Raw genomic sequence first — 288358 nt, 5'->3', positions numbered from 1 at the left:
GCTGTCCACCAACGGTCCCCATCCAACCTGACTGATGACTGACTGAGAGGATTTGCAAAGAAGAATAATATAAAATCCCCCAATCCAGGTGTACAAACCTTGTTGTGTCATACCTAAAAACACTTTGAGGCTGTAATGGCTGCCAAAGGTGCATCAACTGAGTAAAGGGTCTCAATACTTATTTAAGTGGGATATTTCAGTTTTAATAGAATCATTTGGTTTTTTTTATTATTTTTATTTATTTATTGCATTAATATTCAGTGATTTGTAGATTTATGCTGAGGATTCAAAGCAAAAAAAATTCTAGATGGAATTATGTAGTAAGTAAATGAAACATAAAGCACTTTACATGTTAGATTTTTCAGTTTTGCCTAGATGACTGATTTTCAGGTTATTGGCAATATCTTAGCCATCTTCATGAAATAGTTACCTGTATTAGTTAAGTTGTGCCTTGACAAACGTTATCTGATGGAATTTCTTCCCTTAATACATTTGAGACCATTCATTGTGTTGTACTGAGGTAGTGCTGTTATACAGAAAATAGCCCAATTCCACTACTATAGTAATGATTAGAACCACTCTACCTAGTAAAGACGTACGACTTAAAAAGTTTGATTTTCTGTTTTTTCATATTTATTATTCACTTCTGCAGGCACGGCCACCTATGTTGTTGAAGCGACCAAGCAGCAATGTGAGTCTGGAAAGCAGCGTTGACCAGTAAGCCTACCTCTATCATATGCAGTATATACCACAGTCCATGATAATCATGGATAGTGGATATAATCATGAATAACTGTTCAAATAATCAAACAAACTGCTTCAGTTTGATGAGAGAGAAAAGTGGATGTCAATAATTTAAACAAAGGGGTTTACCTAAAGGTCAACTAAGAGAAAAAAAATAGTGTTAAGTTGGCGGTAATAATATTTCGCTTCATTTTCTTTATTATTGTCAACTAGATTTGGCAATTTGTCAGGCCTCTTTAAACACTAGAGACTTTTTGGACAGACATGATGTCCATTCCTTGAGTTAATTTGCTAATATTTCTCTCTCATTAGGCTGTGGCTCCTGGATCAGTGTGTGGGCAGCACCACGTCAACTAAGTAACAGCCAATTAGCAGCCAGAAAAAATGTGGATAAACAACTGATCACTAATGACCATTGTTTGTACTTACAAATGACTATTTCCATTTTTTTTGTTAAAGATAAATTCAAATGACATTTCACTTTTTGGATTCTCTGTTCATAATACCTCAACATAGAAAGCCTTTAAAATGTGAAATAGATTTAGAGACATATTGATATAGCCTGAAAAGTAATTAAACTTAATGATAAAGCTAGTTAAGAACCTCAGTTTTTTAAAAATTTCATTAACACAGTAGTTGAGTTATTAAGTTATTGACATGCAAATTAGCGAGTGACATCTAGACTTTTGAGCAGGCATTAACTACCTTATTTTGAACATTACTTATTTCCTGACTATTAGTACTTTGTGCTGCTACATAGTTTCTCTTAAGTCCATAAAATGCTTTAGTTTAATGGCTTTGTATAAATAAGTAAGCTGGATTTATTAAGGATTAACTATTATTGTTAGATTTCTAACAGAGGACCAAACCTAAAAGCATTTGTTTTTACAGTACTTTTAAGAAGAGTTTATATTAGACTGATGCTTTTTTCTCACTTTACTGGTTGAGGCAGATGGCTGCCCAAACTGAGCCTAGTCCTACTTGAGGTTTCTTCTATTTAAAGTAGATTTTCCTCTCCACAGTTGCCAAGTGCTGCTCATAAGGGATTTGTTAGGTTCTGTGTAATTTGAGATCTTTTTTTTTTTTACTGATTGTTATACAAATGAATTTAATTGGAATTGAATTGAATTGTTCCAGTTGAAAGAAGATGAACACACAATGAAGATGGTTACTAAACACTATTAACTGTTAAAGTTTGTTTATATAGTGCTTCTGAAACAACAAAGTTGCATAGAAAATGCTTCATAATATGAGAGGGAAGCTGACATTACAACATAAAATCAATCTCCAAAGGCCCAATTTAATAAAATACCTTTTAGTTTTAGAAGTAAAAAGAGTAAAAGCATGGTCTCCCCCACAGACATAGACACTTTCAAACTGTTCTAGGGACTGAGGAAGGGAACTGTGAACTACAGGTCGTTCTTACATTCTTCTTCTGAAGAGTGCAGCTGCTTTTCTGCTTGCTCCTGCTTCTGCCAGTTTTACTTTGCTTTTATTCCTTTTCATTTTTACCCAATGATTTTGTAATACACTTCTTAATTACTTAATTAATTAAATGGTGCCTCTCACCCCTAACTTGTTGAAACTCACAGGTATTATCAATGCCATCAAACATCCCCATGGGTGACCAGGAGCACGACCACTGTCCCTCAATCAACTAAAATTTCCCCCCCTAGCCTGCTTCCAGACCAAAGACCCTGACTAGCATTAATTCTGCTATCAGCGACTACGACACCCAGGGCCTCTGCTACTCCAGGACTTATAGCTATAATAAACCACTTATGGACCTGAGGCTCAGGCAGAAAGCACTCTCCCCTAGTGCTATAGCTCTAGTCAAAAGTCGCAGAGTGGCTAAAAGAGTGACAGTTGGACTGTCCAATCAGAGAAATCTGATTCAAATCCCTTGCAGACAGATAGTTTCAGGTCCTACTCAAACAGATTTCAAACTTGCAGTGCTCGATAGATAGATAGATAGATAAGTAGATAGGTAGATAGATAGATACTTTATTCATCCCCCCATGGGGGAAATTCAGATTGTTCTGCACTCTTATATTAACTTTAACAGAAATTTCACTCTAAAATATAAAATATGAAATATAATTAACAGATAAAGACACTCAGTTAATAACATAACACAAATAACATAACAACAATTACTATTAAAAAGTCTAATGGCTGTGGGGACGAAGGATCTCCTCAACCTCTCAGTTCTGCAGCTCAGTGAGATGAGCCTCCCACTGCAGCTGCTACTCTGTTCAGTTAGTATATCATGTAGGGGGTGTTTATTATTGTTCAATATTGAAAGCAGCTTCCTCCACATCTGCTGCTCCACCACGAAGAGTCCAGCCCCTGCCTAGCACAGAACTGGCCTTTTTTTAATCAGTTTGTCCACGCGCCTTTAGTTCCTGTCCATAATGCCACTCGCCCAACAGACAGCAGCATAGAACCAGTGTACTTACCATGAAAGTGTGGTAGAACATGCACAGCATGTCACTGCAGACACTGTACGAACCGAGCTGTCTCAACCTGAAGAGGCGGCCCTCCCTCAATGTCAGATCTTTATGTAATAAATAATTTTTAATCAATAATTTTATTTCCTCTTATAATCTTGATTTTATATTTTTGACAGAAACATGGTTAGGAAGACAGGAAGTGCAGTTCCACCCCACCTAATTTCAAATTTTTATCCGAAACACGAGAAAACAAAAAGGGTGGTGGCATCTGTGCCTTTTTTAGGGATAATATGGTTACCCCCAGGCTGTCATTTAAGGAGTTTTCATCATTTGAGTATGTATCTTTTAAAATGGAGCTAAAATGAACTCCCCCTATACTCTACATAATCATTTACAAGCCACCCTGATGTTATTGAGGATTTTTCTGAGATATTTAATTTAATGTACACCTGGATAATGCCTGTCACAGATATTCCAAAGAACTTTTTGCTGTTCTTGAAACCTACGGCCTTAGTCAGCATGTTAGTGAGCCGACCCATACCACAGGTCACACTCTGGACCTTGTCTTCACTAAGAATGTTAACATTTCAGATGTCACTGTAATTGCTGTTGCTTCATCTTTTCATTTTTGTCTTTTTGATATGTCCATAATTCCCAAAGATGCAAATGGACCTACATCTGTTCAGAAAAGACACATAAATGACAACACTAGGACACTGTTTTGGAGATGGTTAGGTTTGAAAATGCCTCTTTTCCTCACGTTGAAGATTTGTTGAATTCATATACTTCATATACTGTACATAAGTGTTCTAAATGTCATAGATGTGATTGCTCCTGTTAAAGTGATCAGGAACAGGCAAAAGGCGCTGTGGAGAAATGATGACTCGGTCAGGGCACAGAAAAGGGAGTGCCGGAAGGCCGAACGAAGATGGTGTAAATCAAAGCTCCAAGTTCATTATGACATTTATAAGCAGATGTGTGTGTGTTCAATGAAACTGCGTAGAAACCGAGAAATGTATTTTTCTGAAAGCATCAACAACAGCAGTAACAACTCATGTGTCCTGTTTGCTACAGTGAACAGATTAACAAACTGTCTCCATTGCCGTCAGAGCAAATGTCCACATCTAAATGCAATAATGACAAGGTTCAGGGTATTAAACATGCAGTAAACTGCACATGACAGATGACAACTCTGCAGACATCCAGGAGACACTTTTTAGAACGCAATAACCATATGTAAATAATACTGTAAAACTACTCATCTTCACCCTTTCTTTTCTTAATGTTCTTCTTTACTGTTCCTTTTTAAAGGACTGAAATAACATCTGTAATTAGCTGTCAGTGACCTGTTGTCTTCCTTTTCACTCTAGTTCTGTCCGTCCTACTCGTCACTACACAGTCTTTCTCTCTGAAGATTCTTCAGGAGACGAACTACAGTACGACAGTGAATCCATCTCTGGGTTTCCTGAAAACTTTCTCTTCTCCGTCCCTTTTGATTGGTCACCTCTGTACGCATCTCTCTGATTGGCTTTTCCCCCAGATTAAGTATTTCATATCTCTGCACTCTTAAATCCTTTTATGTCACTTTTCTTTCTATTGTTTGTTTTGGTGTGTTAGCAATGAAGGTAGAGGTTCAGTAGTTTTTTGACTAGATGTAGACCAATGGTTTATGTCTGATGCTTGTCAGTTTTTAGAAGTCAGCGCAGCCAATGGCCAATTTGTGATGCCTTTTTTTTGTTTGTTTGTTTGTTTGTTTGTCCAATATGTTGGGCCAATTTTCTTGTGCTTGAATATTTGCATTTTCTGTCTAAAACTCAGGGAAAATCGGGGACAATTCTAGTATCAGACTTTTAGGAGTACTCCTAAGCAAAATGTGACATTTACACAGTGCCTCATGCCCAGTGCTCTTTCTGCTAACTCCATCTTGCTCTTTCCCCTTCTCTCCCTCTCTATCCTCCTCTCTCCCTCTTTTTGCTGTCAACCCTAACCCTAACTTAATGTCAAATCACAGAATCTGTAATCTAGTAATAGGTATAAATGAATCCATATTGATTTATAAAATTATTCTAATTGAAAATTCAGTTGCTATGTGCAATGCACTTACCTAAACCTGGTTGTTTTTTGTTTTTTTGTTTTTTGTTTTTTTTTTGAAAAACAAATATGGAAGAACAGCTTTCCAGTCATTGACATTTTGCGTAATTCATTGAACATAAATGTGCTATAAATAAATGTCCATAAATGCGCTATAAATACACCAAGGCTCTGCAAAAAATGGATATTTAGATATATATAACAATCATTTTTAAAACAATACAATATCGATATTCCAGCCCCTAATATCGATACTCCCCCCAGCCACAAGGGGCCGCTGTAGCTTCCTGCGGTAGATGGGGCCAGTCCTTTTTGTACAACGTGCATCTTTGTCTTTTCAGACCAAAAGTGAATGAGTGAAATGTTGAAGATTTTAGCAGCACCTTTGTCTTTAAAAGCAGATCTTTGGCAATTTTTTGCAGGTTCATCTACAAAGACACCACACTAAAAAGTTAGCAGTTTCCACAGAACCTGTGGAGCCAAGGCAAACACCACCTACAAGCTAACATCTACCTCAGCTGGTGCACAAAAGATTACAGACACTTGGTTACCAATATATTGAGATGTGCCTGTCTGTATTAGATGACCTAAGTGGCACACAGCAAGTTATATTTTCAGCACTATTTCTAAAATCATGTTGAGTATTGCAATATATGGCATTATATATTGGTATCATATCAAATTGTATTGTATCATATTGTATTGTATCATATCATACCGTACCACATTGTATGAAGGTACGTATCGTATCGTGACATCCTTAACAATACTCTAATTGCATAACGAATGCGTAACTCAATAGGAAAACGGTATGTGACTTAGCAGTGGTTTTCTAAGTAGCCATGTGCTTATGTTGATGTATGCAAATTAGCCGTGTGGAGTGAAGTTAACCTAATGTTTAATGTAAACATAAAACTTAGTTTTGTTTCATTTGTTAATGAGAAAGAATAATACTGCATCTTATTGCTAAATCACCTCCACTTAAACTAAATAATAAAGTGCATCACTTAGAACATTACCTGCAACTAAGTCAGCTAATGTTAATAATAATAATAACGACCAATTTCACCCAATGTTTACTGTCAGAACAGTCACTAACTGTATTTGTTATCTGTTTGGACCTGCTTGTTAATCAGCTTAATTTGCTTACCTATCAGCAGATGCTGATTATATTAAAATGGCTAAATTTGACCCAGTTAATCAGTTTGTAGACCTCTAGTTTTGACCCATGAAGACCTTTAGTGAGTGACAGGAATAAGTAACAATAAGTCAAACACTGTTCCTGCAGGCCACAGCCATACCGCTCCTTGAAGGAAGTTGAGTTGATAGAAGGGGATGATCCAAGTTTGGGGGCAGAGAGTCACACTGCTCCTCCCAGCCCAGTCAATGAGAAGTTCTCCAATATCAACCTGCTTGGCGATATCTTTGGCTGCCAGGAGGAGCCTGACAGCCAACCTTTTACCTTGGCTAAAAGTCTAGAGGACCTGAGGACTCCCAAAGATTCTGAGGAACTACAAGCCAGGTTTACTTACCAGGTCAGAGTTCCAAATAGTCTTCAGCCAAATTTTATACTTCCTGCCTAAAACACACCATTGGTTCCAGATTTTGGATTTGGTCCAGAGTTTTCACTTTAATTAAAATGTCAAATGTTCAAATGTACATGAACTCCACAAAGGGTGATTCCTAAGGACTGCTAGGCACTACTTAAAATTTAATCTAAAACTTAACTTTGCCCAAAACAAGTATTGGGGTTGGTTGTTTGGCTCTGCACATACGCTTGTGATCTGAAAGAACTCCTTGTCTGTTTTTTCCCACATTAGTAAACCACTTAGATGCTTTCTTTTCTTGTTTTATTTTACTTTTCATACATTTCCAATTGAAGTCTGAATTGTTTTTCTTGTGTTTTCAACAGATGGGTCTGAGTGTTGGTGAACACTCAAGCACACTTCCAGGTCTCAAACTCTCCTGGAGTATAGGACAGGATGAAACAGCCTTACCTGTTTGCATGCCTCCTAACTGCGATAAACCATCATCTGTCCACATTCCTGTGCAAACTGAAACCCATTCACCAAGCCGTGAAAGCTCTAGCCCAGCCCCCAACCCTTTGGATCCTTCCACCCCTGGAAGTATCACCATTCCACGTCCCCAAGGAAGAAAGACCCCTGATCTTGGTACTGTTCTTGTACCCCCTGTAGCTCAGTTGCGCACTAAACCAGCAGGAACTGGTGAAGGAAGGACTACATCAGGTGGACAAGAGTTTAGGCAAGCACTGAGCATGACTACAGACGGAGACCTGCTGAAGTCCACCAACGCTGCAGAAGACAGTATAGATCTGATAAGCCTTCTAGACCCCCTTAACAGCTCAGCACACACCAGTTCCACTTCAGTAACTCATGGGGTAGGAACTGGTAGGCCATCCTTTTCCTGCAAGCCGACACTACCAGCCAGGTCATACATGCCAGGTTTGCCTCATTACCCAGTGCATCCACACATATCTCTTAACCCTTTTGCTCAGTCTCTCCAGCACACCTCCTCTCAAGTGCATTACTCACCAAATTTAAGTGGGAATCCATTCAGTGCAGAATACAGGCTTCCACCAGGCTCTTACTTACACAGTCAACCCCAGCCAAAGTCATTTTCTACTTTACCTGGGCTCTACAGACAACATTCACCTGGCAGTTCAACTCTGCCACCCAGCTGTGGGCTTTTACAGTCCACCTTCCCCTCCTTAGTCACCTCCCTGCCTCCTTCTTCTGCCAGCAGTCATGCCATTGCCAGCCTGGTAGACTCCATGTCTGTCCCCACTACAACCATGAACACATTGGCAAAGCCACTTTGTGCTGAGGGAGACAGCCAGAAGAATCAGGATCCTTTTGGGGACCTACTGACTATGGCCAAGCCAGATGCACCCCAAAAAAAGAAAGTGGAGAACCTTCGGATGAGGTGGGAAACATTTGACTAAAACCTGTGAATATGCACAGAGGTGCCCCTTTTTGTCACTAGAGTATTAAGACCTGTTGCAGTTACTGGCACATAAGCTCAAATATATTCTTTTCAGCTTGCACAACTCACAAGCAAACACTAGCAAAGTTAAATTCTTAAAATTTTCATTGTATCATAATGTCATTTGTGAGCAATAGCCATTGAATGTATTTGCAGTCTGTGATTACCTCTCTCCGTATCAAATTTTCATTGGTGTTAGGAGAGTCTGCCTGTCTTTTGCAGAATTTTGCAGAATTTGTCTACGCACAATTGGAATTCACATGAAGCTATGCATGAACTGAACATGATGTAAAAAGACAATATTTGTTGTAGTTGATTCAGGGTCTAACTCATGCAGAACACTGGCCCTATAAAACATACTTGCCATTACCACTAGTAAACACAGGTGTTAGCAAATCAACTAGGACTGATGTATCAAGATTTAAAACTTACCAAAACAGAGTCTGTAAGTGGTGTTGATGTATGATCAACACCTTTACTGCCATGTCAGATTTGTGATTTTTGACTTTTGTTCTCAACTGCAAAGATACAAATTTCTTCTGCTTTGTGTATTGTGCGTGGACTACAGTTGTGCAAAAAATCAGAGATGATGCGTCATTAACTGCAACAGGAACTTGCCCAGTTGGTAGGAATGGTCATGTGGTAAGAGCCTCCCCCACTCTGCTATCAGCTCTGTGGACTGTCCCTTCAGCCTACAACACTTGGACTCAGCTTTATCTAAGAATTGTCTGAATTTTCCTGCCATTCTATCATGGAATTACATATAAAGCTGACCTTGCTTTAATATGTTCAGATGCCAACAGTTCACAGCCACTCGCTTACAAATAGTTTACATAATTCTTTGCACACCACCCTGTAATGCCACCACTTTAATGTAATGCTCAGTATAGGTCAGTATAGATATGTGACTGAAAATAGCACATAGTATTTTCAGAAAGATGATTTATGTCACGCTCAAAACAGTCTTAATAATATAAATTTCTACATTTAGCTTACATTACTAGTAGCTAATCTGTTACAGCTGACTAACAGCCCTAATGGTATTATGGTAATGTAGCTACAAAGTGTGGTGCATCTCAGTCATGCCTGTTAATTCACCTGTTATTTTTGGTAGCCTCATGGCAGTGTTTTGGGTTTTTTTTTGTTTTTGTTTGTTTGTTTGTTTTTTTTGGTTTGTTTTTTTTTGCTGTCAATGAATCCCATCTTCTCTCACTGGCCTGTGAAATGTGTTGCCTCCTACTGTTTTTTTATTAAGAATAATTTTAAGAAAACCTGCAAGTCTACATATACTGCAAAGTCCCTAAAAAAAGATTTTATACATTTCTGTCTAAATTTAAGTATATGGGGGCTTTGCAACACTGTACAATGTTGTTTTAAAGGATCACCTGTCACTTATTCTGCTGCCAATATATGCACTAATTATTTTCAGTTGTTTTTTTGCCTTGTCAAGTATTAACTTTGTGTTTGGTAATAGTTATGACTAATGAGCTACAGGCTTACAGATTTGTTTCCAGTGTTAATTTTGGCTGTTTTGTGTGGCAGTCATACAATCAGCCTTTACTGCTTTTCAGGCAACATTGGGGTGTCTGTGTGGTGAATGCCAACAAATCCTAATTGGTTCCAAGTGCTGTTCAGTTCTAATCACTGTGGTGACTAGTATCCTACTGCACTTGGTTAAAATGCAAATATTTCATCATAACATGTCAGCTTCAGTTTCACTTCATTTAATGTTCCACAACTGACACTTCAGAGGACATTTTTTTCCGAAACATCAATGTCCATTTTGAGCTAGAACAAGACATTTTGTATTGAGTTTCTATTTTTATGACACTGAATATGCATGGTCCCCTAAAGGAGGGTATCAGATTATTTTGGCTTGTATAGACCTATGCTGTCATTAGTCATTTCAACTTCCTTTTGGTCCATTACGTTATACATTAAAAATATTGTCGTTTATGATTAGTAGTATGCCATTCTCAGAGGATGAAACTTATGTTTTTGGTGACTCCTGACCTTTTAGTACCACCATCACATTAGAATGTTCTCTTGTACAAAATAAATATTAAAATGAGTATGGAAATATTAAAATTCACAAGACTGTGCTCCATTTTGTCTGGTTTGTAAGAAAAATGTTAATCTTTTTGGACCAGACAACTGTCCAATCCTTAGGAAAATAATGATCTCTGATTCTGTGGATTCTTATGCTCAAATGAACTTGCATGATTCACAGTTCATATCATTTTATAGACACTGACTTCATCTTTCCAGATGAAAGGACTAGTATAGATTTCACCTGTTGAACTTGATTAGCCTAGCTTAGCACTTTTTGCTAACTGCTCCTAAAACCACAATGTTATTTTTGGCATGGTAAAATGTTTAATGCCAGGTTAAATTTACTGACATCCAGTGGTTAATATGGATGTGATAATGTAAAGATGACAGTTCCAGTTGATTCTCTAAAAAAGGTCAAACAGTGGAAAGACTCAAACATCAGATGCTGGAGTTAATATGGCTAGCGTGCACAGACATCCAGTGCGAACCTTACCAACTCCAAAATTGGTCTGGCAGATTGTACTGCAGATACAGATCACATATGAATGCCAACATTTTATATTGTTTCTCACAACCTGAACTTTCTTGATGCATCATATATTGAAAGACCTAAGATCCCAGAGTGGAGAGTCAAAAAGCCAGATTTATTCTCTTTTTTCAATAAGTTCAGAGGGGAATGATGATCAGATGAGGACCAGTCAGTGGGGGAGGAGAACCATATGGTGGAAGATTGCAGATGTGGTTACGGTGAAGGCCAGGCACGGTAATATCGCGATGGTAGTTACTGATGGCAGAGATGACAAACCGGGGCGTGCCCCCAGAGCAGGATCTGGCGGAACTGTTCTCCTTGGTCAGAGGAATCAGGTTTCAGTTTCTTCTTGTCACTCCGAGCCAGGAGAGCTGTGTCGGGTAAAACGCAACGGGCGGATTTATCTAGAGAGAAACAGTTCCTTAATAGTCGGGAGACTCAAAAGTGATCGTGCAAAAAACAAAAAGTCAAAAGAAACCCCTCCGCGGGTTTCGTGCTCGTCTGAGTCTTGAGTAAATTTCAGAGGAACCTTCAAACATAGTCTTTTCCCTAGGCAAAGTCCTCTTGGGCAAAAATTAGACAATCAGTTTTCCGAAAACAAAAAGGAGCAAGTCCCTAGCACTTATCTGCAAATCATGGTGAGTTTCATCCTTAGTTCCAAAAAGTCTTATCTCCTGATCGGGGTCAGTGGGAACTGAAAAGATCCGAGTAACATTGGTCTTTACACAGGATCTGCAACAGACCAACCTGGCAGTTGGTCTGTTGCAGGGGCGCACTACTTATCTGTAAACCAAAGCAGACACAGGTGAAAACAATCAGGGAATTAATTCAAGGCACAAACGGTCGAGAGAAAGTGGATCCTGTTGGTCCTCCAAAATACAGGCATTAACCTGGAAGCCAAGATGCAGATCATTACAATGTGAGCATTTTGACTTAAAATCTCTGCTATATTCTCCTTAATATCATCTCATATGCAGCCATCTATACAACCTAAAAAAAACGCTGGGTAAGTAATTATCTGTGGAATCTCACAGAATGATCTGAAAATATGAAGAACAAAAAAATGAAATCATCCTCGATTTTCAATAGTCCTTCGCAATTGTTGCTTGTCAGACTGTATGAACATGATCCCCATGTCACACTGTAGGATCTCAGTCGTCATGTGAGACTCTACAACAGTCAAGATGTCAAAAACAGACACACAAGAAGACTCGAAGTGTTACGACATTAATCCCTGGCTCGTTTAGACTCGCATTTCTAAATGGTATGAATTTGTTCATGACATGGCTTGATAATAAAACAAGATGATGTGTATGGGGCAAGTTATGGCTGGAAAAAAAGAGGATGTTATAGACTTCCAATTCTGCCGAGCGAACTTAAGGTAATTTTGTTTGTAGTTGAAACATCCTGCCCCTTAATAAATAAACTTTAAGTTAACTTTACTTTAATTTTTTTTTTTTACAAATGGCATCAAAATTGGCCCCATAGGAATGGTTTGTTATTTTTAGAGATGAATTTGTTATTACATATGTAAATAGGTTTATTCACTCACTCACATGGCAATAACAGTACACTAACTAATTGCTCCTATTGGTTCTTGGTTTGACGTTGTCGTAGGAGAAGTCAAATGCAGGAAAGTGTATGAATTCTCACACTGCCAAAAAGATGATTGTAACGGCCATCAATCGGCTCTCAGTGGGCATGTCAAAAAAACCAAATCAGGGTTCCTCCCCAGCAGACTGCAGCATAAAACAGCACACTTGCTACAATAGTGTGGTAAAACGTGCAGCATCTTCCTGCAGATGTCAAAGGACCTAAGCCGCCTTAGGAGGAAAAGTTGTCTCTTTTTTATATAGAATGTCTGTGTTCAGGGACCAGTCCAACCTATTGTCCATGTGCACACCCAGATATTTGTAGGCCACCTCAATGTCCACACCACAGATGTTAGAGATGCAAAGGATCTATTGTAAGTTTAACCTCAAGTGTTAGCAGGTGCAGAATCATCCTCTCCAGGACCTTCATAATATGGGATGTAAGAGCCACCAGCCTGGTGTCATTAAGCAGCATTGGGCATACACCATCTGGGCCAGCTGCGTTCCCACAGCACAGTCTTTATAGCTGTAGCCTCACCCCTGTTAATGTGACAGATGGTGGAGCCTGCCCAGGTGAAGGAGGGGGTATAGCTGCAGTGGTGGAGATGCACACAGGTGGAGTACGAGGAGGAGGCGTTGAAGAAGAATCGGGCTATGGCTAGACAGGCTGGGGCCGCAGTGTCAAACCTGTTGAAGAACTTGTTGAGGTCATTGGCTCTGTCCACATCACCCACTGGTGCCTGGCTGTACTTTTTTTGTAGCCAGTGAAGTTGTTAATTCTCCTCCACATCTCTCTGATGTTGTGTTGTAGATTTTTATTGTTTTTGTAGTCCTCCTTAGCCTGTTTTGATCTCCTCCTCAGCTCATGTTGGACCTGCTTGAGTCTTTCTTTATCTCCAGTTTTAAATGGTTCCTTCTTCTGATTAAGGGTTGTCTTGATGTCACTAGTGATCCAGGTTTTGTTATTGTGTGTTATGTAAGACTAGGTTGTGATCTGACCTGCTGAGTGATGGTAAGGCAGTAGAAGTATAAGCCTCCTTGGCGTTTGCATACAGAAGATCAAGTGTTTTCCCCTTCTCTGGTTTGACAGTTAATATTATGAGTTAATATTATAATGAGGCCTCAGAATGTTGAGTTTGTATCCTGGCAACAGTCTCATGGATGACTTCACATGGAACATTAGCATTATTAGCATTGTAAACAAGTATGGCGATGAGATGACTGAACTCCCTGGGAACATAATAAGGTCTGAGACAAACTGCCAAAAGCTCAGTGTCCTGACACTATATCTTTCCTCGACAGTAATATGACCAGGGTTCCACCATCTCTTGTTTACAAATAAAATCAGTCCTGCACCTTTTGTCTGGCCACTTGCCTCAGCATCTCTGTCTGCATGTACCAGGGTGAAGTCAGGCAGATCCACACGAGTCTTCAATGTTTTGATTCAACCAGGTAAAACACATCAGGTCACACACACGAAATGCTCTCTGGGTCTTAACCAGTGTCTCCAGCTCATCAATTCTGTTCCCTGTGATATTCCCCATGATAATGGATGGTAGGAAAGGTTTGTATCTCCATTTCCTAGCCTTTAGTTTAGGACCAGCTCAGCATCCATGGAGAGACGTCTTCATCTCAGCTAGAATAAGGTGATATACTCTAGATTCACCTTATTGTAGTAAAAGTGGGTAGATTCTTCGCCCCTCAGTATTATCCATAAGTCATTAAGCAAAATAGAACATTAGTTATCAAAAATAAGTGTAGGAGCCTAAATGCCTTTTAAGTTGATTGTGACTTAAGTTTGTAGGTTAAATGCTAATTTATGCTTACTTTATGCTTACTATATTAGATGACTGTTCTGGTGGGTTTTTTCTTTTTTTGTACCTGGCAAAATCAAAAAAGTGTCATGATTCCAGGTACAGGATAGGAAGCACAGTTCATTCACACCGGCAGACAATAGTTTGAAGTTATACTTTATTTGAAACAGAGCAATGCAAGGGCATGACCAGGAGGTGGAGCTGGTGGTCCTTTCTCTTCTTCTTTTTCTTTAAAGTCCATAAACAAAACTAGAACGAATGACCAAAAGAAGTCCAACAGTATTTGTCCAAGGTCAGGACCAAGTCTCTCAAGTAAAAAAAAAAAAAAAAAAAATCAGCCTTTTATTTTCTGGATAATCAGTGTCTTCGGACTCAAGAGCCACAGGCGACAAAGGCAGAAAAACACCAGGGAATAAACAAAAAGAATCACCTTCCTGATCGTGAGTGACGTGGTAATTCCAGGTCAGGTGAAGACAAGGTAGAACATCACTTTCCTGATCATGAGCAGCGTGGTAATTCCAGGTCAGCTGAAGACAAGGTAGAGCATCACTTTCCTGATCATGAGCGGCGTGGCAGTTTCAGGTCAGGGGAAGACAAGGTAGGCGTTCAAAAGGCATGCGGTGAGGTCCGGTAATAGCAACAAACAACCTGGTGGTTTTCCTGGAGCCGACAGTCCCTATTTATCAGATGGAAAAAGAACAGAGGACAGGTGAAGACAATTATCTCATTAGGTCAAGGTGTCTGTCGTGGATACGAGTCAGATCCTGCTAGCTCTTCAAAATAAGAGACGTCCTGGAAGTCAGAGGGCTCGGGATCTTACAGTACCCCCCCCAATGGCCGGCTCCTGACGGCCCCTGAGGTTGGTCCGGGTGCAGCCGGTGAAAATCCCGGATGAGTTGCGAATCCACAACATGACGCCGGGGCACCCAGGACCTTTCTTCCGGGCCATAGCCCTCCCAATCAACCAGGTATTGGACCCCCCAGCCCCATCTGTGGGACCGCAGAATGCGGCGAACTGTGTAGACCAACCCTCCCTCGAAGAGCCGGGGGGGAAGAGGGGGTCTGGATGGAGGGGAGAGTGGGCAGGATGAGATGAGCTTAATCCTGGAGACATGAAATGTAGGGTGGATCTTCATGGTTGAGGGTAGGCGTAGTCGGACCGTTACTGGATTGATGATCCTCTCGATGGCAAAGGGCCCCAGGAACCGGGGGTTTAGTTTAGGGCAGTCAGACCGTAGCGGAATATCCTTGGAGGAGAGCCATACTCATTGGCCAGGTCTATAGTGTGGGGCTGGGCGCCGTTTCCTCTCAGCCTGGGAAGCATAGGAAGTGCCAGAGAGGAGGAGTTGGCGGCGGGCCCGGAGCCAGATCCCACGGCACCGCCGTACGGCCGCTGCTGCGGAGGGTACCGTGGCGTCGACCACCTGGGGTTCGAACACGGGTGGCTGGAAACCATAGACCACCTGAAACGGGGACAGACCTGTCGCTGCTGAGGGAATGGTGTTGTGTGTGTACTCAATCCAGGGTAAGTTGGCGACCCACGTGGTCGGGTCTGTGGAGCAGAGCAGTCGAAGACCGGTCTCCAGGTCCTGGTTCGCCCACTCCGCTTGACCGTTCGACTGAGGGTGGTACACGGAGGAGAGGCTGATGGAAATGTTCAATGGATGACAGAACTCTCTCCAAAAACTGGCGATGAACTGTGGGCCCCGATCTGAGACGATGTCCTGAGGCAAGCCATGGAGGCGGAAAACATGTTCCGTTAAGATGCGGGCCATGATGGGGGCTGACGGCAGTTGTGGTAGGGGAACGAAGTGGGCCATTTTAGAAAAACAGTCCGCGATAGTCAGGATTGTGTTCATGCCCTGTGACTGGGGCAATCCGGTGACAAAATCTAGAGCTATATGGGACCAGGGTTGCTGTGGAAGCGGCAAAGGGTGCAGAAGACCGGCAGGTGCCCGACGAGTGGCCTTGGCACGAGCGCAGACTGGACACACCGTGACATACTGGGTCACTGCCTCCTTCACTGTAGGCCACCAGAATCGTTGGCGTAAGATCTGGAGGGTCCGCGTGATCCCTGGATGGACATGAAGATGGGAATCGTGGCAGAGGTGAAGTACCTTGGATCGAAAACGTGGGGGAATGAAGAGACGCCGAGGGAGGCACGCTGAAGGAGGGGGGTGCCCCGAGGTCCATTGAAGGATCTCTTGTTCCAGGTCGAGCCGAGCGGCCCCCAACCGAGCCGAGCCGGGGAGGATAAACTTGGGCTCCTCGACGACATCTGGTGCGGCATGCAGTCGGGACAGGGCGTCGGCCTTGGCATTTTGGGAGCCGGGGCGGAATGACAGGTTGAAGTGGAATCTTTCAAAAAAAAATTGCCCACCGAGCTTGGCGGGCATTCAGTCTTTTGGCCAAGTGGAGATACTCAAGATTCTTGTGGTCCGTGACAACGGTAAAGGGGTGTTTGGCGCCCTCGAGCCAGTGTCGCCACTCTTCCAGTGCTAGTTCCTTATTCCCCACATCGTAGTTCCGCACGGCCGGGGACAGCTTCCTTGAAAAGAAAGCACAGGGGTGGAGTCTCGAGTCGTCGGGGTGCCACTGGGAGATGATGGCACCAACTCCGGTGTCGAAGCGTCTACCTCCATGACGAACGTAAGATCTGGATCCAGGAAATGCAGGATAGGGGCCGAAGTGAACAGGGTCTTCAGGGTCTCGAAGCTGCGTGCCGCCTCGGGGGTCCACGCGAACCTCACTTTTGGAGATGTCAACTGGTGGAGAGGCACTGCCACACTACTATAGTTCTGGATGAATTTCCTGTAAAAGTTATCAAAACCCAGGAAACTCTGTAACTGTTTTCTAGTGGTGGGCTCCGGCCATTCCTTTATTGCTTGGACCTTCATAGGGTCCATGGTAATGCTCCCTGGGGCTAGTACAAAACCTAGGAAGGTGGTGTTCCGGGTGTGAAACTCACACTTTTCTATTTTCACAAATAGGCGATTCTGCAGCAACCGCTGCAGGAAAGCGAGGACATGCTGAACGTGCTCGGTCTCAGATTCGGAGTAAATCAGTATGTCATCTAGATAAATGAAGACAAACTGGTTTAACATGTCTCTAAGAACTTCATTGACCAAGTTCTGAAACACTGCTGGTGCATTGGTGAGGCCGAAGGGCATAACTAGGTACTCATAATGTCCTGATGGGGTGTTAAAGGCGGTTTTCCATTCGTCTCCCTCCCTGATTCGGACAAGGTGATAGGCACTCCTAAGATCTAGTCTGGTAAAAATGTTGGCATGCTGCAAGAGCTCAAAGGCAGATGTTAGGAGAGGAAGAGGGTAGCGCTACTTAATCGTGACATTATTTAATCCCCTATAGTCTATGCAAGGGCGTAGGCCTCCATCCCTCTTATCCACAAAAAAGAAACCCGCCCCCGCTGGGGACTTGGATTATTCCGGCAGCTAGGGACTCCCGGATATACCGGTCCATTGCTACCTTTTTGGGTTCCGACAAGGGGAACAACCGCCCTCTTGGTGGAACCGCGCCGGGGTGAAGGTCAATCACGCAGTCGTATGGACGATGAGGTGGGAGAGATTTGGCCCATCTGAAAACCTCCTGGAGTTCATGGTAAATCTGTGGGACAGTGGAGAGATCGGGCTGGTAGGACGACTGCGGAGAGGAAGGAGTTGGGGTTAAAGCAGTGTGCAGGCAGGTAGTGCAACATAGTTGGCCCCAGCCCAGGACCCAGGATCCTCCCCGTGGACCAGTCTATCTGGGGCCTATGGGTCTGGAGCCAGGCAATCCCCAATACTACAGAGGGATGGGGAGTGTCAATGATATGAAAAGTTAATGACTCCTGGTGATTCTCAATGGACATAAAAACAGGTGTTGTGATAACAGTTACCCTATGTATCAAGACTTCATTCAGTTCTCTCACCTGAAGGGGTTGGCGGAGTGGCGTTACCTCTAGGCCGAGTTTCTGGACCAGGGAGCTAGAGATGAAATTTGCGTCTGACCCGGAATCGATAAGGGCCTGGCACTGCAGTTGTCATGGAGGACTACCAAGGATAATCCTGGTGAGGGGGCGAGTGGCGTTGCTTGTGTGGGAATGGCTCAGCAGGATCCCCTCTGCGCTGGCTGAGCCTGACCTTTTCCCGAACAATTAGCTAGCAGATGCTCAGAGGAGCCACAGTAGAAGCATAAATTGTGGGCTCTTCGCCGATCTCTTTCAGCCGTGCTGAGGCGTCTTCGACCTAATTGCATAGGCTCTGCATTAGGTGTCAGCGGTGCTGGTTCGGTGTTGTGTAGTCTAGCGGGACTGTAAGTTGGTCGGGTGTCAACCCTGCCTTGTTCTGCTCGCCGCTCCTGGAAACGCTGGTCTAGGCGGGTGGTAACCTCTATCATGGTGTCTAGGTCCTTAGGTTTGGGCTGGTGGGCTAGGTCGTCCTTCAGCCGATCATTGAGGCCCGAGTAAAAATGATCATAATGGGCCGCTGGGCCCCAGGTGCTGTCTTCAGCGAGAGCTTGGAATCGGATGATATATTTGGTTAATGGTCGATTCCCCTGTTTTAATTTGGCCAGATGGACCATGGCTTGAACTTCGGGACGCACCAGGTCGAAGATCTTGGAAAGTTGTATTCCAAAAGTCTGAAACAACTGGCAAAATTCAGCTCTCCTACGCCAAGCGGCTGTTCCCCAGACCGCTGCATCACCTCCGAGGCGTGTGAGCATGTATGCTACCTTTGACTCCTCAGTGAGAAAGGAGGAAGGTTGCAAGGAGAAATTCAGCACACACTGCGAGAGGAAGGTGCGGCTAAACCCTGACTCCCCATGGTAACGAGCCGGAGGCTCGAGCCGAGGTTCAATGTACTCCGCTCAGCATCACTTTCCTGATGTGGCGTGGCAGTTTCAGGTCAGGTGAAGACAAGGTAGGCGTTCAAAAGGCATGCGGTGAGGTCCGGTAATAGCAACAAACAACCTGGCGGTTTTCCTGGAGCCGACAGTCCCTATTTATCAGATGGAAAAAGAACAGAGGACAGGTGAAGACAATTATCTCATTAGGTCAAGGTGTCTGTCGTGGATACGAGTCAGATCCTGCTAGCTCTTCAAAATAAGAGACTTCCCGGAAGTCAGAGGGATCTTACAAAAAGCACTGAAACATTGTGTACCCTAAATTTTTACTGAGAACATATTACCGTGCTTCACAGTTTCCCATTAAATTAGATTACAGGATATTTCAATCCATCCACTTAAAGTCACAGGAATCTGCTGAAGCCTACAGGATATTTAAATTTTTTATTTTTCTCCCAAACCTAGACTTATATTCCTTTCAGTGTTTATTTTGACCCATCATTTTAACCTTAATGTGTTTCCAAAACTGTCTCCTACCTACTGGAGCATCAAAGTTGCTACTGAAGAGACAGGCAGACATGCGCACACACTCCCTTTGTGCATGTGAGATTCAACCACTGAAACTCAAAATCCAACAAGTTAACACACAATAATCATAAATATACAAACTGTACAGGCTTGATCCAACAAGAAACAGCTATGAGTTGTATGGGGTAAACCTTCTAACAGGCTGTCAAAAAAACCCTAGACTCTAGCACCGAAACTGAAAATATAACTATGTCTTTAAAATATGCATTTGTATAGATCTTTCCTCTTTTCCATCCCAGTTTAAAATGGTAAACTGAAACATAGTGGAAATCTGACATTAATGTTAAGCGAGGAAGGCAGGACCCACACTGAATGCATGTTTTCATCTCTTCACATGAAGCTAGACATACGTTTTAAGTCATACACTTCTTGTACTTTATCATGTTTCCATTGTACTTTGTCTTAATTCAATAAATACACTCTTCATACTTTTTTAAAACATTGTGTCTTTTAAATGGAAAAATATTTGTCAAAATTACCCACTTCGTCATTACAAGTAAAAGTAGGAGGTTTTCCAGTGGCTTTGGTGCAGTCCACGGTGATGGCTCATTGTGCAAGAGTCTGCGTGGGTTCCTAACTTCTGCTTGCAGCAGCAGCAGATCTGCCTTGATCCGCTCACCATGCAAACAGCAGAATACATTTTCCACAGTTTGTGTGCTTGTATGTTAGCATGGTTTTTGAAATAAAGCCCTTAAATCATTCTCTGCATACTTGCAACTACTATTAAAACAGATTAAGGCTCTGTGCAGCGTTTTACATCGACTTGGACTTATTTCTTCCCTCATCCTATCAGTGAAATGAAATGAAAAGGATATGAGGCAGTTACCCGGACATCCAGAGTCCAAAAAAACAAAAACAAAAAAAAATACACCATCTACATTACATAGTTAACACATTTCTGTTAAATGAGGAGTCTCCACCTAGGGGCTGTATCCTACAATTTATGTCGTTCAGGTGAGCCAAGGTTTTCACCATAAGTTTCACTGTGAGTCCTGTGCACACAGCCACAGTGCCTAGTCACTCCTAACAAAGTTTGTCAGATGAGCCTTTCCTCTGGCGGGACTTTGAGCATGCTGTCCATCTCCAGCCGAGCTCCAGCCACCTCCTGAGCACTGGGACTATATGCACCCTCTGACTGCCGCTTCTTCCTTGCTGTAAGCACCATGAAGGTCAAGCTGATTATCAGTATCACCACACAGAAGCAGAGCAGTGGGATGGCAACCACCAGCCAGGAGGTGCCCTGCTTACGGGCATGTTTCTGCAAAAGTACAGAGGGCAGAGAATGCTGTAATTATTGCTTCTGTGGTTTGAATTTGTTTTTAAATTTAATGCTCTAATGCTCCATGTTCTAAATACATAAATGATATGAATGTAAAAGCTCAATGTAAAGCCCTCCAAATTCTCAGTCATTTCAAACTTTTATGAATATAAAGCAGATAACTTAAAAATAAAATAAGTTTTATGATGTTTCCTTAGTGACAATTCTTAAACTGAACAGTTCATATTTGTTCATTCGTATAATAGCAAAGAAGAAAAGTTACTAGACATACATTAGTGTCACAGGTTGGGCCACTGTAGCCAGGTGGGCATTCACACACAAACATGTTGAATCGATCCAAACAGGAGCCACCGTTTCGACATGGGTTAGACTCACACTCATTAATCTCTGTTTCACAACTGCAAAACACAAAATACATAGGGTTGCATAAAAACAGATCATTTATACACCTTCTAAGAGTTTTGGAAATTGGAACATAAAATAGAGAGCTTACCTGCTGCCAGTAAAACCTGGTATACATGTGCAGTTCGCGCCCCACAGCCCATCACTGCAGATACCATCATTTGCACACTGGAAATCTTTGCCACACTGTATTGGAGGATAGTCCCACCTGTTGGAAAATGTGAGGGAAATTTGCTTTGAAGTAGCAGAAATTTGTGTTGCTTTGTGTCAACTAAAGCTACAGATACCACTCCTGGTCCAAACCCTTAAACTGGTGAGATCACTCACTGACAGCGAGGGCCACTGTAGTCCTTAGGGCATATACAGGTGTACATGTTGGGTCCATCCTGACAGGAGCCTCCATGTTCACAGGCATGATGCTCACACTCGTTGAGATCCTCATCACAGAGAGTGCCAGCATATCCAGGGTGGCATGTGCACTCAAACCTAGCTAAGTAGTCCGTACAGCTTCCATGAACACAGGGCTGAGATGCACAGTCATCTGTGTCCGTCTCACACTGTTCTCCCTCCCAGCCAGAGTCACACACACAACCGAATTTATTAAAAAGGTCTTCACATGTAGCTCCATTTAGGCAAGGATCTGAATTACAAACAGGAGCACTGGTACAACCTAAATGAATCTTTGGGTTTCCAATTAAATGAAACTGAGATAGCTGTGGGGCCTTATAAACATCCATGAAAGGAAGGAAAACTCCTCCAACTCTCACTGCACCGAAGCAGCCAGTGAAACTTTCTGCGATGACTAGCGTGGCCCCCTTCTCATTGAGAAAGTGCAGGCTTCTGGTGTGTTCTGGCATACTGCTGGCATCTGTGATTCCATCCACAGTGATGATCCAAGGAGAGGGTTTATATTGTTTCTCAGACATTGAGATGCTGACACGATGCCAGTTCCCATCAGCCACCCGACGAACTCCTGTAAAAATTAGGGTCTCAGTACCATGGCCAATTTGGATCTCCACTCGGACTGAAGAGTCCAGGAGACCCACCATCAGCAGGTTGGAGCCCCAGGAGGCCTTCAGAAGCACAGCATTCTCTGATCGAGTTCGCAACTCCATGTATATGTTAGAGACAGGTTCAGCCAGGGAACCTGCAGCACTGTACTGCACAGGGCTGTTTTCAAATGTGGCATTGTACACACCTAAGAGTCAACATGAAGAAAGAAATATTTGTATTATTATTACATTGCTTTGATTGTTGAGACACTTATATAATTATGCAGATGTTCTTACATTCATATCCATCAGGGAGGTCCACACAATAGCCACCTTTGACACAAGGATCACTAATGCACCACACGCGTGTTTCACAGGTTTTTCCAGTGTAATCCACTGAACAAGAACATTTAAAATCATTGAATGTGATGATGCATTCTCCTCTGTTTTGACACGGCTTCATCTGCAAGGGAAGCATTTATATAAATTTGGTAAATTAAACTGTATGTTGGCAAAACATACATACATACATATAAATGTCAAAGGTTGGTTCTGTGTCCCATTCTGGAGGCTGCCTCATTCTGTCCATATTTCAGTTTAATTCAGGTAGTGCAATCATTCTTCCTAATGCAACCATAAGGGGGCACAATTCAGTGTCTTCATGTTCCGGTCCCAAATCCAGGTAAATGCAGAGGAATGTGTCAGGAAGGGCATCTGACGTAAAATTTAAGCCAACTCAAACATGCAAATCACAAATATGACTTCCATACCGGATCGGTCGTGGCCCGATTTAACAACGACCGCCGCTGGTGCTGTAGACTTACAGGGTGCCAGTGGAAATTGGACTACTGTTGGTCGAAGAAATAGAGGAGGAAGGCGTGTTCATAGGCAAAGAGAGAAGAGGAAGGGCAGGAGTGTAGGGCTTTGAATGTAGGGACTTTGTCAGGGAAAACTAGAGAGTTGGCTGATATGATGGAGAGAAGAAAGGTGGATATCTTGTGCGTTCAGGAGACCAGGTGGAAAGGTAGCAAGGCCTATAGATTAGGAGCAGGGTTCAAGCTGTTTTATCATGGTGTGGATGGAAAGAGGAATGTTGAATGTTGTCAGTGGTTACGCCCCACAGGTAGGATGTGAGTTAGAAGAGAAGGAGAAATTCTGGAGGGAGATGGATGAGGTGATTCAGGGTATCCCTAGTGGTGAGAGAGTGGTGATTGGGGCAGACTTCAGCCTGTTGGTGAGGGAAACGGTGACGAGGAAGTGATGGGTAAGTTCGGTATGCAGGACAGGAATGCAGAAGGACAGATGGTGGTAGACTTCGCAAAAAGGATGGAAATGGCTGTAGTGACCACATTTTTCCAGAAAAGGGAGGAGCATAGGGTGACATATAAGAGTGGAGGCAGGAGCATGAAAGTTGATTACTTCTTGTGCAGACATTTCAACCTGAAAGAGATCAGTGACTGCAAAGTGTATGACAGGGTGCCAAGAGAGGAGCTGTGGTTTTGTATGAGGAAGTCTGGAGTGGCAGAGAAGTATGTTCGAATGGTGCAGGACATGTATGAGAGCTGTAAGACAGGGGTGAGGTGCTATAGAGGTGACAGAGGAGTTCAAGGTGGAAGTGGGACTGCACCAAGGATTGGCTTTGAGCCCCCTCTTGTTTGCTGTGGTGATGGACAGGCTGATAGATGAGGTTAGACAGGAATCTCCGTGGACCATAATGTTTGCAGATGACATTGTCATCTATAGATCTATAGTGAGAGCAGGGAGCAGGTGGAGGAAAATCTAGATCGGTGGGGGTTTGCTTTGGAAAGGAGAGGAATGAAGGTTAGCCACAGTAAAACAGAGTACATGTGTGTAAATGAGAGGGACTCAAGTAGAACAGTGAGGTTACAGGGAGTAGAGGTGAAGAAGGCGGAGGATTTTAAGTACCCAGGATCAACAGTCCAGAGCAACGGAGAGTGTGGAAAAGAAGTGAAGAGACGTATGCAAGCAGGTTGGAACAGGTGGAGGAAAGTGTCACAAATGTGTGACAAAAGAGTGTCAGCAAGAATGAAAGGAAAGGTGGACAAGACAGTGGTGAGACCAGCAATGTTGCCTGGTTTAGAGACGGTGGCACTGAGAAAAAGACAGGAGGCAGAGCTGGAGGTAGCAGAGCTGAAGATGTTGAGGTTCTCTCTGGGAGTGACGAGGATGAATAGGATCAGGAATGAGTACATCAGAGGGACAGCTCATGTTAGATGTTTTGGAGAAAAAGCCAGGGAAGCCAGATTGAGATGGTTTGGACATGTTCAGAGGAGGGACAGTGAATACATTGGTAAAAGGATGCTGAGGTTAGAGCTGCCAGGAAGGAGGCCTATAGGAAGACCAAAGAGGAGGTTCTTGGATGTAGTGAAGGAGGACATGAGGATAGTTGGTGTGGGTGAGGAGGATACAGAGGATAGAGTTAAATGGAGGCAGATGATTCGCTGTGGCGACCCCTGAAGGGAGCAGGCGAAAGGAAAAGAAGAAGTGCAATCATTCTTCCTGATGGGAATCCTGCACTGGCTCATTTACCAGCTGTCTGGCTACCAGTCAGACAGTACAATATAGTCTAGAGGTTCATCATCCTACTTTAGCATCCTAATGTGATAAGCTTTTGGTGTTGTTGATTTAATGGAGATATAATGTGTGTGTGTTTTGGGGGGTGACTAGAACTCCCAAGCACATAATAGACACGTGGACAAAATTGTTGATACCTTTCCATTAAAGAAAGGAAAACCCACAATGCTCACTGAAATAACTTGAAGTTGACAAAAGTAATAATAAATAAAAATTGACTTAAAATGAACTAAAGAAAATCAGACATTGCTTTTGAATTGTGGTTCAACAAAGGAATAAAAAAGAACAAACAGGCCTGGAAAAAAATGATGGTACCCCTAGAAAAGATTGAAAAGAATTTGTTAAACTAAACCTTAGAGACTACTTGTATGTATAAACTCAGCATGAGCTTTGAAGGAGGCAGCTCCCAAATGGAACATATTGCTATAAGGAACAAAGCAGATTAAATCAGGCAACTTTAGCCTACCTTGCACATATCATCACTGATGCAGCCTTTCTTTACATTTTCAGCATCACTAGGTAAATACACTTCCTCCTCATCCGAGCTGTTCCAGGCATCCACATCTAGATGCACAGAGTCTAAACGGAAGTCCTGCAGGCAACCTTTGTAATGCCCACCCCACACATCAGAGTCCCAGTGTCCTGGAAGTCCTCCAACATAGGCCTGATCTCCGCTATTAATATTCACTTCAGGAATATCTCCTATTGTATAACGAAGGCCTGCATGTTCAAAGATCACCTGTCTGTGTTGGACTTCCACCTGTACAAGCTGCTTCTCACCAGTGGTTAAAAATATTGGCGCTATAAGTGGGGCACTGTTGGGTAAAGAGTTGACCAACACCCTCCCCATTCCTAGGTAGACTGTGAAGTAGACCTCTCCCTCCTCTTCCCCTCTGGGTCTCCTCAGCTGGAACAGCAGGCCGTCTGGCTTTAATGACCTCAGGAAGAAGGACACTTTGAAGTTGCTCCCATGCCTCTTACCTACATCATAGACACTGAAGCTTACTGTGTCCTCATGGCCATATGTCCATAAAGGGAATTCTGTCAGGGGAGATTTGAAAGTTTGAAAAAATAGAATATTTAGTAATAGGACTTGAGTATTAGGAATGCCACTAAATTCTAACCGTTCACACACAGCAGAAATGCTGTTTCAAAAAATAAAATGCTGAATCTTTCACAGTTAACACTACATCTTATATGGGTTAGAAATTAGGGTTAGCATTCATTGCTTGCCAGCCACAAACTGCCAATCATGTTTAATGGTGCACCTCATCAAATTGGAACGTACCTTTGTTACTCTGGTATCCATTACAAAATGCATTATCTAATTGCATTTGTGTAGTGCAATGCACAGTAACTGAGTGTATGGTTTTTTAAGCGCATGGACATTATTCTACTTTGTACTTCTTCAGTTTCATATATTGTATGTTTTGCTCCTCTACATTAATTTTGATATGTTAAGTACATTATGATATCATATTTGATTTAAGCAGTGTTATGAATGTCAGTTTGTTGTAGAAGAGTTTAACACTGTTGGATTTGATTTTGCTGATGCCTACCTTCAGAGCAGCTCTCACTGTGGAAAGGACGGTAGCAGTCACACCAGTAGCTGGTCCACAGGTCCACACAGCGCCCATGTCCATAGCAAGGGTCAGGCTCACACCATTCAGTCTTACTACAACCCATCTGATGGCCTTGGTCCTCTGGAAGTGTGTGAGGTAAGATAGCCTTAGAATCTATCATCAGGTCTTCCATGCACCCAATGAAACCTGCACCACTAACAGTATAACTCAAAAGCTTCTCTGGTGCGCCACCTATATAAATATGAGCAAAGTCTTTAGAGGCCTGAAAAGATGGTTCACCTATACCACCATCGATAACTCTGCACCCATCCCTATCACAGCCAGGGCCTTTTAGAATCAAAACCAGACCTTCCTCATCTACAAACACATGGGCATCTCTCCAGTCTCCATCACTAACCAAGCCGGGAAATGTTACATCCAGTTCAGACTCCTCAGAAAAAGCTTTTGCATGAAGCCCACCATTCAAAATCTCCAGGAAAAGGTGGCTATCCATATCCCCTCTGTAGAAGAGCAACATCTTGGGTATAGTGGTCCGGAAGCGTACCTGTACCCCAAAACCTCTGTGAACACGGTGCTCAACCTCCCTCCGGGTCCTTTCTTCTAGAACAACTTGGATGTGAATGAATCCGGGAGTGGAGAAGGAGAATGTTGTTGTCGTGGAACACTGTTCATCATAGAAGCCATTAGGGCACAAGCATGTATGGCCATGTTTTCCGCCTTCCAGCCATGGGTGGCAGGTGGCTCCATTCTGGCATTCATGGTCCACACAGCCGTAAAGCTTCATCTCACAGTGGTCTCCTCCCCAAGGAAGTTGACTTGGCTCTGCCTCAGGACAGTGGCAGGTGTAGGACGCCCTGGCGTCTTCACACCAGCCACCATTCTGACAGGGCTGGCTCGCACATTCATCAATGTTTACTTCACATAGCTCACCTGGAGGGGGAGACATCACTGACAGTTAGATGTGTGGTGGCTCACTATTAGTGGGCAACAGAGATGAACTGTAACAGGAGGAAGATATTGGTCTTTCTTTATTCTACATATTTTTCTAACAGATCCCATGAAAAGACCAAACCAACAAGGTCCTTAGGTCCAAAATTTATTACAAGGTACAAAACTCACCTTGAAACCCAACAGAGCACATACATGTGTAGGCATTAATCTTATCCTCACAAGTGCCTCCATTCTGGCATGGTTCAGATTCACACTCATCAATGTTGACAGAGCAGTTTTCTCCTGTAATGTTAAAGATATCAAATGATTGTCAGAAGATTTAAAAATAAGTGAGAAGTGAAGTTTTTGCTGAGGGGTTTCTGTCATTCTTCTGACCTGCAAACCCTGGCTGACACTGGCAAATGTATCCAGCTGCATCTGCATAGCTGAGGTCCCATTCTAACTCCCAGTGTAACGGATTTGAACGCTCAAAACACTCTCCACCATTCTCACAGGGTTCCGTGGCACAGTCATCTATGTCAATCTCACAGTTTAGCCCTTCATAACCTAGAGAAAACAACAGAAAATTAGTTGAGGTGATTCATGATTCATATTCAGTGCTGCCACAAACAAAATGTTTTTTAATACTTCATTGACCAAAGTTAGTTAATTATGGGCAGATGAACTTCACTCATCTACATTATAACACTGCAATGTTTTTATTTTCAGCCAAATTAGCACAGTAGCTCTAGGAATAGCAATGTTTGTCAGTCCACACTAAAATATTATAATAACTATTTGATCATCTATTTGGATTAAATGTTCCAAATGTACAAACATTTATAGTGCCTAGGGGATAGATCCTAAGACTGGTTCACAGTAAAGTATCTCAATGACTTGAAATTTGAAACCGACATTCTTATGCCTTTCAGAAATAAAACTGTTCAACTGTTTCAACTGTTTTAATTTGAGTGATACTCTGACATTTCATCTAGTGCCAACATCATGTAAAAATTTGTTTTCTTTTATGACCAAATGCTTCTAAAATCAATGACATTTAATAATAAAATATAATTCAGTATACAGTGTGCCCCCACATAATTGTTCATGGAAACCCCCACAATTTCACGGAAACCTCAAATATCCTGCACAGTTTTTTATGGATTTTTGGCAATATATATTTTTTCATGCGCTTTAATGCTAAATTATTAAGAACAATATAATTCACTAATTTATGTCACTAATTTATTTACTAATAATGTATTAAGCTGAGTTTGAAATGAAATTGCTTTGTCACTGTTTTGGGAGCATATTTGGGGTTTAAACTATAAAAATAGGCATTTATAGGCTTTTTTTTTTTACCACATCAAAAATTCGCGTTTTTTTGCAGTTCGGAGGTGCTCTAGGAACTTAACCCCTGTGAATTTCGCGGGTTCACTGTACTTTCGAGTGATGTAACACATAACAGAATTTTAAACACAAACTTATTGCCTACATGCTGCCTATGTATCAAATCAAAGTTTTGTGAAAACCTGCAACTAGAAGTTCTATGGACTCACACACATGTACAATGACTGAATTCTTAAGCCTTGTTTGTTCTTGTCCTGGGACAAAAATGTATGTTGTACAGCATGTAGTACACCTGGCCAGCAGAGGCAGGTGTATCCCTTGACTCCCTCTAGACATGTGGCTCCATGCTGACAGGGATCCGAGGCACACTCAGGAATGTCCACTTCACAGTGATTACCCTCGAATCCTGTACCACTGCAGTCACATTCATAGCTGTAACAGAAGCATGTTGGGATTTTATAAGGGTTATCAATATAACATATACAAGTTGGATTATCAATACTCAGATAGTGAACAGTGTCGGGGTTTTACACCATGTCAAAAGGGTGCCTGTGATTAAACCTGAGATGATTCATCACACTTGTGGTTGTTTCTGAGAATTAGCAACTCTCAAACTTAAAGAAATTTCTATGACAACAGTAACTAAAGAGAAAAACTCCATGGGTATTCTCAAAGCACACAGATTTGTCTTCAGCCTCAGACAGAGGTGGCTACCACCTTGCCTGAAATTCAAATATAATGTAGAAGCAGCTCAAGATAAGATACTAACCTGATGCTGACTTTAAAAGGCCTAAGGTCCCAGTCACTTTGTACTTTTGTACAAACACTGTTGGTGGTGGTTTTAAGAAATCTTTCTTCCATTAAGAAATATTTTAGACCTGTTTGATTGATATGGGTAATAGGATGATGGATTGGTGGTTAAGAGTGTTGCCTCACAACAAGAAGGTTTTGCATTTGAATTCCATTGAAAATTCGATCCTTTTTGTGTGGAGTTTGTATGTTCTCCCTGTGTCTGCAAGACCCTGGATGTACAGGACAATTCTGTACAATTCTTATAATTCATTAAGGATTACATGAATGAATTCATGTTAATTCATGTACCTCTACAATAAAGTGTTATCTTAAAAGCTTTCAGTATCAGTGCTATTTGTCAGCATTGATGTTACTATTAATTCTTTGATATCATTTGAAATGTTTAAGGGTTTTGTCCTACCTGTTCACCATGTCATGACAGTCAGCTCCATTTTGACAGGGATCACTGATACATTCATTAATATCCACTTCACAGTCAGCGCCATTAAACCCTGGCAGACACTCACATGAGTACATGCCAATCAGGTCATGGCAGGTGGCTCCATTTTGGCAAGGACTGGACTCACACTCATCTATTTCAATTTCACAATTGACTCCTGTTGGAGGGGAAAGGCAAGATGTCAGTAGGAAGCACCAGGAGAGAATAATGTAAACAATGATGATGATGACAATGCTGATGATGGAATTGTCATGTCTGGTAAATGTAGGCTAACTATTGTTTACAGCCAAATGATTGGTCACATTTTTGTAAATCAGCACACCATACGCTATCCAGGTGTCTGGATCAGTATGTTTATTTTGGACTGCACGTATCTGCAGTGATAAAATCCTTTCATTAAATTCTCCAAACAAACTGATGGAGTGACAGGGGAATGGGCTGGTCCAACCTAGTCATTCACAGATAAAGAGAATCTGCTCTGACACAGGGCAGGCTCATGGAGAAAGACAGCAGTGCAGATAAGCTGACTAAAAACATCTCACCGTGCACTTAAAATACTCCTCATATCCAGTTTATCAGGAACAAACAAAACACTTTAGAATTAACGAATGATGGCAAGAAACAAGTGACAGAAAAACCTCTAGAGAAAGAACTAAATGCTGTCAGAAAGCAGGAAGTCACTGCTCATATATTCTTCAAGGTGATTAATGATGACATGATAATAAACATCTTCATTCAGAGATTTTAACAAAAGCAAGCATATGCACATGAGTTTGGAACAGCTACTGGTTCATTTCATTTTCATTTCGTCTTTATTTTGTCTTTATTTCACAAATCCATTAAAACAGATTTATGCAGATAAATACAATCATGTTATCCATCATCTGTGAAAAAGGACTCCCCAGAAGCTAACCAGAGCTTGTAAATAGGACCCCAGTTCCTGCCATGGAAACCACTAAATTCTATAGTGACAACTCCATTGCTTTAAGGTTAGTGTTAGGGTTAGACAATGGTTATGGTTAAAATAAGGTTACATCTTCAGGAAATGAATGTCAGTCAATGCAAATTAATGCAGTGTGCATGTGTGTCTGCAATCTACCTGAAAAGCCCATCAAGCACTCACACTCGTAGTGGTCCTTCTCATTGATACAGGTGGCGTTGTTCTCACAGGGTCGTGAGGCGCACTCGTTGATATCAATTTCACAGTTGTAGCCCTGGAAACCTGGCACACAGAAGCAGTGGAACTCTGCCACTCCATCTATACAGATAGCACCGTTCTGACATGGCTCTGATGAACACTCATTTACATCTTCCTCACAAGTATTCCCTTCGAACCCAGCGGCACACTGGCATTCAAATCCCTCTGGTCGTAACATGCAAGTCCCATTGTTCCTGCAGGGTTCATCAATGCAGTCAGTTATATGAGTCCTGCAGTCCTGTCCTCCAAATCCAGATGGACATCTGCAGAAGTAGCCGTTCAGCTGGTCTACACACAGAGATTGAGGTTTGGAACAGGGGTTACTCTGACACTCATCCACCTCCTCTGTGCAGTTATCACCAGTCAGTCCATCTGGGCAGAGACAGTGGTATTCTGTGGTACCAGGAGTGCTGGTGCAGTCTTCACAAGGAGCAAAGGAGCATGCATCGTAGAGTTCATCACAGTTTTTGCCCATGTATCGGACCCCCTCTTTAGAACAGATACAGGCATAATCATCCATAGTGTCTACACAGGTAGCTCTGTTCTGACAGGGTGCAGACAGACATTTGTCTGAGGTGGCTGTGCAGAGGATTCCTGAAAAACAAAAGAAAACGTTACTCTGGGGCCAACTAATGCTACAAGGAAGTCTGGACATCTCATGGGGCCCACAAAAAATTTAGGTGTCAGAATATTTCTACTAAATAATGTATAGTTTTTTTATTTTGCTTTTTTTCTATGAAATACATGATCCAATATGATATAGTGTGCTGCTGGGACACTGGGTTGTATTAATTCCAGAGCTGGAACCAAGTTTGCAGACAAAAGAACTTTATTGACCCACCGAACAAAAGAAGATAACTCAAACAAAAGTATTTACTGAACAAGGATCTGGCAATAAACCATAGAGCAAGAAGTAGTAACAACAGGGAGACAGGAATCAGAGAATCACAGGGAGCAGAGGAATAATATTTAACTGGGTAACAGGAATCCAGGAAACATGAAGGGACAGGTGAGAACATATGATGGGACCCAGAACCAGGAAATACAGGGTGACAGGAGAGTGGCTGACGCTGCAGATACCGGACTGGACTAGGCAGGGACACAGCGTAAATGCAGGAAGCAAGTGGAAACAAAGGCAGGATTACTAGAGTACAGTAGAGCCAGAGAACAGTTAGTCAATGCTCCAGGTGATGGGCATCAAGGAGTTCAGGAGCAGGAAACACAGGATTCAGGGGAATCCAGAAAGGCAAGTAAGTGGACCGTGCTGGGAACTCATGGAGAAACTGGTGAGTGGAATGAACTGGGAGACTGGGATCCAGGACACATGAAGGAGCAGGAAAGTGTTGGAAATTGCAGGAATGGAATCCAGGGAACAAGGAGAACTGGGGGGTAACATACACAGGAGACACTATAGCAGGAATGGAAGGAAGGACTGCAGAGACTGAGATGAGTTTACAGATGAGGGAACCTTGGAAACAGGAAACAACCAGGATTCCAGGGGATAACAGGGAGTGTGGCAATAATACAGTTATCAGGGCACAGATCAGATATGTATGAACTCAAATGATCAAATGTGATTCAAATGAATCACCTGCTTTTAACCCTGCCATGCTAGCATTTCTAATTTAGTCTCATTTCATTTGAAAAGGCATACTGTGTTTGAGATTTGACAGAAGTCTAAAACACTCACACCATTGAACCAATTCTCATGTGCCTGTCTGTTCCTGATATTCCAGCCTTTCCAGTAACATCAAGTAAGTTGATAATGATTTATTGACCAATACATTCTCTGATTTAACTAAATCAACCCTTCTTTTCTCTTTGATTTAGCATTCATATGCTACATAAAGACTGATAAAGACTTTTTTTTAATGAACATTGACAAAAACAGATGGAAACTGTACATTAAGGGAAGAAAGGAAGTGAAAAGAAAATGTTAAATGTTTAAAATTTTGTGTTGGTTTACAAAAAAAATGCATAATTTTTGTCTGGCTCAACCACATACGTTCATCTGAAAGGCCATGAGAGAATGCAAATAGTGACAAAGTAACTGCCAAAAGCTTTCATTCTCTCTGTTCAGCCAGGCCAGACAAGAAGGAATATTGCATGTGAGCATAAATGAGTAATTAATATACATTTTAATAAAAAATCCTAAACACTCCTTTGTTCAGCCATCCTGCAGCAACATATGTCACAAACTAATGGCCACATTGCAATGACATTTGCTGTGGTTTTTATGTTTCCCCATACGCCAATTTCTGTTCATTTTGTGGCTGTATCATCTATTAAATCAATCTATTATTTAACTGTAAATCATTTTAATATGTTTATGAGCAGCCTAGTTTTTGAATACAGTTAGCATTCATTAATCCAGGCAAGCACATTTATAGCTAAGAATGGTTAATGAATCTTTTTTTTATTAACATTTTTTAATGAATACATTAATATAGTGTATGTTGATATATCTGTGAACAGGAATGTCAGTGTGGCCCTACAGGAGAAAGCTTTGGATAGTATCTTCTAGTTAGATAGTATCTTCATTTGCAGCATGAACAAAATGTTTATGTGTCTGTGTCCAGGTGCCTCATTGTGTCAAGTCTTATTTCACACGGACACAAGTTTTACTTTTAATGAACACTGTACAAGCCTAACAGGCTGCTACTTTAATTATGTACATTTGGGTCTGAACTTGCTTGTCGCTAATGAAAATAATGTCTGTACTATGAAGTATCATAATGAATAGCCATTCTCTGAACTTATGGGGTTGTTCTATATGTTACTTCAAAAGGTGAATGTGAATATTTTAATAGGGAAGAGGTGGGCTGTTTTAGTGAAGATTTACAATATATAGGCTCCCTCCCTTCACGAGCCAATGAGGTCTCTGTGGAATCAGTCCACATTCCTTTTATTAGGCCAATCTCAACTCGCCATGTAAAATACCCCCATTCACCACTCCCAACTTCCCAACCCCCAACACTTTGATCAGTGTCCTGTTCCCAAATTCTTGCTGAAGGGGAAAATATTAATGGTGAAGGGAGTTATGAGGGGAGGAAGGGCGCAGAGAGAAAAAGTGTTTAATGAGATAACCTAATAGTGAGAACAATGGGTTCCTCGTGTTATCTGTTGCAAAAGTTGTTTTTTTCGTGAACGAAAGAAAAATAAAATCACAAGTGCCATCACTGAGACAGATGAGAATGTTTGTGAGGAGATGCTGCATATTCATTATAAACTCCCCTGATTACAGGATCTGTAGTGACTGAGACCAAGACAAAACATAGCCCATTCAAACTCAAGACAAAGCCAAGTAAAAACCCAGACTTAGAAAAACTGTATTCTCTACCAACATCAAGATTAAATTTGGGTTTAATAATGCCTCAAAAAATATTTTCAAAATCAGCCTCTAGTGAGCAATCGAGTCCTACATGGACACAATTTTGGTGATATCATCTGTCATACTAGATTTTTTTTGCATGCATCCTAATAAGTATAATAAAATAATAACATAAGCAGTAATTCAACCAGATGGTCCAGTTATTTTAGCCAGGTATTATAAACTGTTATTTGTCTACTGCCATTTTACCCTAAAATTTTAAACATGCACCTGCAATTTTAAACATGCACCTGTTTAGTGCCCTTAAAAGAACCCCTTCCCCAAAACATCTCTCTGTTTTTACTCATTTTAGACCCAAGATGCCATTTTTATTCAAGACTCTAGAAAGTATAGCTTTCTTCCATGAACAATCTGATTTTTTTTTTTTTTTTTTTGCTCTCTGCACTGGCATTATTTTTGTGAAGGTCACCGATGAACTTGTGCTTGTCACAGATGTAGGTCCGTGCTTCATTTTAATCCTTGAATTCCCCAACATCTATCTCTGGTATTCATGATGAGATGCATTCTATTCTGGGTCAATTTATGCTTTCTATACACATGTTACAACTGAAAGTGTTTTATCTGCACTCATTCTCCTTTAATTTGATTTATAGTTAATTTTCTTCTTTTGATTTTTGCCTATGTACTTTTAACTTGTCCTTTATTTCTGTAAAGCACTTTGCTACCACTGGGGCAAATCAGGGTTAAAGATAAAGTTGATTTTCAATGACATATAGATGATACACAAAAATCTATATCCCAGTATGGTCTAATCCCACTAATATGCATTATAATGGAATGCCTTGCTGAAATTAATTATTGGATGTCCAAATGTCCAATTAATAACTGCAAATCAAAGATAATTAGAACTATAACCTCTGTACCTAAAACTTGGAATATTAACAATCTTTTGTCTACTCCATGTGCCTTAAGTTAAAAAAGAGGCTTGTAACCTTTGTACTTTTTGGTGTAGGTGTCAAAAAATTATTCATTCATGCTTTATCCAACTGAGATATTTGTCCATGGTCAGGTTATTCTGTTAATTTGTAGATACAATAAAATGTATTCAGTGCTTTCATCTCCTACAGACTATTGTGACACACTTTACTCTGCTGTGACCCCTCAACTAATGTTTATGCCATGGCTTTTAACACATTCTATGACAAGCACCTAAGTCACACCAATATTTGCTGCCCTTCACTAGTAACTTGGAAATATTAGAATTGTTTTGGTAGGTGCTATATACATGAAGTCATATTTCAACGACACATAAACAGCTATCACAATTACAATAGCCATATAGACTATATGCACCAATCAATGAAATACTAAATGCTGAATCTATGAAATCAAAGCTATATCTATAGCTATATGTATTCAATAGGATGTTTTCAGTAGAAAAGAATAAAAATGTGATCGTTTCCAACAATAAAGACTGCTCTCTCTTCCATACTCTCTCCATACTCTGTTCCATACTCTGTCCAGTAGGCATCATGTAAGGTAATAAAACTCACTTTCTTTTGTGGAAGTAAAAATGTGCAGCCATCATCTTCGTTAAAATAAACCCACACAACTGAATACTAATAATACTTTTATTTATAAGGCACTTTAAAACAGTAACAACTGACACAAAGTGGCGTACACCATATCAACAGTAAGCATAAAACATGAATTTGAGATCTGTATCCATTTTGATTAGTGATTAGATTAGTGCTCAGTGGTCTAAGATGAGGTGTCAACGGGTCAAAGTTAACATGAGAAGGCTTATAAGAGGCACTAGGGCCAAACAACATCACTTCAGTCTTGGCGTCTTTAAAATGAAGGAGGTTCATCGCCATCCAGGTTTTAATGTCTTCAAGACATGCAAATAGGTGTGTAATGGCGAAACCCTTGTTACATTTCAGGGGAAAATAAACCTGGATGTCATCAGCATAACAATGAAAAGACATATCATGGTGTCTAAAGATGGAACCCAGTGGGAGTATAGGAAAAAAAAGCAAAGGTCCTAAAATCGAGCCTTGAGGAACCCCAGAGGACAAAAGAGCAGGAGGGCATTCGAAACCAGCAAAACCTATATAGAATGTTCTATCTGTCAAATAGGATCTAAACCAGTCTAAAGCAGGACCACGAATACCCACAACATCATGTAGATGACAAATTAAAATATGATCGACTGCAGCAGACAAATCAAGAAGCAGCAGACAAATCAAGAAGGATAAGAATCACAGGGTCACCAGTATCAGAGGCTATCATGAGGCTAATTAAGGCTGATTCTGTGCTATGAAATGATTTAAAACCAGATTGGAAAATCTTGAGGATATCATTTTCATCTAGGAAAAACTTTAATTGTGTGTACACAATTATTTCAAGGATTTTTAAGAGAAAGGGCAGACTGGAGATGGGTCTATAATTTGCCAGTAGAGTCTGGTCAAGGCCGGGTTTCTTAATTAGTGGTTGCACCACCACATGCTTAAAAACAGAGGGAACCACACCAGGTAATAAACTACTCTTAATGATATTAAGGATCAATTGACCTCTACAATGAAAAACTTTCTTAAAGAACCATGGGGGAGCTGGATCATAAGGGGAACCAGAGGGATTTATAAGGGCAATCACATCCTCTAATTGTGGCAAAGATACTGGTTGAAAGTGATTAAAAACAGTAGCACAGCAGGGAACAGAGACAGAAAGGGCAGAAATTGGTGGTGAAATAAGAGACCTAGTAGTAGTCACCTTACACACAAAAAAACATTCACAGACAAGAAGTTAAAGGCCCGACAGTGCCGAGCAGGGCAGATGTTTTAATAGTGGGACAAGAAAAACCCACCTCAAACAGAACAGGCGTATGATTGGAGAACACAGGGTCACTGATCTCCAAGTTAAGCACAGGCAAACCACAGAACAAAACAAGGTCCAGTGTATGGCCAAGTTTGTGGGTGGGGCCAGTTACAGGAGTCAACAATATTTAAAAATTCCATCACCAAAGGTTTGTCAGGGCAACACACGTGAATGTTAAAAACTCCAAGAATGAGAACCCGGTCCTAGTTTGGAATAATCCCAGTTAAAAAGTCAGAAACGTCATTAATAAAATCCTTATTATATTTGGGAGGACGACAAAATGACAACACACAGCACAGGATTAGATTGGCCAATTTCAAAAGTGGCCAGTTCAAAACTGGAGAACGTTGTCTAACTAACGAAGACTGCTTACATTTAAAATCTTAACTTATAAACAACTGCCATACCTCATCCTCTGCCTGAAGTCCTTGGACAGTTAAAATAGCCACAGCTGAGTGGCAAGAGCTCAGAGAGAGAACCAGTGTCCTCGGCCGTCTACCATGTTTCAGTAATGCAGAAAAAATCCAAATTATTAGAAGTAAGAAAATGTCTGAGTATAAATGTTTTGTTAGACAATGATCTGGCATTTAGTAAGCCAAATCTGGTAGGAGGTGGATCCTGGGTCTGAATTCCAACACAGGGCAGCGGCTTAAGATGTTCCAAATATACTCCATGCAGGCGAAGATGGGGAGCCGCCGGACGCTGTATCCTTCAGAAAACCTGTGATTGGAACCAAACAACCATTGGCTGGGTCCAGAAAGCGCCACAAAACAGAAAACCAAGGGGGAAGTCCGTTTTAGTCCAGGAGGCAGTTGAGGCATCCAGGAGAACAGCCCACAATCGCACCAACCATCCCAACATCTCTGTCTTTGATGCATAGGCAGGGTGGCAGTCCGGAAACGGACGTATTTTGTTCACCAAAAACAAATAAAAACATTTCACGGGCAGCTGGTCGAAGATTTAAAAGTGTTTGATGGTCATAGACTAGGGCCGATGTGGTCATTTGCGAATAGCATACTAAAATTTGAAAAACAGAAGACAGGAGGAGAGGGGACAGATGGCTAGCCAAACACAGCGGCACCATCTTGTCAGTGTATGTTAGTTATTTATATAGAGATTAAATGGATGAGCAAATTTAGTGAATCTTCTATTCCATTTTTATTTTTGCAAAGAAAGAAAGCTTTAGTAATACAGCACATTCCAAATACAGAGGCAATTCAAAGTACTGTACATAAGCATTAACAACATTGAAAACAATTAGCATTAAAAACAAGAATGAAATAAAATACATAGAAAGAAAACAATTATTAGACAAAGATAACAGATCAGAGACACAGCTATGTATAGTTGTAGCTCCAGTAGTTAAGATGTGAAATACAACAGAGGAAGCAAAAGCACAACAGAGACACAAGTCAAGCAAAACAACAGAGCAAAAACAACAGAGCTTTCAGGTTGGATTTTAAAGTGGTTAGAGCTGGGGCATCAGGAGTCATCAGGAACCTAGTTGTATTGTGTACAGCATAGTAGCCAAAAGCAGCTTTGTCTGACTTTTTGTGAAGACCAGACTGTGAAGATTCTTGGTCATCCAGATGAAATTATCTAGAAGGTGATTCACGGTAACTGGACTTCTAGTTTTTAGGTCGAAACGTTTCAGCACTAATCAAGTGGCTTCTTCAGTCTAAGGGGAAGTTGGTTAAAGATCTCAATTTTATCCTTGAAACTGCTTTCACTCTACCCCTAGTCTGATTAGGCTCTTTAGGTGAACTATGTAAATGAGGTGAGAGTCATTAGACCCACACTCCTGCTTTGGTTTCACTTCACACCTGGCCTCAATAGGCTTGTTAGGTGAACAATGGACATGAGCAGATATGAGGGTTGTTAGGATTTAATGATCTTGTGACCCCCTCTGATCCACAAACTGGGTGGAGAGTGTGTCCTCCCTGAAGGATATGTGAAGTGTTCTTTAACTTCCTGAGAACAGATGAAAGGGCAATCTGGTAAATTGAAGGCAGGTAATGTCTGTACCCCCCCACTCTTGTTAAGGAGTTTTTCTACCTGAACATGTATAGCTTCTCTGTCCCCTCTTTTAGTGTCCTGTTTCCTTTAAATGGAGGTGCACAGCTGACTGTGGTCCTGAGGAGCTGCTCCTCCTGTGCACTGATTGTTTGGTTTCTCCAGTGTAGAGTTCTTAGCATTCTTCTTTACAGTGGTCTACATACACTACAGTGCTCCTCTTATTGTCTTGTCTTTATTTAATTGAAGGAAATGTAGTTGCCACATATTTACATCTTCTAAGCACTAATAGTGTTAGTCTAAGGAACCATTGTCACTTCGTGTAAGAGCTAGGCAAATCTGACTGCCATCTGCATAGCTGTGTTAAGCAACTGTGATGTACCCTAAGGTGCCCTAAGGTCCCCATGTGTGTGTGTGGTATATTTCTGGTGTTTTCTCTATCACAGGAATACAGAGAGGTGGTGACCAACAGATGACAGTGAGCTGATCCACTGCACCTGTTGTCAGTCAGCTGATTGTGAATGCAATTTCTGAGAGGACATTGAAAGGACATATCGTACATTAGTGAGGAGTGCCCAGGTATCTGGTGGTAGCTCTACTTTACCCTGTGTACTACCTGCCTCATCACCAACATTTTGTGTCTTGTGCTGCAGTTGAAACCTCTTAGTTAGACTATGTATTGTGGTTAACTTTGACACTGGACTATTTGTGCTGGGTCTTGTTTGCTTGTTGGTTACAGAGATTAAATTAGACATGTTGAGAAACCACGCAATTTAGACCCTTCGCATTTCTTACCCTAGCTCTTGTAATTTTGTTAATAGTGTAAATAGTGTTTGTGTATAGACATTATAGTGTGTTAACCCTAGTTGTTGATTAGTGTTTTTAGTTTACCTTTTTGCTGTAAACAATTTTTTTTGTTTGGTTTGAGCAAGTTGGGCCTGTGTGCTTCAGTTTTGTCTGTAACTATCTTTTGGTTTCCTTTTATTCTCACAGTAAATAGTAGTGATCTGCCCTTTAACAATCTGGCAACTGTTTATGTACATTCCTTTCCTTAGACAGGTCTGTCAGAGCAACATTACTGATGTGTACAGGCTGAAAACAGCAGTCCGAGAATTGAATTCCAGGTGTGATCATAATAATCTGCTCAGATTTATCACCAATAGAAACAACATAAACTTTGCCTTTGAGCTATGTCGACCAACTGAACACTGATAAGTGTATCTAATTTTATATATTTTCTTCACATGTAAGTGTCCGCTCATGCTCACCTGCTCATCTGTTTCCCATTCCCCCATTTCCTCATAACTGGTTCGAGTTTTTAAGAAGGGGGACCAGAGGGTGTGTTCCAACTACAGAGGGATCACACTCCTCAGCCTCCCGGGGAAGGTCTATGCCAGGGTGCTGGAGAGGAGGATCCTGCCGGTGGTCGAACCTCGAATCCAGGAGGAACAATGCGGTTTCCGTCCTGGGCGTGGAACACTGGACCAGCTCTACACACTCTCGAGGGTGCTCGAGGGTTCATGGGAGTTTGCCCAACCAGTCCACATGTGTTTTGTGGACTGGACTCTAAGGGAGATAGGCTCCTCACCCTATTTGCCCTAGAGATAAGGTGAGGAGCTCGGTCACCCAGGAGGAGCTCGGAGTAGAGCCGCTGCTCCTCCACATGGAGAGGAGTCAGTTAAGGTGGCTCGGGCATCTGTTTCGGATGCCTCCTGGGCGCCTTCCTGGGGAGGTGTTCCGGGCATGTCCCACCGGGAGGAGGCCCCGGGGAAGACCTAGGACACGCTGGAGGGACTATGTCTCCTGGCTGGCCTGGGAACGCCTCGGTGTCTCCCCGGAAGAGCTGGAGGAAGTGTCCAGGGAGAAGGAAGTCTGGGTATCCCGGATTCGGCTACTGCCCCCGTGACCCGGCCCCGGATAAGCGGAAGAAGATGGATGGATAGATGGTTCGAGTCATGCTAACTGGACTTCATGCTGTTAAGTCAAAATGTTTCAGCACTTATCCATGTGGCTTCTCAAGTCTGAGAGAAGTTGGTTAGAGATCTTAATTTAAATTCCAAGTTCATTTCAGTCCACCACAAGCCTTGGTAGGCTCGTTAAGTGAACAATGGAAGTTTGCACAGATGAGCATGGATCTAATGGTGGACTCATGTGATCCCTTTGATCCACAAACTGGGTGTATAGTGTGTCCTCCCTGAAGGGTGTATGAAGTGTTCAACTTCTTGGGATTTGGCAGTGTGGTAGATCGGAGACAGGTTGTGCCTGAGCCCCCCACCTCTTTTTTGTTGTTGTTTGCTTCTTGAACCCCTCTCTCAAACCCTTTATCCTCTCTGTCCAAAAAAATCTTTGTCTTCAAATGAGTGTCCTGTGTCCTTTAACTGGAGGAAGAGATGTTATGAAACTCAAATTAGGACCCAAGGGCAGATTTGCTGACTTGAAAAACAAAGTTTATTGTAAGAGAAAATCACTGGAGCTAAGACTCAAAAACTCCAGGACGGGAATGCAGGTAAGACAAGATGTGATGAGGCAGGGGCACACAGCAGCAATCAACTCGAGAGCAATCCGCAGAAGCTGAGAGACCTGAGGAGGACCAATTTTAGAGGTAAGTATGAACAAGTCAACAACAATGAACATACGTTGTGGGATTTCCACTACCACATGGGTAAACGGAGAAAGTGGCGAAGACACAGTTAAGGACTGTAAACTTTATTGCAATGGGAGTAATTGGCAGCAGGTGGACCGCATCAGCAACGCCCAGTCTCTGATGTGCACCTGCAACTAAATCACAGACGGGGGAGACACAAAACACCCATGAGGGAGAGGCGGAAAGAGACAAGGAATCTGGGAAGGCAGGTACTGCCGCCTCATGACAGTACATGAGAGCTCTGGAGGATGATCCCTGGGGTGAGCTAAAATCTGGGGCCACTCTGGAGGACAGCTCCTTGGGGAGCGAGGATCCAGGGCCGCTCTGGTGGCCGACCCCTCGGGTGAGCCAGGATCCAGGGCCCCACTGGAGAATGATGCCTCGGGTGAGCTGAAGTCTGGGGCTGCTCTAGAGGACAGGACGTGGAGAGGTGGTGGCATTTGCAGGACCAGCCAACCCACTGGGACTAGGCTCAGGACCAGGACAGGCAGTGGTGTCGTTGGAACCAGCTGACCCACCAAGACAAAGGTCAGGTTCAGGAGGGACAGTGGTGTCAGCAGGGCCGACCCACTTGGAAAAGGCTTTGGGTCAGGAGATGCAGTGGCGTCAGCCAGACCGGCCAACCCACCGGGACAAAGTCCAAGATCTGGAGAGGTGGTGGCATTGGCAGCACTGGCTGACCCACCAGGATGAGTCTCAGAGCTGGAAGAGGTGATGGCATTAGCAGAGCTGGCCAAACCACCAGGGCGAAGCTCAGGCACATGTGGGGCAGTGGCGTCGGCAGGGTTGGCTGACCCACCAGGACGAGGTCCGGGAGTCAGGGGCGGAACTTCAGCAGGGACACCTTCATGGGCACACTGAGGCCCAGAGAGCTGGAGAGGAGCTTCAGCCAGCACACGGCTGTCGGCGTACTGAGCCCTGGGGAGCAGGGCTGGAACCTCAGTGGGGACTTTTTCATCGGCACACTGAGGTTCAGGAAGCTGGGGCAGAACCTCTGCAGGGAAGCCTTCGTCGGCACATTGAGGCTAGGGGAAAAGGGATGGAACCTCAGCAGGGACACCTTCGTCGGCACACTGAAGCTTGGGGAGAAGGGATGGAACCTCAGTGGGGACACCTTCGTCCGGCGGGGAAGGGACTCGGAAGATACTGGTGGGGATACTGGAGACTGAGACTGGGGCGCTGGAGAACAAGACGGCCTCTTCCTACGGCAGCATCGCTGGTGCTGAGGCAGTGGGAGTGGGAACTCTGGCTGGCTAGCTGGGGACGAGGATGGCCAATGACGCCTTCGTCACCGGGCTGTGGAGACTGGTATCGATGACTGAGGAGCCGGTGTTGAAGACTGGGGTGCAGGCCGCAGGGACATGGGAACCAGCAGTGGAGAGTGAAGAGCCGGCGATGGAGACAGGAAAGCCGGCGTCAGAGACAGGAGAACTGGCAGTGAGCAGTGGAGAACTGGCGATTGAATTTGGGGAGCCGGCTGCAGGGACACGAGAGCTGGCGGTGGAGACTGGGTAGCTGGCAACAGGGACTGGAGAGCCAGCGACGGGAACAGGAGAAACAGTGGTGAAAGCTGGTGAGCCGGAGATGGAGACAGGGTAGCCAATCAAGGCAAACAGGTCCTAGGTGACGGACCAGACCAAGAGCGGTTCAAACACCCCTTATGAAGAGAACAGCAGGGACTGCGACGTCACCAGGTATGGCGAAGCCCAAAAGAGTGACGTGGGGCAGCCTTGTATGGGCCCACCACCTGCAGAAGATCCATAAGAGGCCGGTGCTCTGTGGATTGGGCGGAGGTCGAGGGCGGGGACCAGGACGACCCAATCCTTTGACGCTAAAACTGGCTTTAGGGACATGGAATGTCACCTCACTAGGGGGGAAGGAGCCTGAGCTTGTGCAGGAGGTTGAGCGGTACCGACTAGAGATAGTCAGGCTTGCCTCCACACACAGCCTGGGCTCTGGAACCCAACTCCTTGAGAGGGGCTGGACTCTCTTCTACTCTGGAGTTGCTCACGGCGAGAGGCGGCGAGCTGGTGTGGGCTTGCTCATAGCTCCCCAGCTCAGCCGCCACATGTCGGAGTTTTCCATAAAGGAAGCAGGGGCTGGGGATTCAGAGGCTGATCCATCCATCACCCAAGCTGAGGTCACTGAGGTAGTTCGGCAGCTCCTCAGTGGAAAAGCACCAGGGGTGGATGAGATCCGGCCCGAGTACCTCAAGTCTCTGGATGTTGTTGGGCTGTCATGGCGGACACGCCTGTGTGATCGGGGGCAGTTCCCCTGGATTGGCAGACCGGGGTGGTGGTCCCTCTTTTTCAGAAGGGGGACCGGAGAGTGTGTTCCAACTACAGAGGGATCACACTCCTTGGGAAGGTCTATGCCAGGCCAGGGTGCTGGAGAGGAGGATCTGGCCGGTGCTCAAACCTCAGATCCAGAAGGTGCAATGTTTTCGGAAACATTTCGGAAACAAAAGTTTTCGCCCTGGTCATGGAACACTGGACCAACTCTATACCCTCTCAAGGGTGCTCGAGGGTTCATGAGAGTTTGCCCACCCAGTTCACATGTGCTTTGTGGACTTGGAGAAGGCATTCGACCGGGTCCCTCACGGCATCCTGTGGGAGGTGCTCCAGGAGTATGGGGTCCGCGGCCCTTTGCTAAGGGCTATCCGGTCTCTGTACAAACGGAGGGGAAGCTTGGTTCGCATTGCCAGCAGACCTGTTCCCAGTGCATGTTGGACTCCGGCAGGGCTGCCCTTTGTCACCAGTTCTGTTCATTATTTTTATGGACAGGATTTCTAGGCACAGTCAGGGGCCAGAGGGAGTCCAGTTCGGGGACCACAGGATTTCATCTCTGCTTTTTGCAGATGATTGAGTCCTGTTGCCATGACCTCCAGCGTGCGTTGGGGCAGTTTGCAACCGAGTGTGAAGTGGCTGGGATGAGAATCAGCACCTCCAAGTCCGAGGCCATGGTTCTCAACCTGAAAAAGGTGTCTTGCCATCTCCAGGCCGGGGGAGAGATCCTGCCTCAGGTGAAGGAGTTTAAGTATCTTGGGATCTTGTTCACGAGTGAGGGAAGGAGGGAACGCGCGATTGACAGATGGTTTGGGGCATCGGCAGCAGCAATGTGGTCGGTGTACCGGTCCGTCGTGGTGAATTTACCGGTCAATCTATGTTCCTACTCTCACCTATGGTCATGAGCTTTGGGTCATGACCGAAAGGACAAGGTCTCGGATACAAGCGACTGAAATGAGCTTCCTTCGCAGGGCTCCCTTAGGGATAGGGTGAGGAGCTCCGTCACCCGGGAGGAGCTCGGAGTACAAACGCTGCTCCTGCACATCGAGAGGAGCCAACTGAGGTGGCTCTGGCATCTGTTAAAGTTAATTAGCACTGGCTTTCACTGAGTCATTATATGTATTTCAGGACAAATCAGTTCTGACCAGTCTTTTAGGAGGCTGTTAGGCTGCTACATGAACTTGTTGCTTGGTGTGTTGACTGAATATCATTCATGCTGCTGACTGCTCTGAATAAACATTTCAGTCAGATTATTTTCACCTTAACCATCACAGCTAAAGGCAGAGGAGCTCCATCTCCCCCTCCAGTTAAATAACACTGAGCTAACGTTAGCTAGCACTGTTGTTTTAGCTAATCAAACGTCCGAGGGAGTGATAACGCCATCATTAGCCATATCATACACACTTTTAGAAGAAATACTGTTTGACTAATGAATCATTAATGTTACCATAAGATAAACCACAGTGTCCCCTCTTCTTCTTCGGAGTTTAATGTTGGATAGCATCCTCAAGCTGCTATGAGTGATAACTTGGTTTTGCCTTTTAAACTTTTATTAAAAACTTAAATGAAAAATATACACTTGCACTTTTCAACAGCTTATGAGCTGTTTGAGTGTATCAACATTGGGCTTGATCTTATGGTAATGTTAAATGGTGACACAGGTAATGTTAATTCAGTCATGGTTTCATCAGACCAGTGAATCTTGTTCCTCACAGTCTGAAAGTCTTTGTCCCATCTCCACACAGGATCTCTGGAACTCAGTCAGAGTGACTGGGTTCTTGGTCCCTTACTAAGGCCCTTCTCCCACGATTGCTCAGTTTGTCTGGGCGACCAGCTCTTTGAAGAGTCCAGGTGGTGCCAAACTTCTTCCATTTGAGTATTATAGAGGCCACTGTGCTCCTGGGAACTTTCAGTGCAGCAGAAATATTTTTGTAGCCTTCTCCAGCTCTGTGCCTATCAACAATCCTGTCTCTGCAGCCAGTTCCTTTGACCTCATGGTTTGGTTCTTGTTCTGATATGTGTTGCATGGACTCCAGTCAAGGTGTAGAAACATCTCAGCAAAGATCAAGATAAATGGGAGGCACCTGAGCTAATTTGTTGTAGTAAAAGGTCTGAATACTTATGTAAATGTGATATTTCAGTTTTTTCTTTTTAATAAATTTGCAAACATTCATAAAATTCTGCTTTCACTTTATCATTATGTGACACTGTGACATTAATAGAAAAAAATGAATTTAAACAATTGTTGCAACAAAGTTTAATTTATGTATTTGAATGAATCTACACTACCTTGGCCTGTACAAAGTTTTACAGTTGTATGAACCCTTTTTGTCATACATTGATGTAACGTTAAATGTTTATTGTAAATTTGTTCATTAAAAATTTTGGGGGTAAAAGAAACATGCTGATCAAAGTGTCCCCTAATAATTCTACAATAACCACAAAAAACCACATGCAATGTCATGTACTGTCAGTAGTAATTGCCGCACCTAATTTGGCCTTTGTCATAACCCATAACCCTATTGGTAAGTCATTTTGTATAGCTTATGTTTAATATGATTTTGGCAATTTGTCTCAAAGCTGCTAAGTAAAGCCCTACGACCATGTCTCAGAGTCACACATTTGAAGCAGAAGGTTACTGTCATTTCCAATTGTGGTTGAGTTGCATCCTGCTTTCATTCTGAAGTCTAGACACTAATAGTGTTTGAACTTTACAGATTACATTGTGCTTCAGGAGGGTTTTAGCCACCTGTAGACTTCCAAGTTGGCCATCGAGGGTATGAAGATTAAGTGCTAGTCTTGGTGTAGGAGGGAGACCAGGATAAACATGTTAATTATATGAGATGAACCTTTGCTTGCTTGGTAAGAAACCTAGTCATGTAAAATGGAGTGATGGCTGTATCCAGGCCTTTATTCCAGCCTTACTATTAGATTAAATTAATTTCAAATGATTTATCCCTCTCCTTAATTATTTATTCATATGCAACTTGTCTGCATGTATAGCTGCATTTGTGAGGGCCGATTTGGAATCATTATTTACAACACTTTAGACTTTAGTATTGATCTGGATATGTTCTTATGCAAACATGTAAATTCAAATTTAATTAGCTACATACCATGAAGTTGTGATCACTCTGCCAGCTCAGGTTTTCTGTAACTATATATCATGTAAAATTAAGTGAAACTTTTTTAAAATTCTCACTTTCTGCAGTATCTGATCTTGAAACCTATGATATGGTTATGGTTAGGGAATGATTGTGGTTACAGCAAATAAATTATGATCAAAATAGGGTTAGGTGACCATAAACTGAGCAACTGAATGAAAATTTTAAGGTGTAAAAACATCCAATAAAACAATACAAATCTTTTTATTCATGTTAAAAACAGATTGTGCCATGTTTTAGTTTTATCTGAATTTAGAATGAGTTCCATCTTTCCAAATAAAATGCAAATAAGAATAATCCTGCAAAAGTCTGTGTTTTATTGGTATTTCCTAAATAATAATGATTTAGAATGATAATAATTTAATATCATGTGCAGTCTTGTATGTCACTTTTTACTCTCATGGCACACCCTTTCCCTCTGTTTTCATCACCTTCTCATTATCCACCCCCCATTTCTACTCTTCGTCCTACTTTCCCTCCCCCCTTTTAGCCAGCAGGTTTGATGGCCTCCCTGACCCCCAGAGCCTTTCTCTGTTGTAATCCCTCTGGCCTCTTTGTGCCAATCCCTTGCTCCTCTAATCTTCTGGTGCCAGGACATCTGCACAGATTGCAGCTTCAAGCCTCAATCTCCTTTCTGTCACCTATGCTGTCAGTGTGCGTGGTCATATTCTCTTTCACGTACTCTTCTTCTATCACTCTGATGTCACATTTGACCAGATTACCAAACTCACATCCTCATGAAACATGGTTCACTTGTTAGAATGTCTGAAAATAACATTGTCAGTGGTGCTATAGTCACATTTTATTTTTTGATTATTTTTTCCTCATGACTCAGACCAGACGATTGATATAAGTGTTGTCATTTGTCTTTTTGGAACAGAGCTAGGCTGACCACATCCTTTGTCTAACTCAGCATATACCACTTAAAAGCAAAGCTGCCACATTCTCATGTTATCAAACCACTCAATGGCCGAAAAGTCTGTTTGGTAGTCATTACAGCCTTGAATCTTCTCAGGTCAGTGTCTACATGCTCTAAACACGAGGATTTGTGCTTTCTCTTCAGCTCTGTCAGACTTGGAGTGTCTGTGAACTGTCATCTTCACACCTCTCCACAGATGTTCTGTGGGGTTTAAGTCTAGGCTTTGTCAGGAATAGTTAAAGACTTGCCCTGAAGACTTTTTCCTCTTTGTACTGTTTCACTCTCTGAACCTGACATACGATTATTTTTCAAGATGACTTCTTTTGAGCGCTTTGGTGCTACATAAATGAGTTCAACTCCAGTGTTGTTTTGATTATTTGCTTCAGGCATTGTTTTGCTGAAAGGTTAACTGTTCCCACAGTATCAGGCCTCTTCACCTTGCAACAGGTTGTCTTCAATACTTGTCTCAGTCTCCTTGAATCAATATATAATTATAAGTATAATTTTGTACCCACAGAGACACCAAGAACCCGTTACCGTTATTATTTCCCTATTTGCTGTTTTTGAAAGGCCTAATAAAAACTACACTACCAATACAATATAATCTAAAATGAATGATTCAATCACACATCACCTGCCAGTTTTAAAATATAATTTTTCTAATAAAGTCCATTAGCATCAGTAATTCAAATTATAATCCTCCACTTGCTTTTGTTTTTCATTATATAATTGAAGGTAGCCAATCCTCTGATCACTTTTGAAAGCGACAAACCAACCTGTCTCCATGTATTTGAGTCTCGTGGGAACACAAAGCAGCCCTATAAGCACCTCTTAGAAACCACTTGTTCATGGAGCAGCATCTCTGAGAGCCTCAATGACATTCCTGAGACCTACTATAATTCAGGTTCAAAAACATGAAATTCCTAGCTCCTGTAGATTGTCCAATATATGATGCAATGTTAGCATATATATGTGTTTTAGTCAGTAAGCACACAGTAGGTCATCCCATTGAAAACTTCCATTTAATAACACTAACATTTAATTACAAGTGACCACACGTCTGTCATTAAGATTTAAAGTCTGACATATAATGGAGTGCTTTAGCATTTAATTACCATTACAAACTGCCCTCTAAAACACACAGTAACTGTTATTTTACTCACCCCATTTGAACATCATCATCGTCAGCAGCACTGTCTTTAAATTCACATGAACTTTCCCCAACTCCATGGTAAATCACTTAGCTGGATCTCTATGAGACCCCAAGGTAGTGTGTTAAAATAACAAAACAATCAAGTCCTACAGTACTGGTATGGTACTGTATGATGGGAAAAGTGCCCCTCACTATGTTGCTGCGTGTTTACAGGCAGGCATGCTGCACACTGGCCATCCTTGGCTACTAATGAGTATAGCACCAGCCTGAAACAGACAGCCCTCTCTGCTCTGGACTCAGAGTGTAATCAGCCATGAGAGCGGAGAGACAACAGCAAAACATGAGCTGGATTAACACCTGCTAAGGAGATACTGTAAGGGAAGGCAAAAAGACCGAAAAAATATCATCTTAAAGGTATAGTTATGCAGTTATTCAGCTGGCACTAGTTTCTGTTTTAGTGAAGATGACTGACTAAATTATTGTTACATTATTTTTATGCATTTCTCTTCTTTTGGAATAACCTACAAAAATCAACTAGTATTGTTCACTGACTACACAGCCTCAGTGTCTGACAAACTGAACTGGAACTGAAACTAACATTCATCAGCAAAACACTGATCACCTTTGAAAACATCAGCCGTACACAGGGGCTTTATTTTGGCCTCAAACATGTTATAGAGAGCTAGAGATCAATACTGATGAACACAATTAAGAAAAAATGTGCCTCTTTCCTAAGTGAAACTGAAGAGGGCTGTAACTCAGGTGGCAATGCAGGCAGTTCCCTAGTTTAAGGATTGGTGGTTTGATCAATGGCATCTCCAGTCCACTTGTTCACTTGTTAAAGTGTCCTTGGGCAAGACATTGACAAGTTCATCCTGGGTGTGAATAAGTATATGACACCATCAAACTATGAGCATAAGTATGTAGAAAATTGCTACCTATGATTGTTTTTACTAACTTCTATTGTTGACCTGTTTTTTAACCAAAGCATAATCCATTTGTAGTAGTGATACTTGTCCTGATTGGGTTATCATCAGAGTTACTATTTAATTGCACTGATCTACAGTTTTTTCAGTCTGTAAGCCAAACGTTGGACTTCATCATTTTAATGAACATGATAGTTTGATTAAATTTTTATATAATTTCTCAGAATGAAAACATGTAGGCTATTTCACATTATAAATGAGTGGTGTGTAAAACAACTACAACATCCCTGGTTTGTTTGCAAGAAAATATGCAATATTTTTTGTAGCTTCTTTCTTGAAAAACAGGGACAGAAACACGGATAAAATTGCATTTCTATCATGCAATGGTTTGCCTTGTTTCATTCACACTCAAAAAAATGACACTAATGAACCAAAAACACACAACTCTGTAAACCTTTCAAATCTGTTACGTCATACATTTTAGGAAAATGGGTGTATGGAGTGAAGAGAAATAATACTAGAAACATTTTGAATTTTGGAGCCAAAAGATTTCGAAACCCTCGAATCTTGTGTGTCAGTCAGCCGGTGGTTTTCTTCACTTTGTGCAGTCCAGTGATCCAGGCCAGGTTTTAGTCACTGACTCATTAGTGTCTTCAGCAGCTTTAGTGGGTCTTTTGTAGTGTGGAGCTTAGCAGTCAGACATCTATCACTTTAGCCTGTTAGAGAATTCTTACCCCCCTTTACTCTCTTCATCCCTCACCAGCTGCTTCTGACACCTTACGGGACAGATTTTCACCCTTGAACTTTGTCTCACCTACAGTAAATAGCACATGATCATGATATTGTGAGCTGTGCATATTGGCCTACTTGTGTGGGTATTGGCAAGACCTGGATCACAAAACTGCAAGTTGATGTATTGCTTCGGGTACCAGTATTAATACAACTAAAGTTAGTTCAATACTGTAGATCCTTGACTGTGAAGGCTTGCCAGATACCAAAACACCGTATAGCGATTCATAACAATATGACACAGCATTTGACAATTATGATTAAATGTTATTAGCAACATTATCATTTAATTTAATTACTGTGAGGTAGAATTTCAATGACAACTTTGTAGACTATTCTATGAGGCTTATACACTTCTACACCTATTTGACTGTCCAGATCACTCTGGTGTTTGATGATGTCATGTTTTGTTGCAGGGAGTTCAATTTTACATTTACTAATTCAGAGAAATTCAAAAAGTACACAAATCTTCATTACAGACAACACAGAGCCCAACTCTTTTATTCCTGAAAATGCTTTTTCAGTGAAGAACTTCCGGTTGAGTGAGTGAACATACCATACTCCAGTAGTGAGTAAACACTGACTCAAACTGAGTCACAGTAGATATTCTTTCAGTACATAAAGTAATATAAATGCAAGCTGTACTAAAATATTGCATGATACAGAGGGACTGGACTACCATAGAAGATCTGTTCTAACCTTGACAAGTTCCTTCCTAATCAGTAATAGATAACAATGGAGTGGTAAACCACAAATGCCAAATGTTATTAGTCATCCAGATGCTACTATCTGTGAGATCATGAGCTATTTAGCACAGATCAATCTACTTTCTGCTGTCAGCATTACAAACAAGTTTTTTTATGATGATAAGCTGATCAGGATATGACATTCTGTGCCATATGCACAGCAGTACAGCACACACAGAAATGACTTATCACAGTGGAAACAGGCATATAAAGCATTTCATTAATGAGCTTACTCTGACTCTTATATATTATTTGTATATTTCTTATATTTTTCTTACTTTGACAAGCTGACAGAGGCATCTAATTATTAGTTAAATCATGAATCATAGTGTTTAAATGATAATTTTACAGCCACCTTTTCAAACCAATGATTGTTTTGAACATCCACTTAGACAGTGTTGTGTATATGATTACTCAGCTCCTTGTTACTTTTGTTTTGTATACTCACAAACTCTTGTAGTTTTTAAAAAGATTAAGCATTTTCTAAAAGAACCAGTTTAGAAAGCAGAGGGCCCCAGAAGCAGATTTATCTGACCAGTGATGTATGACAATCTCGTTGGAGTGAAGGAGAGAATTGAAAGTATTGAGGTACAAACTTCAGTGGCTTCAAAGCCATTGATTGGAAATGCCTCATATCCACATCCTCTAATATTAATGAGCAGGTAGACACAGTTCCTTCATTTCCTTCTGTGTGACCTCTATCATTCCCACCAAAATCATTATAATCTTCCCCAACAACAAACCTTGGGTTACTAAAGAACTCCAGGAAATTCTAAACAAAAAAAAGAGAGTTTTCTTCACTGGCTCTGAGATGGAAAAGAAGGAAGCTAACAAGGAGGTCAAGCGGGCCATTAAAACCTCCAAGCTGAAATATAAGAACAAATTGGAACAATCCTTTGCTGAAGGTAATCTCCGTTTGGCCTGGCAGGGCCTCAAGAATATGGCAGCTGTGAATAAAGCTCCCTCAACCAGTAGGACCATTCAGGTCACAGATTATAATTCAGCAACACTCCATGATGACCTTAACTCCTTCTATTCCAGATTTAAAACGGACAACAGCACTCATCTCAAACAAACTAAGCTACTCTGCACTCACCTTTAATACAGAGGATGTGGTGAGAGCCCTCAAAAAAACCAAAATAAATACAGCACCTGGGCAAGACAAAATCAGTGGAGAGTCTCAGGTACTGTGCCAAAGTATTTATCATAGACACCATTCACAAGCACCTGGAACTCCCCAATTCCTCAGCTAGACTTCTGTTTGCAGACTTTTCTTCAGCCTCATATTCTGGCCCGGAAACTCTCCAGCCACTTCCACTTGGATGACCAGCTCATCTCTTTGGGTAATCAATTTTCTAACCAACAGAACGCAGAGAGTTTAGGTTAAGAACACCTTTTCTGGACTCCTTCACACCTCAACTGGCTCCCCACATGACTGCATCCTCTCGCCACTGCTTTTCATCCTCTACACTGGCGACTACAGAGCCTCCCAGCCTCACTATCACCTGGTCAAGTTTGCAGACACATGGTTCTCCTGTCTCTGCTTTCAGGACCAATGCAGCACCATGGCTTAGCTCTGCAGGACTTCGTGGAGTGGTGCAACAGCTCCTGTTTGCAAATGAACGTGGAAAATACCAAGGAGATGGTGGTGACGTTTTCCAAAAAGCAGCGGGAACTGGCGGCAGCAGTCACCACAACCACCCATGGGAGATCAGTGAAGATCATCGAGGAGTACCAGTATCTGGGCACCATCTTTGACTAGCTGCTGAGATTCACCTCCAACACAGAGGAGATCCCTAGGAAATGCCAACAGTGCCAGTATATCCGGAGGAAGCTACTCGTTTGGGGTCAGCAAGGCCATCCTCCAAACTTAATAATATGCCTTCCTTGAAAGTGTACTCATCTTCTCTTTCATATGTTGGTTTCATTCCATCAGCCTCCAAAATCGAACTCGTCTGCAGAACACAGTCATGGTGTGTTCCAGAATCATTGAACTACCAGTAAAAGCTCTCTCCACCCTCTGTGAGCAGCAGACATTGAGGTTAACTGGCAGGATCTTACAGGACCATTCTCACATCTTGTTTTCTGCATTTGAGTGGCTCCCATCAGGACGTTGCGTTGCTCCAGATGTAAGACTCAGAGGAGAACATCCTTTGTTCCCATGTCTGTTTAGCTCCTCATCTCACAACTATCCTTGTCCCTCCTTCCCCTCCCACCAACTCAGTAACCACACTTTCCACACTATAGTCCTCTCTACTCCTAACCCACACTCCTTCAAATAGACACGTGAACTCTCATAATCACAACCTGCGACATTCATATAGAGATTGGGACTCTGCTATGACAATGTCTGTAATGCCGCTGCTATATACTAATATTTATGTACTGCACAATAATATTGTTACTTTAAGTTTAATTTATTAGTATATGCACCAATTTTCATCATCACAACAATTTTTATTCATGTTATTTACACTGATGCTGGCCATCTCACTCCATCTAAACATCTAGATCTACAAATGTTTATGGCTTATGTCTTCTGCACTACTTTGCATGCCTTAAATTGCCCCCTGGGGATAAATAAAGTTTTTTGAATTGAATTGAATTGAATTGAAAACAAATGCCAAAAATTCTTCACCAGGTTGTAGTTCCTTCATCCCTCAGACACAAAGAGGTAGGGTACCAGAGCAGTTACTGGCTTAACTAAAATTCCAGGATTAAGGATCAAATTTGGACACAAGCCCAAAAATGTGAATTTTTGGGGAAAATAAAAGACTTGGAAACAATGCCTACCCTGACCCAAATCTCAGTACAAACTTTAGGAACTGAGCAAGAATGGTATCAGTATGGTAGAACTGAAGTATGATAATTATTTATCTTATAATTTTATTTAGTCTAAACTCCGAGGCTCAGGTTACAATGGGGAAGATATTATTTTTTTGATTTTATTAAAGCACATCCTGTTGGAGCAGTGGCAGTAGCCTTCTGAATAAAACAAATGACCCTGATTATACCATGTGCATTATCGCAAATTGAACTTTGAGATTATATGTTTGTAATTCTGTATTGCAGCCTGGAGGTGTGAAATTTGAAAGATGTGGGTCATAACCAGATTGATAGAATATAATGAAGCAACAATAAGGTGTATTGCTGGGAGTTACAGTGTTTGCAGTCACTAAAAGTCAGCATATCTCAGCCTCAGATCTATCTCTCTAACCACTGGAGTAAGAGATGTTGTAATACAATCTACTACGAATACCATATTGACTAATTATTTTAATGTCTCACTCATTTTGATTTTAATTTAAGACCACTGATTTCCTCACATCCTTGAAACAAACTGCTTGAACTCCTCCCCACTGGATAGAACAATGCACATCAAAATAACCAGACCCAAGGAAAGTTTCTTTCCCTGTGCCCACACTCTTAACATTTAATCATGTTTGTCTGGTTAACAGAATACAACAAACACCCTTCACCCAGTGCAATAATATAACAGTACAATAACTAAATTGTATATATTTACAGATATAACAACACCTTTCTGGAAGCTCCTTCACTTTCTTTTTTCTTCTGATTTTTCCTGATTTAAGTTCCTTTTGACTATGAAGCATATTGAGTGCTACTGTACTGGAGTAGTTGGCCAATAAAGGTGATTCTCATTCTGACGTTTGAATCAATAATATGCCATAAATACAGTCTTCAATCAACCAAACAAACACAATGAAAAAGAGTGATGGCACACTGCTAATACATTTTTAAACAAAAAAAATATCTATAAAGGAAAATGGAAACTGAAAACAAAAAATGGGAATCATACAAAAATAAACAGATAAACAAAATGTACAATTGGATTAGATTAGTTGACTGTTTTTTGAAGCCCCAGAATGACTTATCACAACAGCAAGTAAAAAATCATGAATGAATTATGAATTAAAACATTTAGTAAGGAAATTAATAATTATTTGGTAAACAAAAATTATATTTTTATTGTTCCATGTAGTTATATTGAGTTGTAGCTGCAAGGTTTCGTTCAGATAAAACTATAATTACCTAAAAGGTTTAACTTGATTTGATTGTGATATTTTTTCATTAATCTTTAATCAGTGTATTATAATTGCATATTGTACCGTAGGGACCCAGGCATTAAGACTACATGAAATCATAAACTTGTGTGTTTGCCCTCTGGTGGTAATTATTTATATGTTAACCACGTCAGCAAGCAACAGTCGCGAGATTTATTATGCGTGCCTGATGTCAGGAAATGAATCGTCCATACATGATTGCCTGGAGCAAATGATCCACTACACTTAAAAATTAGCTAAGCCCCACCAGTTGTCTGTTACCGTTACCTCTGCTGCACAGACATAACGGAACTACCGAGAGCCAGACATGAGCAAACAGCCCTCGGCCCCAGTCACACCGTTCCACATTGTGTGCGACACCGGAAGCTGCTTTTCGTTGCCCTAAAAATATTAGAGCCCGCGGTTTTATCTTACAGGCAAGTAAGGTCTTATGAAGGGATAAAAATACCAAGGCAATGATAAAGCAAAAATAGGATGAACATGTATATGTTGTAAATACATATGTAAGTGATGACACCGGACTTACTTTTCCTACGTCCTCGGTCCATGTAGGTTGTTTTCAGTGAAGGGTTAGCTAATATCCCTATCCTGCTTCCTGTAAGACAACGTTGAGGGTTGAAGGTAATTTAGGGCCAAGGCTAGCGTTTCCATTATCGTTTACTTTTCAAGCTATTAGAACCTGCCTCCCTCTATTGCATTACTTGGTTTTAAAATCTCTCAGTTAGGGGAATCTGTAGAAGACTATTCCATTAGAAACAAGATGCAATTCACATTAACAGAGTCAGAGACTTTGATCATGGTGCTTAGCTACCGTTAGCTACGAAGCTAGGTTACTTGGACAGTCCTTTCAACTTGCTTGCTCACGGGTTAGCTTACGACAGCTAATTTCGCTATGTGAGCCAACTAAACATCAAAGTGACGATAAAGAAACTGGTTGCAACTCTCTGGTTCGTGGATATTATGATGTTACATTTTAAATGTAATTTTGCTTGCTAGCATATGGTGTTCGTTGATTTTGTGGATGATACCAGTCGTAGCTAACATGCCAATAAATTGTAGCATTTTTAACGTGACTAACGTTAACTACAAAAGTTGCTAAGTAGCCAAGTAGCTACCACAGACTGAATGCATAAGCAGATACAGTTGCTCATAAAGTAAGTTGTCATTCTAACGAATGTAACATACACCAGATATATACTTAGAATATCTAACAGACAGTTTTGCACTGGTAGCCTGCCATAGCTATGTAAGCTGTCTAAAGACTGACGATAAAGCTTTCAGTTTTCATATTTAAAGGTCGACATATTCACAGTGTTATCTAATAATACAAATATTTTAACATACTTTAGCAGACGCCTCGTATCACTTATTGTTGTGGTTAAACAAAGCTTAAAAACATTCTTTCTAGCTACACTTTGCGTTGCAAAGCTAGTTACAAGTGTATAAATGTCATTAGCTCTCATATGTTAGCTAATAAAATGTCACGAGTACTTGTTTTGATTGAACCCCAGAGTATTACTTTGTAATATCACGTATAAAAACCGCAAAATCTAACATTTTATCTGTTATAAACAAACGGTAAAAGATGTTTAAAATAATTATTGAATTTCAAAATGGTCATCTATGATTTGATCTACAATGAATATTTTGTGTAATTTCTATTTTTGCATTATGATTTTGGCCTTTTGCTTTCTGTAAAATTTAAGGTGGTTACAGTTACACATACTGATTGCAGCCTATTGATGAAATTAGTGTTTAATAATCTATAATTGCAAGAAGTTGATTGTTGGTATATCCTTTATCTATATTAACTATTTTTATCATAATGTGTAAATTGTTAACTCTCTTTTTTCATTTCATTCAGAATTAAATACTAGTAAACCCTTAACAGAAAATGAATTGATTACAATGTTAAACTATCATAGATTTATTTATAGTTTTTCTATCATTGCAAATGGAATATCATAATAGCACATTGTATATTGGAAGACATCACTTTTGTACGAAGCCCCTTAAGTATCAGATGGAAAAAATTTTTTTAGACTTTGTTTTGCGTTTTCTCACAATACTGTTGCCTTTGCTCGCAAAAAAGATTTGCATAGTGTGCATAGTTACATTACCATTACTGGGCCCTTAAATGCAGCATGCAGGACACATTCAGTTCCATCACCTTCTGTCACATTTTGAATGGTAATTATTGAGGGCCACTTCAAGCTAAGTCACTTGGTATGAAAACGAATATATGATTAAGGACAAAGCCTTCTGCGAGTCAAATTACATTTTCATCTTGTAGGGAACCAGCAAAATTGCCTACCCAGACGAAATGTGACAACAAGCAATGGGTTGTAATGGGGTGCATTGAGCAAGTGGCTAATTAATGTAGTGTTAGGTAAGCTAATGTAATGCACACAATGCAAATCTTTTTGCGAGGGAATGCAAAACAAAGTCTAAAAAAATAATTTCCACCTGATACTTAAGGGGCTCTGGGGATACTTACCTCAAACATATTATTTATCAGAATCCTACTTAAGCTTTTTGTGATACTTGTGCTATATTATGTTTAAATAACATGCTAAAGTCAGACCCTGCATTGTCATAGGGACTGTAGGTGTTGCAGGTTGCTCTCATGTGCCCATGGAGAAGGTGGCCTTTGAGGGGTGGCTAGAGTCGGTCTCTGCCACTTTCCTTACTCTAAATGACCAGCAGCGCAACCAGTCTTTGGACCACCTCATATCTTTAAGTGGCGCTGCCCAGCTCCGTCATCTGTCTAATGGATTGGAGACCTTACTCAAGCGTGACTTCCTGCGTCTCCTCCCCTTGGAGCTGGCCTTTTACCTACTGCGCTGGCTGGACCCTCAGACCCTGCTCACCTGCTGCCTGGTCTGTAAACAGTGGAATAAGGTAAATATCACAATTCCTAAAAAGGGATGCAAATATTCAGCAGTTTCTTTAATCAATAGTTTTTTTCTAGAATTGTGGAGTTCACTACAAATTGGGAGTTTAAAGAACAAACTGAACAAACACTAGCTTACTTGAATTCGAAATTAAGCAATACAAAATAATACCATCCAGAATATATATTAAACATAGTAAACAATGCTGCACATCTTCCAGGGTTCGCTAGAGAACTTACAGTAAAACAGACTGAGTGTGCTGGACATGTAAATTTTTTTTCTTTATTAAAAGCATCATCTGTTTAGTCTGTAATTCTGTTAAATATGCATGGAACTGGTTACCCCATTCTCCCCATAGTGGACTCTGGTTGTACTAGTTTTTTTATAAGATAATACACATATGTTCCTTACATGATGGGTGGTGTTGTTGATTGTACCTATCTTTATTACAATTCAATTCAATTTATAATCACAATACAAATCATCTCAAGGCACTTTACAAAAACTAAAAACCCAACAAATCCCTTATGAGCAAGCACTTGGCGACAGTGGAGAGGAAAAACTCCCTTTAAGGGAAGAAAAAACCTCCAGCAGAACTGGGCTGAGATTGGGCGGCCATCTGCCTCGACCGGTTGGGGTGAGGCAGCTGTTGATGTACAACTGAGCAGGTACACATGTACTAGGGATACAGTAACACTGATGCATCAGTTTTCGGTCTAACAAGTCGTTCAGCATTTAATGCCACTGGTGAAATTCAGTGGTACTCTAAGGAGGGAGGTTTCACTTAAACAGTTCAGCACTGTTGTGTTGATTATTTTATTGGTGGGCTCATCATTTTTACTTTTGTCGTGGTGTCGGTCATAATATAGCTTCCTCATTTTAAAATACTGAAGGTTAGCCCCAGTTTGTTTTTTCAGAAAAGTCAAGGTTATTGTGTGTATGAACGGAACTAGATTAGCTGTGGTAAAATATTGTATATGTCTATAATACTTGGCTGTGTGTAGATAACACCTATTATATAGCAATTAAATTAATGTCTTTGAAATTGGCATTAAAACTGACCAGTAGTATATAAGTAAGGTTTAGGGGTCATAACTGGATACATTTTGTTATACACCTACATATTCTGCCCCTGTCTTATAATCTGCAGACAGATATTGTTGGTGTTGGGAGCTGTGCTCAATGTGGGCAGGGTCAACCCGCACACTCTAGTCAGATATACTTGAATTCTGCAGGTAGTAGTAACAAGCTAGAATGTTGTAAATAGTCTAAAGACCGTATAAGCCCAGTAACAGGTTATAAGGTTATAAATCTCTCCCCTAGTTTGTGCTCTCTCCCTTTCCCTCTCTCTGTACCTTCTGCAGGTGTGCCTGGTCCTATCGATGATGTGCAGTTACTGGTCCCACCAACCTGCAGTGTCTATTTGTTGTTTATTGTTGCTGTTCTTTTCTCTCTGCTCTATCCACTCACCCCAACCGGTCAAGGCAGATGGCCGCCCAAACTGAGCCCGGTTCTGCTGGAGGTTTTTTTCTTCCGTTAAAGGGAGTTTTTCCTCTCCACTGTCACCAAGTGCTTGATCATAAGGGATTTGTTGGGTTTTTAGTTTTTGTAAAGTGCCTTGAGATGATTTGTATTGTGATTTGGCGCTATACAAATAGATTAAATGGAATTGAAATTGAATTAAGTAATATTGTAAAAAGAAAAAGAATCAAAAAATCTGTAAACTTAAAAATGACCATGTACAAACAGCTCACTGTCAGATGGTAGAGTATGTACTTTTATATCAAGAACAACTAGGATGTAAATAAGGTTTTAACATATTTAATCCTCTTGTTACAAACATGTTGGTGGGCAGGTAAACTGCTAAAGTAACTCCACCAGTGGAGAACATGACCACAGCAATTGTACACCACACATTCCTTTCTTGACGCAAACACACAGTCGACTGAGGGAATATTACTGTGTCCATTTTTCAATGAAAGCAGTTGAACACAGGTACTAAAGTAAAATATTTGCTCTGACAGTCTGCTGTCAAAGTTTGTTGAATTTGGCAAACATGAAATCTCAAAGTTAAGAATACTATTACATGCAATTGGCTTCACTTTGCTATAAAAATATAGCCTTGTCGTTGCATAGTTTCCAAGCATCCCGATTGGATAAGCTGCCACCGAGGCCTCCTTCCTCATTGCAGAAATTTTTATGCCAGTAGCTGCAAATTGAATGAAGGTTTATAAAAAATTATTACTGATCATTGATTAAATAATAATACCTAATATGGTTTGTAGGAAAAAAACACAAATAATAGTATAAACATCACATTTGCAAATCAATTCAAGGAAACAAAACAGAAACTGTAAATTAGCTGTGTATTGAAAGTACTTGTTGTTCACCTATGCAAGTGTTAAAACTCTCTAACAAGCATTTGTGTCTGTGTAGGTGATAAACTCATGTACAGAGGTGTGGCAGGGAGTGTGTCGGGAATTGGGCTGGCGGATTGATGAGTCCATTCAGGATGCATCGCACTGGAAGGGGGTCTACTTGAAGGCCAAATTACGCATGATGCAGCTGAAAGAGCAAGAGGCTTTTGAGACATCATCCCTCATTGGCCACAGTGCTCGAGTATATGCTCTCTACTATAAGGATGGCCTTCTCTGCACAGGTACACTGTCATGCCAGTTTACTTTAATGTGTAAAAGCATATCTGAATTTTACACTTTTTGGTTGGTTACATTTTACACTGAAAAGTGGTTTGCCAAAAATTGTCTTGCACATAAAGAGATGGGGTTATATGCAGGGGATTGTCTCCAGCAGTGTCATGGCAGTTGGAATATGATGCAGTTGAATTCTTATAACAGTGAGGCAAAAAAACAAATTAAAATAAAAAATTTGGTGAGTACACATACGGAGATGTGGAGTTTTGTCTGATTGTACAGCACATGTTAGAACTGGAAGATGAAAAAGTGATTTCATAGTCACCAGTGCTGATCACCACTGTTCTTTTTAATATCAACAGAGAAAAAAAACATCTGCTGTTTCATTCAGTGAAAGTTGATCTCTACCAAACCCTAGGAAAAATATCTGTCTTTTTTAGGTGCAGTAGTAAATGCTCCACTATTTCACCAGATAGTCTCTGTCTGTCTGCCTGCTGTTTGGAGCTGAGCAGGTAGTGGACAGTTTTTCAACCGTTTCAGTGAGAAGTCTGCTGCTGCTAGAAATAATACTGATGACAGTGGAGATTGCAGGCTAACAATGAGCAAAAAGAAGCAAATAACTCCATAGATCTGCAAGACCTACAAGTATCTAAGGGTTTGTCACTAACAGTGACCTTGTTTGCAGTCCTTATACTTTGATCAGGTATTAATATATTTAATAAGAAGAATATTTTAGTAAAGTCAATTTATTTTCTGAGCAGGGATCTGTCTTCCCGGATAGACAGACATGTATGAGCTAATATGTACAGAAACTGCTGATTCTACAAAATTGCTGCAGTGCAATTTTAAGGATACAGTACATTGTATTATTGTAGGATGGATCCAATTTCTCTCAAGACCATATTAATTTTCTGTTAAATCACTACAAAATGATTTGTCACATATTAAGCTATGGAAGTGAAGAGCATTTGTGAAGAGTGCACTGCCATTACACACCACGACTACTTGCTGTCCCACCAAGTGAGCTGTTTTAATTGCTGTAATTAATTCCACCTGTACTTTTCCAGCTATGCCAAGCTAAAATGTCAGCTGTGAAAAGGGGCTGTTGTTGTATTAGGGTGTACTTACACTAGGCGGTGCGTACTATGCCTGGGCATGTTTGACACCTGAAGTCTAGTTCATTTGAGTATTGTGAGTACAGCCTTACTTGCAGAGTTTGGTGAGCCAGAGTCCTACTCAGCCAGAATGACTGAAAAACCTGTGGGGCCATTTAAAATGGCACTTTTCTCATTTCTATAATCACTTTTGTATATCTACACAAAAATTGGGGACCTCAGTCATACACAGTTTACAGATTCTATGTTACATCTCAGCTGCATACAGTATCCATATTAATATGTAACATAATATTTATGTTTTTGTGGTTGATGTACAAAACAATCTACTTAACTGTTTTATACTAATCATAATTTTTTTTTTTTGTTGATCTCACCCCAACTGCCTTCCATTTATGTACATTTTTGTGGCACCCATTCTCAGACACAGGCCAGTACTGAGATGTGTGCCTTTACCACAAATGTTTAATTTCCGGCCTCTTGTTTTTCAGGATCTGATGACCTCTCTGCCAAATTATGGGATGTGCGCACCGGGCAGTGCATTTATGGTATTCAGACACACACCTGTGCCACAGTGAAATTTGATGAACAAAAGCTGGTCACTGGATCCTTCGACAACACTATTGCATGCTGGGAGTGGAGTACAGGGGCTAAAATCCAACAGTTCCGTGGCCACACAGGCGCAGGTTACTATATGTTCTGAGTTTTTTATAATAAGCCAAAGCAAGCAAACCCTTTTTTGTGTTTCACATTTTAAAGTATATGGCAGTTTTCAGGTACAAAGGTACATCTATTTACACATAGATTTTTACTAAAGAAAAATATATTTTCATACTAATCTTTTTCGCTAATGATTTCAAAAAACATTTGTGTGAGGCCACATTTTGGGTCTTCTCAGTCTTCAGTGTGGACTACAGTGATGAGCTGGATGTGCTGGTCAGCGGGTCTGCAGATTTCACTGTGAAGATATGGGCTTTGTCTGCTGGTGCCTGTCTCAACACTCTGACTGGACACACTGAGTGGGTCACAAAGGTCAGATCACATTGCCAAGGTTTCAGTGCAAGGAAAGAGTTATGGATATTATGTATGCATTTTTATTTACGTAACCATAAATATATAGATACATTTTTATTCAATATTGAGATATCAGTGATTTGAAGTACTGAGCATTTACAAAGCATTTTGAAGTTCTCCAGTGTTGATAAATATTTTTAAAAAACTGTAGCATTAAGGAAAGAAAAAAAACTGTTAGAAATTTGAAATGCCTGACATGTTTTGTCATGTGTCTTTTATCCTGTCAGGTGATACTACAGAAAAGTGAAGTAGAATCTGTTGTGCACAGTCCTGGCGATGAAATCCTCTTAAGTGCTGATAAGTATGAAATTAAGGTAATGCTGATATTTCCTGATGTATCTTGTGTTGAAAAGTCAGATAAATGCTAAAGCTATTATCATAGTTTTGATGTTATATTGATGTATGAGCTGCTACCTGAAGAGGCAGAAGAAGGAACAAACACCGTGTTCTGCCCACAGGTCTGGCCTTTAGGCCGAGAAATCAACTGTAAGTGTTTGAAGACGCTGTCAGTGTCAGAGGACCGTAGCATCAGCCTTCAGCCTCGCCTACAGTTTGACGGACGCTACATCGTCTGCAGCTCTGACCTTGGAGTTTACCAGTGGGACTTTGCAAGTTTTGAGATTCTCAGGTAAAAGGGTATACATGACAAAACCAATCTTTATAAATATTAAGTAATGAACTCATCAGTCTGAATTCAGTTTATCAGTTTATTTATGTAGCACTTCTATAGAGCAGATGTCACAAAGTACTTAACAGTACTAGTAATTATAGTATATTATAGTAATGATATGCGTAAAAATATTAAAACAGTATGACAACAAAATGATAGACAGAAATGTGACCACAGAATAGTCAGGTTCACATTTTCTTATATTGGAAAAAATAGTGATTTATTTCAGATGTCAGCATAGTGGTGCTCTGATTCTTAAACTTGCTAACTGAAAGGATAAACCTTGTTTCCCTATGTGAAGGCATATTCACTTTTTAAGTCAGGAATTAATATTTAATTCCAGTTTATAATTTGCATGACAACAATAGATCTTTGTCTTTTCTATAAACAGTAATTCATGCATGCTGTGCTGTTCCCAGGGTGATAAAAATGCAGGACCCAGCCAACCTGTCCCTGCTAAGCTTTGGTGAGATGTTTGCGCTCCTTTTTGACAACCACTTTCTGTATGTGATGGACCTTAGGACGGAAGCAATCTCAGGCCGCTGGCCTCTACCTGCCTACAGAAAATCCAAACGAGGATCCAGCTTTTTGGCTGGTGTGACCTCCTGGCTCAATGGCCTGGATGGTGGCAATGATTCTGGACTGGTGTTTGCCACCAGCATGCCTGACCATAGCATTCACTTAGTACTGTGGAAGGAGAACGGATAGAAACGAGGGCTCTACGTCTTAGAGTGCTACGCTATGAGTTTTCATCATGTGTGCTCTGGAATATATGAACAGCCAAGATAGATGCATGGACCAAAGCATTTTGTTTTTTTTACCCACTTCTTCAGCATTGTCCTCTTCTCAGACACAAACATGAACATTCACAGATGGAAGCTGAGGGCAAACTAAGAAAGTTGATCAAACTGTTAATGATTTGCTACGCTCAGTGCTAGATTAGCACATGCTTTTGATTTCTGCAGAAACCTCTCATTGGTCTTCTGATCTTGGACGAAGACAGAAATAAAACAGACTCCTTGATATCCAAGATGTGTCAGTGACAACAAAAAAAAAGTTCAAAAAAACCCACAACATTGACATTTTCTTGTGAAAGACGAAATGTAAATGATTTTGGCAGATTTGCTCTTTGATCAGTTGTCGATCAGTTTAGCATTGTGCAGTAAAAATATTTGTAGAGAGAATGTAATCTATTGTGTAGTAATAGGCAGCCAACTTTGGCCACTAAACTTTTCATACCCAGATATGACTGTCAGAAGTTAGAACAACCCTAACAACATGGTGGTCACGGAGCTGATTTGCCAAAACATTGGTTTCCTAGAAGAACAGCAAGCTTAAGCTGCTGTAAGTAATAGAGAACATCTCCTTTGATGTAATATTGTGACAACAAAGGAGATGTTCCCCAGGATTTTACAGAATGTCCCCAGAGAGTCTGTACACTGAACTATGTTAAAGTGGTCTGGTACATTGTTGTGTACCGTATGAAGTTTTGTGTAATTCCACTGAATATGCTTTTCTAAGGGATATCTGGTTTAAATGTCAGCTTGAGAAATGTGATGTGCCTTTTCAGTTCATTTTATGTACAAACCAAAATACCTTGATAATGCCGGCACATTACTTTTATGTTGAGATTTTTATATTTACTGTGCTCTAACATTCACTGTAATTATATAGCCATCAATCTGACTTGATTTGAAGAATTGTTGAGTGTCTTGAACACCACATTTATATTTCATAGCTTCAGTGCACTGCACAGAAGCAGGAGTGACCTGGCAAATTTGATTCTGTGCAAAATTGCTATTTTAGACTTAAAAGATTTGAATATATGATTTTCCTGTCAAAAAACTCATGTCTTCCTTTGCTTTGGTAGGCCACATCTCACACCATATTGAAATGTGTTCATGATGCCTCAAGCCCTCATTTATGAAGTTTTTTTTGTATACAGGTTGTAACCAGTTTTTCATGTGGATAATTGTACACAGTAGATGTACAGACTCTTCTTAGTTTGGGTTTTTCAAATGTAATTAAAACATCACCAGTATACTATATTCTGTACTGTTTTCTGACCATTGCACAGCATTATGTCCTCCTGGGAGCACTCAGTTCAAATTGAAAATACAGTAATATGTAAAATGATTCATTTAAATGGGCCAGGAAAAATGTGGAGCAGGAGATACAAGTTCATGAATTGCTTCATAGTTAAATGCTACTGCATTCATGCACTGCCCAGTGTTTTTATTTCACAAAAATCTTTGGTCACCTGCATCCTTCTACAATCAGCTTTAATATAGCAGTCTTTCAGATTGCTAGTAAATACATGTGGTGGTACCTGTATCTGGTCATGTAGCCATTTATAGAAAGTTGTCAGAACAACTACTGCGCCACCATGCTGCCCTTAGTAGGACCTGATAAATACAAAAACTCTGAACAGGAAGTAGTTTTTGAAAATAAAAAATAAATATTTGTGCAATATGTCTGCATGTTTAACAAACAATGGCCCTCACCTCTTATTGGGATTTATACTTATAGCTCCGTAGGGGCCACTCCACCTATCACTGTGCTCAGTAATAGGACTGTAAATCACGATCCAATCTCAGATCTTTGCTGTATGTATCCTTTGTACTCCAAAACTCCCATATCCCAATGACTTTTTTCTTAGTACTTTTCCTGGCTGCCAGTGTTTAGGTTGCTGCATTGCCTGGTGCTTGACAGAAATTTGTATGGGTATAGCCAGCTGGAATGAGACTGTCAAAATAAAGAGGAAGCTAAATTAAAAAGTTGAATATTAATTGACAATAAATGTACTATAGTACAGATGCACTACAGAAGCAACACAGTCAACAACTTTCTGTACATACATTTTATTCACAAATTCAGTGTCTGAAGCTGAAAAATACAGCAGCATTAAGCAATGGCATGGTAAGAAATGGCAAAATAATCACACACCAATAATCACAACCCAGTGGTTATCCTTTTCACAGTTACAGCACTATAGTACAAAGTCTGTACACAAAATACATGCAGTGTCCCATACATTACAATCCTCTGCGGATAACTACAAAAATATGTTAGCAACATCAAAACAAATTGAAAGAAAGGAGAAAGTAAATACTTGATTAATTAAAATACTTCATACTTCAAGTGTAATGTGATTGAAACTTCTGGAACAAATGTAATTTGGAATCAGTTATATCTTCATTTAATAGAAAAAAACTGGGGGAATTTGTCCCTACACCTGTGATCTCTTGGTGCTTGAGTCAACATTTGTATTGGGTCAAACACAATAGCTGCATTTTGGAAAGCTAACTGCCACATGCTGGGACACAGCACAACATGGGACTCCCACATGTTGTGGGATGTTTGTAATTATTTGGGAAGAAAAAAAACATTTTAAAAATGAAAACTAGAAGGCAGACTAAGTCTAGTGCTGCTGTTTTGATCAGCCACTCACAGATCCATCAGCATTGGTTATACAAAAATACATTTAACAACTTATTTTATAGATAGAAGGTAATGAAAACTGCTGATACAAGCACACATACATATATGTATTGCAATTTAAGAGCGTGTGTGACTGTTGGCTCATTTGCGTCTCCTACAGTATATCCTGCATTTCTTTACAGTGATAGCCAACACAGTGTCAAATACTATTGTGTGTGGTCATGTCAGCAATAGACTAAACAGTGACAAAACACTGGAAATGAAGAGCCATTTTGCTGCCACAATCTTAGTAGTGACAAAGTAGTGGCATAGTGTAAAAGTGTTTAGTGTCACTATGCTTGGTTATTTTGAATACTAGGGTTGGGTGATTTCATAATAATCGATAGTGGTTTAAAATTATCAGCAGAAAATTTTGCCAAACCATTTATGTCTTGGTTGCTCTCCCTTTAATATTGTACTGGCCATTCTGAGGTGCATTATTGAGGAAGACTCCTCTTTGACATCACAGCATTTTTGTATGATTGTTGGATGAATGATTGATTTGTCAGGCTTTTTATTAACCAAAACTTACACCTGTGTATTGCTGCCTGCACGACAATAAATATCCACTCTGCTTTTTGTTATAATGTGAAAGGTTTGTTATTTTAATGAATGTCTTTTTCCTTGCTTTGCAAGATATTTTAACCAGTGTTAGGCAAGTTACTTGAAAACTGTAATCAGGTATTCATTACATATCACTCACTGAAGAAGTAATGCAACTGTGAAATTAGTAATGTGTTTTATTGTAACTTGAAACTTTCTCAGCTGTCAACTCCATCAAAATGCCTTTACACACAATGCAGCAATGAGCCATTATTTGGAATAACTGTAATTTTATTACCATTTAAAAAATATTCATTACTTAAACTACTCATTAATGAGTAAATTAGTAACTATTACATAACATTTAGTGCTGAACACTGATTATGACATATATTCTTATTACTAGATACCATTTTTTCCTGTTTTAACAGGAAACTCTTCTTGTTATAACAATATATTATTTTGTTTTGTTAAAATGGTAAATGGTAAAAGCACAGCACAAGATGGTTAAAGGTAACAAAACAAAATAGCTATCTTTAGTCTATCAGAAGCTTTTGCACTCTTATTCAAATTCTGTTAAGATAAATATCAGTTTTACATCTGTACATCTGATACAGAATTACATATTACTGGTCCAGTCCACCAGGGCTGGGTGTGTAGCCTAGCTACAGTAGCTCACATCGACTGGACGCAGGGGGAAACAGCTATTGTAGCTACATCAACATACAAGACAAGATATTGTGGTTCAGCTACAGAATTCCTGCATGCAGCTCCAATTAAAAAAATTCAATACTCATACCTCTGTGCTCCTCAAGGTTCAGTACTATAATGGCTATACTAAACACAAATCAATAAAATTAATACTGAATTTTAGAGTTATAAGAAATATATCTTCCCAAGCAGCCACTCCTTCCACTGATCTTGAAAATAATTTAGCCAATATATTACAGTCTGTACAAATCATAGATATGGACTGAGTGGGGCATTTTATACACAACGCAGTCATGCTAGTGGCTCTGTGAGGCTGTATTTACAATAGGCACAATAATTCTCACAAGAACAATACTAACATGCTGAACTTTGACATTTCTCTACTAATCACCCCATTCTTACTTATTTTGTCTTAAAACAGTTACTAGCATAATATTGGCCAATCCAGAATGAGCAAATGTTCATTATGAACTCAAGGTCTCAAGAACCAATCAAGAGATTTTCTACAGAAAATTAATGGAAACAGAATGCCTGGAGTGGTAAACTCTATTTTCTAATTGTTCTGCATAATGTGAGGTAAATTTGATGTGATGTATATTTGTAGCAATTTGTAGTAAACAGATGTAAACATCCATCATCTCTGCTACATCCTCTAGATTTCAGGGGAGCCTTCCTGACTGCAGTTCCCTGCTGACAGACAATAATGAAGAATCAGTTTGACTTGTTGAAGAAATCCTATTCGTTCACTAGATATTTTGGTGAAAGACAATAGTTTTTGTTTGTTTGTTTGTGTCTTGAAAAACAAGGCAAAGACTTATTACATGGCACATAAGACTCAACATGAACTGTTATGGAAATCTCCTGTATCAACATCACATACAAAACTGTATACTATGTGTGCAACACACACACACAGACACACACACAAATTGGTTGACTTAGACTTTAACCAAGCTGGTTCATACGGTGTTGTCAAGACAGCAGATTGTTGGTTTCAGAAAGGCTCATTCTGGTGTTGGAAAAATGTGGCAGAAGGCTGGGACACTGAAATGGGAAGTTGTGATTTTTGTAACCTCTGGGCAATCCCACATTCAGATCCTTTTGACAAACTGATTCTCCAGCTGTACAGAGCTGAGGAAGTAAGGGTTTAAACTTCTCCCACTTCTCTCTCCTTTTTATTCATTACACAACTATTTCTGTCACTTGTGAGTAACCACAGTCAACACTATAATTTTCTTCCATAAGAGTCTTATGATGTGCGTCAGGTATGAACAGGCTAGACAGCAGGTTTTTTTCAAGCATAAGCCAACCTTACTGATGCTCTCCCCCCAAACTCTTAGGGTAGGCCCAGCCACCTTTCCAAAAAAATCTAATTTTAGCTGCTTGTCCCTGTGATCTCAATCTTAATCATCATGCAAAACCAATGATCATGGGTGATAGTTGGAATATAGATCAACCAATCAGGCTGAATATCAGGGTTACTACTATCACATCACCACTGGAGTAATATCCACATTATAATGAATTTGGTGCCAATCCACCTTTTGATCCATCCTGCCCTCACTAATGAACAAACCCATGACATATTTGAACTCTGTAAATTTGTGTTCCCACTCTCAGTAATTACTGAAAGGATATCAGTCAAACTTAAATAGCACAAGTGTTCATAAAGAAAAACTACCCTTTAAATCCAACACGGCTTGCTTTTGACGTAGATTATACACCAATGCTGATGGAGTCCTTTCCTTATCCTAGTGTATGAGATCAAAACTAAGTTTTAGTGTGGCTTCCCACCAACAGTCTCTCTGAGGAGCAGGTTCTATCTTACCAATTCCCTTTCATGGCCAATTGTCAAAAATAAACTCTCTTACAAATAAATACAATATTTACACATGATTGTTGAGAGCTTGGTGCTTCATTGTAAATTGCTTTAAATTCACGCAACCAGCTGCCTCAACTTGCTGTTTTCTGAATTACTGATTGTAGGTGTCACTTTGTTTTCATGTTTGTTTGTCAAATTATGATTTGTTCTGTAGAAAATAGTAATTGCTGCTATTTGTAAACTTTATGTATATTTGCACACGCCTTTTACAGGAGGACTACCAACTGAGGTAGCAAAGAGTGAAAAAGTGAAGTAATCCAGGGCTGCTCCCTCATTGGATCAACAGTGGCTATAAAGCCAAAATCATGGCTCCATAATGTTTTTGTAAGACAACATAATGTATTTTTTGGGAATGATTCAGTCCAGCTGTAGGTTACAGGGCTCAAAGTATCGAAGACTCATTGGCTGTCCCTTTTGGTGCAATGCTCATCTTTCACAGTAATAATGAGGCCTTCCATTGAGATCACGTTTTTCAGGCTCACCAATCCAGACCTTTACTGAGGACACAAGTTGGGATGCCGCCTCCTCCTCAGTATGACGTTGAAATGCAGAAAAAACTAAATGCTTTACCTTATTTTACACAAAACAAGTAGGCATTCATTTTGTAGTAGTTTCAAATGGGGGTGTCTTTTTCAACTTTTACATATGGAAAAACCAAGCTCCATTTGAAGGGCAAATACGACTGGTTGGAACATCAGTCAAATATCACTGTCATCCAAATTTATGCATGGATGCATCTTTTCACCCAAGCTGAAACCCAGCATGAGCCAAAATGATCTGCTTATTCACATATGTATAGCATGATGAAGAACAGTGAACAAGGAAGCTTAGAGAGAGAAACAAAGGGACAACCCAACCAAACTCTTCCGGAGTTTACATAACACTTCGGCATGGTGCAGAAGACAGCAGGTGTAGTCACACATCTTGCATCAGAGCTTCTTCTGCAGTCTCATATGCTTCACTCTCCCACTTCACTACATATCAAAAAATTCCACTTCCCAAAGTTTGGCACAATAACACCCCACTGGGTAAGGTCTGTCATTCAAATGACATGAGGTTTGCTGGTATCTGTTGAAAGAATAGAACAGATATAAATCCAATACTGATATAACATTTAAAAGGGTTATCAAACTTATTTAGGCAAATCAGTACATATCAGTATTGGTATTCATTTGGAATCATGTATGTACCTCCAACATTCCTGGTCCTTTTAGTTTTTGGTCTCTAGAAATTCCTGAGAGAAACTTCTGACACTAGTTGCTAAATGCTCAACTATGTTCAGTAGATAGATTAACTGTGCATGTCTTCTATTTGATGGTGGCTCAGTAGTGTGGAGTGCTTACTGGAGCCTTTAATATTGCACAAATAATTTCTTGATACTTTTGTATTTATTTATTCTTTCAGAAGTCTGATGTCCACAGTGAACATGGAAGAATAGGAAAAAAAAGTCAAAGTTGGGAATGCAATGCTTTAGAAGAGTAGCTGTTCTGTCAAATTCCCATTGGGTGGGAGTTTTTATATTAATCAGAAATTGCTAATCAATTCATATTAATAAAGATACATGATGTTAAGTGGTTAAAAAAATAATCAACTGCTGTTTATTAAATTGACAGGGACAAAATCCCATGATCTGGACAAATATTTCTTTAAATACCCATGGCTGTCATCACATGGAAATGACTGCAGCTATATTGTACCTTACAACCAACAAAGAATGAAACTGTTAGAAACTGACCTTTATCTTGACACTGGATCTACAGTGGGTACGGAAAGTATTCAGACCCCTTTATATTTTTCACTCTTTGTGTCATTGCTGCCATTTGCCAAAATCAAAAAAGTTCATTTTATTTCTCATTAATGTACACTCAGCACCCCATCTTGACAGAAAAAAACAGAAATGTAGAAATTTTTGCAAATTTATTAAAAAAGAAAAACTGAAATATCACATGGTCATAAGTATTCAGACCCTGTGCTCAGTATTGAGTAGAAGCACCCTTTTGAGCTAGTACAGCCATGAGTCTTCTTGGGAATGATGCAACAAGTTTTTCATGCCTGGATTTGGGGATCCTCTGCCATTCTTCCTTGTAGATCCTCTCCAGTTCTGTCAGGTTGGATGGTGAACGTTGGTGGACAGCCATTTTCAGGTCTCTCCAGAGATGCACAATTGGGTTTAGGTCAGGGCTCTGGCTGGGCCAGTCAAGAACGGTCACAGAGTTGTTCCGAAGCCACTCCTTTGTTATTTTAGCTGTGTGCTTAGGGTCATTGTCCTGTTGAAAGGTGAACCTTCGGCCCAGTCTGAGGTCCTGAGCACTCTGGAAGAGGTTTTCTTCCAGGATATCTCTGTACTTGGCCACATTCATCTTTCCTTCAATTGCAACCAGTCGTCCTGTCCCTGCAGCTGAAAAACACCCCCACAACATGATGCTCCCACCACCATGTTTCACTGTAGGGATTGTATTGGGCAGGTGATGAGCAGTGCCTGGTTTTCTCCACACATACCGCTTAGAATTAACGCCAATAGGTTCAATCTTGGTCTCATCAGACCAGAGAATCTTATTTCTCATAGTCTGGGAGTCCTTCATGTGTTTTTTGGCAAACTCTATGTGGGCTTTCATGTGTCTTGCACCGAGGAGAGGCTTCCGTCGGGCCACTCTGCCATAAAGCCCCGACTGGTGGAGGGCTGCAGTGATAGTTGACTTTGTGGAACTTTCTCCCATCTCCCTACTGCATCTCTGGAGCTCAGCCACAGTGATCTTTGGGTTCTTCTTTACCTCTCTCACCAAGGCTCTTCTCCCATGATTGCTCAGTTTGGCTGGACGGCCAGAAGAGTTCTGGTCGTCCCAAACTTTTTCCATTTGAGGATTATGGAGGCCACTGTGCTCTAGGAACCTTGAGTGCTGCAGAAATTCTTTTGTAACCTTGGCCAGATCTGTGCCTTGCCACAATTCTGTCTCTGAGCTCCTTGGGCAGTTCCTTCAACCTCATGATTCTCATTTGCTCTGACATGCACTGTGAGCTGTAAGGTCTTATATAGACAGGTGTGTGCCTTTCCTAATCAAGTCCAATCAGTTTAATTAAACACAGCTGGACTCCAATGAAGGAGCAGAACCATCTCAAGGAGGATCAGAAGAAATGGACAGCATGTGAGTTAAATATGAGTGTCACTGCAAAGGGTCTGAATACTTATGACCAGGTGATATTTCAGTTTTTCTTTTTTAATAAATTTGCAAAAATTTCTACATTTCTGGTTTTTGCTGTCAAGATGGGGTGCTGAGTGTACATTAATGAGAAATAAAATGAACTTTTTGGATTTTGGCAAATGGCTGCAATGACACAAAGAGTGAAAAATTTAAAGGGGTCTGAATACTTTCCGTACCCACTGTATGTAAAATACTGGAAAACCTGATTATGTAGCCTATTTTTTATAGTATTAACAGTCCCTTTCCAGTACAACTATGCCCAAGTCTACCCTTTGCCTGAAGACATCAATAAAGTTGCAAAAATAAAATTCAGTTACTAATTAAAAATTTAAAGGCAGGAAATAGAAGCAGAATTGAGAAAATCTTTTCATCTTTTTTTCTCAGAGGTTACTAATGCATTTAAATATTAATCTATCCATCTACCCTTTTTCTACTGCTTAGTCCAATTCAGGGTCATGGTGGGCTGGAGTCAGTCCCAGATGACATTGACACCCTGGATTTATCACCAGTCTATGACACGGCTGACACATAGACACATTCACAGCTACAGGCAATTTACAGTGACCAATTAGCCTAACCCCAAACTCCATGTATTTGGACTATGGGGGGAGAAAACCCAAACAGACATGGGGAGAACATGAAAACTCCACACAAATAAGCCCCAGGGTTGAATGGGTTTTGAACTCACTGTGAGTCAACAATGCTAACCCTGGCACCACTCTTTAACCCAGCACAAATCTACAGTAGTCAATCAATTTATATTGGTATACTGGTGAAACAGCTAGAGAAATGTTTAGCTGATCTTTCTGATTATTTTTAGATTTGCTGACCATATATCATATACTGCATCTCTGTAGTTCTAGATGTCTCTTGAGGAACATTGGTTGGTGCATCAGATCAAAACCAACCCCTGGAACAGATGAGTGTGTGTGCTGAACATACCTGTGGTCTAGTGCTCCTACAAGCTTCTTCCAGATTTTTGTGCCATATGATCGCTGAAAACCTGGATCCTGTCTGGAACTTGTAAACATTGCCTGCATAGTGACACAAATTATGTGATTATCTGAAATAAAATGAAGAAAAAGCCAAAAACAAGCAATGTGTGATGAAGCAGACCTTTGTCTGGGTCATTGAGCTGGAAGATGTTGGGTCTTGCTGGATCATCTGGCAGTACCACCATCCATCCAGTAACACACACCTTCTTACAGGGGCTGGACTTATACTGCAGCATACAGTACATACAGACTGTTGAGTGTGAAAACAACATGAACGGCAAACAATAGTAATTTTAAACTAGTTCATTATCACTGAGAATAACCATGCTTGGTGTGTTTTGAAAAAAGGAGTAGTGCAGTGTTTTAAAAAAAATCAGGGGCATGCTAATTCTGCAAATATTTTCGACTAACTGCTTAAAGAAAATAAACCAAAGAAGGTCCCTCCAGGTAAATTCACATTAGTTCACAGTTCACCACACTGCACCGTCCATTACTGGTGCTTTTCGATGCATGTTTGGGTTATTACCCTGTTGGAGGAGCCATGAGCTCAGACTGAGAGAGAGTTCAGTATGTTTTCCTCCTCAATGCTTTGATAATCTGATTTTATTCTGCTTGTTTAATATAGCAAAAGCAAAGCAAAGCAACCCCATAGCATAACTGAGCCCCAAAGTAAGAGCTATACTGCAGATTTCAAATTGCAGGTAATAACGTCTGCAGCTGAAACACAGTTTGGAGTGAGTGTCAGCATTCAGACACCCTGAGAGAGGAGGAGGAGACACTGCTTCATCTCCCCCACCCTGATGTTGGCACAGTTGTTTAACATTACTTGAATGAATTTCATAATGCACTTCTGCTTGTTGTTAAGTGCTAAGTAGAAATCTGCCATTTGCATTAAAAGTCTGAAGTCTAGCATCAAACTCACATGTTTCCTCTCAGAAGCTCTCAGTGCTTTGGCGCCATAGAATGTCAGTGTCGATCCAGACAGAGTGATCCAAAATCTGGTCCATGATGACAGCTACAGGTAAGCAAAATTAAATAAGTGGAAATCTTACTCACTCACTCTAATCATATAATGCCTTTCCAATGTGAGGAAAACAGCTCAAGCCATAGTGAAAGCAGAATCATGTTACCTTGGGTTTTCGTCCCTCCTTCAGTAATGTTTTCCGTCGCAGGGGTCCTTCAATGGTCACGCTGCCAGCTTCGCTGCAGCCGTAGTAGGAGTTGGCAGCAGTGGAGCTAATGATGAAAGGATGCAAGCAGGTGTTGAAACTGAAACAGGTTTCTGCTCCCTCAGTGTGTGTGTGTTCAGTGTTCAATATGGCCAAAGTGGAACAACTACATTATAGTGTGTTGTTACAATGACAGTGAATAATCTTCATATAGGGACAGCACATAAGAGACCAATCTTAACATGATGGTACTTTTGTTATTAGATGAATAAGGCAGGCACAAGACAAAACATAAAGTGCACTCCCTCAGCACTGATGGTGACAGACTGTAGGAGTGAAGTGAAGAAGGCATATATACAGCATAAGGTTTCTAATAATATAATCTGAATATTAGAGTGGGGCTAAAATGTCCTAAAAATGGTGCTGGAGTAGTGCCTAAACGTTAACTTATGTGTTGAAATTAGAAGTCACTTGGATAGCAGTTACAGTGTGCTTCCAGTCTCTGCACAACATATACTGGAGCTCTATCACTTTCTATCAAACACAAAGAGATGAAACTGAAATGAAATATTTAAGTTGACAAGGAAGACTATTCCTCAAAATGTCAGACTGAGCCTCTACAAATTGAACAGTCCTTGTGTTTGTTTTTTTTTAATGTATCCACTCAAAGTTTTGGAGTCATCTTCACATTTAAAACCCCTGACTGCAATGTTTGTCCACCCAAATTACAAAAAACAAATGTTTAGGTTAAATGTCCAGGTTTTAAGAAATCAGTGCCTTGGGCTGGGTATTGATGCTTGCTACTTCTTGGCAATATCAAAAATTGTACTGAAAATTCGCATCAAATGCAAGATACGTTTTTTCATCTGCACTGGTGATATTGTATTGAAACATGGATCTACAAATCTTAAACTGCACCCAACCCTGCACATGTCTTATATATCTGCCTCTGAACCAAGAGTGGAAAAGAACAGATTGAATCTGAGCTCCTGAATATATGAAAGCGGTGTTAAAAATGCCACCTGACTTCCACCAGCATGCAGTGAGGCAATGAGCTGAGATAAAGCACATTACAGTAGCTATAACTTAATTTCCTAATAAATATTAATTCATTGTTTTTTGAAGTGCTATTAATTTATTGCTCTCCTACTTCACTGTACCTGTAAACATAGCTGCGGCTCCGGGGGGAGTTGCGAAGTGGGACCCTCCAGTTGGGGCCCAGAGTTGCGTACATGCGTCCCCTGTTTGTCACACATTGTAACAGTCAGTCTGAGGGGCTTGTGGGCTTGGTCTTTTGGTTAGCACAAGTGTTCACTGTATCTCATGTCACCGGAAGGAGTCAGGGTGTGAATCAAAGCCAATTCAAACTACAGCATGATTAACTTGATGTTAGAAACTAGCAACATTCAAATACATGGATATGATATGCATAATGAATATGCTGCAGGCAGAGATACAACAGAAGTGTATTTTAAGACAAATTCACAAGTTCAAACAATAAATCTATATTTTTTGTATTGTCAACAAATCTCATGCAGAGTCAAGCTGCAGCTCCAGGAAGTTGCAGTGCAAAGCAAACGTGTGTATAAATCTTATACAGTGATTTAGGTGTAGGTTAGCAAATGACATGGTCTCATGTATAACTAACACTAAATTAACGTCTGTCTGGCTAATGTCTCAAATGAGGAATCACTGAGGTTCAACCCTGTAAAAATACTGTAGGCCTGATTGTTGTGAATGGTTGTTTACTTCTCTGTCCTTAAAGAGTGAAATTACTTTAATGCTGTAGGCTTAGTTTATTTTTAAAGATATAATAGGTTATATGTGAGAATGGCTTTCACCTCTCCATCCCAGGTGACAGCTCCTCCCCAAAGGAACTTTCACTGCTGCCTATTAGGGAAAAAAACACAAAGAAGTTTCATTAGAAGTATATGGGAATATCTAGTTAGGCTAATTATGCATCAGCAAAAACTGGATCAGCAGTTTAATTATATTTGTCATGAACACAAGGTCATTAGATGTTATTGTCCCAAACAGAAAAAATGATTGCATCATACAGTATATGCATACCTAATGATTGGCCATTGGACACAGAGATACTGTGTGGATCATTTCTGACAGGACTCTGAGACTCTAAGAAGCTGTCATCCAGCAGGTGTCGTGCTTTTTCTATGGGAAATGTGGCGCTCCTGCTCTCTGACATGCCATATTGACACATCATACTGCGGACAGATCAAACATTACACAACAGCAGAAACATACAGATGTTAGTTATAAATTCTGGCATGCTATTTATACTGATAGAGAGTTTTTCATTAAAACTCTGATTACTTTTTTCCATCGTGAGTCCTTGGCTTGTGTATCACATTATCCGTTAATGTCATGACTGATATGTGAAAACATACTGATTATACACATACACAACAGTGTCCATTACAGCAAGAAACACAAACACATAAAACACATGCTTTTAAACCTCTGATGTCAAGTTTAAGCACAGTATCTCTTGCAGTTACTTGGAAGTGACCTTTATAACTGCCTATTGTACAGTAGAACTGTCCTCAGACCTATTCATTACATTAGGAACCATGGCCAAAACTGCAGGAAATTTAGGAGTAAGGGGACTATTGTTTCAGATACTGAAAATGTGGAAATGTAGAATGTAGTGTTAGTATATATACTAAGGTCTGGTTATCTATTAAATGTACATGCACACACAGTCCTGACTAGGTGTCTAATCAGCGAACAGTAAAACATAGCTTCTCACAACAATAATAATGTTAAACCCTTTGTTCATGTTTTGGTGGCCTATGGATGTGCACACAGTTTAGCATTATTATTGTTATTGCAAAAACTTGTCTCATATGTTGTGCATGTCAAGTTTAGTGTATTTTATGAACAATGCAGTATGACTGTCTGTGACAGTCAGATTTTTCAACTCTATGCTACATGGCTTACATGCTTGGTTTATCATATTAGCATTTTACCAACTTGTAACTACATCTTTAAACTTTTAATCACAAACATGCTTATCATCAGGATTGCTTAGCTGTGTTTCTTGCATGACTAAATGTAAAGGATACTGAATTGTGTTGCTGTAATAGTGTACAGAATCTGTTTCCTGATTCTTTGCATGGCTTGAGCCATGAGAATATTGATTGCCATTACTGACTTTATCATGTCTCATTGTCTTGAGTGTCATTGTCTTTAATTTCTAACCATCCCTTCACTGTTTTTCTGAACTTCTCTTCGAAAGACTGCAAATGAAAACACTGGCACATTCTGAGAACTTTTTATTATTGTTCTTATTAATAACATAAATAGAGGTTACATTTGAAATGTGATAATCACCTAGAAAAGCTACACTAAAAACACTAAAATACTGCTTCTACTTAAATGCACCAGCAATAAGGACTTAGTAATATATAAAAGATCTAACAGTGACTGGGTTCACTCTACATAACTTTGGGAACTTTACATTTGGTCATTTTTGGATAATGTTTACAAGGTTTTATTTACAATAAATAATGTTAACATCTAAAGTTGCTGGGAGTTGGTGAGCAGTGGTGTCCACTGCTAGAAGAATTCTGAATCTGATACTGGGACTGGCATCTTCATACTCACTTGTTTCCAAGACTATGGCTCTTCCTGTGGTGGGAGGGAGGAGGGGTGGGGATGCGAACCCCCACAGAGGCATCAGGGCAGGTAGGCCGCCGATTATACCTCATAGAGGCAGATACCTCAGAGAGACCTGAAACACAGTGAACACATAATCTGTTATTCCATATTAGAGTGTGTTTGATATTACATTAGACATTAGGTAATGATTTTTCATGTGACTTTAAAAAAACTACAGTAGTGTCACTGGACATGGACAAGCTGTTTCTTTAGTGTAGGTAGATCCAAAATTTAATAATCTCACTGCATCCATGCTGAATTCTAAGAACAATCAAGCTGAGGACACTTTTTTACATGGCCTCACCCCCCTCCATAGTATTTTTTTTTTTTAAATCCTACTTTTCTGCCTCACATTTACTGTTTTAGTTAGATTTTATTAATAATCCGTCCAAACACCAAAGAGGGGAGGAGAGGGGTTGACAATTTTCCCAAAAGCTATTTTTGATGCAGGACACGTCTGTAAGACAGAGGTACACTACATGGAATAATATAGGATCCACATTAGATAGTATTATACTGTGGTAGTGCAAATTCCTCAAAAATCTGGAAATAATCAAATTGCCGCAAACCAACTGATACATACTGAAACTGAGGATTTCTCTGGCCTAAAGGGAAATGAGCTCTCTGTGCAAATACCTGGTTGGCTTTGTTGATAATCCGGATTTTTGATAATCCGGACCTTCAATAGGGAAAATACAGCAGATTTTATATGACTACATGTATAACTATTTTCAATCATATCCACCATGAGGTCAGTGAGGCATAGGTTGGGCCTTTGCACAAGTAACACTATTTACAGCATCATAATGCAGTGACTCTACATATGCTTTGTGTACAGCTAGTGTGTGTTTAATACTGCAGGTCTCCCCCTATAATGAGGTCTAGCCACAGCTTGGCCTTCTAGCAGGTTTGTGTTGGATTTGTAATTGATTGTGTTACCATGTGCATTATGTGCCAGTGGAACCTCTGAATCATTCCTTGTTTCCTCCCACTGGAAGCGCGCTGGGGCTGTTCAATTAGCTAGACGTTACCAGTTTAGACCCAGCAGGGCAATCTGTCTTGAACATGTTCAGATTGGAACACGTCAGGAACACTCATGGCAATGTGTGTGAAGTTATTTAGTGGGAGTAAGTGCTGTGAGCCTTGTGAAAAGTAAGGACTGCTGCAACCCTGCAGAGTAAACACAAAGCTGCATGTGATTGTGCCTATTCTGAAACATGCATATGCTGTATTTTCATTGATGATGTACTATAGAATGAGCTCACATTAGAAACTTAGTGGAACATTTTTACTTATCTGGTAATCAGGAATAATCATGTGGTAAAGTCAGCAGTAAAGGAATCCACATAATGTAGCAGGATAATGTGATCTATTTGTACCTTAATTACAACTCCAATTACAAAAAAGTTTGGACACTAAAATCTACATAAAAAGAATTTGCAATCATTTGCAAATCTCATAAGCCCATATTTTATTCACAATAGAATATGGAAACATATCAAATGTTTAAACTGAGAAAATATCATCTACAGTACATAATATCATCAAAAGATTCCAAGAATCTGGGGAAATCTCTGTGCACAAGGGATGTGGCTGAAATGCAATGCTGGATCCCAGTGATCTTTGGGCCCTCATTAAAATAGGAAAATAGGCATGACTCTGTGATAGACATCATCGCATAAGCACAGAAATACTTCCAAAAAATCACTGTCTGTAAACAAAGTTTGCTGTGCCATCCAAAAATGGAAGTTAAGGCACTATCATACAAAGAAGAAGCCATATATGAACATGATCCTGAAACACTGCTGTCTTCTCTGGGCCAAAGCTCATGTAAAATGGTCTGTGGCACAGTGGAAATCTGTTCTTGGTCAGACGAATCAAAATTTGACATTCTCTTTGGAAAGCATGGATGCCACGTCCTCCGGACTAAAAAGGAGACAGACCTTCTGGCTTGTCATCAGCACTCAGTTCAAACACCTGCATCTCTGATGGTATGGGGTGCATTAGTGCCTATGGAATGGACAGCTAGCACAACTGGAAAGGACTAATCAATGCTGAAAGACATATCCATGTTTTAGAGCAGCATATGCTCCCATCCAGACAATGTCTTTTTCAAGGGAGACCTTCCATATTTCAGCAGGACAATACTAAACCATATTCCGCGGTCTGGGTGCTGAACTGACCTGCCTGCAGCCCAGAACTTTCACCAATTAAAAATATTTTGTTGCATTTTGAATTAAAAACTACGAAAAGAAGACCGTTGAGCAGTTAGACTCCTATATCAGGCAAGAATGGAACAACATTCCTTCCAGTTCCCAGACATTTACAGAGGAGGATTAGATGCTAGACCATGGTAAACATGGGCCTCTCCCAACTTCTTTGAGACGTGTTGCTGCCATCAATTTCAAAATTACAGATTTTTTTTCAGACTTTTTTCTAAAATGTTATTTTCTCAGTTTAAACATTTGATATGTTTTCTTTGTTCTATTGTGAATAAAATATGGGTTTATGAGATTTGCAAATCATTGCATTCTGGACATTGAATACACTTGTATGGAATTGGAGTTATACTTGTAAAGATTTATATTTATTTTTAGTTATGCAATATAAGTGTCATAGCTCTGTTCCTGGCAGTGTTGGTTGGTTTGTCACACTTTGGTTTAAACTGAATCATCACAACTATTGAATGGATTAAATGAAATTTGTTAAAGACACTATATAATTACAGCTGCCTCAGTAGGAGCTTGACATGTCCAAAAAAGCTTTTAAAAAGTCATATTCCAAGTGACCAATGTCAGTTCAAGCACACGTGCCTGGTTACTATTTGAACTGCTGTAAGGCAATAACAAACCAGCTTGAATGAATTAGCCAGACTGTGGTTTGAAACATTAGTCCCAAGAAACCATGTTACCATATTCACTTGGTGAACATAGAGAATGAGTAATCCAAATTCTTTTGTTTGGTTGTGTGTGAAGTGCATTAGATTTGTTTATGCAGAATAATTCAAAAAGCCAGTGGAGAGAGCCAGAATCGACCATTCATGACATGTTATATAACTCCAAATGATCATCTGACCAGTAACACATAACATTCGCATGGACCCAAGTGCAACACAGAAGAGTACCTATTCACAAAACAATGAATAGGTACAAAAAACCAAAAGGGTAGACTAAAACTAAAAACTAAAAGTGAAGACACACAGTCTTTGGTAAAAATGAGCACTAATCTAGCAGCAATACCTAAGACACAAACAACAGTACAATTTCTCCCCTTGTAAACTCGACATGTTTGTGCAAATTCAGGAAAAAAATCTTTAAATCTGCATGATTAAAGTTGCTATTGATAATGAAAAAAACCTGGCAGGTTGTGCTGTTTGACAGGTACACTGCTATAGTACCAAAATCAGAGAACTCCTTAGTTGAGATATCATTATTAACTCTCTAACTTTAAACAATTGTTCTCACTCTACCAATCTTTAGAAGACCTCCAGAAGATCCTGGCAGCTGTGTCTGAGTTTCATTATATAAAAGGTTCTTTTTTAACAGTTGAACCTAAGTAAAAGATAAAAAGCACAAATACACAGGCTACTTTTTTGCATATACTGCCATGGTGTGCTATCTGTTTCTTTTGCTTAAATATTTGTAGCCATTGATTGTAGTAATGCTGATTTAACTGCTTGCTTCACTACTTATAACATCTATACCTATACCTTTAACTATACCTTTAAAGAACAGGAAAACCACTGTCAAGACAATCACTTAAAGAACAAGCATACCCACATACAACCATGCCTCCAAGTGGATATGAGAGTAGAACAAAGCCACATTACAAGTAAAGCATAAGCAGTTTACTGTAAGTAAACAGAATACAAGTGTTTCTGAGTCAGTGTGGACTGATGAATTGAAAAAAATTGAAGCAAGCAGCTGTTCTAAGCGTTTTGGCCTTAACTCTAACATTAAGCAGCTGTAATCTGAAACAAAACAGAATAATTTGATTGGTGGAGCTTCTTAGGAGCTGTACACAGGAAGCTCTGCAATTACAGACAGTTTGTGGTTTAAAATAAATAGCAAAGCACCACTCTACTGTATCTCTTCACACTGTGTTTATGTATATTGTATACAATATTTCTACATAAATAAATGAGTCATTTTACACATCGCATATCGTAATCGCTATGAAAAAAATGATAGAATTTATGATAAAAGAGAAGGCATTAAATAACAGTCTTCTTTATACACTCTGTGACTGCTAAAACTATTTTAAAAATGGTTGCTCCAGTGATGTAGTATTGCACTTCCCTGCAGTTGCAACAGATTAAATGATATATTACTGTACACACCTAGAGCTCTATTTTAATGCTCCAATTATGATGACAAGTGCAATGCATGGACACAGAAGCATAATGCATATTTCCAAGCATATCTGCTGTTTTCATTTGTAACACTGCAAGAGGTGAAGCATTAGAAGTTACCTTTAACCTGTTCAATGTCAAACACAAATGAGACCACAACCCAAAGTGATGCTGACACACAACTTATTTTGCTTCACCAACAGGTAAAAACTCATATACTGTACTCAATGAAAAGAAGGCGAAGAAGAAGAAGAAGAAAAAAAGCAGCAACAATCTTCCAAAAATGAGGCACATTTCTGGAAATGTTGATACCTGAATTTTACAAGTACATCACACTAATGGATTACTACAGAAAAAAAAGAAATGGATCACACTATGGAACAGCTCCAAGAAAAGAAAACAATAATAGTATTTTCTGCATTATATTAGTGAATATTTGCAAATACATCTATAGACATATAAAAGGGAAATCTGAACATTATAAGATAAGCAATGTTGAAGATACATTATACATCCACTGAGACAAACACTAGCATATGCAGTCATACAGTCTAATATGTAATTGTAATTTTGGTATGATGTTATATATTATAGCATAAATATCAAGTAAAATGTGCTATAATGACAACTAACAAAACTTACATGAGAAACTTCTACCAACATATGACCAGAGATCAGTGGCTGCTAATTTATAATGGAAACTGACCTAAACTTTGAGACTGCAAGAAGGATAATTGCAGGAGGATTATGAATGTTATATAAGACTAAAAATGGAAAATCTGACTCCTGAAACTAATATGACGTGATTGACGAGAGAGACAATTCTTCTCTCCGGGAATTGTAGCCTGGGCAGCCAGAGTAACTCTTTTCCTATTCTATAAAAAGAATTATTGTGGAATCACTTTGTTTGAGAGCTAATTCTAGTGGGCGGAGCAACGGATGCAGAGTAAACCAATCAGAGAAACGAAGGATGGATGGATGGATGAATGGATAGATAGCTAAACTGATAGATACTTTATTCATTCCCCATGAGGGAAATTCAGATTGTCCAGCACCTCTTATATGTACTTTATGCAGAAATTTTACTATATACAATAAACAGAAAAACAGATAAAGGCACCCAGTCAATAACTGATAACATAAATAACATATCAACAGTTACTATTAAAAAGTCTAATGGCTGTGGGGACAAAGGATCTCCTCAACCTCTCAGTTCTGCAGCACACGCTGCCCTTTTCTGAACACTGCATCCACATTGGCAGACCACTCCAGTTTTTCATCCAGTACCACCCCCAGGTACGTGAAGGTCTGTACAGTCTCTATCTCTTGTCCATCAATGCAGACTGACTGACATGGTGCTTTTGATCTCCTAAAATACACCACCAGCTTCTTAGTCTTGGTGGTGTTCAGGTGCATTTTTTGAAAAAAAAAAGAAGATTTTGTCTCTGTTGTAAAAACATGATAATACAGTGTTCTCAGCAGTTGAAAACCGTTTATGATCTCCACCACCCTTACGGGGTTTGTGGTATGGCATATGGCCCAAAAAGATGTTTATGTTCTGAACAAGTGGTCAATGAATCATTAATATTCTAATTATCTTAATATAAATGCATTTTGCAAAATGTCCTAGCAGATACCTAAACTCCTCTGCCGAAAGGCTGAAATGAGTTTTCTTGGCAGGGTGGCTGGGCGTTCCCTCTGAGAAAGGATGAGGAGCTTGGTCACCCAGGAGGAGCTTGGAGTAGAACCGCTGCTCGAGAGGCATCTGTTCCAGAGGCCTCCTGGGCGCCTCCCTGGGGAGGTGTTCTGGGCATGTCCCACCGGGAGGAGGCTCCAGGGAAGACATAGGACCTTTCTCTTGGCTGCCTTGAGAACGCCTCAGTGTCCCCCAGGAAGAGCTGGAGGAAGTGTCCAGGGAAAAGGAAGTCTGGGCATCCCTGCGTAAGCTACTGCCCCCACGTCCCGCTCCCTGGATAAGCCTCCTCATGGACCTTTTCATTAAGCTTCCACTGCATTGGCCTGTTTGTTTGCACAGTTAATGCAGCTTAGCTACTGAGGAGACTGCAATGCGTGTGCATTCTCCTCAGTATCACACTAACTACAGAAATCACAGAGAGGTGATGGGAGATCAGCAGAATGATGGAAATGACACTAACAGAGGAGACCAGTTTGGTTGTTGGTGTAGTCCACTCAATTCAATCAAATTATAATCAATCAACTATCAATACAGAAACCTACTGTAACTAAGTAAACTTGCAGAACGCTGTGGATAATCATAATTCCAATATTGTTTAAACACTGTTTTCATTGATGTGAAGATGACATAACTTTAGATATCTGTAAAATCAGAAACACTTTATACTGTATCTCTTCTGTTCAATCAGAACCCTAAAGGGAATTTATGTATATAATATAAGTAAGTATCCATTTTTTAAATCTATCCCTTTTTTATCTATCTCTCGGCTATTCCTTAAAGATCTGTAATTTTGACATAATAAATATCAAGAGCTCCTTCCATTTGCTACCAAAAGCTTCTAGTGAACAGTAACAGTGAACCCATGATGGCATGACACGGGACTTTCAAATGAGCTGGCCTGTCACAGGGCCCGTCGCTGATGTCTGGTAGGAATGAGTTTTTTCGCTAAACTGACGCCCAACCCTTGCATCACCTGGTATTCCGAGGCAGTGTCATGTCCAAGTACTAACCCGGGCAAACACTGCTTGCCTCCTAAGGCAGTCCAGATCAGGCTTCACCAGGGTCAAGTGTGACAGTCCTAATAGATCTATCCATCCGTCCATTTTCTATACCCCCTTATTCCTTAATCAGGGTCACGGGGATCTGCCGCAGTCTATCCCAACTCTCTTTTGGGTGGAAGGCAGGGGTACACCCGGGAACAGGTCACCAGTCTATCACAGGGCCACATATAGACACACAAAGACAAACAACCACACACACTCACACTCACTCCTATGGGCAATTTAGAGTCACCAATCAACCTGACATACATGTTTTTGGACTGTGGGAGGAAACCGGAGTACCCGGAGTAAACCCACCTACCTTCTTGCTGTGAGGTAACAGTGCTAACCACTCAGCCAATACAATAGTCCTAATACAAAACTAAAAAATCATTACACTGAAAACACTGTAATCCAGTGTAACTCTACCATATATGTGTACCACGTGTGTCTTACCTGCCAGGTCTTCTTTAGATGAAGCGATGCGAGGGGAACTGTTGCCAGGTTCAATTTTAAGAGACAGCCTGCAACACAAATGGTTTCAATCAGACACACCAGCTCACTGCTGCTCTCTGATCATCTCATCGTTACTACTGTGAAGGCAGAAATACACAACACACTCAGTTCAGTAACATGAATTCCAATGGTTCAATTAGGGAGTTAATTAGCCAGAAAATGGTGCAGTATTACCACAACTTTAATTTGGTTACCCAAGATAATAAAATAAACATCAAAACCAGTCTACAGTGTAGGTTACAATTAAATATTACTGTTTTATGGCCTGAATACACAGCAGACAACTCTGTAGTTGTGATCTGAAGTACATCTGACTGCAGACAATGTGACAGTTAAAGTTACCAGACAGACAGTAGACAGTACCTGAGGCTAAACCAGGCGAGACAGGACATAGAAACTCAAAATAAGTGTCCAGAACGGAAATCAGATCATGGGCTGTAACACACTGGCTGTATATGATATATGATACAACATCAAACCAGCACAAAGAATTTTCTCTGTGCTCCACACTGACACATCTTATTGCAATATCCCACTGTCCTATGCATGTCCTATGTCTTTATCACATAGGACATATATCTTTATTTTTTCAAATAGTTCTCCCATCCATTTGTGTGAGTCTAAACCTGGAGTACTCTTAATTGAGAATTGAATTGGGCTTTCCTATTGTCTGCATATACTCAGCTGGTCTAGCAGCAGAGGGAATAGTCACAATAAATTCTGCCCCTCCTTACCACATTTGGAAAGCATTATTCAACCACTAGTTGGAAGGAACTGTGGGTAAAATAGTCAATAAATATTAAGAATGGGTTTGGTTTTGTTTTTAGTTGTGGCTCCAAAGAAAAACACAAGGGTTGTGTGATGAAAACTTGAAACACAGTCTGCCATTTGTAATATCCACATTGCATCATACAATCAGCCTGGTTTCATCTGAGGTTATGTTTTTCTTTCATCACTACTGTCATTAATTCTCTGTAACCATGTCAACTCTGGCAACATAATCAACACTTTCCAGAGCTGCAGGATGCACATTTTAATTATTTACTAACTAAATTCATTTTGGGAACTCTCAATATTGATATGTATTTCTAATTAAGTGACTGTATGCTGACTAATAATTATTGTTAGTGTTTTATTGGGAAAAAACACAAAGATTTTTTTTCAAATCCTAAAATACAGTCCTGTTTCATGTCTGGGTACATTGTTTAAGTTATATGTAACAGAAAATGTGTCTACAAAGTCACATTTGTGGCTAGCTTTACCAGTATCAGTTCCTTTAACATAAAATGAAAGTCAAATCCTTTTTGAAACCTGAAGTTTGATTAAAATATTATTGTTTTGAATAAAATTAAATTGTTCTTGGTGAGTTTTGAAAAGATTTAGAACAGAGAAAAGTCACTCAAACTAAACAAGACAAGGTTTACTAAACATGACGACACCATAAGCACTTCATCCCTTCTACTCCTGATATATAACTTTTCCATATACCTTAGGAAACTAGTGAAGATGATGTGTACTGTAATTTTGACTGTTACATGATGTTGGCTAGACCACCTGTTACTCATATTCAGAAAACAGTCTTATAATTACCACAGGAATTTTTCCTCTTTCAGCTTTTGTTTGTTCAAGTGCTCTGAAGGGCAGTCAAAGGACCAGTAGGTAGGGGAAAGATCAGAGTGTGAACTGGAATCACCATCACCAGCCTCCAATGCAGGTTGTTAGCACTGTTTGTTATCACTGTTATCACAGAAAAACCATCCTTCTTTTTAAGAAGAACATAGACTTGACAGTCATTGGTGTAACAGTGGAACGAGATGCTGTGTTTTCTGAGGATGGAGCCCAAGGGCAACAAATACAGAGAGAAAAGAAAAGGGCCAAGAATTGAGCCCAGGGGGATACCACAGAAAAGAGGAGCAGAGGGGGACTAGACACAGAAGGTTCTACCCTTAAGTGGGACCTGAACCAATCCAGAACTACACCCCTTATACCGACCCAGTACTCTAATCAGGAGTAGATCAAGACCCATTGTTTCAAATGCAGCGGTTAAGTCAAGAACCACACAGCCACCAGAATTAGAAGCTAAGAAATTACAAACTCTCAAAAGAGCAGATTCAGTACTATGCTTCACTTTAAAACCTGATTTAAAAAAATCTCCATAGTGTTGTGCTCATTTAGGAATGCTATTATCTGATTGTAAACAATTTTCTATAAAATCTTCGACAGAAAAGGTAATCTTGAGATTGACCTGAATTTAGCAAGAACACATGGATCTAGCCCGGGATTTTTGGCTGCATGTTTAAAATTTCTTGAGGAGGTTTAGATCTGAGCCCTTGCACTTGTGACCTTATCAATAAAAAAAAGTGACAAAAGTTTTCACAAACTTCAAATAAGAAATGTGTCAATAGACTGTCATGAAAAGAGACAGGGAGTCAAGCGGAGCAAGGAACTCACAGTTTATTAACAAACCCAGAAGAATGACTCCCATTCCCTCCCAGTTCCATATGTTTTATTTTTGGTTTGTTGTTTTTTTTAGGTCGGAATCTGTCATGTCTGACTCCATTCTGATTCTGATTTTTGGCTACATGTATGCGCATGTGTGGGAAAACGTTCTTCTCTTATATTATTGGTGGTCATTGGCATACCAACTTAGTGCATTACCACCACAACAGTTGTGGATATGTGACTTAACCAGCCACACCAAAGCAAACAGGAGGAGAGCATAAAGAGACATGGCAACTAGAATTGAGTTCAAAATGAAAATATATAGTTTATTTATATAAAAGGTATTTGTGTATAAAGTTGGGTGTCATAGTGTTAATACAATTCCCGTTTCTTGCTCACTCCCATCCCAATTACGTAATTAATTGTGATTTTGTTTCCCATCCTGCGGGATTCACAAAAGAATGTCAGCCTCTAGTGTGTTCCCTATCATATACTCTGAATAGTGACATCTACTGATGGAAGAGAACACAACAAACATTATTTCATCACATCTCGCCCTTTTAGTTTTGCAATTTCTGATTTTCTAACATGCAAACTACATTTAACTAAAATGTGGCCGACAGTATTTCTCCTTTTCCTATGCTAATAATTAAGAGCGCATAAACAAATCAAAATTTATCAATTGACCCAAAAAGATATTTCTTTTCTCTCTCACTTTTTAAGAGGTAAGACTGCTTCAAACACAATGCAACCCAAACTGTCCATATAAATGAATTACAGTCTCACTTAGGAACATAGTCCTTGAATCTAATAGGTGGTCTGATGACTCTGCCTGAAGTTCTCTTAATGTTAATTGGTGGAGCCAAAAGCACTGGTGGATTCTCACTGACGGGAGTGTTTCAGGTGGACTGTTGCAAGTCAGTGTTGCTATTGAGAGTTTTTTTTTCTGCAATTCTAGACTCTGTGGACCTAACAAGAAATACTGGCACCTCCTGGATGTGTCTCCTAGTGATCATTCCTTGTTCAGTTTGGATGAAGTAGGATCTCGGCTCTGGTGCTTTAGCAATGATTTTTGCAGGTGTTTTCCATCCTTTTTCTCCATCAAGTTTCATACTGACATGCTGGCCTAGTTGTAGATCTGATGTACAGAATGACGTCTGTTGTAGAAGAAACAATAGTCTCATTTAGATTGTTGATCTCTCTGCTGCAATGTGACTGGGTTGCAGATGTTGTGGCAGAATAGGAACTGTAGTCCTGATTTGTCAGCCAGTCAGCAGTTGGGCAGGACTCAGTCCAGTCACTGTGATGGGAGTGGCACGGTAACTCAGTAGAGCCATTTGAGGGTCATGCTAGTGGAGGATCCTTTTTGCTTTGGCTATGTTTCTCTCAGCTGCCCCATTTGCTTGCAGATATTGAGAACTGAAAGTTGTGTGACTAATGTTATACCCTCACTGAACTTCAGAAATCACCATAAGAACTGAACAAAGCGATACAAAATGTACATTAACATAACAGTGTGCAATTGTCCGCTTCGTTACATGATGCTCTTTAGGAAAGATCAGTGTATGCTTAAATGAGTAAGTGTATGATGAGTGACTTAATCTACCTCCCACCTTGATCATACCATCCTTGTCTATAAAGGCATCCAAGTGATGACGTTTACTGTGACTTGAAAGTTGTTTTCCTTGACTCAACACACCAATCTCTTTCTGATATGTTTACGTTTGTACTCCTTTTAGAATCAAACATTTAGCAACCTCTTGTTCACTTACTGAAGCCAGTACATTTGTTTTATCCTTCTTAATCCATCTCTGAAGGCGTGCGATGGCTTTGATAGTATTAGACCAAGAGAACTTGGACAAATGTTCTACAAGATCTTTATTTTCCAAGGCCTTTGGTGGTAATGTCTGAATTTTCTTTTCACTGATTTACTTCTGTACTACTGCGAGATCTGGCACTGCATTTGAGGTCATTATTTCCTTTTCCCACAAAAGAATTTGTCGAAGTTGGTGATGTTAAACCTGTTAGGTACCCTCTCCTTTTTGTGCACAAGGTCGAAAAATGCATACCCAAATTAAACTAGCTGTTGTCCTTACATTTCAAGGGTTATATTGATGAGCTTGGTATCATTGGAAAGGAACCGCTTTGTAGTTTATTGTGAAAAAGTCAGAATATGGCTAGGTCATACTGTACTAAACTTACACAGACACAAGCTTGATAAAAATTACTGAATCCTTGCCTAATTTTTTTGGTGTGTTTTTGACTAGAAAGCCCTAAATGTAGGTTGCTCTGGTCAATCTAGTGACAAAATGGATTGAATGCTACACTTGTTAACCAATACAGGTCCATATTTTGTCACAAAGGAGCTAAAATTAAACTTTCTGCTACCATCAACACGATATTGTAAAAATCTTTGAAGAAGAAACCCAGGCTTTGCCAGTGAGAAAAGTGAAAATAATTTCATCATTCATATTTTTCATTCTCAAATAAGAACACTGACGATAACCACAGGTACTTGCATCAGAGAAATGATGTATTTCTGTTTTCACAACCTTCCCGAAATCAGCAGGTATATAACATTGTGGGATGTTCACCTTTTCCAAATTGACAAAGTCATTCTGCCATCTCTCCCACCGTGGGCTGAGTGCAGAGGAGAGCGAATCATCCCAGCCTTGGTGACACGTTTCTTGCAGGATCCTCTTGCCATTAAGAACATATGGAGTTACAAAGCCTAAAGGATCATATATGGAGGCAATGGTTGACAGTATGCCACGATGTGTTGTAGGTTGACCTTTTAGTGGGGTATGGAATTTAAAACTGTCACTCTGGATGTTCCAGTGAATACACAAAGCTCTCTCAAGTGGCATGTCATTGAAGGTGAGATCGTCTGATTCAAAGTTTACAGCACGTTCTGATGCTGGTATACTCTGCAAAACAGTATTGTCATTTGATAAAAACTTATGAAGTTGAAGATCACCCTTTGCACACATCTCCCGTGCTTCTTCTGTCAACTGGATGGCCTTTTCTACCGTCTCTGCACCATCTTTCCACCATAAAAAGCACAGATAATCACAATCCTTTTCTTGGACGTGGAACATTTTCTCAGTGTCACAAGTGTCAAAGTTACTGCTATAGGATGCCTTCTGAATCTTACGAGGATCCCTGTGAAACTATTTATAATGTCTGGTCCTGTTAGTAAATGTTCACTGAGACTTGTACTTTTTAAATTTTGCTGAGACATAGGCCCATGAATTTTGGGCACTTATGAAGTTGATGATTGTCATCTTGACACAGCATGCACTGTGCTTTTAACTGTCCTTTATCCGTTGTTGACAATTGCTTTGTTTCTTTTGGTTTCCCTTGAGATTCTTCATTCATTCTTCATGAGAATGAAGACCATGTAAAGAAGTGATAGGATTACACATGATTTCTGCCTCTGTTGAAATGAAATTGACAAAGTCCTGAAAACTTGGAAGCTCTTTGCCATCCATGAGGGCTGTTGTGACTTGGCGTTTCCATCTGGAAGCTGCCCAGTCGGGGAGTTTCTGTACCAGCTTTTGGTTTTCATCACATAACATGAGGTATGGCTTGCAAGCAGGCATTTAAGAAATCTGAAAATGTTCTCAGACCTTCTGCATCTTTGGACTGTATCTTAGGCCACAGCTTTTCCCGAAACACACTTTTATTGACAAAGGGCTTGCTGTATCTTTGGTAAAGCTTGTCCCAAGTGTCTCTGTAGGCTTCTTCATCTAGATATTTATGTGCTGAGCCACTCACATACTTTTTAAAATATTTTTTTAATCAGCTACTGGGATGCCCTTTCTATCTATTAATGACATAAATGATGCTATCCAGTCTACAAACTGAATAGGGTTTCTGTTGAACACTGTAGGCTCAGGTATGGGTAACCTGTTTATGGCTATACTGTCCTGTACTGCTTGGGCAAGATGAGACACTTCTCTGAGAGGTGTTGACTGGACAACATTGCATTGCTGGTATGACATTTAATATCTTTGCTCTTCATTCTGTGGTGACTGATGCCTTGTCTCTTGCTTAATTTCTTCATCATAGGGTTTTACTCTGGCACAAGCAACCTCCATATCCTTTTCTACCTGCAGCCATTCTAGTTCAAACCTTTGAGTTTCTAGCTCTCTTCTGAGTTCCTCTTCTAAGGTTCTTTTTTCCTTTTGTTGCCTTTCTGTTTAAGACTGAAGCTCTGAAATATTTTTATCTTTACGTTTAACTGCACATTTTATATCCTTTTCCTTTTCACCTTCTGTTTCCATATGGAGCAGGCGTTCAGATTCTTCCGTTTCCATTTCTATGATAAACTCGCTGACTACAATGTCTCAGCTCCCTTGACCATCATGCTGATTCTGACGTACTGCAATCCATTTCCCATCATCACGTTGAAGCCGTCAGTCAGCACATGCAGCGAGGATTTGAACTGGTGAAGGTTACTGATGTTTCTTGATGTTTTATCCCTCTGGGGTCGACGAACGCGTCGGCGCATTTTTTAACACATCTCCTCCTGATAACGCCGAAACAAACTTAAATTACTCCAACTCCAACACTGTGCTTTTGTTAAATAAAGAAAGCCGACAGGGTGCGCTGTCTGTCTTTTCTGTCTCTGTCATTTCTCTTCATGACACGTAAATAAAACAGCCAGAATCTCAGCAAATACTTGGCTCTTAAAAATAAGAAACATATGGCTAGAAAGCTTGAAATGTTTTCTTTGAAATTAAACAATTCAAGTCAAAAACAAATCATCACTTTTTATTTAATCCATATGAACGTAAGGAGAAGTACGTTTTCTCCTGTCTCACCTCATTACAGGTAATGCGATCCCGCCTTGTACACTGTCCACTGTTCACATGTAAATAATCTCAGGTGAACCAGGTAATTATGTACACGCCCCCGAGAAATGACATGAAACGTCAAACTTCATCATAGAATTTACTCACTTTTTCTGCGAGTTTGGATGATGGCACGTTACACAGGTGAAGAAGCGCTTTGTATGTTCCACACAGAGACGAAGAGTTTAGTTTCTCCTCAGAGTAAAAACACTGATTTTAACTCAAATGACGAACGTTTGGCTCTGCATTGTTTTGTATTGTGCTGCACTAATCCCCTCTCAGCCACATTGACTGAAAGGCTCATTATGCGCGTCTTTGTCTGGTCGTTCAGTGCATCTTTTGTCTTCTCAGGTAAATCACATGACTATTCATGGTCAGACACACATTCCTGCATATGTCTTTTCTAAACAAAAAGTGTCTTAGAAAATTTAAATCAGTGTATTGTTTACTGTGAATGTGTGAACAAGATGACATTCACAGCACTCTGAAGTAAACACTTTAGCCTACAACATGCAGGTCTCCAAAGTCTTGTGAACCAATGTTCTGTTTGTGTTATATGGTCTTATTTCAGTGACTAAAAAATTTTAGTTTTTCACTAACCACGCATAAAACTGTTTTCTCAAAAACACAATCATGTATAAACTTGCTGCTCACATATTATTGTAGCCCAGTTTGTGCTGATTACAGTGTTATCAGACTTTAGACATGAATATGTTTAAAAGCAATTGAAAAATGTCAAAACTTGCCCAGGGTCCCAGAACACCCTCATATTCTGAAAAAGACAATCTGTCTGCACTCTCCTTATTGCTCATCCAAGGGTTTTTGCCACAACATGCTCACGGTAGGTCGGGTCACATATATTACATACTTGCAACAGAAGCATAAGTATAACAAGAACAGTTAATAAGTCATTACATAGTTTCAGGTCATATCTGGGGACACGTTTCAGCTGCAAAAAGGGATAGTTTAAAGGTATTTGCGGCCTGCTGTAATCAGCGGGAAGTCTGACTGTTACAAAGGCTCTCTCGGTTAGAGCCAGTGTGTTAATTCAGTAGTCTGCTCGTGATCAGAGGGAGTCTGGCTGTGCCACCTCTTGCTGTTACCTTCACAGGTCACGTGGTGCCTGGGTTATAAGTTTCAAATCAATGAATTCCTTAAGGGCAGAAATTCCTTCATTAGTCTTGGAATATGAAAATATTAATCCTGCCTTGGGTGCACTACAAAATGTAAACATTAGAAATAAATTATTGGAGTATTGGAGCACCAGAAAGATGTCCCACCCTAATCCAAAGTATACAAGACTTGGGGCAGACAGTCAAACCTATTTCTAGAGGACCTAAGACACTGAGAAAATCATCAGTCTGTTCGATGAATGAACTCTCTGTGGAGAAAGACAAAACCAGTTGCCTGTCATTGTACATCCTACATCCTGTACATTGAACCCCGTCAATTTTATGCCTCCTTCTATATTTCCATGTGCTATGGATGACTATGTCATGACCAAAGTGGACACAATAGATTTCTTGTCACTGAGATAAAACTTACTTAAAGTTGTCATCCTCCACAAACTTCTGTAGTTCTTCTATATAGCGAACTGACAACAGATACTTCTGGACATGTGGCAGGGTCACAAGGTGATCTAAAGAAAGAAAGGTTGGAGGTTGAACTTAGATAACACACTTGACACTGTGAACAGGATTTGCTTTCAATTACTTTGACTAAAACAGACATAAATTGCAGTGCTAAGCCTGATAATTTGTTTGTTTTCTCAAGGTGACGAGAATAAGAACAAAGTTCTTGCCAGGACTTTTCATACTCCACGAGAAACTCAACTGCCAAACTCCTGGGAAGTCTCTCCCACTGCAGCACACGTCAGCACCATCTTTTACAAAATACGCTCTCCTCTGTACACATTCAGGTTACCTCTTTCCACAAATTATTTGCCATTTGTGTGTCTTCATATGCCTTTACAAGATGTGTTAGAAAGATTTTCATACTTCCTCACTGCCTCAGGCAGCTGTTCGTCAAAACTATCCATTGCTATGACAACCGCCAGCGGAAAAAGCAAGAATGACAACATTTCCATTTTCTGCATTAACTACGACCACTTCAAATTTCTGACCAATCACACAATAAGAGTAAAAAAAGTTCTGCCCAGCTGATGTGTAGTGAACAAGCTGAGAGAACTCCCAGATCAGGGCTGCGAGAACAAATGACATCATTCTTTTTTCGCAGCCCTGGGAGAGAGAACAAATTTCTCTGTTCTCGCGGAGTATGTCAAGGCCTTTAGAGTGACTTTAAATGTCAGCAAGTACAAAAAATGAGTGTGTGCACACCTGAATCTGTCAAGATCAATAACAGTAACTGAGGAGAGTGACATTACACTCCTATAACAACGTCCTTACAAAATTTACAAAAAAACATTTATGAGTTTTTATTTCTGTTTATTACCTCCCCCCTCCGATACTGTTGCTCTTCTCTTTTAGTAATTCACGTAAATATAGAACGCTTTCCTGTGTTATTATATTAATGAACTTTTTATATTTTCTGAATTTGTTTTCAGAAATGATCTACACTTAAAAACTTTCTATACAGGCATTTAGTTGCAAACTCTTAACGGTATAATTGGCAATCCTTGAAAAACCAGTGAGAGGAATCTTGATTTGGAAAATTAACAAGCAAAGAAATCCCACCCTTTGGTTCTGACCTCTCTCCAAAGCCACTTCACCAGAACACATGAACATACCCTGCCTGATGACCGGGGAGTCTTTTTTTTTTTTCATGAGAGAGAGCATTGAGAAGCCTATCACAGCACCTTGCATAGCTTATTCAGATGTTACTTAGCTAACATTAACAGTGGGCTAATATGTACATAAAGATTATGTTGGCTAACATTACAGATTTTAAGAAAATAACAAATCCTCCCTAGACAAAACAAAACCGATCTCTCTAGCAGAAATACGGCCACCATGGTCTCACTTTTTCAGCCCCCTTTTGCTCCCACAGTCTCCATTATTGAAAGGCCACATCAGCATCAATTCTAGTTTTTGTAAAAAAATTCACACCAACATTGGCATTGTTGGTGTGAAATGTTTGAAGTATTTCTCTTGAAGTTTAATTATTTTGTATTTTTGTGTGTCTCTTGCCCAAGTCCATTAGAGCTTTGAAAAGCTAGAAGCTGCTTGCTTGAATACAGATTATAATTGCTGTAATTTGTAATATAGGCAGATAGTTGCTTTAAGCCACTCAGGTAAATGTGGGTATTTTTGAAAGTGAAGTACTGGTAAAAATATATGCTTCAAACATGTTGCTTACTACAGTAAATGTATTTGGTGAGAGTGTAAAGAACCTGGACTTGTGAGCAATATGTGCACTGGAATAGTAAGGAAGTAGGTAGGTGTAATTTATAAAATCAAAATTTATTTTGTTTATCTGAAGTAAAGAAAAAATACAATCTGAATGGCGACTGAGTGTCACATGTTCTGTGTTTCCCAGGTAATAATTTTTTTTGGTACCAAACCTGGTGCCTGTAACACACTCAAACTATGCTCCACTTCTCCACATGTCCATCATCATGTTTGTCATTTATATGCACCAGCAAATAGTTAATTTGTTGAAACACCAGGTCAATATAACATGTCAGCACTGCAGTAACACCTTTGTGAACATTTGGTTGGGGTATTTGGTTCTCTGATAGTTGACGTTGTATTTGGTGTATTAGACTGTTTTATATTATTGTCTGCATGATGAACTTACATACATTAGAAAGACAAAATAAATAATTACAACATAACTGCCAGCAAGCAAGTACTATACTAGTTCTATGTAATCTAGATGTTTCTCATTAGATTCTTACCATAGTTACATGACATCTGTAGGTCAGAAATGATCCTCAGAAGATTGTTCATCTGATTGGTCCGCTGCTCTGTCTCTATGATACTGTCTGATGCAGGATAGGCTGAGTCAATGTAGATCATGTCCAACAAGTAGATCCCTGAATGAGAAAACACATGTTGGCAAATCACTCAATATTAACATGAGCTTTGTTTTAACTAAATTATGTTCTGATGGTAAGCATAATGATTCTAATCAAAATACATAGTTACTCCAAAGAAAGAGCACTTGACCTTCATGAAAGGTTTTAGACTGAGAACATTCCTGGCCAAAAACTGTGCTCCCATCAAAACATTACTGTGCTTTGCAATTTTCAATCTGCTGTTAGATACCGAGGCAGTTTGTGTACAGAAATGACATTTTGGTCTAATAGTGAGTCTAATGGAAGCCAAAGTTACTAAAAAATGTAAGGTTTATAAGTAACTATGAATATATAAAGTCTAACCATTAATTTTCAAGAACATTTATGGAGGATACACTGGTCATGGGGAAAAAAAACTTGGTGGTGGCAACACAGTGAGGGTCAGGGGGTCAACCTATCAATACCCATGTTAGATTTCTTGGCAATCTGGATCGTTGCTGACAATATATGGCAGGTTTCTCTACACACAAGTGTTGGATGGACAAACTGATGTACATCCTTAGGTTGCCAGTTTTATCTCAAAGTTGTAGGCTTCAGCTCCAAGTTGTAGGTCTCTCCAACAATGATGAGATGAACTACAGAAAGGTCAGCTCCCTTACCAAATGGTCAACAATTTTTCTCTTCAATGTAAGTAAGAGCAAGGTAACGTAAGGTACGCACTCACTGCCTGTCAATGGCTGTGCTGGGAAGAAAGAAAGCAGCACAAATTTCTGGGGGTGCATATGAGTGAAGACCTCTCCTGGACAAGCAACTCTGCATTATTGATCAAGAAAGATTGTCAACACCACTTTTATTGTTTTGCACTTGGGATTGGAAAGAAACAACTTTTCAATTCTTATGTCCAGTGTACAAAGGTAGAACTGACAAGGTTTACTGATTACATACTGAGTAGTGGAGAGAAACATACTCGATAGTCTTACTATACATTTTATTGATCAGGTATTTATAAATAAACAAAGAAAGGACTGCACTCTTAGGTTTGCAAATTATTATTGTGATCATATTTTATATTAATGCATCTCACATACATGGTTTTAATTTTTTGTTTCTAGATACTACCTTTGATATTTTTGCCATCTGCAGATGCCTGCAAATGTCTCTAAGGAGCCATAACCCTCTGATTTCTGACAGGTACTAAGAACATGAGGAAAAAAAAAAATCTGCAAAACATCGGAGACGCAAACTTTTCTATTAGTCTTAATTATTCTGTCTGTGACTATAAAGTTGCCCTGAGTCCCAACACAGTATACTGATCTAGTGTACTTTTGGAAAATATTGAGTATATAGCACAGTATATGCCAATGGCCAAGATGCAGCAGCACCATGTGACTAACTAGAAGTAATCTGTGTAAGATCAATGAGCTCAAACAGAAGGTGCTGTGGGGCTGTAAAAACATATCAGCTTCCTAACCCTCACACACTTTTTAATATATATGCATATAAAGTGCTCAGTACACCCCCTTTGAAAAGAGTTTAATCATATCTCAACGAACACTCACCAAAATTCTGACAAAACAGTTATAACATTTGTTTAGCTCATTATATGTAAGTAAGGTTAATATAACTTCACTTATACTCATTAGTTGATGCAAAAATGAACACACACCACAACGAAAACTACCACATCTAGTATTTTGTATGACCTCTATGATTTTTAAGTACAACACCAAGTCATCTAGGCATGGAATGAGCAAGCTGGCGACATATTGCAACATCTTTTTCCATTCTTCAAGAACAACCTCTTTTAGAGCCTGGATGCCAGGAGACATACTTGGCCACTGAATCACTTTCACGCCATTCTTCAGAAATGCAGGAGAGGATTTTGTCTAAAATTTTGCTTTGCTACTAAGACTTTCATTGTGGTGTATTCATTTTTGCAACATGGTCTTGAATAAATATATTAGGAAAAATACTTTTTTGTGTGTGCAAATGCTTGTAGTATAGTGTCCCATAGAAAATGTTGATTTTGAAAAGAAAGTAAAGGTTTTCTGACAAATTTGTTGGGGTGTACTCATTTATGCTGAGCACTGTATGTACTGTAGGTGTAATTGTATTTGTGTATGCATGGATACCTCAGTGTGTGTTTCTGCTACACTGGTGCAGCTGTTAACATCCAAACAAATCAGTTCAATAAACAGTAAAATATCAAAGGTTTCTCTGTTATTATCAGGAATGGACTCTCCACGATGTCAGTATTTGTTCATGTTAAACATTTGATTGACTGGTTTACTTCTACTCTCTCCATCATTAATAGTTTTCTAGCAAAGTAGAATTATTGAACAGTCAATGAGAGTTTTTGCCAGATTTTATATCTACACCAGCACAATACAGGCAGCTTTGTTTACAAGTGACGGATCGTCTCTGTGATGCTGACCACAAGTTGACACCATTAATTCGTGGTCAAACAAGAAAGCCAAGAACATCTTTTCTCTAATTGTAAACAAAAAACTGCAAAACCAAAACAGACATGTAACTTCTAATTTTGGTTTCCTGATGACTCCTAATAAACATTTAAAATAAATGATGAAATTATATAACATTGGTTAAGCATTATTCAAAATTGTCTGGAAAGCCCACCACAGTATAAATCCACAAAGACCAGTCTTATGCAATGCAATGAACACACACATTTGGCAATATGATAAATACACTGGATTTAAAAATACAGTGCATACACAGAAATACACAGGCCAGTAACTTTGTCATGTAACAAGCTCTCTTTACTGCCACCATAATTGTATTGGTAATCTTTAAATCAAGATATAGATCTGGGATTACTTATCTTTAGAGAATAGCACTCCATCTGCAATATCCTGAAAAATGCTAATGCCAGCTTGATACCTTTGTCTTTACTCAGAAACACTGAAAAGAACTGCGATTGAAACTCTGTAATTAAGTTGCCAATTCCAGTAACAATCTGTTACCGTGACATTTGGGGATCTGCGCATTTGTGGTATACTCATAGGTACACAGACAGGCAAGTTCTGTATGGCCTTTTTATCTGTGATTATTGGAGCGATCTTTGTACAGCAGGTAAAATAAGTACTGAACACCACAATTTTTCTCAGTAAATATGTTTCTGAAGGTGCTATTGACATGACATTTTCAACAGATGTTGGTAATAACCCATACAATCCACACATGCAGAGAAATCAAACCATAGATGTCCGTAAATTATGCGTAATAATGTGAAATGACACAGGATTGCACATGCTTACTTAAATTTATTTAAAACTTCGTACAAAAGCCTTTGTTAGTAATGACGACTTCAAGACGCCTCCTGCATGCAGAAACTAGTCACAAGCACTTTCAGGTGTGATTTTCTCACAAAGAGTCTTGATTTCTTGAAGGTTCCGTGGGCCTCTTCTATGAACTCTGATCTTTAGTCTATTAGATTATTATTATTAGATAATAATAGATTATTATTTATTAGATTTTCAATTGGATTCAAGTCAGATGATTGGCTGGGCCATTCTAGCAGCTTTATTTTCTTTCTCTGAAAGCAACTGAGAGTTTCCTTAATAATTCTATTTTTATTTTTAAGTTTGCAGACAATGAGTTTACTGTAATATAACACAAACAGAACCAGGAGACACAGGGAACAGGAAGAGAACAAGAGGAGACGTGCAACTAGGAAGGCTGGAACTGGACCAGGAGACAGGGAACCAGGAAACGTGAGACCGGGAGAAACAGAAACCAGAGGACTGGGCTACGGGTCAGGCTAACTTTTGATCACCAGAAGTCAGGTTTGGCCTTAGGAAAGGGAAGTCACATGCAGGGAATAGTCAGGTTACAGCAAGCCACAGTCACACACAGAACTCACAGAATGCAAGGAACAGGATGAAGCCACAACAGGTCAGGTTGTAGTAGAACAACAGACCATCCAGCAACTAGGTGGAGCAGAGAACTGATATATATAGTCCTTGCATTGATGAATAACCTGGATCAGGTGTGGCTAATCACCTAGTTGCCTATGGGAGACACATACACATACACAGAGGTGAAAAGACAAGGGGGCGGAGAAAAACAAGACACAGGTGAAAATAATTAAAAGGGATTAACACAGGCAAAACAGCAAATAGAACCAAAAAGTCCATAATAGGAAGTCCAAAATCAAGATCCTGACATTGTGTTTTTGGGGTGATGTGTCGTCTGTCCTCCAAACATCGTGTATATTACGGCATTCAAAAAATAAAATTTTGGCCTCATCTGACCAGAATATTTCACAGGCTTGTCCAAATGTTGTGCACCAAAATTTAAACGAGCTTCAATATGCCTTTTCTTCAGCAATGGCATCTTGCATGGTGAACGTGCATACAGGCCATGGTGGTTGAGTACATTAGTTTTCTTTGAAACAATTGTACCTGCTAATTATAAGTCGTTCTGAAGCTCTCCACAAGCAGATCTTAGTGCTGCATTTGACACTATGGACCACAGCATCTTATTACAGAGACTGAAGCATGTGATTAAAGGAACTGTGTTAAAATGGTTCCAATCTTTTTTATTGGACAGATTCCAATTATTTCATGTACATAATGAACCTTCCACACACACAAAAGTTAGTTACGGAGTTCCACAAGATCCTGTGCTAGGACTGATTCTCTTCACCTTATACATGCTTCCCTTAGGCAATGTTATCAGGAAGCACTCTTAATTTCCATTATCATGCAGATTACACTCACCTCTATCTACCTATGAAACTTGACACAAACCAGTTACCCTGTCTTCTGTTACGTGTGGGTGTGAGGGAGAAGAAGAAGAAGAAGACCCAAATGCTGAACACAGTGCTTTATTTAAATAAGAAATTAAGTAAAAAACTAGAACAAAAAGCGTCTCAAAAAGAGAGATCAGTCTTCACTACGGCTGGTTAGCTGGGGAGTAGTGTTCCCAGGGTGAGCTGGGAAGGTGAGGTGATCCACCAGGTGATGATCGACGATGCCGGCTGCTGGGGCGGTTATCCCCGATGTGGCGCTCCTCTTTAGGGAAGGAGCCGGGCCGGCGTTGGCAGAGGAGGCTGGTGGCAGTGACGTGGCAGTCACTGGAGAAAGGGGGAAAGCCGGCAGGCGATGGTCGCAGGCCGAAGCGTGATGTCTTCACGAAGTATGGGCGGCCGAGGTGCTGTGCCGGAAAGCTGGACGGCGGCGTGTTGGGGCGGTGCAGGTTCCGGGACATAAGGGCAATCGGCGAGCCGTAAGCAGGTGCGCCGGTGAGAGGCGACGGTCCACAGCGTAGAGACTCCCGTGTGGCAAGGTGGCCGATCAGCAGGAGGTAGATCCGTTGGCGGCGGTCAGAGAGTCACCGGAAGGGGAAGACAGCGGAGAGGAGACTCTTCTCGTGACATTAACCATGTAACATAGTCAATGCTCCGGCAGCGAACCAAAACATGTCGGAGGTATATATACACACACACCTGGCTAAATAGGGAACAGATGAACCCTATTGTGGTTAATTACGAAAAGCAGCCGGGGACCTTTGCAGGGCAAAGAGGAACCTTCTATGAAATAAAGGTCCCCGACAGGAAGTCCCAGACAGGACACATAACAACTTGTGTTGTTATGTGTCTAAAGGACATAAAGGCCTGGATGATCAGTAACTTTCTACTTTTAAATTAAGAGAAAACAGAAGTTATTGTATTTGGGCCTAAAAACCTCAGAAATAACTTTTCTAAAATTATAGCTACTCTAGATGGCATAGCCCTGGCCTCCAGCACTACTGTGAAAAACCTTGGAGTTATTTTTGACCAGGACATGTCCTTTAACTCACACATAAAACAAAAAACTCCATAAAAGGTCTCCAGTTAATCCAGAATGCTGCAGCCAGAGTCCTGACAGGAACTAGCAAGAGAGACCATAATTCTCCTATATTAGCTTCTCTTCATTGGCTCCCTGTAAAATATAGAATTTAAAATCCTTCTTCTCACATACAAATCCTTTCATGATCAAGCTCCTTCATACCTTAAAGACCTCATAGTACCATATTATCCCAATAGACCACTTCACTCTCAGAGTGCAGGTCTACTTGTGGTTCCCAGAGTTTCCAAAAGCAGAATGGGAGGCAGAGCCTTTAGTTATCAAGCTCCTCTCCTGTGGAACCAGCTCCCAGTCTGGGTTCAGGAGGCAGACGCTCTCTGTACTTTTAAGGTTAGACTTAAAACCTTCCTTTCTGACAAAGCTTATAGTTAGGGCTGGCTTCAGGCAACCCTGAACCATCCCTTAGTTATGCTGCTTTAGGCCTAGACTGCCCGAGGACCATCGGTGCACTGAGCTCCTCTCTCCCTTTGCCTTAAGTCCATAAAATCTTCTTTTTCAGGGTTGCAAAATATTGTTTCCCTCATCTCCTAGATCACAAGTAGCCAACAGCAGTTCTCGAGAGCCACTGGGTTTTTTCTAACTATTCATTCCCTACCCACTGCTGATTATCTGGATCAGGTGTATTTGGTCAATCAGAAGCTGAAAGGGCAGGGATAGTCAAAAACAAGGGGGACAGTGACCTTCAAGGACTGGATTTGGCTACCCCTGCACTTGACATTTAAGGGATTGTAACACCTGTGGTGGTGGGTTAGTTTAATTTTTTAACTTTGATTTTTAGGTGATGTGTGATTTAAATGCTCCCTTTTGGTATGTAATAAGTTGTTTTGGACCCAAAATGCTGACTAACCACAGTTCAAACACCAAACTGAAGTATCCACAGAGCACAGAGAACATGGAACACAGGAACAATGAGGATTGTATGGCCACACAGGGAAACAGGGAAGCTGGAGTCCGGGAACACGGAACACAGGTACAGAGAGAGGCCACATATACTCAGGTGAGTGTGCTCTCACAGACAGGGAGCCACCAGGAGACACTGGACTGGAAAGCACAGGAGAAGGGAGCCACGCACAGTGAACAGGTAGGTAACAACACTCACGGACAAATCAGGAAACTCAGATATGCCAACAGGAACGAACACAGGGAGAATCACAGGACAATCCAGGTGAGGCATAGAGCAGGTATATATACACCTGCCACTGATTACTAATTCGGATCTGGTGAGGCCAGTCACCTAGCTGCCTAGGAAAACCCCATACACACACACAGAGAGAGGAAGACACAAGGGCAGAGACAAACAAGGCAGAGCAGACACAGGTGAAACTAATCAACATAAATTAATGTAAAACTATCTGGGATAAACCCAGGCAACACAGGAAATAGAACCAAAATGTTCAACACAAGGAAGTCCAGAAACGGGATCATGATAAGGATGAATAAATCTTAGAACTATACTGAAAACAGAAATGAACATCACCAAAAAACAAGCTTCTCATTTTCTAAAATATCGATCTTCTTTTAAAGTCAAAGTAAAATATATTTTAGCAGTGGCTGAATTGCAATATGTTCGAGCCTTCTTAAAACAAGTGGCAAGACATCATGATCTAGTCGAGTGAGGGATTAAACATGTGTGCAAATATGCAAATTCCTAATTTAACTTTAGTACAATATTTGTGGTTAATTTATATTAACCAATTCAAGACAATGAACTGTGAATGGTTTTGTCTACTCTGCTCCAACTCCAGTCCTGAAACTCAAACGCTATCATGTCAATGTCATGACATCATAAAATCTCATTTTACTCTCCAAGAACAAATACACTGAAACTCATGTCATCTTGATCATCTTGAATTTCACACCAGCCACTTATATCATTCTTTCCTGTTGTGGAATATTATAGAAAGCCAGACATTGCATATTCACTGTTCATGTTCTTGAAGTGGATGGTCCTCAGACAGCAATCTACTTAATAAAAAAAGTATATTTTTCTGTTTGAGAAACAAAACAAACAAAGGTTACATAGATTTGGTGTACAACAGATTGGGGGGAGGAGGCAGCTCGCACAAGCAAGACTATCTAGACTTGAGACCAGACTTTTTTTTTTGCTTTCTGGAAACATTTTGTGGGTAAGCATGCACTGTGGCAGATGAGAGAAATAGTGTGGAAATTGGGGACAGATGTAGCATTTTACAGGGCTTTGGAAAAAACCAGAGGGCAACGCTGGATATGCTGGGGAATGTGCATTTATAAAAGACCAGAACTCCAGTAAACTGAAGAGCACGCGTACACTACACCTGTGCAGACTTCCAGTGTGGAGAAAATTTAGCAGAAAAAGTAAAATAATACATTCTTTGATACAATTATGTTTGCATGGAAGAGATTTACTGTGCTACTGTGTTACGGTAGGTGGCATTTCCACTCACAAATATATAGAGAACAAATATTCAAAATAAATGAAAAATTCTACCTGTATGCTAACTGGGTTGTGTCTTGTTTCTAAACCTGACCGAGTAGTTTCTGTTCTGTAAGCTGTGGATTGATTATTGTACTATTATTATGACATCAAAGATCTATGGTACGTTAACACCAACTGAGTCATGGATGAATCGGAATGTTCCTCAAAAAGTATGGTGTGTCTTAAGTAAATAACAGAGGGAGTATGTTTCTCTGAGAACAGGGTGTCATGGCAGATCAGACTGTAAACCTGGCAGCACGAACGTATTAATCAAAGCCCCTTTTTGATCACACAGATATTAACATTACTTTTGTAATTTCAGCTATGTGCACAAGGACAATAAAAGCTGACCTTTTAAGACTAACCAGTTTATTTACACTGTCATTAAAATTCTGGACTCCACTATTATGAAAGATCTTTTGCAAGAATAAGAGCTTTGCCCTGCTATTGCACAAACACATAATCATAAATTACAGAACCAACCTTAAAAATGCTCTGGCTTTTTACATACAGTCATTGGCTGAAATTATTATACTACAATCATTTTGTTGTCTAAACCACTGTTTCTTTAATTACGCAGAGAATAATACTTCAGCAATCATTATATTGTGGGCCCTAACATAAATGGTAATGGGAGTCATAAATGGTAAATGAACATTACCAATGTGTTAAAATATGCCATTATTCAATGCTGAACTTTATGGATGTACGGCACCTTATATTGTGCATGCTAAAATAAAATAATTAGAACTGTATTCCTTAGGATCCACAAACTAAGCTCCAACAAAACAAATTACATCACTGTTCTGAATTATGCAATATGCTTGGAACTGAATAATATGTAATTGTTGATGTTGGACTTCAAAGTGAATTTATTCCCTGAGACAACTAGGACATTTTCAGTGTTTCCTCTACCATTCATTTGGCAGGGCAACAGTGCTGTAGGGTCAGAGCATCTTCCAAACTCCCCAAATCTTTTTGGGTGCTCCCAGCTGACATGTATTTCACATTTATGCTTTATTTTTTTATTTATTTTTTTATTTCCTGTGTCTTACTAGGACCTGCCTTTCCTATGTCTGAGTTTCCTGCAGTTCCTGCATGCCACACCTCTGCTCAGCTATTTGTCATCTGTCATCATCACCTGTGTCTTTAGACTGCAGGTCCTGCCTCGCACTGCAGGGTCACATGAGTGCTAACCAAGTGCTGCATTAACTCCTATGTACTTTGTAGTAAGATGTCACAGTACTGCAGTAGCATGGTCACCTCACAGCAAGTAGGGCCTTTCTATGTGGAGTTTGAATGTTTTCCCTGTCTGCATGGCTTTTCTCTGGTACTCCGGCTTCCTCCACACAGTACACAGCTCAAACAAATGCAGGTTAGGTTAACTGGTGACTCTAAATTAACCATAGTGTTTGTCTGTTTCAGCTTTTTACCTGTCACTGCTTAACTCTTCAGTTTTGCTCCATAAACACACACTCTGATGACATTTTCTGTTTTTCATCTGATTTTCCATGTCCATTTGCTGCAGTGACTGTTTTACATAATTTTTTTCCATCCTGCCCGGTTTGTGGTCCAGTTGCCAGTACAGAGGACAATTAATGCTGTAACTGCTGAATTCAAAAGGACCAAAGCCTTTCCCCTACTGGAGCATAGGGGATGGTGTCCACATAAGAGCTACATAACAGCAGAGTGCTGAAGGCAGGCCTTTCACAACTCTGCAGCACAGACAGTCTTAGCGGTAGCCATCAGTGTTTCTGTTGGCACTATTAGTTGGATATGTGATGCTGCTACATATTTTTTCCTTAGGGTGAAAAGTTACTGCAGGGCTGATTTGTCACTTTAGATATATCCTTTAATTCACACATAAAACAAATCTCTAGAACTGCCTTCTTTCACTTGTGCAACATTGCCAAACTTAGGAACATCCTGTCTCAAAATGATGCAGAAAAACTAGTCCATGCATTTGTTACCTCAAGGCTAGATTACTGTAACTCATTACTATCTGGATGTCCCAGTATCTTAATAAAAAGCCTCCAGTTAATCCTCAGGGTGTGAACGAAAGTGCAGGCGCGTTTTGTGGCATCTTCTCCTGATAACACCGAAACAAACTTAAATTACTGTCAGTTTTGATCGTATAGATGAGAGCAATATAGAATTCAAATCTGTAAAGGGCCTAAGTTTAGTTGTATACTCTCATAATAACAACAAAACGCTGTGCTTTTGTTAAATAAAGAAAGCAGACAGGGTGCACTCTCTGTCTTCTCTGTCTCTGTCATCTCTTTTCACAGACACATAAATAAAACAACCTGAAACTTGCCTGATACTTGCCATGAGAAATATATATATATATATATATATATATATATATATATATATAGAGAAAGCTTGAAATGTCTTCTTTTAAATGAAACAATTCAAGTTGAAAACAAATCATCTGTTTTTATGTAATCTGCATGAAAGTAAGGAGCGGTATGATTTCTCACCTCAGCTAATGTGATCCTGCCTCGCACTGAGCTCACTGTTCATATGGAAAAAATCTGAGGTGAGCCAGGTAATTATGTACACGCCCCCGAGAAATGACATATAACGTCAAACTTCATCATAGAATTTACTTACCTCTTCTGCATGTTGAGGCTGAGATTTACAAATGCTATTACACTAGTTAGCGATTACAGTAGTTACAGTATCTAACAAACTAGTGTGAAAGGAATTTTCATTTATTCAAGATGCCACATTTGTTCCAGCACAGACCGCCTCCCTGTGTGAACATAACAAAGACCGTTGATGTGTTTTTCAGCAGGGGGTTGCAGGAAGCAGGAAGACACAGGCAGTCACATGGACTTGCTAATTACATTGTTGACCATTCGCCATGTATAAGCATGATTTACATGTTGTGTAACTCAGTGCTCAGTGGTTATAAAACCCTCACGAAGCCTGTAGTCTTGGTTGATCAAATCAACCCATCCTGGGTGTTTAGCTAGTGTTTCTGTCACTTGCCATCCTGTAAATTGTATTCTGTCTCATTCTTACATTTTTGCCACGATAGAACTAGAAACCTTCACCTTAATGTTAGTCTATAACCAGGGTGGCTGGCTAAGTAGCTGGCTATGAGAAAACAACAAATATTGGTAAAACATTGGTGGAACTGGTAATTCTAGGTATGAAAACAGCTTGTCTAGAACATCTTGTTACACAGAGCAGGGTTTGGGTTAGCTAACATCAGCTATACTCAAGTTGTCAAAAAGCACTGGTAATGCCAGGTAACGTGAAGATAGTCTAATTTTAGCGTTACATTAGTTTTGTCTCAGTCCTGTAATGTTAGAACTTTCTTGGTGTTAATCACCATAATTTGTTTTGTATTTATGTTTCAGCAAAATGCCACCAAAAAATATACAAATTATAATATGTTAGTTTTTTTTAGTAACTTTAGTGTAAGTATACAACAGATCTTACACACAAAGACAGCATGACATACTGAACAGCTTAAAATCACACCAGCAGTTAGACGTTTTGGGTCATCTCCATTTTTTCAGTTGTTATTAATTCAGCATATAAAAAATTCAAGTCCAGTGCTGAAGCTTGAACAGTCCACTGCAAAGTGTTTAACTGGCAGATGTAAAAACAGAAAGTGAATGGAAATGTCAGAGATGCAGTAATGGCTGCCTTCCATCTTTTCTGCAGCAGTAGAAGGAAATGAAGCCTTGATGGATAATGGATACAAACAGTTCCTACAGGTGTCCCAACTTTGGTTGAGTCCTTCCAACAAACTATGAGTGTATACAACAGAAGAATATTAAATCAACAAAGGCCTAGTACTTTACTGGTACTTTCACTACAAGACTACCTTAATTTCCCTTTGGGGCTTAATAAAGTTTGTTCGATCTCATCACCAAAAAAACCTGCACACTGACACACGTCTGTGTATAAACTGTACGTGGACACAAAAAAGACTGCAAAAAATACTCCAGTTGCCAAATTTATGACAATCACACAGAGTGAAAACCTGCTTCATGTTCAGTTTGAATACACTATTACAGTACATGTTTTCTTTTCCAGAACAGTCACCATGAAGTTGGTTTGCAAATTTGTCACTGTGTGGTACCCTTTTGTAATTTCACTTTAGCTGATCAAAGCTGTTACCAATTTTGAGGCCATTTTCATTGAGCAAGACAGCTGTTCACACAGTAATGTCCCGAGACGATGTAAGAAAAATTACATTGCACCAACATGTGGAAAGTTATGATTTCATCTTGACTGAAGTAGAACTGCAGTGTGGAAAAACAGCAGGAGGAGCCTTATTCATTAAGGATTATACACAAGTGCAAGATGTGTAATGTGTTAGGTTGTTAAGGCTCAATGATCGGAGTAGGTGAAGATAGAAACCAGTTGTGGAAATTTTTGGGTAGCACCTCAGGCAGGGTTTGGCTTATTTCAAAGCTCAGCATTTAAACTGGGCTGGTAATGATAAATGAGTCTAAAGCCACACTGCTGGATTGCCAGCCTGTGACAGCAATGTTAATTAGGCCTCATAATATCGAAGTGTTGGATGAAATAAACAAAATTCTGACAATGTTGCTTGTTCAATCTCTACCTGTTAAGATATGTTCTTGCGAGGAAAAAATAACCATTATGACAAATTATTATATGACACATTATTACAAATACATTAAGAATATAAATGTAAGACCACATACAGAGGAAGTGAATGTATTGCCTGAAATGCCAGAGCCTGCAAATTGTTTCCTTTAGACTAAAAGAACTTCAACTGTTTTATTTGTTACACCCAAATCCCATGGAGATATACTGGCTGTGCATGAGATCAGCTGTGCTGGCAGCTTCAGCCCAAATATTACATCTGCATAACACAACATGAAATGCTTTGCAAATATTTGTCAATGATGTCATCTTGATAGACACATGAGAGGGGGATGTAATGTGTTTCAGCTGTGCTCAGTCTGCAGCACCATGCAGCAAAGCAAAGTCCAATGACAAGGTGTGTAACAGCTAAATATACCATTCAGACACAGCCAAGGGCCAGATCTGGGACAGTGCACATTATTTACTATTAAGAACAGTGTGAATGGGATGTGCTAGCTTGGCAGCTAGTTTGCACCAACACAGCTAAAGTTATCATTGACAAAATTCTGTTCTATCAGTATTAAACTAACAATACCATTTTTTGAAGTGACACATAAACATCCTTGCCTTCAAGTGATCTTGTCAGTGTACCCAATATTCTGACAGTATAATCTTGTGACAGTCTGTTGAGTCATGTTGGTTAAATTTACTTAGTGTTTTTAAAGAAAGGTTAAATACATCATTTCCTGTGTACCAGACAGGTTTTGTTGTTTCTAGACCAACGAAAAACCAGCTATTCATAAAAGTGAAAGTAAACAGCTTTCATGAACAAGCTGTAATGATAATTATATTAGCATTCAATTGCTCCTGTGCTTCTATGATCTTGGTCTGAATGAGGAGTGGGCTGTAGCAGGACAAACTATTTATTTTCAATACCTGCTGTATACTTAAAGAGGGATAGGGGTGTTAAGGTGATAGAAGTGTTAAGGTTAAAGCTAGCAGCACTTTATATGTGATGGTGTAGTAAACACAGAGCAAGGCAAGTTTGGCTCCAAGTCCTCACCAGTCAGAGTCATTCCACATTTCCTTTGTTCATTTGTCAATGGAATCTATCTATCTATCTATCTATCTATCTATCTATAATTCTATATCACTGCCAGGCCCAGCAGAGCATATTGTGTGCATGAATAAAGACAAAGAATAGAGCATGTTTCCAGGCTGGGGCATGTCCCCGTTTATCAAACATAAAAACGGAAAAGACATGAGATTTCATGACGCACAAAAGCCATTACAAGAAGTCCCAAGAATTGTTCTTTGTTGAAACACACATACAGGAAGAATCTTGACAAAGAAAAGACATGGTTCTGGTTTTATGCTCTGCTGCATCTGCGTGTGCTTTGAGCCACATTTCGACTTTGCATGAATGCAATTAAATGAGTAGCATTATATCCCTGTAAGGATTTGAACTGGCAATAATGTTGCTGAACTCCACAACACTTCACAAAGACCTGACAAAACATTCTGATAAAAACACAGCTTATTTAAAAACACAAGAGTAAACCATCAAAAAAAAATCTCAGTAATAGCTTTTGGAACTGCAGAGCACAGATCAATGCTTTTCTTCACACTGACTACAGCTTCACAAACATCTGAAAGGATAACATCTTCCTCGCCCATTTGACCACAATGAGACAAAGCACAGTTTATTTTAGATCCATGGATGAAAACCTATCATACATCATCAGTTTCTGAACATCTTGTGCAATTAAAATCAAATACAATGACTCAATGAATATTTGTTGAAAGTGTTTGTCAGGCATTATGTAACCAGAGAATTACTATGACAACATAACAAACTGTATCCAAACTCTTCCACCTCTGCTTTTGGCATATTCTCTGAATGGACACTGTCCGCATGGTTCCACAGATAACCAGATCAGCTTTGCAAGTATTTTAGAGGAAGGAAACAGAAGTCTGACAATACACAGGTCGAGTCAGGGAACTGTATATTTCTGTTCCTATTACTGTAACATCCAGCATATGTCTGAGTTAGTATGGTTCCGTGCATAAGTTTTAGGTACTTTAGATGTTCAAATTATCCACAATCAAAAATTATGACCTACATACTCAAAACCTGTGACCTAAATGCAACACATGGAGCTGCTGACATGTACAGCTGGTCAGTTCTCCCAGTCTCCTCCACAGAGACAGCCCTGAGCCGGCTGGAAGAGAGCAGTGGAAAAAAGGACTGTGGTTTAGAGACGGGGGCAACAGGGGACGAGGGTTTAAGTGGGGGGACTGGGAACCTCTGTATCATGCTTCTATTAGTTCTCTGCTGTTGAGGGGTGGGGAAAGGGGCGTTGCCACAGCTCACTGCTTAATCACTTCAAGCAACAATAAGTATCTTACTTGTAATGGCAGGAAGAGAGAGGGAGGTCAAGTCTCTAGGAGGAAGACAACAGACTGAGGAACAAAATTGAGCACTTAACACTTAACACAGGAAAAGTCCTCTGGTGCAGATGAATGAGGCTACACCAGGCAAACTACTTGTTACATGTCTTAAGTGGACACACAGAGACTGCTAAAAATACATCTTCCTCTGCAGAGACATCATCATAACTGGTAGAATTGCCTTATGGTCTTTATGGAGAGCTGAATCTGATAGTAGGTAAGAAAATAATATGACAAAGTTCCATTGACAAACTAACAAAGGAAATGTGGAATGACTGACTGGTGAGGTCTTGGAACCAAACTTGCCAGAGAGGCAAAGGATATAAGGAAACAGACAAGTGGAGGTGAGTTGAATTATGTGAGCTAAAATTTAATTTCATATGCAACACAGTGCATACTTACTGTGCTCTGTGTTTACTACAATATCACACATAAAGTGCTGCTAGCTTTAACCTTAACACTTCTATCACCTTAACACCCCTATCCCTCTTTAAGTGCCTGTAAGAATGTTGGATTACTTTTGTCAGTGACAGCTGTGTTGGTCTCATCTACAGTAAAGAGCAGAGATGTTGCATAAATAGTTTTTTAAATGTACATGTACTGCGATGATTATCTGCAACCAGTTGTTCTTTAGTTCTTTAATCATTTACCTTTAACTGGATTTTTTTTAGTCAGGCCAGATTTTTGAGAGCATAATGCCACATTTGAAACTTCATTATTAACTTTATTTGAAACTTTTAGCAAACACATTTGGCAGTGAGAAAAATTACTGACAATTTGTTAGTTTGTACTTTTAGTTACTTGTTCTGTGTTTATATATATGTTTACAGTTAGTGTTTCTCACCTTCATGTGTGCTTGGCAGCAGTGTTTTCTCTATTTCTTGGTCCATTACTATGTTTCTTAGTACATTATTGCCACGCGTAGATCAGTGGAACAATGTGAAACTGTATATTGTGTCATCCGTGCAAGTATACATGAGACAAACTGCTTCACTGAAGTTAAAAAAACACCAAAGGAGGCATTTATTACTACTTTATAAACAGATTTAATACAAAGCTTCTGGGATATTTTAACACCACTCACTCATATTTTAACAGTACTCATGTCTTGACATGAGGAGCTGAATGGCTCCTTTCCCCCAAAGGTTTTTTTTTTTTTTTTTTTTGCATAACACAACACAGAGGTTAGTGAGTTAGCAGTGTAATGGAGAAATTGTGCAAAGAATTAAACTGTGCCATTAAACTGTCAGGAGCACAGACATGGTTTAAGAGCAAGATTACAAATCAAAGACTAAATAAACCTTTACAGTAACTACTGCACCATCAAGTGAGATTTAGTAGTTTTGATCAGAACTGAAGTTGATTAATAGATTCATGCAAAAAAAATTTAAAATAATATTTATCTGATATATTTTACAGCAGTTTATTTTAGTGGATGTTTTCATCCCAAACATTATGGGTAGTGTAGTGTTTTCATACAGTGCATAAGGGTTCAATTCATTAGCTAGCCAAAAAATCTGCTGAATGAGAAGATCCCTGTCTCTTCCCCCTCTCTCCTCCTACGCCTTAAAGAGATCCATAGAGCTGTCATGACTTTATGTCTAGACGCTGATGTGCATTTGAGCCACAGACAGATCTCAGGCATCAGCAACTGTCTATGCTGTATGTGCATGTGTGAGTGCCACAAACAGACACAGCAGGGACAAGCAGGTGGGACAAACTGATTATTAACTTATGTTGCTGCAGAATAACTCTAACATCTATCAGTGACTATATATGTGTCTGCTGACACTTTCTATGTTTGCCTGACAGATGGTCAGATCACATCAAACAGATCTGTCTGTGTTACTTTGGCCCTGGATGATTTTATGGTTTCTATGCCGTGAATGCAGTAACCAGACAGAAGCCTGATGCATTTTAGTTATAGACTAATTACTCTATTAACCTTAAAAATTCCTGTTTTGGAATGCTTGTTGGGCGAATAATGGTAATTGTGTGCTTGAGAGACATTCAGCATTTCTAAGTATAATCACCTTGTAAGGCAGATAAAGAAAACAAAATCTGAAGTGAAAAAGTTGGAAGGCTGTGTGTGATTTCTCTGATGGACTATCATCATTTTTGTGCAGTAACTTTTGGGTCAGTATGGTGACTATAGAAACTTTTGGACCAGAGGAACCTTTTCAGAGTTCCTAGAATTGTTGGAGAACAGTTCTTGTGTGTGTGTGTGTGTGTGTGTGTGTGTGTGTATGTGTGTGCCCGCACTATAGGAAATGAGAAGAATGATTCATCAAATAATAACATAAGCTAATACAGCAACAGCAACTGGAAAGTTGCAAGTAAACTACTGGTTTTCCACGTGGAAAAAAACTCCTACAAATGAACTGATGCTAAAGTCGGGGCTGCCTGTGTGACAGATCTTGATGGATCAAACTGAAACATGAAAGGTTTTGCTAGACTTTTGTGCAGAAGTGACGTGGCTATGCCAACCATCAGCCAGCTTACATTACTTCAACATTTATACTGGCCTAAGATTTTCCACATCGTCTGATCAATCAAGTGAAAAGATTACAGGAGGTGGTGCCTCGGCTCTCCTTCACGACACACTGCTTCCTGTAGCCCTTTTGTTGTTACTCCAGCTTCTCTAGTGGTTTACAGTGTTAGTTTGTTTAAAGTCTTACTACACCCCATAGCCCTCAGAAGAATACACATATAGATCAACTTTATCATCAGTCATCACTCAGTATTCAGTACTCAGTACTCAGTAATCACCAAACAGTCTTTCTTATATGGCTTTGATACAGCTTTACCAAAAACAACTGAGTAATGTTAGCTCAAATGACTAAAACTGTATAATCAAAAGCCTGCATTACAAACTGGAAGTGCGGGATTTTACCTAGCAGGGAGGCTCCGATTAAACTTGCAAGTTGAATTACATGTAAATGTACTGTGTACAGTGTAGAAATAAACATATCAGTGCTTCCTTTTGGACAATTTATAAAATGATAAACCCCATTTATAAAGAACTTTCCAAAAACACATACTGCTTTACATAAAATGATTTAGTTATATGCTTTACACCCATTCTCTTTCTGTACAAAACTTGAAGTTTATTCAAAGCCATTCTTATTGTGACTCACCCACGATTATCATTATCCAATAACTTTTCCCTATAACAATGTTGTATATCTAAAGCAACATGACTGTTTATGGTTGTAGTGTTGTCTCACTGAAGACCCTTGAGATGTGTAGATCCAGGCCATATGGCGACCAAATAAAACATTATAAACTTTTTATCTCGAGTGTTAATGCTGTTATAATTCATTCACAGTAAGCTTCCTTTTTGTCAATTCTTTTTGCATGATAAAATAGTCTGTGCATCATCTGTGGAGCTGTAAGAGCAGTTTGATTTATTATCGTTAAAATTGGCAGTTGTAATAAATCACCAATTTTACAAGGCCGCACCTTCCCATTTAATAATAATGTTTTAATGAACCTGGTTTCTGTGGAGACAGCATTTGCTCTTGTTAATAAAGCAACAAGTCACAGAACACGTCAAAGCTCAGTATCATAAGTGTTACTAGACTCCTATGAAGTTTCTGTGCTTGTCCCTGTCTGATCACCTCCTGGCAGCTTCAGGTTGCACACCTCTGGAGCTCTGCTACATTGTGTTGGACACAGGAGTGATTTCTTTAGTTCATTTTGATTTATAGTTGTACTCCCAAAATTAGTACCATAAATGCAACATTCTGAAAAATGTTTTATTCCATGAATTCTTTGAACTTACATTTCCAACAAATTAACAAGACCTCAAGGATTCAAGTGTACTAGCTTATGTAGCTTATGTATCCTGGAATGACGAGTGAACTACAGAAGTCTGGTAAACTCATTAACTTCAAGGCACAAGATTTTTTTTTTTTTGGTAACTTGTTGTCTTCAGCCTCAATGCACACAGACTGAAGACATTTATCAGATGTCACACAGCTCTGTCAATACACTAGGGTTTATACAACTTCTTCTGCATACACGTATGCAGTAGTACTCCCTAAACACTGTGATGTTTCCCTTTAAGAGACATTCCCTCTCTTTGACAAGGGCCTTTTTTATTTTTTATGTTTGTTTAAAACACAAAAATAAACAAGAATTATAATTAAAATGACATAAAGCAAATACTCACATCATGGTCAATTAGTCAACTGATGATTTAAATTCTAGTTCAGGTATGGACCAAAATTTCTTTGCATATGTGCATATATATGAACAGTGCATTCAGAAAGTATTCAGACCCCATTCACTTTTTCCAGTTTTATTTTGAAGCCTGAAACTACTGTCATGAAAAGAGGCGGGGACTCAAACGGTGGACGAAACTCACCGCATAGACCCCACAGCATAACTCCAAAACTGGAAGTGTCTACTTACTCTACTCTCAATGTGTGTAGCCAAATAGTCATCTATATTCAGAACAGCGACAGCTACTGATGGAACCGAAGACAACAAACATCTCATCACATCTACAGCTGTTTCTTTTTTTTTTTAATGACCATATTTTCCGGACTCTAAGTCACACTTTTTTACTCCTCTGGCTTGTCCTTCGACTTATATAGTGAAGTGAGTTATATGTGCATATTTACAGTAATTTTGCCGAGTAGTCACCAGCATTCGACACACGACTCAATTGAAGATAATACTGTACTGCCGGCTGTTGGCGCCACTCTCCCAGTTTTGGGGTCACAACCCTGAGGGTGCCGATTACCACGGGGACCACTGTTGCTTTTACCTTCCACAACTTTTCTAGTTCTTCTTTCAGCCCTTGGTATTTCTCAAGCTTCTCATGCTCCTTCTTTCTGATGTTGCTATCACTTGGGATTGCTACATCTACCACTATGGCCTTCTTCTTCTTCTTCTTCTTCTTTGTCCACCACTACTATGTCCGGTTGGTTAGCCATCACCAGTTTGTCGGCCTGTATCTGGAAGTCCCAGAGGATCTTAGGTTGGTCTCCATCACCTTTGGAGGTGTGTCCCATTTTGACCTTGGGACCTCCAGTCCATACTTGTGACAGACGTTCCTGTACACTATGGTTCTTGCTCCTCTCCCTCTGCTTTGGGCTTCTGTTGCCTGAGATATTCACTAAGTACTCCATCACTCGGGGGCCATCTTCCTGATGTACTCATGGATTTTTGCTGTTCCATCTTGGATGGTGGCTCTGACGCTCACCAGTCCTCGGCCTCCTTCCTTCCTCTTAGTGTACAGTCTCAGGATGCTGGATTTGGGGTGAAACCCTCCATGCATTGTGAGGAGCTTCCTTGTCTTGAAGTTAGTGGCCTCTATTTCCTCCTTTGGTCAGGTTATTATACCAACGGGGTATCTGTTGACCAGCAGGACATAAGTGTTTATAGCCCTGACCTTGTTCTTCCCATTCAGTTGACAAAAGCTTATAGTTAGGGCTAGCTCAGGTGACCCTCAACCATACCACCAGACATCGGTGGCCTCCATCTCCTCTTTTGACCAGCTTATTATGGCAGTGGGATATCTGATGACTGGCAGGGCATAGGTGCTGATTGCTTGGACCTTGTTCTTCCCATTTAGCTAACTTCTTAGGACTTCTGGATTAGGCTACAGGATTAGCCTAATGGATTAGCCTAATGGATTAGGCTACAAGTGCCTTGGAATCCCACAGGATTCCAAGGCACTTGTAGCTTTCCTCAACATCCACTATGCTGCCTTCTGGCAGTTCAGTTCCTTCAGTCCTGACAATCTTTCCTCTCTGTTATCATCTGACCACACTTATCCAGTCCGAATGACATTCCAGTGTTTTTGCTGAATATCCTGGTGGTGTGGATCAGTGAGTCGAGGTCTCGCTCACTCCTGTCATACAGCTTAATGTCATCCATGTACAAGAGGTGACTGATGGTTGCTCCATTTCATAGTCGGTATCCGAAGTCCGTCTTAGTGATGATCTGGATGAGGGGTTCAGGTCTAAGCAGAACAGCAGCGGGGACAGAGCATCTCTTTGGTATATGCTGCACTTGTTGGAGACTTGGGCAATTGGCTTGAGGGTGGCCACTAGGGTTGTTTTCCACAGTCCCATTGAGTTCCTTATGAAGGTTCTTAGAGTCCTATTGATGTTGTATGTCTCCAAACATTCCAGAATCCATGTGTGAGGCATTGAGTCGTAGGTTTTATTGTAGTCAATCCAGGTGGTGCACAGGTTGGTCTGTCTGGTCTTACAGTCTCAAGCGACTGCTTTATCTACCAGTAGTTGATGTTTTGTTCCCCTGGTGTTCTTTCCCATTCCTTTCTGGGCCCCGCTCATGTATTGAGCCATGTGCTTACCCATCTTAGCTGCGATGATGCCTGATTGGAGCTTCCATGTTGTGCAGAGACAGGTGGTAGTTGAATAGGACTACTCCCTTTTGGGGGTCCTTCAGGATCAGGACTGTCCTTCACTGGCTTTCAGTCAGCCATTCAGGGTGAGTCCCATCCATTATCAGCTGGTTCATTTGAGCTGCTAGGTGCTCATGGAGTGTAGTTAGCTTCTTTAGTCAGTAGGTGTGGATCATGTCAGGTCCCGGTGCTGTCCAGTTCTTCATGCTTGAGACCCTTTCTTGGATATCTGCCATTGTGATGGTTACTGGGTCATGTTCAGGGAGGTTGCTCTGGTCTGCTCTCAGGTCCACCATCCACTGGGCATTGGTGTTATGTGATGCCTCCTTCTCCTATATGTTTTTGTTTAGTCTCCAGCCTTGGTGGGTCTGTTCTTATGTTACCTAGCCACTGAGAGTACACTTTGGATGGTTCGGTGGGGAACACCCCGTTTATTCTCCATGCGTTTATTTTTCTGGTGTACCTCTTCAGGTGTGTGGCCAGGGCTCTGAGATACATATATATATATATGTGTATATATATATACATATATGTCATCAAACACACACCCAAAGACATATAAGGACCACCACTATACATCAATAAAGATGTTTTTAGAAAGATGCTAGTGTAATGTCCTTTTGTCAGTAATCCAAACACAGCTTTTTAGTTTCTTTAAGAGTTCACAGGTTCAAGGGAAAACCCTGCTTTCGAAAAAAGCTTTGAGATAATAAAATATTCAAGCCAAATCATAAAATCAAGAGGGAAAACTATAAAAATAAATGTACTGTATTACTGTTCGCACACTAAACTCACTCATAGTTCATTTGTTTAAGTAATGAGTTTGACTCATAAGCTGTCAACCTGAGGAAACCTCAGTTACGCATGTAGAGATGCTGTTGTTTTAGAGGAAAAACAGATACTGAACTGGCCTGGTTGAGACAACTGTTGGCACAACATGTTATGATGTAGTAACTACCATCTCCAACATTGAGACACCAATAACACTGAAACTATCAAGGGACATTTTGCCTTTGTGTTTTGTGTTATTAAACATTCCAGTTGCATGACAGCATTTTTTATTGCAGACCAAGAGAAACATCATCAAAACACATCACGCCCTTACACAGGATCCAAGGTTGTCCAAAAATGGAGACTGAGAATACATATGAGCAAGGATTCTTAGTCATATGTTTTTGTAAATTGGAGCATGACTGTATAAGATCAAGTTAGGTCCACATTAATGATGCATTTTACTCTGTGGGTATATATTTTTAATTTATTTTATTATTTATGTATTAATGACACAAGATTACCATGTATTATTTAACACTGACATAATATTAAATATGAAATTATTAAAACAGTCACTCCACATATATACAAGCATGCTGGGCTGGGTGGCCATGGTTTAAAAAAAGTTTGAAAACTATTGGTCAAACATGAGTTCTCATTGCATTAGCTCTCATTGCTCTTTAGACAAATGCACCACAGGCAAGTTCATTAAAAGGTCTTATAATTTGTATTCTTTCTTTATTAGTTACAACGTATCAACAGATCCACAGCCCAGTACTAGTCAGCAGTTCCACAATTGGGAACTTCTGGACTGAACTTCATTATAAAAATAGGATATCATGGATATATTTGTAGAAAAGCTCTAACTTTGAAATTTCACATACACATTGAACAGAAACATTTTGGTAACTTATCTGGCATTAGTTAAAATGTATTCAATGAAAATTAATACATTATGATTTCTAGTAGTTTAACTGTAACACAACATTGCTTGGACATGTGACGTTAAAATGCAGTTATCACTTTCACTACATATAATGGTGAAGTTGTTGCAAACCGAAAATTATCACCACCTCTCCTCAGCGCTACTCACCTCTTTTAAGTCATTGCTTTGGTTTTACAGTATCTATCCACTTTAGCCTCAATTCCTCTAGCTGCAGATGGCAGCTGTTTGCAGTGAAAAACCTTTGATAAAACCACTGTAAGCTACCTGCTTTAGCAGCTAAAGAGGGTACCATGTCTATAACAGTTATGACAGCAATCTTCATATGTCAGACCATAAAAATTACCTGTTGCTTTCAACATGACATGTTGTTATGCACAGTATCATGTCTCTGCATGTTACTCATGCATCATTGTGAGTTGCTCAGCTAGCTAAAAAAAAAAAACAAACGTTCTCCTGGAACAAACTCATGTTTATCCACCGTGTTGCAGAAAGAAAACTTTGGTTTCTTGCATTATATGTCATTTTATGTACTGCCCAACCTTATGGATATGGCAAATATTTTGCATTTGGGAAACATCTGAATAAATTAATGTCTTTTTTTATTAATTTGAGCTCAGATTGTTTTCACTCCAATGTGTGTTCATTGTTGTATTTGAGTTGATTAGCAGTTAAATTATTTGCCCTGTCCTATTCATTCCTTTCCTTCTTTTTGTATTTGATTCTTATCTTACATGTTATGTTTGGAAAACTAACACCAACTCACATTCTTTGTATGCTGCATACTTGGCCAATAAAACTGATTTTGATGAAGTTGTGAGGCACATTAATGTAAAAAAAGAAAGGCAGCACTTTAACACATTGATGCAGGCACCAAATTTACACATCCGATGTCTGAAAAGATCTGGGTGTATAACAAAATTTGTTACCTTGCTAAATGAAGATTTCAGCTGCTTTGATTAGCTCAGTCAACTCAGTCATTCTTATGTGCCATACCTCCACCAACAAGGTTACAATAATACAAGTGAAGCGCAACAGCTTTAGCACAAAAATAGCTTGGTTAGGTTTAGGGAAGGAAAATAACGCATTTATTAAAGTATTTGTGGCCACTAGAGGTCGCCTTATTATAATGGCTGTTTATTCTTCAGCTGCATCCATGTGGCAAAAAACAACAACAACAACAAAAACTGCTTTAGGCACCTGAGGTGAACATTAACATTAGGAAGTCAACATACAAAAGCAATATTTGGGATAACAATCAAGTAACTGTGAAAACTATGCACTTAGCATATAATACTGGCTTTATCAGCATTTAAAGCCAATAGAACCTCTATAACTAAGAGAAGAAAAATGTACTGATCATAACTACCTCCTCTGTTTCAGATATCATGTTGGTTCGGGTGCAGCAGGACTGCGCTATGATTTTCCCTTTGGTGTTTTTGCTGCTGTTACTCTGTGGACCAGAGTCCTCTTTCCAGGGTGACACTCAGGAAATTGGGAACAGTGATGAGATCGTGGAGAGAGACTTTATCTATGCACCGAAACGGCAAAAACGTGCAGTGGTTGACTACAGCGCCTCCCAAACAGACAAATGTTCTTACACCTTCATTGTTCCTCAGCAGAAGAACAATGGGGCTGTCTGTGTGAATTCCCAGGAGCCTGATGCCTTGCTGGAGAATCGGGTCAACAAGCAGGAGCTAGAGCTGCTCAACAGTGAGCTGCAGAAGCAGAGACGGCAGATTGAACTGCTGCAGCAGTTGGTAGAGGTTGATGGCGGTGTAATTAATGAAGTCAAGCTACTGCGAAAAGAGAGTCGCAACATGAACTCCAGAGTTACACAGCTGTACATGCAGCTGTTGCATGAGATTATCCGCAAGCGAGACAATGCTCTGGAAGTCTCCCAACTGGAGACCCGTGTGCTGAACCACACAAATGAGATGGGGAGGTTAGCTACACGCTACCGCGAGCTGGAACACAAGTACCAGCGTCTCTCTGCTCTCGCAAGCAACCAGAGTGCGCTTCTGATGCAGCTGGAGGAGCGTTGTAAGGGGGGAGGATACAGTGTGGTGCAGGAGAGAAGCCGTCATGTCCGTCCACAGCCGCCTGTCATTGCTCAGCCGCCTCTACAGATGCCCGCGTTGTCTCCTGGAGGCTACAGACCTTTCCATCCACCTACATACACCCGTCACAGCAGCAACCCCATGACTAATGACATACAGAGTGACCAACACGCCAAAGCATTACCACCTCCACTGCCGACAATGCCCAGTGCTGCTTACAGCTTTACAAACGAGCCCTCTGGTAAGCTGATGCTGACATTATTTTACGGTCATAAAACTCAAAGTAGATGATGCACTTGATAGTTTGCTGCAGCTGGAATTTACGTCCAAGCCCCAGTAATATCCTTTTATTATGTCCGCGAAGATTCTCAGTCGTCCAGGTGAAGGTGAAGTTGTCTAGAGGTCGAGTCATGGCAACTTGACTTCTAGTTTTTAGGTCGAAACGTTTTCACTAATCACCCGAGTAGCTTCATCAGACTGGAATCTGGAAGATACCATCTCATATGAGGGTGAAAGTGAGGGAAGACAAAGTGTAATGGTATCCCCCAGCTTCTAATTGGCTGAACACACCTGATCCAGGGAATCAGCAGTGGGTAGGGCAGGGATAGTTAGAAATCAAGCAGGACCGTGGCCCTCGAGGACCAGGATTGGGCACCCCTGGTATAAACAGTATAGATAACGGATGGGATTACCCAGTTCTGTGACAAGGTATAGCGAGGTAGCTGAACCACCCAGTCACAAATAGACATACACACACTTAAATGAAATTTGCAATTTTATAACTGCCTTACGATTATTAAGTGAGTATAAAAACATTTGAAGTACACACGTTATTCGAGAGGGTACCTGTAGGTTTGATTTCTGAGGTGGGGAAAAAGTTGTGATGAAATGTGCTATTTTATTGTGCTTTCTATGTTAATGGCAATACAAGATCAAAGATAATTTTGAAATGTTATGTAAATCTTATCCATCTTAAAATCATTTCAGAAAACAATTTCACTACAAGATTGACATAACTGCTACAAAATGCCATTTCCCAGATCAACAATGAAATTTCACTTCTACATAAATCCATACATATAATAATCTGTATAACTATTATTGATAGAGAGATGTAATGTTGCATTTATAGCTTCTCAACAATGAGCTCCATTTCTTGCCTTTGATGTTTAAGAAGAAATAAATAAAAAGAAAAATATAGACGATAGCTTTTTGACCTAAGAAATATAAAAAGACTATTTTGCTCCAAAAACAATTTCCTCTTGTAGGACAAAGATCTGAAATGAACAAAGATTTTTCACTATGCTAAAAAGTAAAGAAGAATCTTGTAAGTGGGGCATGGATTGATCAAGGTTAGAGCAAAATAGGAGCATTTCCAGTGAGAAGGAAAGGAACAGGAAATAAATGTCAGACCAAAAACAAAAATCACATTGAAGATTGATGATTTTTGAAATAACTAACCCTTAATGTATTACTGTACTTTCAATACCCAATTTACTAGATTATACTGAGAAGTGACATCTGAAAAAGAAAACTCAGTATACCATACTATACGTTAGAAAATTAGACATACAGTCTGGTGATTTTACCCTGTGTGAGAAATATGTGTATTTTTGTAAGATGTACTCACTACAACACACACACACACACACACACATAGCAGGGGCTAAGAAATGTAAAGAAAAGAAAAAAAAAACAGGACTGTTTTGACTTCATTCCTGTACACCTATGACTACTCTCACTACTGACAAACTAATTAACTACAAGACTACCTGAACTTCCCCTTGGGGATGAATAAAGTTTGTCTCATCATCATAATCTCAAAATAAATTAAAAGAGAATCTGAATATGTCAAAATTTTAAACTATCTCTACCATCTAATCATATCTATGTACTACACTATTTGCTCTATTTCAAGGTAAAGTATAACTTGACATGCAAAAAAGCCACCTGAAATTAGTAACTAGTCTTCCAGATGTTTCCAGATATAAAATATAAATGCCAGTATTTAATGATTGTGAATCCAGCCCATGGACTTGGATGCACACCACTCCACATTCTAACGCTAAATTTTGCCTACGAACATATTTTATTATCTAGTGTTCATCTCCCATACACACATTAATGGCACTGTAATATTACTGTAATGGTACAAAGCACAAAGATTTCTGCAACTCAAGGGTGGACAAAAAGACCAGTAACTACTTTAACTGAAGGTATAATGGCATTTGAGTACAGTATAACGATTTAAACATGTCTATGTTTCAGCTTATGTCTTCTCTTATAACCAAAAAATATAGTGCAGTTGTGCCCATGGTAATAATTGTATTGCCAGTAACACGGACTGGAAAGAATTTATCATATTTGACACACATGACACATGTGTAACAGTGATTTCATTTTTCCAGAGCCCTCTGTCCACGTTTCCATATTTTATTTGATCTGTGAATAATAATGTCAGGATGCCAGTGAAAATGAATGCAAATCATGAAAGCCTTTGTAGATCAACACACGGTATACAACTTTCTTAGTCAATATTTCCTTTCTCTTGCAGGTCCTTTCAGAGATTGTCTGGAAGCTCTTGAGAATGGATACACCACCAGTGGCATGTTCCTCCTGAAACCAGGCAACAGCAACCGACTCATGCAGGTTTGGTGCGACCAGAGACATGACCCTGGTGGCTGGACTGTCATTCAGAGACGTCAGGATGGCTCTGTCAACTTTTTTAGGAACTGGGAAACATACAAGGTAATTATATCTGAATTTAGATTTATAGCTCTGAGAAATAAAGCAGTAAAGATGTCACCATTAACTGAATTAATGGAGATCGGGTGTTAGGGAATCAGAATCGTTCTTTTACACAAGTCGAGTCACACATTAAGTTCCTGTTCGGTCAAGGAACTGCTACAAGCATTTCCAAGAGCTCATTGACCCCTACAATGTAGATGCATGTATGTGAATAAGTTAAAAAGCAATGCACTAGAAGCATAAAATTATGCTACGGGTTGGAGCTATGTGGGCCAAGTATGAGCCAGTCTAGAGAACTGCATTGATTCAAACTAAAGTTTATCTTAAAGTTAGTTGCGTGACTCATGGGCACACCAAAGTCTAGTCTTTAAGCCTTTCAAAGTGGGGTTGGATGGCAATATGATATAATGGTATATGTATGGATATGTAAAAATAGCCACAGTATTATTTTAATTACCATCATGAAAAAAATATGTTGTGTAATGTGCAGTTTATTATAAATGCATGAAGAGTGTGTCTCAATGTCCAGCAATAGCACCACTAGTGAGAGACTGGCTAAACAGTCGAAAAAACCTGACTTCATATAAAATGTACTTTTAAAAGATAAACTTCCAAGATATTTAATAAAGGTATACATGTTATGAAATATTTAAACCGCCCAGCTTCCACAGCTGAAATCTATCTTTAACCAAACAGACTTTATGACCAATCCAACTTATTATGTAATATGTAAGTAATCATAAAAAAACTCAAAATCAGATCTCAGACAACACAACAGAAGAGGTGAAATCACTTGAACAGAATTTAACATGCAATCAGTATTGCTGCCAGCACAATGATCTAGTGACTTCATAACCAAGCTGTGTTTCCAGTAACTACCAGTGGAACCCATCGTTACATAAATACACAGTGCAAAACATTTACTTGTTAACATTAACATGTTGCGGCCTAAGCGAGGACTTCCCAAAATGCATACTTCAAACAAGACCAAAGCACTAGAGTACTTCCAAGTTGTATCTTAATTTAATCAAAACTCAATGAGTCAACAAGGCACCTTCAGCATACATTTGGCAAGATTCCCTGGTGATTTAATACATGTGTTATGTAACTGAAGATGGAGATCCAGAGACAGAAAGGATTTCAAACACGTCCCTACCATTATGTCATTACTCCTGGCCTCTAACGCTGACATTGTACCAGAGTTTCATAGATGTTTGGAAAACATGGATGGTTTGTTGTTGGAAATCTGCAGCTGTATCCAAGGGGAGTAAAACAGCTTCTTTGTTGTAATTTTTAAAACAGAAGAGGCATTTCCTATTAAATCGTGTTAGGATCAGTCAGGTTGGATTAATTCAAAGTCTTTCACCTTTCACAGCAAGGGTTTGGAAACATTGATGGTGAATACTGGTTAGGCCTAGAGAACATCTACTGGCTGACAAACCAGGGCAACTACAAGCTGCTGGTGACCCTGGAAGACTGGACTGGACGCAAAACCTTTGCAGAGTACGCCAGCTTCCGTGTTGAGTCTGAGGATGACTTCTACAGGCTGCATGTGGGTCGATACCATGGCAACGCAGGAGACTCTCTTACCTGGCACAACAACAAACAATTTACCACACTGGACAGAGATCATGATGTTTACACAGGTGAGAGGAATGCAATGCAGTGGAAGGCAATCCTAATTTTTGTATGTTTTCACTCAACATACTCAATAACTTACATAGTGTCTTCATAGTAGTTTCAGCCATACAACATGCCACTCTGCTCAATGAATGAGCGCAAGTAAGTCATCACTGGCTGTACCCCAAAATGACAAGCTGTACAGACATTGCTTTTTATTAGACTTGTGTAAGAGTATGAGCTGCCTTCCCCACCAAGTGCCAAGAAGCTAGGCACATCAGCATTCTGGCTTCAGACTATGCGATAGCAAAATGTTGCCTATGTATGTTTTGTTGATTGTGCAGAACAAAATGGCTTTATCTACCCGTAGAAGAACAGGAGGAGAAATCAAGCAAGTCAAATTTGGCAATCAAGTATTCAGCCCACCCATACTAAATGCCTGTACATACCTGGCCATGTTCTTCCTTAAGACATATGATTGAAGACATGTCCACAGGCTTGGATGCATTCAGAGATTTACATTTGCCAAGCAAGCCAACCAAGTAATGTCTGTGTAATTTCAGTGATTTAAGTGTGTTGTTCATAAATCACATAAGTGCGCGCACGCACGCACGCACGCACGCACGCACACACACACACACACTTATTGAATTGCAGTTGGCTGGCCTTACGTCAGTATCTCTGCAAGCACCCCAATATGATTAATCTTGCCTTAGTACTGTCATTAAGAATACATGTGCAAAAAAGGGCTACAAGCAAAAAAGATGAATGTTTTGTTGGTGTTGAGGCCTGATTACATAAATTAGAACACAATTACTAGTGAGCTTAACTTTGCATTAGTTGCCAGAAATGCATTAATGAAGTTAGGTCTATTGCATGCTTCTTATGTCAGGCTCCATTTTTATTGCATTGCATAACTGAGGTCAATATGTGGAACCAGGTTCATAGTTCGACATTTGACACCATTACAGTAAATGGTCATGCCGACCAAACATTACTCATTGGTTTCTCGGAATTTCAGCCTTTTCCTTTTCTGCCCACTTGCAGTGAAAACCATTTCCTTACTGTAGATTTGTCCAGAGTCTCCACTAGTGTTGCAAATGTCATACTAGTTTGTCTGATTTGACTCATTGTGTCTCTAGGTAACTGTGCCCACTATCAGAAGGGAGGATGGTGGTATAATGCCTGTGCACATTCCAACCTGAATGGTGTGTGGTATCGTGGTGGACATTACCGCAGCCGTTACCAAGACGGCATCTACTGGGCAGAGTTTAGAGGGGGTGCTTATTCTCTGAAGAGAGTGACTATGATGATACGACCCAGTGCAAACACCTTCCATTAGCACAGTCATTTACTGGACAAATGTTTCTTCTGAAGAGATCCCATTTCAAGACTGAAAAACAGTCATCCTTAGTTTGAACTTCTTTATTTTTTCCTTGCAGGCTGTTTTACATTCATGATGTAGTTTCAAACTGTAAAGGTTGCAATAGGAACTATACACAATTTTTCATCTTAGGTTGAGGTTTTTACTCTTCTTATCTTGTTTGGACTCATAACGCAATACTGCACACAATTCAACGAATATGCACACAAGCATATTTGACTATTATGTGACAATCTTATTTGTCTCTTTTCCTATGTGGGATTGATTTACTTCATATACGTATCAGATACTTCACTAAACACTGTCCAAATTTTCAACAGAATTTATCTGTTAAGAATAAAACTGAAACTTCTTTATTTATATCACTGTAAAATAACAACATATTGTAACTCCACTTAAAACTACAAATAGTTGCTTTTATAATTGTGTTTGTGTAGAGATACAGCAGGTTAACAGCTATGTATAGAGGTGCTGGTATATACACATTTTTGGAAAAGCCAGACTAGGTGTCTTCACCCCCTTCCAGTTGTAATCTTAAACTAGGTTAACCCTGTCCTTACTACTTTGATAATTTACAATTGATTCTTTAATGTCACCAGGAACATGGACATTGTGAATCATTACAGCTTTTAAAATGTGGACAGGATTTGCAAAAATATTTAATAACATAAGAATGAAATGTACAAATATATTGCAGGATTTCCAGGGAAAAGTAGCTACAGTACACTCAAACGGGTACAGGGTACAGGTACCCACCAAAAATTCCTGGTCTGTGAAAAGATCAATATTGTTTTAGTGTGCTAGTAAAATATGTGCTAGATTATTTCTGTGTGTGTGTGTATATATATATATATATATATATATATATATATATATATGCCTTTCATTAAGATTATTTTTTAGAGTCTGTCTTTTATTGAGCTTGAAATAAATTGTTCATCCCTGTGTGTTTCCAGTGATGTATTTCATTTCGAGTCAGTCTGATTTACTTGAGCAAATCGAGACTAAAATCACATTTTCAAGTAAGACAAATAAAAGTGTATCCATTAGACAGACACTGGTAAGACAAATATCCATACAAATAGCCGTACATTAGAACAGACTAAAGCATAAAGTGCATAAGAATGAAAGATCATTTTACCCATGCAACCAGCAATAAAGGCAAACACTCTATAGAGTACTCAAATCAATTAATTCTAGTAATATTAATTACAAGACAAGCTCTCCTTTTGGCGGATGAGGTTTATTGTAAAATCTGCATAACCACCATTTCTATTCTTGATGTTAACAGCACATGCTGATGTTATCCTTTATTAAAGAATAAATTATTGACAACAATCAACCTCACTCCACTCCAGACACAAAGTATGTCACTTTATTGTGCATTGTGTTATTAGTATTGTGTTGTTGATACTCCGATTAAAAAAAATTATATATATATTAGAATTATACTGGACTTATTCTAGAGTTATTCCAGAGTTCTAAAGAGCTTCATAATGAGAACTTTGTAACAGGAGCTTTGAAGAAGTACAACTGGAATGCTGTGCAGAAAGATGAAAATCCTTACAAATCTAGTCTACCTTTAATGTGGTGTTCTACATGATAGTTTTGATGAGCAGTAATTTCAGCATAAGGTAAAAAGTGTACTATATTACGGTGGCCAACGGGCAAACGTGCCGCAACGGCCAAAACACATGCAAGAGAGAAATGGCGCAACAGCGAAAACACATGCAAGAGAGAAAACACGCAAGAGAGAAATTCTGCAACGGAAGTGTGCCAGGCCTGCAGGGGGACCCCGAACTGAGGGATGCTATGAACAAAGTTTGCATAGTTTAGAAACACTGTGTCCCCTCAGAACAGAGCAGCACTTACACCAGAACCAACACCTTTTTCCTGGGAAATCCGCGCAAGCCCTTTTCATACAGAGAGTGCAAACACTGCCTTCAAGGTAGCTTTACTGATTTACACTGAACTAAAATAAGCTGTAATCTGTTGCCCATGTTCACTTTACACAGCTGGCAGGATCTTGCTTACCATTAAAAGTAGGGATAAGTTAGTTACATTTGAATTTAGCTTGAAAAATGCTTCAATTGTTGGTATACAAGGAATTTATTGCTGATAATTCCATGCTATGTCACTAATTCCTGCAATGGGATAAAGGCTCAAAATTGGATAGTATCTTCAAGATACCGCATACTTTTCTCATACCACACTGAGAATTTTAGCATTTTATTATTTAGCAGAATGTCAGGATTGTTCCAGATTGGTTTAAGTTTGCATGGAGTAAGTGAAGACCTAGTGATTTTAAGGAATTCCCATCAGGTTGTTAGAGAATTATATATGTTAATGCATTTAAAGCAACTAAGTTGTTTGATAGTAAAGCTGGTGAAAGGTATAGATATTGATTTCTTTGCAAATGTTGCTCTATATCCCTCCAGGAATCGTTAAGCAGATAACGATGGATTCATTTGGAGGTGTACTGTAAACTATTTGAATGGAAATAATAATAAAAAAATATATAATTCTAGACCACCACAATCCTTTGGCTTCTGTCGGGTTTATAAACCAATTTGTGGTGGTTTGTATTTCCATAAGTATTTAGATATGCTTTGGTCTACTGACTTGAGCCAAATAGATGAGTGTTGAGTAGGAATCATTGAGAACATATAATTGATTTTAGGGAGGATCATCATTTTTATGACGGTGAGGAGTAAAATAGGCAAAGTGTTCGATTGCATGAAGTCATTCTCAATCCATCGATTTAAACAGAGGTCTGTAATTTAGCTGTATCAGGTCTGACAACCTATGGAAGATATTGAAATCCAGATATCTAATGTTGCCTGACTGAAGAGGAGATGTAGAAAAAGATTGGAAGTCACAGTTAATGGGTAATACTGTGTATTTAGTCCACTGATAGAGTAGTCTAAGTGAGATGAGAATTTGTCTATAACACAAACTGATTGTTTCAGAGTGTGCTTTGTGAGTTTGAGAGGAAAAGTAATACATCATCAGCATAAAGGCTTATTTTATGATGTACATGATCTGTTTGAACTGAAGGGCAGAGTGGGCACTCCTGCCTGGTGCCCCTTACAAGACTGAACCTTGGGGCACATTTTTCCCAAGAGATACACTTGGAAAATCAGACAATGCTTTGATCCACTCTATGAAATCCTAAATCAGAATTTTTGTAATAAGGAATTTTCAATTAACCCTGTCAAATGCTCTTGCCGCATCTAAACAGATAATAGTAGTTTATGATTTATTAATGGTAGTCTACAATTATTGATTAGTCTTTGTGTATTATGCTTGTCTACCCTTAATAAATCCTGTTTGATCAGATTGTATTATGTCACAAGTGTATTATTTTTTAGCCTCCTGGCTTAATTCATGTTTGAGGATACTAAGCAAATTTCATTAATTTCTATTATTCTATAAAATATTGGGGCCAGCACTGTCCATAGTTCCTTATAGGATTCAGTTGGACAACTCTCTGCCCTGGCGCGTTTTTGTTTGCATTTGTTTGGGTTCAGCCACTGTGATGGGTGAAACCAGAGCCATGATCTGTTCACCATTTAGCTTTGGCAAATCTACACTGTTCAGAAATTAAACAACGTATGCCTCAGCTGGATAAATCTGCGACAAGTGCAGGTTACTATAAAAGTTTTTAAAGCTGTTATTTAGGGCTGCAACAAATAATTATTTAATAATCGATTAATCGGTACATTATGTTTGCGATAAATTGATTAATTGTATTTTTACAAATTAATGTAAAGAAGTCTGTTTTCAATGTCTTATTGTTAAAATATGAACCTTAAAAGAGTTTGCAAACAACAAAAATTAAACCAACTCTAATTATTTTTTGTGTGATGACTTTTAAACAGTTCCAACATTTTATTACATTAAAAAAAGACACTTGTTTCTAGAATTTCATACTTAAATCAAAAGTGAGTGGCTCATTAACCCTAATGAAGCAACATGTTTTTAGACATTCACTTGAAAATTGCTAGACATTATCCTAGTGAGTTGCATGTAAAAACGCAATTATCAGAGGAATACGGACTAAATGCTAGCTGGACTCAGTGTCAACCCATTTTAAAAGGTCTTAAAAGTGCCTTACTTGACACTGACGCGCTTAGTCCCAGCCAATCATGGCTGGCATAATGCAGCATGGTAGAGAAAACAGTGTGGCGAAACTCTTTTATCTCACCGCCGCATAGTCACATGGTTCATGTAGGCTTCAATAGTTCTAAACTAGCCCTGCACTCTATGGCTCTGCATAGTTCTTCTATGGGAGAGACCAACAGTAATTGCATTATGGAAGGTAAACATTAAAATAAACCAAATCATTTTTACCCTTTAACTATGACTCTATATATTCATATATTGCATCTGGAGTACAGTTCTATTAGTTTTTTGGTTTTTTTTGAGGGAACTCTCATGGTGGCATGTGTAGGCTATATCTTAGCATCCCTTACCCCAATTTCTCTGCATGTACTTCTCCAGCAGTATTATTTGGGAATTGTAATGCACTATTGCTTTTGGCCTTACTAGGCATTAGTTATTATTGGCTTCCTAAAATCTGCCTAAATTCCCTACCAATACTGTCGAAGATCTGTCAAACTTTTTGTAGTGTGTGTTAGCATCTGTCCTGTCCAGTTCTTTCAATGATGCAAAGGTAGTCATCCCAGACCCCCCACATATCCTTTGTATTATTTTAATGCTTATTCATAACCATGTATGAAGTCAAGTAATAGTTAACAACAGCTTAAAATTTAAAAAGTAAGCTTGGTCAATTGTGCAAAGCAGAACACAACAGCTTCAAGAAAATACTCGAGAGACAGCAACATAACTCATGCAAAGTTCGGTTTTCAATAAGTAATATTTTATAAATTTTATTAAGCAAGAACAAGGCATTATTCAGGGCTACAACAGCAGAAAATTGTGTGACATAATTCAGAATAAATAAAAGAGCAAGTGTGTTTAAAAATGTGTGTGAAAAACAACCGTAGCTACTGTGGTCCTCTGCATCCTGGATCCTATACTAGGAGGCATGGTGAGCCTGCAACATAAAAGAATGAAAGGTAAACATGTAGTTCTTCAATAAAGTGTGTGTATGTGTGTGAACGTGTGTATTAACAAGCGAACGAAGAAAAAGAAATAGGGAGAAGGCGTGGTGAGACTCCAACATAATTAGGATGGGTGATGCACATTTCAGTTTTTAAACAAGTGAACAAGTGTGTTTTTAAAAAAATGTGTGAAAAAGCATAACAAAGATGGGTTAATGAAACTTTATTGCTATTATTTATCATTATTAATATAAACAATGGATGTACTTGGCCTGTCCTTCCCAGCGGTTTCAGTGCAGAGCTTTGAAGACAGTGTTGTTCCTATAGCCACCTGCAGTCTCACTCCAGCAACTCCACCTCTGCAATAATCTGTTTTTCATAATTATTAAATACATTCTTAATGATACAAATTCACCTGACCTTTTTTGCTATCGTTTTCCATATTAAATTGCTAGGTTAATCTTTTTGCCCTATTACAAAAAAAAAAAAAAATGAAAATGCAGCAATTCAGTGAAATTTCACATAACTGACAAGCTCAGCTGCACTTCATGAATGCATAAAAAATACCAATCTTACAAGTTATCCAGCCAGTTTTAAAAGAAAGTAACAAATACATTTCCTTCAAGTGAAAAGTGCGACAAACTGATCACAAACCCGCTGATACCCAGCACATTATAATAGATTTAGGTTACTGACTTAAATATATGAGATGTATTTAATATTACATGACATGTACTTTTCTCCAACTAGCTAGCTAATGTGTGAGCTGACCTAGCTAACATCTTCGGGTTCAACAAATATATAAATCAAACCCATTGTTAAACGACTTCCCACATTACCCTAATTAAACAACTGAGCCTACTCTAAATAATCAAATGTCAGATATTAATTACTGCAGTAACACATATTTTGAGCTAAGTTAACCTTCACATTTGGCAAAGAAATTGAAGTTTTCAGGCTAGTGCTCTGCTCTTCAGTTATAAAAATTAAAATAAGGATTAATCACTATGCTGAGCACATGCAAAAAATAACAGCTTCTATTGTATAAAGGTCATCTTATATAGGATATACATTTGATCATTTGAAAAACATCGTCATGTAGTCAACTCACCGTTGTAATTGCCCCATAAGCAGCAATAGAAATGAACGTGGTCCAACTCCGCACTGGGTCATGTTTGGAACTATTGAGAGTCTAAATAATCCGGAAGCTGGCCAGAAATATCGCCACCATCTTTTTCCATGGAGTCCTATGGAAGTGTTACCACTCTGTTTTCTCTACTGCTTTGACGTAATGCAATAGGAGCTTCTGACAAAGTCACACTAAACGCACTTACCAATGTGAGACATGAAACGAATGCTATGAAACAGAACGTGACTTTCATCCCTCTCTCCTTCTACCATTTTCGCCTTTGCAGCTGCTCAACAAGTCAGTGTGTACCGCCACAAACATCGACATCAATACATCCAACTTATTGATAAATACATTCGTTGCCAACTATTTTATTAATCAATTTTTATCATTATCATATTGATTAGTTGTTGCGGGTCTAGAGTTATTTATGTCTTCAATGTGGTATTCTCAGCTGAATTCTTAATAGAGGAAATAGTTACTTCTTTAATTCTAGTTCATTAGCTGAGAAACTTCCAGATTTGTTGCCATGTTCTCTGGGCGTAATCTTTACATTTGGAACTAGGTCTTTTATTCTATTATTTCATTTAATTCAAATTTTTACTTTTTCACGTTAGAGTATTCTCTTCAGTTATGAGCAGCCTTCAACATTTTCCTTTTATGTTCCTGTTCTGTTGGAATACGGCCCCTGGACTTCATTTGGACTCAACTGTGCAACATAAGAACATAAGAACCCAGGACACTTGCAAGTATTCCACAACTACCCTCCAGTCAACTTATTCAAACCCTGGTCCTTTCCTTTGATAAGGTTAACACACATGCTTAAATTGTTTCCTGAGCAGTAGTTGTTGGGTAATGTACATTTATGTTTCCCAAACCACTACACCAGAATTCGGCACAGATATAAGCATACAACTGATTTTACAAGGACCTAAAGTATGTTGAAATAATAGCAAAGATGGAGAACTTACCAAGGTAAGGAATACAGGGCACCATCTTCAGGGAGCAGATATATTCTCTCATGCGGGTGTAGTTCTCTTCCTTGGATGTCAGATAATTTAGCTTCTCAAATGTGGCTTTGTCTTTCCGACTGATCAACTACAACAACAGAGAAGATTATATGTGTGTGTATATATAAATATACATATATACAGTGGGTACGGAAAGTATTCAGACCCCTTTAAATTTTTCACTCTTTGTGTCATTGCAGCCATTTGCCAAAATCAAAAAAGTTCATTTTATTTCTCATTAATGTACACTCAGCACCCCATCTTGACAGAAAAAAACAGAAATGTAGAAATTTTTGCAAATTTATTAAAAAAGAAAAACTGAAATATCACATGGTCATAAGTATTCAGACCCTGTGCTCAGTATTGAGTAGAAGCACCCTTTTGAGCTAGTACAGCCATCAGTCTTCTTGGGAATGATGCAACAAGTTTTTCACACCTGGATTTGGGGGTCCTCTGCCATTCTTCCTTGCAGATCCTCTCCAGTTCTGTCAGGTTGGATGGTGAACGTTGGTGGACAGCCATTTTCAGGTCTCTCCAGAGATGTTCAATTGGGTTTAGGTCAGGGCTCTGGCTGGGCCAGTCAAGAACGGTCACAGAGTTGTTCCGAAGCCACTCCTTTGTTATTTTAGCTGTGTGCTTAGGGTCATTGTCCTGTTGAAAGGTGAACCTTCGGCCCAGTCTGAGGTCCTGAGCACTCTGGAAGAGGTTTTCTTCCAGGATATCTCTGTACTTGGCCGCATTCATCTTTCCTTCAATGCAACCAGTCGTCCTGTCCCTGCAGCTGAAAAACACCCCCACAACATGATGCTCCCACCACCATGTTTCACTGTAGGGATTGTATTGGGCAGGTGATGAGCAGTGCCTGGTTTTCTCCACACATACCGTTTAGAATTAACGCCAAAAAGTTCAATCTTGGTCTCATTAGACCAGAGAATCTTATTTCTCATAGTCTGGGAGTCCTTCATGTGTTTTTTGGCAAACTCTATGCGGGCTTTCATGTGTCTTGCACTGAGGAGAGGCTTCCGTCGTGCCACTCTGCCATAAAGCCCCGACTGGTGGAGGGCTGCAGTGATAGTTGACTTTGTGGAACTTTCTCCCATCTCCCTACTGCATCTCTGGAGCTCAGCCACAGTGATCTTTGGGTTCTTCTTTACCTCTCTCACCAAGGCTCTTCTCCCACGATTGCTCAGTTTGGCTGGACGGCCAGGTCTAGGACGAGTTCTGGTCGTCCCAAACTTTTTCCATTTGAGGATTATGGAGGCCACTGTGCTCTTAGGAACTTTGAGTGCTGCAGAAATTCTTTTGTAACCTTGGCCAGATCTGTGCCTTGCCACAATTCTGTCTCTGAGCTCCTTGGGCAGTTCCTTCGACCTCATGATTCTCATTTGCTCTGACATGCACTGTGAGCTGTAAGGTCTTATATAGACAGGTGTGTGCCTTTCCTAATCAAGTCCAATCAGTTTAATTAAACACAGCTGGACTCCAATGAAGGAGCAGAACCATCTCAAGGAGGATCAGAAGAAATGGACAGCATGTGAGTTAAATATGAGTGTCACTGCAAAGGGTCTGAATACTTATGACCATGTGATATTTCAGTTTTACTTTTTTAATAAATTTGCAAAAATTTCTACATTTCTGTTTTTTTCTGTCAAGATGGGGTGCTGAGTGTACATTAATGAGAAATAAAATGAACTTTTTTGATTTTGGCAAATGGCTGCAATGTCACAAAGAGTGAAAAATTTAAAAGGGGTCTGAATACTTTCCGTACCCACTGTACATACACATGTACATACACATGTACATACACATACACACAGAAGAAAATTTTGGAAACAATAAGACATTATTGGATGTTCACACTGAAATGTATAAAAATGAATATCAAAACACAAAAAATGGGTTTTCATTCATCTGTAACAATTTAATCATTACATAAGCCATCTAGAATTTCAGAGATGATCTTTTACAAAACAACTACCCATTGGTATGTAACCAGTTAGACTTGAAGGCTTTGCATCTCTCTGTTTTTCCAGAAACTCCATGCTCTTAAATTGATCATGCGTGACCTCCTGATTGTTAAAACTTTTTTTTAAATAAGTTCATGACTAGTAGTGACCTGTCATTTTCAGTGTAAATTAAAACTAAAAATGGTCAAACCAAAACAGCTTTCCTTTGAAAAGCATCAGTCTATACCTGTCTTGAGAAAGGAAATTTATTTTTTACGAGATATAGCCAAGAAACTAAAGATTTCTTTAAAAGGTGTACACTTTGTACACAGACATGCTACAACTGGATGCAATCAGGACTGAAAATGCAGTGGAAGGCCCAAATATGTGTGTGTGTGTGTTATGTGCCTTGGGTTGCAATATCCACAGGCAGCATTGTGCCCGCTTTACCTTTAAAAGTGTTTTTCGCAGGCTGGCCCACCAGTCTAGCCATTCTGACAATACCTGATAATGGCTTTCAGCAAACCATCTGTAGAGTACAGTGGTATGTCGTATCAACTCATCTCAGATGAGAAGGAAGACACCCTCTGGTGAAGTGTCCAGGGTGGAGATGTACAGGGCCAAAAGTGATAACACGGGGGTAGATGCCCATGGTAAAATACCTGCTAGCCTCACATCTCCATCTAAACTAGCCCAACACTGGACTAATACTGTCCTGCAAGGCCAACCAGCTCCAATCTTTCTTGGATAACAAAATGTAGAAGTCTTTTGCACTGTGATGAGAGTCCTGAATGCTTCTTCAGTCCACCTGACCAACTTGGCTGAACTGCAGTAGCAAGCAACCATTGACACTGGTGCTAGTGAGTTGAGGGAAGAACTGGGCATTGTCATGGACCAGTTCCTCCACCTCGTCTGAGCAGTGATCCAAGCTACAGGAAGACCACTTAGTATCATTATCCTGCAGAAGACAGCAAATGGCTCAACATGTTGGAATTTTCCGAGGGAGAGAAGTGGGCTCACATCCTGGATGAGAGCATCAACCGAGCAGGCCTCATTGCCACACCATTAACACCAGACAACTTTAGTGTGAGGAGGAAAATAAAGAGGGAGAAGCCTTGCAGCTGTGTCTGTCTCATTTGCACAGGTCATGTTCAACAAGCTAGCCTACCCTGTGAGTTACAATAATTATCTTTGATAGTCATTAATAACTTGCTAATAACCAAATCTCTCTCTACCTGTGCACAACTATTTTTTTCTTACCAATATGTCACCAGATACTTATGCTCAAGTACAACTTAAGAGACCGGGAAGATTTTTTGAGTGGTATTGTATTTATTAAGCTTTTATAGAACTAATGCTTACCCATGACACTCTACAGAATAAGAGGTTTAGTACAGGTAGTGGATGGAAGGTTGAATGTTTTCTGTTTTGAAATATGGATTAGTCCAAGGCTCTGTTCCTGTTCTTCTACTCTTCTCTATTCATATTCCACATTTTCCCAAATTACATGCAGTCATGGGATTAATGTTGGTTATGTTGATGAAACGCAGCTGTGTGTGCTTCTAATTCTGTGAAAAGCTGAATGCCACAAAATCTTCTGGTCCTAAATCCAGGCAAAACTGACATACCAGTCAGCAAACTGGCCTAACACAGTTACCACTTTGATTAGTTAACAGAAACTCTCAACTGTGTGATTCTTCAAAGACTAACAGCAAAGTATCTTAGTTTTACATTTGGTCCTACTGTACTCTCTCTTTAAAGAGGGTACAGTAAAAATGCTGGCTTTTTTCACTGCCATTTCAAATGGTGTACCCCCAACTCATGCATTTGTTATCCAGACATGATAATTGTAACTTTTTTTTAGGGCCACCACATGCCTCTACTAAAAGTGGTCAAATGTTGAATGAAAATGAAATGAAAATGCTGCAGAGTGAAGTCCAAAAATTCTGACCACATTATACCAATTTCATTGACTCTCTATCAACTTAAGATAAGACTTGAAAATGCTTCTAATGACATACATAATCCTAAATGGTCATCCTCCATCATGCCTGATCTATTTGAGCCTTATATAATGGCACATCTCTGTTCTCAGAATGCAGAGCTCCAGTCCTCAGAGTAAAAAAAGAAGTCTGTTAGTTGCAGGCCTTGTCCCTACAATGCCTCCCTCATTTGGAATAACCTCCCTGCTGACACTGGACAGTCCAACCCTGTAAGCGATATTTGTGATATCTCTAACTAAACTCCATTACTCATGGGGCACTGCATAATGCAAAACAGGTCATCTGTTTCCACTCTTGCCTGCCAGCTTTTCTTTCGGTGAATAGTATACTAGGTTATGTAATGAAAATGTTACACTAATTTGGCCCTGGTTTCATAAGGGCAACACAAAGAACACAAACAGTCCTGAAAAAAGTATCAGTATTACACAGTGTACAATATAAGCAGCCCAAGACACTAAACATGAACACTATTATACGATATTACACTATTATATTATTAATAGAGCCATACATGTTTGAATCTCACTCAGACCAAGAGTGATGAGAAGTTTGATGAAGAGCAAATGAGAGACTGGGTTATTAGCAGTAGGCATTTAGTACTCAGGTTACTACCAGAGAGCCAAATGTAATACTCCAACAACAGTACAAACCTAATATAAATTTACATCAAATAGTAATTTTGCTGTTAGCAATTATATCTTCCACTCCTGCACCTGGTTACTGAAAATTTAGCTGTGGCTGCTCTGAGACCACAAGTTTCAGGTTTAATACTACACTCCTAAATGTACCTATATTTACAATGGGAACCATGACTGACTTGTCACTACTCAGATTTGTAGTGTCATAAATTCTGCATATGTCTGAACTTCAGATTTCAGGAAAGTAAAGAGACATCTGACCCCTTCAGCAGACAAATGTCAACACACCCTGATAAAACTGTGCAAATAAACCAGTGAGTATTGTGGATGGTGGCAGATATTTATTGGCTATAAAAATAAAATATATTTGAGTGGGTGCAGGTCTATAAAATGTTATGAGGATAGGTTTCCTTCTACTTGAAGATGAGTATGAAGTCTTACCGCCCAGGTTTTGCTGAGTCTGAAGATGGGAGCACTCTGCAAAGCAGACACCACTGACACCAGAGAATGAAGGTTGTTCAACTCCAACAGTTTCTAAGAACAAACACAGATATTTTATAAACACACAAATTGCAATATTACGCAAAGTTTAAATGACTTCATAGTCATTGTGAATTGTTTATGTGAGTAATATACCTGTGATTATCTACAGTATGATTCAATTAAAAAACATAATTTCTTAAAACATTTTGTGAGGCACCCCATGGCTTAGGGATTAACATGCCAACCATGAACCTGGAGACTTTCTCTGGGCTTAGGTGTTTCATAGTATTAAGGTGTACCACCGTATTTATAAATTTTCGAGGTATGATTTAAAATACTGTCTAAAAACATGCTCCCTTCTCTACTGAACTGAGAAAGAGTAAGATGTTAGGTATATTGTAGGGTACAAAACACACTGCCAGAGATCAGTCATGATAGAGATAACAGGAGAAAGATGGTGGCCCCCTAGAGTGATGGAGGAACCAGCAGTTCAGAATACCATATTGTGGGTTCAGATCCAATGACACGATTGAGTCAGACAATACAGATACAATACAATACAGTCCTTTAGCTGTTATCTGCTAAATCAATGTCCTTGATGGGTTTCTACTGGAATTGTGAAATAAAATTCTTTAATAAAGTTAAGTTAAACAGGCACTTGAAACATTCCTTTGGTAAAAGAAAAGAAAGAAAAGAAAAAAAAGAAAAAAAAGAAAAGAAAAGAAAAGAAAAGAAAAGAAAAGAAAAGAAAAGAAAAGAAAAGAAAAGAAAAGAAAAGAAAAGAAAAGAAAAGAAAAGAAAAGAAAAGAAAAGAAAAGAAAAGAAAAGAAAAGATCAGTGTTTGTAAAAATCATTTATTAAAACTGGGAACTTTGACAAGAGAAGAATTATTTATATAACTAATACGACTATGTTTTTTTTTGTGATAAACTTTTTGTGCCGATTCAAAGCATTTTTGTAGTTTTGGAAATCCTTTCAACCAGTTATGATCATGTCTTATTCAAAGTAACTGCTACTGCTAATGAATACTTGGATCATTCTATTTTTCTACATTCCTGATTTCACATACAAGGGTCTCCAATTTTATGTCTGATTTCAATTACATTGTTGTATTTTACACCCTAATCCATCACTGCTGAGTGTTTCTGGATGCATTTTGGTTCTGCAAATAGTTAAGGTAAGATGAGGTACATACAGTATATTTTATTTTCAAAAGTTAATATCTTTGTGATTTGTCGAGAACATTGTCATACTTTCATGTGTCTTTTCTATTCAGCGCTGTGATTATACAATAAGACCCTCTTCCACTTTTTCCATTATCAGACCACCAGAGCAGAAGCACCATTCTCCTTTTACCATCAGAATGTCAGTTTTGTCTATCACTACATATATAGTGTAATAAAATGCTTGGGAAACTTCAAGATGCTGCAGCATTAACTGTTTTCTTATTGTACCTTATCAAGCATCATATTGAGCTATTCCAAGTGTAACAACAGAGGCACTGAAAGCATGCCTTTGTCTTTTGAAAATATGTTATAGTATGAAATGATTTATGAACACATTATTGCTTTCAGCCACTAATGAATTCCCAGTAAGACAGGTACTGTTAACAGAGCAAGAATGAACAGCAACACTCCACAACTTGCACAAACTGTACTTATCATTCTTTAGTTAGAATAATTACATCTCATATTGTTAATTCAGTTAATAATAAATATACAGTAATCTGATCTCACCTTTGCTATTTTGACAAAATGGCTGAGTATTTCTGCACGGATTTTCAATGTCTGGGCAGTTAAGATTTCTCTCACCAGCCAAAAGCTCACCTGCAACATAACAACATAGTGAATAGTGAATTTAAAACATACACACAAAGCTACTTATTGATTTAGTATACATTTACATTTTAACAAGGTTTAAGTCTTGCAAAAAGCAGATTCAAAAAGGATGGTTATAAGAGTGTGTGCCTCGATGTGTAATTCTGTAAGATGTACCTGGTTGAATCTGCGTGTGAATGCAACCACATTGGGGGACAAACTGTGTTTCTCTTTCCCATTCCACCCACAGCTGGCCAGCTCCTGCCAATTAGAAAATCATACCCAACAGATTTGAAAAATGTGTAACATTAACCAATACCACCATGAGATTACAAATTAAAACTGTTCAGTTTTATCAAACTTTGGCAATATTTCCCCCTCAGAGCTGCTGATTTCAAGAATGGATAGAAACCATGTGAATACAAGTTTCTAATGATAAGCCAAACATGTATGAGGTGATATTAGCATCAGTTTGCAGCACAAAGCAGGATTTGAATGTTTGAAAATATAACATGACCTTTAAAAAAAAAAAAAACTGGTTTCAAAACTCATTCTTCAGAGTTTCACATATACTATTTCTGACCTTGTTTAAACAGGAAATAAATAATCTGAAACTTTCAAATGGTCACTTTCTGAAACATTCAACATAGTCCATTCAAAGGTTCAATTCATTTTTGCAGTGTTTCAAATCAGTCTTCTGACAGTTTTCACGAGCAACAGATCTGAAACTGTGACGAAGACTGGGGTGGGAGCTCTTGAATGCTCAGCCAGTCACAGGGCTTGTAAAAGAATATTGGTCTTACTGGACATCAGTTAATACAGTTGGACACCGTAAAGACAACCTATTGAAACCAGTGCGCCAGTTCTTCTTCAATTAAATCCAAACAGTGCTAGCAGAGGAGACTGTAAAATCCCATTTAGGAAAAGTTTCCTTGGACAGTCAGCCTTTTCAGTCCATGCCTCACACCCAACAGAACTAAGAAACCTTACTTCACTGAACACCTTCAGTAAATCCATTAAACAGTTGCTGTTGGATATAATCAAACACATCAACATAATCTGGACTGATGTGATTTTAAACTAACAAATGTTTTATTTCTCTGTTCTTTTTTTTTCTGTCTGCTGTGTCGGTGCTCAATCTAATCTATGCTTCATGTATATTGTGGGTTATAATGCATGTTCTGATTTTTACTAATCTGCTCCAATTTTTTTTTTTTTACCAATTCTTGCCGTAATGTCATTGTAAATCTTCAGATTGTCTGTTCCTGTGCCTGCTAAATGAATTTTTCTTGTAACATCAACCTGCCAAGGGGCTACAGATGAAAATTAAGTCTAAATCTGGCACATTTACATGTTGGACTGATGAACACGTGTTAATCAATGTGCATTATCCTATATTAAATAAAATAAACAAACATGGCTGGAATCAAGGTTTGTGTAGTACGATTAACTGGACTGGTGAGTTTTAAGAGATATATATGATGAAATTTGCGAGTTTGCTATTCAGTGCCACTTAATTTTACATTACATTAACTTGTCTGTGTGTGAAACATACTTATTTACCTAACTGCTGCTCCCTCACTGCAATAATTTTCTCATCACGCAAAAACCAACCATGTTAAATTAGGTCTGACCCGTGTTTTTATCGTTGCACAGAAATATAGCATTTTGAATGTCACCTCCTTGACAAGGTAAGGGGAAACACTTGTGAGCCCATTATTGTAATATTCGATCAACTGAAGGTGAGCTGTAAACAGTTTAATCACTTTGATCATAAGAGAATTCATGTATTGCGATAAGAGGCATGTATCACCTTGTTCTAAATGGCCTCATATTTTATAAAATGCCAAGTAATAATTTCAACACTTCAAATTACTGCTTGTTAATGTGTGACTCATCTGTTCTGCACAAACCTTGTTTTATCCCCTACTGACAAGTGCGCTGCACTTTCTGTTCCTGCAGCTCTTTCTTGGTGGTAGACGACATATATATACAGTAGATGCTGCATAAGCCACTTCTATTACAACATCATTGTAGCCACAAGTTGGGCTTCTTAATGTTGATTCTGTCGATACTCAATCCTTATAACTTGCTGCATTTACGGCCGATTTGGTTTATTACAAACCCACGAGATGTATTTATGAATCAGGATGTTTGTTTACATCAAAACATGGATTTTTATTCCAAAATACAGTGGGTACGGAAAGTATTCAGACCCCTTTAAATTTTTCACATTTTGTGTCATTGCAGCCATTTGCCAAAATCAAAAAAGTTCATTTTATTTCTCATTAATGTCCACTCAGCACCCCATCTTGACAGAAAAAAACAGAAATGTAGAAATTTTTGCAAATTTATTAAAAAAGAAAAACTGAAATATCACATGGTCATAAGTATTCAGACCCTTTGCAGTGACACTCATATTTAACTCACATGCTGTCCATTTCTTCTGATCCTCCTTGAGATGGTTCTGCTCCTTCATTGGAGTCCAGCTGTGTTTAATTAAACTGATTGGACTCGATTAGGAAAGGCACACACCTGTCTATATAAGACCTTACAGCTCACAGTGCATGTCAGAGCAAATGAGAATCATGAGGTCGAAGGAACTGCTCAAGGAGCTCAGAGACAGAATTGTGGCAAGGCACAGATCTGGCCAAGGTTACAAAAGAATTTCTGCAGCACTCAAGGTTCCTAAGAGCACCGTGGCCTCCATAATCCTCAAATGGAAAAAGTTTGGGACGACCAGAACTCTTCCTAGACCTGGCCGTCCAGCCAAACTGAGCAATCGTGGGAGAAGAGCCTTGGTGAGAGAGGTAAAGAAGAACCCAAAGATCACTGTGGCTGAGCTCCAGAGATGCCGTAGGGAGATGGGAGAAAGTTCCACAGAGTCAACTATCACTGCAGCCCTCCACCAGTCGGGGCTTTATGGCAGAGTGGCCCGACGGAAGCCTCTCCTCAGTGCAACACACATGAAAGCCCGCATAGAGTTTGCCAAAAAACACACGAAGGACTCCCAGACTATGAGAAATAAGATTCTCTGGTCTGATGAGACCAAGATTGAACTTTGTGGCGTTAATTCTAAGTGGTATGTGTGGAGAAAACCAGGCACTGTTCATCACCTGCCCAATACAATCCCTACAGTGAAACATGGTGGTGGGAGCATCATGTTGTGGGGGTGTTTTTCAGCTGCAGGGACAGGACGACTGGTTGCAATTGAAGGAAAGATGAATGCGGCCAAATACAGAGATTTCCTGGAAGAAAACCTCTTCCAGAGTGCTCAGGACCTCAGACTGGGCCGAAGGTTCACCTTTCAACAGGACAATGACCCTAAGCACACAGCTAAAATAACAAAGGAGTGGCTTCGGAACAACTCTGTGACCGTTCTTGACTGGCCCAGCCAGAGCCCTGACCTAAACCCAATTGAGCATCTCTGGAGAGACCTGAAAATGGCTGTCCACCAACGTTCACCATCCAACCTGACAGAACTGGAGAGGATCTGCAAGGAAGAATGGCAGAGGATCCCCAAATCCAGGTGTGAAAAACTTGTTGCATCATTCCCAAGAAGACTCATGGCTGTACTAGCTCAAAAGGGTGCTTCTACTCAATACTGAGCACAGGGTCTGAATACTTATGACCATGTGATATTTCAGTTTTTCTTTTTTAATAAATTTGCAAAAATTTCTACATTTCTGTTTTTTTCTGTCAAGATGGGGTGCTGAGTGTACATTAATGAGAAATAAAATGAACTTTTTTGATTTTGGCAAATGGCTGCAATGACACAAAGAGTGAAAAATTTAAAGGGGTCTGAATACTTTCTGTACCCACTGTACATCTTTTTTAGGTTATAAAACTATTTCTATAAAATTTAAAATTAAGTTACTTTAGGTAATTATTAAATAAAAGGGTATTAACTGTAACAACTTTTAACTTTTAGTCCCAAAACGACTACTTTAATATCATTTCATAACCTATAGAATTTTGGAAATAAGGGAATGAGAAAATAATACTGTACATAATTACAACTAACACTAAGATTAAAATACTATTGGCAGGCGTCACAGTTCTTCAAATTACCTTTAAACATTTCTTATTTTTGTTTTAATTCACTTCATTTGGGGAAATTATACACATACATTTTCACTGACTATAATTAAATTCAGGCCGGTGTAACTTAGAAATCAGACTCAGAATCAGAATGAGCTTGAAACATAAGTTCCGTGCTACCCTGAAAAGATGACCTAAATAAGGTTCAGTTATATATATGTCATTGTTAACTCATGAGCGTCTCAGTTCAAACAGGCTGTTCACAGCTTCAAATTCAGGAACTAAACATGTTTTCAGCTACAGACACCTGAGTGGACAGTGGGGACAAAGTCCTTCCCTTTCACTGGAACTTTTCATTCCAGTCTTCTCCATTTACTTTGTGTACACACTAAAAGTTAATCAGAAAAACACTTGTTATGCCGTTATGTTAACACTGACGTTTCAATATTGACATAGTTTAGGGTATGTCATGTTAGCACCATGAACAAATAACTCTTAAAATGAGATAATTTAAGGCTACTTAGCTAATACAACAACTGGTAGAGTGGTATAACCAATTAATAAATATAATATAAACACTTTTTGAAGCATGTATCAGAACATGGCATCAATAGTAACACTATGTTAGCTAGTTTAAAAGAAGGAATGGTTCATTTAGCTATGATAAAATTCATCACGTTTGTAAAGGTATAATACTGGTAGATAACTGACATTCATTCATTCATTATCTATACCTGCTTATTCCTATTTAGGGTCTTTGGGTGAAAGGCAGGGGTACACCCCCTTGGCAAAACGATATATAAATGAGAAGCTCCAATGCGACATCTAGTGAATGTATGCAGCTATAGTAGAAATAAAAGGGTGGAACAGTAGTGGTGAAATCAAGGTATTATCTTTACGGTATCCAACTGTATTGACTTCCTCAAAACTAGGACATTTCTGCTTTTCACATTAACCACGCCCCTTTTCAAATTTCTGACCAATCACACAATAGCTGTCGGACACCACACAAGAAAAAAAGTTCTGCCCAGATGATGTGTCAAGAACAAGCTGAGAGAACTCCCAGATCAAGGCTGTGAGAAAAAAAAAAATGAGGTCATTCTTTTCTCGCAGCCCTGGGAGAGAGAACAAATTTCTCGCTTCTCACGGAGTATGTAAAGGCCTTTATTCTGCAATGTTTTCAGTTTTTGAAACAATATTTTAAGTGCAGACTTTTTTTTAGCTTTCAGATCATTTTTCCCTGTTGCTGTTTCAGATATTCAAATCTTATTTTTAAATGTTTCAATCATGTTTTTCAGTTCTGAAACCAAATTTTTCAATTTCAAAATTTATTTTCAAATGTTCTAATCCTAGTATCAGTGGTGCAAATTGCGACTAATTTTACCTTATACACATGCAAAGAATTTAACAAAACACAGAATAAGAAGTGATGGTCAGAGTGAATTATATGACTTAACCAAAGGCTCTATAATTAATTTAGTCATTAGTTTTATTTTTCCTTATTATCATCACAGTTAAATTAATTATATGAGAAAGAAAAAGGAGACAGACGTGCCTAAAGCAATGCTAGCATATTTTTAGAGATGATAATACAGTTGATTAAACCCCTGGAAAATGACCAGCAACAATGAGCTACATTACACAGTACAATCCACGTATTAAAATAGCTAGATGATTAAAGCATCATCTAGTAACTGTATTATATGGAGCCAGAACCTTACCCTGTATTAGCATTCAGTTTTATATGAATGTTTCAATTAAAATACACGTTGATAAAGTCATGTGTCCTCCATCAGGATAATTATGTTATTTGGAAACAAGCAACTGAAGAAAACTAGATTTACTTGAGAGAGCTTTATCTTGAGTTAAGTTCTACATTATGAGTAGCTAATATCTCGACCACCTCTTTGCTATATATGGCTGTGTCAGGACTGATGGGGCGGGAAGGAAATCACTGAGGGGAGACCAGTGACTGACAGAGGGTAAAGAAAGGGTTCCTATGGAGTTACATTCTAAGATCCAGTCTGTGTTTAGCTAAGTAGAAAAAGCTGTGAAGAGCATCATGACTGCATCAAAATCAGTGTGTGATGAGGGGTAGATCTGGAATGCATATTTTTCAGCAAAATGCATATGACGTTAAGAGTTTATATATAGTTGTAATTGGAAATGATTCTCAAGAGCCCAGCCACCTAACAATGTGGGTCTGTTACCTCTGGTTGTATCGCTTTAAAGACTGGTGCATCCATCAAGGTGATTTGGCTCTGAAAAAACAAGAAAGCAATGAATGTTATTTCTAAAGGTGATAATAAACAGAAGGAATAGTTGGCTTCTGTATGTCTATTGCAAATTCAAGCATTACTTCAATCTAAGTTACAACTAACTTACTTGGAGGAAGTGCCCGAAGTTTCTCAAATGTTCACAAAATGTGATCAATAAAATTCCGTTTATTAGGGATGGCTCAATTCCACAATTTTGACACTAGGATCTAATACTAGGAATACTAGGATCGAATACCTAGGTATCGATACTAAATCGATACCATAGGTGACAAATAATCAGACTCAAAATATAAACAAATTGAAAACAATTTTATTAAACACTGCTTGAAACTCCGCATGAACAGTTGTACAAAGAAAATGTTAAAAAAAAAAAATCAGAAGAGATGAAATTAAAATACAGGCTACAAGAATATATAAACCATTTTTACATATCCCAAACAACTCAAATGAATTACTTAAATATCAAACTCCACATAACACCAGTCTACTGCTGGGCCCCTTTAAGCAAATCACACAATGTCCACCCCAAATGAAAGCTGAGACTGCGCAGACTCTGAAGATGTTTGTAACAACACGGTGCTACAAAGCATCAGAAAGCTAGAAGCCAAAACATAACAGCACAAATTGCTCTGCCTAACTGATACCTTTTTTTTTTTGTGCGGTTTTGCCATTTAAAGCATATTTTACCGCTAAATCCGCACTAAATCCTGTTAGACCTGTGTTATGCACAAGCCAGCTGCAGTTCTGAAAAACATGGTCGAGCCAGCCGTGATTGAAATTTGTGAGCGATCATACTTCTATGATTATGGTTATTTCAGGAACAACACAGAACGCGCTTTCAGAACACTTTTCATTTTGCTCAGAATTGAGAGATAATATAATAAGCTGTCATGTTTCCATTTTTTCAATTTTGGCTTTATAGATCTTTCTTGACAGGTGTTTGTTTATTTGAGTAATGGTTTTCTGTATTTTTCAGCAGACTATAAAGACCCCACTTCTCATAAGTAGAACAAAACAACGGTCAGTTCTTATAGGGGACGTCCCATACTAAAGCCTCATATGAAACCATTTTACTGCAGCATTTCCAAGATATGGGACATTTTAAAGTTTAGGGGGCCACCATCTAACCTCACCACCCAGGAGAGCAGGGCCCTGTCATCCCTGACCAAGAACGAGACTATTACCATCCTGCCTGCAGACAAAGGGAGAAGCACAGTGGTCCTAAATACATCAGACTCTCATGGAAAAGTAACTTCTCTCTTGGAAGACCAACAGACCTACGAAAGATTAAGAAGGGACCCCACCAGCACCTACAAGAAAAGGGTGATTGACTGTTTAAAACCCCTGGAAATGCCATTGACAGGACCACCTACTACAGGTTGTATCCAGGGGAGACCACCCCCTGTACGTATAGGCTCCCTAAGATGCACAAAGATGGAGCTACAGGCAGTGTTAGGAGAGAACTGAAAGATACCCTCTCTGCCAGGAGCAGCCTCAACCCAGACCAAATTTGCCTGCTATTGGATCTTTGTCTGAACACCACATACTTCTGAATTTTACAGACAGAAACATGGACGTGCCATGGGGTCCCCTGTGTCATGCATCGTTGCCAACCTGTACATGGAAGAAGTGGAAAAGAAAGCTCTCAGCTCCTTAACAGGGATGGCACCAACCCATTGGTTCAGATATGTGGATGACACCTGGGTAAAAATCAAGACCCAGGAATCAATGCATCAGTGCAGTAGATGCAAACATTAAATTCACCAGAGATGACACCAAAGAGAACAGGCTAGCCTTTTTGGACTGTAAGGTCGTCATCGGGTCTGAAAGAAGTCTACAAGAAACCCACACACACAGACCAATGCCCGATATTTGACTCCCATCACCCACTGCAACACAAACTAGGAGTCATCAGGACTTTACACCACAGAGCAAACAACATCCCTACCTCCATGGAGGCCAAGAGAAAGAAAGACACACACTTGAAGACAGCCCTCAAAACCTGTGGCTATCCTAAGCAGGTTTACCCTAAGTGGGCTTTCAACCAAACAACATCCACATCAGCAAGAAAAACAAGAGACACTGCTGAGCCTCAACATCCACAGAGGAAAAACCTGGTCATCCCCTATGTAGCAGGTGTTTCAGAGAGGCTGAAGCAGACTCCCTTATAAAGAGGACAAGAACAAGGACTATGACGTGGCCCAGTATGGCAAAGACAGGGCCCCACCCTGGAGCCAAGCCTGGGGTTGGGGCTTGAAGGGAAGCGCCTGATGGCCGGGAGTTGCCTGTGGTGAGAGGCGGCAAGCTGGTGTGGGCTTGCTTATAGCTGCCCAGCTGTGACAGTGAAACCTGGAGGGGCATGATTGGGAGGAACAGCCATGAATTCAGAGAGATCTATGGGAGAGAAGCAGTCTAAACATAACTGAGGTTTTACAGATGATTCAAGAGCTACTGTAGTAGAAGATTCATTTATTGCAGGTATAGGAAGCATCTGCTGAATTTTATCGCCAATAGTTGTGATTTTATTTGTAAAGAAACTCATAAATTCATCACTGCTGAGAGTTAAGGGAACACTGGGCTCAACAGAGCTGTGACTTTTTGTCAGCCTGGCTACAGTGCTGAAAAGAAACCTGGGATTGTTCTTATTTTCCTCTATTAGTGATGAATAGTATGCAGTTCTGGCTTTACGGAGAGCTTTTTTATATGTTAGTAGACTGTTTTTCCAGGCTAGAAAAATTTCCTCTAAGTTTGTGGAACGCCACTTCCTTTCCAGCCTTCGTGATGCCTGCTTTAAGGTATGAACATGTAAATTATACCATGGGGCTAATCTCCTCTGATTCACTAACTTCTTTTTCAGAGGGGCCACAGTATCAAGCATTTCACACAGTGAGGCTACAGCGCTGTCAACAATATGATCAATTTGGTAGGGAGTGAGATTGAGGCAGCTGCCCTCCACTATGTTTATACTTGGCATAGACGTAAATAAAGATGGAATCATTTTACTTACATTAAACTTATTAACAGCATTGTCAGATAAACATCTGCTGCCTCATCCAAATGCTGCATGATCCATTATTTTAAATTCAAAAATTATTAAAGAATGAGGATTTTGGAATCTCCTCAGAATTTAACATATGACATACAAATAGTTTGTAAATCATAAATTAATAAAAAATAAAATGTAAAAATAAAAACGATGTTTACGGACAATACAAGTATTCTTTTTTTAATGTGTGACCTGAATAAATGCTCTTTGGCTCCTTTGGTGTTTCTTGAGGGGAAGTAACATGTGCTGTTCACCATCAATTCTTCTTTCACCTATTACTTGACCCATATTCAGTTTAGCGGGGAATGACAAATGTATGCATTAGTCAGTACTCAGATATAAATGTGGTGTTCTGATAAAATTCATGCCATTATGCGATAAGTATAGACAATGACACATGATATGCCTCATATGTCACAAAATAACCAATGGAAAAATAAACAATATTCATATAGTGTTATTTTTCCTGTGAACTTTTCAATATATAAGTCTTGTAAATAACTATATTAATACAACCACAGGGGTGCACAATCCAGTGTCTTCATGTGCAGGTCCCAAGTCCGGGTAAATGCAAATGGTTGTGTCAGGAAGGGCATCCGACGTAAAATTTCAGCCAAATCAAACATGTGAATCACAAATATGACTTCCATACCAGATCGGTCGTGGCCCAGGTTAACAATGACCACCACTGGTGCTGTTGACTTACAGGGTGCTAGTGGAAATTGGACTACCAGTGCTGTCAGTGGTTATACCCCACAGGTAGGATGTGAGTTAGAAGAGAAGGAGAAACTCTGGAGGGAGATGGATGAGGTGATTCAGGGTATCCCTAGTGGTGAGAGAGTGGTGATTGGGGCAGACTTCAACGGACATGTTGGTGAGGGAAACAGAGGTGACGAGGAAGTGATGGGTAAGTTTGGTATGCAGGACAAGAATGCAGAAGGACAGATGGTGGTAGACTTTGCAAAAAGCATGGAAATGGCTGTAGTGAACACATTTTTCCAGAAAAGGGAGGAGCACAGGATGACATATAAGAGTGGAGGCAGGAGCACACAAGTTGATTACATCTTGTGTAGACATTACAACCTGAAAGAGATCAGTGACTGGTAGTGGTTGGGGAGAGTGTAGCCAGACAGCATAGGATGGTGGTGTGTAGGATGACTCTGATGGTGAAGAAGATGAAGAGGACAAGGGCAGAGCAGAGGACCAAGTGGTGGAAGTTGAAAAAGGAAGAGTGTTGTGTGGCTTTCAGGGAGGAGCTGAAACTGGCTCTGGGAGGTCAGGAGGATCTTCCAGATGACTGGACAGCTACAGCTAAAGTGATCAGGAAGACAGGTAGGAGAGTATTTGGTATGTCATCTGGAAAGAGGAAAGCAGATAAGGAGACTTGGTGGTGGAATGAGGAAGTTCAGGAGTGTGTTAAGAGGAAAAGGTTAGCTAAGAAGAAGTGGGACACAGAGGACAGAAGAGAACAGACAGGAGTACAGGGAGATGCAGCGTAAAGTGAAGGTAGAGATGGCAAAGGCCAAACAAAGGGCGTATGAGGATTTGTATGATAGGTTGGACACTAAGGAGGGAGAGGTGGATTTGTACAGGTTGGCGAGGCAGAGAGAGAGAGAGAGATGGGAAGGATGTGCAGCAGGTTAGGGTGATCAAGGACAGGGATGGAAATGTGTTGACAGGTGCCACAAGTGTGATGGAAAGATGGAAGGAATACTTTGAAGAGTTGATGAATGAGGAAAATGTCAGATAGCACAGAGTAGAAGAGGTGACTGTTGTGGAGCAGGAAGTAGCAAAGATCAGTAAGGATGAAGTGAGGAAGGCGTTGAAGAGGATGAAGAGTGGAAAGGCAGTTGGTCCTGACGACATACCTGTGGAGGTATGGAAGGGTTTAGGAGAGGTGGCAGTAGAGTTTTCGACTGGGCTACTTAACAAGATCTTGGAGAGTGCGAGGATGCCTGAGGAATGGAGGAGAAGTGTACTGGTGCCCATCTTTAAGAACAAGGGAGATATGCAGAGTTGTGGAAACTACAGAGGAATAAAGCTGATGAGTCACACAATGAAGTTATGGGAAAGAGTAGTGGAGGCTAGGCTGAGGTCAGAAGTGAGCATTTGTGAGCAGCAGTATGGTTTCATGCCAAGAATGAGAACCACAGATGCAATATTTGCTTTGAGAATGCTGATGGAGAAGTACAGAGAAGGCCAGAAGGAGCTGCATTGTGTCTGTAGATTTGGAAAAAGCGTATGACAGGGTGCTGAGAGAGGAGCTGTGGTTTTGTATGAGGAAGTCTGGAGTGGCAGAGAAGTATGTTTGAGTGGTGCAGGACATGTATGAGAGCTGTAAGACAGTGGTGAGGTGTGCTGTAGGGGTGACAGAGGAGTTCAAGGTGGAGGTGGGACTGCACCAAGGATCGGCTTTGAGCCCCTTCTTGTTTGCTGTGGTGATGGACAGGCTGACAGATGAGGTTAGACAGGAATCTCTGTGGACCATGATGTTTGCAGATGACATTGTCATCTGTAGTGAGAGCAGGGAGCAGGTGAAGGAAAATCTAGAGAGGTGGAGGTTTGCTCTGGAAAGGAGAGAAATGAAGGTTAGCCGCAGTAAAACAGAGTACATGTGTGTAAATGAGAGGGACTCAAGTAGAACAGTGAGGTTACAGGGAGTAGAGGTGAAGAAGGTGGAGGATTTTAAGTACAACTGGTCAACAGTCCAGAGCAACGGAGAGTGTGGAAAAGAAGTGAAGAGACGTGTGCAAGCAGGTTGGAACAGGTGGAGGAAAGTGTCAGGTGTGATGTGTGACAAAAGAGTGTCAGCAAGAATGAAAGGAAAGGTGGACAAGACAGTGGTGAGACCAGCAATGTTGTCTGGTTTAGAGACAGTGGCACTGAGAAAAAGACAGGAGGCAGAGCTGGAGGTAGCAGAGCTGAAGATGTTGAGGTTCTCTCTGGGAGTGACGAGGATGGATAGGATCAGGAATGAGGACATCAGAGGGACAGCTCATGTTAGATGTTTTGGAGAAAAAGCCAAGGAAAGCCAGATTGAGATGGTTTGGACATGTTCAGAGGAGGAACAGTGAATACATTGGTAAAAGGATGCTGAGGTTAGAGCTGCCAGGAAGGAGGCCTAGAGAAAGACTATATTAGAACATGCAAATTTTATTTTAGAAAAAATTACATTTATTGGATCATATACACCATACATAGTTAAGCACGCTGTAACATATGTGTGCACATGTACAAGGATGTCTTTGCAAAGACATTTATACAGTCAAAAGGGGTTAACTGCACATTGTATCACATGATTCTGTCAAAACTTTATATTAAATACATGCAAAAATGATTGCTCAATCTCTTACAGAGTTTGTGTATACTGTCCATATAAACTGACCATTCATTTGTTCTACTTATGAGAAGTGGGGTTTTTATGGCCCTCTAAAGTTTAAAATATCCCATATCTCATAAATGCTGCAGTAAAATGGTTTCATATGAGATATGTACAGTATATAATATGGGATGTGCCCTATAAGAACTGACCATAGCTTTTTTTCTACTTATGAGAAGTGGAGTCTTTATAGTCTGCTGAAAAATACTGAAAACCATTACTCAAATAAACAAACACCTGTCAAGAAAGACCTATAAATAAAACATTAAATAAAGGCAAAATTGAAAAAAACAGAAACGACAGCTTGTTATATTATCTCTCAATTCTGATCAAAATGAAAAGTGCTCTTAAAGCGGGTTCTATGCTGTTGCTCAAATTACCGTAATCATAGTACGATCACTCAAATTTCAATCGCGGCTGGCTTGACTGCAGTCGTGGCAGCACATGACCCATAGCAGCGCTCGCAGACTCGTGAATTAAGGTGGGTTGGTTCACCTTTTTCATTACTTTTGGAGGCAAAGTAATGCCATATTTCACTTCTACCGCTTTCTTTATTTATTAATTTGGACGTGTAGAGCGAGTTTTACCTATTTGATCCACTGTTTTCACGCTTGCCAGTTTTGCGTCACCCGCGTAGTGTTGGACCTCAGAACAGCAGCGAATGAAATACCGAACTGAGCAAAATTATGATATTGTACCGTTTGAAATATGACATATACCATTATTTTTCCAGTACCGGTATACCGCACATCCCTATAAGTTATCAATTAAATTCTACATTGGTCAAGTTTTTGAAAATTCAATGTGTTTAGGTTTGAAAGTGTGTAAAGGTTTTGCATGGTACAGGACATATAATAATGTGCTTGGGTCTGAGCTGTACAAATACTGAGTGACATCTGAAGTTTACTTACAGCAAACTCCTCAGGAGTCACCTTCAGAACGTCAAAGACGACTGCATCATAACACTTTGCATAGTCCAAGCAAGGTCCATCCAGAGAATCTGAGCTGCTGCTGGCCTGAGAAGCACATTAAATCATCATATTAACTACTGGATACTAATGCGTCCAGTTGGCAGGATTCACAATCACAGGTTCTGTGATGACACTGTGTACCATTTCAATAAAGGTGGAAAGTGAAATTCATTTAGTCAGTTATGTATTCAGATTACCAATGTCTTTTTACCTTAATATATACTTAATAATGTTAATATCTGTGATGGATTGTTTGACTTTGAACCTACTGACAGTGAGCATCATTTCAACCAACAGTTTGATTCTGCAATTGATACATGATAGAAAAAACAGCTGAACTCTGTAGCAATGCCTCCATCCATAGGTGACAAATGGGTTTTTATCTACTTATTTTCATGGTTAAGGATAAACTGCACTGTTAGCAGCACTACAGAAAGAACAGGGGCAGTAATGTCATGATGCTGGCACCTGCCCTAATCACTTATGTCAGCCACTTGTGAAAAACTCACAGTAGCAATGGAAACTTTACAGCTTGGTCCACGAGGTGGCAATACTCATAACATTTTCCTGAATCGAAATGGTTTTTCCTTTGAAATGTTTGTCATATCTATTGTCACAAGTTCACTGACACCTCAGCAAATCTGCAGGGATGACAAGCTGAAATGTGCTAAGAGACAGGACTTCCATTGAGAAGTTTCCATGGAGATGGACAGAAATTGCCAACACTGTTACTCATGTCATTTCACAACTTACGCAGACTTGCAGATCTACTGCTTTACATAAAATGGAAAATGTTATTGTATCTACTGATAATGCATTTTCCCTTTACACAAGCTGCAAAGCACTCTGAAAATAAACTTCACATTAAATCCACAAGTTAGGTTTACCCACGCTGTAAATTACCTTTACTAATGAAATGTGATTTTTTTTTAACCTATGCATGAGCATTATCAATCCTCAATTCATCAAATTTGTAGCCTACAACAAATCCTAAAAAGAATATAAAGTAAATAAATCATTATTATTATTGGTCATTTTCAGAGTGAAGTCCACAGCCCCACCAGTTTCTAAAGAGGAGATTCCATTTTATTTTTGATGAACTGGACAGCCCATACTGAAACGCTTCCACAATAAGAGAACAAGCCTGTTAATTCTGTGAGTCTGCTGAATCTTGTTCTTACCTCTGAAGTTACTGTATTGATGCTGGTGCCATCTAAGAGCCCGTTCCTGCGATACATGCTCACAGAGGGACTGGTAGGATGCACAGGTCAGGCGACAGAGGCCTTTAGCTGAGGGCCACACATAACCTCTCATCCATGCCTGGAGACAGAGGACACAGTCTTTATTCTCAGTAACTTTTGCTTTTTTCCCACTAATTACGTTTTTAATTATGTAACTAGTTACCCCCACTTTTTGACAGTTGTTATGAACAGCTTATTTGTGTTTATAGTAACACTTGAATAGGAAGTTAGGTAATGCGATGCTCAAGCTGAGCAAAACATTTATACCGAGATGCCTTGGTGAAATTTTGGTTATACCATCATATAAGAAACATTCTAGATGTACATTAATTTCGCCAGATGTATACAAATGCATGACCAGCAAGTTTGTAGGTCTTGACTTTTTAAGGCACATGGGCACCAAACAAGAAGTTCTTTTTTTTTTTTTTATGTTTAACAAAGCTTTAATATCTGCATTCCACACTTTCAGCACACTTGCTTTCTAAATAAATATGTTGGCACATCTACACATCACAGAGCTGCAGCTAAACTGAAGTTCAGAGAGGACACAGACAGCTGCCTCCACTCCACCGACTTTGGAGAGAGATGCCATGCGTGGGCTTCTAAAGAAGATGAAACAGTTCAGCAAGACATGGACAGAGCAGAATCAGATATTTCAGTAAAGTCAAAGCAACCATAAACAGACAGCAGTATGAAGAGGCCAAAGCCCTGTGGGGCACAGTACAGACAGCAGGAGAAAGAGGAGGAGGACAGTGAAATACAGAGGTCTGTGTGATGTTGAAATGTTAATGATCTTAGTTATTTGGTAACATTACTCCATGTACCTCGCTTCATCTACTTCATCATCAACAATGACACAAGTTGAAGTCAGCTAAGCCAAATGTCTGTGCTGACACCAAGTTTAGCCAAACATACGTCTTACATAATTTACTACGACAAATGCATTTACCCAGTTTGATACAGAAGGTTATAAGGCTTCTTCTAATAGCTTACATTGTGAAATAGAGGATATTTAGGCCTACTTGTTAATGTAATGTTAGCATGCCATTCAGGATTTGTGTTTAATGTATAAACCTTTGCAGAGTGTAAAAGAAGAAACTGCTGCTGAGGGAAAGGGCTGTCTGTTAAGGTAGAACAGGAAAAAGAGAAGCACTTCAGTTCAGATGTTGGTATATACTATAAAAATAACAGCCCAAGGTTCACAGTTAGAAACACAGTGTTCACATGCCATCATGTTTCCCACTGTCTTCTAATTCTCAACTTCCTCTTGGAACACTGCCCAGAACATTGAGCATTTCCATTTACTGTAGCTGGTGAGTAATGATATAAAGCCCAGAGATGTCCTTTTTCTGCAGAACAAAGAACAGATTAACACTATATATTGCAAGAAGCACTCTACACCCATGGAGAGACTGTCAATCATAGGGCTGATACAAATCATATAACCATTCACACTTCACACAAAGGAAATCACTAATAACGTAAACCTGCCACACATAATGCACATTAGGGCAATATGCATGAAGACAATATGCAGAAGCTGGGAATGAGACTACACTGCAGGAATAAGATAGGCAGTCGTGGCCTAATGGAGTCGGACTTGTAACCTGAAAATTGCAGGTTCGAGTCTCAGGTCCGGCAGGCATTGTCGGTGGGACAGGGTGAATAGCCAGCGCCCTGTCCACCTTCAATACCATGACTGAGGTGAGACCCTTGAGCAAGGCACCGGACCCCCAACTGCTCCCTCGGCGCCGCAGCACTGGCTGCTCACTGCTCCAGGCGTGTGTGTTCACTGCTGTGTGTGTGCACTTTGGGTGGTAATGCAATTTCCCCATTGTGGGACTAGTAAGGGTACTAACTTACTGTCAGTGCTAGGATGCCCTCTACTGGACAACTAAAATACTGCATGAGTGTCTGACCATGACCCAGAAATGCACTTTTACACAGACATGTATGCCACAATACAACTGAAAACCCAACTTGCCCAACAGCATTTTCTTACACACATGTAATGGAGTTAGAGATTTTTAATTTAAAACAATAACTAGAAACTTAGAAACTTTACTAATTTAATTTGCCCCAGCCTGTACAGCCATAGCCCCCCAATCTTCATCAGTGTTGTCTCCATCTCCTCCTCCTTGTCCTCCACCACTATAGCTACACCCCCTCCCTCACTTGGGCATGCTCCACAATATGTCACAGTAACAGGGGTGAGACACGAGTTTAAGAGACAGTGGAAGGCAGCTGGCCCAGACGGTGTGCGTCCAAGGCTGCCCAACTATAAGCTTCCACAGAGGATCTTCAAACAGAGCCTACAGCTGGGGCATGTCTGAGCTCTGTGGAAAGCATCTTATATTGTTCTGGTACCCAAAGTAAAGTGACCAGCTGAACTAAATGACTACAGGCCTCTGGCTCTCACATCCCATATTATGAAAGTCTTGGAGAGGATGATTCTTTGTCTACTAAGACTTGGGGTCAAACACACAATACATCCCCTGCAGTTTGCTTGGAGAGAACACATTGGTGTGGGATGATGCTGTCCTCCACATCCTTCACCGTGTTTTGTCTCATCTGGAAGAACCTGCAAGTTATGGGATGATTATGTTCTTTGACTTTTCAAGTGCATTCAATACCATCCAACCAATCATCCTCAGAGACAAGCTCAAAGGGATGGGTGTGGACCCCTGCATTGTTTCCTGGATCACAAATTATCTGACAGAATCTTAAGGATCTTAAGAGTAATCAATAAAATCTTAAAATCAATTCTAAGCCAGTGAAGGGAGGTCAATATAGGGGTGATGTGATATCTATTTAAACAAGAAGTCTAGCTGCTGCATTTTGGACTAGCTGGAGGCAAGAGAGTGATTAAGAGGAGAAGGCAGAAAAGATGGAGTTGCAAATGTCTAATCTAGAACAGATAAATGCACAAATATCCTTTTTCAAATGAGATTTTGTAAGAATGGTTTTGATTCTGGTTATTCTAAATAATTGAAGAAAGCAGGACTTTGAACTTTGGATATACTAGGAGGTAAGATCAGCATCCAAAATAACACCTAAATTTTTAGCTGTGGATTTTTGATAGAAGGAAAATGGACCAAGACAAATGGGGCTGTGAGGACATGGAGGGCTGAAAATGATGATTTCAGTTTGTTTTTGAATCATTTAGTTGAAGAAAGTTCTGAGCCATCCAGCAGTTGACATTTTTGAGACAGTCAACAGCAGCATCTAGGCTAGGCTTTAGTTACCTTGAGGAGGGCTGTTTCAGTGCTATGTAAAAGTCTAAAACTGGACTGAAATTTCTCAAGGAGATTGTTTTACACATAAAAGCTAAAAGCTGGATAGAAACCACTTTTTCTAAAACTTGAATCACATGATTATTCATGATCAGGCACACCTCCTTGCATATGCCCTTTATAAACAAAAAGTGTCTTAGAAAATTTAAATGTGTATTGTTTTCTGTGCATGAATAAACAAGATGATTTTCACATCATTGTGAAGCAAACACTAGACTACAAGATGCAGTTAGCAAGTCTTGTGAACCAATGTTCTGTATGTGTTTTATGGCCTTATTTCAGACTTGAAAATTTTTGATTTTCACTAACCATGCATAAACACTGTTTTCTCAAAAACACAATCATATGAACACAAATATGTACAAACATGCTGCTCACATATTGTAGACCAGTTTGTGCTGATTACAGTGTTATCGGACTTAGCCTAGCCATTAATATGTTTAAAAACAACTGAAAAAAAAGGCTACAGTGGTTAAACCTTCACTAAGCTTGTCTTTTCAGGCACTGGATATCCTCTTTTACAAATGAGTATTGACATCCACAGCCCACACAGACAGCGATATTGGATGTTCAGCATTAGAAACAATGGAGCTTACACAAGGGCTGTGGCTCACCTAGGCAGGAATAATATCAAATGGTCCTTTTAAGTATAATTTCACATTCCAGCTGAGACTTACTCTTAAGGAATTTATTGTTCTAGAACCCACTGGTCACCCCCAGCCATAAATACTTTTAAAACTATTCCTGGTTCCCTTACAGAAATGACCTGAATCTTATGCAATGACTTTTTAACAATTGCTAAATATGTAACATTTGTCACCCAACCTGTAGAGAGCATTGCTGTCAGACCATGATGTGAGATAGAAGCCATGCTACTGTTTATCTCTTACTCATGCTTGTAGTTAATCTACATACCTGCCTGTTTTACTTTTATCTATATTGTTACTGAACTACTGACTCTGACTACTTACTAAATGTGTCATGTATGTGTTTGGAACTTGCTTGGTGGAAAAACAAAATACAATGCATTCAGGAAGTATACAGACCCCATTCACTTTTTTCAGTTTTGTTGTATTGCAACCTGATACTACAATTGCTTAAATTCTTTTTTTTTTTTCTCATTAATCTACACTCAGAGCCACATTATGACAGAGTGAAAACAGAATTTTAGGAATGGTTGTAAATTTCCTAAAAAGGAAAAACTGAAATATCACATTTACATAAGTATTCAGACCCTTTACTCAGTGCTTAGCTGTAACACCTTTAGCAGCAATTACAGTGTTGATTCTTTTTGGGAATGACACAACAAGCTTTGCAAACCTGGATTGGGGGATTTTCTAAGCCACTCCTGTTTTGTCTTGCCTGTGTGCTTAGGGTCACTGCCATATTGGAAGGTGAACCTTCAGCCCAGTTTGAGGTTCTGAGCACTGGGAAGCAGGTTTTCTGTACTTTGTTCCATTCAGCTTTCCCTCAACCCTGACCAGTCTCCCAGTCCCTGCTGCTGAAAAACACCCCACAGCATGACCATGCTTCACTGTTGGGATGGTATTGGGCAGCTGATTGCCCGGTTCTGCTGGAGGTTTTTTCTTCCGTTAAAGGGAGTTTTTTCCTCTCCACTGTCGCCAAGTGCTACTCATAAGGGAATTGTTGGGTTTTTAGTTTTAGTTTCTGTAAAGTGCCTTGAGATGATTTGTATTGTGATTTGGCGCTATACAAATAAAATTGAACTGAAATTGAATTGAACTGATGAGAGGTGCCTGGTTTCCTTCAGACATAACAATTGAGACCAAATGGTTCAATCTTGGTTTCATCTAACCAGAGAATCTTGTTCCTCATAGTCCTCCGACAATCTGTCCACCACTGGCTCACACCACGACACTACCCAGACTTTTTAGAGACAAGCTCTTAGCTCTCAGACCTCGGACAATTACATTTTTAGATGCAATGTTCAAGCACATATCTGAAAGCATGTTGCTTCATTAGGGTTAATGCACCACCTACTTTTGATTACTTATGACCATGTGATATTTCAGTTTTTCTTTTTTAATAAATTTGCAAAAATTTCTACATTTCTGTTTTTTCCTGTCAAGATGGGGTGCTGAGTGTACATTAATGAGAAATAAAATGAACTTTTTTGATTTTGGCAAATGGCTGCAATGACACAAAGAGTGAAAAATTTAAAGGGGTCTGAATACTTTCCATACCCACTGTATATATAAACATTTTTTAGTATTAGATTAACACTCAGAGTATATTTAACAGTGGAGTAGTCAGTAGTTACCGAGGCTGGAGCTTTTCATTCATATTTAAATGCAGTGATCGTTAAAAGTAATTCACATCTTTCAGATGACATACTATAGCCATGGCAATGCACCCTCCACCGCTGGACCTCTCCACTGAATTGTTTGTTTTGGGGAATTCACGCTTTACCGCAAGTAAGAAAGGACAGGAAAATACAGACTGACAGCTGCAGCCGTAATTTGATTAAGTATTAGCATTATTAAATATCTCTGCATTGCTTTCATTTTACACAGCCAAAGGACATACACAAAGGATGTAAGACAGAAAATAATAAACACAAATGCACTGTGACGTAGATGCACAATACTGTACAGCACAGTAGTTGTCTGTTTGCTTTGAGTGTGACTCTAGAGTTTACAGTTAGGCTACTTCATTACAGAGAAGGCTATTTTTATGTGCCTAACACATAATGTGCATATAATCTAGCATTTCTGCCAGTAAAAATAGATCATCTGTGTAGTATTGATTCTGAATTGATTCTTGATCAGTTTGCTAGGTTACAGCCTATTTTGTCTCAATCTTAGTCTCAATCTTTTTATAGATTCTCCACTAGAGCATTGTTTTATCAGCATTACTACAGTGGCATTTATTGTTTAATATGACTTTTTACTGCGTGAAAAACATCCCAAAAAGTTGATTGCTTTCCTCCAGGGCTTTTCTTGCCTGTGTAGATTACCCACATCTGCCACCATGGAATACTTTATATGTCTTCATGCACAACCTCAGATTACAGGCCATCTACCATTACAGGCCATTACCCTGTAGCCTATTGATTCAGGCATTCAGTGTGACAACAGCCTGCAAACACAGTCATTAAAGAGTTTAGAGATTTCAGCAAATGTTGTATTTACTGGATGTAAATTACCAATATAGTCGTGGCTCAAATGTAAAAGCACACAATGATTATAATAAATTATTTTGTTATTTTGTTAGTATTGTGCTGTGTATATTCTGATTATTTTGGCTCACTTTTCCTTTTTACCCATTATGCCTGTAATGAACTGTATACCTGCATAAAGAAAATACAGAAGCAAATATTTAATAATTGTATTAATTTAACACTGGTGATTTTGCTGTGCATATATCAGTGTATGTGATTGTTTCTGTTCTGTTGACTGTGTAAAAATAGTGAGACAAAACATAAAAATTGACCCCAGCCTTACTGCCAGAGCAGAACTCGAGCTGGAATCTAACTCAAGCCTTTGGCTACGCTTTGTACCTTCGCCATTCGCCCCAACAATCAGTTGTATGCTGGTGTTTCTTGACACAGGGTGACTGAAAAAGTAGACTATAAAATCGTAATTTGAGAGATTTAATTTAAAATACAGTGCACCTCTGGGGAAACCTCTGGTCTCCCCTCTCTGTGGTCAGCTATAATGTGTTTTAATGAAGCCCAGATGACAATAATTTTGATGATAAAATTAAAGCCAACATATAGTTGTGACAGCAGAAGCATGATATTAAATTTGGGTGTTCACAAAGATATTGAGCAAACTGTACGGTGTTTATGTAACCATGGCTTTTATAGCATGTACTTTAAGGGCTATACGGCAGGTGACTACAACGCAGAAGAATGGGTTCTTTGTGGAACCTATAGTGTGTGACTGGAAAGCTAGAGGCAAGATAAATTGATAGAATCACACAATGATATATTCAAAGGTTAACTAAAAGAAACTAACTAAAAAAATATCCACGCAGCGCAGTTCAACTTCAAACACTGGAAACACAGTAAGTTCACAGTAGTAGAGTTCTTCATTTCCTTTGTTTTAGTTCTGACTTTTCCATCCTTAGTTCATTTATTTGTTCCAAAGAAATTAATATTCCATAATCCAGACAGGAGAGAAACAAGGGGAAAAAAAAAAAAAAAAAAATAATAATAATAATCTTACCAGCTCACCACTTGTTTACAAGTACAAGAATTTCATTCAGGACAAGTCCTGGGGAGAAAAAAAACCTGACCTGTGGAGGCCAGTATCATTTCTTAGTTAATCATCACCGGTGACATAAAACATGAGCATTCAATAAGGCAATTAGAGTAATTCCACTTAGTTCAACCTATTCATTCCATAGCAGTCAACTTTTAGCTTGGCTAATCGCCGTTTACTACCAGCTGCGCAGCTGTTATTGTTCCATGCAATCACACAATAAAGATCAGTTCAGTCCAAATTAAAATAAATCCTTCAAAGGAGGAATCAGATCACACGTTATTCCAATGTTTCTATTTAAAGAGGTCAATTTAATTAAAGTGCCCCAACACACTCTTTTGCCTCATATGATATTCAGACTTTGTTTTTCTGTCAGAAAAAAAAACCAGATGCTGACTGTAAGGATTAGAAGTTATTATATGCTTTGTATTAACTGTTTGTAAAAGAATGTAGTTAACTTAGAGAATAGTATAGTAACTGTGAGAGAAGTAGAAGTGGCCCCCGTTTACCGTCCTGGTAAACGTGAGTTACAGCTCAGACAACCTTAGAATGAGGGGCGCCTAGAAACGGTCAGTAAAGAATTCTTTAGATTTCACAGATGGGCGCTGTCTCACGGGATTGGATGAAGAAAGTGCCGAGAGATTGGGACCCGACTGCGCACCAGTCAAGGGGGAACTAAGTTTAAAACCACGTCTGCCCCCCATCAGTATAGACCAATCAGATAGTCACACATTTCCATACATAAGTTTGTGTAATGTTAAGGATAGGCATCTTCGCTTTGTTGGTTGGTTGTAGCTAACTGCTTGCAGACTGCGATTTCCCAAACAAATTGAGGTCCATGTACATGCTGATGCAAAATAAATCTACTAAACTGAGTTATTGAGAAGGGTCCTCATTGCAGAAAAACAAACACGGTTACATGACTAACACCAGTAAAAAAAAACTAACCAATAAAAAAACCAATAAATAAAAATATTATACCAATACCAATACCAATAACCAATAAAAAAAAAAACAAAAAAAAAACCTTGGTTCGCATGAGAACTCACCATTGCGTTACTGCAATTGATCGCTTACTTAGCGCCCTATTAAGAAAAGGGGTTTCCTCCTTTCCCTCTACGTGCTTTTCTACAACCACAACCACAGCGTGAGCCAAATAGCAGCGAACCAGATCTTATTTATATTACGCGGTTTACTGCAACCAATCAGGGAAGGTCCTTGGAGGTCAACTGACTGTTCATGTGACAGGGGTTACCTTTACTATTTTGGTAACTTATAGTGTTATGCTCCATGCTTAATAGGTCTTTGGCTAGATACCTGAAACCTGGTGTAACAGATTATAATTATATTATTATTTATCGGTACCTGCTGTACCTGTATGTTTTCCCATTCACAAACTGTCTAATACTGATAATAATATAGTCTAATACTAATGATAGAACTGCATGTTGGATTATTTTTTAGCCCAGTGCAGGATTAAAACCACTGCATTCCTGACACAACACAAAAACTCTTCCCTCTTGTCGTTACCATTTGACCACACTGGTGGTATGGATCACTCAGTCAGTGTCTCACTCCTGGCATAGAGAGAGGACAACATCTAAAAAATAAAACTCTACACAACACAGTGAGTCAATTAAGTAATGCATCACTGAAATGGGACTGTGATTACATTACTTGTTTGGAGTGTGCCAAAAAATAAAACTACTGTATTTGAGACCTTTTAGTTCATTTACTTGTGAAAAATCAAACAAAAAAAAAATCACAACTCAGGAATTCTTTCTAGGGGGACTTTGTGTGTCAAGCTGTCAAGTTATCATGAAATACAACTGAGATACAACTGTATTCTGTAGACTGCTTAACCCTGCCCACTCACACTGCCCACAATTAAGGCCTCTCACTGAACAAACACTTTTTAAGCGATTCCCTAAGAGGTTTGCTAAAAAAGGGTCACTTAATCCTTAATCAAATTTTAAAAGGCCATAAGGCAGAGAAGAGGATGAGATGAGGGAATAAAAGAGTGCGAGTGGTAAACTAACAGCAGTGCTTACTAGCTACAGCTAGCTATGTTATCCTCTTTCTAATGTCATTTTTCTATCTGTGGGCGCACCAAAAGAAGAAAAAAAAGAAAAAGAAAACAGTACCTTAAAGAATTTAAAACAAATTATTGAAGGACACTTTGTCTATTTTACACTTGCAGGTCAGTTTATTCACAACAAAGATTAAATAAAGAAAAAGAGAACAAAAATGTAACAAAGCCTACATTTGAAAAACGTTAAACAGGCAGGTTGTGTTACAGGAAATATGGGCTCAACCATTTATGGAGCTTGCTCACTAGAGACAAGAAGTCATATCTCACCTTCTGCTATTTCAGTCATTCTTCTTTGATCTGTCTCCTGCAATTTCACAACTTTGTGGAAGTACAATACATTACTGGAGCAGTCTTTCAGTCAAAGGTCACCGTATAACTTTAGTTTCATCTGCAGTTGTGCATTAAGGAGTTGTAGCACATTACTGAGCCACTATCTCACAGCTGATGTGCACCTCCCTAGAAACAAAATACATGTCAGCACTATGACAGTACAGAAATACCACATGGACAAATTATTAATAGTTAGCATAGGCAGCCTGTGTATTTTTCTCTTACAAGTTTCACATGCTGGTGGAGATTGGTGAAGAATAAAAAGTTCAAAAAAAAAAAAAAAAAAAAGAGGGAGATCAAGTTCAAAAAAGGTTAGTTCTTATTTTCACAAGACAACTAAAAAAGACCATTTCCACAGAAAATCAACTGCTCACCAAAATCATTGCACTCTGGTTGTTGTACACAGCATGGAACAGGCGGTCAAAGGGTCACTTAAATGTGTCGAGCTAAAGAATGCATGGTTTTAGGGTATTAGGAGTTTGACAGAACTTGGGTTCTGCAGCAGGACTATGATCCAAAACACACCAGCAAGTCCACCTCCGAATGGCTGAAGAAAAACAAAATGAAGACTTTGGAGTGGCCTAGTCAAAGTCCTGACCTGAATCCGATTGAGATGCTGTGGCATGACCTTAAAAAGGCGGTTCATGCTTGAAAACCCTCCAGTGTGGCTGAATTACAACAATTCTGCAAAGATGAGTGGGCCAAAATTCCTCCACAGCACTGTAACATACTCATTGCAAGTTATCACAAACACTTGATTGCAATTGTTGCTGTTAAGGGTGGCCCAACCAGTTATTAGGTTTAGAGGGCCATGTAGTTTTGGATTTTGTTTTCCTTTAATAATAAAAACCTTCATTTAAAAACTGCATCATGTGTTTACTTGTGTTATCTTTGACTAATATTTAAATTTGTCTGATGATCTGACACATTATAGTGTGACAAACATAAAAAAAAAATAAGAAATGAGGAAGGGGGCCAACACTTTTTCACACCACTGTGTATAAACCTGAATGTTGAGGAGAAGGACAGAGAACTTTGTAATGAACTTCTCTCCGTGAGCACAAAATTAAACCTGAGATGATTCATCACACTTACAGTGGGTACGGAAAGTATTCAGACCCCTTTAAATATTTCACTCTTTGTGTCATTGCAGCCATTTGCCAAAATCAAAAAGTTCATTTTATTTCTCATTAATGTACACTCAGCACCCCATCTTGACAGAAAAAAACAGAAATGTAGAAATTTTTGCAAATTTATTAAAAAAGAAAAACTGAAATATCACATGGTCATAAGTATTCAGACCCTGTGCTCAGTATTGAGTAGAAGCACCCTTTTGAGCTAGTACAGCCATCAGTCTTCTTGGGAATGATGCAACAAGTTTTTCACACCTGGATTTGGGGATCCTCTGCCATTCTTCCTTGCAGATCCTCTCCAGTTCTGTCAGGTTGGATGGTGAACGTTGGTGGACAGACATTTTCAGGTCTCTCCAGAGATGCTCAATTGGGTTTAGGTCAGGGCTCTGGCTGGGCCAGTCAAGAATGGTCACAGAGTTGTTCCGAAGCCACTCCTTTGTTATTTTAGCTGTGTGCTTAGGGTCATTGTCCTGTTGAAAGGTGAACCTTCGGCCCAGTCTGAGGTCCTGAGCACTCTGGAAGAGGTTTTCTTCCAGGATATCTCTGTACTTGGCCGCATTCATCTTTCCTTCAATTGCAACCAGTCGTCCTGTCCCTGCAGCTGAAAAACACCCCCACAACATGATGCTCCCACCACCATGTTTCACTGTAGGGATTGTATTGGGCAGGTGATGAGCAGTGCCTGGTTTTCTCCACACATACCGCTTAGAATTAACGCCAAAAAGTTCAATCCTGGTCTCATCAGACCAGAGAATCTTATTTCTCATAGTCTGGGAGTCCTTCGTGTGTTTTTTGGCAAACTCTATGCAGGCTTTCATGTGTCTTGCTCTGAGGAGAGGCTTCCGTCGGGCCACTCTGCCATAAAGCCCCGACTGGTGGAGGGCTGCAGTGATAGTTGACTTTGTGGAACTTTCTCCCATCTCCCTACAGCATCTCTGGAGCTCAGCCACAGTGATCTTTGGGTTCTTCTTCACCTCTCTCACCAAGGCTCTTCTCCCACGATTGCTCAGTTTGGCTGGACGGCCAGGTCTAGGAAGAGTTGTGGTCGTCCCAAACTTTTTCCATTTGAGGATTATGTAGGCTACTGTGCTCTTAGGAACCTTGAGTGCTGCAGAAATTCTTTTGTAACCTTGGCCAGATCTGTGCCTTGCCACAATTCTGTCTCTGAACTCCTTGGGCAGTTCCTTTGACCTCATGATTCTCATTTGCTCTGACATGCACTGTGAGCTGTAAGGTCTTATATAGACAGGTGTGTGCCTTTCCTAATCAAGTCCAATCAGTTTACTTAAACACAGCTGGACTCCAATGAAGGAGCAGAACCATCTCAAGGAGGATCAGAAGAAATGGACAGCATGTGAGTTAAATATGAGTGTCACTGCAAAGGGTCTGAATACTTATGACCATGTGATATTTCAGTTTTTCTTTTTTAATAAATTTGCAAAAATTTCTACATTTCTGTTTTTTCTGTCAAGATGGGGTGCTGAGTGTACATTAATGAGAAATAAAATGAACTTTTTTGATTTTGGCAAATGGCTACAATGACACAAAGAGTGAAAAATTTAAAGGGGTCTGAATACTTTCCGTACCCACTGTATGTTTGTTTTTGAGAATAACCTAAACAAATTTCTATGACAACCCTTTACAAACAAATGTGCCTTATTCAGTAATAAACAGTAGGGCATATCAGCACCACACTCGAGTGAATTCAGTCTTCAAAATAGATTTTTTAGGTCTACATATGCAAATTGTGAGGGAAATTTTCAACAGAATACTTTACATAACGTCTGCTACCTCCCTGTGTGACCTGTGTGAATTCAACAAAGACTTTTGACACTGCTTTGCATTTCAGTAGGAAGCAGACGAAAAGACAGGTAGTCACACAGACCTGCTAATCATATTACTGACCAGTGTGTATATGTCATGCAGAGGTGATCTACATGTGACTGACATGTAAATTGAAAATGCTGAGTAGGTATAAGAGACTGTCATTTCCTTTGTCCTGGGTCAATCAGCTTTGGCTCGTTCTGCAGAACGAATGCTCTGCTGTGACTCTGCTTCTTTGCCTATTAAACTTACCATCCTATAACATGATTTACCTCCTAGTTACTTTTTGCCACGACACAAGTCATTCAATAAAGAATGCTAAATTTATTTTAAACTGCTAAATCCCATAGTGTTAGATGCTTCAACTAGTACACATATCCACTTAAATGACCAAAGCAAAGATGGGACAAAAATTGAAAGGTTTCTTAATAATTCATCTGTACTTTGCACTGACAAGTCATTAACTTGTTAGTCTAGACAGCTAACACAGTGCATTCAATTTTGCTATACTAAGTAGCCTAATATTTTGTTATTCAGCTCTAGTACTGAAAAAATGTGAACCTTTCCACCATCACTATTATCACAAGTTAATGAAAACATGTAAATATTTAGTCTCTACAGTAAGTAGAGACTGGAATTACAGCATGATGCATCCTCATCATATGCCATACTTCCTTTATGAACACATTTTTCAGAACTGAGTATGAGTGTAGGGCTGTGACGGTGGCAATTTTTTTACTACTATGGTGGGAAATCACCAACAACCACCAGTGTTGTGACAGCTATATAATATATAAATATATAAATATATATACACACACACACACACACACACGCGCACACACACACACACACACACACACACACACACACACACACACACACACACACACACAGTGGTGTAACTTTGCTTTGAAAAATGGCGGCGACAAAGAAGTGCACTACCACCGGGGGCAATAGACAACCGCGGACGGCGACCATCACAGTCCTATCTGAGTGTCAAACAAAATCTGTCTTTAGTTGGATTTCACTGTACTAATAAAGGCATTATAAGATTGATTTCTTTTCTTTCGGCTGCTCCTGTGAGGGGTCACCACAGTGGATCAATTATGAGAGACCACAGTGGGGGGGATTATATAGCTATACATACTGTCAGGATCCGCATTTTCTGTTTCCTGTTTCTTTTATTTTGAAGGATCCTGACAGGAACTGGTTTTTGTTTATTCTGTTCCCTTTACATTTACCTAATTAGTTATTGTTTTCACCTGTTCCTCGTTTGTTCCTTTTCCTTGATATACCTTGTTTGATCCATGTTTTAGTTGCCAGGTTGTCTGTTATGCATTACTTTGAGTACTGCCAAGACAGCGTTTTGAGCCCGTTGATACACTCGTTTTCTTTTGGAATTTTGATTATGGACTGCCTTTTGTTCTCCCAGAGTTAAGTATTTTGTCTCCTTTTGGTCTTTGTTTCCTGGTTCTTTTCCCCTGTCTCCTGTTTATGTGTCTTTGCCTCATGCCATGTTTCTTGCCCTTGTGTTTCCATGCCTTGAGTCCCTGTGTACCATGTTCTTGTTCCCTGTTTGGTCTGGTGCATCTCCCTAAGTGTGTGACCCAGACTTTCATGCCTTGTTTTCCCTGATTTACGTGTTCATGTTCCCTGTGGTCTGGTGTGTCTCCCTTGATGTGTGTGTGACCCAGACCTTCATGCCCTGTTAACCTTGTGTCTATGTTCTTGTTCCCTGTTTGGTCTGGTGCGTCTCCCTAAGTGTGTGACCCAGACCTTCATGCCCTGTTAACCTTGTGTCTATGTTCTTGTTCCCTGTTTGGTCTGGTGCGTCTCCCTAAGTGTGTGACCCAGACCTTCATGCCTTGTCTCCTCGTGTCTATGTTCTTGTTCCCTGTTTGGTCTGGTGCGTCTCCCTAAGTGTGTGACCCAGACCTTCATGCCCTGTTAACCTTGTGTCTATGTTCTTGTTCCCTGTTTGGTCTGGTGCGTCTCCCTAAGTGTGTGACCCAGACCTTCATGCCTTGTTTTCCCTGAGTCTCATGTTCTTGTTCCCTGTTTTGTCTGGTGTGTCTCCCTTGATGTGTGTGTGACCCAGACCTTCATGCCTTGTCTCCTCGTGTCCAAGTCTTTGTCTCCATGTTCATGTTTCAGGTCCATGTGTTTTCCCTGCCTTGACCCGTCTCCACTTTAAGTGTTTTGTTTTGCCTGGTCTAGTTAAATAAAGTCTTGAGTTGAACCTTAAGTACCAGAGTGGGCGCATCCTTGGTCCTAAAATTAAATAGTAGTTTCCCGAAACCTGACACATACACCCAGTGGTGTAACTTTGCTTGTGGTGGGGCCAAAGACAGGTGGTGGTCACTAGAACATAATATCAAATCAATCATGACAGAAGCTTTCAATGGTGCCGTAAAATAATCCGTGACAGAATATGAAGTGCTGTTATTGTTTGACTGAACGGAGCGACTGTAACCAGCACAGGTAAAAATGTGATTTCACAACAAAAGACAAATGTTATGTTCATGACACAGAAAGTCGAGTTCACTGTACCTCTGAAGTGAAAGAGAAAAGATCGCAGACACGCAACACAGTGAAGGCGTTTATCACACAAGCGCAAACACTTGATCATATTAACTCCTCACTGTTTATACATTTTAGAGCTTATGTTCTGGCCAGCGCAAAATGAGGTTGTTGCATGTATGAATTAGACGTTTTAGAGCTTATGTTCTGGCCAGCGCAAAATGAGGTTGTTGCATGTATGAATTAGATTATGAAGAATGAGGAAGATCATGCAGAGCGTGAGACGTCACGTGCACTACAGCCGGTGCCAATAGACAACTGCGGTGGATGGTTGCCACTGCGGTTGTCACGGTGACCGTCACAGCCCTAAGCTTGTGCAACATCAGTGGCTAAGTCTAACAGCCGCTGGTCTTCCAAGGTGGTCTCCCATCCAAGTACTAACCAGACCTAGTCCTGCTTAGTTTTCGATATCAGGCACAACCCACTCACAGGACGGTGTGGCCGCGCATCGTAAGATTGACTAAAATGTAAATTTTAATATAAATGTATAACTGATCAATGGACTTGTTTTTCATAATTGCAAGTCACAATGGGTAAGTATTTTATATCAAAAATATGCCATAAAATTATAAAATCCTTAAGTAGTAGCACCAAGCAATACTACACACATATACATACTGTATATACATATATGGGATCTCTCAGACACTAGCATGACCATCACTGTCAGCTAGTAGCACTTGTGCGTGCTACATGTCGCACTGAGAAAGTCACGACTGGGAAGCTGAAATCATCAAGGCTTATACATTTTGCAGTGTGAGATGAAGGTATAGTGCTGTGAATTAGTTTTGAATGCTCCATTCATGAGTTGTTTTTGTTTTGCATGCAGGTTATCTTTGTGTAATATTAACCTATACACCACTATACAGCCCTAACTACCCTGAACCATCCCTTAGTTATGCTGCTATAGGCCTAGACTGCCCGAGGACCGTCGGTGCACTGAGATCTTGTTGACAGCCATTTTTTCTGTTTTTACACAAATACGAAACATCTGGTTGGTGACTCTTTCAATTAGTGGGAGGGGTTTCTGCTCAATATTCCATAATAAAACAGAATATCAGAATTTGGAATGAGGGATCTGATCTATTTGATAATAAGATTATCTGTAAATCCCTACCTCATGTCAAATATCAGATCCAAAATGAACCAACTTACACTTACTTACTGATAATGTTAATGGTATAATTTTCTTACAACAACTTTAACATGTCTAATGCCATCTCTGCTTCATCCTAACTGGATGCAAAGAAACATGGAGAGTTACAGCATGTACCTTACATCGGTATCATGATAAACACTTGCAACATGAAAAAGTAGCTACATTTTCAAGGGGTCTTTGAGCTCCTAAGAGCTCCCCTGTAAAAACTATGGGTAAATGTCTTCCACCAGACCGTCAGAAAACTGCAGGCTATAACATAGCAGCAGAAAAAGTTGCCAGACTCTCAGAATCCTCACATCAAACGTGACTTTCACTCTTGCCACAGTGCCAACAAAGAGCCATAGCGTCTCTCAGTGACACATATGGCAAACAGAGTACATAACAATTTTGCACAGCAACCATCCACCCTCTTGTTCGCCAATATTGCTTGGATTTACAAAGTGGCCTAGGATGGAGTCAAATTCCCAGCCTGAATCGTTTCAATCCGTGGTTTGCGGCTCAGTGTGCGGCTGCAATGTTAAAGCAAAAACTCCAGATGTTATCATATGACAACGCCTGGAGTTTACTTGTGTAACAAAAAGTCATCAGAATTTTGGGTGTGTGTGGCATTTTTATCATCAAATTCACAGACACAGCAGCTTTTAAAAAAAAAAAAAAAAAAATGCACCAGAGCAAATACAGACATCAAGCCTAAAAACGCAGAGGTAAATGTGACATAGATCTCATGCCATGTCTTATGGTCTGTGGACTGACATCAGATAAAACAGAAGTCTATCTACTTAATGAGATGTGCAAGTTACTGTTAATTGATGTGAGAACCATAAACATTTGACTGGATGACTGATTGTCTGACCACATGACAGAAAAACTACAACAAGAAGATACCACCACTATCCACATAACTAATCGAAAAGAGTTTTTTGAAGAGTTTTTTGGCACTGGCTCAGTGCCAACCCCTTCTAAAGGTGGAGGACCCCTGCTATCCTCGACTCTGATGCGCTCCTATTGTAATGCAATAAGAGCTTCTGACAAGGTCACGCTAAAGACGTTTCCCAATGTGAGACACGAAGGCTATCTGCTCTCTGCCATTTTCATCTCTGCAGCTGCTCAACAAGTCACTGTGCCACAGCAAACAGCTACATCACTAGATCCAAATCGATAAATACATATTGTTGTTGCAAACAATTTTAATAATGGATTTTTATTAATTAGTTCTTAATACAGGAGTGGCTTAGGGACAACTCTGAATGTCCTAGAGTCCCTGGAGAGACCTGTAAATGGCTGTCTACCGACGCTCCCCATCCAACCTGACTGAGCATAAGAGGATTTGCAAAGAAGAATGATAAAAAAAAAATCCCCCAGTCCAGGTGTACAAAGCTTGTTGTGTCATACCCAAAAAGACTCAAGGCTGTAATTGCTACCAAAAGTGCTTCAACTAAATATTGAGTAAAGGGTCTGAATACTGTGATATTTAAATGTTTTCTTTTTAATAAATTTACAAACAAACATTCTATTTTCATTTTGTCATTATGTGACACAGAGTGTAGATTGAGAAAAAAATGAAGTGAAACAACTGTAGTATAAGGCTGCAACATAACAAAATTGAAAAAAGTGTAGGGTGTCTGAATACACTAAAAAATGTAGGTGTGTTGAGTAACTATCACTGATGTGATGGTAGATGGCAAATATTGTATTTTTGTATCTTAACTGGTATGTTTTTTTGCGACTCCCTTAAAAACGAGCCGATTCACCTCAAGCGGTTTATTATATAGTAAAGTTCTAAAAATATTACTGAAGATCAAATTTAAAGTGGTTAGTGAAACCTGTCCAAAGAATCCTATGAACTAATAAGACAGGTAGTGCATGATGTACAACAATATTGACACAATATTCATAATCTGGCAAAACTGACAACTTCTTTGCCTGAGAACACTGAAAAACTCAGGAAAAAGAGTTTAACTAGACATGGGGCGAGGTGTCTGGAAGAGGTAGAGCAGGGGATTATAGTGGGGTTGAGTCAGGTGTGTCTATACGTGGGTGTGTAGAATAAATGTGGGAGTATATGACCCGCTGGGTCTACTTTGCTCTTTGATTTTATTGCCTATTTAGAGGCGCAGGCATGGGGGACTCAGAAATTAAGAGCGGCAAAGAGAGAGAGATTAACTAGGTGAAGCTGAGAAACTCTGAAACTCTAAAAACTGACAGAATCAAAGCCACAATCAGAAAATATGCATGTATTAATAAAGACTGTGGACTTGAAAAAGAGTGCTATATTATTCTGGCTAGAGAAAACACAGTGACAGAGACAGTTAAGCAAACCAAGATTTCCAGGTACTCCGACTTCCTCCTACAGTCCAAACACATGCAGTTTGCGGTTAGGTTGATTGGTGACTCTAAACTGCCCATAGGTGTGAATGTGAGCATTTGCCTGTTTCCGTGCGTCAGCCCTGTGACAGACTGGTGATTTGTCTAGGGTCCACACCGTCTCTCACCCAATCACAGCTGGGGCTGGCTCCAGCCCCCCCATGACCATCTACATAAATTCGGTAAGTAAGAATCAAAGAATAACTCACTATACAATCACAGCATAAACACACCATTCCAGAAAACAAAACTTAGTGTCAAGGGAGTAAAGCGTGAGCGCTATATTCTGCAGGCGCTGATGTATCCCAAATTGGAGTCGTTTGAAGCAGAAACTACCCGTGGGAGTTATGAATGTGATTAATTTCTGGCAGCTGGGGTCCAACGGAATCTGCCAGAACCTACTTGAGGCATCCAGTGTAAAGAAAGCCTTAGCTCGGGCCAACTTGGGTGTTATGTTGTCTAATGTGGGCAGAATATAGCGCTCACTCTTTACTCCCTGGTTTAGACGTTTTAAATCCACACACCCTGACGTCATCTTTGTCACATCTTTGTTTCGGAGCAGGCACCATTGGTGCACACCAGTCTGTGGGCCCTGTGACTTCCTCTATGATACCAAGATTTAGCATGCTCACCATCCTGTGAGTGCACAATGATATCTGCTTTACCTCCTTTTTCACTTTGGGGAGAAGAGGAAAGGGAACTCTGTGTGGTGTATTTACACAGTATGGCACCACATCATCTGCCCATCGTCCTGCACAGCAGGTTGCTTGCATATCGGTCTTTATGACTGTAATCCAGTACTAGTATTTCTGACCCTTACATATTGTTGTGGAAAAGAATTTTCCTATACGCCTAACTTTCCCTCCTGGGCTGTAGACTGTCAGCCTGGATCAAATTAACTTGGGTTTCTGCTGTAACGTGCTGAATGTTGTCTCTGTCATAACAGTAGTGTCAGCTCCAGTGTCTATTTTAAAATCGACTGGGGTGCCATTCACCAGTGGCTCGACGTCCCAATCCATGTCTAATTCTGCCTCCTCGATGATGGTCGACTTGGACTCTGATGCAGCCCCAAGAAAGAGTCCACCTATGAAAAATAAATTTTAACATTTTGGTTTTGCACACCACTTCAAAATGTCCCCTCTTGCCACACTATCTGCATAATTTATTCTGGGCAGGGCAGCTTTCTCTTCTATCATGCATCCCATTGACAGTTCTGCTTGGCCTCGCTGTGTTTTTGTCTCTGTGGCTGCTGTGGTTTGTCATAATTCAGCGTTGTGTTGCTGTACTGTTTGCGGCTCACCTCATTCACTGCACTTCCACTCGCTCTACGCTCTGGTGTTTCACCTGTTCACACTGGGGTGCTAGTTGGATGGCTCTCTGCAGCATTAAATCCGCCTTGAGTTGTAGCTTCTGTAAGACCTCATTGTCAATTTATTCATATGAAGATCCTGTCCTGACTCTGCTCAACCTTACTGCTCATACAGGCTGCGCACAAAATCCTCCACTGCCTCCCCAGCCCTTTGACTCCTCTTGTGGAAACAGGCGCATTCATGGATTATGTTGCGTTAAGCAACCTGCCTTTGTAGCAGCAGGAAATACAAATGAGCTGTAAATTGCAGTGTCTCTCCCCATTGCATAAAGCAGTCAGTTAACCTGTACTTCGCCACTCTCCTGGTCCAGAGTCAACGGACTCTGAACCAGGTAAATCTCTGCCTCCATATGGGCCACTCTGCTGGCTGAGCAAAACTGAACGACCCAGTTTATGTTCCTCACAGTTTGCTTTATTGAACTCGGTCTATTCATAGTGGTCTGTTGAAACCCTAACCCCATCACTTTCCCTCCATCCCCTTCAAAACACTGACAACCAAAGAGCCAACAGATGTTTAGAAACAAGAAAAACAAGGACAGAATAAGTAAATGGAAATTAACAGAGCAGCTGTACAATGGTGACTTGCAGGCACTGTCATGTTTTAACAAAAAAAAAAAAAAAAAACCTGGCTTTTCCTGCTCTAGTTGACTTCAATGGCAATCTTTCAAAGATACAGTAGATTTTTCCACAACTACAGAGCTGGAGAGCAAGGGCAACTCCCTCAAGGTCGAAAGTGTTTACACCGACATTAAATGCTACAGACAGATGCACATTCAGCTTCATAGATCGCATTCATGGTGTGATACCCATACTTACATCAAATTCATGCCATACACTGTAGTAATGTAGCAGGTTAAATTCCTAACATTGTTTTGATCCAGTTTTCACAATTACTTTTTATTGTGACCTTTGGTAAAATAGCACCTATTCTGGTCAAAAGTTGGTCACCTGAAAGACAATGCGTAGCTTCTTCCCATTTAATATTTCTTGAAGGGATTATATGATGACACATTTTTACTTCAGAAAGGACCTATCTCCACTCTTATAGTTTTTACCAGTTTTAAAATGCTAACTTTCCAGACCTGTGTATGGCTTTGAAAAAAGTTATTTTCCTGATACATTTTTTTTTAACAAGAGGATATTGCCCTCTCTCCATATCAGTCGTTATGTCAAAATACCTGTCCTCATGATAAAAGATTTTGCTTTGTCCCCCTTAAGAAATGTTTGCCTTGTCATTTCAATGACAAGCAGATAAGAAATGACAAAGAAGACAGGCTTGTACTGTATGAGCATAAAACAAAATGAACTCAAAGAGCTGCTGGGAGGCCCACAAGTCCAAAAACTCTCCAACTGATTTACTTACTACATAACGCCAAGACTGCAAAGATGAAGGCCATCACCTTAAAATATTGGCATATTTTCCAAAACCTCCCACCTAAGATGGAAACCTTCAAAGAGGTAAGAAATATAAAAGCTAGACTGATGGCGCATAGTGATGTTAACATTCTTAAGTCTAACATTTTAACCCATCATCTATGTCCTCAAGGCAATTTTAAGTGTGAAGTCTGCATAAACTGCCAGGTGATCAAAACCTGAGAGGTGGGTACACCCTGGACAGGTTGCCAGTCTACTGCAGGGGCTGACACAGAGGTAGACAATAGCTTCAAAGGACGTGGTCTACAACAGCACAGCCTCTGTATACACTACATTGGCTGAACATTGGGCTGAGCTGAAATGAGATGGTCAAGTCTATGGAGGACTTCCTGCCTGTGTCACCAACTGTTCCCACCCCTACTGTTGAATCCTGAAGCCCGCTTCTGTCACCTAGCAACCTTCACAGGGTGTTATATTAATCGCTAATGATGGAGCCAGAAATAGTTTTTTATTTTGGAAGAATGTTTGTATTTTCAAAGAATGTTGGGATACTTCAGATGAAGCCTTCATCTCCCGAGCTGTGTCCGAATGTCCTCCCTAATCACTTTATAGGGCCCTATATAGTGATTAGGCATTTTGTAGTGGTGCCCTTCCTGTTAGTAACTGAAAAGGAGTTCCCTCAAAATTTCCCCACAACTATCGGTTGAGTCATGGCAACGGGACTTTCAGTTCTTTAAAGGTGAAACGTTTCGCCATCTATCCAAGTGGCTTCATCAGTCTGAGAGAGGCTGGACAGGAACCTCCAAATTTATTTCCCAGATTGGTTTCACTCCACCTTGGGCCCAATAGGCTCACTAAGTGATCTAAGCAAAACAGGTGAGAGTCATTAGTCCACGCCCTAGTTGGTTTCACTTCATACCTGGTCTGAATAGGCTCGTTAAGTAACCGTCTTCATCTGCAAACGTTTCACCTTTAAAGAAATGAAAGTACAGTTGCCATGACTCAACCTCTACATAACTTTCCCTGGACAACTGAGAATCTACACAGACATATTTCCCCACAATGCATTGTGACCTGTGAGGGGAAGCCCATGCAAACTCTACACAGAAAGGCTGCAGTCAGAATTACATTCAGAACCTTTCCCACTCAGAGCAGGAAAAAAAAAAAACCACACACTAAATACAGTGGGGTAAATAAGTATTTGATACACTGCCGATTTTTCAAGTTTTCCCATTTACAAAGAATGGAGAGATCTGTAATTTTCATCGTAGGTACACCTCAACTGTGAGACAGAATATAAAAAAAAAAAAAAAAAAAAAATCCAGAAAATCACATTGTATGATTTTTAAATAATTAATTTCCATTTTACTGCATGAAATAAGTATTTGATAGATAATAGAAAAATAGAACTTAATATTTGGTACAGAAACCTTTGTTTATAATTACAGAGATCAGACGTTTCCTGTAGTTCTTGACCAGGTTTGCACACACTGCAGCAGGGATTTTGGCCCACTCCTCAATACAGGTCTTCTCCAGATCTTTCAGGTTTTGGGGCTGTCGCTGGGCAACATGGATCTTCAGCTCCATCCATAGATTTTCTATTGGGTTCAGGTCTGGAGACTGGCTAGGCCACTCCACGACCTTGAAATGCTTCTTAGGTAGCCACTCCTTAGTTGCCCTGGCTGTGTGTTTGGGGTCATTGTCATGCTGGAAGACCCAGCCATGACCCATCTTCAATGCTCTTACTGAGGGAAGGAGGTTGTTGCCCATAATCTCGCAATACATGGCTCCATCCATCCTCCCCTCAATACGGTGCAGTCGTCCTGTCCCCTTTGCAGAAAAACAGCCCCTAAGCATGATGTTTCCACCCCCATGCTTCACGGTTGGGATGGTGTTCTCATCCTTTTTCCTCCAAACACAGCGAGTGGAGGTTATGCCAAAAAGTTCTATTTTGGGCTCATCTGACCACATGACCTTCTCCCATGCCTCCTCTGGATCATCCAGATGGTCTTTGGCAAACTTCAGACAGGCCTGGACATGTGCTGGCTTGAGCAGGGGGACCTTGCATGCGCTGCAGGATTTTAATACATGACAGTGTAGTGTGTTACTAATGGTAACCGTTGAGACTGCGGTCCCAGCTCTCTTCAGGTCATTGACCAGGTCCTCCCGTGTAGTTCTAGGCTGATCCCTCACCTTTCTCAGGATCACTGATACTCCATGAGGCAAGATCTTGCATGGAGCCCCAGCCCGAGGGAGATTGACAGACATCTTGAATTTCTTCCATTTTCTAATAAATGCGCCAACAGTTTTTGCCTCCTCACCAAGCTGTTTGCCTATTGTCCTGTAGCCCATCCCAGCCTTGTGCAGGTCTAGAATTTTGTCCCTAGTGTCCTTAGACAGCTCTTTGGTCTTGCCCATAGTGGAGAAGTTGGAGTCTGATAGATTGAGTGTGTGGAAAGGTATCTTTTATACAGGTAACAAGTTCAAACAGGTGCAATTAACACAGGGATTGAGTGGAGGATAGGAGGGCTTCTAAAAGACAAACTAACAGGTCTGTCAGAGCCAGAATTCTTGCTGGTTGGTAGGTGATCAAATACTTATTTCATGCAGTAAAATGGAAATTAATTATTTAAAAATCATACAATGTGATTTTCTGGATTTTTTTTTTTTTAGATTTGGTCTCTCACAGTTGAGGTGTACTTACGATGAAAATTACAGATCTCTCCATTCTTTGTAAGTAAGAAAACTTGAAAAATCTGCAGTGTATCAAATACTTATTTGCCCCACTGTACATTTTTGGAGCAGTCATTTCTTGAAGATAACACTACCTTTTACAAAGTAGTCAGTCATTGTGCAATTAAATAATAGCATGATGGTTTCTGTGTGATGGCTTTATGCATATGCAGCACAGCCAGTAATGCATCTATCAGTATCCATGGTGACAGCTGCTTCCTGACTGAAGTGGTAAGCAATGTCCCTGAGTGTGCCTGTATGGTTAGAGCTTCTATGTTTTAAAATGGTGTTGCCCCAGATGCTTCACTCTAAACTGAAGGGCTGGATGACAGGTTTGGGACAGGGCCAGTGTGTACTGTCAGGCGTATGCATCGGCATAGAAAAAATAAATAAATAAATAAATAAAATAAATGGGCTCCAGATCTGCCAGCAGAGAAATGAAGAGCAATGCATGCATTCACTCTCACAATGACATGTTTTCATTCAACTTATCAAAAAAAGAAAAAAAAAAAAACAATGGTTATTGCTTTTTCAGTGGGTGGAGTTGATGCTTTTCATTGTAACCTCTGGTGGAACAACAAAATAAAACAAGCATGTTAAAGCCATGATGAACAGTCTACTCCAATTTCTGATATTTTATAGGCTAAATGATAAGCTCTTTAATTAAACAAAAACATTTAAGTTGAAGCAAGGTAAAGAAAATTATTTCACTAAAGAGCTAAAGGCCATATTCAGGCTTTTATTTAACCTGATTTCAAGGCTAGTCAAGATGAGTTCCACTACACAAAACACATAGATTCCATATATGGGGGTTTGGGTGGAGATTAAGTTCATACCCTGGGTAAGGCCCAGTCATTTGTGGAGCCGGCCCTGCACGAACATGTTTTCGGCAGCTGATATTCAGTGTTACAGATAGACACACATCTACGAACCTGAACGATAAACGTAAACACAGCGGCCATATTCATTAATCACAGTGTGCACACTGAGCGTCCTGTCAGGATAGCAGCTACGCATGACAGAGCGTTTATAGCACATGAGTCCAACCAGCCAGGCCTGCTGCTGTGCGTCTGACCGCTGCACAGCCGCACAGCCGCACAGCCGCACGTCACCGCTAACACTTACAGCATGCTCACATCTCTGGGTGCCTACCTTTCCACCGGGCACAGTCCCTCTCCGCTGCTCTTGATGTGTCCGTGACAACGAGTCCACATTAAAACAAGTACAGCCGCGGTGGTTGATTAAACCCAAGCGGTGTTTTCCCAATCAGTAGCCGGGGGTTACTCCTCCTTTAAGTCGAACATGAAGCCAAGGTCGTAACGTTTGATCTGCAGGATCCACAAACCGTGCGGGACACATTAGACGAAATCATACAAACGTGTCAGTGACGTGCCAGATTGTCTGTACTCGGAAAAAAGAGATGAAAATGAATAAATACCGACAGCAGGAAGTGACAGGTAGGCAAGCTCATCTTGACAGCCAGGTGTATTGCCTAATCATCCGTTCGGCTCGGCACAGACCTCCCGCCTCTAATAAGAATAGACCAATCAGAGAGCGGCTCTAAGCCAGCGTCCCTAAGACGCAGGTGCATCTATGGTACCTCCAAGAGCTGCCTGTAAGGCTCGTACTTTCCAAAAATATCCTGCAGCAAGAAGGTTGGACTGGACATCTAACGCAGCACAGTACAAATCAGATGGAAATCAGATCAAAACCTAAATACAGACATTCTCTTCCTGGGTCTACAATAAATAGATGTGATCGCTGGGATATCGTTTTTGCTACTACAGAAATATTACTGAAATCATTTAGTATAAAATATTAACCTTTTTGAAATAATCCACGGGATTTAAATTATTAAAAAAATTACACATTACTCTTAACTGCAGGTATTACAATATATAAAAGAATGAAACGTGAAGAATTTTTAAATAATACTGAAATAGATTTCAGTAGGCTGTGTAGTAGAAAAATTAGTTCCTTTCGTGGTCTAGGCTATCTTGTGCTTGGGATTAAAAGGACAGGCACACACTCCAGGACATAAGCCCCCATAGTCGACCACCAGGCCTGTGCCATCAGGGGACTGCATGCCAAGAGTGAAGAATAGACCCACTGGAGGGAGCAGGAATGAGCTGGAACAAAGAGGGATGATGTGCTCTAGTTTGTCAAGAGCTTTTTCAGCCTAGAGGTGGCAGTATGGCACTGGTCTTGATGTTCTTTCTGTCTGAAAAACAGGGCCCCAGCTTGGTGTGAGTATTGTAGCCTCAGATAAACCACCTACAGAACATAGCAAAGCCCAAGAAACTCGACACTGTTTGCACTATTCCCAAGCAGGTCAGTCAATTACTGCTTTAACTGAGGGTCCAGAAGACTAAAGATCACAGGTGTCATTAAACCTCAATAAGACTCTTTTAGCCCAACCACCATAGAGAGGAGATGAGAGCGAAAGTAAGTAATTAAACTAAGACATTGAGCCAATCATCTTAAATACTGCACAAACTAGCAACTTTTAAAAACACATTTTTTAATTCAACCATTTAACATAGATTAAACATCAATGATCATTTCCTGCTGGCTTAAATACACTGGCTATACCAGGACATGTCAGACAGCTCCAACTGAAAGAAGGTATTAATAAATGACACTATGGGGGCAAGAAAAAGTATATCAAACCTTGGAATTAACTTGTTTACTGCATTAATTTGCTGTAAAATGTTCTCTGATCTTCATCTGTGTCACAACAACAGGCAAACACAATGTGCTTAAGCTGATAACACACAAAAAATTCGAATTTCTGTCTTTGTGAACACACCCATTAAACATTCATAGTGCTGGAGGGAAAAGTAAGTAGACTAATTACTTCATCCAAATCTAAACCTTAATAAGGGGTGTGGGTGTTTACATTCAGAGGTAATGAAAACAGCATAGGGATTGTAGTTTCAGATTTTAGTTGCTGTAGTTCCCAAATTTTAGTGGAAAAAAATATTTGAACAGGGGTGATATCTTTTCATTCACTATCTTAAAGCTATGACCCACATATATCTGAACATGCATGGTGTTTGTAAGTGACATCAGTTCAGATGGCCTGAGGTCAGGTGACTGACTCCACCAGTCAAGGTCTTATTGCTGGGTGACATAAACTCCCTGAAATTAGATGTATATTTGGATTAGCCATCATCCCACACTGTCCTGAAATTGTCAGTAGAGGTGGCAATCAGTCTTCAAAACTGTTTGAATTCATTTGAAACCACCAATGTTTCGAAATGCTTCAAAGATTGTAAAGCTAAATGCTGTGCACAGCCTAGTAGCACAAAGCTGTAGCTATAAAAGAGGCAGTAGAACCAAACAATGCAGTTCAAAAAGCACGACCTGTAAAATGTAACAAAATATTTGTCTGCAATTAGGAGGGGATACAATGGATACAACTAAGCTTATGTCAAAGGGTTTAAAATATTAATTAATATTGTGCGTAGCTTCAAGACCATTCTTGCACAATATTTCGGTACTTATATTATTTACAATATAAACATTCTCTGCAATTTTGCTCCTAAAGTTTTATGTTCTATGAAGATAATAATTTATATATATGTTTTGAGGTTTCAGTCAATTCATCTTTTTGCCTATTACCTGAAAAGACACCTGTTTAACTGTTCAAACAGCACTTTGCAGATAGTGACAAAAAACTGTTTTGTAAACTGGCCAGCTTTTGAAAACAAGTTTTCACATGGCACATATGTTGCTGACATAGCCAGTAATACTTCTGCCAGCTTTTACTGTTAGGGGAAGACCTAATATTCTGTTCCCAGTATGGAACTGGGTCTTTGCATCTATCCAAATATCGAGCACCCCTGAAGTACTGAACTTCTACTATGGAATGTGTTGTAGTATTTTGTTGCTTTCTCACCTGGTGAACCTTTTGGTCTAAGGCCTACTGACTGATGTTTCAAAAAGTGTTGTGAACCTCGCCTTAAAGTCCCCTTTCAGAAAGTCTAGAGAGACCTGACACCTACAGGCGGGTCAACCAGACTGACCAGCCTTACAGACTGTATCAGTCCTTTACAACCACTCAGCACCTGATTTTCACACAACAAAGGAATGAGTTGCATGCAAATCAAGTTAACACAACATGTGTACAAATGAATGTATATTGGTCAGAAATCTAATTAGCAACTCTCTGTGACTACCTGTTTTTTCTGCTTCCTGTGTTCCCCTGCTGATAGACAGAACAGTGTCATGTTAACATATTAGATCTTTGTTGAGTTCACATAAGGGGCAGTCATAATGTCTGTGGGGAATGTTGTAGCTATATGAAAATTCCTCTCACACATCCCTCCTTTCATCATTTTTAATGTTCCAGAAATCATGCTCAGAAGCTGGGCACTAATGTTCTCGTGAAAGTGAGGTTCCCAATCAGAGATGTGAAAAGGTTCAGGGGAGGTACTGTCTGAGAAAGGGCATGGTCTGAAGACTCAGCTAGCATGAAATGGAGTTGTCAATTGCATGCCCTAGGTTACTGTATTGTGCCGTACTATTAAAGACCAGGACACACCATGAACCCTTGGAGGTGAGCTGCGTTTATTCTGGCGTAACATAAAACAAAAGACACACCACACTGTAACGTGTTTACAGAACCAGTGATAGGAAAGTTAGCTTAATTCACCAAACTTTAAGCTAGCTTCATTCAACTCTCAAAACCGGTCTTTTAAATCCCAACATGCGACAATACTCGTAACATTAGGATAGATCAGATGTAATAAAAATGATAGGAAAACAAAATACACAGAAAGACAGTAATAAATATTGTGATGCTAATTTGAGACCCACCTTGCCCACAGTGTTAAAAAAAAGGGGCAAGGCAGAGGGGCAACAACATTATATAGGCAGCACGACAGAAGAAGAATTACAGAGGGGTTTTACATTCTTGACAGCAGATACAGTGGTCTAAGGAACTCTGATAGACAGGCATGTAAAATTTCGATAATGAAACTGATTTAGTATAATTTTCTAACTTTTGGATAACCCGGGTACACATACATTATTAATCCATGACTGTAGGGAACAGGGCAACATCAACACTATGTCAGTGCTATAAAGAGCGACAAGATAAAAGCTTTCCATTTTTCAAACATAACATCAAACTGCCCCCAGGTACTGGTGTCATCGTAACAAGAATGTCTTTTACCGCGGCGGTTTCCTTGTTCATTTGGTGTACATTTGGGTGTGGTTTGTCTTCCGGTGTTCGATCCCAGCAATCGCTGGCATGGACCCACAAGACACATCCCTCCACCTTTACTGCTGTATATGTAGTCAGTAGGGCTCAGTGTGGTTGGGTGGAAAGTGTATGTTTCCAGTGTTTTCTCCTGTGGTCCTTGATGAGCACATAGTCACCTGGTTGGAAATCATGCAGTGTGATATCTGCAGGGCTAGACAGAGCTGCTTTCATGTGTGGGCAAAGGGCTGAGAGAGAGGCAGAAAGTTTTTCACAATAGTCTAACATCACATCTTCATGACTTCCGCTCATTAGAGCCTGTTTGTTTGGATTAAGTCCTACACTAGGAGGTTTCCTAAAAATGATTTTGAACAGATTTAATGCCTGTATGGTTCTTAATTAAGTTCCCCATATTAGTCCCACAAAATGGGGAAATTCCATTACCACCCAAAGTGCACACACACAGCAGTGAACACACACGGAGCAGTGGGCAGCCAGTGCTGCGGCACCTGAGGAGCAGCTGGGGGTCTGGTGCCTTGCTCAAGGGTCTCACCTCAGTCATGGTATTGAGGGTGGACAGGGCGCTGGCTATTCACTCCATCCCACCAATTATTCCAGTAATATCTTCTGTTCTGGCATGGTGACAGTTCAGTGAAGTCAATCATCCAATGTTGAAAAGGGTGTGGCTTTGCAATTGCATTTTAATGATACCAGAGGCAGAAGGTCGTGGGTTCGCATCCCGGCCTTTCTGTGTGGAGTTTGCATGTTCTCCCTGTGCTTGCGTGGGTTTACTCCGGGTACTCCGGTTTCCTCCCACAGTCCAAAAAACATGCATGTTAGGTTGATTGGTGACTCTAAAATTGCCCGTAGGAGTGAGTGTGAGTGTGTGAGGTTGTCTGTCTTTGTGTGTCTATATGTGGCCCTGTGACAGACTGGTGACCTGTCCAGGGTGTACCCCTGCCTTCCACCCGAGAGAGAGCTGGGATAGGCTCCAGCAGATCCCCGTGACCCTGAACCAGGAAAAGCGGGTATAGAAGATGGATGGATGGATGGATGATACCAGAGGCATTGGGTTCTGGGCGTAGACAAAATTATATCACAGTTTTTCCACAAAGACGGGCTCTTCTTATAAGTAGTTCCAGAGCAGCGTTACTGAAATGAAAATAATTGATTTGTTTTTAAACAAAGATTGCATAAAAGAAATACAGTAAGGTCATTGTGCTGTGTGTGTGTCGATAGCTGTAACGAACAGTTTGCCTGCTTGACATAACGGGTACTGTTTTAACTAATGTCTTTCAATTTTTATGGCGTTCACTGACCTGTTCTCAGTAAAGCAGCTTTTTACAGGCAGGACCCAATGGAGTTTTAAGTGGCTTTATTACAGTTACAACAGTAAAGATAATATCAGAGTCTTTTCACTCATCTCTGAATATTCTGCAGGTCAGAGAGTGGACACACAAAGTAGTTCAACTCAGAGAGGACAGGAAACCGTTGCTTTATTAAGGAAGGATTTCCAGTACCAGGTATCCGAAAGGAAGCCAGGAAGATTACAGAGGAGTCTCAGGTAAGGCTACAGGTTACAGGATTACATGGGTACTGGGGACCAGGGAACCAGGAAGAATCACTCGAGGACTGGTGAGTACAGGAGCGCCCAATGAACACCATAGACTTAGAGACATGAAGAGCTTTGAATTTATTTTCACAGGTTTGTAGTCACTGACTGCTGTTCAGAGTTCGGGTGCACCCAAGGAGAAGGTCAGTAATCATGAGGAGATCGGGTAATGTCAAATGCAGAAGTACCATCTGGCATCTTGGTGTTGTCCGGTGTCTGCTTTAAAGGGCTCCCCCATGGCCCTGTTCGGAGCAGGTGCGCCTCGTTAACACAATCTCCTTCTTGGCACATTTGGAAACACAAACAAAAGACAACCCACACACAGACACAGAGAGACAGGGATGGGCAAGGGGAAAGAGAGAAAGATGCTTTCAGACCCATGGGCAGCTCCGGAGCCTTGGTCCGACAGAAACATACTCCTAAGCAGAAGCCCACGGCTCATCACCTGCCAACCATCTCATTCATTGTTTCATTTGAAACAAAATGAGATAAAACAAAATAATAAAATGCCTGCCACTGTGAACGTATGGGCCTAAGTTCAAGCCAAAGAAAACCTTAAAACAGACAGATGGTTGCACATATTTGCAAATGTTAAGGATGGCAGTGTCACAAAATCAAGCCGTACCCAAGGTGTAAAGGAAGCATTCTCTGTTTTTCTAGCTCTTAAAGTTAATTAATTACAGTTTTCACTTATAATAAAAGAACATTTATATTCAGGGTTTTATATGAATATATTCGCAGATTCTTTTCCACCTGCACAAATCATATTGGCATTTACAGATTTGTTTTCACATTTTACAAAGTCAGTATGCTACATATTTATAAATCTCAGTACATGTTTACAGATTTCTGTAAATATTTACAAATCTCAGTATTATTACACTGTTTGGAAGTTTGGAAACACCTACACATTTATGTATTTTTATTGTATTTTTTTGGTTTTACCAATCCAAATTGTTGTGAATGGATCACAAAACACAAAAAATGAACAGCAATTCATTTTTAAGCATATTTGAGTACAGAATAATAGTCAAATCAAATTTGTATGTTAAACTTTACTTTTATCAAAAAACTCTTTGGTCTTGGTTCACACCATGTTTCTCTGATGGTGTTAGGCAGGCATCTATAATCTTTTCATGGGCTCTGCATCTGCATCTAGGTTATTTGCTTGGATCCAAACACCTCAAACTTGGACTCATCAGTCCATAAGACTTGGTTCCACTTTTTGTGCATCTTGGAACACTGAAACCTTTTCTTTCCATTTGCCAATCTTAACAGGGTTTCTTCTTGGCAAATCTGCCCATGAGGCCTGCTGACCTGAGTCTCCTTCACACAGTGTCTGTGCACACTAGTTTCTCTCTTGTTTTATTCAACAATGCAGCCAATTCGGAGCAGTGAGATGTCTCAAGGAGGACACTCCTAAGTACTTTTTGTCTTGGAAAGATAAATACTTGGGACTTCCACTGCATCTTCAGTCCTGATTGAATCCAGTTGTAGCATGTCTGTGTACAATGTTTACACCTTTTAAAGAACTCTTTAGTTTCCTGGCTATATCTTTTAAAGAATCAATTTCCTTTCTCAAGACAAGTATAGACTGATGATTTTCAAAGGAAAGCTGTTTTGGTTTGGCTACTTTTAGTTTTGTAGGAAGAGCCAAATATAAACTCAAATAGTTTGTTTACTGGTCATGAACTTCAATCAATCCATCCATTATCTATACCCACTTATTCCTCTTTATGGTCACAAGGATCTGCGGGAGCCTATCCCAGCTCTCTTTGGGTGAAAGGCAGGGGTCCACCCTGGACAGGTCACCAGTCCATCACAGGGCCACATAGAGACAAACAACCTCACACACTCACACTCACTCCTATGGGCAATTTAGAGTCACCAATCAACCTAACATACATGTTTGAGTAAATGAGTAAACCCATGCAAGCACAGGGAGAACATGCAAACTCCACACAGAAAGGGCCCTGCTGGGTTTCAAACCAGGAACCTTCTTGCTGTGAGGCAACAGTGCTAACCACTAAACCACCATGCTGCCCAGTCATGAACTTTTAAGAAATGTTTTAACACCAGAAAGTGTGCATACACTTTTAAGTGCCTGGAAAAACGGAGATGCAAAGCCTCCAATTTTAACTGGTTAAGGAGCAAATGATAATTGTTTTGTAGAAGGTCTTTTTTGAAGTTTAGGATGATTTACCAGCTGATTAAATTTTTACAGATAAATAATAAATTACACCTCCAGCCACCAGACGACTCGTTATCTTTTAACTCCTTCCTTTATCGAAGCCTTGAATAAGAACAGAGCTACTGTCTCAACCTTAGCCCACGCTGAACGATCCTTAGCTCTCACTCGCCGCCAACTCTCTTTCCCCCTCTCACTGTACACACGTGTACACACACACACACACACACACACACACACACACACACCGTATGTCTCTTATTCTACCTGACAACATGCATCTTTCTAGCTCCCCCTCGCCCAAAGAACAACCCAGGCAACAGAACAAAAAAGCATAGCCATTACAATATTTTGCTGTTTTTATATACTTTTTTATACATTTCAGTGTAAAAATCCAATATCCTGGTGTTATTGTAGTGTATACAATACACTGACTACATATTTCCAGTTGCTTTTACATTCACACTTCTCAGCATAGGTTAATTGTTAATTTTCGTACACATTTGCAAATTCCTTCAAGCAAGTATGCATGCAGAAATATGAGCAGGTTCACAACTCTCTGTCCCCCCCACCCAAAGAAATTGCTACAGTGGTCACATACTTGTTATTTAAATGGTGTGACACAATAATCACATTCGTTTCAATAGTTTTATCAGATCATAAACAATAAAAGAACAAAATGCTCTCGCTGAAATGCAGCTGTTGTATCAAAATCTGCTCCCCCTTCAGGATGTGTCCCACCTTGTTTTACGTAGCGCCCCCCGTTGGTTGTGTTTAGGATACAGTGACTTCTTCTCTGGCTGCTCCCTTCAGGGGTCGCCACAGCGAATCATCTGCCTCCATTTAACTCTATCCTCTGTATCCTCCTCACCCACACCAACTATCCCCATGTCCTCCTTCACTACATCCAAGAACCTCCTCTTTAGTCTTCCTCTATAGGCCTCCTTCCTGGCAGCTCTAACCTCAGCATCCTTTTACCAATGTCTTCACTGTCCCTCCTCTGAACATGTCCAAACCATCTCAAGTTTAGGATACAGTGACGTTCAGGTTAATTCAAGGCGGTACAGAATTTAACATAACACAAATATTGCAGATGTCCTGCTTCACGACGGTTCTTCCACATGTTTTGCAAATTTGTAGCACGTGCTTGAACGCAACACATTTTGCTTTGTGGAATGACGTGTCAAGAAAGTGCCGGAAGCTTTCAGTTTGTCCAAAATGGCTTACCAGACACTGCAACAGGAGTACTTACAGATTCCTGTTGTTACCAGGGCATATACAACCGCATGTGTCCTCACGACTGCTGCAGTGGTAAGACGTTATGTTATTGTGTTGGCTGGGGCATCGCTTGGTGCCGTGTAGCCGAGCTGTCGTCGTTGCCTTGCTGCTGCTAGCTCAGTGGTTTAGGTTAGCTATGACACCAAAGGGAAAGATACGTGTCAGATCCTGCTTAGCTAACTCTGTGCTGCTGTCTGTACTCACTGAGCTTCTTTCAAAACCTGCGTAAACTCGACTTGTACATGTTTGTGCTAACTTATATGAAATATGGAGTATGGTATAGAAAAGGTCATTGTCTGTGTTTATATAAGCCCACTGCGTTTTGATTATGCTTTAATGCTGTGAGTGAACATGTTTTCCTTAATTTAAATGTGTTTTCTCTAGAGTCACTCGTCAGTTTATTGAGTGCATCTAGCTAAAACGAATGCGAAACAATTACAGCATTACATCCTATTGTTAACATTTGTTGAAACAGCCTTCGAGGGTGTTGAATCATCAGTATAATCCATTTGGAGGCTGCAGTTCGTGCTGCTATTTAACTGCACCGTGTTATACAAAGGAGTTTTTGTTATTTAACTTAGTGTCATTGATTTAAATCAACCAATGGGCAAACTTGTGGATGACATTGTAGAACTGTTAAAATAACTCTTTTGTTTGGTATTCCTTGAAGAGGAGTGAAGGGTGTGCTAGTCCCTGGATTGCACTCTAAGAAAGTGCCTTAAACTAAATTTGTACTCCATGTCTCATTCTTATATTGAACTGATAATTAATGTATACCCCATCTGGAAATCACACTCCTTACACACAGTAGCACATGAAGAGTACACCCTAGACAACATACAGTTCAGCACAGTGTTTAAATATTTACAGGGCATCGCATAAAACTGCTAAACTGACTAAGAGTAATGTTAAAACTAAGTCTTGTTCAAATTAAATTAGCCACAGTTTGTAATTTCAGGAATAATTGGAATATGTGTTCTCACCACCCCTTCATCTTTCAGCCAATCATGTATCCCCACCTCTTGTTAGCAAGGTTAACTACTATGAATCAGGTTTAGCTAGTTATCTCCTATTAGCTATAACAACAGTGTAGTAGTAATAATAATAATAACACTTTTATTTATAAGGCACTTTAAAAACAGTAACAACTGACACAAAGTGCTGTACACCATATCAACAGTAAGCATAAACCATAAAACAGAATAAGAACAAGATAAAATACAATATTTAAGTGATAAAAATAAAAAAGAATAAAAACATAAGAAATTAAAAGTTAATAAAAGTCAGTGAAACAATCAATCAGTCTGTCACGCCAGTGACAGAAAGAATAAAAATAGGTAATAGTAAATCTGAATCAACTATCTAAATGCCTGCTGTAAATATGCAGCTAGTTAGGTAGCATTTGTAGACATGTTACACTAAGGCTTGTTGCAGCTGAACGGGGACAGGGCGACGGCAACACCATGACCAGTGACATTATGAAACAAAACCTGACTTGAAATTAAAGTGTTATAGGGGAAAATTTGTAAAAAAAATTACAACATCTTTTATTGGATTTAAATATGATAAATCATTGAATACTGTGTTATTTATTTGAATACTTACATTTTCCATGGAATGGGTAGTCATTTGTAAATTGATTGGGAAGCTCTTAATACAAAAAAGAGGTATCAGTGAAAACTGTTTTGTTTGGCACTTGTTCTCACAGTGTTTTAACTAATACATCAGAACAGGGCATAAAGTATTTATTGTGCCACCCCCAGTTTTTGGTGTACAAATAAAAGTGGTTTGAAAATCTACTGTCTGAGCCACATGAGAACTGTTCACCATGGTATTCACAGGTTGATTTTTCTTGCAAGGTACACAATGGGATGAATTCTTATTTCCATACATGGAAGAGGCCTTGCTCTGTCATTTTGTGATGCTTTCAAAGCATCTTTATCCTTATTGCTATCATCTTTAAAATTATGTTTGTGTTTCTTCTCATAGCAACTAGAGATCATCACACCTTTTCAGCTATACTTCAATCCAGATTTGATTCTAAGGAATTACCAAGTGAGTAACCTGACCTGTTGTCTGTTTCCATCCTTATCTCCAAGAGGTAGATTCATTTCATATAATTTCTAGCACTTACAGTCATTGCTGTCTGACTTTAGTTAACCAAAAAGAGTAAAACAGTAATTTCATTTTGCTGTTATTTTCAAAGTATTTGAAGAAGTCTGTATTTGTTAGAATAATAAAATATAAATGGTGTGCCTAAATGTAGATGATCACATTGTGGTTAAATTGAAATGTAATTTTTTTGTTTCTTTTTCTATGGAGGAAATTACCTTCTATTTATTTGTTTGTTCTGCTGTGTGTGTATGTTTTGCACATCTGAATGCTCTCTCTCTCTTCTTCTAGGTATGGCGACTAATAACCAACTTCCTCTTTTTTGGTCCAGTTGGCTTCAACTTCCTGTTCAATATGATTTTTCTGTATCAGTTTCAGTTCCAAGTCTCGCTTCATTTATAAAGTGAAAAGTGAGTTTGCATACTTTCTGTTTCACAGGGGAAACCAGATGTAGTTTCAGTGATGGCATTTTGAAACTTTGACTAAAATGGTGTCTAGATAATGAATTGAGATACAGTACATGTCAGATGTACAATTAGTCAAACCAGTGACACATACAGGTATGAAGTGTGTAGAGTTCCTTAACCATTTGTTTTCAGGTACAGATACTGTCGAATGTTAGAGGAGGGCTCTTTCAGGGGACGCACGGCTGACTTTGTTTTCATGTTCCTGTTTGGTGGGCTGTTGATGACTGTATCCTTTCCATGAATATGTTCTTTGCACATACAGTAATGAAGTCTTTGCCCCAATACATTTGAGAGCTAGGAGCTACTTAGATGGTAGCTCCTAGCATTGATTCATAAACTAACACTGTACCTGTACTGTGTATTGTTTCTCCTAACCACAAGCCTATGGAATACATTGCACCTGCATCTTTGCTGCTCAGTCAATAGTAATGCTAAGATCAAAACTAGACAATTGTATGCTACTTTGTTTTAGTGGCATGTACTTATCAAGCTTATGTACTCATCTGGCTTGTAAACAACTTGTTGCTTCTCAGTCCTGTAGGCCTACTGGTGTACTATTTTAACTAGTGATGTGTAGCTGTGGTTTAAATGGTATATGACAGATGAAAACAGTATGTCAGCTGTTCGTGAAATTCTCGAAATTCCACTTGCCAAATTCCACATATAGTTTCCTCTGGAAAATTAAAACAGATCTGCCACTTGCCTGTATTTTGGTTAAAGACTGTAGCTGGGGTTGTTGTATTATTGTCTTTTAGGTCTTCATAGTGGTTCACTGAGATGAAATTTTCCCTCTGAAATTCTCAAATCAATTTAAAGCAGGCAGGGCTGTCCAATTCTGGTCTACTGCTGTGCTTGTTTTCTACCCTACTCACTGCTGATTTCCTAGGTCAACTATATTCAGTCAGTCAGAAAGTGCAAGATACCATTGCAGATTAGGGTAGAGTCAAGGAAGACAAAGTGAATTGATTCTGATTTACTGGACACCTGACCCATGTAATCAGCAGTGGGTAGGGGAGGGATAGTTGGAAAATAAGCAGTGCAGTGGCCCTTGAGGAGCATGGGTTGGCCACCTCTGATTTAAAGGGCCATTAAGTGAAAATGTTCACGCCTACCCATAGTGGTATCTGAAATTTCTGAAATTTCACCAGCACAGTGGAAGCTCATTGAATTTAGTTTGTTCTGAGTTCTGAGTTTGTTTACTCCGGACAGACCACTTCCACAGAAAACTGACATATATCTGAGAATCTCCATGTGACACTAGAACAGGAGACCCATCACCCATTTTTAATACCTACACTGCTGTTAGTGATGTCATTTGTGCAGTCCGAGTACTTGACATTTAACAGGTCACAGAGTTCTTTGAACATACTTACAGATCTAGGTTGGACACGCAGTATGGTTTAGTTTTCACAATGACTAGTAAGATCCTGGTAAGAAATGTCAGCACAGTTCAATTGTTTGCCAAGTTCTTTAACATGGTTTCAGATATTTGGCACTTTTGTGAGTCTGGTGTTCCTGGGCCAAGCTTTCACTATCATGCTGGTATATGTGTGGAGTCGCCGAAACCCAAATGTTCGCATGAATTTCTTTGGTCTCCTAAATTTCCAGGCACCTTTCCTGCCATGGGTACTGATGGGATTCTCACTTCTGCTGGGCAACTCTATCATCGTTGATCTCTTAGGTACCCATACCCAACAGTTATTATCACGGTCATATGCTAGTAGCCACATGGTACTTGGGTGACTGACATTGTAGTGTGTTTTTTTTTTTTTTTTTTTTTTTTTAAACTAGGTATTGCTGTTGGTCATGTCTACTTTTTCCTGGAGGATGTTTTCCCCAACCAGCCAGGTGGTGGAAGGTGGCTCAAGACTCCATCTATCATGTGAGTCTCTGAAAGTGTATGAATGAATGAATGAATTTTTAAAGCCTTACTTTTATTGGGCAAAAATATGAGAATATCCCGTTGAGAGCATGAATGGTTCACTAAATTTCATATCAGATATATCTAAAATCAAATGTCTGTGTTTGTACTGCTTGCATTTTGAATTCATCATCCTCCTCTGCCACAGAAAAATGCTGTTTGACACTCCAGAGGAAGATGCCAACTACAACCCCCTACCTGAGGAGCGCCCAGGAGGGTTTGCCTGGGGAGAGGGACAGCGCCTTGGAGGTTAAATATGGTCCCAGATCATCCCTGATTGGCAGGTCATTTTCAAGGACATTCCCTCAGGTGAAGGGAATGAACATGGTCTTTGTTTTTGACATGTTGGTTTAGTTTTGGATGAAGAAGGCCTAACAACCAGAACTGGTTTGGAGAAAACCATCTGTTGTCCTTGTATATGGGCTTAGATCATCCTGAGAAACTCTTCTTGATGCCAGATTATTGCTCTAAGACTATTTGACAGAACAACAAGCTTCAGATGGAACTTTGGACAGTGAACTTTTGAGCTTGGGTGATGTTTGTCTTCATCTCTGAAAAAATATTGATATATAACAACTGTCATATTAAAAAGGAAAAATGACAGCAGTAAAATATTATCAAAAACATTTTTTTTCTTCAGATGATGAGTGCAGTTTTTCTTTCACTTTTTTAAGAATAAATGTGTGTGGCAAATGATGCTTTAGTTTTATCTCTTTTGACCAGTTGTACTGCATGAAACCAGGGACGTCTTTTCAATTCATACAAATAACATGGTATAATATATATCTCTGCACAGTTGGTTGATATTTTGATAAAATATTAATGCATACATATTTCTTATATATAACAGCAACATATGTTGCATACATGACCTACAGTACAGTACTATTTACAATAGACAACAATACATAGATACATACATAGATAAATACATTTTATAGATTCATTCTCCCAAAATCAGGTCCAAATAAAAGGTTTAAAGGTTTTCTTATAAAGTGAGCATTAATTTAAATTAAAGTATTTTAACTATTCAAGATGAAAATGAAAGTTGTTAATTGGATGTAATTAATAAAGAACAATACTTGTATCATCTGAAAATACACTATTAGATGTAAGTTTACAAACATCATGTCAATTAGAAGCAATAACGTGAGCCTTAAGCTTTCTTAGTACACTTCCCTCTTCAATGTCATTTTTGTTAAATTTAACCATATTTACTAACTTTAGCTATAAAAGCTAGGATCTGGGAAATTGTTGGGTGGATGGAAATGGAAATTTATGTTAAGAGCTTTACAACCCACAGTGAGTCTAAATAAAGATAGATATACATACTATTGATTTTTAAGGCAGTTTCTGTATATAAAGGACATGCTCACTGAAATCCATAAGGAAACCCTGCCCACTACTCTGGGTTCCATAAGACTATGAACACAATCAAAACTTACAATGCTAGCCTATATGATCAATGCTTTGGTGTGACCATGTTTGAGTGGTACAGAGAATGTGCACTGAATGTTTGACAGACCAACAGTAATACAGTCAAAGTTCTTTGAAAGGCTCTGAGCGTTTGCATGTAGGAAAAATAAGTGGCAACAATTCCATAGAAGTGTAATGTTTACTATAAGAGTATACAGTGGGTACGGAAAGTATTCAGACTCCTTAAAATTTTTCACTCTTTGTGTCATTGCAGCCACTTGCCAAAATCAAAAAAGTTCATTTTATTTCTCATTAATGTACACTCAGCACCCCATCTTGACAGAAAAAAACAGAAATGTAGAAATTTTTGCAAATTTATTAAAAAAGAAAAACTGAAATATCACATGATCATAAGTATTCAGACCCAGAGTGTAATATACGGCCTCATTCTGTTGGTTCAGTTGTAGCATAGTCTCATTCAGGAAGAGATTTGTTCCTGTGCCATTTTCTACCTATGACAAAATTTTTGGATTAAAAGAAGAAGATTTTAATGGAATGGATATAATTGTTAGAGATATAAATTACTTTTCATACATCCTTATTGAGGTTTGACATACATGGCGGGCTATAGCTTAAATCAACATATTTGTAGGTCATATATTTCACTATCATGATCATATTCAAACAATTCATTTGTTTTGTTTTGACCTGATAAAACATTATGACACATTATATATACTGTCACAAAAATGTTTGAGTAATCCTCATTGAGCAGGAGGTATCAGATAAACTTTAATCTATAGGGGGCGGTAAATCACTTTAAGATTTTTTTTCTCTACCTCAAAGGACCGAAGAGGAACGTTAATGAAGCGTTCAAGGTGCTCGGAAAACCCTTACACATATGACAAAGGCCACGAACTGAATATACCTAAAGCGGGTAGTCTACAGTGGTTCTTGTAGCTTTCAGTCAGTTTTGTTTTGTTGTTACAGGGCTTTGCACTTGGGCTTATATGTTCCAGGTTTATGTTATTTAGATGCAGAAAGTTGACCTGAACGCTATTGTCATGGATGGCGCCCTGATTCCCTGTTTTTTTATCGTAGTCCTTGAACACATCAGAAGAAGAGTAGGCTAATAATTAGTTAGCTTGTTAGCGGTTGTGCAAAGATGCAATTGGCTTTAAGTAAAACGTTTGGCCAGAAGCCAGTTAAATTTCAGTTAGAACAAGATGGAGACTTTTACATGGTTGGGTCGGAGGTATGTGGCAATCTGTCCGTTCAGTTTCTGTCATTAGCTGTCTATTGTTAGCCCAAGTTATCCTTTCTTCTGGGGAGTTAATGCTAGCATGCTAGGAGCCCAGTTGATGTCTTTATAAACAAAGAAATTCCTCCCCCAAACAATGGGAATCGGTTTATAGCGGGTTAAGTCGAGCCAAATGAAACGTATAACGATATGCGCTTTCACACCAACTCAGAAACAGTTAGCAAGCCTCTCATTCAGACCTGCGTGGATTAGCGTTGATCAGGAAAAGACAAGCCAGTGGGGAGTACGGACTGTGGATCACTTACCATTGTTTTGGTCACAAAAGGAATTCAATAAGTACACGTTGAAAAATCAGGAGCAGTTTTCTCACTCACATTCAACCACCCCTTAAATATTTGGACGTGCACATATTTTCTGTCACTGTTATACTAATGTTCTAAACGTAAAATAAGACACATTTGCTGTATTTCCAACATTTTACTACATCGAAAAAGACCTTGAAATGTGTAAATTCTGTGCCGGGGGATCCTTTGGTTTCTTGCTGACCTCTGTGACAGGCAGGTGAGGTGAACCCGAAGACATTTGTATAACGTTAGTGTGATTTACAATTACAGCCCATCCCAGGATAGTGTCACTGGTCCTTCACATTTTAGACTGCATCTGCATCGTACTTCGCTTAGGCAATTGCAAAGTTAAATGTCCAGTTCTCCACCCTCTGGACACAATGAATATTGGAGTTAGGGACAACTGATCAAATGCAGAAGACAGATAGCACTTTTCATTTCGGAATCTGTAGCTGTCCTTTGCAAGTATGTGTAGCAAATATGTTTAGTTTTGAATTGCTTCTGCTTTATTTTTTCTGTGAGAAAACATTAAGTCTTCTGCAACAAATGCCAGTATTCTTGTATAAGAGTAGATGTGAGATTCAAGTGGGTGCTGTACTAAAGAGCTTTGGGAAGAGTTTGGAAGAAATTAACTCAAAGTAATGTGGATGGGTTTTAAAATACTGTTTCAATAAACTACATAAGATACAAGAGAATCAGGAACAAAGTGCAGGAAGGGTCTGATGAGATCAAAGTCATCAAACTAAACACTGTCATTGGTCTACACCAAACACAAGATCACATCGCTTTCAAAAGGGTTGTCTCTAGTAGTCACCTACACTTTCTGCTCTCCAGGTTGGAAACTATTTGCGTATGTTCAGAGGCTCTCTGTATAAAAGGTACCCATCATTATGGAGGAGGCTGGCCTCGGTGGAGGAGAGAAAGAAAATTGTAGCATCCTCGCATGGTGAGTGGCTTGTTTTATTACTCAGGTCACTGTTAGTTTGGACTACTTGTTTGGGAGTCCTATGGCTTATACTGTATGCAGTGCCATTTATTGCTTATTCAAACAATTCAAATATTGTCAATTTAAATAGTACTTACATTCATTTGAGCTTAGCATCAACATGTAGTGATAGACAGCCATAACTCACCTAAGGGTTTACCATACTGAATGTGACCAAAGATGACATGCATCTCTGTTCTCCTGTCTGTTGTCAATCTGTAGCCACTAGTGTTACTCTGCTGAAGGCATCAGAATGTGAAGAAATCTTTGAAGGTAATGATGAGAAATACAAGGCAGTGTCCATCAGCACAGAGCCTCCAGCTTACCTCAGGTAATTTTTATGTAACCATCAACAGTACTGAGCAGTACTTCAACCGTTCAGGCCATTAAGGATCAGACACTGATCCTACATCATTTTCTGCACTGGTTTGGACCCAGTCCTTTGATATCTATGTCAATAGCCTACTCTACTGTCTGTTGTAAGTTCAACAACTTAAGTTCCACAACATGGCTGTGCAATACTAATTTGCCGCCGTGTTCCTCTAACATAAGATACAATAATGTCTCATTCTTATCTTTTTTGTCCTTTCTGTAAAGGGAGCAAAAAGTAAAAAGGAGCAGTCAGTGGGTCCCCACGCTGCCCAACAGCTCTCACCACCTAGATGCTGTTCCTTGTTCAACCACCATCAATCGCAACCGAATGGGCCGTGACAAGAAGAGAACCTTTCCCCTGTGGTGAGTTTTTACAAGCACAGAAAAACGTTCTCCAGAATGGCATACTTTTTGTGCGGTCAGTCTGCATCTGACATGGATTAAAAAATGTGCAATAATGCAGACCTGTAACAAATAATAACTCTGCATCTTCTCTCTGATCTTACTGTTTAGTATTTGGATTTGCAAACTTTTAATTTATGGTGCTATTTTTATACTCCTATCTTGAGGAACCTTTACAGTTTGCTTTCTTACTTGTTCAGGCAGTTCTTTACTATGTGGATCCGTTTTGTATTAGACATAACCATGAAAGCTGTGGTGTTTCCAGCTTTTTTATAGCCTTGTTCGTGTGGTTATTCTATATTAGAAGTCACAGGTGAACTGACTTTGGTGCAGCATCATCACAGATTCTCAGTTTTGTTGCATTGAGGTTGAACCTCATTTAGAAGACAACAAAAACAAGTTTATCTAACCTGATCGACCTACTATAACAACTCAAAATGTCTGCAGTGAAGAAGCCAACTGCAATTGCAAATTCTTTTCCGAAGTAAAATCTCCTATTCTTAAATAACCGTTAGAGGGTGGTATTGGAGTGAGTGAAATTAGAGATTAGGTAATGAACTGTAGTATCAGAAGCTACATGGAGAGTTTAGATTATTGGAGGTAACAACATGTGGATCAGTGTGTGGATGATGAAGGCAGCGGTCCCTGGTTGGAAACACGTGTCTCTTGCTTTCCATTCCTAGAGAAAACCCAAGTGCAGGTTCAGCAGGCTGCACTGGCCTGGCATGTCTAATGGCTGCTGAGTGAACAATGTAAGCCACTCGTGGGCCACTGTTCCAGGAGAAGAGCACACAGAGCACCGTGCCCCTCATAATTGGGAGATCAGAATCTCATAATTATGAGATTGTTTCTCAGAGATAGTAAGTCATAATTACCAGATACCATCCTCCAGGTTTTTTTGTTTGGTGAATGTAATGCACTCCGTACATGTATGCACAGCGAACAAGTAATCGATTGCACAAAGGTTCCAGGTTGTGCAGTGAAATTGAGCCGAACTCATGATGAGTCCAGCACAATAAAGACCGTCACTGTTCAGCAAGAATTTCAGATGTCACGTTTTTCTGTCATGTCATGTGGATTATTACATGAATTTTTCAGTTAAACGCAATAGCTTGAATGCGGTAATATTTGCTGGAGTGAGGTTACTGCACGTGTAAAACTAGATATAATCACTGAGTCACTATAATCACTATATTAAAAACACAGTTTGTTGTACTCAGCATGTAGCTTACTGCAACTGCTTATACTGCACTCTAGACTAATAACTATTTTAATGCACATATATGCATTGTATTAAGTTGAACCTAAACCGGTCCATTAAGCAGTTATGAGTTTGATTCAGACAATATTAAAAGAATTAGTTGGATTAAATAACACAACATCATGTCTTGTATCTTACTTAGCTTTGACGACCATGACCCTGCGGTGATTCATGAGAATGCAGCCCAGGTAGAGGCTCTGGTTCCGATTCGTCTAGACATGGAGATAGATGGACAGAAATTGCGAGATGCCTTCACATGGAACATGAATGGTAAATATATGTCAACAACATGCCAACATCCAAATTATCATAACACATAGTTCCTCCTAACTATGTTTTCTCCTGTCATTATTTTCTGATTATGTATCATTTCTTAGAGAAACTGATGACCCCTGAGATGTTTGCAGAGATATTGTGTGATGACCTGGATCTGAATCCTCTAGCCTTCGTCCCTGCCATTGCCTCGGCTATTCGTCAGCAGATTGAGTCCTACCCCACTGACAGCATATTAGAAGAGCAGGCTGACCAGAGAGTTATCATCAAGGTGTGTGCTGAATTTAAAAAAAATTCTTTGGGGAAAGCATTGAGCTGCGATGGATTGGTGACCTGTCCAGGGTGTACCCCTGCCTTCCACCCAAAAGAGAGCTGAGATAGGCTCCAGCAGATCCCTGTGACCCTGGTTAAGGACTAAGCGGGTATAGATAATTGATGGATGGATGGATGGATGGATGGATGGAAAGCATTGAAAATTAGCTAGTTTGGAAGACAGTAGGAATACAGTAATATACTAGAATAATTCTTTAAACCACCTAAATAGTAAATTAAGTTATAGTTTTCTCTGTGTTGGCTTTGTTTGCAGGCACTGCTGTCCACCCTTTATAAATCCTGGTAAATGTGGAAGAAGTGCCTTTTTATTGCAGAAATGTTGCCTCTGGGTTACGCTAAAGGCATGGGATCTAATATTTCCATCAGTGTCACATAAGTAGTGAACATTGTATATTATCTGTCCAATTCCAAAAAAAAGGGGCCTAATGGATAGAGAGTCGGACTTGTAACCTGAAAGTTGCGAAGTTGAGTCTCAGGACTGGCAGGAATTGTCAGGTGGGGCGGAGTGAATAGCTAGCGCTCTCTCCACCTTCAATATCACGACTGAGGTGAGACCCTTGAGCAAGGCACCAAATCCCCAACTGCTCCCCAGGCGCCACAGCAATGGCTGCCCACTGCTCCGGGTGTGTGTTCACAGTGTGTGTGCACTTTGGGTGCGTAATGCAAGGGACTAATAATAATAATAATACTTAACAATTCACTGCGTTATAGCGTGCAGGGCAAGACCCGCTGCTTTCATTAATGGAAACCGTATTTGATAATAGTTGATAATCTCAGTTTTAAAACTACAATTCTCATAATGCTTTGGGAAGTATAGTGTTGGTCTACATGCACTGAGTTACACTATGAACCGCATTTCAGTATATTTTATATTTGTTTACAGTTTGACAAAAAGTCTGAAAGTAATCTACTAGCATTTCCTGTTTTCAGTTAACTGGTATAACAAAATAATTGATTTGCTTTGATACTCATGAAAACTTAAAAAGGGTATATAATGATTTTCTGTATTCCTCAGCTGAACATCCACGTGGGGAATATATCTCTGGTGGACCAGTTTGAGTGGGACATGTCAGAGAGGGAGAACTCCCCAGAGTCATTTGCACTGAAGCTGTGCTCTGAGCTGGGTCTTGGTGGAGAGTTTGTAACTACTATTGCCTACAGCATTCGTGGTCAGCTCAGCTGGCACCAGAGGACCTATGCCTTCAGGTAACTCAGCCACTCACTTTAACATGGCTTTTGGACCCATTGCATTCTGCAGTCTAAAAACCCCTGGCTACACTGATGTTACCTGCTGTGGGGCATACATTATAAAGGGAAAACTGTTTTAAAACTTTCTTTTATGGTGCATTGCCCACAGTGAGAACCCACTTCCCACAGTAGAGATTGCCATCCGCAACACAGGCGATGCAGACCAGTGGTGCCCCCTGCTGGAGACCCTCACAGATGCTGAAATGGAAAAGAAGATCAGAGACCAAGACAGGAACACAAGGTGGGATGTTAGATACAGATAAAATGACAGTTTGATTCAGGAAAGAAACTATATCTATTCCACTGAAGCTGTTAATAGAACCTGAGTATTAAGAGTAAAACCCAGAGTCTTCACTAAATAAACTTTCTGCAATAGATTCCATAACAAGCATATGCGTTTATTTAGTCTGAGCAATACTGCTATATAATATTTAGCCTTGTCCAACTAGCAAATCTTAATGTGAATACACTATTTTTTCAGACGTATGAGACGACTGGCCAACACTGCTCCATCCTGGTAGAAAGAGACATGAAGCTGCATCATTTCCTCTGGTGGACTCCTGGTACTCTGAATCAGTTACACACAGGTCATTGCTGAAGCAAATGGACATCTCTGTAAGCATGAACACAGACATGTGGGCAGTCTTCATGAACACCTTACTGACTGAATACATCCAGTCATTCCTTTGCAGTATACACAGTATACACTGACTAGCCAAAACAATATGACCACCCCTGCTGGTCTTTTGCATGCTACCAAAAATAACTCTAACCTGCCATAGCATGTATTCTACAAAACCTGAAAGTGCCCCCCCCCCCCCTTTGGATGAGCTTTTAAATCCGGTAATTTTCGAGGTGGAGCCATTGTAGATCATAGATGTTCCCAGATATCCTTCCAACACCATGTGGGTAAGTGAGTGGTCCCTTCTCCAATGAGAAGGTGGGTACACACCAGCGGTGACAGGGTGTACCCCTTGAGCATGACTGATTCAGAGATGCTCTGACGCACTTGCCTTAGGAATTTGGCCCTTATCAAAGTCACTCAGGGCATACCTGATGACTACTTGCACCTCAAGTATATCCCCAAATAAATCCCAGACCTTGACACATGCCAATGTTGCAAGATAGTTATTGTTATGCATTTCCTCTGCAAGTAGCCATAATGTTTTGGCATATCAGTGTAGCATCATAATATGGCAACAACTCAGACCTAACTAGTGTCTATCATTAAAGGTTCTTCTGACGTCTGTTCCACAAGTTACTGACACACATACACACTACATGTGTCATGTTAGAACACTCACACTTGACATAACTTTACAGTACAGTACAATGACCGAGTTTAATGTATCTGTATGAACATTACATTACACTGAATATCTTCCCACAGGCTGTGGGAGGTTGTAATGGATATTCTTTGATTTAATTTTGATATGATGCACATCCAGTCCATTGAAGCAAAACATAATTGGGAGGTTAATTGATAACAAAAATTGTTGTTAGTTTCTGACCTAGTGTAGCGAAGACAGAGTTATTGTGTATAACAATGTTTTCAAACTGGCTTTGCACAGCAAACTATTGTTGGTGGATGACTGCAGTAATGATGCATAAACATTTCTGACTTTGGTGACTAATAATGGGAGGACAGAAAAACTGAAAATAGTGCCAGATGGTCAGAATTGGACTACAAACAAAAACTCTCACACCAACAGAATGATTAGGATAATCACATAAGGCTTTAATAAATATCAGTGAGCCACATCAGTGTTTCAGCCATTTCTTGTACTGAGGCTGGTATTAGTGTTTTTACCAAATTCACATGACCAGCACACATTAGTAAATTCAGACATATCGTTCCCTGGCAGTGTTACTGTTGTCCAGACACAAGAGCCAGAAGCGGCTCTAACATATAAGTGTTTGCAATCAATCATTGAGTTTGATTTTAGCATGTAGACATGCATTCTGATCTCGGTTTGTGATTCTGGTCAGTTATGTGTTCATCTGCATGCTAAACATAGGTAGTCCATACTATCGCCTGTGCATGAGGGGCTAATTGTTCCCCCTTCTACTTGTTTTTGCATTGTGCCTCACATTGCAACAGTGTCAGCTGACTGGAACCTCTGTTTTACTAAATGTGCTTTTGGTTAAGTAGAGAGGAGAAACCCAAGCTCACAAGTACCAGTGGTGTCTTTAAATGATTTTCAACTTGAACATACTCTGAAGAATGATGTTAACATATTGTATGTACTGTCACTCCTTGTTACTGTTCTTTTGTAAAATTGCTTTCTTTTTAGTGGACTCATTTTTTATATTAAAATAACAATAAACATATTTGAAATATGCTTTATTAACTGGAATATGACTTTAATTTGAATACCTTGTTCATTTCTCTCAACATTAATGGTTGTGAAAGGTGCAGATATTCTGGAGTTGTCTATGAATCACTGCACACCTTGGATAAAAATATACATTTTCCCTGTGTGAAAGGCAGTGACAGCATCTGGTTATGTATAAAGTCGCTGAGTTTTTGGTGTTCAACATGTCAAAATTCTAAGAATTAGAGTTAAAAATAAATATAAACGTGTCCTGAAATGTATTTATTGAGTTCCATAATTCAATAAGAGCCAGTCATTCTCTCTGTCACGCTACTCAGTGATTCAGCTTTATGATCAGCAGCCTCCTGCTCTGGCTGCAATCTCTGCTTTCCCCTTCAGCCATCTTGCTGCTCTGACTGCTATTTAGCTGGTGTCAAGGAAGGCCTTCCTCTGATACTCGCCTCCTAAATGCATGCATCCATCCATCCATCCATCTTCTTCCGCTAATCCGGGGCCGGGTCGCGGGGGCAGTAGCCGAATCAGGGATACCCAGACTTCCTTCTCCCTGGACACTTCCTCCAGCTCTTCCGGGGGCACACCGAGGCGTTCCCAGGCCAGCCGGGAGACATACTCCCTCCAGCGTGTCCTGGGTCTTCCCCGGGGCCTCCTCCCGGTGGGACATGCCCAGAACACCTCCCCAGGAAGGCGCCCAGGAGGCATCCGAAACAGATGCCCGAGCCACCTCAACTGACTCCTCTCGATGTGGAGGAGCAGCGGCTCTACTCCGAGCTCCTCCCGGGTGACCGAGCTCCTCACCCTATCTCTAAGGGAGCGCCCGGCCACCCTGCGGAAGAAGCTCATTTCAGCCGCTTGTATCCGCGATCTCGTTCTTTCGGTCATGACCCAGAGCTCATGACCATAGGTGAGAGTAGGAACGTAGATTGACTGATAAATCGAGAGCTTCGCCTTCCGGCTCAGCTCCTTCTTCACCACAACGGACCAGTACACTGACCGCATTACTGCTGCCGATGTCCCGATCCGTCTGTCAATCTCGCGTTCCGTCCTTCCCTCACTCGTGAACAAGACCCCGAGATACTTAAACTCCTCCACTTGAGGCAGGATCTCTCCCCTGGCCACTCAAGGAGCTGGGTTCCAGAGCCCAGGCTGTGCGTGGAGGTGAGCCCGACTATCTCTAGTCGGTACCACTTGACCTCTCGCACAAGCTCAGGCTCCTTCCCCCCCAGTGAGGTGACATTCCATGTCCCTAGAGCCAGTTTCGGCATCCAGGGATCAGGTCGCCGAGGTCCCCGTCCTCGACCACTGCTTGATCCACTATTCACCAGCCCCTTATGGATCCTCCTGCGGGTGGTGGGTCCACAGAAGGGCGGCCCCACGTCGCTCTTTCAGGCTTTGCCCGGCTGGGCCCTATGGGGGGAGACCCAGCCACCAGGCGCTCACCTACGGGCCCGAACCCCAGGCCTGGCTCCAGGGTGGGGCCCCGGCTTTGCCATGCCGGGCGACGTTGCAGTCCTCGTTTGTCGTTGCATAAGAGGTCACTGAACCGCTCTTAGTCTGGTCCGTCACCTAGGACCTGTTTGCCTTGGAGACCCTGCCAGGGGCATATAGCCCCAGACAACATAGCTCCTGGGATCATACGGGCACTCAAACCCCTCCACCACGATAAGGTGGCGGTTCAAGGAGGGGCTCCTAAATGCAATCAACAGGTGATCTGTGTGTTGGCATCTTTAATGCGGTGGAGCCCTTGGAGTGGAGCGTGGTCTGAACAGTGTGTAAAGGCAAGATGTTCATTTCATACATTAGGTCTGTCTTTGTCAGAACTAGTTGGACGTTTGATTACACTAGTTGGACATATGAGTGCACTAGTTGAACAAAACAATGGTTACTAGTCACACTTTCTCAGCAACTAGTGGCATTTCTGTCCAACTAGTTCCAAGAAAAGCCTTACTAGCAATGCCAGTCACTGCACTAGTAGGACCAAAGTCCCAATTAGTCAGCTTTTTGATGTACTAGTGGCCCTCTGAACGACACTACTGAGACTAAGTTTTACTAGTTAACTAGTGTGCTACAAAAACTGTGACAAGTTTACTTATAGTCACTTATAGTCATACTTATAGTTTACTTTATAGTCAAGCATGATTTTGGCTCATTAGTTAACCAGTGACCAGCATTTGTCTGCACTAGTTAACTAGTGAATGCTGACTGGTAAACTATTTAAGGCCTCTAGGCCTTACTAGTTAACTGGTGAGACTAAAGAATGCATACAAGTTGTTAAATCTCTCTCAATTTTTACTCAAGCCATCAAGATGGTGCCTACATGCAACCTGGTTGAGAAGCCCTAAGTTTCTGGATTTTATTGATAAACAGATAGATTATTATTTTTGAAATAATAGTCAAGTGGAAATTATAAATCTTGAAACCAAAATAAAAGAAATTGAATCAAAAAACTTCCAAAATAGCTCTCCTGACCTTCTTTTAGAATTACACAAGTTAAAGCTTAAGTATGATGAACTCTCACTAAACCAAGCACAGAAGAGCTTGATGAGTATTATGAAAGTGGGGAGAAGGTGGGGAAATTGCTAGGCTGGCGAACTAAACAGCTACAATCAGAAAGAGCCATAAACTCCATTCAGACACTAGACTCGGGTACGGTAACATTTGATCAAAGAGAGATAAATAAGGTCTTTAGGAACTATTACCAGGCTCTTTATAGCTCAGAATACTCAGAGGGTTCTGCAGAGAGACAGCATTCATTCTTGGACACCTTAGACTTTAAGTGAACAGATCTATATTTCATGTCATCTCTTGAAAATGATTTGAAATCTGAGGAACTGCTGGATGCCATCACTTGTATGGAAGGAGGGAAGTCACCAGGGCTGGATGGTTTTTCATCACAAGTTAATTCCACCCTTAATGGAAATGTATCAAGACTCATTGGAAAATGGGGTTTTGCCTCCCACTCTTAACACAGCAGTGATCACTCTATTATTAAAACCTGGAAAGTCGCCTTCTGACTGTGCTTCATATAGACTGATTTCTCTTCTGAACAATGATTATAAGATTCTCTGCAAGGTATTGGCTAAGAGATTAGAACAGCATCTGCCCCAGCTGATCCATATAGATCAAAATGGTTTTGTATGGGGGAGGCAGGGCCTGCATAATACAGTGAGTACGGAAAGTATTCAGACCCCTTTAAATTTTTCACTCTTTGTGTCATTGCAGCCATTTGCCAAAATCCAAAAAGTTCATTTTATTTCTCATTAATGTACACTCAGCACCCCATCTTGACAGAAAAAAACAGAAATGTAGAAATTTTTGCAAATTTATTAAAAAAGAAAAACTGAAATATCACATGGTCGTAAGTATTCAGACCCTTTGCAGTGACACTCATATTTAACTCACATGCTGTCCATTTCTTCTGATCCTCCTTGAGATGGTTCTGCTCCTTCATTGGAGTCCAGCTGTGTTTAATTAAACTGATTGGACTTGATTAGGAAAGGCACACACCTGTCTATATAAGACCTTACAGCTCACAGTGTATGTCAATTGAATGGGAATATCTCTTTGACGTTATGGAGAAGATGGGGTTTCAGGAGAAATTTATGAAATGGATTTGTATTTTATATGCTAATCCTTCAGCTGAAATACTTGGAACAATTTCAAAATGGAACAATTTCAAAATGCACAGGGGAACGTGCCAGGGCTGCCCACTTTCTCCTTACTTTTTGCACTAACAATTGAACCATTGGCTATGGCAATTTGCAATAGTACAGATATTTCAGGTATAACAATTGGGACAACAGATCATTGTATCTCACTGTATGCAGATGACATTATTATATTTTCCTCCAACTTGAAACAGTCTATTCCAAGAATACTCAATCTGATTGAGGCGTTTGGTTAATTTGCAGGGTATAAAATTAACCACTTTAAATCTGTGTTGCTGTTCCTCAATAAATCAGAAAGGCTTCTCCCCCCAGTTCAGACACCCTTCACAATTTCACAAGAGGGTTTCACTTATCGTGGCATCAAAATTACACCAAATATTAATGAAGTGGTGACAGCCAATTATAATTCGGTGTCAGACTCTATCATTAATCTACTAGATAGGTGGACAAAACACCCTATTTCATTTATTGAAATACTACGACTGCCTCGTTTCACACCAATTTTTGGCAATGAAAACTTCCGCCCTGGCAGAGCTGATCAAGGTGTCAGGTTTACGGTACACTGACTCGGTTCTTTTCCCTGAAGGCAATGAAAAACACACAACAACTTTGTACCGAGTATATGCTCTGCAAGTGAAATCACCTCAGTTGCAGATGGAGAGAAGAGACTTTCTTCTCTCCCCCATGCGACCTTGACTCTCTCTTCACTGAGCAGTCTTTTATTTTTATAGTGAGGAACAAACAAGGCACAGGGTGCGTGGGTGCAGTTAGAGTTTTCAGTTACATAGTTCATAAGGTTGTGTGGTTTATCTGGTAAAACAGACACCTGCTAAAACATCTTACACAAACATGGTATTGTCTTCAAATCTTGTTACACAATGACAACAATTGAACTATTGACCCCATGACCCCAACACAAGGTTTTAGAAATTGGAGGAATTAGTGAAGTATCTGATCCTTATAATGAGAAAGGGTTTATGTCCTTTGAAGAAATAAGAGCAAAGTTTGGAATTTTGCAAAAACGCAGTTTCATTCTGTCAAAACAAAGTCAAAGCTTGGCTGAGCCCCCCCATCCACTCTGGAAAGGATCACAATTAACAGCTTGAAAGGTAGAGGACAGGTTTCTTTGCTATATGCACATTTTGTGGCCAGCTCAAAAGAAGCATTTACGGATAGACTTCAGGCATGGCAATCTGACTTACAGTGTGAATTAACAGAAGATGAATGGTGAGCAGCATGCATGTGGGAGTGTACTAAGGTTTATGGTTTTGGGGTTAGAGTTGTGAATACTCTCAGCAAAATGATAAGTAAGAATTTTCCACTCGACCCCTTTATGTTTATTGCACATTTACCCTGTAAATTTCACACTTACCAAACATGAAAAGTTAATGGTTAGCCTCTGTTTATTAGAAGCAAAACGAGTGATTGCAGATGCTTGGAAACAGGAAAAGAGTCCGTGAATTTCTCATTGGATAAATGGAATGACTTCATGTCTTGCTTTGGAAAAAATCACTTATTTTCTAAAAAACAAAATCCAGGTTTTCTAGTCTATTTGGCAGGGATTTTATGGTTATCTGGAGAGTCTGGATGCTGTGTCCTATCTAGAATATATGGACAGTGAAAATGTATGGTCTGTGGAGATTGATTTTTTAAAAAAAATTTATTTCTTGTCTTTTTTTTTGTTCCCATACGATAATGTAACTTGTAAGCTTACTTATATGTATCTGAATAATAACTGTGAGGATTTTACAACAGAGCAAATGGTCACTAACTTAAACCAATGTGGGGGCTGAATGTTTGCTTGACCCTTTCATGGTATGTGGTTCTGTCTGTTTTATTGGTTTAGTGTTTTAGGGTAGAAGGTTGTAAATAACTGCCAGCAATTTGTTTCTTTGATGGTAAGAAGACTGAAGATAGTACCTGAACAATATAATGTGGGGGTCTGTTCAGGATTAGTCCAAAGTACGGTATATAACCTGCTCTTGTAATAAGGATAGCAGAGGACTTCTGCAAGGACGTCCTCTCCGGGCCCGTGATTAAACCTGAGAAGATTCATCACACTTGTGGTTGTTTTCTGAGAATTAGTAACTCCCAAACTTAAAGGTAACATTCAAAAATGAAGGGAAAGTTCCGCTCCGACAAACGGAGGGCTGGAATCCCGCCTGAGGTCAGAACGGGTGTCGGACAGTAGATGCTCCATTCATTTAATAAGTGAGTACAGTGTTATGAATCATTTCTTGTGTATGTCTGCTAAGTGTTGATTTATGTTTTTGGTATGTTTTTGGTCTGCGTCAAAGAAAGCCCTAGGTGTGTGTGTTTGGTAATCACGTGATCTTTGGAATCCCTCGTGGTAATGAGACCAGTGAGTCTGAGGGGCAGACGCCAGATGATGAAAAAATAATCCTAAAAAATAAAAAACAAAAAAGAAGGAAAAAAAAGAAACAACGAGAAAACTCCACTGGCTGAGGATTACAAACGTAAGTCTTCCTTCGGGAAGCCATATGGTTTATTAAGGAAACAACCCGTACGTGGAAAACATGAAAAAATTAAGCCAATACTGAAGAAGTAAGCTCTGATTGTTAATGAGAAGTATGATAATGTTGTTAATGAGAACTAAGCTGTTAAATGAGAAGTACGCTATTGTTGTTAATGAGAACTAAGCTGTTAAATGAGAAGCAAGCTATTGTTGTTAATGAGAACTAAGCTGTTAAATGAGAAGTACGCTATTGTTGTTAATGAGAACTAAGCTGTTAAATGAGAAGCAAGCTATTGTTGTTAATGAGAACTAAGCTGTTAAATGAGAAGTAAGCTATTGTTGTTAATGAGAACTAAGCTGTTAAATGAGAAGTAAGCTATTGTTGTTAATGAGAACTAAGCTGTTAAATGAGAAGTAAGCTATTGTTGTTAATGAGAACTAAGCTGTTAAATGAGAAGTAAGCTATTGTTGTTAATGAGAAGTACGCTATTGTCTATGAGGAGTAAGATGTTATTGTCTATAAGAACCACCTTAGAAATTGTCCCATATCATGAACTGGGCATATGAATGAGGCGATAATGTCATAAGCTTTGTGGTGACTCCTTCAGTGTCTTTTATGCACAATGTGTATACAATACGGGTACGTTGCTCGAAACGAATGCGTCATACAAACTACCTGGCTGAAGTTACCCAAAGTTAGTGTTTGTGTGATAAGATCTGACCATACGATGAGATGGGAAGATCAGTGTGAATGAGAAATTATTGTGTGTGTGTTATAAGCCCAATGAAAGTGTAAGCACCAGCCCCAGTGCTAAATGATGGTAGATAAATGGGTTAAAATGTGTGGTTATACAATGTTGTTGAGAAGGAGAAGAGGAAGTGAAAGAAGGAAAACAAAGAAGGAAGAAATAAATTGGCACTCTTTTCAAGAGTTTAGAAAGGGAGGCAGAAATAGAAGTAAGAAAAAAAGAATGCAGACTAGTTAACTACTCATACACCTGTACTGTATACAAATATTTTGACAAAACTAGTTAACTAGTAAGTTCCAAGATGTTCACTAGTTTAACTAGGGAAAGCCAAATACTCACTATTTAATTCAATTCAGCTATACAAATTCATTTTATTTGTATAGCACCAAATCACAATTCAATCATCTCAAGGCACTTCACAAAAAACTAAAAACCCAACAAATCCCTTATGAGCAGCACTTGGTGACAGTGGAGAGGAAAAACTCCCTTTAATGGAAGAAAAGAACCTCCAGCAGAACCAGGCTCAGTTTGGCCACCTGCCTCGACTGGTTGGGGTGAGTAGAGTAGTCAAAGCTTTTGTTTTACTTTACCAGTTAACGATTGGGCTCAAAATCTTTAATAGTTATCCAGTGACAGCCAAGCTGATCACTAGTTAAATAGTTACACTAAACGCACTGACCATCTGGTGGGGCAAAAGGTGGAGTAGATACTGGCCAGATCACCATTGTATCGTAGGGACCCCAATAGGGAATTTGTGATAAACTACACAAATACATGAAGTAGCCACAATATTCAACCAATATTCCTTTAGGAATGTTATGGAAAAAGATAAAACAAATACAGTTTGTAATATTTTCCTTTATGATGGAAGAAAAAGTCACAGCTGTTATATCCCAACTGACTAAACACTGGCTACAGTCATACCTATTGTTCAGATTTTGTTTTTAAAATAGTAATTTTAGCTTTGAAAGTAAGAGGGGATGAGAGACATACTATTACTACTACTATAATCATAATAATACTATATAACTATAATGATCATCGTCATCATCAGAAATTATGTATTATTTAATCACTAAATGATACCCACAATATAGCCCCCTCCTGCAGTAATGTTTTAATATTAAGAAATTTCTATGGTCTAAGGATTTGGGAGCCTCAAGAGTGCCCAAAGGTTGAAATATATGTCTCTCTGACAATACACATCAGTCTGATTTTCAGGTTTATTTGGTCAGTTTTATTTTAATATTATACGCTTCTTTCTAAGGGTGTTTTGGGGCCCTGGACAAGTTTTGACTTGCCCTGACATTTGTGCTTTTTTCAGTTGCTTTTAAACATATTAATAGCTAAAGTCTGATAACACTGTAATCAAAGACTGAGCTAGTGTATGAAATGAACATCTGATATCAAGGATATGGAATTTACGCTCAAAAGGCTTGCCATAAAAAGGGTTCCTCAGCACGGTAGTAACATAAGGTGTTCACCACACACCAGATCCCGACACACTCTTTGTCACAGACACTTGTACTGTACCAAAATTCCTGATACAGATTAAGGCTGATGTGTAGCACAGGACGATTGACCCCTCGCATCAACTATGACAGCACCGCCCCAGTCCGACACATCCATCTTTGTGACTTTGTTGGGATGGCAGTGAGCCCAGCCTGCATTAGGGACTCTAACACTGCAGCCACAAACCGCACATCCTCCACGAGGTGTTGCTATCTATGGTACCATCTAAGAAGGCAGCAGAATACACAGGATGTGGACACAGCACCTAACCCATGAGGCGTTGGAAAGTGGGGGAATGGGGAAATTGCATTGTTGCAACAGCAAAGTACAAGTACACAGCTGAGTGCCAGAAGTAGCAAAGCTGTGGGATAAACAAGAAATTAAAAATATTAAAAAATTACTAAGTGGAATAAAATTATAAAGCTACAAAGTGTGCACAATATGTGCCTATGGGTATGTACAGTATATGGACATCGATAGATAAATAAATAAATACCAGGTAAAGTGACTACAGTATATTGCACTGATGTGATTTACCTTATAATACAGTATTGTACATGATTACAACAGATGGATGACAAATGTGCAGTGTTAGTAGTGATCATTGTAGAGTCTGAAGAAAAGACCTACGGAATCTCTCCTTCACACAGCGAGGGTAGATCAGTCTGTCACTGAAGCTGCTCTCCAGGGCAGACAGGGCATCCTGCAGGGGGTGAGACTCATGGTCCAGCATAGATGTTAGTTTAGCCAGGACCCTTCTGTCCCCCACCTCCCTCACTGAGTCCAGAGGACAGCCCAGGACAGAGCTGGACTTCTTGATGATCTTGTCCATCTTCTTCCTCCCCCTCACTGTGAGGCTGCTGCTCAAGCAGACCACACTGTACAAGATGGCTAATGCCACCACAGAGTCGTAGAAGGTCTTTTGGTCACCCCAAAAGACCGCAGTCTCCTCAGGAGGTACAGCCAGCTCTGGCCCTCCCTGTACAGTGCGTCTGTGTCAGTTTGTTGTTCAGGTGACCACCCAGGTACTTACATGAGTCCTCTGTTCAATGTGCAAAACATAAACAAAGTGCAGTGGTGAGTCAGAATCTGTTTTCCAGCTCAGAAGATGATCTGACAGTGTTTGTGCAACACTCTGCAGATATACTACGCAAAGCCATTGCCTTAGGATATCATGTTATGTAATCAACTACAACTAACACAAAACTTTTATCACTTGGTCAAAGGCAAAGAATAGGGTGGCATCACAAAACCCCTTGAGTGGAAAATCATACAACTGAACGTAGTATTTCCTCTCCCCCAGTGCGGTGTTGGATGACTTCGTGTCACTTTCATTGGTTCATCAAGATTGTTTTATACATATGATTTATCACCTTTTCGTATGAAACTCTGTAATGATTTTCTTATATCATTTGCCCTATTTAATTTGGCTTTTCAGCCATTTTGCAACCTGTCCAATTTATCAGGCAGTGTCTTAGCAGTGAGTTCAATCACTCACTTTTCTGTTTTGCTAACAGCTGATGCACCAGTCTCCACAAGTTCATCAGGCGTCATGTTGTACTTCTTCATACTGACCAGTCTAATTTGCACTAGTTCGTTACAATAAGCAGTCAATACAAAGGTTTTTTATCTGCTGACTATGGTAACTAACATATTAGATTTTCTTGATTTTGTGTGCACACAACTTAAATGGCCAATAAACAGTGCAGTGCTACACATACAGTACCTCTATGTTTTGGTGCCTTGTATTAAGCTCAAATCTCCACATTTTAGTGTCATTACACTGAAAACCATAGTTAGACAGTGTACTTATATACAAAATTAATTGTTACACACATAGCGACACCCAAGGTACAACTGGTGAATGACAAATCACTATTTGCCTCCCAAAGGGGTATAATTCAACTTTGCTAGGTCCGACTACTTAGCAGAGATGTGAATGCCTAGGTATCTAATATTTCCTGACTGTAGTGGAACAGAAGGTGTGCTCTGAAAGTGGAAGCTAATGGGCAGGATTGACAGTTAACAGAGTATTCAGAAATAGAGGGATATTTGCTTATAAGTGTGATTGTTTCTGAGAGAGAAGAAACTGGGTTTTGAATAAAGAGTAAAATATCATCCGCATAAAGGCTTATCTTGGTGGTGGTGGTGGTGTATATGTGGTATTTGAATGCCATGAATTTTTACATTTTGATGAATTGCAGCAGCTAAAGGCTCAATAAATATGGCAAAGAGAGAGGGAGAGTTGACAAGTACCCCATCAAAGAGCAAAGCTTGGAGATATTTGGTCATTTGTTCAGAAGCCCTTTGCTGTACAGAGTCTTAGCTCAAACAGGTTCATTCTGTCTTATTTTTCTTAATAACTTTATAAGTTTCTTTTTTCAGACAGTAGCCTAACAAGTGAACAAGCAGGCGCTCCGAATGGCGCAACTCCGCCGTGCGTTCCACATAACATGCCAGAGCGCGCACCGGGCAAAGAAGATGCGCAGCAGTTTCCTCTGCGGACGCGTGGGGAGGGGGAAAGAAGCCCTCCAGCGTGATCACTCTAGATCTGAAAGAACTAGTGATGCATTTAGGCATGTATGCTGTATACAGAACCGCCGCACTGCGGTCCTCCCTGATCTGAAGACACTCCGGGGATACTGATAGAGCCGACAGATCGCTGACCCTCTTTGCGGAGACTAACGCCAGCAGAAGAGAGGTTTTACCCGATAAAAAACGGAGAGGGACCTGCTGTAACGGCTCGAACTGTGAGTCTGTGAGAGCGCGTAAAACTACAGATAGGTCCCATTGCGGAGCCAGGGGACGGGTGATGGCGCGCTGCTTGCGCACTCCCCTCAGAAAACGCTTTGTGAGCTGGTGACTGAACACCGATCTGTCGCCAAATCCCTCGTGGCATGAGGAAATAGCCGCAGTGTATGTTTTAATGGTGCTAAATGGCAAGTTTCTTTCCAGTAATAACTGGAGAAAGGACAGAATCGCGGAGAGAGGGCATGCAACAGAAGAAATGCCGTTCTCCGTGCACCATCTCTCAAACGCGGCCCATTTAGCCCCATACGACGCTGTAGTGGACCGGGCGCGCGCCCCTTGTATAGTGGCGACGACGCCAGCAGAAAACCCCAAACTCTCTAAGCGGTTCCTCTCAGTAGCCAAACCCACAGGTGCTGCCTTATTACCAGAGGGCTGACTACCACATCCCCTGCCTGCGACAGAGCAGCCTCCCTCCATGGAATCTTCCAATTCAATTCAATTCAATTCAATTTTATTTGTATAGCGCCAAATCACAATACAAATCATCTCAAGGCACTTTACAAAAACTAAAACTAAAAACCCAACAATTCCCTTATGAGCAAGCACTTGGCGACAGTGGAGAGGAAAAAACTCCCTTTAATGGAAGAAAAAAACCTCCAGCAGAACCGGGCTCGGTTTGGGCGGCCATCTGCCTCGACCGGTTGGGGTGAGTGGATAGAGCAGAGAGAAAAGAACAGCAACAATAAACAACAAATAGACACTGCAAGTTGGTGGGGCCAGTAACTGCACATCAGCGATAAACAGCTCCAGGACCAGGGACACCTGCAGAAGGTACAGAGAGAGAGAGAGAGAGGGAGGGAGAGAGCACAAACTAGGGGAGAGAGAGAGCACTAGGTTAGTAACATTCAATGGTGGAATATACATGAGGTGGGAGAGAAGGGGGGGGGGGGGTTAGGGTAGGGGAGCTCAGTGCACCGATGGTCCTCGGGCAGTCTAGGCCTATAGCAGCATAACTAACTAAGGGATGGTTCAGGGTTGCCTGAAGCCAGCCCTAACTATATGCTTTGTCAAAGAGGAAGGTTTTAAGTCTAGCCTTAAAAGTACAGAGAGTGTCTGCCTCCTGAACCCAGGCTGAGAGCTGGTTCCACAGGAGAGGAGCTTGATAGCTAAAGGCTCTGCCTCCCATTCTGCTTTTGAGAACTCTGGGAACCACAAGTAGGCCTGCACTCTGAGAGCGAAGTGGTCTATTGGGATAATATGGTACTATGAGGTCTTTAAGGTATGAAGGAGCTTGATTATGAAGGGATTTGTATGTGAGAAGAAGGATTTTAAATTCTATTCTATATTTTACAGGGAGCCAATGAAGAGAAGCCAATATAGGAGAAATATGATCTCTCTTGCTAGTTCCTGTCAGGACTCTGGCTGCGGCATTCTGGATTAATTGGAGGCTTTTTATTAAGATATTAGGACATCCAGATAGTAATGAGTTACAGTAATCTAGCCTTGAGGAAACAAACGCATGGACTAGTTTTTCTGCATCATTTTGAGACAGGATGTTCCTAATTTTGGAAATGTTGCGCAGGTGAAAGAATGCAGTTCTAGAAATTTGTTTTATGTGTGAGTTAAAGGACATGTCCTGGTCAAAAATAACTCCAAGGTTTTTTACAGTAGTGCTGGAGGCCAGGGCTATGCCATCTAGAGTAGCTATAATTTTAGAAAAGTTATTTCTGAGATTTTTAGGCCCAAATATAATGACTTCTGTTTTCTCCGAGTTTAAAAGTAAAAAGTTACTGGTCATCCAAGCCTTTATGTCAGTTAGACAGGCTTGAAGTCTGGTTAACTGGTTTGTGTTAACAGGTTTAATAGATAGATATAACTGAGTGTCATCCGCATAGCAGTGGTAATTAATAGAGTGCTTCCTAATGATATATCCTAAAGGAAGCATGTACAGGGTGAACAGAATCGGTCCTAGCACAGAACCTTGTGGAACTCCATAACTAACTTTTGTTCGTGTGGAAGGTTCATCATGGACATGAACAAACTGGAATCTGTCCGATAAATAAGATTGGAACCACTTTAACGCTGTTCCTCTGATACCAATCACATGCTCCAGTCTCTGTAATAAGATGTTGTGGTCAATGGTGTATCGAAACAAGTCCATTATCTGAGGCTAAGAGAAGATCGTTGGTAACTTTCAACAGTGCTGTTTCTGTACTATGATGTGCTCTAAATCCTGATTGGAAATCTTCAAATAGTTCATTCCTGTGTAAGTGGTCTGATAGCTGCTTAGCAACAGCTTTTTCTAGGATTTTAGAAATAAATGGCAGGTTGGATATTGGTCTATAATTAGCCAAGACACCTGGATCAAGACTAGGCTTTTTGAGTAAAGGTTTGATTACTGCAGTCTTAAAGGCCTGTGGTACGTAGCCTGATACTAGAGATAAATTTACCAAGTCCAATAAAGATGAGTTCATTAATGGCAGGGTGCCTTTAAGCAGTCTAGTCGGGATGGGGTCCAAGAGACACGTTGATGATTTCGATGAAGCAACTACTGATGTAAATTCAGAGAGATCTATAGGAGAGAAGCAGTCTAAACATAACTGAGGTCCTACAGATGATTCAAGAGCTACTGTAGTAAAAGATTCATTTATTGCAGGTATAGGAAGCATCTGCTGAATTTTATCTCTAATAGTTGTGATTTTATTTGTAAAGAAACTCATAAATTCATCACTGCTGAGAGCTAAGGGAACACTGGGCTCAACGGAGCTGTGACTTTTTGTCAGCCTGGCTACAGTGCTGAAAAGAAACCTGGGATTGTTCTTATTTTCCTCTATTAGTGATGAATAGTATGCAGTTCTGGCTTTACGGAGAGCTTTTTTATATGTTAGTAGACTGTTTTTCCAGGCTAGAAAAATTTCCTCTAAGTTTGTGGAACGCCACTTCCTTTCCAGCCTTCGTGATGCCTGCTTTAAGGTACGAACATGTAAATTATACCATGGGGCTAGTCTTCTCTGAATCACTAACTTCTTTTTCAGAGGGGCTACAGAATCAAGCGTTTCACGCAGTGAGGTTACAGCGCTGTCAACAACATGATCAATTTGGTAGGGAGTAGGATTAAGGCAGCTGCCCTCCATTATGTTTATACTTGGCATAGATGCAAATAAAGATGGAATCATTTTCTTAAATTTATTAACAGCGTTGTCGGATAAACATCTGCTGTAGTGGAATTTTCTTCCAGACGCTGCATGATCCATCATTTTAAATTCGAAAGTTATTAAAGAATGATCTGACAAAACAGGATTTGGGGGGAAAATTATTAGATGTTCAATTTCGATGCCATAGGTCAGAACAAGATCAAGGGTGTGATTAGGGGGGGAAGATATCCTCATGCACTGCAGAAGGGGAAACCACGATGCTCCGGGGCAGTCCGGAGCTATCAGAATCCCTTGCAGATCCTCCTCCTGAACCCGGGCCAGCAGCTGAGGGATCAGGGTGATCGGCCATGGCCGATGAGCGAAGGCGTCTACCCCCAGTGGAGGGCTGTCCTTCGCACGCAGAGAAAATCACAGGTCGCAGTGCGCGTTGTCGCGAGCTGAAACAGCTTCGTATGCAATAGGCCGAGCGGCACCACCGGCTGAGCCGCTGTCATCATCCCCAGCAGGCGCATCACTGATCGAGCTCTGACACGTCTGCGTGGGGCGAAGTGAGGCAGTAGGGAGGGGAGGGTCGCCGATCTCACGCGTCCAGAGTGGTCCAGGCCCTCATTTGTAATGAGTTCAGTTCCATCCCCAGATACACTATGGACTGAGTGGGCTGGGGCGAGCTCTTTTCCCAGTTTATGGTGAAACCTAAAGAGCTCAAATGATCCACTAGTTCCGCTGTCTGCTGCCACAACTCCTCTGGGGAGTGGGCCAGCAGAGGCAGGTCGTCGAGGTAGAACAGGACTCTCATTCTCTGTCTCCGAAGGGGCTAAACTGCCATCTCGACGCACTTCGAGTAAGTGCGGGGAGCCAGCGAGTATGCCAACGGCAGGCGGACGTACTGGTAGATGGTCCCCTGGAACCGTCAGAATTCCCTGTGTTGGAGAATGATGGAGACATGGAAATACTCGTCCTTCAGATCTATTGACGTGAACCAGTCGCCTCGGTAGGGGCTGAGCCCTCGTTAGCATGTGAAAACTTCTGACCTGCATTGATTTGTTGAGACGCGTCAGATCCAGGACGGGCCTCATCTCTCCCGATTTCTGGGAAACCAGGAATTAAAGGGAATAAAATTCACCGGCCACATTCACCGGTGGAACAACAGAAACAACTCCCTTTGATAACAGCATTTGTAAGGCTGTTAGCAACGCCCGCGCATGCGCCGACAAGGCGAGGCGAGTGTCTATTACCCCGCTGAATGGCGGCGGGGGGCGTGCAAACTGCAGAGTATGGCCGCTGTGGATGAGCTTCTCCATCCAGCGGCCCATCTCGCGGAGCCTGTGCCACTCTGGATAGAAATCCGAGAGTGGACGAGCTGTCATGTGAAGCCCCTCTGCCGCTCTCGGTGACAGCCGTTATACGGCTGTCTGACCCGTCAACGACATGGACATGAGACATGAAAATAGCGAGGATGTCTGACTCGTTATCCGCGGGCGCCCTCTTGTGGTCAAATCAAAGATTAGCCGACAGAGGGCCCACACGAGACAGCTGTGTGAAGGGAGTGTGCTGATTACCATGCTTACTCAAGCTAGCCGGCACATGCTCGGCAGCGAGAGGGCTGCACTGTGTGGGAAATGTGCGTGAAAGCCACGGTTGCCTTTTGACTGGCAGGAGTCGGCTGAGTTACGGAAGAATATCTGCCTTCTAGGGGGATGTAAACATGTTTATTTTCCTCAGAACCATAAACATGACATATACATTCCTTAGAACGTAGAGCACTACACACATTCCCGGCGCACCATACGAACCTTCGCTGTTTGCGGGGGGGTTCGGGTGCCGGGGTAGCCTAGGAGCCTTGGGAGGCCGCCGAGGAGCAGGAGGCATCTGGTCCGAGGAGGAAGTAGTCAAAGCCGCTGGTTGAGGGGGGTGACCGGGAGCGGGAGCTCGGGACTCGCTGGGACATCTCGCCCTCAGGCGATAGTCATGGCGCCCAAAACCTTCCTCACCGTCTCTGGGATGGGGGAGACGTGCAGCCAAATATTCCGGTGCGCCATCGTCTGCCACATGGCAATGCGGGCCGCTCCCACAGCAATGGGGGCGCAGAGAGCCAGAATAGTGCCCGCCATCTTGGTAACCTCCTCTGAGTGATCAGGTGGGAGGGCCTCGGAGTCCGCCGCGAGCTCGGACAGGGAGTGAGCCAGGACGGCGATGTTATTAGCTGCAGCGGTGGTCTGGAAGGCGCACTGGTGGGACCTGTCTCCTAGCTTAGCAGCCCGACCTGTGTGGATGAGCTTCTCCATCCAGCGGTGCATCTCGCGGAGCCTGTGTGTCTCCTGCAGGCCTCCGCCCGGCCCACAGCATGCACTTTGCTCCGAACAGGCTCTGTTAGAGCGCCGGAACCGTGGGAAACCCCCCTACCGTTATGTCAGCCTCCTGCGTGATGGGGGAGAAGGTCGACACCGGAGCCTTTAGCTTGGCTGGCTCCGACGCTGCCGTGGAGAGGCAAGCGGAGATGGTAGGTGATCGAGGCCAAACAGGTACACGGCGTGGCGCCTGCCGGGAATTGTACCGGCCGAAGTGGGTTGAACCAGCTCAGGAGGGACGGGGAGCTGTTAGCAGCCGTCGTGATAATGCCCGGGAGCTCTTGTAATAGCTGAGCCATGGCCGGCAGAGGCGTAGAAGAGGCCGGCGTAGGTCGCTCAGCCAGCATGCTAGCGGCAGACATTTGCACCATTTCGCCCTTGGAGTGAGGGCTCTGCCAGCGTGTTCCGCTCCCATGCAGCCCACGCAGCATGGGTGCAGGTCGTCCCCGAAGATGTAGCCGGTAACACACTCGCTGCAGATTCTGGTGACACCGCAGTCTGCCGAATTCGTATTGTTGGAAGATCCTGTTCTCAGTGCTTAGGCTGAAGAAAAGAAAGGGAAGAGCCCGCCTTATATATGGGACCTGCGGACGTGTGGTCACACGGTGTTACGCTAGTCTTAGTTTTAGACCCAAGTGCGGAAAGATGGAGACGGGGAAGTCGGGAAGCAGGTTCAAACAGTATTTAATAACAAACTGAGGAAGACAACCCAGCTCCTCACTGGGGACTACAAAAGTAAACGTCAAATAAGGTAAGTGGCTAGTCTAAGGAAGGAGCCCCGTGTCGCTTGCTGTCTCTGGTGGCCCGAGGAATCTTCCGACATCCACTCTCTATCGTGCCGAGCTATAAATAGCCTGACAGATGACCAGCAGGCCTGCAGGGTCGCTCGGGAATCCCAGGTGTTGCTGGTTATCCCGATTAACCTGCTAAGAGAGGGAACCACCCACATTCATTCACTCATGGGTAAGAAGACAGAGATTTAGATTAGCACATCAGACAAGACTGAACCTGAAACCCTAACACACGGTTCGGGCGAGTGGGGCCCCGTAAATGATTTTCTCTTCAGTGCGCCGGTGTGAAGAGGGGATATGACCCATAGCGATTTCCCAGAGGGCTGCGCCCCAATGAGACAGAACCTATACAATCACTTATGAATTGTTCTTTATATCCTGTTATATTTGTGCTTTATTTGTGCTAAATATGTAACATGTGTGTCCAGACTTATACAGAGCATCACTGTCAGACCACGGTGTGTCATCTCTGTCATTCATGCCCGTGGTTAATCCATATACTGTAACTATGTGATGTTTTGATTTTCATTTATGTTGTTGCTAACTATTGACTCTGGTTAGTTGCTAAGTTTGAAACTTGCTGGGTGGAAAAAGAAATTATTGTTCCCACTGTAGAAAACCTACAATACTTAAAGAAAAGATTAGTCTCTCGATTTACACAGACTCAGAATTCACAGAATTGCACCATCACAGTCAGGGGACTGTGAACAAATCACCACCAAGGAGGAAGCACCTTCTGGACCAACCACATCATGTCAAGCATGATGAAGGACTAACCAGATGGATTCCCTGCCCAGCGTGGCAAGAGACAAAAAGGCAGAAAACAGAGAAACACCCCCAGATTTACAGAGAGTTTTAGAGATTTGCAGAGAGATAGAGAGATCTCCAGATCTGCAGACTCCTCAAGACCCTTTTTTTCTGAGGAGAAAGACCCTCAGAAAGAGAGCACCTACAGAATAATGAGGCAAAGACTGCTTTTACTGCTCACGCGGAGGAAAGACCAAAAACTAAACGCTTATGTCTCTCCTGGAAACTCGAACCAGCCCAGAATGGAAGGGTCCCAGCCTTAGTAAACCCGAGGTCAAGCACGTAACTAATGGTTGTGCTGGTTGTCTCGCAGTAATCGCAGGTGGTCTCCATAGTTACTTAGAGCTTCCTCCTAAACTGCTGTTTAGACCTCAGACTCACAGAACATAATTTAATCTCAAGATTTCTTTTCCACCACTGCAAACATCCTATGGTTATACTGTTATGTTTTATTTGTTCATTATCTAGTTTCTCTGATCAGTTCTCCGTATTTCCCCCCTATGTAAATAGCATGTATATATTGTCAATAAATCTTAAAAAGACATCTGTGACTGGCATTATTGATGTTAATTCACGCAGTAAATATATCACTGAATCGGGGAACTCTCCGTTAGATTGTAGACTGATATCCTGCATTGTTAAATGATTGCCTGGTTGATCCACCATCAAAGGATCTGATGCCCCGAAATTATAAGAGGTTTATGATATTCATAATTCATATACATAGACATAATAAACACATTCGTGTTCAATACATAGAGGTATTCATATTTGTAACATGTACTAAGGTGGTAGGTTATTAGTTTCCAGAAATATTGTCTATCCATCTATTATCTATACCTGTTTATTCTTATTTTTGGGTCGCAGAGATTTGATGGAGCCTATCCCAGCTTGGGCAAAAGGCAGGGGTACACCCTAAACAGATCACCAGTCCATCGTAAGGCAAATATTCTTAAAATAATTCATCATTTCAGGGTCTTGGAGCAGTGATATATTAAATTTCCAAATTGTTGGTTGTGTGTTTGTTGAAAAGGGAAAAGAGAGACATGGTGCATGGTCTATTGTGTGTGTCTATTGATTTCCAGACATGTTGTGCTCCAGAGGTGTTGAATTTAGCGTTGGTGTTGGATTATACACAATGCTGAAATACAAAAATGTATATTTTGAATTTCTATGTTAATTATTACATACTGTATCTTCCTTCTGGGTCTATAATTGAATCATGACAGGTGAAATTTATTGTTCTACCAATTATAACTTTATAATTAGCAAGATATATGCATGGACATTGTGGAGTTTCCTGTTTCTATAAATGCATCTCTAATAAGACAATGTCTGCCTCTCTTTAAGTATTTTCAGTATTTTAAGCCTTTTAGCTTCACAGCCAACTCCATGAATGTTCCAAGTGGTAATCTTTACAGTGCTCATGGCAAAGTTATTTCTTTAGAAATACAAATTGCAGTGTAAAATATTACAATATTGCAAATACAATATTCCTGTGTGTGTGTGTGTGTGTGTGTATGTGTGTATATGCGTGCTGAGCTAAGATGTGCATTTAGGCCCAGTTAATTTGAGTGTGAAGTACTAAAGGAATGATAAAGCATTTAAATGATCTAGAGGCCTGTTCCCTGAATGTGACGACAAAAGGATACGTATACAACCATGCAGGATGTAGGCACAGACGGTAGAAGATGTATGGTTTTATTTAGAATAGCCATGTTGTCTCAGTTGTGGTACAGCTGGCCGTTGATGTACAGGTTCACCACAATAACAGCCCTGGAACCAGCATAAATTTACTTTATTCAGATGGGGTGCAGATGTCTGTGTGGCTTCATAATGTCTTTGGCAAATTGATTACTGATGCTGAAGTCTGATACTCGAAGATCTTTCCCTTGGCTCTTCACCAGTTCCTTATGTTTAAAGTGTACAAATTTAGTGGTTATCCACTCTCTTCCCTCCCAGCTGGTGCACACAGTGGAAGGAGATATCTGTCTCTGTATCTGAGGGGAGTTTAAGTTGAGTTAGTATAAATTCCTTCATTGTAGCCTCGGAATCCTCCTCTGCCCACTCCAGGATCACAGACACAGTACATCAGACGAACCAGCGGGGACCAAAGGGACAGGACTGGTATATATAGACAAGAACAGAAAGGGGCAGAACAGACACAGGTGAAACTGATTAAACTGATTAACATAACTCTACTGAGGACTACAATGGGGAAACAGGAACTAAACACAAAATAAGAGTCCTCAGCGGGCAACCTGAATAAGGATCATGACATAAAGAACTCTGAAAGAAAGTTAATAAGGTGATCCACCAGGTTTAATGTTTTTAAGTGACGTTCCAACAAGCTGCACTGTGATTGGTCAGAGATGTTTCTATCACTGGTAAAATATTGTTAAAATTGACCTGAAAAAAACATATGCTACTTTTCACACAGTGAAATTCCATCTATGTGAAATGGTGTGTTGACAACTTATTGGTAAGAAAAATATTATTACAAAGTAATCCTTCAGGAAATTCACTTCTGGTGTTTAAAGGCATTTAGGTGCAAAAAAGAACCATATAGCCCTATGGTTAACCATAAGATAAGATGAAGAGAAGAGAAGAGAAGAGAAGAGAAGAGAAGAGAAGAGAAGAGAAGAGAAGAGAAGAGAAGAGAAGAGAAGAGAAGAGAAGAGAAGAGAAGAGAACATAAACTCTACTCATCCCCAAATGGAAATTCCTGTAGTCCTGTAGTCAGTAGTGAGAGTAGTCAGTAGTCAGTCATCATCCGTCATTGTCTAAGGTGTTGTAGAGCCTGCTGGCAGTGGGGATGAAGGTTCTCCTGTACTGATCAGTCCTGCAGCTCAGTGAGGTGAGTCGAAGCAGCTGCTTCTCTGGTCCATCAGGATGATGTGAAGGGGATTGTCAGTGTATTCCAGGATGGTCTCTACCTTTGTCTGTGAGCATCACAGCCTCATTCCAGTCACTGAACCAGCTTTTTGCATCCTTCTGATTTATGCTGCCTCCCCAGCAGACTGTAGCATAAAACAGAACACTTGCTACAATAGTGTGGTAAAACATGTGCATCTTCCTGCAGACGTCTAAGGACCTAAGCTACCATATGAGGAAATGTTGTCTCTGCCCTTTTTTATATAGAACATCTGTGTTCAGTGACCAGTCCAACTTATTGTCCAGGTGCACACCCAGATATTTGTAGGCTGAGACCACTTCAATGTCCACACCACAGATGTTGACTGGATAAGGAGGAGGTTTAGAACTGCTGTATATTAAAATTCACCACCATTTCCTTGGATTTAGGGGTGTTCAGAGATGCAGTTTCCCACCCTGACATCAGATAATCTCAGGAAACAAAGCAGGGATCCACCCCCATACCTTGAGCTTGTCTCTGAGGATGATTGGTTGGATGGTATTGAATGCACTTGAAAATCAAAGAACATAATCCTCACTCAAGATGTTTTCCACAGAGCTGGGACCCTCCCCAACTGTAAACAGTGTCAAACCTGTTGAAGAACTTCACTTCAAGTTCATTGGCTCTGTCCACATCACCTGCTGGTGTCTGGTTGTTCTTTTTTTTTGTAGCCAGTGAAGTTAATTCTCCTCCACACCTATCTGATGTGCTGTAGGTTTTTCTCTATATTGTAGTCCTCAACCTGCTTTGATCACCTCTTCAGCTCATGTTGGACATGCCTGAGGCTTTCTTAGTCTCCAGCTTTAAATGCCTCCTTCCAACTGGTTAAGGGTTGTCTTGATGTCACTAGTGATCCAGGGGTTGTTATTAGGAAAACAGTGCACAAGCTTTGTAGGTACAACAGTGTTTCTACAGAAGTTGATGTAATCTGTGAAACAGTCAACCTGTCTGTCAATGTCCATGCTGTTCTCTTCTGCTCCTAGCAATATGTTCCAGTAAAAACAGTCACATAGAGACTCAATTGCCTCAGGTGTCCATTTCCTGCTGTGATGGTGGTTGCAGGTTGCGTCAGTACACAGGGTTTATAACAGGCGTGCAGTAAGACCAGGTTGTGATCTGACCTGCCGAGTGGTGGTAAGGCAGTAGAGGTATACGCCTCTTTGACGTTTGCATACATTGATTTCAATTGTTTTTCTTGTTGAATTGGACACTGTTTTCATCTGTTGTCTTGTATAGTGTTTTTTTGAGAAACAGTTATTAACACCTCACCTCACCTAACACCTCCAATTCAGTTGGTTTGAACTTACTTTTCCTCTTGCACTCCAAATTCTGCATATTGGACAATGTTAAAACACACAAAATCCTCATTTGAACAGTGGTCTCCAAAGACTTCAGACCCATAATACTGATGTCACACATCATGAGAACTCTGAAGAGAGACTCATCCTAAATCAGCTCCATGTTCAGACCACGACTAGACCCACTACAGTTTGGCTATCAGCCCCGACTAGGAGTTAAAGATACCATCATCTACCTCCTTAATCATGTCTACAACCACCTGGTCAAGCCCCAAACACAGTGAGGTCATGTTTTCGAATTGTGTCTAACACAATCAGGACTTCCCCACTGGGACATAGACTGACAGCAGTGCAGGTGGATGCCCCTGTGGTGTCCTGCATTGTGGATTACCTGACTGGCAGACCACAGTACTTGCGTCTACAGCACTGTATGTCTGTCAGAGTGATCAGCCACACTAGGGTGCTGCAGGGAATTGTCCTCTCTCCCTTCCTATTCATCCTCTACACCTCTCTTCACTCTTCTCATCTTCTATTCTCCATGTGTTACCAGTGTTTCCCACTCAGAGCATGGCAGGGAGGATGGATGAAACACACCTCAGCCAACTGTCACCTCAACAGATGAGAGGTGTGTTTTTCCATAAACAAGTGAAGCATCGGGGTCGTTTGTACTGTGGGATTCTAGATTATCAGTGCCAGAAATTCTATCAACTGCGCTCCGCAAATTAGTTCAGTGTAACAAACGTCAAGGAAAATCCTTTGAACAAAAGGTGATTAATCTGGGCCTTGACCGTTTAAGGTTCAACATCTTGCCAAGTTCTTTTGAGACAAATTGAGAATGGAAAACCTCCCTCTTCTTCAAAGTTGATGTAAATGGTATAAAGATAAACCCATTCCAAGTAGTCAATCTGCTTATCATTAAAGACAGTCGCAATGGAACGAGTGGCCAATGGCATTGGTGTCCAAGGTTTTTTATGAGTCAAAATGGAAAAAAGAAAAGGTAAGTTAAAAGTACAGTATCTTCCGGATTATAAATCACACTTTTTTTATACTCCTCTGGTTTGTCCTGCGACAAAGTAACTATAGTGTATAATTAATCTTTTTTTTTTCAAGTAGTCAGCAGTGTTAGATGGCACTCTTGACTCAAAGATAATATTGTACCACCGAAAAAGTAAAAACATTTATGTTGACACTAAACTAACTCCTAGTATAACACAAGTGAAGATACTGCCCAAAAGTAAGCTATACTGCAGACTTCAAAGTGCAGGTAATAACGTCTGCAGCTGAAACACAGTTTGGAGTGAGTGTCAGCATTCAGACACCCTGAGAGAGGAGGAGGAGACACTGCTTCATCTCCCCCACCCTGAGGGTTTTTTTCTGCTCAACAAGGCTGTTTTTTATACTCCTGTCTGACTTGTAGTCAGTAAAAAGAAAATACGGTAAAAAGATCAGAAGCAGCAAACAACTTCCTGAGGCTCGCTTCTGCGACAGTCCCTCTCCTGAGCATTAAGAATGATTAGAGAGAGGGCTTTAGGCACTTTTGGATTCTTAATATTTGGTATTTAAAGAAGGGTATTTCTCATAACAGATGGGGAGTTTCATGTACATTGAAAGTGAGCATCAAAGTGGGCTCCGCAATTTGCATTATGCAGCCGGAGGTGAGATTGACAAGTCAAAAAGATGCTGTGTTTCCAGAGTCCTTTAGATCATGGACAGAACATCTGTCTTTGCACAAAAGATGGGCTTTGTAAGTGTAATAGAGAACAGGCACCTCATCTGTGTAAGAAGAGAGTCACCACTGTTTTACGACAGCAATAAATACCATTACTGCTTTCCTTTGTATCTTCAGCAGCTAAAGATGTTTTGCTAAATATGAACTGAAACATATATAACTACGGTGGCCGACAAGGCCAAAACACATGCAAGAGAGAAACGCTGCAACAATGAAAACACATGCAAGAGAGAAAACACAACGGAAGTGCACCAGGCCAATAGGGGGACCCCGAACTGAGGGATGTTATGAACAAAGAACTTTTACAGCGGTGAGAGAAACATGTGTAGTGATATAAGCTGCGTCTCATTTCGGAGGCTGCACAATGAGATGCAGCTATAGTTTTGAATTGCAACAGAATGAGCGTCCTCTGATGATTGTTCTCAATATGTTCTAAAAATGTTCTACTACATTTGTTTACTTGATCATTGTTTTTGCACGGTGGGATATCTGAAGGTACATTTTCCATTTATTACTTTTTAAACAGTTGGCTGTCATAACATCCCTCAGTTCGGGATCCCCTTATCGGCCTGGTGCACTTCCGTTGTGTTTTCTCTCTTGCATGTGTTTTTGCTGTTGCAGCGTTTCTCTCTTGCATGTATGTGTTTTGCCCGTTGCGGCGCTTTTGCCCTTGTTGCCCACCGCATATAACTGTGTACTAAGTGTTTCTGCTACATGGCCCTGAAAAATTAACACTTATTGTTTGAAATGTTTGTCTAAAGTTTCAGGTCATGTTTTTCAGATCAAACACTATACCCATTTTAAACTAACTTAATGAACATTTTTAAAGTCACAGTAAATTTGTTAAAAATTCACTTACTGAAAGTATTGCTACAAAGCCAGCCATGCTACAGGATGTGTTTATTGTCTATTATTTTTAAAAAAGTTTCACTGGTGGGCAGGTGGTGGGGCACCCTAGTGTAACCGATATGAATAACTCACTGATCTGATTTAGTTTTTTTATATTGTTTCAATATACACAGTTTATGTTATGAGTTCTATGTTTCATAATAGAATTGGTTGATGAACTTCACGAAATTTTGTTCTCCTGTTATTGTTCTTAAGTTAGGAGAATATAATATTAGGGTGAGGGAACCTTTCTGTGGGAGGTTGTTTGGGAGGGGAATAATAATGGTGGAGCGTATCCGGGGTTTCCCCATGTGCGACATGCGATAGCCTCAGTATGCTTGTTACGAGGCTGATGACTGTACGCACTATTGGGCTCTCCCTGCGAATGACTCTGGTATGACAGTGTTCCTTGGTTAAAATACATATTTGTCGCTGGATAAATGTGATTACTTTCTATTGGCACTTGATTATGATTGAAGTGTGTATTCTGATGTGTTATTTGATTTGAATGATGTACATTGTGATGCTAACTAATTAGCATTGTACGTTGTGTGCCAGAGAAGGAGAAGCTGTCGCCTGCTGATCCATTGATTATTTCCCATTGTTACAGGTATGTCGTTTAATTATTTCTGGGTTATGAAAGAAAAGAGATTTAGTTGACAGTGAATGTGTATTGTACGTAGAGTGTTACGGGGAAAATCTGGCGATTCATGCTGTGTGTGACGCATGTTGTGCGGCTCATATGTGGTAAGTTGCTAACCATATTGGGTGATGTGACGTACTGGAATATTGATATATTTATGCAAATAATATGGTTTGCAGTGTTATTTCATCATAGTATGTTTAGTGTGTAAACACTTGTACTAATGGACAAGGTAATGTAATATTGTCAATATAATATTGTAATGTTTATATTATTATTGTAATGTATTCATAGGAATAATAATGGTGGAGCGTATCCGGGGTTTCCCCATGTGCGACATGCGATAGCCTCAGTATGCTTGTTACGAGGCTGATGACTGTACGCACTATTGGGCTCTCCCTGCGAATGACTCTGGAGAAGCTGTCGCCTGCTGATCCATTGATTATTTCCCATTGTTACAGGATGGAATAAAGGAAAGTGCTGAATCTCATTAAGTGATCAAGTGGGCTTCATATGTGTGGTAGTAACCAGTCCAGACATGCTACATAATTTGGTGCCGTGACCCGGATCGCCAGATCTGCAGCAGCTGATCGCTGGGGTTCGACAACAAAGAATCACAACGCTCTGAAACCGAGAGATAAGGACTCTTCACCGTTAATGTTTTGGTGGCGGTGTCTGGACATGGAACTGAATTGAATAACTGGACTGTCATTTTACACTTTTCACACAGGATCTTACACTTTGCATATATTAGACTGTTTTCTTTTTTTGTTTGTTTGTGTGTGTTTTCATCAATAATCCACCATTCCTGGTATGGCTGAGGGAGGGTGGAACAACGATTTGGTAACGCCATACATTGGCAGGGGTCGCGGGTTCTCTGGGGTATCGGACCCTGTGGTCGGCAAACCACGTGTTTTGGTGTATGATTCTGCGACTGGTCCGACCACGTCGCCTAAAGAGTCAAGTAAACCAAAGTCTTCTACTCCTGCCAGTGTTGGTAGTGTCGATGTCACGCAACAGCTGCGCGACCTTATCGATGAGCTTGGGAACCAGATTGGCGATTCAATTGTTTCACGGTTACTAACTACTCAGAATTTTCCACCACCTGATTCTTCCCCATCGGTTGAACATCAACCTCCGGAGGCCCTCCCCCTCTCTACAAGCCTGGATTTGTCCAAGTTAAATCTGATAGTCAGAACTGACATTAGAGAACCACAAATGTTCAAGGGGGATGATAGTGATAAATGTTCCATCCTGGAATGGATTGAACAGATGGAAGTGTATCTGTCCAAAAAGGGTTGCAGCAAAGCCGATAGTGTGGAAGAAATAATGAGCCACCTCAGTGGCCGGGCAAGAAGTATTGTCAAGGTTAAGCTGAAAAGCAGTCCAGTTGCTGTACTCTGTCCGGAGGTCGTTTATGAGGCACTGCAACACTATTTTAGTGAGAGTCCTAGCTCGTGCCAGCCGTTGGCTGACTTTTATGCGACGCAGCCAAAGGGAGGCGAGCGTCCTATTGATTATTGGGTCAGGTTGAATGAAGCAGCTGAGATAGCGGACGCTCACCTGAAAAGATACGGTAGCAAGATGGAAAATATGAGTTCAGAGGTTGCAATAGTGTTCATCAGAAATTGCCCTTATACTGACCTTTCCAGCGTCTTTAGGTGTAAGCCCATAAGCAAATGGTCAGCTGAGGAAGTCCAGGAAGCCATCGATGAGTATGAGAGGGATCGTAGGTCCTGGAAAGCAGTCCCACCTGTGCCTAGGGTTGAGGTAAATCAGGCTGTCGTTACTGAGAAAGCAGTAGGAACTCAGGTAGCCATAGCGAGCGGAAGCGGGGTAGCTACCTCACCAGTATGCATCACAGGTGTTCACACTAAACCAAATGAAGTCAGTGAGTCAGGTACTTTAGAGCGGGTGCTGAAAATGTTGGAGGGGGTGTTGGGACGCACGACCTTACCTGTTTCAGAGGTAAGGCCTCGGACGTCTCAGTGGTATCGGGCTTCTCCGTGTGCAGTATGTAGAGATCGATCCCATTCGACTCGCTCACACTGTATGAAAGAGAAAAGGTGCCTTAATTGTTTTGAGTTTGGGCACCAACGTAGGCAGTGTCACAGGGTTGCTGCCCCGGGGGTGGGCCAGACTGGCAATGACCAGGAAAACTAGATTGCTCACACTGGAGAGAGGGCAGTGTGAGTGTAGAGAGTCAACCTCTCACCGGTGGGAATGATCCTAGGGTCATCTATAGTAGCCAATGTCAAACTGAGTCAAGTGGCAGCATTATCTTGTTCCAAAACATTGCAGAATTGGAAAGGGCTGATAGTTTGTTTCATACAGAGGTGTTGGTGAATGATGCGGTCACTTGCCAAGGCCTGTTGGACACTGGTTCTATGGCATGTACTATTAACGAGGAAGTTGAGAGCAGGTTACTGGAGGCATGTGGGGCTCTGGAGCCTGAGCAGTCCCATGCTGATGTCTTGATTGTTGGTTGTGGCGGTGTCCAGGTCAAACCTAAGTGTATCCACCGGCTGAAGATGTGGGTGTATGGATTTCCAGTGATAGTGCCTACCTTGGTTGTACCGGGGCAAAAGGATCAGTTAATTGTCGGTACTAACGTCATTAAGTACGTCCTGAGTCAACTCAAACGGTCGCAAAGCTATTGGCGTGTCATGAATCAGCCAAATTTTACAGGAGAACCAGAAATCCAGCGGTTTTTGTGCATGCTGTCTGGACATGATAGATGGGAGGGTGGCAGTATCCCAACTGTTGTCGGTGCCGCTAAGCTCTCTCAGGCTGTCATGCTCTTACCTCACCAGGAACATCTCGTGTGGAGTAGACTCCCGACCAAATCTGCTATTTCAGCAGGCAGTACTGTGTTGATTGAGCCGTCTAGGTCACAAATCCATAGGAAGGGCGTTCTTGTGGGGCGAGTTATAGCTACCTTGCCTGGTGACGGATGGGTGCCGGTTAAGCTGATCAACTTGTCTGATAAACCGGTCATGTTGAGACGTAATACTAAGATAGCAGATGTTTCTCCTGTTTTGGCAGTGGAAGACCTCGACGTGCAGCCGGGATACGGTGATGGGGAAACTATAGATGTGCAGAGTCAGTTTGTCTCCTCTAGCGCAGTTGCAGGGGCCAGTGTTCCTTCTGATATTCGTGAGGCACTGCAGAGGCTTGGGCTTAGTGATCTTGACATTGAAGCGTGCGAGGTCACTCCATATTGGAAGGATAAGCTCCTGGGGTTGATTCGGGGATATCAAGATGTGTTTTCTAAACATAAGTTAGATTGTGGTAAAGCCAAGGAGTTCGTTCACAGGATTCACCTGTCAGATGATCGCCCGTTCAGACTCCCGTACCGGCGCGTTCCGCCTGCTCAATACCAGAAACTGAGAAAAGTGCTCTCAGAGATGGAGGAACAAGAGATTATCCGCAAGTCTTGCAGTGAGTGGGCATCCCCATTGGTTCTGGTATGGAAAAAGAGTGGTGATATTCGTGTTTGTGTCGATTACCGCTGGCTTAATGCTCGGACTGTCAAAGATGCTCATCCCTTACCGCACCAAGCAGACTGCTTGGCGGCTTTGGGGGGAAATGCAGTCTTTAGCGCGATGGACCTTACCTCCGGCTTTTATAACATTGCGATGGCGGAGGAGGACAAAAAGATGACGGCATTCACAACACCAATGGGGCTCTTTGAGTTTAATCGCTTGCCACAGGGGCTCTGCAATAGTCCTGCTAGCTTTATGCGCCTGATGACGAACATCTTTGGTGATCAAAATTTCTTAACGTTACTTTGTTATTTGGACGATTTACTTGTGTACGCCCCAGATGAAGAGGAGGCCCTTAAGAGGCTTGAGATGGTTTTCAGTAGGCTCAGAGAGCATGGGTTAAAATTAGCCCCCAAAAAGTGTCATTTCCTCCGAAGGAGTGTGCGATTTTTAGGGCACATCATTGACAGCTCGGGAGTAGCGACCGACCCAGATAAGGTCAGCGCTATTGCAGCGGTGACTGAGCCTGACTTGATGATGGAAGACGGGGTAACCCCATCTCAGAGGAAAATTAAATCGTTCCTTGGAATGGTGTTGTATTACCAGAGATTCATCCAGGGTTGTTCCGCCATTGCAAAGCCCCTGTTTGCTTTGACAGCTGCGCCGAGAGGCAAGAAGCCTCTGGGAAAGGGTGCTTCGTTTAGGAGGCTGAGACCTGATGACTGGAAGGAAGAGCACAGTAGGGCCTTTCAGCAGTTGAAAGCTGCTCTGATGAGTTCTGTAGTACTGACACACCCTGATTTCAGCCGTCCGTTTGTTCTGTCTACTGATGCTTCCATGGATGGGTTAGGTGCTGTGCTGTCGCAGGTTGCAGAGGGTGAAACTAGAGCTCGGCCGATAGCTTTCGCCAGCAAAGCCCTCACGCGCTCCCAGGCCAAATATCCTGCTCATCGGTTGGAGTTCTTGGCTTTGAAGTGGTCCGTCTGTGACAAGTTCAGCCATTGGCTGAAGGGGCATGATTTTGTCGTATGGACGGACAACAATCCCCTGACCTATATCCTTACCAAGCCTAGGCTCGACGCATGTGAACAGAGATGGGTTTCCAAGTTGGCGCCCTTTCGTTTCAGCATCAAGTACATACCTGGCAGTAAAAATGTGGTGGCTGACGCTCTAAGTCGTCGACCCTTTGTCCATAACTGTGTTAGTCAGAGGCTACTGAATGAGCCTTACAATGTGTTACTTGGGGAAGCAGAACAGTTTGAGAAAGAGATGGTGCAAGACGCATTCAGGCTTAGCGCTGATATGTTGAGCGCCGATTGCCCTTCTTGTGAAGTGCCAGGCCATTGTTCGCTCTCTAGTGCCGAGGTATCCGCAGTGTTAGAGGGTCATAAGGGCTGGGAAGCGGGAGTCGAATCAAGAGCAATCTCTTGGATTGCCCAAGACACCCAACATCTGTTGCCTCCTGGGCTATGCCCATTACTAGTCTTCTCACTAGACGAGCTTCGTGATAGGCAACAAAACGATCCTTGGTTGTCCAGGGTCTTGTTTTACGTCAGTAGGGGCAAGAGGGCCTCTCGGTGTGAACGTGCCGGTGAGACATATAAGGTGCTCAGAGTGTTGAAACAGTGGGATAGATTAAAGATACTTGATGGTGTATTGTATCGTGTAAGCAAAGACAACGTGACTGGAAAGAAACGATTACAGTATATGGTCCCATCTTCTCTGATCATACAGGTGATGACTGGCATCCACGATGAAGCGGGGCATCAGGGCCAAAGTAGGACCATGCATTTGGCCAGACAAAGGTTCTTTTGGGTCGGGATGGAACGAGACATTCGTAGGTACGTTAAGTGCTGTAAGCGCTGTGTAGTCAGTAAAACTCCTGAACCTGAAGCCAGGGCTCCTCTGGAGAGCGTAAAAACATTGCGTCCAATGGAGTTAGTATGTATCGATTTTTGGACCGCAGAAAGTTCGAAAGGTCGTAATGTGGATGTGCTGGTCATAACTGACCATTTCTCTCGGATGGCTCATGCTTTCCCATGTCGGGACCAGTCGGCAAAACAGGTAGCGCGACAGTTGTGGGACCGTTATTTTTGTGTGTACGGGTTTCCTGATAGGATTCACTCGGATCAGGGGGCCAACTTTGAGAGCCATCTGGTCCAGGAGTTGCTGCAGGTTGCCGGAGTAAAAAAGTCCCGAACAACTCCTTATCATCCCATGGGGAATGGTAGTGTCGAGCGCTTCAATAGAACCTTGGGCAGCATGATCAGAGCACTTCCGCCAAGGTCTAAGGAAAGGTGGACACAGCAACTCCAAACACTGACTTTTGCGTATAATTGTACTGCCCATGAATCTACTGGCTATGCGCCGTTCTATTTAATGTTTGGTAGGATCCCGAAGTTGCCCGTGGACGTAATGTTCAGCAACATTGAAAGAGACTATGATGTTGTTGATTACGACAAATATGTGAAGAGGTTAAAAGATGACCTAAAGGAGGCACTTGCAGTTGCTCAAAAGAATGTTGACACTAGTCAACAACGTCAGGCCGAGTTGTACAACAAAAAAACAAAAGATCACAACATTGAGTTGGGCGACCAAGTTTTACTGGCCAACAAGGGTGAACGTGGGAAGAGGAAATTGGCGGACAGGTGGGAATCTACACCCTATAAGGTTGTTGCGCTGAACCCGCAGTGCCACATTTACCACATTCGTAACGCCAAGACAGGTCAGGAGAAAACCGTTCACCGTAATTTGTTGTTGCAAGCTAATTTCCTCCCACTTGAGTGGGAGGAACCTGTATTATCTGAGGATAGTGATGGATCTGTCCTTAGCAGTAGAAGTGTGTCATTGGATGATGTTGCAGGTCCGGTATCCGAGTTGTGTTCTTTGTCTGAACGAGTTGCCAGTTGGGTGGAAAGGACCGTTGCCACGGATGACTCCCAGCAAGAGTCGTCCCGTAGATCTGATAGTGTCGAATCGCTGAATGTCGTTCCTGAGTTGTTGGAACAGGAGCAATTTGATTCAAAGAGGGGTTGTGCCGAGGAGCAAAGCAATGTAAGTAGTCCGGATGAAGGACGGAGTTGTGATTCTTTCGGGGTTGCATCTGAAGCAGGTCACCAGAGTAACCGTCTTATTTCACCTGTTGAAACTGTCAAGCCGCCTCCTGGCCCAGTGGAAATGGGAGTTCGAACCAGAGTGGGCAGGATTGTGCAACCAGTCAACAGACTGATAGAGAACATGACTCAATCTATCAAAACTCTGAACCCGGTTGGTGGAGTTGTAAGATCTTTATTGAGATAGGAGCGTATTGCATTACAGCATTGGGTTTTATTATTTTGAGTTTTAGAATACTGCACCTGAGAGTCAGTATGTTATTGTTCCAGATCAAAGATGAAGTTTCATCTGATATAAACGGTGTATAAGGCACCTTTTGCGGGTGATTGCGGTGGGCCTGATCAATCTGCCGTACTCACCTTCCTTGTGAATGGGAAATATATTTTATTGCACAGTGTTCTGGGTAAACGTTGATAAAGGTAATAACTCACTGACTCTGGTGTATACTATCCATGTAATAGTCAAAATTTGTGAAGTTCAGGGAGGAGGATGTAACCGATATGAATAACTCACTGATCTGATTTAGTTTTTTTATATTGTTTCAATATACACAGTTTATGTTATGAGTTCTATGTTTCATAATAGAATTGGTTGATGAACTTCACGAAATTTTGTTCTCCTGTTATTGTTCTTAAGTTAGGAGAATATAATATTAGGGTGAGGGAACCTTTCTGTGGGAGGTTGTTTGGGAGGGGAATAATAATGGTGGAGCGTATCCGGGGTTTCCCCATGTGCGACATGCGATAGCCTCAGTATGCTTGTTACGAGGCTGATGACTGTACGCACTATTGGGCTCTCCCTGCGAATGACTCTGGTATGACAGTGTTCCTTGGTTAAAATACATATTTGTCGCTGGATAAATGTGATTACTTTCTATTGGCACTTGATTATGATTGAAGTGTGTATTCTGATGTGTTATTTGATTTGAATGATGTACATTGTGATGCTAACTAATTAGCATTGTACGTTGTGTGCCAGAGAAGGAGAAGCTGTCGCCTGCTGATCCATTGATTATTTCCCATTGTTACAGGTATGTCGTTTAATTATTTCTGGGTTATGAAAGAAAAGAGATTTAGTTGACAGTGAATGTGTATTGTACGTAGAGTGTTACGGGGAAAATCCGGCGATTCATGCTGTGTGTGACGCATGTTGTGCGGCTCATATGTGGTAAGTTGCTAACCATATTGGGTGATGTGACGTACTGGAATATTGATATATTTATGCAAATAATATGGTTTGCAGTGTTATTTCATCATAGTATGTTTAGTGTGTAAACACTTGTACTAATGGACAAGGTAATGTAATATTGTCAATATAATATTGTAATGTTTATATTATTATTGTAATGTATTCATAGGAATAATAATGGTGGAGCGTATCCGGGGTTTCCCCATGTGCGACATGCGATAGCCTCAGTATGCTTGTTACGAGGCTGATGACTGTACGCACTATTGGGCTCTCCCTGCGAATGACTCTGGAGAAGCTGTCGCCTGCTGATCCATTGATTATTTCCCATTGTTACAGGATGGAATAAAGGAAAGTGCTGAATCTCATTAAGTGATCAAGTGGGCTTCATATGTGTGGTAGTAACCAGTCCAGACATGCTACACTAGCGCTCTCTATTGGCCAGCTGCCACTGTTCCACTGTTGTTTCTTAAAGCAACACTATGTAACTTTTGCTCATGGTTTCCCACATCTGGTTGAGAAGCGCAATTGTCTGTTAACAGTGTTGTAATGTCGCTGTATAAGCTTCCCCATGGGCAGTGCAATACACGTGAATTTGTTGACTAAGCTGATGGAACTGGTGAATCCAGAGTGTAAGTGTAATACTGATTCGTGTTCAGGCTCGTGTCCGATCACTCTCTCTCATTCTTTTCTTCGCTTCCTCCAACAAAACCCTCTTTGGTTTCTTCACTGGACCTGTCATGGTGTTGGTTTTGAGAATTCTGTGTTATATTATTTCATCTTATAGTTAGCTGTTGGCTAACTCCAGTGACTGTTTTACTCACTCCAGTGAGTAAAACGTGTGACATCACAGGCTTCTGCTGGCAGCAGATGGGCAGGGCTGAGTGATCCTACCCGGTCACAAAAGTTGCATAGTGCTATTACAGCTGATGCAAGCCCACTTAGGCTGCAGCAGTGGTAGAATTCATCTGGTTAAGAGTTGTTTTACTGCTGAAATAATTCAAGACATTATTTAAAGGTCGAAAAACTACATAGTGTTGCTTTAACTGCGATGCCAGCCACAGGAGTGCTGAACCAGCCCATCTGCTCAGCTGCAGAAGTGACCCGCTAGTTGGACAAAAGAACTAAATAGTCAACTTGTGCCTTAGCTGATGTTTCAAGTTGTCAGTCAGTTATTAGTTTGTCTCATTTCTAGTTTAATTCACTACATGTAATCTTTAAATGTAAGCGACCGTCTCTATTCTAAATTACTGTTAAATCAAATGCCACAGTGTCTGAACAGGATTGCTGTGATAGTCCCCGGATGTAAGTGGATGCTGGCATGATTTGCTGCCGCTACTCACTACTTGCTACTCTCTACTCTCTACTTTAACATTTTTTTAATGAGCTATGACCATACGGACTGTGCAGTTACGCTCAAGTGGGATTTTATTCTTTCATCTTCCATCAGAGTATCGTTGTTTTACCTGCCACCTTGTGCCTCAGTGTATATTCAAGCTTACACCAATCCATAACAGACACCATTAGCCTACCTGCCTGTGACCCCCTGGCTTTACGACACCTTCTCGGCCGCCACAGCTCACATTGTGGACCAGCAACCTCCATATCTGGTCTGCACTAGCCTGGACTCTCCTGTCACTCGCCCATCAACCCATGACAGGTATACTCCAGTACACAGCTGCTGAGCTCCTTCGACTCCATGGTCACCTGTCTGTGCCTTCGCTAGCAGCGCTCCACCTCCACCTGGATATCGCTCTTTTGCCTGACAACTCTAAAGCAATCGATCCGTTTTGGTCCACTACTTGTCGCACCCCCAGAAGCACCGGACGGTCTGTTGATCACAGCATGTTAGTCCCCACTGCCTTGGTCAAATCCTGCATCTCCTCTCTCCTCCCACTCATATCTGCCATCATCCATTCCTCTCTCACCACTGGAATTGTTCCTTCACATTTCAAATCTGCAGCTGTCACCCCAATCCTGAAAAAACCTGGATTGGATCCCAACAATTACAATAACCTCTGCCCCATCTCTAATCTACTTGTCATTTCCAAAATACTAGACAAAATAGTCGCCACTCAACTCCACTCCCATTTAACTCAAAACAACCTCTATGAACAATTCCAGTCCGGTTTCTGACCCCGTCACAGTACAGAAACAGCTCTCATCAAAATCACAAACGACCTCCTCATGGTAGCTGTTTCTGGTTTAGTCACTATCCTCATTCTCCTTGATCTGAGTGCAGCCTTCGACACTATTTCCTCAACAGATTATCTTCCATTGGCATCACTCATACCCCCCTCGACTGGTTTGACTCATATCTTTCAGGTCTCACTCAGTTCATCTAACTCAAAACTTTCAGATCCCAGCCCTCGCCCGTCATCACAGATCTTCCCCAGGGCTCAGTCCTGGGGCCCCTTCTCTTCATCATCTACCCATCTCTTCATCATCTCCGCAAATTCAATATCCATTTCAACTGCTTTGCAGATGACACCCGGCTCTACCTATCCAGCATACCCACATTTCCACCCTCTTCTCTCAACAACTGCCTATCTGAAATAAAATCCTGGTTCACTTCAAACTTCCTCAAATTAAACAGTGATAAGACAGAAATTCTTCTTGTTGGTACTAACAAGAAACACCACACTTTCTAAAGTTGACAGTTTCCCCCTCCCCTCACGTTAAGAGTCTGGGTGTCATCCTTGACAGCTCATTATCATTTCAGTCACTTATCAATTATATAGGCTCTGTCTGTGGCTCTGGAGGCTCTGTCTGTGGTTCTGGAGGCTCTGGCTGCAGCAGCTCTGGGCTCTGGCGAGAAGGCAGCACTGGGCTCTGGCTGCAGTACCAGCTGGCGGTGATGGCAACGCTGCGGGACAAGGAGCTCAGGCTGAGGGACTCTTGACGCCAGCAGCTCTGCTAATTCTGTTGGTTTAAGGGCTGTTGGGCTTAAGGGCTGCACTTAACAATTGTTGTATTTGAGTTGATTGACTTAATTCATGTTTATTAGGAAGAAAGTTTTTGTGTTCACAGTCACTTCCTGCTGATTATAGAGCTCAATATGGAAGTATTCTGAGCTTTATTTTATTGTATCTACACATGCTGCCCAAGGGTAACATAATATAAAGTCAGATCCCACTGTTCTGTAGATGACACGTAATCTTAATTCTCAGACTGAGTAATGGTGCAGCCACAGTGCCAGATATCAAAGGATTTCTAAATAATACATGCAATGCAATTTTGTGTGAACATGTGCAGGCCTGGTGTCCTTCAGGGAGAGTTTCTGCTGCTCAAAAATACATTTTTCCACAGTGGTGCAGCAAATAACATGCTGTGTATGCAGTGCATTATAATGCAAAAGGTCAGATAAAATAAAGCAGCACATGTAAGTTTTTACAAAACCACATATCAGAAGCTGTGCACAATCAAAGTTGAAGTTTGACACATAATTGACTTCCTGTAAATGTTCTCGCCTTCAATGGTCTGTGCCCTGCTGGAGTGCACCTCAAAGTTTGAAAAGCTTAGGCTCTAATTAAAAACTCTGAGTACAAATTACATTACTTGCAGAAATAGGAAAAAATTGTTGAAATATTAATTTTTTTGTTTTATTGTAAACTAAAAACCTTACAACTTTATTCACATCAGAAATACATTTTCTGATCGAAACAGCTAAATATAAAGGCAAACAGATCAGTATATGTTGAAGGTACATCAAAATAGTAAAGCATTATTCTCAGGACATATTGATTTTGGTTATAACCACAACTGACAGTCTCTAAGCTACAGCAGACTGTTATTTCTGCAGACACCACAGTGTATTTAAAAAGTCAATGCTATCATCAGTGTCCTGCACTGATTAGAAACAATAACGCACTGAATATATGAACAAAAGTAGTATTCATAAAAATATACAGTTAATCAAACCATGTGTCATTTCTCTGATTAGGACTGAAGCATTGTTTATGTCACACTGGATTTTATCATCAGCCAAGAATGAAATCTCATTGGTTTTCTAATGAAGATACAATAACAATCACAGAACTAAAACAAAGCTCTTGCACAGATCTAGTATGGCTCTATACAAATGTACCAAAGAAGTACAGTGAATAGTAAAAGAAATTTGTGTAATATATGAGGTACTGGTTTAACTTGCCTACAGAACCTAAAGTAGCACCTTAAATATTCAGAGCTGTAGTACACTGCTTCATTCACTTTCAATATGCTGTAGTGAAATTACAGAAATCAACTTGACCAAACTGACCAAATTGATTATCAATACTGTTAACTGTTGATGAATATCATTCTTTTGTCACATTTATGACATAAACTGCTGACCTACTGCTAAAAAGCAAAATCATCACAACCCTTTATCACATCTGGTGTCTGCCAGGATAACAATTTATCTATGTTCAGTTTAAAGACTAGACTGGAGTAAAGTGAATAATATGAATACATCATTATGATTGAGTATTTCTCAACAAAACCCCAAAATTGCCCCCTAAAATTTAGCAAACCCCTTTCTACTTTTGCTTTCACAATTTCTACACTGCTAAAAGGTCTTTGAGGCAGCCACAGGAAATTGTTGAGACCTACTTGGTGTTTTGAACTGCCCAGTGCGTGTGTAAGCACAAGGCCCTAATGACTCAGATCAAAGGAAACTGTGGAAGGAGGCAAAGACAGATTAACACGGATTGGAAATAAAAACAAAGACCATGATCTTTAGATATGGAAGGTTGACCAGAGATTGCAGATTTTTTGACGAGGGAGAAGGAGTCCATGTAATTTTAAGAATGTCTAACTTGGAAGTTCAAATTTGTTATGGAAAAGCCAAGAAAGCAATGTTTGATTTTTTGTCACAAGGTCTCATTTTTTTCCATTCATCATAAAATTACATAAGTCACTTTTTGCTTCTACATCATTAGTGCTCAGTGAGATAGTTTCTATACTGTGTGCTATTATTTCATTTTGTGTGAGTCATCATATTGGGACTACAAAGAGAGTTCTTGGAGGGAGATCAGGGGACAGTGAGATGAGGCTAGGGTTTCGAAATCATTACTTTCTCCAAGATTTCTTACTATAATTTAAGTCCACAGAACTGTGGAAAAATCATTATAAAATGTCATACATTCAAAATGTATGATATCAGTCTTCTGCTTTCAAGTTTAACTTACATTAAAGATACACTACACAGAACCATCAGATCATTTTTTTCAGCATAGCTACATCAAGTGTCATATGTGTTAATATTCAAAGTGGTTACATGATTGTTTGGCCATCTTTATAGTACTGACCTGCATGAAGCCTGGTAATCATAATGGATTGCCGTTTTTGTTTTCACATTATATGTTAGAAGTAACAACAAAATTGTGTTATTTGCATATTAATCACTGAAAAGCTCAACGGTGGTGTGCAGAGTAGTGCATGAGTGCAGAGTAGGCCAGACGACTGAAAACAGGGCTGAAATGCTTTCAATGTGGGCATGTCATAAACTAGCAGCTGAGTAGTCAGTAAATAGCTGCATTATAGCCAGCTGCTTGTTATATCATTTTCCATTTGTACACATTAACGAGTGTGGAGGCTTGTGTATTTAGGTTCCTGTGTAAATATACCAGTGTTGTGCTAAGTAACAATATAACAATTAATGTAACTAATTACTTTACTGTTATATATTTAGTAAAGTAATATATTGAGTAAAGAGTAATTGATTTTGATGAACTTGCCCAACAGTGCTCAGTACATAAACACACAGACTAAGAAACAGATACATGCCAACAGTCTCAACTTACCCGTTTGTTTTTTTTTTTGTTTTTTTGTTTTTTTGTTTTTAAAGGAAACAGGTTTGTTGAGATTTTCTGGGAACCACAGGGTATTTAACCCAAGATACAGCCAGTAGGAGATAGACTTTCTGCCTCTACTTCGGGTGTGGTCATTCAGAACAAATTGAATCATACCTGTGGACGTGGTCAGACATGTTGTATGGTGTGGTTTCTTGAAGCAGAGTGAAGCTTCAACTTTGCAAGTTGTTGCTTGAGTTGTCTGCTTTTCTACTGTCATTTCTACATTATACAACATCCCTACAGACTTCAACCTTACAACTCACAGAGGTCACCACAACAGATCACTCACAACAACAACCTAATTCAAGCTGTTTGCTGGTGGGTTTTGTGACTTCATCTAATCTCAAATTGACAAAACCATTCCTGGCCCTCTGAAAGAAAGTGGCTATGGAATGACTGATACTATAAACCCACATTAAAATCATGAACTTGTGTAACTAATCCGTTAAGAATGTGAAAACCGTTTATATTTCATTTACATAAAAAAAAAAATTGGTTACAGCAGGCAATGAGTTTGACAAGTTTGTTATATTCATATTAGTGTTGAGTCATCTCAATAAAATCCATAAGCCTTAGGTCAGAATCTTCTTTCTGGGTAATTAAGATGAAAAACCAACCCACAAATGTTATTCTGACACATGTGTATGAACTTGTTTAGATGGCAGAGCAGCCAAAAAAATCCATGCCAATGATGCGGGGGTAACCTTCCAGCACTTTCGACGCTACAGGGTCAAACTTCCAATAGTACAGCCCACTTAAGAAATTGGCATACCCTGGGCAAAAAAAGCAACAGTCAATAACAGAATTGCAGATCAAAACAATCTACACCTTTGGCAGCCACAAGGACAAGGAACACTAATTTGAAACTTAAAATGTAGCTTCCAGTGCTTACCATATATGTCCTGAAAAGCTGCATCAATATGGCTAGGAATTCCTTCCCAATCGTGGATGCTGCGAGGATGGACATCATTAACTCGATTCTCCTGAGGGTTGAAGGGCCAGTAAGAAGAGGACTTGAAGAGGTAGACTTCCTCGGTACGGTACTCTTTCCACTTCAAAGCTGCTTGAATATCTGTTACAGGAAGACCCAGCTGCTGCACTGAATCCGGTCCTGTTATCTTCTTCTCAGCATCAAACACCCAGTAGCTATCACCTGTCACAGCAAAAGAAGGAATGATACATTCACTGAAAATGCACACATTTACTCACTCATTTACCTGGACATGATATGTGATAATATGTCATGGAATACTGTCAAACTTTTTTTAGTCAAAACAAAACATTTACAACTAAAGAATTATATAGTTGACTAATACTAAAATGATAAGAATAAAATCTAGATTTTCATAAATAGATACATTTTTGACAATATTTCTTATTGAGCCAAATGTTTTTGCACAGTGTGAACTGTGAATTCCTTTTTGATATTTTATGTTCTCTATGTTTCTACCACAACTCTTCATTTTGAATTATAATGTAATTCCTTTCATTGCTCAGACTTTAACTGGATCTTCAACACCACTTTCACTTCAAATGATAAAGCTTATATTTAAACAGCTTGTATTTGACTATTTGTATTTTGAATACCATTTCTTTAATTTTAGAATATTTCAGCTAATTCAAACATTTGAACAGCAAATTTTCAGCAGTAAGGAAACATATATTTTCTTCAGAAAGTGAAGCCTTACAAGTTTGCTTTTGTGTAATGACCAACCTTGGAAGAACCAGATGTTGCCAGATGTGTCCTCATATGCAGCATCAATGTGGTCAGGGATGCCTCCCCAGTGCCGTGAAGTCAAGGCTGGATAGCCAGGTTGTAGCCGCCCATCACGGATACGCCAAACATATTGAGACTTAAAGAAAAACAGCTCTCCTCTGATCATTGACACAGCATCAAAGTTTGTCCTGCAGGCATCCGGCTGGGGACAGGGATATTTTTTTCAGTAGAAACTATATGATCATAAAACATATTACATGAAGCGTTGAGGACCATTCCCAGTTATTGTCTTACCATTCCAATGTCAAGTTCATTGGTCTCTGTCATCTCAGGACGAGGGGAACCGTACAGGTACTGAATACCCCTCTTGTCATCCTCACTCAGTTGCAAAGGGTAGGAGTCACTGTAGAAAGGACACATTACAGCATCAGGCTCCAGAGAATGCTGCAGCCCTAGGACATGGCCAAACTCATGAGCTGCCACCTGTAGAAGATCAGTTCCTAAATGGGACAGCAAAGAATAAACAGGCAGGGGCATTCAAATTAGCAGTTATTTTTTAGGTAAAATCAAATGAGGAAGTGCACTGAATTGTAGCCAGGTTTTGTTTGTCATAAAACAGGATCTCCATTTACCTTAGAGTAGTTCAAACATACTCACCCACATTGTTGCCTACTGTCCAATGCTCATCATAGTCAAAGTGGACTTCTCCCTGTCTGTGTGTCCGGGGGAAAAAGGCATGAGCGAGGATTCCCCCAGGACCATCAAAGGGTAGGTTGTCCCCATGCCAGTACCTACACAAGAACTTATTTTATTGTACAGAAGTGAATAGGTAATATTAAACAGATGAAACTATTTCTGTATTCTCAGCATGCTGGACATCCAGGTGGGTGGATAAAAAAAAAACTGAAAATGATTTTGCATGTCATAATCTGCGTACATTTTCAAAATTCAATTCAATTTTATTTGTATAGCGCCACATCACATTACAATCATCTCAAGGCACTTTACTAAAACTAAAAACCCAACAAATCCCTTATGAGCAAGCACTTGGCGACAGTGGAGAGGAAAAACTCCCTTTAACGGAAGAAAAAAACCTCCAGCAGAACCAGGCTCAGTTTGGGCAGCCATCTGCCTCGACCGGTTGGGGTGAGTGGATAGAGCAGAGAGAAAAGAACAGCAACAATAAACAACAAATAGACACTGCAAGTTGGTGGGGCCAGTAACTGCACATCAGCGATATACAGCTTCAGGACCAGGGACACCTGCAGAAGGTACAGAGAGAGAACAGAGAGAGGGAGAGAGCACAAACTAGGGGAGAGAGACAGCACTGTATGTGTTCACGCTTCTGCCATCTCAAAGTTATGATGTGGCCCTAGCTTCTTTCTTTTTCTGAAAAAAAAATGATGCTGGCTTTTTTCCTGTGCTGACAACAAGCCAGATGGTGCCTGTCATCTTTAGTTCTGAGGACATGACTTCTCAGATTTCCAAAAACAAATTCTAATTCTAATTCTAGTTTATCTAAAGGTTGAGTCATGGCAACTGGAGAGAGAAATGTTATTCTTAAATTGCTGAACTATTTGCCCATGCAGTCTTTCGCAGAGTGGTGAACCTCCCCCATCCTACTGTCTGACAGGCAGCCTCTCTGGGATGGGATGCTCATGACACACCCAATCATGATACTGACCTGTTGCCAGTTAAATAAATTAGCTGTGAAATGTTCCACCAGGTAGGTCTTTGACATTACACAACTTTTCCAGTCTTGTTGCCCCTGTCCAAGCTGTTTTGGAACATGCTGCTGATCTCTAATTCAGAATAAGTTTGTATATAAAATCTGTGAATGTGAAAATTAGATTAGAATATGGGATTTTCACATTTTAATCAATTTTTATTTACATTTTACGCAGTGTCCTAACCTTTTTGGAACTGGGGTTGTAAATGCATAACATGTACATGCATATCACTCACTTTATCTGAAAATGTTGTTCCCTTAAGTCCTCAGCATCCACAGCATTTTACAGTTCTTTAGCAAACCTTATTTAGATAAAGTTCTTATATTTTACATAAATATATTATTTTCATTGACATTTAAAATTAATATGTGACTTAAAAGATTACATTAGTAGTTCTTTAAGTAACTTGCACAGGTCAAGTATCAAACCAGCAGTTATGAAACTGAAATGTGGATGCACACACTGAAAAAACAGTGTTGTTATGACATGAAAGTGTTGTAAACCAAATGCCAAAATGACTAATCTGATATGATAAAAATGTAGCTGGAGGCATGTTTTCAAAAACCATGCCAAACAAGTCCTCTGTTGTTTCCATTCATGTTTGTAATCTGCTCTTGAGCTGGGATACATCTGGTTTAGTTTTCCTGGGTCCCTCTGACAAAGGACCCAAAAGAATCATGTCTGGGTCAGATTACAGAGATCATATGGAAAACTCTGACTGCTGCCAACTCTGGCTCTGTAGTTGCAGTTTTTTTTAAATCAACTGGTTATTACTTTCAGAGTGCTGAGTTCAAACAATCAGCAAGACAGCAGCATGAACTACACAGACTGAAAGAACTACACAGAATGCATTCAGTAGCCATATGTTTCAGGTTTTCTCACTCAAACAATACCCTGTGTTTTGCATGTTGAAGTATTCTAAAAACCTAAGACAAAATACTGCAAATGGTGTATGCTTTTGGGCAGCATGATGCGTTAGTGGTTAGCACTGTTGCCTCACAGCAAGAAGGTTCCTGGTTTGAAACCCAGCAGGGACCTTTCTGTGTGGAGTTTGCATGTTCTCACTGTGCCATTTCATCCTTCCTGGCTGCCCGGGTGGCGGTGCTGCAAACACTGAATGTTCCCTTCGCGCATGCACAGTTCGAGTAATTATATCAAAAAGGTCACCTGTGGCCCCGGATGACCCCCAGAGTTGATATATATTCTGGCGTAATCCGAGGCTCTTTTCCTCTTTTCTTCTTGCGCGTAGTTCGCACTGGGTGCCACTTGCATAGCAATCGACACACTTCCTGACAGTCGCTGGGAGCCCCATGACCCCATTGGTCGGAGAAGCGGAATTCCACCCTGCAGGGGCTGCAACTGTGGGTTTGTGGACCTCAGGTACGTGTTTCGGTTTCACCTTTGCTGGTTTAGACGGCGTGCGCGTCCTCTTTCCCCAGCTGCGGTGCTAATGGTCTTAGCTTTCACCCTATAACGTGCAGAAGGTACAGAGAGAGAACAGAGAGAGAGGGAGAGAGCACAAACTAGGGGAGAGATAGCACAAGGTTAGTGACATTCAATGGTGGAATATACATGGGAGAGGGGAGGAGAGGAAGAGAGAGGAAGGGAAGGGGGAGGAGGGGTAGGGGAGCTCAGGGCATCGATGGTCCTCGGCCAGTCTAGGCCTATAGCAGCATAACTAAGGGATGGTTCAGGGTTACCTGAAGCCAGCCCTAACTATATGCTTTGTCAAAGAGGAAGGTTTTAAGTCTAGCCATAAAAGTACAGAGAATGTCTGCCTCCTGAACCCAGACTGGGAGCTGGTTCCACAGGAGAGGAGCTTGATAGCTAAAGGCTCTGCCTCCCATTCTGCTTTTGGAAACTCTGGGAACCACAAGTAGACCTGCACTCTGAGAGCGAAGTGGTCTATTGGGATAATATGGTACTATTGGGTCTTTAAGGTATGAAGGAGCTTGATCATGAAGGTATTTGTATGTGAGAAGAAGGATTTTAAATTCTGTTCTGGATTTTACAGGGAGCCAATGAAGACAAGCTAATATAGTAGAAACATGATCTCTTTTGCTGGTTCCTGTCAGGACTGCAGCATTCAGGATTAACGGGAGGCTTTTTATGGAGATACTGGGACATCCAGATAGTAATGAGTTACAGCAATCTAGCCTTGAGGTAACAAATGGATGTAGGCCCAAATACAATAACTTCTGTTTTCTCTGAATTTAAAAGTAGAAAGTTACTGGTCATCCAGACCTTTATGTCAGTTAGACATGCTTGAAGTCTGGTTAACTGGTTTGTATTAACAGGTTTCATAGATAGATACAGCTGAGTGTCATCTGCATAGCAGTGGTAATTAATAGAGTGCTTCCTAATAACACTGCCTAAAGGAAGCATGTACAGGGTGAACAGAATCGGTCCTAACACAGAGCCTTGTGGAACTCCATAACTAACTTTTGTGCATGTGGAAGGTTCATCATGGACATGGACAAACTGGAATCTGTCCGATAAATAGGATTGGAACCACTTTAACGCTGTTCCTCTGATACCAGTCACATGCTCCAGTCTCTGTAATAAGATGTTGTGGTCAATAGTGTTGAATGCAGCAATAAGGTCTAGGAGGATAAGTATAGAAAGAAGTCCATTATCTGAGGCTAAGAGAAGATCGTTGGTGACTTTTGGTGACAGGGCTGTTTCTGTACTATGATGTGCTCTAAATCCTGATTGAAAATCTTCAAATAGTTCATTTCTGTGTAAGTGGTCTGATAGCTGCCTAGCAATAGCTTTATTAAGAATTTTAGAAGTAGGTAGGTTGGATATTGGTCTATAATTAGCCAAGACTCCTGGATCAAGACTAGGCTTTTTGAGTAGGGGTTTGATTACTGCAGTCTTAAAGTCCTGTGGTACGTATCCTGATACTAGAGATAAATTTACTAAGTCTAATAAAGATGAGTTAATTAATGGCAGGATGTCTTTAAGCAGTCTAGTCGGGATGTGGTCTAAGAGACACGTTGATGATTTAGATGAAGCAACTATTGATGTGAATTCAGAGAGATCTATGGGAGAGAAGCAGGCTACAGCACTGTCAACAATATGATCAATTTGATAGGGAGTAGGATTGAGGCAGCTGCCCTCCACTGTGTTGGCATAGATGTAAATAAAGATGGAATCCATCCATCCATCCATTTTCTATACCCGCTTTTTCCTGAACCAGGGTCACGGGGATCTGCTGGAACATATCCCAGCTCTGTCTCGGGTGGAAGGCAGGGGTACACCCTGGACAGGTCACCAGTCCTAAAGATGGAATCATTTTCTTAAATTTATTAACAGCATTGTCAGATAAACATCTGCTGTAGTGGAATTTTCTTCCAAATGCTGCATGATCCATTATCTTAAATTCAAATGTTATTAAAGAATGATCTGACAAAACAGGATTTGGGGGAAAACTATTAAATGTTCGATGCCATAGGTCAGAACAAGATCAAGGGTATGATTGAAACAGTGGGTGGGTTTATTAACATTTTGAGTGAAACCAATTGAATCTAATATTGAATTAAATGTAGTGCTGAAACCATTATTTTCAACATCTACATGAATGTTAAAATCTCCCACTATAATGACTTTATCTGAACTAAGCACTAAATCAGACAGGAAGTCTGGAAATTCAGTTAAAAACTCTGAGTAAGGGACGGGTGGACGGTACACAATGACAAGTAGAACTGGTTTTTGTGTTTTCCAGTTTGGATGTGAGAGGCTCAGAGTGAGGGTCTCAGAGGAGTTACAGTTTTTCTGACTGTTCTGTTTTTCTGTTCAATAAGAGGAGTGATCTTAATTTTTATTAGGTTTTTGTGAATAACTCCTCTTCTGTTAACATCTGATTTATTTGATTTATATGTTCAAGGGGCAGACACAATCGCTATGTGTTTTGACGGGGGTGACGGCTCTAAGGAAACTGCAGAGAGATGTTTTAGAGTCTCTGTGTCCCGGTCCCCACTCTGAATTGTCAAACTAGGCTGGCTAATAAACTCGGCCAAATTTCTAGAGATGATAGCCGCACCATTCAAAGTGGGATAGATGCCGTCCCTCGCTACCAGACTGGGTTTTCCCCAGAAAGTGGCCCAATTGTCTATGAAGCTAACATTTGCTGGACACCACCTAGACAGCCAGCGACGGAACGACGACATGCGGCTAAACATGTCATCGCTGGTCAGATTGGGGAGGGGTCCAGAGAAAATTACAGAGTCCAACATTAATTCGGCAAAGGTACCCACCGACTCAACAATCATTTTAGTGACCTCCGATTGGCGTAATCGGGTGTCATTGCTGCCGACGTGAATAACAATTTTTCTATATTTTACGATTAACCTTAGCCAACAGCTTCAGATTTGACTCGATGTCGCCCGCTCTGGCCCCAGGGATACATTTGACTATAATCGCTGATGTCTCTAGCTTCACGTTTCTGACTATGGAATTGCCAATTATCAGAGTCGGTTTCTCAGCGGGTGTGTCGCTGAGCGGGGAAAATCTATTAGAAACATGAACAGCCAGGTGATGAGCCGTGGGCTTCTGCTTTGGAGTATGTCTCCGTCAGACCGTCACCCAGGCTAATTCTCCAGGCTGCTCCGGAGCTGCTAACAGACCCTGAGCCTGAGCTCGGTGGCTCCACACCTGCTAATGGGGCAAGGCTAGCTGGCTTTTTTTCAAAGGTGCGGAGCCACGCTTCCAAATCAGTGATCCTCACCTCCAAAGCTACCAGAACCTTGCACTTATTACAGGTATCATTATCGCTAAAGGCGGCAGAGGAATAACTAAACATGTGGCACACCGAGCAGGAGAGAAAGAGAGAGAGAGAGAGAAGCCATGTTACTAGCTAGCTAAGCTAACTGGTAGGCTAACAAGTACTAAGTCTGGGAATAGCAATAAATAGCAAAGTAGAAAGGTACTTGACCAGTACCGGAATGTATAGTGGTTAATGAATTGTTTAGAGAGTTTAGTTTAGACTAAAGCTAGTCGGTTGCTAATCTGTAGATGAACTATACAGCACACGCAGCACGACACGCTTGCAATAGGAAGTGATTCACTTACCGGGAAACAGTTCTAACAGAGGCATCTACTGGTGACGGCAACGTTGGCACTCCCCGCTACCACTTTCTGTGTTTGACGCATTGTTCATTTGCTGCAGTTGAAACACCCTAGTTGTTTTCTGTTCTGTTTCCAAGACAGTACCTTAAGCCTCTGCTGGTGACGGCATCGTTCGCGCTTCCCACTCCCAGTTTTCAGCAGTTGGATCTCTCCTTAGATCAGAGCGACAGGGAAGTACCTGCCACTTCAGCCCGTTGTTGTTTGGTGTATTAACCTCTACTGGGTTAGTGGTGTATATGCCTGCTCCCAAGGTGTGGTGCCTTGGCTAGCAGGTTTAGTTCAGCCCTTGCTGCTTGATACTGGTGCAGACAGTGGAACCTCTCATCATGGATGGTGCTCACTGCTGTGCGACGTGTGGGGACGCACTTCAGCCTGATGATGGCCACAACCTCTGCCCCGCCTGCCTCAGGCCTGATCACCTGATTGAAGGTTTGTCTGACAACCCATGCATGAATTGCAGCTACATGCCTCGAGCACTGAGAGTAGCTAGGTTGGCGCTGCTGTCGTTGGCAAGTGAGGGTGTCCTCCCCCCGTCAGTGAGAGACGTTAGTCCCATCCCCACAGTTGCAACAACTCCCCCTAGGGAGAGGGCAAAAGCTGGACGTGGGCTCTCCTCGAAGGTCGAGCGGCTGTCCGCGGAATTAGCTGAGATGAGATCTATGTTCTTGGCTCAACACCCTGGCCCTCTCCGCCCATGCCTGGTTTAGCCCCAGAGGATGATGTCCTTTCACTGGTCACCTCGGCCTCCCAATTTCCTGTGGATACTGAGGAGGGGGCCTCTCGGGCTTCAGAAGCGAGCTCAGTTTCCTCTGGTCAGAGTGACACAGGTGATAATTCTACGCAATGCCTCATGCGCATGGCTCTGGAGCGCTTGAAAATAGAAGTCCCACAACAAGCTGACTCAGCCCCACAGAGCGCTTTCTTTAGGTGTGGACCATCCCCTACGGCTTTTGTTGTTGCCCCTTCCAAGGAATATCTGAATTACATGCCTGCTAGAGGGACCCCAGTCACGGCTTTCAGCGGATGGTCAAGCCCTGGCAAAACCCCCAAGGGCAGTGGGGGCAGGGCATGAGACTTCTGGGCTGGCCACCAGGTTTTTCTCCCAGCAACACCTCAGCTCTCACTTCAGACCCATGGGTTGCCACCTTGCCACCTTGACTCATGGGTACAAGTTGCAGTTCCGATGCCGGCACCCTATTTCGAGCCGGGTAAAAATGGTTCATCAGTGACCTGGTAAGAGCCCTGGTGCTGGATCAAAAGTTATCCGCCCTCCTGGCCAAGGGCACGATTGAGGCAGTAGACCCTCTGTTGCAACCTAGAGGCTACTATTCCCCATACTTCCTTGTTCCAAAAAAGAATGAAATATACCTACTAGGAGAGCGGAACCAGCTCGGGGACTCCCTCTCTCAGCAGTTACCCTTTCCGGGGGAGTGGCGTTTCCACCCAGGGGTGGTACACAAAATCTGGAGCCTCTATGGCAGGGCAGGAATAGATCTGTTTGCCTCGCAGGAGTCAACTCACTGTCCCCTCTGGTTTTCCCTGGCAGGGATGACAGGCCCCCTGAGCCAGGATGCCCTAGCCCATCCCTGGCCTCAGGGTTTCTTGTATGCCTTCCCACCACTATCTTTAGTCGTTCCAACACTCCAGCGGGTTCTTCAAGAGGGTCTGTCGCGGCATGCCATGGCACCTTCCGGACAGGGAAGCTCTTCTGTCCCAGCTGGGAAGGAGGATCTGGCACCCCAATTCTTGACGCCTCCAGCTGTGGGTCTGACTGCTGGATCATGCAGCAGCTGACTGTTCTTACAAAGCCATCAGGCAGACCATCCTGAACACAAGGGCAATGTCCACTCGTCAGCAGTATGAGATCAGGTGGAAACTGTTCTCACAGTGGTGTGAGATTCTGAAGTTCCTTCAGTTCCTCCTGGAGAGGGGCTGATCTCCCTTTACCCTAAAAGTTTACATGGCTGCAATATCATGTCACCATGCTGGGGTGGACAACAGCACAGTGGAAAGTGTCTTTTTCAAAAGGGTGTCCGACAGTTGCACCCCCCGACAGTGCCACAATCCCGGCATGGGACCTGCTTCTGGTGCTGGAGGCTCTATGCAGGCCTCCTTTTGAGCCTTTGTTACGGGCAGAGCTGAAGGGGGTGTCACGTAAGACTTTGTTCTTTCTGGCCATTACTTCAGCAAAACGCATCAGCAAGTTGCATGCCCTTTCAGTCAGTGACACGTGCCTAAAAGGGGCCCAGACGACTTGGGCATTACACTTTGGCCGAACGCATCCTTCCTCCTGAAGGTACTGTCTCGCTTACACTGCAACCAGCCCATAAGACTGGCACATTTTCCAGGTTCTACAGGGTGAATGTTGTAACCCCTCAACCACTGGATGTGGTCCTCCGGCCAGAGGCCTTGGGGTCTACTCCGTGAGGTATGTACTCAGGATTCCTCGTGACTTCGCTGATATGAGCCATTCAGTGCTTGCACCACCGTCCTCTGGCGGCCAGGAAGGATGAAATAGAATGAGTTATGCATGTAACTATGGTTCTATGAATCCTGAATGACCGCCAGAGCTCTCTTGTCCCTCAGAATCCTTGCGTTCTCGCGAGAAGATTCTGTAGGAAAAGAGCCTCGGATGACGCAGAATATGTATCACCTTTGGGGGTCATCCGGGGTCACAGGTGACCTTTTTGATATAATTACTCGAACTGCGCATGCGCAAAAGGAACATTCAGTGCTTGCAGCACCGCCCTCTGGCGGTCATTCAGGATTCATAGAACCGTTGTTACATGCATAACTCTCATTTTGCCCCGGTACTCTGGTTTCCTCCCACAATCCAAAAACATGTATGTCAGGTTGACTGGCGACTCTAAATTGCCCATAGGAGTGAGTGTGAGTGTGTGAGGTTGTTTGACTCTGTGTGGCCCTGTGATGGACTGGTGACCTGTCCAGGGTCTAGCCCTGCCTTTCACCCAAAGATAGCTGGGATAGGAGATATATCAATCACACTTATTATTTTTAGGCTTTCACACAATAACCTACAGTATGAAAATGTAAGGATTTTATTAAATAATAGCTGATAGGGTAGAGGAAGGTAAATTGTTGCTGCTGACTGGCTATTTAGAGAGCACCTGAGGGTTACAGAGGTTACTCAGAGAAGGTCACTTAATAAAGGTGTCTTATTTTTCAGTTCAAACAAACTTTCTTGCTCTAACTCTGTTTGGTCCACTCCTAAATCCTAGATTTTCTGAAAACTGCTCTATCCTAGTGACAAAAAATGACTATAACCAATCTTGTTACCTGCTGGTGATTGGTTTTTACCTGTTGAAGTCAATAATGATGTCAGCTTTCTCTTTGGTGACCTCCCTGAACCTCAGAGGAGTCACAGCACTCCACACACCTAATGCTTCATGGAAGACAAGGCGCACTTTGTCTTCACTCATCTGCCAGGGGAAACGTACAATCCTATTGGACAAAAACACACACACAGCAATTTAGTTAAGAACATATTTGTATCCTATTCCTGTACGTGAAGCCAAATTTTTGGATTCGCCATACCTACCTAGATTTCAATTCAATTCAATTTTATTTGTATAGCGCCACATCACAATACAAATCATCTCAAGGCACTTTACAAAAACCAAAAACTAAAAACCCAACAAATCCCTTATGAGCAAGCACTTGGTGACAGTGGAGAGGAAAAACTCCCTTTAACGGAAGAAAAAACCTCCAGCAGAACCAGGCTCAGTTTGGGTGGCCATCTGCCTCGACCGGTTGGGGTGAGTAGATTTGGGTTCAAGATGTTGGTGTCATAAATCTGAGAGACTTTATGCAACCAACTGACTGAATTTATTTGCAGATTTATATATTTTATTACAGAATCATATTCAATGGAATGATAAGTATTATTAGAATACTCAGAATTTACTAGAATACACCTTTACTTTATATAACTTCAAAATGCAAAAAAGGGAGGACAAAAGGTGTGTACTAAATTTGAAGACAATTCGACACACCTTTTGTCCTCCCAGGTCAAATTTACCCATTCTGTTCTGACTGCTTATAAAGCATGAGGTATAAAATGAAATAAAAGTTTGCGAGGTTCATCATATGGGTTCCTCTTTTCTCAACATGTTGTAATGACAGAGTGAAGCTCAGTGAGAGCTTCAGCATTATTTCTGTCCTGTTTTTAGGTTTGTTATAATCTGAACATAAGAACAAAGCGCTCTAGCCCCTACAATGATTACTGTATTTCATAATAAGAAAAAACTCATGACTCAAAAAAGAAAAAAATCAAGACCACACTATCCACATTAAAGGGAATTAGTTTTCAACAAGTGCTAAACTAAACTGCAACTATACTACCCACCTTCAAGCTAACTGACTAGCCTTAATACAGGAGACATGTTAACTCAGCCTGAGATATTAGACGTTTCTGGTGCTGCTGAATATTGTTTTCCACCAGTAAATATGATCAAAACACCACAGTAAACTAATAACATTTCCAACACTAAGAAGCAAAAACAAGCATTATGTCTGATAGGTACTTAAAAATTATAACAATTTGATTCATTTTGATTGCGTTTATATTAGACAATGGCCAGTTTTATTGTTATTATGGGTTCTCACTTCATTGTAAATGACTGCAAATTACTGTTTAAAGTGACCTTCAGTAACAATTTGTGTCATTTTCATGAACCTGAGTAGATGGTGATGCCAGAGCTGCAGCTCTGTGCCTGTTTCTTAAACTGAAGTTGCTACTGATTCATTTTATTTACAGTACTATAATATGAGATAGTTACCCAGGTTACACGCCAGCAGTTTTATTCACAAAGCTTCCTAGTTAGAGTTTCTCTTAGTAATGTTGTCATGAGCCATGTCCTGGCATCCTGTTTGGGAGTTTTATTTTGTGTTTATTTCCTGTATCCACTCTAGTTAATTCTAGGTAACTGTTTTATCACTCTGATGGGTTTCACCTGTGTCTGTTTTGGTTCCTTGGTTTTCTCCTCACCTCCCCACCTCCCCACCTGATGAAGTAATGCCTTACTGCTCAAAATTAAAGCTCTCTCACACATGACTTTATGTTAAGAACTTTGTTCCTCTGCAGTTGGCTTTTCTGGTTCTTCACCTGCTTCCATTGCTTTTTGCTTGCTCTTTACATATCAACCAACACTATAGTTTAAATAGACCGGTCAGCAATTCATTGATTTAAGGTGAGCCATTAAGAACTAAAATTACCACCATGGTAAGAAAACATAATATAACTGCTACTGAACCACATAATTTACAAAGCCAAATTATTGAGAAAGTATCTTGTAATTCTGAGATTTTTTGTTCTAGTGGCAGAAATGGGCTTCCATAGTCTAAGCTGCTTTCCCCATGATCATTTTCTTTCTCTTATTTGGTAGCCTAATTTTACTATTTTTAATGACATGACTGACATCACTTGATGCCCTCACCAACAGCATCAGTGCAACTGCAACAATTGGAAACAAAATTTTTTTCCCACTAAACCACCGGGGTTGGTTAAAAAAAATACTATTTGTTCAGCCAATAGTAACAACTTACTTGACAGTAACAGAAATGTTCTAATTCCAGGCTTTCAAGGACTGTCTCCATGTTGAGGTCCTAGTATCTTAGTTCCAGCAATGATGTCATTTTGTACTAACAGACACTGAGCTTTTTCATCCTGTTCAGCTTTGTGGACAAGCTCAGACACAGCACACAGGATGTATTATGAACTTCTGTCAAGCCTTACTTGACAGCCTGACAACACGTTAATGGTGAGCCTTTTGGATGTTGGGTGGGATAACAGTAAATAAAAGAAACAGAGAGCAGAGTTTAAGCTGCCCTGCTGTGATGTTATATACAAAATCACTCCCAAGTGATATTAACTGATGCTCTTGGACACATACACAACACTAGTATACAGTAGATGATTACTCTGCTTGCTGGTCTGATAAGCTCGACACAAAAATAGTGTTTGATTGAGTATATTATTATTATATTATTAGTAGTATTTTTCTAATTTTCTAATTTTACTGATTGAGCTGAGAGATTCATCTTTAGTATATTTACAAAAGAAAAATAAACAAGAAACTCTGATTGTTGAAACAGCTCATGTCAGCAGTGTACTCATGACTAAAACACTGACAAAAGCTACTGTAAACAACTGCATAACTGGAGAAGCTAATGTACGTACAAGCAAAATGTTTGCTGCTTACCGGTAAGTGAGGTCAGTCTTTTCCCAGCGCCCTCCAAACAGTGCAAACCGCTTCCTACGCTGCTGTCTACTCTGGCCTATCATTTTCAAGTTGGAGTTTGACAGATCTACCTGCAGTACAGTGGGGAAGTCTGGGACTCCACAGCGAGGACGCTTCCAGGACTCTGTGACATTTTTAGATGCCATTACAGACTTCAAATGGTGCTCTTTGTTTAGTGTGTCCTGTTCATGTCGGTCCCTCTTCTTCAGACCAATATGACTGTTGCTGTAAGGCCATCCCTGCAAACACAGGCAGTATCACATTAGTAAATACTAGGTATTTGCAATGTCAATTTTTATGCTGAGAATACTTTGCTACAACGCATCAGTTCTAATGCAGACCAGGCCTTCTCTAGGTTAGGAGATAACTTGCTCCAACCTCTTGCCTGCATTTTACTAGAGTACAAAATAGTTGTGGGCGGTATGACCAAAAATCTATATCACAGTATTTTTCAAAACAAGATCCTCTTATGAAGAAGAGAAAAAAAAGGACCGTGACGTCGCCCAGTATGGCAAAGCCAACCGGGTCAAGCCCGAAATGGCGTCATACGGCCACCCTTCTGTGGGTCCATCTCCCGCAGGAGGATCCATAAGGGGCTGGTGCATTGTGGATCGGGCAGTAGTCGAAGGTGGGGCCCTTGATGGCCTGATCCCTGGATGATAAAACTGGCTCGAGGGCTCAGCTCAGCTGCAAGGTGTTAGAGTTTTCCCCATTGAATGAAAGGGTCGCTTCCCTGCGCCTTCGGGTCATGGACAGGTCTGTCACTGTCAGCCTATGGGCTGAGCTGCAATACAGAGTACCTGGCCTTTTTGGAGTCTCTGGGAAGGGTGCTGAAAGGTGCTCCAGCTGTTGTTGGACTTCTGTGCTAGTCACAGTTTGTCAATAAGTGTCTGTTCAAGCATAAGGGTGTCCATCGGTGCACATGGCACGAGGACACCCTAGGCCAGACGTTGATGATCAACTTTGTGGTTGTGTCATCTGACCTTCATATGTCTTGGACACTCGTGTGAAGAGAAGGGAAGAGTTGTCAACTGATCACCACCTGGTGGTGAGTTGAGCAACTGTGTCGCTCATGACATTCTGTGGGAGGTGCTCCGGGAGTATGTGGTCCAGGGCCCTTTGCTAAGGGCCATCCGGTCTCTGTACAACCGGACCAGGAGCTTGGGTCGCATTTCCGGAAGTAAGTCAGACCTGTTCCCAGTGCACTTCTGGAGGACTGCCCTTAGTCACCGGTTCTGTTCGTTATTTTTATGGACAGAATTTCTAGATGCAGCCAGGGGCTGGAGGGAGTCCAGTTCGGGGACCACAGGATTTCATCTCTTTTTGCAAATAATGTTATCCTGTTGGCTCCATCGAGCATGCACTGGGGCAGTGTGCAACCGAGTGTGAAGCGACTGGGATAAGAATCAACACCTCCAAGTTTGAGGTCATGGTTCTTAACTGGAATAAGGTGGCTTGTAATCTCCAGTTCAAGGGAGAGCTCCTGCCTCAGGTGGAGGAGTTTAAGTATCTTGGGATGCTGTTCACGAGTAAGGGAAAGATGGATCGTGAGACTGACAGACGGATCGGTGCATCGGAAGCAGCAACCGGTCAATCTACATTCCTACTCTCAACTACGGCCATGAGCTCTGGGTCATGACCAGAAGGAGGAGCCAGCTGAGGTGGCTCGGGCATCTCGGGCATCCAGATGCCTCCCGTGCGCCTCCCTGGGAAGGTGTTCCAGGCAGCTGGAGAAAGTGTCCAGGGAAAATGAAGTCTGGGCATCCCTGCTTAGGCTACTGCCCCCACGACCTTGCCATGGATAAGCGGAAGAAGATAGATGGATGGATGGATATTTTTCAAAATTATACCGGTTTGATGCATTTTTTTATGCATGACTCTGTGTTAACCACATTTTCTACTGATTGAGAAAGGAAATACTAGGTGGTGGAATAAATTTCTTGTGTTGCCGCCTCAAGCGATAACTTTAGCCCTGCAACGTTTGCAAAATATAGTCGTTAACTATTAGTAGATTTTTTTGAAACCAAAGTACCTCCAAACAACAGACACAGCTCCTCTTTTTGGCACAAGATCTTCTGTCAGCTGTGTCAGTTTGTGTCAGAATTTTTGTCGTTTTCTTGTCTTGTCATTTTCTCATCTGTCCCCTCCATCTTCACTGGCACACATACAGCTCTGCCCTCACCATGCATATTTAGTATGGTTTAGCAGGGCAGCAGTGAAAAGGACCCCCTCTCAAACAATGTCGCGCCACGCTGCTTTCCGACCCTTGTGTAAGCGGCATACACATGTATTTAGGTATGTTAAAAATTCATATAAGAAAAATAAACACCAGTATTCGGTTTGAATCGCTATACCGCACAGCGCTTGTACAAAACTTTGCTCTGGCCACAGCTCTCAAAAGAAGTCTAATTGTTATAATATAGCAGTGCACAAATATTTATTCAAAAATCAAAATGTCACAGTGCCATTTGAATTTAAAGGAACATCCCCAAAACAGTAGGAAATGCTACAGTGCATTACAGTAATAAAATTTTGAATGACTAAAAGCATAAATAATCTTTTCCAAAACAAGGTAGGATAAAGACAGTTCGATTTTATAAATTAATGTAACGTGAATAAAACAGGACTGGACCCCATTATTTATCTGACCTCTAAAACGCAACTTAAAATCAAATAATACACCAAGATTTCTAGCACTAGATGTGACATTGATTGCAAGTCCCATGAGCTCTGAGCTCAACTGATTACTAAAACCAGGAGGTCCAAGAGGAATAACCTCTGTTTTGGAATCATTAAACATGAGGTAGTTGCTTGCTATCCAGTTTTTAATTTGATTAAAACATTCATGGACATTATTCAGACTGGAGTTACAGTGCTACATGCTGCTCTCTACACTTTTCCTGTAGCTGGCGCAAGGAGAAGATCATGTCCACTGTATACCTCAGTGTGGGAAACCTCTGATTTTGGTATGGTGGATCTTCTTGGGCAGCAGTCTCACTCCGCTGACCACAAGGTGTCAGGATCCATGTTTTGAGTTCCTGTTTTATGCTTTTACTTTGTAGGTTCCTTTAGGATTTGGTTTGGTTTTGTCTTTTTCCACTTTACTTTGACCCAATTAGTTCATTGTTTTCACCTGTCCCTCGTTCGTGTTCGTTCCTTCATATTCCTTTGTTCTGTCACAGTTCTTTGCTAGATCATCTGCTCAACAGGCTTTTGTTGCGATCCCTGCCGGACATCTTTTGATTATCAACTGCCCAGAATTGCCTTGCCTTTTCCTTTTTGAGATTTTGATCATGGACTGGTTTTTGTTCTCCCAAGTTTAAGTTAAGTTATCTGCCTCTGTTTTGTATGTGCTTTTCTCCATGTCTTGTGTTCCTGTTTAGCTCCCTGGCGTTCATGTTTAGTTCCCTTGTTCGCCATGTTGCAGCTGCAAAGCCCATGTCAGTGTTCAATGCAAGTGTAAATGATATCTCTTTCTATGACTTCTGTGGTCATGTAAGCATGGGAGAAGAGTTCCTGCGCCTTGCCAAAAAAATGTCCTTAACAGTATTAATTTCGTTGACGAAATATTTTCGTTATAATTTTCGTCAATGACGTTTTCACTGACAATGTTATTGATTTGATGTGGCTGTTAAAATTCAGGTCTGAGTCCATGATTACCCCTAGATTTCTAACCTGATTTTTAGATTTTAGAGAAGGAGACTCGAGGTGCCTGCTGACACTTTCTCTTTGTTTCTGTGGCCCAAAGATAATTACGTCAGTCTTGTCACTGTTTATTTAGAGAAAGTTATTTTGCATCCACGCAGTGATCTGTTCAATGCAGTGACACAGTGAATCGAATGGTCCATATTCACTGCTGTGAGTGTGTGTAAATGTAAATCTGAGTGTCATCTGCATAGTTATGGTAGGACACATTATTGCTGCATATTAACTGGCCTAAACATGTAAAGATTGAACAAGAGAGGTCCCAGGATGGACCCCTGGGGGGACCCCACATGTTAACGCCGTTTGGTCTGAGACACAGTTATCAATTTTAAGTACATCCTGTCTTCAAGATAGGAATTAAACCATTTAAGGGCAGTATCAGAAATGCCTAACCAGTCCTCTAACCTTTGTAACAGGATCACATGGTCCACTGTGTCAAATGCAGCACTCCATCCAATAGTACTAAGACAGAGACTCTGCCAGTGTTAGTGTTCAGACAAATGTCATTTGTCACCTTGATGAGGGCAGTCTCAGTGTTGTGATGGCACCTAAAACCTGACTGAAAATCACCAAAGCAGTTGTTTAACAGGAGAAAGTCAGTAAGTTGTTGGTAAACAACTTTTTCAAGGATTTTGCCTAAAAACGGCAGGTTTGATATGGTCCGGTAGTTGTTCAGTACTGTGGCATCAAGACTGCTCTTCAGGAGAGACAGCAATTTTCAATACCCTTGGAAATGTTCCAGACTGTAATGGATTAACTAATTGAGTGAATTGTGGTAACTGCTTAGTACTGATTTCATGAATCTAGTGGGTAAAACATTGAAGCAGCAGGTGGATGAACTCAGAGTGGAGATGATCGCTTCAACTGTTTTGTCATTTACAGGTGTAAAATGTGTTAGTTCTACCAAGTGTTTCCTGGATGGCTGCAAAGTTATCATCTGTGTTGTGCAATTTAGTGCATGTTTAATATCCTGAACCTTGTCATTAAAAAATAAAACAAACTCATTTCATTTAGATGTTGAAATTAGTTCTGATGGCAATGGAGATGTAGGGTTTGTTAATCTACTCACTTTAGCAAACAGGGCACGTGCGTTGTTACTGCTGTTGATGATTTCAGAAAAATACATTTCTCTCTTTCTATGTAGAGTTTTATTGAACACACACAACATCTGCTTATAAATGTCATAATGAACCTGGAGCTTTGATTTACAGCATTTTTGTTCGGCCCTCCGGCACTCCCTTTTCTGTGCCCTGACCAAGTCATCATTTCTCCATCTGAGATCAATGTGAGACAACCAGCACAGTCCTAGGTTACTTGTCTGACCTCGGGCTTACTGACGGTCCATCCCGTTGTGGGCTGGTCCGACTGCAGTCTGCTGGCCTGGAGTCCATTAGTTGCCTCCTCGCTGGTGATTGGTTCACAGTCCCCTGATTGTGATGGTGCAGTCTCACTGGTCTGTGTGAATCAAGAGACTAACGCCACACCAGCATAGGGAGCTCTCACCTGAATACTGACTGGTATTCTCTCCCTTTGCGTCTATGCTCATTTCTGGTTTGCGCAACCATTTAAGCCCGGCCAAACCAATCTAGCATTGCAAAGTGTTGCCAGTTATCCTGCCTTACTGAGCATTCCCACTACATAGTCTTGCTACTACGTGTATGACTCCTCACCTGACTCTCTGGACCATTGCCTCTTGGATTACCCTCTTGCTTGTTTATTGAGCGGACTGACTACGGTAACTTTGACTACTTTGTTTTGGAACTCGACCCAGAGTGCAACCTCACGACTCAGATTGTTGAACTCTGTAACTATTGTCTTCTGCAAATGGATTCTAATTCGACTCCTACCACAAGCATGTTACAGAATACTTCGCCTACCATGAATCCAACAGAAGCGTCCCAGCTCCAGGTGGCTTTCACTTATCCAAGTGAAATACTTCAGGATTACCAAGATCAGCTCATCAAGCTTCAATCACTAAATGAGCACCTGACCCATTACATTTGATCACTCCCACCTGCCTGAGACTCGGTCCATCCCCGCTGTGGGCACCAGTAATGCCTACGAAGTTTGATGGTTCAGCGAAACAATGCCAGGGTTTTCTTTGACAAATAGAACTTTTTTTGATAAGCAGAATGAACAATTTCCCTCTGATGGAAATAAATGCTGTTTCCTGATGTCACTGGTCACTGCAAAAGTGTTAGACTGGGCTGCAGCGGTCTGGGAGACAGACCAATTATTAAGTACTTCCCACAAGTCATATTTTGTTACGAGAAGTGTTTGAATACCCCACTGGGGACAAAGACATTTCCACGCAACTGCTTCACATGTCTCAAGGTAATCGAACAGTTGCGGATTATGCTATTGAATTCAGAACACTCGCTGCTCAGAGCAGCTGGAATAATGTTTCTCTGAAAGCTGTGTTTTGACAGAGTTCAAATCTGGGTCTTCAAACTGAACTAGCCTGCAAGAGGGTTAAATAGTTCACTCTAGGAATACATAACCCTTGCTAGCGAAATAGATAACCTCATGAGGAACACACCCACTAGGAAGACTCTCCCCTCCCGACAGGCTAGCGTCCCAATTCAACCTTTGCTATTACTGCAGTGAAGCCAGCCACTACAGCACAACTTATTCTTGCAAAGCTCGGAGATACAATAAGGTTACTAAACGGGTGAAAATGTTCTTATCTCTCTAACAAGTCATTGACCCTCTCCATGCAATTTTCTACTGAAAGTACATTCCTTTATTTGACAGCATTGATTGATTTGGGAGCAGCACTGAATCTTATTCACCAGAATGTCATCAGGAAATTCAACATTCCTATTCAGCCCTGTGTGCCCCCTATCAGGAAAAGTACTGTGAACAATAGGAAGTGGCATTACGCACCAAACCCGACCACTTCAATTCCAGGTTGGGATATTCCATCAACAGTCCATCTCCTTTTACGTCATCAACTCTCCCCAATATGACATTATTCTCGGGTATCCCTGGCTAGCTATTCACAACCCCGTTTTATCATGGAATGATGGGGAATTGATCCACTGGTCCTCCTTCTGCTATAAACATTGTGTCCACTCCACCATGATCAAGCCCTGCCTAACGACAACCATTGAAAGCCCCGTGACCAATCAAATTACTGAGATTCCCTCCTGCTATGAGGAATTTAAGAAGGTTTTTGGCAAGACTAAGGCAATGCAGATACCACCTCACAGACCCTGGGATTGTGCAATAGAATTGTTACCCAATGCCATGCCTCCAAAAAGCAAAGTTTACCCTTTGTCTGGAAACGAGACTCAGGCCATGGAAGAATACATCGAAGAAGCCATACACTCTGGATTCATCCATCCATTCACCTCACCAGCGGCCACTGGCTTCTTCTTTGTAGAAAAGAAAGATTGAGTATTATGACCATGCATCGATTACAGAGGTCTCAAGAACGTGACTATCAAGACTTGCTACCCCCTCCCACTGGTCCTGTCAGCACTTGAACAATTACGTGAAGCCAGAATCTACACAAAGCTCGATCTTAGAAGTGCATATAACCTGATCCGAATCCAGGAGGGGGATGAATAGAAGACTGCTTTTCTCACCACCAGGGGCCACTATAAGTATCTTGTCATTCCTTATGGGCTTGCTAAGGCCCTAGCAGTTTTCCGGTCCTTCATTAATCAAATCTTCCAGGACCACCACTACTTTGTCCTCCAAATCATGGCCTAATGGATAGAGTCAGACTTGTAACCCGAAAGTTGCGGGCAGGAATTGTCGGTGGGGTGGAGTGAATAGCCAGCGCTCTCTCCACCTTCAATACCACGACTGAGATGAGACCCTTGTGTATTCACTGCTGTGTGTGTGCACTTTGGGTGGGTTAAATGCAGAGCACAAATTCTGAGTATGGGTCACCATACTTGGCCCCAAAGTCACGTTCACTTCACTTTCACAACAAAACACTTCACACCTCAAGACTTACGCACTCATGTCATGCAATGGGTCCACAAGTCAGTGAGTTCGGGACACCCAGAGATCTCACGTACCTTCCAGCTAGTACGGAATTCCTTCTGTTGGCCATCAATGAGTAAGGATGTGACTAATTACGTCAAGTCCTGCCAAATTTGCACCCAATCCAAAACGCCCAAATTACTACCTTCTGGCCTCTTCCAACCATTACCAATCCCACCGAGCCCCACAGAGTGATTTCATCACCGATCTACCTCCATCCAATGGTTTCACCACCATACTGGTAATCATCAATTAGTTTTCCAAGTAATGTCGTTTGATCCCACTGAAAGGTCTCCCTACAGCCCAAGAAACTGCCCAGGCCCTATTCCACCAAATCTTTCCAGTCTATGGATTACCCAATGATATACTCTCTGACAGAGGAACTAACTTCACCTCCCAAGTCTGGAAAGCCTTCTGTAAACAACTACATATCAACATTAGTATGACTTCCGGATATCATCCTCAGTCAAATGGTCAAGTGGAACCACTGAACCAAGAGATTGGCCGCTATTTTGATATAGATAATATTGCAGCTGCGAACAGCATAGATGGGCAGAATTCCTTCCCTGGTCAGAGTATGCACAAATTCACTAACGCACACCTCCACGGATATGACTCCATTCCAATGTGTGCTGTAATACCAACCCCCCTTGTTGCCGTGGTCAGGTGAACCATCATTAGTTCCTGCCATGAGTGTGAGGGGGTGTTGGACAGCGCCCATGTTCGGTTACAGACAGCCATCAGGAACCAAGAATTCCATGCCAATAAATGCTGTTGCCCACATCCTCTCTATCATCCAGGACAATGAGTCTTGTTGTCCATGACAAACCTTAAGCTGCCTCTATCAAGTAGAAAGCTCAGCCCAGGTATATAGAAAAGGTAGGTCAGCTCCAATATTTCGTGGACAGGGAGGGTTATGGACCCGAGGAGAGATCTTGGGTACCGTCATCTTGGATCCCACACTGTTAGAGAAATTACAATTTTTACCCTCAAGTGACCTAATCCACCTTACTTTAGTATAACTGAAACACTTCTGAATAGGGCCTATTGTGTATTGACGAAATATAATTTTTGCTCTCTCAGTGGGAACAGTTTTGCTCTAACCTTGACTATTTGATAAGGGCCCAGATGTTTTTCTGTGGGAAATCACCTCCCTTTCTTCTTACGATGAAAACTGATGTGTTGGGCTGCAAGCAGCCAGTGACCCTCATGCTGTACTAAGGTGCTGTGTGACTGTTACTCCTTGCTAGTAAAACTTCTATATATTCTTACCGAAGTTTGTCCTGAGTCAATTTGTTAAAAAGAATTTACCTAACACACACTTATTGAGGATTTTTATCGAGCCAGGATGTCCTTGTTGAATGCCAGGAGGCACTCGTACAGGGGGGATTCTGTAACACCGGAACTCGCAACTCAGCCCAGAGTGCACCCCCACGACTTGGAGGGTATTCAGCGTAACTCTGTAACTATTGTCTTCTGTGAATGGATTCCAATTCGGCTCCCGCCTCAAGTGAGGTACAGAGACAAATCTTTCCCTTAAGTTTTTAAGAATGTTTTCTAAAATCGGAACAATGATTTGTTGTCTGCTTGTTCAGAGGAGTTCTCTTGGTAAGAGTGATGGTCTGCTCTTTGTCAAATGGGGTCTCGACAGTGCAGTATTTGGTGGTGAAGGCTGTGCCACTTCCTATTGTTCACCTTACTAGGTCAATAAATCCCCAGGGGTAAAACTCCTTCCTCAGTCTTGGAATGTGAACATATTCCTGCCTTATGTCTGCTACAAGTGGTTCTGTTCACTATTTTTATGGACAGAATTTCTAGGTGCAGCCAGGGGAAGGAGGGATTCCAGTTCTGGGACCACAGGATTTCATCTCTGCTTTTTGCAGATAATGTTGTCTTGTTCCCTCCATTGAGCCAGGACTTTCAGTGGGCACTGGGGCAGTTTTCAATCAGGTGGGAAGCAGCGGGGATGAAAATCAGCACCTCCAAGTCTGAGGCCATGGTCCTTAACCCTCTGGAGTCTGAGGGTGTTTTGGGATCCTGGACAAGTTTTGACATGCCCTGACATTTGTGCTTTTTTCAGTTGCTTTTAACCCTCTGGGGTCGACGCACGCGCCGGCGTGTTTTGACGCATCTTTTTCTGATAAGGCCGAAACAAACTTAAATTACTCCGTCAATTCTGATCGTACAGATAAAAGAAGTATATAATTCAAATCTGTAAAGGGTCTAGTTTTAGTGGTATACCATCATAATAACAACAAAACGTTGTGCTTTTTTTAAATAAAGAAAGCCGACAGGGTGCGCTCTCGGACTTTTCTGTCTCTGCCATTTCTCTTCACAGACGCGTAAATAAAACAACCAGAATCTCAGCGAATACTTGGCTCCTAAAAATAAGAATTATATGGCTAGAAAGCTTGAAATGTTTTCTTTTGAGTGAAACAATTCAAGTCGAAAACAAATCATCACTTTTGATTTAATCCGTATGAACGTAAGGAGAAGTCCGTTTTTTCCTGTCTCACCTCATTACAGGTAATGCGACCCCGCCTTGTACACTGTCCACTGTTCACATGTAAATAATCTCAGGTGAACCAGGTAAATATGTGCACACCCCCGAGAAATGACACAAAATATCAAACTTCATCATAGAATTTACTCACTTTTTCTGCGCGTTTGGATGATGTCGTGTTACGCACGTGAAGCGGCGCTCCTTACATTCCTCACAGAGACAAATAGTTTAGCTTGTCCTCAGAGTAAAAACACTGATTTTAACTCAAATGAGGATCGTTTGGGTCCTCATTGTGTTGTATTGTGCTGCACTAATCCGTCCCATCTACATTGACTGAAAGGCTCATTATGCGCGCCTTTGTCTGGTCGTTCAGTGCGTCTTTTGTGTTCTCAGGTAAATCACATGACTATTCATCCTCAGACACACCCTCTTGCATATGGCCTTTCTGGACAAAAAGTGTCTTAGAAAATTTAAATCAGTGTATTGTTTACTGTGAATGTGTGAACAAGATGACATTCACAGAACTCTGAAGTAAACACTTTAGCCTACAACATGCTGGTCTCCAAAGTCTTGTGAACCAATGTTCTGTTTGTGTTTTATGGTCTTATTTCAGTGAGTAAAAAATTGCAGTTTTTCACTAACCATGCATAAACACTGTTTTCTCAAAAACACAATCATGTATAAACCTGCTGCTCACATATTATTGTAGCCAATTTTGTGCTGATTACAGTGTTATTAGACTTTAGACATTAATATGTTTAAAAAACACTGAAAAAAGCACAAATGTCAGGACATGTCAAAATTGTCCAGGCCCCAAAAACCCCCTCAGACCCCAGAGGGTTAAACATATTAATGGCTAAAGTCTGATAACACTGTAATCAGCACAAACTGGACTACAATAATATGTGAGCAGCAAGTTTATACATGATTGTGTTTTTGAGAAAACTGTTTATACATGGTTAGTGAAAAACTAAAATTTTAAATCACTGAAATAAGACCATAAAACACAAACAGAACATTGGTTCACAAGACTTTTGAGAAATGCATCTTGTAGTGTAAAGTGTTTGCTTCACAATGATGTCAAAGTCATCTTGTTCACTCATTCACAGAAAACATTACACTGATTTAAATTTTAGAAAGGGCATATGCAGGAAGGTGTGTCTCACCATGAATAGTCATGTGATTTACCTGAGAAGACAAAAAGACGCACTCAACGACCCGCACAAAGAACCGCATAATGAGCCTTTCAGTCAATATGACTGAGAGGGGATTAGTGCAATACAATACAACACAATGCAGATCCAAACGTTGGTCATTTGAGTCGTGTTTTTACTCTGAGGAGAAACTAAACTCTCTGTGTGGAACATACAAAGCGCTTCTTCACCTGCGTAACGTGCCATCATCCAGACGCACAGAAAAAGTGAGTAAATTCTATGATGAAGTTTGACGTTTTATGTCATTTCTTGTTGTGGTGAAGAATGGAGCTGAGCCGAAAGGCGAAGCTATCTATTTACCGATCAATCTACGTTCCAACTCTCACCTATGGTCATGAGCTTTGGGTCATGACCGAAATGACAAGATCTCGGATACAAGCGGCTGAAATGAGCTTCCTTCGCAGGGTGGCCGGGCGCTCCCTTAGAGATAGGGTGAGGAACTTGGTCACCCAGGAGGAGCTCAGAGTAGAGCCGCTGCTCCTCCACATCAAGAGGAGCCAGCTGAGGTGGCTTGGGCATCTGTACCAGAATGCCTCCTGCGTGCCTCCCTGGGGAGGTGTTCTGAGCGTGTCCCACTGGGAGGAGGCCCCGGGGAAGACCCAAGACGCGCTGGAGGGACTATGTCACTCGGCTGGACTGGGAATGCCACAGTGTCCCCTGGATGAGCTGGAGGAAGTGTCCAGGGAAAAGGAAGTCTGGGCATACCTCCTTAGGCTACTGCCCCCACGACCCGGCTCCGGATAAGCGGAAGAAGATGAACGGATGGATGGATAAAAATTTCCCTTCTCACTCCTACAGATGGTGTGTGTATTTCTTCCTCAATCTCGGGTCCTCTACCAGAGGTCTGGGAGTTTGAGGGTTCTTCGCAGTATCTTAGCTGTTCCTAGCACTGTGCTGTCCTGAACTGAGAGCTCTGATGTTGTTCCTGGGATCTGTTGGAGCCACTCTCCCAATTTTGGGGTCACAGCCCCGAGGGTGCCTATTACCACGGGGGACCACTGTTGCCTTCACCTTCCACATCTTTTCTATTTCTTCTTTCAGCCCTTGGCATTCATCAGACTTCTCATGTTCCTTCTTTCTGATGTTACTACATCTATCACTACAGCTTTCTTCTGCTGTTTGTCCACCACTACTATGTCCAGTACACTATGCCAGCCACTTGGTTATGGCGCACCATGTATGCTGACATATCCTGTTAACACAAACCAATTAACCAGACTTCAAGCATGTCTAACTGACATAAAGGCCTGGATGACCAGTAACTTTCTACTTTTAAAATCAGAGAAAACAGATGTTATTGTGTTTGGGCCGAAAAACCTCAGAAATAGCTTTTCTAAAATTATAGCTTCTTTAGATGACATAGCCCTCCAGCACTACTACTACAGCACTAAAACTTTGGAGTTATTTTTTACCAAGATATGTCCTTTAATTCACACATAAAACAAATCTCTAGAGCTGCCTTCTTTCACTTATGCAAATATTGCCAAAATTAGGAACATCCTGTCTTAAAAAATTGTTACTTTAAGGCTAGATTACTGTAACTCATTACTGGATGTCTGGATGTCCCTGTAACTCCATAAAAAGCCTCCAGTTAATCCAGAATGATGCAGTCAGAGTCCTGACAGGAACTAGCAAGACAGTGATGGACTGGTGAAATGTCCAAAGTATACCCCTGCCTTCCACCCGAAAAAAAGCTGGGATAGGCTCAAGCAGATCCCCGTGACCCTGGTTAAGGAATAAGCGGAAATAGAAAATAGATGGATCGATGAAAAAGGAGGGTTAGACCTTCAAAAATGCACTACCATCTCCTTGGTTTTTAGAAGTGTTCAGTAGGAGGCAGTTTTTGTGACTGAAGGATTTTATCAGGTATCTGTTCTCCTCTTCCTGTCCATTCTTGATTCATGCAACAATCGCAGTATCATCAGAATACTTCTGAATGTGGCAGCACTCAGGCTATCACATAAAGTCTACTGTGTACAGTGTGTACAGGAATTAACCCAAAACAGTCCCCTGTGCTGCTCAAAACTCTACCAGAGATGTAGTTTCCCAGCCTGTCAAACTGTGGCCCTTCGGTTATATAATCTGTGATCCAGGAAACAAAGCAGGGATCCACACCCATCTCTTTGAGCTTGTCTCTGAGGATGATTGGTTGGATGGTATTGAATGCAGTTGAAAAATCAAAGAACATAATCCCCACAGATTCTTCCAGAAGAGGCAGAACACGGTGACGCATGTAGTGGACAGCATCATTCACACCAATGTGTTCTCTGTAAGCAAACTGCAGGGGATCTAATGTGTGTTTGATCTCAAGTCTTAGTAGGAGTATCCTCTCCAGGACCTTCATAATAAGGGGTGGTTCAGTGACATTTTAGAATTTCAAAATGGCAAAAAAATAAAAATGAAATAGCAAGTCAGTTTCATCATTTCCTGTGTACATCCACATGTATATTTTTCATTTCAGTATGTGCCCCTTATAAAAATATAATATAAAAGGCATTTTAATGCATTTAATGTTTTGCACTTCTTGGAAATGTCACTTGGCAAAACAAAACCATTTTTCATATATTAAATTTAATGTCAATTATAAAATCATAAATAATGCAAAATGCAAGTGTTGATTTACAAGTAATTCATAGCCACTTGCAGAATTTCCACACTTTAACTACAAATATTGAATATTTTGGCTTTTAATTAATGCAACATTTTATACATTTCCCAGAAATTACAGTTTTACTGTATGACACATTTTGTTTTACCAAATTACATAGTGCAATTGCAATATGCACTACATAACTCTATTGATAACATAAATATACATAAATCTGATATTGAATGATTATAATTCTGAACAACACAAAAGATACAAAAGTGTCAACCTTTCATTCTCTTTATAGCATTTCGTAACAATTTTATAATGTCCTCCATCTTACAAACAAAATGATAGTACTTCTAAGTTTTAGCATTTTAGATTCAGTTCTTAAGTCACACAGTCCTCACTTAAAGTTAATGAAGACAACTGCTGGTAAAATGATAAAAAATATCATCTCTGATAAGGCTCCAAGCCTTGATTTGCAAGGTTTAAGTTTTATCTCTAAATCAATACAATTTTATAAACACTTTTTTTGAAGTTTGACCAAATGACACCCAAATGTGTGATAGGCCTACACCCTACCACACTTGGAAAAGGTAAAATTAACTTAAATTGAAGAGAAAATTTTAAACTTACCTCCAACTTCATTGGTCTTCAAGGGTCTTCTGAGTGACGTCATCACGTCACTTAACTAAACCCATGATATTATAGCTCAAAATGGCCTATTATCTTTGTTTTGCCAAATGACATTTAAGGAAATAGATCTTTGTGAAATAATGTTCGTTAGATACTAAAAATGTTTTTAAAAGGTTTATCATGCAAATACTTTTACAGCCTTATCTCAAGACTTTAAAAAATATGCCAAAGAGAAAACTAAATGATTTTTAATAATGTTTTATCATTTTACCAGCAATTGCCTTCATTAACTTTAAGTGAGACAGTAGTCATTTAGTTCAGCTGGACACTTTATGTACTGGAACAATACAAGATGTTTTCCACAGAGCTATATTGTTTTTTGTAGCCATTCATTGTCCTCACCAACCATAAAAACCTCTCCTACATCCAGACAAATGGTTAAATTCACACAAAGCCACCCGGACCCTAGCCTGGCCAGCCAGACTAACTCTTTTATATATACATATGTTATACATGTTATACATATATGTTATACAAAGACTTAGTCTGGAATCTCTTTGGTTGAGATCGATTTCCAGGGGACTGGTGTGTTGTCTTGTCTACTTGATTGCCTGCAGGTGCGTTGCCCGAGAGTGGGAGGCGCTGATGAGCCCCACCTGTGACTTACCTTCACCAACGACCATAAAAGCTCCGGATCTTCACCACCACAGTGCCAGTTTGTCCGTTTACCCACGCGGTAGTGGAATTATAGTCTCCTGAGCTATTCACTGTTGTTTGATTACTTACTTAACTCGTTTCTTGCTCTCTCAGATCGTCCGCTACACTGACATGGTTCTTTTCCCTGAAGGCAATGAAACACACGACAACTTTGTACCGAGTATATGCCTGCAAGTGAAAAAGGCCTCAGTTGCAGACGGAGAGAAGAGACTTTCTTCTCTCCCCCATGCGACCTTGACTCCCCTTCGCCCAGCAGTCTTTTATTTTTATAGTGAGGAACAAACAAGGCACATGATGCGTGGGTGCAGTTAGGAGTTTCAGCTCATCATTTACACAGGTAAAAAGGTTATGTGGCCTATCTAGTAAGATAGCCTGAAAACGTCTTACACAAACGTTATTGTCTTCAAATCATATTACACAATGGCAAAAATTATACTTTTGACCTCATGACCCCAACAGATCTAGTTCTCATTCCTGACAGGCGCCGAGTAAACCAATCAGAGAAATTAACGATATGACACAAGCAAAGTGACAGTGAGACCAGCGAATGGCGTGCAGTAGAGACGTTACCTCAAGCTAGTTGTTGTTTTTGTTGTAAAAACATGAACACGGTGTTATCACCAGTTCCGTGCCTATTTTTGAATGGAGTAAACAGCAAAAGCAAGTTGTAGAAAGATTTGCGGACTTATGTATGTACATATGCGCAAGGCTTGTTTAAATCTGATTGGGCGACTGCCCCATTGCAAATAAACGGCTGTGATTGGCCCGGCTCTTTTGAGGCCAGAGAAAACGACTCTCTATGGCAGGGGTTCCAGACCCACATTCTTTCTCTAAGAAAGGACTGGGCCTGCAGTGGTCTCATATATCCAGTTTTTCTCTCACCCAGAAATTAATTGTACATTACTACTGCTACAAAAATGTCATTGGTGGCTCTTCATGACTGCCTGCTCTGTGTGAGCCTGGATCAAACCCTCTCATTGTGCCCTTGAGGGGCTTCTTCAACCTTTGCCCCTACCTCATCGCCGTTTGTCCCTTATCGTGGTCGACTTCATCTCTGGTCTGCCTCGCAGTTAGTTTTTGCTCAGCTTTTAGAGTCACCTCAAGCCTCTCCTGTGGTTTCCACCCCAAAACTAATGACCAGACCCAAATGAGTTAATCAAGCAGCACTCTGTTGCATTTGCTCCATTATCATGGACTGAGTATTTGTACTGTCTGGATCCAGCCTCAAGGCTGTCTCTCACTCTCTATCTCTCTCTTTCTGTGTGTGTAGGTTGGCGATCAGTAGTAGCAGCACCTGAGTTAAATCAAGACTAATCAGCTGGTATATTTCATGAATTTAACTAAAAAACTGGGAAGAAACTATGTTGGCTCTGATTTGGTAGAGTAGAGTTGGCCCTAGGAAACTGTGATATCTAAAATACAGCTGGCATGCCGAATGTTTTAGGAAGTCCAGCTTTACAGTCCTACTTCTGACAAGGTTAGTTCAGCGCTCAGGACCAGACCAATTACAGCATTCAGAAGGCAGATATCATCTAAGTAAGAGGTCTCCTCCCAAGAGGACAGAGCAGTAAGATTCATTCACAGCTGCACAGGTCAACACAGTTAACAATACACACATGGGGAGGGGGCAGGCAGTAGGCCCTATAGGTCATAACAAGCATGCAGTTGCATGACTCTGAAATAAGCCATTGTATATGATAGGAGAATCTTGGAGATGAAGCTAACATGTCACCACAGGTAACTGTGGTTGCTGGATCTTGTCCAAATTGCCTTGCCCGAGTCTCACCCCAAGTAAAATGTGGATCCTGTCTACATTGGGGAGCACTGTAGATTTTTTTATAATAGGCATCTGTTACATTGGTTAGTCTTTCAGTGTCATTCAAACATGTAAAATCAATGTGTGTGCAGGTATGAACATGCACACGATTGTAAAAATGTGCACCACACACAGATGCATACACTAATCTATTCTTCAATTCCACATTAAGCTACATCACACACCATGAGCAGATGTCTGGAAATTCCCTGTTCAGTCATGACATCAGACCGTCTGCACCATAACACAGGGTAGTGTGTTATGAAAGGTTTTCAAGGATGCTGATCCAACACTACTAGGAATGACTAACCTCTCAACTTGCAATAACAATGCAGTAAAAAAGTGGGCAGAATCTGATTTGGCTCTCTAAACCACCTCACTACAAATGTGACATCCACTCCTGCAGATATTCTATGGCACATAAAAGTAGACCAAACTTGAGGTATGTGATGCACACCGTTTAAATGTCTCTAGGGTAAATATTTAACCACAAAAAGTCCCAGATATCAGCAGGCAGTGAGTGTTTTGCACACAAAATGGCTGATTAGTTCAAGTGGAGGGAATGTTTGCAGCTGGCAGAGGATTAGTTTGAATAGACTGATCCTCAACTCTAAACATCTCTCACTAAACCCCTTCCATTAACATGCACCATCAGTTTTCTACCCTTGCGAGAGCCACTGCTGACAGTGGTAGAAGAAGGGTTGTTACGCTTTATGCTTTTAAGGCTTGCATTCAGACCCTACTTTTGTAAAAGTATTGAAAGTAAATGTACTGCAGAAAAATTACTGTTCCTTGGCAAATTGCTTTACTGAGCATCATTACGTAGTTATCCGTTGGTGATTATGCTGCATTGTACAGTCATAGTTACTACAGGTGGCTTGTGGTTTTGATTTTTTTCCAGACTTGAAACTGGATCATCTGATAAGGGAACAGCCAGAAGGCATTTACAGTAGATACAATATACAGTACAAGATAATCTGGACCACCTTTCTTTGAAAAGTTTTGGTCTTTTACATTAGGTCCATTATTTTAGTTGCACTGTCATGAATACATGATAGAAAGATGCCTGAGTAGCATTGTTCAGTTGCTTAGTGTCTGGTTGCTTCTCCTGCTCTTTAGGTAGCTATCTGTTGTTTCTCTGTTACCCTGAGTCAGCAAACAACCTCAGCTTTTTTACCTGCACCACTTGCCAGACTACTTGCCTCTGCCTGCATAATCTGACTCCTTCAGTCATGCTGTTGACAGCTATACCAGCAAGCAGGTCTGGCATCCATCAAGCTGCAAATAGGTTGAGACAAATGTTCTGTTTGGATTTACAGTACTATGATATGAATAATGCCTCATTCTTCTTCTACTGTAAGAAAAATCATGCTTGATTCTATTAAATCTCCAAAAAAATCAGTTACAGTTACAAAACAAAGTACAAGCATCCACAAAGGAATTGAAATTGTGCTGCAACAGAGTTAATAATAATGGAAGTGTTCGATATTTCATGTTGGCAAACATGGCCTGTTGATAAGTTGGCCATTAGAGGTTTTCAGTAAGCAAATATATCTTCAATAACATGAGTCACATGGCTCTAATGTGGCAGGCTACAGAGCAAAAGCCTTCACAGTGACAGACCTTTGCTTGAACTATTGGTTCTTTCGTGAGTCTTTTGTGCAACTGACAACGAGTTGGCGATATTTCTGTTATATAACCTATGTCACCATCATTAACTACTGAATGGTTAACAGTGTGGTTTTATAAAGAACAGAACATGTTGCTTAGATGACGGTAAACTACGCTCAATAAGTTCATTCACAGCCAGTCGATCACATGACCTTCAAGTCATCTCTCCCTTTCTGACGCGCAGCATCTTCTAATATTAACTGCTCAGCACAATGTGATCTCTAGCATAAAGTTCTCTGTGCCCGCGGTTTTAGTCTGAGTGTGACCCACCTGTAGCTGCTTCGACCTGCTGATGGGCGTTCGGTCGTGGAGCGGCAGAGGATGAACGCAGACAAAAAGGTGCAAAGGCAAGATGCTGGCGCAAAGCACGACAGTCCGCATCACGTTCATCCTGTCAGAGTGCGTTTAGGGCAGGTGGAGGAATGCCTGGTGCCGCTGTGCATGGGGTTGAGACACGGCAGGAGGATCTTATAGCCTACTGCGGGATCTCTTCAAGCAACACCTTTACAAGCTCCCGGTGCTCAGCGAGTCGGCGTTTAACCCTTTTCACTCCTGATGCACAGCGAGTGAGGTTGTCTTCCAAAGCAGATCACAGAGAAAGGGCTGAGGAACCGGATGGATCTATAAAGCTGTTTGAAGTAGTCTATTTAATCACCAGGTGGAAGGTAACTCAGTACATTTACTCAAGTACTGTACTTTTTTACTGCATTCCATTTATATGATAACTTTAGTTCCATCCATCCATTTTCTATACCCGCTTTTCCTGGCTCAGGGTCACGGGGATCTGCTGGAGCCTATCCCAGCTCTCTCTCGGGTGGAAGGCAGGGGTACACCCTGGACAGGACACCAGTCCATCACAGGGCCATAACTTTAGTTGCTTTCTTTAAATCATATGAATGAAACAAAAAAAGTCTAATCATAAAAATGTTTTCACAAGCTACCCAGAAGTATGTAAAGTATCTCACATTATAGAGTACATAAAGCCTATAAGGGAGCTAACATTAAGTCCACGTTTACCATTAAACTGATAAAATAATGCATCAATAATTACAATCCAAAAATATTAAATACATTAGCATGAAATGGGGCATGACTACTTTTACTTTGGATACTTCAAGTAGATTTTGATGCAAAGACTTTTGTACTTTCACTTAAGTATCATTTTGAATCTGGGACTTTTACTTTAAAAGTGGTATTTCTACTTTCGCTTAACTAAATAATGTGAGTACTTCTTCCAACTTCCACCAAGTATTCTGATGATACTGCGATTGTTTCATGTATCAGGAATGGACAGGAAGAGGAGAACAGATGTCTGATAAAATCCTTCAGTCACAAAAACTGCCTCCTACTGAACACTTCTAAAAACCAAGGAGATGGTAGTGTATTTTTGAAGGTCTAACCTTCCTTTTTCATCCATCCACCTATTATCTATACCTGCTTATTCCTAATTAGGGTCACAGGGATCAGCTGGAGCCTATCCCAGCTCTCTTTGGGTGAAAGGCAGGGGTACACCCTGGACAGGTCACCAATCCGTCACAAGGCTCTTAGAAAACTGTTAGTTGCTTTATAGAACAACTTAATATTATCGCCACTTCATCATGGAAGCACAGCCTCACTTGCCAGGATTAAATAATAGGAGAATGAGTCACTTAGTAATTAAGTATAATTAGTTATCCATCCTTTACACTTGTAGACAAATAACTAACTCCTTAATGACATCATGGCAGAAAATAACATCCATTATTCTGGATTACTGGATCTTAAAAATTGCCATTGGCCCTAACATCTATCTGCTGCTGATAGAAAAGAGGTTGATAAGAGCAGTGAGTGAACCACACTGTAAATGTCCTGTCAAACCAAACAATGAGCTGAAGAGGCTATAATACTTTACAGAACAGATGTTATTTTCATGCTAGCTTCTTCATGTTTTCCTCTCTCATCACCTGAAATGACTCACATACATGTAACCTAACCCTCCTCTACCAGCACACTACTGAACTCTAGCAGCCTGTCAGCTGGAGAATGGTAATAGAGCCAGCAGATGCAACATCTCATACACTACAGTATACACAGCACACACCATGCTTCAGTATTTGTTGTACTTGCATAGAGCCCCAGGAACTAACCAGCAAGCCTCTACTGAATACTACCTGGCACCCAGTTCTGTTAGCTACTACAGTAAATACAGTAATAAGATGATCTTGAGTTTGACCACAAGCAACAGTTTTGTCCAAAAAGAAATATTTTCTGCGCTGAAGATGCATTGACATGACTCAAGGTGCTGAGGGCAGCCGGACATAACTAGTGATGTTCCAGGTAAGCAGACGAAAGAACAGGGCTCTCTCCTCTCTCTGGCCTTTTGTATGTTGAATTTCCACTTTAAAACCAAGCCAGCACTTGCTAATTCTCATAGAAAAAGTACAGTTTGGGCAAAAATTGGACTTGTGTCAATGTCAATTTCAGCACCAGTTGAAACACTTTTTTGTTCTTTCTCTTTTTCGCAGTCTGTCTACCATCCATTTCTGTGTTTGTGTGCCAAACTCACCTCCTTTTTGTTTTTTGTTTTTTGTGAGATCTCCCTCACTGCAAGATTCTTTCAAATGTGTTCAATCTTTTGAAAATCTATATGAGCAGGACTTTTGCTTCATTCACCTAACTAAAACAGATGCAGAAGCATGACTGTCATTCTTTACTCATGTTTCAATTGAAATTAACAATGTACGTGCATTTTTTTAGATGGATGTGAAAGTTGCTCAGTCTACACTATATCTGCCAAATGGTTACTACCAATATTACTATTAATTTACATTGCTTTTGTTTACTATCTTCCTTTGTCGTTTCATTTCTTCTACCCAAAAGGTTATAGTTGGTCATTTCCAACTCTATGCAGGTGTGTGAGGCAAGATGGCTCGCCCTCCAACAACCACTTCCCTGACAATAAAAGCCCCGGTATTCCTGAACCACATCACCAGTTTGTCATACAGACTGCCTGTCTACCTGGTAGTTCTTTTTGTTTGTTTTTTTTACATTGGCTAGTTTTTCTCTCACAGGGGATTTTTAATTACCAAGGGTTTTTCCTCCTCGCAGGTCGCCATCTCAGCCTGAGACGACACTCGCCTGGGTCCGAGCTGCCACTCTTTCCTGGACTGAGACAACACTTGCCTCAGTCAGAGCTGCAACTCCGTCCTCGCTGAGGCTCCCAGTCCTGCCTCCAGAACCTCAGTGAGCAGACAGCAGCGTCCCTGCTGAGGAATCGCGAGGATTTCAGAACCTCAAAGCGCTGATGACAGCATCCCCGCTGAGGTTCCGACCAGGATTCCAGAATCTCAAAGCGCCAGCGACAGCTGCCCTGCTGAGGTTCTGTCCAGGACTCCAGAACCTCGATGTGCCGGCGACAGCATCCCCACTGAGTTTCCGCCCAGGATTTAAGAACCTCAGTGTGCTGACCACAGCGTCTCCGCTGAGGCTCCAGTCCTGCTTCCAGAGCCTCAGTGCACCGACGACAGCGTCCCAGCTGAGGATTCGCCCAGGATTTCAGAACCTCAGAGTGCTGATGACAGCTTCCCCGCTGAGGTTCCGCCCAGGACTCCAGAACCTCAGTGCGCCGGCAACAATGTCCACACTGAGGTTCCACCCTGGACTCCAGAACCTCGGTGTGCCGACGTCAGCATCCCCGTTGAGGTTCTGGCCCTGCTTCCAGACCCTCAGTGTGCCGACGACAGCGTCCCAGCTGAAGTTCCCTTCCAGCTGCCTAAATGCTTGGCAAGCCACTCACCTGAGCTTCAGGCAAGCCTCTCATCTCAGTCTCAGGCCAGCCACTCACCTGAGCTCCCAGCTAGCTCTTCGATTCAGGTGAAGATGTGAATTCAGAGAGATCTATGGGAGAGAAGCAGTCTTAACATAACTGAGGCCTTACAGATGATTCAAGAGCTACTGTAGTAAAAGATTCATTTATTGCAGGTATAGGAAGCATCTGCTGAATTTTATCTCTAATAGTTGTGATTTTATTTGTAAAGAAACTCATAAATTCATCACTGCTGAGAGCTAAGGGAACACTGGGCTCAACAGAGCTGTGACTTTTTGTCAGCCTGGCTACAGTGCTGAAAAGAAACCTGGGATTGTTCTTATTTTCCTCTATTAGTGATGAATAGTATGCAGTTCTGGCTTTACGGAGAGCTTTTTTATATGTTAGTAGACTGTTTTTCCAGGCTAGAAGAATTTCCTCTAAATTTGTGGAACGCCACTTCCTTTCCAGCCTTCGTGAGGCTGCTTTAAGGTCCAAATATGTAAATTATACCATGGGGCTAATCTCCTCTGATTCACTAACTTCTTTTTCAGAGGGGCCACAGTATCAACATTGTCAACAACATAATCAACATACCAGTTTAATCTTAAAGATCATTAATATTGAAGCAGGAATACAGGCAAATGTGATTTGTTGTCTTTTATTTAACCACATCTGTTGTCCTCATTAGCCTTGAAGTGGAGATCTTAGGTTTCTCCAGCTCAACATTCCTGTATGACTTTAATCTGTCTAAATTTGCTCCTCAATCAGCTGATGAAACTGAGTTTTTCCTGCAACAAACATCACATCTTGTCACTGTGATGTAATGATTAAGTATGGTTTGTTTTTAAAAGCAATGGATTTTCTGTCTTCTGCTCGTGATATATAAAATATCTTGCTTATCTGTCTCGTGCTTTTTGCTGTGTCTAGCTTTGTGCTTGCAAGGGGAGGATCATCAGAGCAGCTGCTGAAAGGCAACACAGCCCAGGCTCTTGGTGTGAGCCAGTTTCAGATTGGCAGGAGTGGGTGGATGCGGATTCATGTTGGATAACAAGTTATCATGCACAGCTTCGTGTACTGTCTCAGTTTGGAAACTCATCAGACAGTGAGAATGCTATCTAATAACTGGGTGGTGCTGGAACTTGATGACAGGTTCAGCTGGCACCAGTTACATCGGAGATTTACGAGTACACACACACACACACAAATTTCTGCTGAAAACTCAGGCCTATTTATGAACTAGAGCAACTATGTACAGACTCAGGTATTGAGGACTCAATATAAAAGATTGAAATTACGCTTGGGTCAGGAACTCTTGCTTAATGTTTGTGACATCATTTCCTGTCAAATCATGTAATCATTTACATTGTAAAATAAAATATTTCTCCTTATCGCAATGGATCAAATTGATCAGGACTTGTTAATAGTGTGTTATAGAAGGAACTGACTGAACTGACTAAAAATACTTGATGTAGGTAGTGATGGATTAAATTGATTCCATAATTGGAACAGTATACTTAAAATGAATTTGGACAGGGTGTGACCATAAGATTGACAAATCTGTTTTTACATTTCTATTGCAGCTTATGTGTTGATGTTGTGACTTGGTTGTTTTTGTCAACCTTTATGAGAGGAAGATGCTGAAGTGTAGCTTCCATAGTCGCCGCTTGGTGGCAATCATGTCCTTTACTGTGCGCTCTGGCCCTAGGTTCGGGAAGGTATGGCTTTAAATAACAAAACAAGAACAATGCTTACATATACAAATAAACGAATACACATACCTACGGTGGCCGACAAGGGCAAACAAGCCGCAACAGCTAAAAAGGATTAGGAATTGAGAAACGCTGCAACGGAAGTGTGTCAAGCCGATAGGTGGACCTCAAACTTATGAATGCTATGAACAAAGTTTGGCTAAGTTTTACAGAGGCGACATAAAAAAGGTAGGTTTTCAATTTATTTCTTTTTAAACACTTGGCCGTCACGTTTTATAATACTATAAAAGTACAGCATTGTAAAAGATGATGGCCAAGTGTTTAAAAAGTGTTTAAAAGTGTGTAAAAGTGTTTAAAAAGTAATAAACCTTAAGACCTTCAGATATCTTCAGATATCCCCCCCCCCCTCTAAAAACTACCTCCAAATGTCTCCCAACGTTGTATGACACTTTTGATCAAGTAAACAAACTTAAAAGAACATTGTTAGAACATATTTAGCGCATATGAGAACAATCATCAGCGGATTCTCATTGTTACAATTCAAAACTATAACTACGTCTCATTGCTCAGCCTCCGAAATGAGACATGGCTTATATCGCACATATGTCTCTCTGGCCTCTGTAAAACTTAGCCAAACTTTGTTCATCCCTCAGTTCGGCGTCCCCCTATAGGCCTGGCGCACTTCCGTTGCAGCGTTTCTCTCTTGCATGTGTTTTGGCTGTTGCCGGTCGTTTTCCATTGTCGGCCACAGTGACATAGAGATGCACGGCTGCGATGAAGAGACAGCTGACATTATATCAGCAGGGGCGCTGTTGCAAATAGTCTGCACGACAAAATTAAAGAAAACGTCAAATTAGCTACAGA

General features: G+C 40.8%; 8 protein-coding genes across 25 annotated transcripts in view; 5 read left to right on the top strand and 3 right to left on the bottom strand.

Annotated features, from left to right (window-relative positions):
* The window catches only part of dennd1a (DENN/MADD domain containing 1A), a 54655-nt gene extending 44276 nt beyond the window's left edge, over positions 1-10379 (top strand). For 4 of the 10 annotated variants that reach the window (XM_026297327.2, XM_026297329.1, XM_026297324.1 and 1 more), the window contains 4 exons: positions 653-717; positions 4568-4705; positions 6577-6823; positions 7198-10379. In XM_026297327.2, coding sequence (XP_026153112.1) covers positions 653-717; positions 4568-4705; positions 6577-6823; positions 7198-8250 — 1503 coding nt within the window. In that variant the 3' untranslated portion in view covers positions 8251-10379. Of the gene's footprint in view, positions 1-652; positions 718-1056; positions 1131-4567; positions 4743-6576; positions 6824-7197 lie in introns of those variants that run through there. The other 6 variants (XM_026297328.1, XM_026297326.1, XM_026297330.1 and 3 more) reach the window with 6 other exon arrangements.
* A 10365-nt stretch (positions 10380-20744) lies between these two features.
* Positions 20745-49752, bottom strand: crb2a (crumbs cell polarity complex component 2a). Its single transcript, XM_026297575.1, has 13 exons — positions 49686-49752; positions 31191-31883; positions 30053-30248; positions 29132-29271; positions 27886-28056; positions 27679-27792; positions 26536-27489; positions 25443-26017; positions 22679-22844; positions 21717-22587; positions 21481-21597; positions 21259-21385; positions 20745-20966 (listed from the first exon to the last, which is right to left on the bottom strand). Exons 1-13 carry the CDS (start codon positions 49750-49752, stop codon positions 20745-20747), a joined length of 4413 nt encoding a protein of 1470 aa, XP_026153360.1.
* Positions 49753-56334: 6582 nt separating this feature from the next.
* Positions 56335-66673, top strand: fbxw2 (F-box and WD repeat domain containing 2). Of its 5 annotated transcripts, none has more exons than XM_026296603.1 (8): positions 56335-56637; positions 58830-59122; positions 61552-61774; positions 63373-63567; positions 63780-63913; positions 64183-64269; positions 64414-64583; positions 65045-66673. In XM_026296603.1, exons 2-8 carry the CDS (start codon positions 58856-58858, stop codon positions 65331-65333), a joined length of 1365 nt encoding a protein of 454 aa, XP_026152388.1. In that variant the 5' UTR covers positions 56335-56637; positions 58830-58855; the 3' UTR covers positions 65334-66673. The 5 variants fall into 5 exon arrangements, with proteins under 5 accessions (XP_026152388.1, XP_026152389.1, XP_026152387.1 ...); XM_026296604.2 differs by lacking the exon at positions 56335-56637 and adding an exon at positions 56714-57375 and having other exon boundaries at positions 58821-59122; positions 65017-65229; XM_026296602.1 differs by lacking the exon at positions 56335-56637 and adding an exon at positions 56727-57168.
* Positions 66674-68489: 1816 nt separating this feature from the next.
* Positions 68490-185456, bottom strand: LOC113124135 (ras-specific guanine nucleotide-releasing factor RalGPS1). 4 transcript variants are annotated; one of them, XM_026296595.1, is made up of 21 exons: positions 185393-185456; positions 185107-185282; positions 159415-159553; positions 158174-158278; positions 150769-150819; positions 144695-144778; positions 144437-144526; positions 142659-142751; positions 137592-137718; positions 99041-99178; positions 96730-96823; positions 87827-87894; positions 80230-80356; positions 78676-78827; positions 78447-78495; positions 77766-77846; positions 76567-76672; positions 76359-76451; positions 75558-75686; positions 75384-75475; positions 68490-72309 (listed from the first exon to the last, which is right to left on the bottom strand). In XM_026296595.1, exons 3-21 carry the CDS (start codon positions 159469-159471, stop codon positions 72216-72218), a joined length of 1830 nt encoding a protein of 609 aa, XP_026152380.1. In that variant the 5' UTR covers positions 159472-159553; positions 185107-185282; positions 185393-185456; the 3' UTR covers positions 68490-72215. The 4 variants fall into 4 exon arrangements, with proteins under 4 accessions (XP_026152380.1, XP_026152381.1, XP_026152383.1 ...); XM_026296596.1 differs by having other exon boundaries at positions 185397-185428; XM_026296598.1 differs by lacking the exon at positions 185393-185456 and having other exon boundaries at positions 75558-75663; positions 185107-185384.
* Positions 114486-131370, top strand: LOC113124136 (angiopoietin-related protein 2-like). Its single transcript, XM_026296599.1, has 5 exons — positions 114486-114858; positions 123997-124914; positions 127228-127421; positions 128797-129067; positions 130184-131370. Exons 2-5 carry the CDS (start codon positions 124002-124004, stop codon positions 130381-130383), a joined length of 1578 nt encoding a protein of 525 aa, XP_026152384.1. The 5' UTR covers positions 114486-114858; positions 123997-124001; the 3' UTR covers positions 130384-131370.
* An 8658-nt stretch (positions 185457-194114) lies between the features above and the next one.
* Positions 194115-200076, top strand: derl2 (derlin 2). Its single transcript, XM_026298242.1, has 7 exons — positions 194115-194271; positions 196228-196293; positions 196642-196715; positions 196950-197043; positions 198303-198498; positions 198609-198699; positions 198887-200076. Exons 1-7 carry the CDS (start codon positions 194179-194181, stop codon positions 198990-198992), a joined length of 720 nt encoding a protein of 239 aa, XP_026154027.1. The 5' UTR covers positions 194115-194178; the 3' UTR covers positions 198993-200076.
* A 1108-nt stretch (positions 200077-201184) lies between these two features.
* Positions 201185-208975, top strand: LOC113125011 (SWI/SNF-related matrix-associated actin-dependent regulator of chromatin subfamily B member 1-like). 2 transcript variants are annotated; one of them, XM_026298253.1, is made up of 9 exons: positions 201185-201409; positions 202594-202705; positions 202967-203075; positions 203342-203479; positions 204922-205049; positions 205157-205323; positions 206401-206591; positions 206743-206874; positions 207115-208975. In XM_026298253.1, exons 1-9 carry the CDS (start codon positions 201320-201322, stop codon positions 207152-207154), a joined length of 1107 nt encoding a protein of 368 aa, XP_026154038.1. In that variant the 5' UTR covers positions 201185-201319; the 3' UTR covers positions 207155-208975. The 2 variants fall into 2 exon arrangements, with proteins under 2 accessions (XP_026154038.1, XP_026154039.1); XM_026298254.1 differs by lacking the exon at positions 201185-201409 and adding an exon at positions 201421-201976.
* Positions 208976-246008: 37033 nt separating this feature from the next.
* Positions 246009-282556, bottom strand: LOC113124157 (stromelysin-3-like). Its single transcript, XM_026296630.2, has 8 exons — positions 282269-282556; positions 263112-263389; positions 260209-260352; positions 250688-250821; positions 250325-250530; positions 250028-250232; positions 249206-249466; positions 246009-249086 (listed from the first exon to the last, which is right to left on the bottom strand). Exons 1-8 carry the CDS (start codon positions 282386-282388, stop codon positions 248968-248970), a joined length of 1467 nt encoding a protein of 488 aa, XP_026152415.1. The 5' UTR covers positions 282389-282556; the 3' UTR covers positions 246009-248967.
* Positions 282557-288358: the final 5802 nt, after the last annotated feature.

Source organism: Mastacembelus armatus, chromosome 12 (assembly GCF_900324485.2).
Source record: "Mastacembelus armatus chromosome 12, fMasArm1.2, whole genome shotgun sequence".
NCBI classification, from domain to species: Eukaryota; Metazoa; Chordata; class Actinopteri; order Synbranchiformes; family Mastacembelidae; genus Mastacembelus; species Mastacembelus armatus.
Note: the sequence above shows the minus strand (reverse complement) of the source record. Positions and strands in the feature narration are given on the sequence as shown.

What these genes read in the sequence shown, in the direction of transcription:
- LOC113124135 (XM_026296595.1), bottom strand. Translation starts at nt 159,471, where the DNA reads ATGTATCGCAGGAACGGGCTCTTAGATGGCACCAGCATCAATACAGTA. An exon ending in TTAAAGCGATACAACCAGAG is followed by an intron (nt 144,779 to 150,768) that starts GTAACAGACCCA and finishes TCTAATTGGCAG; the next exon opens with GAGCTGGCCAGCTGTGGGTG. An exon ending in GCCCTGTATTCCTTACCTTG is followed by an intron (nt 99,179 to 137,591) that starts GTAAGTTCTCCA and finishes TTTCTCATTCAG; the next exon opens with GGATCTACTTGTTGGACATG.
- derl2 (XM_026298242.1), top strand. Translation starts at nt 194,179, where the DNA reads ATGGCTTACCAGACACTGCAACAGGAGTACTTACAGATTCCTGTTGTT. An exon ending in TCCTCACGACTGCTGCAGTG is followed by an intron (nt 194,272 to 196,227) that starts GTAAGACGTTAT and finishes TTCTTCTCATAG; the next exon opens with CAACTAGAGATCATCACACC. An exon ending in TTGGTGGGCTGTTGATGACT is followed by an intron (nt 197,044 to 198,302) that starts GTATCCTTTCCA and finishes ACATGGTTTCAG; the next exon opens with ATATTTGGCACTTTTGTGAG.
- LOC113125011 (XM_026298253.1), top strand. Translation starts at nt 201,320, where the DNA reads ATGCAATTGGCTTTAAGTAAAACGTTTGGCCAGAAGCCAGTTAAATTT. An exon ending in CAGAGGACCTATGCCTTCAG is followed by an intron (nt 206,592 to 206,742) that starts GTAACTCAGCCA and finishes CATTGCCCACAG; the next exon opens with TGAGAACCCACTTCCCACAG. An exon ending in GACCAAGACAGGAACACAAG is followed by an intron (nt 206,875 to 207,114) that starts GTGGGATGTTAG and finishes CTATTTTTTCAG; the next exon opens with ACGTATGAGACGACTGGCCA.
- LOC113124157 (XM_026296630.2), bottom strand. Translation starts at nt 282,388, where the DNA reads ATGAACGTGATGCGGACTGTCGTGCTTTGCGCCAGCATCTTGCCTTTG. An exon ending in ATCATTATTGACTTCAACAG is followed by an intron (nt 250,822 to 260,208) that starts GTAAAAACCAAT and finishes GTTCTTGTGTAG; the next exon opens with GTACTGGCATGGGGACAACC. An exon ending in ATGAACTTGACATTGGAATG is followed by an intron (nt 250,233 to 250,324) that starts GTAAGACAATAA and finishes CCCTGTCCCCAG; the next exon opens with CCGGATGCCTGCAGGACAAA.
- crb2a (XM_026297575.1), bottom strand. Translation starts at nt 49,752, where the DNA reads ATGGAGTTGGGGAAAGTTCATGTGAATTTAAAGACAGTGCTGCTGACG. An exon ending in GTGCTTGATGGGCTTTTCAG is followed by an intron (nt 30,249 to 31,190) that starts GTAGATTGCAGA and finishes CCCCTCCAACAG; the next exon opens with GAGTCAATTGTGAAATTGAA. An exon ending in TGTCATGACATGGTGAACAG is followed by an intron (nt 29,272 to 30,052) that starts GTAGGACAAAAC and finishes CTTCTGTTACAG; the next exon opens with CTATGAATGTGACTGCAGTG.
- fbxw2 (XM_026296603.1), top strand. Translation starts at nt 58,856, where the DNA reads ATGGAGAAGGTGGCCTTTGAGGGGTGGCTAGAGTCGGTCTCTGCCACT. An exon ending in TCTGTAAACAGTGGAATAAG is followed by an intron (nt 59,123 to 61,551) that starts GTAAATATCACA and finishes GTGTCTGTGTAG; the next exon opens with GTGATAAACTCATGTACAGA. An exon ending in CTGATAAGTATGAAATTAAG is followed by an intron (nt 64,270 to 64,413) that starts GTAATGCTGATA and finishes TTCTGCCCACAG; the next exon opens with GTCTGGCCTTTAGGCCGAGA.
- LOC113124136 (XM_026296599.1), top strand. Translation starts at nt 124,002, where the DNA reads ATGTTGGTTCGGGTGCAGCAGGACTGCGCTATGATTTTCCCTTTGGTG. An exon ending in CTTTACAAACGAGCCCTCTG is followed by an intron (nt 124,915 to 127,227) that starts GTAAGCTGATGC and finishes TTTCTCTTGCAG; the next exon opens with GTCCTTTCAGAGATTGTCTG. An exon ending in AGATCATGATGTTTACACAG is followed by an intron (nt 129,068 to 130,183) that starts GTGAGAGGAATG and finishes TTGTGTCTCTAG; the next exon opens with GTAACTGTGCCCACTATCAG.